We start from the raw sequence: 288358 nt of genomic DNA, 5'->3' as shown, positions 1-288358 counted from the left end.
GTGGACCGCTTAGATTTCGACGGGCTATCCCTGGAACTTCTCTGAGTTTAGGTCTAAACAGCATGATCTAGCAAAAGTCGCCAAAGAAAATGCTGATTTTAAAATAGTGGCATTACTATTTAGACCTTGATTTTACTATCTTATTTCATAGCTTAAAGTCTGAAAATCAGTGTCGGTTTTGAAACAAACCAGAACAGAAAACAACACTGTGATAAATTTCAACTGTAGTTTTTATTCCCATTCGTTTAAATCAGATTCTATACATTATTATTTCTATTAATTTTTTTTTTTTTTTTTTTTTTTTTGTACCAGGGATTGGAGTCACATCCCAGGCCTTTTAAATTTTTTATTCTGAACAGGGTCTGCTAAGTTGCTCAGGGCCTCGCTAAATTGCTGAGGCTGGCTTTGAACCTGATCCTCCTGCCTTGGCCTCCTGAGCTGCTGGGATTACAGGCTTGCACCACCGTTGCCCAACTCCTGTATGTTTTGATTTAGAAATAAGAATATTGATGAAATCTGGCTGGAACTTCTTTTGTGAATTTCCACGATTAAAAGGTTGTTCCTGAAAGATAACTCTGTTAATTGAGCAAGCAGTTGTAAGGCAAACAATAACCTGAAAGAACAAAAAAGTACTTTCAAAGTTCAGAGCTCAAGTTAAATTTATTACTTCTGTACATTTTTGTATGATGCAGAGTTAACAATAAGAAAATTACAACAATATCAACTGTAGGAGCAACAATGACAATAGTATTGAAATCCAAACATTCTCTTCAGCCTGTCAGAAAGTTGGAGCTATCAAATTAACAGAAGATCTACTGAAAATTGATTATGCTGCTTAGAGAAGGGCAAAACCCAAAGCTTTCCATCATTGAGTTTACTGAAGGACATAAGAAGAAAAGTGATAATTTCTGAATCATTTTCCTAAGACATTTTGGAGTGTAATAAAACCCCTGTTGGGAGAGGAAGGACCAAAATAGTGACTGCCAGATTCACAATAGCCAAGATGTGGAAACAACTGAGGTGTCCAGTGATGGCTGCATAGAGAAAGAAAATGTGTATGTATACACACAATGGAATATTATTCAGTCTTAAAAAACAGGAACCCCTGTCATTTGAAACTGTGTGCTTACTGTTGGGAGTATGCATTACTCTCAACAATAGCACTACTGTATTTTCTACTGGAGGACATATCTATGTTCAGTGAATTAAGTCAGGCACAAAAAGACAAATACTGCGTTATCTAACTTATATGTGCAATCTAAAAAAGATGGAATTCATAGTAACAGTAAAATGATGGTTACCAGGGGTGAGAGGGAGGTAGAAAGGGGGATATTGATTAAAAGGGCCAGTTTTTTAGTTATGAAATAAATAAGTTCTAGAGACTTAATGCACAGTACGGTGACTATGGATAATAATAACATGCTGTACACTTGAAATTTGTTTAAAGTAGTTCTCAAGTGTTCTCAACACACGTATACACACACACACACACAGAGGTAACCACTTGGGGAATAGATATGTTAATTAGATGGCTCCTCTGTATATGTATATACAAACCTCACATGGTACACCTTAAAAAATACAAACCTTTAATATGTAAAGGAATAAAGTTAAAAAGAGAAAGACAACTGTAAATGAACCCTGGTGGGAATTTTGCTGAGGCCTTGAGAACAGGTAGATCGCTACAAATATTGAGAAAAACACCAGTGTTTCATTAACACCCTAGATATAAAAAAATATGTGAAAGATGTTGCATGTGCAGTATGCATGCAAGTTTTATAGAACCATGTTGAAAGAGAAGAAAATAAAATATTATAAATATTAAAATTACCATCAATTGAGTTCCATCTGTGTGCCATGCACCATGTATGTATATATTGTCTTTCATATTCTCTGTAGTTTAATAAAATGGGTGTTATCATGTTTGTTATATAGGCAAAGGCTATTAAGCATATTTGCTTTCAATTAATTGTATTTTTGGGGGCTTCTTTTGAGAGCCTGAAATGCCAGAACATGACTTATCTGTCTGCTACATCAGGTAAGGAGGTCTGGTCCCCTGGATTTGGGCACTGACTCAGAGCAAGATATGGGCATGTCTGCCTGCTTCAGGGTTAATGTGATTTGTGGTGAGAAGCTCAATGACTAGGCATAAATCATTTATAATTCCTGAACCAACATTTTGGAGATTGACAGTTTTGCAGCAGGAAAATAAATGTTGGTGCCACCATTTAAGATAAATAAATTTTTAAAGAAGAAAACCCAAATCAGATTCATAACAATATTCATAAAATAAAAATTTTAAGCACTTCAAAGTTAAACAAACAAACAAACAAACCCAAATTCAAACAACTGAACTTATTTTATTGAGCGTGATGTGCTGCTTCACCCTGTCTGAACTGTGGATGACTTAGTAGAGTGCTTTGATTTGTCCCCGGAGTCGGTGGTAGGGGGAGGGAGTTAGTGAAAAGAGGGCTAAGAGTCAGGAGTTCAATTCCTACCCCAAACCCAGCGGGTATGACTTTGAGCATGTCATTTAGGCCCGTTTCCCATTTGGCGGATCAGTTTTTGGATTAGGAGATTCCTAAATTCCCTTCTCATTCAGACTTTCTGTAACATGCTGGAGCTCTTTGCTGTCTTTACAGTACTTTTTAAAGCTCTGGGCCATTGGTGGTTTGGCTTCTTTCACTTGCTCCTTAGATACTATGTTAAGAAAGAACACACTAACAAAGAGAAGACGAGAGAAAACCCAAATCACTAAAATTCGGAATGAACAAGGAAATATCACAACAGACAGGATTGAAATACAAAACATAATTAGAAGCTATTTTGAAAATCTACACTCCAACAAAATAGAAAATTTCGAAGACATCAACAGGTTTCTAGAGACATATGAATTGCCTAAACTGAACGAGGAGGACATAAACAATTTAAATAGACCAATTTCAAGTACTGAAATAGAAGAAGTCATCAAAAACCTACCAACAAAGAAAAGTCCGGGACCAGATGGGTTCTCAGCCGAGTTCTACAAAACCTTTAAAGAAGAGCTCATTCCAATACTTCTCAAAGTATTCCATAAAATAGAAGAGGAGGGAACCCTCCCAAACTCATTCTATGAAGCCAATATCACACTGATACCTAAACCAGACAGAGACTCATCAAGGAAAGAAAATTTCAGACCAATATCCTTAATGAACATCGACGCAAAAATTCTCAACAAAATTTTAGCAAATCGCATACAAAAACATATTAAAAAGATAGTGCACCATGATCAAGTGGGTTTCATCCCAGAAATGCAAGGTTGGTTCAACATCAGGAAATCAATAAACGTAATTCACCACATTAATAGACTTAAAGTCAAGAATCACATGATTATTTCAATAGATGCAGAAAAAGCATTTGATAAAATACAGCACCCCTTCATGCTCAGAACACTAGAAAAAATAGGGATAGTGGGAACATTCCTTAACATTGTAAAGGCCATTTATGCTAAGCCCATGGCTAATATCATTCTAAATGGTGAAAAACTGAAAGCATTCCCCCTAAAAACGGGAACAAGGCAGGGATGCCCTCTTTCACCACTTCTATTCAACATCATTCTTGAGACTCTGGCCAGAGCAATTAGACAAACCAAATAAATTAAAGGGATACGAATTGGAAAAGAAGAACTCAAACTATCCCTGTTCGCTGATGACATGATTATATATTTAGAGGAACCTGGAAATTCCACCAGAAAACTCTTAGAACTCATAAGTGAATTCAGTAAAGTAGCAGGTTACAAGATCAATGCCCATAAATCCAACGCATTTTTATACATAAGTGATGAATCTTCAGAAAGAGAAATTAGGAAAACTACCCCATTCACAATAGCCTCGAAAAAAATAAAATACTTGGTAATCAATCTCACAAAAAAGGTGAAAGACCTCTACAATGAGAACTACAGAACACTAAATAAAGAAATTAAAGAACACCTTAGAAGATGGAAAGATCTTCCATGTTCTTGGATAGGAAGAATTAATATTGTCAAAATGGCCATACTACCTAAAGTGCTATACAAATTCAATGCAATTCCAATTAAAATCCCAATGACGTACCTTACAGAAATAGAGCAAGCAATTATGAAATTCATCTGGAAGAATAAGAAACCCAGAATAGCTAAAGCAATCCTTAGCAGGAAGAGTGAAACAGGGGCTATTGCAATACCAGATCTTCAACTCTACTACAAAGCAATAGTAACAAAAACGGCATGGTATTGGTATCAAAATAGAAAGGTAGATCAATGGTACAGAATAGAGGACACGGACACAAACCCAAATAAATACAATTTTCTCATACTAGACAAAGGGGCCAAAAATATGCAATGGAGAAAAGATAGCCTCTTCAACAAATGGTGCTGGGAGAATTGGAAATCCATATGCAACAGAATGAAACTAAACCCATATCTCTCACCATGCACGAAACTAAACTCAAAATGGATTAAGGACCTTGGAATCAGACCAGAGACCCTGCAGATTATAGAAGAAAAAGTAGGTCCAAATCTTCACCTTGTTGGTCTAGGATCAGACTTCCTTAACAGGACTCCCATAGCACAAGAAATAAAAGCTAGAATCAACCACTGGGATAGATTCAAACTAAAAAGCTTTCTCTCAGCAAAGGAAACTATCAGCAATGCGAAGAAAGAGCCTACAGAGTGGGAGAATATCTTTGCCAATCATACTTCAGATAGAGCACTAATCTCCAGAATCTATAAAGAACTCAAAAAACTCTACTCCAAGAATTCAAATAGTCCAGTCAACAAATGGGCTAAGGAAATGAATAGACACTTCACAGAAGAAGATCTACAAGCAATCAACAAACATGGAAAAATGTTCAACATCTCTAGTAATAAGAGAAATGCAAATCAAAACCACCCTGAGATTCTATCTCACCCCAATTAGAATGGCGATTATTAAGAATACGAGCAACAACAGGTGTTGGCGAGGATGTGGGGAGAAAGGTACACTCATACATTGCTGGTGGGGCTGCAAATGAGTGCAGCCACTCTGGAAAGCAGTGTGGAGATTCCTTAGAAAACTTGGAATGGACCCTCCATTTGACCCAGCTATCCCACTCCTTGGCCTATACCCAAAGGACTTAAAATCAGCATACTACAGAGACACAGCCACATCAATGTTCACAGCTGCTCAATTCACAATAGCCAGACTGTGGAACCAACCTAGATGCCCTTCAATTGATGAGTGGATAAAGAAACTGTGGTATATATATACAATGGAATATTACTCAGCCATAAAGAATGATAAGATTATGGCATTTGCAGGCAAATGGATGAAATTGGAGAATATCATGCTAAGTGAGATAAGCCAATCTCAAAAAGCCAAAGGTCGAATGATATCGTTAATAAGTGGAGGATGACACATAATGGGGGGGAGGGAAGGGTTAGTGTTAGGGTTAGAGTTAGGGTTAGGGAGGGGGGCAAGTATGGAGGAAGGAAGTACTGTATAGAGGGTAAAGAGGGGTGGGAGGGGTGGGGGGAAGGGAAAAAATAACAGAATGAATCAAACAACATTACTCTATGTAAATTTATGATTACACAAATGGTATGCCTTACGCCATGTACAAACAGAGAAACAACATGTATCCCATTTGTTTACAATAAAAAAATAAAAATAAATAAATAAATAAAGAAAGAAAGAAAGAAAGAAAGAACAGCTGAAGAGGTCAACCTGAAGAAGAAAGGACATGTCATTCCGTTGAGTGATACAATCAGAAAGGTACTACACTACCCCTCCCCAAATATGAGGAATACATAATCTTCAGAACAGATAGGAGTTACAGGGAAACAAATGTCCTGGTTTTTGTCTCCTTACCAAAAGATGATATAATGCCCTCCTTGAGGGGAGGCAGAGAGCATGTTTCCGGACTGGGAGCACCATGTTTTCCTCTGCTTCATGAAAATCCATCTGCAACTATTTCCTGGTCCTTGTCTGGGTGTCCTATTTTTCTGGAAGTTGTTAGCAAAAGCTTTTCAATGTGGCTACCTAGCCTGTTGACATGGAACTCAAAGAATACTTCTTACGGAACCTGAAAAATCAGCTCAGAGGAATCCTCTAAAGTGAGGAGGCATGAACAGAGGGATTAACCTTCAGGCAACCCTAGCCCATATTTCAAGAAATGTATGATATATTTGGGAAATAATTTGGTGGTAGATAAATCAACTAATATGCATAGAGGGATGTATTGAGTTAACTAATAGATACAACAAATAGATAAAATGCATTTGTTTAGAAGGGTTTTAATTATATGGCTATATATATATTTGGAAATATACTGTGTGGTTTGTTAGTGGAAATATAATGAACCCAATAAGTACATTTAGTCAGATACAGGAGAACCTTGGTGAGTGGGAAGTTGGCTATATCTTCATTACCCAAGGAAGGAAATATATAGCTAGTTAACTGAAGTTCAGTGAAGATGGGCTCCACCAGATTCCCCCAGTTAGGCTCCTCCTTAATGATGCTGTGATAAGAAAAGCTTTGTACATGTGAAGTAGACAGATAGGGCCATCCTTGGTCTTAATATCTTGGGAGGGTTTGGGGACCGTATGAATAGAGGACAGAGTAGAATCACATGAGTAAGGCCTTCCATTGCAAATAAAAGGGATGCACATGCTGAGCGTTTGTGTTCAAGACCATCTTGCCCCTGCCTCTCAATCTCCTGCTGGTATAACTTGAACACATGCAAATAAATTCATGTTGCCTTACTGTCTATGTTTGCTGCCATCCCTTCATGGAAGGGACCCTGAACTAGGGAATAGTAGAGCTCATTCTCTTGTTGGCTGTTATGAACTAAGTGACATTGCTGTAATTGGGTGGTCAGTCATCTCATTTGTTGTCCTTGACCCTATTGCTGTCAAGAGAGTTAGACTTGTCTAGAGAAAGCAAGATAATGGAGTAACAGAATTGAGAGGTCACTGTATGCAGGTAAAGGAGGGAATGAATAAGACCAACTTACTAAAAACATATGTAGTATCTTAGGGAGAAAAGATGCACAGATGAAGTAAAGTAAGAATAAAGAAAAATTTATGCTGTAACAAATAACCATAAATTTGGTGACTTAAAACAATACAAAATTATTATCTCACACTTCTGTAGAAGTCCAGCATCCAGCATGGGTCTAATTAACCTGAAATGTTTGCTGGATTATATTCTTTCTGGAGGGTCTAGGGGAGAATCCATTTCCTTCCATTTCCAGCCTTTAATATCTAACCACATTCCTTGCCTGGTGACCTCCTTCCTCCATCATCAAAACTAGAGTTGACTACTTCTTATATCAATATCACTCTGACCTCCTCTTCTGCTTCTCTCTTCCACTAGGTAGGACCCTTGTGATTACACTGGACCCAACACCTGGATAATCCTGAATGATTTTTCTGTCTTAAGGTCTTTGGTTTAATCACATCTACAGAGTCCCATTTTACTAATCTCATCAGGGATTAGGATGTGGACATTTCTGGGAGGCCATTATTCTTCTTACTTTAATAAGTATGTTCTTGGCTGAGTGGCGAGGACTAATGGCCATGATTGGTGAGAGTTCAGAGACAGAGGCTTCTGTTAGCTGGAGCATTTCCGCCTCCTGGAGAAGGTGGAGCCAGAGGCAGAAAGTGGCTACACTGAAGGGAAACTAGAGAGTATCTGAAGATGAAGTGCATCTGTGGGGTGTGGGGCAGAAGGTGAGGAGACCAGACCACTCTTCTTCCGATCAGGTGCCACCCTCTAAGTCTTTCCTGCTGGGAGGGGAGCCCTCCTGAATGTGTCCTACATAGTTCTCTGCGCTCACCCTTCAGGTGGTCATGTAATAAATCATAGAATCTCGTGTATAAGATGTTCCTCTTCCAATTTGTTATGTGTTTCTTTTTAAAACTATTTTTATTGGTAGATATTATTTATATAGAATGGTGGATTTCATAGTGGCTTATTTGTATATACCTAAAACTGTAATTTGATCAATTTTACTTCCCCAAACCTTCCTATCTTCCCCTCCTTTCTCTCCCTGATATCTATCTCTATTCGAATGGTCTTTCTTCTATGTTCATGGCATCTCTCTTTTCCTGTTTCTTTTTTTTTTTTTCCCCTCTCTGGCTGTCACATCTGAGAGAAAATATGCAATATTTTCTGAGTCTTATTTTGTTCAAAATTATTGTCTCCAGTTCCATCTACTTTCCTGCAAATGATATTATTTTATATTTCTCTGTGTCTGAATAAAACTCCATTGTGTATAGATACCATATTTTCTGAATCCATTCATCTGCTGATGGACACTTAGGCTAATCCAATTTGGTTATTGTAAATTATGCTTCAATAAACATGGTATGCATGTATCTCTAAAATGTGCTGATTTAAATTCTTTTAGATAAATAAAAAGAAGTGGTATAACTGGATTATATGGTAGTTCTATTTTAAGCTTATTGAGGAACCTCCACACTGATTTCTATAGTGGCTATACCACTTTACAGTCCCACCAACAGTGTGTAAGAATTCTTTTTTCCCCACATCCTCACCAGAATTTATGGTGATTTGTATTCTTGATGATTGCCATTCTGATGGGATGATATGAAATCTTGCAAGTCCTTGGTGATTAAAGATGTTGACCATTTTCTCATAGAATTGTTGACCATTTGTCCTTCTTTTGAGAAGTGTCTGTGCAATTCAGTTGTCCATTTATTGATTAGGTTATCATTTTTTTTAGTGTTGAAATTTTTTTGTCCCTTTGATAATCCCTTTTCAGATATGCTGCAGAAAAGGGGGAGATGTTTTACCAATTGGTGTCAAATTTGTTGTATACATCTCTGGTGAAACTCCAGTCAGGGTGGGGAGTGCAAACTTTGTCATCACACAAGCTGATGTACTCAGAACCACAGGCAATAAGTCAGTGGATTTTAGGATAAACCAGGAATGAGACAGGCCTTTATGACAGAAGGAATGGGAGGTTGTGCCTGAGGGGTTCTTGTGGCCTTTCTTGTGGAGTGGAGTCCACTATTGCCCAAAGGACTGCTCTCCTCAACCCCAAAGGCACCTTCTTTGCTGTAGGCACCAGGATATGTTCCTTCCAAGGTCCAGAAGCTATTTTTAGGGTGGCTTCAGATGCCAGGAAAGAACTGAGTATGGTGGACAAGGGCCAGGCTGGTCATTCTGAGAGGTGGATGGACTCAGTGGGTGACGTCAAGGAATCATTCAGGATGGGCTCCTCTAACATGATTAAAATTCTCCCTTGGCTCAGGCTTACTGGACCCAGAATGACTTTTCTTTTTCTGGCTAGGAACGCTGTTCCATGGAATGAGAAAGATAGAAATAGGAATCTTCTCACTGTACCAGCAAACTCATTACAGAGATGATTTCTGTATGGGCTTTGCCAGGAACACTAAATTGCATATAAGGGGATTTCCTATATAAATGGAGTCTGAATGGGATCACAGAGAATATGGCTTTAGGGTCTTGTGAAGCTGGATTTGAGTTTGGCTGTACTATTCATTTACTGTCCTTGAGCCAGTCATAATCTGCCTGAGCTGATAGTTTCTCAACATGTAAGACTGAGTTATAATAATAACTACCTGGCAGAATTAAGGACATTTTATGCTAAAACACCTGTCACATTGCTTGGCCTGAAATAGATACTTAAGAGTTCTGGCTATTATTATTATAACAAAAGCTTATCCCTTCAAGGGCCAAGTTACATCAACTTAACACAATAAATTAAATAAAATCATTACATACTCCTCCACCTTCTGAAGAAGACAATCTATAAAGTCTTTAAATCTCAAAATAAGACCAATTGCCAAAGCCACAACAGAATGAATCTGCCTTCCCCAACCCTCTCAGATACGTGCCTGGCCATGTTGCAACCTAACTGTGCTGTAGGATTAATGACCAAATATATTAAACACCTGGCGCATTGCCTGCTATGGAGCAGGCACTTCAGAATAGTGGCTGAGACTATCATTATCTAAAGTGTCCCCCTTCAGGTGCCAAATTCTACCAACTTATAAAATAAGGAAAATTAGGAAAAAGGCATTCACACTTCTCAACCTTCTTAAAAAGAATAAACCAAACTGATTTCCATCCTTTCTTTATGATTCATTGTTACCATCACAAGAATATCATTTAATGTGTTGTATACTAATAAAGCGCTGCTGTCAGGAACTATAAGACATGCAGGGCCAATAGCCCCAAAGTAGGTGATACCAGGCTGTCTTTCTTTTTGAAGTCTAATATCTACATAATTTTATGATTATTCTACTTCATTTCTCTCTAGCATCATTCTAACATTTCTGCAGTCATCTCACTTCCGTTTTCATTTGGTATACAATGAAACAAATAATAAAACCACAACAAAAACAAAAGCTAAGCTTAGTGAAATAGTATGAGAACAAAGAGCCTTCAGGCGTTGAGTTGTAAATGCTTGTCAAGGACCATAAAAAAAGGGGACTTTTTGGACATCTGCTTAATTAATCTACTTAAGAGAACGGAAGCACATGTTGTCAGAATGTGTAGACAGAGCAAATAGATATTGAGTGAGTGCTTACGAGTAGTGGCGAGGAACTTCATGGTCTTTTGTAACAATAGCTTCATCCCATTTATGCTCAGGAAAACAAATAGAACAAGCAAACAAGTTAGAGCTGTGTGTGAGTGAAGAGCTATCGACATTGAGTGGGAACTTGAACTTGTCAGGATGTCAGTGATGGATTGTTGTGACAGCGATGTCAGTTATTCAGGTCACCAACCAAGTGGCACCTGCTGAGTGGGGGTCTTTGTAGTTTCTTTCAGGAGGTGCAGTAATGATCAAGTGGGTCAGTGATCCAAGCTGCTTAGGAAAAGATTGTCCTTGGTTAATAGGGCTCTGAGCTCACAAGTAGAAATCTTGTTTTCAATTCTTGGTCCAGGGGCCTGGGGTGAAATCAATCAGATTTCAATTGTTCAGATGTTAAATGGATTTCTGTAATGCAAAATTACTTTGGCATCAAAGACCCTAGAGGATCTTAAAAGACTGTTGGAAGACCCTCACACCTGGGGCCAATTGTTCTCTGCACACTTGTAAGCAGTAGTTTAACACACTTGAGTAATCAGTGCCTACCTTTTTTTTTTTTTTTTTAGCACCAGTAAGTACCATTGACAGAGAACCTCCAGTTAAATGAGAATGTGGTGAACAGGCTGCCTGTGGAGCCCAAGGACTGAACAAAGAACCCAGGTTAGAGAACGATGGTTTTCTTCTTTCCTTCTTTTGTCTTTGGTAAACTTTGGGAATGACTTGATCCTTTTGTCTGTGTCTCAGAATTTCAGGTCTCACATCCAAAATACTGTGAAGAAATCCTTTCTTTTCTTTGTGGAAAGATGGAGATTCCAGATTCTTTCAGGTCAAGAGTCAGGTTAAGGGGAAGTTGCTGAGAAATTTATTCCTATTTCTGTCATGTATGTCGTGCATGAATAGCTACATTAACTCTCTGGCTTTTTTTTTTTTTTCTTTTATGCAGTCCTACTCTGTGTGGAGCAAAGTTAGATCATATATAGTCGTTAGATCATATATAGATTATATTGGGAAGGTCATTCTAGTGATTTGGCTTTGTATATTTAGACAATAGTGACATGCAGCTAGAACAACTCTAAAGCCCCGTGCAGTCTTATACTTTTATGAAACTAGAAAAGGGGCAAAGGAACTAGAAATGGAAGAATAAAGGATATTAAGGCATTCTGTGGTGGCCACTAGACTTGCTTGGCAGTTGACTGGGTGGCATGGATGGTGGTTATTTCATTTTATTTATGGGGAATGCCAGTGAGCTCTTCTGCAAGCCATAGTCTTCAAGGAAGCACCTTTCAGTCACTTTGAAGTGGCTCAGTGTGCTCTGGGAACTTTGGTCTTTCCTCCCAGTTTTAGAGCTCCTGCCCTAGTACGGAATTCCATTCCTCCCAGTGCTCCATCCCCTCTCCCCAGCAGGAACTCTCATGCACATCTCATCCCCATTCACCTGAACTGTGGACATCAAGAAAGTTCCCTTGATTGCTGGGTGGGCACAGTGGCGCAGGCAGACCTGTAATCCCAACTGCTTGGGAGGCTGAGGCAGGAGTATCTCAAGATCAAAGTCAGCCTCAGCAAAAACAAGGCACTAAGCAACTCAGTGAGACCCTAACATACAAAATAGGACTGGGGATGTGACTCAGTGGCTTAGTGCCACTGAGTTTAATCCCTGGTACCCCCCACTCCCCTCCCCCACAAAAAGGGAAAGTTTCCTTGATGCAGTCAGCGATCCATGAGGCTGACACTGATGCTGCCGCAACTGCCTTTCAACACTGCACCCCCAAGTCTTCACTGTACCCACCAGCAGAGGACAGAAGGAAGAGCAGCAAGATAGATTCACTCCTGACTTCCAAGTCTCACTTAGGGTTTAGCTGATTGATGGAATGTGCAATCAGACCCTAGCTTAAAAAAAAAAGTGAAAGAACAGTCTTGCTTTAGTTTTGCAATTGATAAGGAGGGGGGTCGAGAGGATCCAGAGTGCACTGACACCGTTTCCGCCATAGTAGCCAAGTGCTTTGAGTATTTCCTACTTGGATGTTGCTCATTGCTAGAGCACTTGCCTAGGATGCACTGGGTTGGATCCCCAGCACTACAGAAAACAAAACAAGCAAACAAAAAACTGAAGAGAAGTATGGATGGGGAATCATTGATTCTTAAAGGGATACATATTCCCAGTTTGCCATGGATAGGGATTAAGCTAAAGAAATGAATCTCTAATAACAAAAGTTCAATCCATTGATGGTTGAAACGTTATTTCTCTTCGTGGTGGGAGGTGCTCTTCAGATCTTACCACATCAATGATAATGCACCAATTTCACCTTTGGCCCATAGTTGTCCTGTGGTTATGAATAGCCAATAGAAGCCAGAGCCCTTAATCTTTTATTTCTTCTGCTCAGGTATGCAAGACATTTTCACGTTATCTTATTTTGTAATTGAGATAATCAATTGGGGGGGGTCCCATCTTGGGTTCCACTTTTCATTCATTCTACTGAGACACAACCATGAGTGCACACAATAGAATGTGCAAAGAAAGCACATTTATATTGACTACATCATTCTGTGCTGGAGGAGCATTGTGGAATAAGCCCCCTGGGCCCAAGATGGCCATGTAGCATCCAAGAAATGGCAGGGAGCCCCTAAGACTCTCACCTGAGGCTGTCCTTCAGGATGAGTCCTGGAGGAATTGTTGCCAATGGCTTAGAAAAAGACTCACTGGAGCACTGCTCTGCTCTTCTCTGTTGAAACTATTACTGTTTTGCACACAGAAATTGCAGAGACTGGACAGGGTATTCATATTTCTTCCGTCACCCATTCCACCCCGCGTACTTAAGATGGGATCTCTGCTGTGAAACAGTGAGATCCTTTCCCGCCTACTTCCCCAACTCTCCCTGTCACAATAAAAGCCATAGACAAACATTATTGATCATTTTCTGTCACTCAGAGAGCAGACAGGGAGGGGGAATGCAGGGAGCTATTTCTCATTGCTGAGCACTGAGAGAGCATGATAAATGGTTACAGGGAAGGCTCCGTGTTCGGAAAGACTCTAAGTTATTCCTGAGATACCCCCTCCCCCATTACCCGCCTCAGGGAAGTGGGGGGCGGGGAGCGTCTCATCAGCGCTGTCAGTCAGACAGGGGCTGCGCCAGGGGTAACTGAGCTCTCCTCAGCTAATGCAGCCAGGGGAAAGGTGCCAAAGAAGGAATGCTCCTTAATTTAAGTGAGCTGGAGGATATTTACTGAATGGAAATCAATCCCCTTTGAAATTAAAAAATGGTTTAACTGTGGATCCTTTCTTAAACAATAAAATTTCTATGGCACAGAATTCAGATAAGAATGATCTCAAGATTATTTTTGTGAATCCTCTCTCTTCTAGTGCCTCCTTCACCCAAACTTCAATCTGAACTCTGTTCTCATGGAAATTTTCTAATGTTCCTACCCCAGGCTATAAGTTGGCATTTTAACAAAATTCTGACCACAGGACTTATTTTGGAATATTAGGCAACTTGACAAGTTGTGGAGAAAATACTCATTTGGCATTAATGTATGGATCTCTATTATATAAGCTTCTGTAATTAATTGTTGCCAAAACAATTGTGAAACATAGACTGGATTAGTCAATGAGCGTAAATAACATGAGCTCAAGGAGCACCAGGAGTGTTCAGAATCTGGCTATGTGTGGAGGAATGTGTTGCTGAGGACATCTGAAGCTCCTTGAAATGATGCCCTCAAAACCTAGAAAAAGGTGGCATCACCTGGTGGTAAAAAGGTTGAAGACAGAGGTAGAGATGGAATTACTGGAAGGTGAGAATAAAACCAGCTGGGTGATCTTGGGTTCTGCCTACGGTCCCAGGGGATATATTCATACTTTGTCCTTTCCTTCTCAAGAAGGTTATCAGTTTGGATAATAAATTCTTTCCTCACTTTGTAATACATCCCTGCTCAAGGGCATGTGGCACAAACTCTGTAAAAGTATCAGCTTTAGGTAAAGGACAGAACGGACAAACTGCCCTGGAGCGGGAAGAAAGGAAGAAAAAGTTCAGAAAAAAAGATAAAGTTTCAGATAGACAAACCCTTTCTTTGTCCTATAGGTAACAGTATCCACTATACCCATGACATCTGAAATAAATGTGCCATATATAAGAGGAATGAGAAATGTTTAAACAAGACTGTAATTTGCTAGGATATATACACATTTAATATTACTCAGCCTTTACTAAGTATAATTTCTTAGCTTCTGGGTAATAGAGAAATGAATAAGAAATGGACCCTCCTTCCAGAGCTTACTAGATCTGCTTCAGTGTACATGAACAGGCCCTTCTCGGTCTTGATGTAATATTTATAAGCCCGAATCACAAGAAATCCTGACTTTCCAAATCATTTCCCTTAATGGATATTTAGAAATTGTCTTTTTTTTTTCATTTTAACATTTATTCTTTATTGTGTTGTATGAAGTAAGAATATTTAGAAATTATCTTGAACCTCTGATATATTTACAAAAGCATAGGACACCAAAATGAAATAGAAGTTTTAAGCAATCATCTAGAACTTTCTGTCCAATAGTTTCCATTTTCTGTAAAGGTGTCAGTATTCTATGAGGAGCTGATTTTGCTAACTGTAAGTTGCCATATGGTTAGTGGGTAACAATTTGGACAGTGCAGATTCTTGAACTTTTTTTTTGGTGCACAACTAGTCAACGATTCTGACTTATATTTTTTTCTTTTCACTTGGATGTTTTGGCACTGAGGGTATATATATATCATGTATCCTAAATGCAACTGAATATATCATAGGAAATGACAATTCATTAATCTTTATTTTCAATGGGAGAAATTTATTCACTTAATCAAAAGAGATTTATTGAGCATTACTGTATGCTGGGCATACAGTGATAGAATACAGCATCCATGGGCTTGGCCTCCAGGGACCCATGGCCTATTGATAAATAATTCATCAGTGCTGCTAATGGGTATCATTTGGTGCCTGTGCTGTGGTCTTTTTTCCTACTTTCCTTGGTCCCTTTTCCAGCCAATCTGATGAATCAGAAGCTGCTGGTTGCTTAAGCCTTAAAGTAAACATGGGTCAGGCAATATCTCCGCATTATAAAAAGGGGACTCCCATATCCTGATGTGACTGAAAATACAGTGTTTAATTTCCTGTCTACTAAAGAAAAATATTAAGAAGCCCACGTGGGAGAGATTAAGAGTCATTTCTCATACAGATTACTCACTGATGAGCTATCATTTACAGAAATAAGTAAAAAAAATTCAGGGATTTCATCTAATTTTTACCCTGATATCTTCATGTTGGGAAGAGATATATGATAGTCCTGGTACATCAAATTGCCCTCTGGAGCCATCAAATATTGTAGATGTGATTAGGTAGGATTATTTAAATATGTTCTTGTATCTTTGTCTTTTTGGTCAACCACAATTTCTAGTGACTCTTCAATAAAGCAAAATTAAAAAAAAATGTAACCTAAATGTCTCTAAGTCCTCTGGCCTCTTAAAGCTGTTCTTTTGATTTAATGATTAAGTAAAAATGACTTAATATTCAAATAAAATGACTTCTCATTCTACATAACAGCAAGTTCTAGTTTTAGCTCTACTTTTTAGTTTAATTTCATTTGTTTCATTTTTTTGTGACTCACATTTTTAAAAATAATTGGAAGGGGAAAGGAATGTTTGGAGATATCCTTAGAGGGCCCTGGGCAGTTGGTTAGAATTCAGTGCCACTTAACAGAAGGCAGTGTGGAGATGTGATTTCGTGAAGTCTGGATAGTTCTGCCAGATCCAGGCCCCTGGAGAATCTTTGTTGAAAAAGGCCACCTGTTCTTTTCCTCCAGGGAACCATAGTTCCCTCTGCAGAGGGAGAGTAGGCAAGACCCTCCTCATGCTAACCTGTATATTGCTTTATGAAAATAATCTCTAAATAAGGAAAAAAAAAACCTTAATTTGTTCTAATTGTAAAAATATCACATGCACACTGTAAAAAATTCAAACAACCTTAAAAAGTATGAGAAAGCAAAATTATTTGAAAGTCAGGAGATAAGCCCTATTCCCATTCAGGTGATTATCTTGGTATCTTCATGGCTGCCTGTGCATACCTGCACACATCCACACTAACTTTTTTTTTTTTTTTGCAGTGCTGGGGATCTAACCCAGGGCCTTGTGCATGCAAGGCAAGCACTCTACCGACTGAGCTATCTCCCCAGCCCCCACACTGACTTTTATATAATGGAATCATTTAAATATTTTGGGCATTTTTTTCATTCTTTATTCTTTCTTACTTAAAAATTATCTCCTATTCTATTTCTCTTTGCCCTCCAGCCAATAATATTAAGAGCCTGTTGTGTGTTCTTTCACAAATCTCTCCAAGTACATACAATCACAATCACATTACATATAAATCCACCCAAATTGGAGGATTTTGTTAATTGTTTTTTAAAAATGAGTTTAAGTACACTTATTTGAATCTTACTCTTCTTAATGAGAATTTAATAGAAATTCTTTTAGGTCTGCTGGCAAACCATTAAATTTATTGTTTTAATGGCTGGATAACAATAATGATGGAAGAAGTTCCCAAAATTTCTCCATTCATGGTATCCTTAGTGGTTCAGTAATTTTTTTCACTATATCCACAGGCCTAAAGAAATACTTAACATTTCCATTCACTAAGTAGTTATATCCACACAATTTATTTATATCTTAACAACTTAGTATCCATGCAAATTAGAAGAAAGTACAATATTTTAATTCAGTTCTTAATCACGGTCACTGATAGTATGTGTGTGCCTTTTGGGTATTGGGAAACATTTTGGACTTTGGAATCAAATTTGACACCACCAACTCCATTGCCTTGTGCACACTGACTTTCGTATGGTGCTGTGTAATACAGGAACTTCCAGTTCGTAAGCTATAACATCAGAAGGAAACGCATGCTCCAATATTGAAACCATCTCTTGCCTCAAGCCAATAGTTTATAGAGACGTCCAACGGATGTCAAGAATTATGTTTTCCTAGAAAATTTTATATATTTCATGGTGTCCCTGTGATTTTGCTACAGTGTCCTGGGATACTTCAGCACACAGTTTGGGAAATGTGGGTTTGTGGTAAGGATGTTCAATATTTTTTAAAAGCTCTTAAAATGATAATTGACTATTAAAGCAAAAATAATAGCAGTGTGCTGTAGGGTTTTTAACATGTAGAATTAAAACTTAGGGCAAGAACATGAAGGACAGGAGGGGCAGATGAGAGTATATTGCTACAAATTTTCAGACTATTTGAAGATTGACTATGATAAGTTAATAATATATATTATAAACTCTAGAGTAACCATACAATTCAATAAGTAGAGGAGATAAAATGGAATATAAGAAATAATTAATCCAAAAAAAAAAAATGGAAAAAAAAGGGAACAAAGTTCATATAGTTCAAGTAACAAGGTAGTAGATTAAAACCAACAATATTGATAATAACATAAGATACAAATTATCTAGGAACTCCAATTAAAAGATAAAAATTACCAAACTGCATGTAAAGTTACAGATAGCTTAAAAGTAAAAGAATGGAAAAATGATATATCATGTAAATACTGATCGCTTTAAAGATGGAACAGCTATACTAATGTCAGATAAAGAGGGGTTTAGAAGGAGAATGTTAAAGGGAGTGAAAGGAGGCGTTTGTGTAACAATAAGAGAATCAAAGGAAAGACAATCACCTTGTCTATTTCTAACGAGCTTGAAAGCACATGAAGCAGCACCTGACATATTAAAAGAAGGAACATACAGATCTATAACAACAGAGACTTCAACACTCTTCTCTCCGCAGTTGATGGATGGAAAAAGTAGAAACAGGACTAAAGAAGGCTTGAATGGCCCTCACAACTGACTGAACCTAAATTTCCATCTGTAGATGGAACAATAGAATACCCCAACAATAGAATACCCCAACAATAGAATACCCCAACAATAGAATACATATTCTTTATAAATGTACACACCCCATTAAACAAGAGAGAACCTCCTGCTAAGCCGTAAAATAATTTTCAAAAAATTTAAAGTGACTGAAGTGATACCAAGAATAGTCTTTGGTGTCTTAGCAAGTCTGAGATGACTGGAACAATATAGAATCCATCCTCTAACCACAATGAAATTAAATCAGGAATTTATAATGGAAATACTTCTGAAAATAACCAGACGTTGTAAGTTAAAAATATACCTCTGAATACTCATAGGTCTAAGAGAGAACTACAGTAAAATTAGAAAATATTTTATACTGAATAAAAAATTAAAAGAAAACATATGGCCTTGTGTGTGGTGTGGTTGGAGAACTTTGTGGGAAACTTACAGGCTTATATTTAGCTTGTATTAGAAAATAGTTCTAAAATTAGTGTTCTAGGATTCTGTCGTAAGAAGATAAAAGAAGAGCAAACTGAGACCAACATAAAAAGAAGGAAGGAAATAATCAGGGTAGGAGCAGAAACCAATGTAATAGAAAATGAATAAAAGAGAAAGTCAATGAATCACAAATTATTTTATTAAAAAGATATATAAATTTGATAAACCTCTAGTGAATCTGATTAAGAAAAATAGAAGTCACAAATTAATTAATGGGAATATTGGAGTCATCATTATAGGTACTCAGATATTAAAGAGATGTAAAGAAATATTGCTATGACCTAAATTATGTCAATAAACCAGAATGTAGCTTAAATGCAAAAGTCCTTGAAAGATACAAGTTGTAAAACTGACTAAAGAAACAGCTGTATCAACCAAAGAAACTGAACACAACTAAAATTTTTCCCATACAGAGAACTTGAGATCCAGAGGGCTTATCTGGTGAATTCTATTAAATATTTAAGGCAGAAAATAATACCAATCCTATACAAACTCATTTTATGAATGAAGTCATTTTATATGAAGAGAATTGCCTTAATAAGAAAATCAAAGTCATCATAGAGAAGACTAATGTTACACTTAAAATGAATGTATATAAGGCAGGCACAGTGACAAAAGCCTGCATCTCCAGTGACTCAGGAGACTGAGGCAAGAGGATGGCAAGTTTGAGGCCAGCCTCAATAACTTAACAAGACCCTGTCTCAAAATAAAAAATAAAAAGGGCTGGGGATGTAACTCAGAGGCAAAGCACCAAAATAAATAAATAAAATGTATTTAATTGAATGTAAATTATATTAAATAAAGTTGATTTAAAAATTTTAGAAGCAAAATAATATGTCAGGAGAAAAACAAATCAGTGAAGAGAGATTGAGAATGCAGAATATGTTGAAGATTCAATTTGAGTAGGTTAAAGGGAAGGTCTTAAGAAGGAGGTGACATTTGAGCTGAAAAAGAGAAAAGAAAAAGTTCAAGGGATATAAAAAAGTACAAAGAAAGAAGCAATTTATTCAAAATTGTCAGAAATAACAAAATTTAGTACTTGGATAAAATAATTCCAAACATCCTTTTATGCAAGTTGGACAAATAATATGAATACCTTGGTGGTAGGCAAGTAGGTAAATAAATAAAAAATAGTTTTATGAGCTAACATCATACTATATGTGCCTTTTAAGTATACATTTATTATACTTGAATTTACTAGAAAAAAATAAGCTGCTAGATTGTAGATATTTAATAATGGGATAAAAAATTTATTATGAATTGAAGCTATACTTCTAATTTTTTAGTACATATTGTCCTTTTTGGCAATTTTAGTTCTCTTTTTGCCATTAAAATATTACCTCATACCTTTTCATTTTTGTTACTTCTACATTATTTTTATTTTGTTAGAACATAGACTAGTTTTTCAGTAGGGAAACAAATTAATTAACAAAAGGTCTGAAATACAAAACCTTGAATAAAATGTGCCACATTATTGGAAGAGGTATGAGACTAGGAATATCTCTTTGAAAAATTTTCCAACTTTATTGAGTTATAATTTACATTCATTCAAATGCACCCATTTTTTTTCAAAATATGAATCACCTCTTTAAAATGGCCTCCTCACTTTTATGGTTTTTTCAAAGTTTGAAGGCACCAATTTATTTATTTACCACATTTTACCCATTTTTTATTGGTTCAGAATAGTTAAACATAATGTTAGGATTCATTGTGAAATAATTATAAATGCATGGAATATAATTTGCTTCAATTCAGTCCTCAGTACTTAACCCTCTCCCCTCTCCCCCTGTTCTCTTCCCTGTACTGATCTGTATTTATTTACATTTTTTAAAATCAGTGTCTTATGGATATACACATTGTGTGTTTCATATATGTAGAATATTCATATATGTACATTGGAAAGTTAGTTCAGGTTCATTTCACTATTTTCCCCTTATCCGGTCCCCCACCTCCTTTCCAACCCCCTTCTTCTACTCCTCTCCTCCTTTTATTTTGACAGAATTTCCACCCCATCCCCCCAATTATTTTCTCTTTCTCTTCTCCCCCTTATTTTAGACTAGGTTCTGCATATCAGAGAAAACATTCCACCTTTGACTTTCTGGTTCTGACTTATTTCACTTAGCATTATAGTCTCCAGTTCCATTCATTTACAAGGAGGTGACATAATTCCATTCCTTTTGATGAATGAATAATACTCCATTGTGTGTGTGTATAGTGTGTGTGTATATGTATCACATTTTCATTATCCATTCATCTGTTGAAGGGCACCTAGATTGGTTCCATGATTTGACTATTGTGAATTGTACTACTATAAACATGGATGTTACTGCAGATTTCACATCATTTGGAAATTCGCTGAGTGGGACAGCTCAATCATATGGTGGTCAGATTCCTAATTTTTTGAGGAATCTCCATACTGCCTTCCAGAGTGGTTGCACTATTTTACAGTCCCACCAACAAAGTATGAGTGTACCTTTTTCCCCACAACCTTGTGAACACTTATTATTATTTGTATCCTTAATAATTGCCATTCTGACTGAAGTGAGATGAAATCAATGTGTTTTTGGTTTGTATTTCCCTAATTGCTAGAGATGTTGAACGTTTTCTCATATATTTGCTGGCCATTTGTAGTTCTTATTTTGAGCAGTGTCTGTTTAGTTCTTTTGTCCATTTACTAATTGGGTTATTTGCTTTTTTGATGGTGTTTTGAGTTCTGTATATATTCTAGATACTAATGCTCTAAGGAGCAGTTGGCAAGGATCTCCTCTCTTTCTGTAGGCTCTCTCTTCATGCTCCTGATTGTTTCTTTTGCTGAAATGCACCCATTTTAGGCGCACTCATAGTTTGATGAGTTTGACAGATGTATGCTCACACGTAACCACTACCATAGTCAAGACAGAACATTTTCATCACCCTCAAAGTTCCCCTTCTTCCCCTCCCCAGACTTCTTAATTCATACAACTGCTGATCTAGCATGGATTCAATTAGTTCTCTAGAATTTTCAATAACTGTAACCATATAGTCTATACTCTTGTTTGGGGGACTTACCTGGGTTGTGTGTATTAACAGTTTGTTCCTTTTTATTGCTGAGTAAATAGTACATTGTATGAAAGTATCACCTTGTGCTTATTCATTCACGTTTTTTTTTTTTTGTACTGGGGTTTGAACTCAAGGGCACTGGACCACTGAGCCACATCCCCAGCCTTATTTTGTATTTTATTTAGACACAGAGACTCACTGAGTTGCTTAGCACCACGCTATTGCTGAGGTTGACTTTGAACTCACCATCCTCCTGTCTTAGCCTCCCAAGCCCCTGGGATTATAGGCATGCACCACTATGCCCAGCTCATTCACTTGATGATAGCTTGGCTGTCTCCAGATTTTGTCTATAAAAAAAAAAAAAAAAATGCTGTGAATGTTCTTGTACACATCCTTTTGTGGAAATATGCTTTCACTTTTCCTGGGTAATACTTAGAAGTGTAATGTCATATGAAAATATATGTTTAATTATATAAGCAAGTGTCAAACTACTTTTCAAAACGATTATAACCATGGACATTCTCATCAACTATATATGAAAATTCTACTTGTCCCCTATCTTCATGAACTTAGTATTATCACCTTAAATTTGTTTTAGTTTTTCAGTTGGCTGTGTATTTCTGCCTGATTATGGTTTCCATTTGTATTTTCCTGATTACTAATGAAATTATCATCTTTGGACATGCTTTTTGGCTATTTGTATTTTTATTGCTGACACATTTGGAAAAAATACTTTGCTTACTTTTTAGAGTCCTTGCCTTCTATCATGGAATTGTAAGAGTTCTTATAAATTGTTATATATATGTATATATGTGTATGTATATATATATTTTCATTTCTGGACTGTGTTCTGTTGCATGGATATGTATTGTCATCCTTCCTCCATCACCACACTGTCATAATTACTGCAGATTTACAGTAACTCTTGAAAAAAAGTAGTGTCCCACCTCCTACTTTATTCTGTTTCAAAATCGTTTTGTCTGTTTTAGGTCCTTTGCACTTCAATATAAATTGCATGATGAACTTGTCAATTTTGAAAAAAATCTCACTGGTACTTTGATTGTTGTTACCTTGAGTTTATGGATCAAATTGGGAAGAACTGAAATCTTAATGATGTTGATATTCATGAACTTGGTATATGTTTCCATTGATCTGAGTCTCCGTTAGTCCATTAGTAGTGCTTTATATTATTCAATGAAATTTGGTTCTTGTTTTACATTTGTTAATGTAAGTGTAAACACTTTCCACCTGTCCATTTTTAAAATATGCTGTGAATGTTTTAAAAATTGACCTTGTATCTGTTACTGTTTTGCTTTTGGTTTTGTTTTTTTTTTTTTTAATTGATGATCTCCATTTCCCTCCTGATGTCTTCTGTTATCCATTCATCATATAATAGCGTATTATTTAATCTCCAGGTATTGGAGAAGTTTCTGTTTTTTATTCTGTCATTTATTTCTAATTTCAATCCATCCCTGAAAGTTAGGTTCTGCTGTGGATCTCATGAAATCCCCACAGACAAAAGTAGGTATTTGAGGGTTGTTATTTTTTTTTTTTTTCTTGGTGCTGCTAGGCAAATGCTCTGCCACAGAGCTTTATCCTCAGCTCCAACTGTTACCTCTCAAAAAAATTTACTCATTGTCACAGGATTTTGTAGGTTCTTCAGGATTTTTGCCTACACTGTCCTGCCATCTGTGAATAAAAGTTTAACTTTTTTCTTTCTAATATGTGTAGCTTTTGCTTATTTTTCTTACCTTTTTGCATTGTTTATGACATCCAGTACAAAACTGAATGAAAGAGGTGGGCATGTACGTTCTTGCTTTGTTCCCAATAGTTGGGGAACCATTCATTCTTTCACAAGTGTGATGCTAACTTTAGAATGTCTGTAGGTATATTTTAAATCAAAGTCCTTTTATAAAAACAGAAAACTTCTATCACAAACTTGGCTTTGTCAAATACATTTTATGAGTCTATTACAATGTTTCTATTTTTATTTTGTTGAATTAGATTGCTTCTAAATATGAAGCAATTTTGCATTCCTAGGATAAATCCCACTTGGTCAAGATAAAGTATCCTTTATACATATTACTTAATGTGTGTTGTCACTATTATATTGTTAAGGATTTGCTTTTGTCTGTGTAGATGATGACGCCAGTGATACCTGACCCTGCGCTGAGTCTGCAAGTGTAAGCCCCTCTGTGAGGGATGGTTGTGAGCACCACAGAGCAGGTGCTATGGTTCCTGCTGCTGCCTCTCTCCCTTCTAGGGTGTGGGCCCACATTACTGTCTGGTTTGAGGGCTTATGTTTCAGGTCCCCAGTTTTGCTGGGGCTGTCAATGCCAGAGGCCCTTGCCAGCAGCGAAACTTGCTTCAGCAGTGCTTGAGGAAATGTCCATAGCCCAACCAGTGCTACCATTCCTATTGTCAGAGTGACCATAGGATGGGCACCCCACCTTTCCTGCTATAGGTAGTGTACCTGCCTGAGTGGCGAGATGCGCCCACCCGTGTGTGGCCCTCTGCGGAGGCCTCTTTGACTCCACTGCAGCATGCACTATCCTCAAAGTCATTAATTATAGCCAAAGAAGCTATAGGAAGACTTCACTATGGTACCTCGTGGGGACCAAAGCCAATATTGCACACCAAGTCAAAAGCCCAAAACATCTTCAGGAGAAAGTTGTTTGTGTAGATGATTGATATTGATTTATAGTCCCCTTTTAAAATAATGTCATCACTTGATTTTGGTATTAGGGTAATACTGGCCTCAGAAAATAAGTTGAGGTGTGGTTTACCTCTTAATCTTTTGAAAGAATTTGTGTAAGATTGGTGTATCTTTATAAAATGTACCATAAAAGCAATCAATAAAATCACTTTGGACTTGAGTTTTCTTAGTGAAAACATATGATTTTAAAAATTCCTATTCTTACTTATAGTGCTATTCAGATTTTTATTTCTTCTTGTCTGTCTATAATATTCCTTTACTATTCTTTTAATATCTTTAGAATCTGTAGTGATGACCTTTATTTTATTCTTGATATTGATAATTTGTATCTACTATTTTTCTCTTGAACATTCTACCTAGAGTTTTATTAATTTTATTGATTTTTTCAAAGAAACAAATTTTTATTTCTTTTATTTTTCTCTATTGTTTTTTAATTTTCTACCTTATTGATTTTATCTTTTTGTCTTTTCTGGTATAAGCATTTTAAGCCATGGTTTCCTTGATAAGAAGTGCTTTACTACACCTTGTAATTTTTATATCTTATTTTCCCTATGATTTGTCCTTTAAACTATGGGCTCCTGTGAATTTTTTTTTATGCAAACAAGGAAATGATTACCACTTTATTAAGAGTCAATCACCACTACAATTTTGCCAGTAAGATCTTCCGGTGTAGCCAGTTCTGCTATACAGCCAACTTAATTTGTGCATTTTTTAGGGGCTGAAATCATTTTACATTTACCTTTTAAAGCTCTCTTTGGAGATCTTCATATTTTTATTAGCTGATTGGCTAGCTGCTATTTACAGACTGGAAGATTGACAGAATGAGTTACCAAGGTCTTCAAAGACTACTGACTCTTCTGCAGTCATGAACCAAGTCAAGTTTTCCTTTACAGCCCCAAACATATGCCTTCTTCTGGAACATCCCTGTGTAGTCACTCTGAACACTTACTATTCTGACAAGTAGAGTAAAATCTATGTTTCCATGCACAACCAGTACCAAGAGATTTCTGGGTTATCCATGAAGACCTCTCAGATTCTTTCTGGCTTTGCAAGCACTTTCTCAAGAAATACTTGGAGTAGCCCAAGGTTTTATGAGATGTAATTAAAACAAATAGCACCAAGTTTATCTTTCTACTAGACTTATACCTCTCCATCATGTGAGTAGCTGGAGGGTCATTTCTCATGATATTTCGAGATGGGTCATATATATATATATTTTTAATTTATAGCAGCTTCTTCACTTGTCTTTCTTCCTGATTGTCAGACAGGAAATGCTATAGATTTTTCAGACAGCTTATCACCATCTGTTCAAATTCTCTCTCCATCAATGCTTCAATGAGACAGGCATGAACTGGCTCTAGGTGATGCAGAAAATACCACAGCAGCTTCTTCAGTCCTATATGGCAACACCTATCATGCTTTGATGACACCTTGTGCTGGTCCTCCAGTCTTCCAGATTCAAGTTCCAATTCTGATTCCGTTGTGTCATCACCTGCTTCTTCTCGAGGATCCATCAACAAATGTGCTTATCCAAAACCTTTACAAACACAATCATACTTTACCCAGAATATAGGTTATTTGCAAATATTTCAGGCATTGAAGTTAAAACATTAATAACAGTTAAACTGAACCAGCGACAACTCCCTGAGGTAGTTGATTTTTTGATAATGGTCTCCATTTGAGCTTCTCCCTTCTTGATGGTGGAAACAGCATTGTCTCCTTGTTGTCCTGCCCATACCAGATCTCCTACCAGACCTCCTCCAGGTTCTTAGGAAATTTAATCTGCAACTCTTTTGTTATTTTCAGATTTTTTATTAGTGATTTCTAATTTGATTTCCTTATGGTCCTTTTAACTTGATTGAGTCTTGGCTAATGCTTAACAGATATTCTCTCTTGACAAATTCTCCCTGTGTACTTAAAAAAAAAAATCTTTCTTTCTTTCTTGCAGTGCTGGGAATTAAACCCAGGGCCTCATGCATACTAGGCAAGTACTCATATCACAGAGCTACATCTCCAACCCTATTTTGTTTTAGATATGTGGAATTTTCTAAAAATATCTAATAGTTCAGGTTTTTGGCCAGCATCATTTAGGTGTTATATGGTCTTACTGATTTCTGGTTTGTAGTTTCAGTTACTGAGAAAAGTGTGTAGAAATCTTCAACTACGGTTTTTGAATTTTTTCTTCTCACAATATTGTAATTTTTTTTTGTGTGTGTGGTACTGGAGATTGAACCCAGGGCCTTGTGCATGCAAAGCAAGCACTCTACCAACTGAGCTATATCCTCAGCCCCTCAATATTGTAATTTTTGTGTGTGAATTTTAGCCCTCTTTTATCAGTCTTTCAAATATATTTTTCTCTTTTCCCTCATTTCTGAGATCTCAAATACATGTAGGAAGAATTGCTTCATATAATTTCACAAATTACTTAGACTTTATTATTTTTATTTTATTAAAATACCTCACTTAGGCTCTTTTTTATTGCTTTGTTTCCAAGTTCACTAACATTTTACTTTTTAAGTTGTCTAATCTATTACTATTTTTATCTGGTAACATTTTTACTTCAAGTATTTTATTTTTCTTCCCTAGCAGTTACAGTTGATTTTAATTTTTTACATCTTCCGTTTTCTCATTTTGTTCATTTTTTAAAAATTATTAAGCATATTGAACACATTTATAAAAGTGATTTTTAACATTCTTATTACCAATTCCATCAACATTATTATTTCTGCATCTATTTCTATGAAGTTATTTTTTTCCCTTGGTCACATTTTCTTTTATCTCTGCATAAAACAACTAAAAAAATTTTTTTTAGTTGTAGATCAACACAATACCTTTATTTTACTTATTAATTTTTATGTGGTTCTGAGGATTGAACCCAGTGTCTCATGTATGCTAGGCAAGCGCTCTACCACTGAGCCACATACCCAGCCCTAAAAGAAATTTTTGATTGGATGGTAGACATTGTAAACATTTCATTTCTAAGTGCTGGATTATGTTGTATGCCTTAAAAGGGTGGTGATTTTGTTTCACCATTAACCTTTTCTGGTCTTGTTTTAAAGCTTTTTGAGGAAGGATTTCTAGTAGATGTTCCTGAAGTTTCAGCTTTGTCTCAGACATGACTCCTATAGAATCTCTAGAAAATGACATGTGTATTTAACAATATCTTTCTGTTCTAGCTGGAAGGAACTTGAATAATCCTGACTGTATAAAAGATACAGACATATTTGACTACCATTCCCTGGCAATTTTTCTTTCTCTTCATATTGTCCTTTGTGAAGTCTTGTTGAAATTTATGCTATGCATGGACATGCTGATATTCATTCAAAGACTCAAAGGGACCCCTACTCATTATCTGAATCTCCTTTTCTGAACATCTCCCTCCCATTTCTACAGTATTATACTCTGTGAGTTCTAGTTGCCTGGGATCCCCTGAACTCTAATCTCTGTCTTTTAAACTCAGGAAAAATTCCTCAGATTTGGTACAGGTTACCCATCCCTGTACCATGGGCTACAGACTGAAAGCTGGGGCTATTGTAGAATTCACTTCATTTACTTCTCTCTCTCTCTCTCTCTCTCTCTCTTTTTTTTTTTTTCACCCCAGGAATCACAACCCTTCCAGAAATTTGTCCAATGTCCAAAAACATTTATTTTCTGTATACTTAGCCAGATTTAGAATTGTTCAGGGTTAGAGAAGAAGTCCAAATCTTTTTACTCTGTCATGCCTGTACAAAAAACTGCAGAAATATTTTGATTGTATTCTGAAGTCATTATTCCTAGTTATTTTATCTGAGTTTATTGCTTGTATGATGATCTTCAGTTATCATTTTCCATTTCTGAAGTTTTTGAAAATTTGAACCACATTTTGCTTAGCTGATTTGAATAACTTGATGTATTTTTTATTGAGGGAGTCTTGAATGCTACATATCCTGAGATTTTATGTTTGAAAGTATCTGATAATCTTTTTCAGTGGAATGGCAGATTTGATGGGTTTATTATTTGTGACTCTTCTTTCCCTCTTAGAATTTATAGACATTTCTAATTGTTTTCTGGCATTTAATGTTACTATGAGAACCTAGGGTCACATCCAATCTTCTTGTACAGTGATTTCATTCTTAGTTTTCACTTGCAGGTCTGAAGATTTGTGTTTTTATCCTTGAAGTTCAATTATTATTGACCAAATATCCTTATGTGAGATTTTCCTTCTCTGACTTCTCTGCCTGTTTCCTATCAATTAATTTATTATATTGTTTTCCATCTGCCTTCATTTGAATTTTAGCTGTGTCTCTCCTCCCCAGGCAATTTCTAATTTGCATATAATGTAATTTTAATCTTTTTATTTCCTTAGCTTTAAAATGTCTTTTTCTTTCTATTCTGCTAATTTGTTTCCGTTTGGATTTTAAGCTCTTTTTCACAGACTTCATGTTTACCAAGTTGTAAATATGCTGAATATTCACAGGAAATTTACTTCTGTATTTCATGTTATGTTATTTTTCCAACTGGGTTCTTTGACAATTCTTGCTTGCTTTCTGATTATTAGCTTTCTGGGAATGAATTATCCTTAGCATCTCTCTCATTTTACCTGAGAATTATTTTTCTTTCCCTGTTTGAGGTTAGATAGTTTTCTTCATACACTTCTATGACTGTTTATCTTTTAGTTCTTGAACTAAGTGCTAGTTATTTAGACCTTCTCTTATTCCTCAGTCTAAATCAGGATTCCACTATTAAGCTTTCTCCCTGACCTATGGTCTTTTCCTTTACAATTTATCACAATTTGTGATTTTGATCACAATTTGAAAAAGACAGCTCCTTCTAACTTTGCTCTAATTTCTTCTTCTCTCCCCGAAAGGTTTACTAATGCCAGTAAGGTTTATTTTTAAATTTTAGCATTAGGAATTTTAGCTTTGTTAACTTGTTATTTGGTGAATCAAACCAATTTTCATGAAACTGTCAAGAACTTTAAAGAAAATGTAACTACTTTATAAACCACACAGATGATATAGCTTGCTTGGGGCATGGTTAAATGTCTAAAGGTCATTGGAAGGATATTGATTTTCATAGCTGGTCTATGATCCTTTATATTAAAGCTCTTACCAAGTGTTAAACTATCACTTCAAAATCACTTAATAAAGAGTATTCTCAGAATCACAAAAAATATGATCAAAAGGACAAAAATTGATGGATGACTGATACTCATTTGTGACCCTGTCTAAAAATTGATGCTTATTTTACTTCTTCCTCTAAATCCTCTCCATGCAAATTTTGAAAAGTGCTGACTTATCTTTTTAAGATCCTTTACATCTGCCAGTCTATTTATAGTTATATAACTACTTTTATTTTGTGCTCACTGTCATTTAGACAACTTACATGCTTCAGTAAAATACCCTTAACTATCTTTAGAGATATATCTAGAGTCAATTGAAAAGAATTTGAAAAAGTGTAAAACTGAATCTGTAGAGGATAAGGGAAAGCTCCCTTCACTGTCTCAAGACTCGCTGGAATAAACTGATGAAGGCATTAAATAGGAGAAGTATACTCATTTATTAAATGCAAAAGGGAAAAAGTAACAGCACAGGAGAAAATAACTGGTGTGTGATTACCCAAAATTATTCAGATACTTACATACCTCATTTCTGAAGGGGGAGAGGAAGCAGGAGAAATAAAGAAATTTGAAGGGTATAGTTGATGATTTTTAGGGGAACTCAATGACTTTGGAAAACATATATTAGCCTGGGACAAAGTCCCATTGGTATGCAGAGAAGTTCTTTTGGTATGGTTTGTAAATGACTCTATGGAGCCAAAACAGAGGACAATAGTATGTGACAAAAGTCTGTCCAGATGTGCTGACAGATGGCCTTTTTTTCTGTGATATGAGTTTAGTTAATGAAAACTCAGGAAGGGATCAGAGGTAATTGCTTCTTCTTTGGTGGGTACAGACTTTAGGCAAATAGGGAAACTTTTGTGGGGAAGTAGTGGTGGTGGTGGTGACTTAATCAAGATGTCATCTTCCAGACTGTTAAAAATTATTTTTGAAGTTAGACCACTAGGTAGTTTTTGGCATTAACTCAGAAAGAGTTTAAAAAAGTTTGATACTGCCAGGACAAAATTCATCCCCATGCTTATTTTTTTAATGTGCATGATCTTCTTTAGCTCTTGTATTCATTAAAACAACTACAAAAATAATGATAGAATTATTGCTTAGTATTTTTTTAATTTTAGAAATATGTAAGTATTGTTCAAGGATTCTGGAACTGATAAAAAAAAAATCCTGTCCATCTTGTTCAGAGATTGACTTACAACAGCAATTTTTATGTTTAATAATGATTTAACAGATTTATGATGTCTTGATTACTTCTATTATTAATGATTTTTATAAAAGATAATTTACTTCAGAAGAAAAATTTATTCTTAGAGTATTGGGGATAAAAGAAATAAAAGTATATTCTTTTTTTCAAAGAAGAATAAAATAGGATGAATAAAATACTCAGGCATAAAATGAAATGCATTAGGAGGCAATTCAAGGGAAAAAGAACAATGTAAAAATTTTGACAGTTAAAGAAGAGCTTTCTGTTTTAGTTTTTTAAGGATGATGTCATTATCAAATTACTATGGCATTTGTATTCCAAAGGCTGTATTTAAAAGAGCAATGTAATGGCTTACAATGTCAATATTTATAATATACTGGAAGTTAATACTTTACAACTATTTAAACTTATGAGAAACATTTTGGAAAACATGTAAAAGTGTGAGTAAGCAAAACTACAGTGAGCTGTGAATTTTGTACATTGTTTCAATGTAAATGAAACTTCATTTTCAATGTTCTAATAGGAAAAGGTAGACATAAGTATACCAGATTTACAGAGTATTGTGAGACTTTAATGAAATAATAAATGCAAAGATCCTAGCATGAAAACTCTCAAGGAATCTTAGTTCTGCTACTTCTCATTTGTCAAGTGAAGATACCAAGTTCAATGGACCTGCCTAAGAAAGGTGGAGGGAGACCAACTTCAGCTCCAGTGAGAAGGAGGGGCTGTGGAAACAGCACCTTGGGTCAGCAGTCTTGGGTAGGGGACTAGGGTACAGGCAAAAAAATCCCAGAGAGATGATCTACCTTGGTGCTGCTTACCTAGGCAGGACTGAAACAGGAAACTCCAAATCCTTCACATCCCCATATCTAAGTACTGTCTATGTATCTTGTGCTGTGTTGACCCTGTTTCAGTCATTTCCTATGAGAAAATTTATGTGAGTTCTTTAAAAAGATATTTACATTTATATTGTAGATGAGGAAACAGAGCCTATGGAAAGTTAAGTAATTTGGCCCAGGTGAGGCAAGCTAATAAGTTTCTGAGGTGGGAATAAAATCCAGGTATGTATGTCCTCAAACCCGGTCCTGACTACATTCAAAACTATACAGATGTTCCTTTCCCAGAAGGCTGCAGCAGAAAAGACCACTGAGATTGGTAACTCGGTTCTAGGTATGGGTCTTCAGGTGGGACTGGAGGCTTTAAAAGTTTCATGCCCAGGGGCCAGCGCAACCAAGCAAGGCTCATGCCTTCCCAGTGTGAGCTCTAGGTCAGAATCAGCGCTGGAATCTGGAGCTTGACCCTGGGGCAGAGTAATGCCAACAGGTCCTCATCCTCTACCTGGAAGGAGTGGCACCTTCTGACCTGGGCAGGCTACTGGTGATATTTTTAGCTCCATATATCCAAGGAAATCCAATCTGGGCTCCACAGGCAACCTATTGTGAGAAGAAACAATTCTCTTAAGATAAGCCCTGACCCAAAATGACATTCTTGTGGGAAGGCTTGATGGACTGGGACACCATCAAAACACAGCAAGCTCAGGGTTATGGGTTAGTACAGAGAGAGGGAGATGATAGAGGAGAGAGGCTCTCACCCAAGAGAAGGTCACTCTAGAAGGTTGAGAAGTTGGGGGAAATGACTTCCCCAAAGTCCCACAAAGGTGATATGCACGGAAAGTTCTTCAAAAGGAAGAAGGCAGGGGTTATATAGTAGAGGAACTCAAACGTTGTGGTCTAGAGTGTAGACTTGATCCAATGCAGAGGGGAGCCATGAAGTATCTTAGGTTCCAGAGCAGACATCTCCCATTAACATGTGAGCAGGGACTGGAAATGGATAGGAAGGGGGTGAAACAGGAGGGCTAATGGAGAGACTTGGATATAATCCAGGCAAGAAACAATAAGGGTTTCATTTTAAATAATGGCAATGGGGTTGGAAAGGAGAAATGAAATTTCCTAAATGTTGTCCTGCTTTAGAAGAACCTACAGGTACATGTGAAAAACAATATAGGCTTTTAGAACAACCAGGAATTTTGACGTGTAAGACCCAGAAACCTACTTTTTATTGAGTATCCCAGGTGATGGTTATGTATATTGAAGTTGGAGAATGATAGCATTAGAAAAATGTAAGAAGGAGCATGAACTGTGATTACTAATGGGGTGTGCTACAAATGAGTCAAACTTCACTATCATAATATGCAGAATCTGGTTTGGTGCAACCAGTGGTATCCTATCTACCTAATTAGGTAAAAGGAAGTCATACCTTAGGTGAGGGTCTCTTAGCAGAGTCAGAGATGCAGATCCTTCTGCATGCAACTCATTGAAAAAGTGCTCTTAAGAGAAACCTGTAAGGAAAAGAGGCAAGCAAGATAAGGCTGGGAAGAAGCCAAAATGAGAGGTGGACTCAGTTGAATTCTAGTCTATGCCTAGACTTAGACTTAGGAGAGCTCCACAGAGTGACTGGCCCTCTGTAGTTTACCTGCCTAGAAGAAAGGGGGTTGGGCTTTTGTATACTATATGAGTTAGTAGGTGAGGGCTGCCCTTTAGGAGAAGGCTGACTATTTAGGCATCTCTGGGCAAGGTGATTGTCCTTAGCTGAGGGTATTTCTCTGGAGAAGGATGTAGCTGTGAGTGACAAGAGCCAACATTCATAGCTGCTGATGAAAGAAAGAGGATGAAGTACCAAGGTAAATACTCTGGAGGAAAGGAAGTGACTATACAAAACAATTGTTGAATAAGAAATAACAACCTGGATCTAAACAAGCTATTCCAACAAAAATGAATGGGAGATGTAATGGATGATTTTTTTTATTTGTTTTTTTAAAAATTATGCATGACAGTATTTGACATATTTATATAAACATGAAGTATGGGCTGGGGAGATAGTTCGGTTGGTAGAGTGCTTGCCTTGCAAGCACAAGGCCCTGGGTTCAATCCCCAGCATCAAAAAAAAAAAAAAAAAAAAAAAAAAAAAACCCATGAAGTATATCTTATTCTATTTAGAATCACCTAGATTTCACTGTGGTGTATTCATATATTTTCATAGGAAAGTTATGTCAGATTCATTCCATTGTCTTTTCTATTCCTGTCCCCCCTCCCTTCCCTTTATTCCCCTTTGTTTAATCCACTGAACTTCTGTTCTTCCCCCTGCTTTGTTGTATGTTAGTATCCACGTAAAAGAGAACATTTGACATTTGTTGTTTTGGGATTGGCTTATTTCACTTAGCAAGATAGTCTCCAGATCTATCCATTTACCAGCAAATGTCATAAAGTCATTCTCCTTTACGGCTGAGTAATAGTCCATGGTGTATATATACCATATTTTCTTTATCCACTCATCTGTTGATGGGCACCTAGTTTGGCTCTATAGTTTAGCTATTATGAATTCAGCTGCTATAAACATTGATGTGGCTGTGTCACTGTAGTATGCTGGTTTTAACTCCTTTGGATGTATAGTGAGGAGAGGTTTACTGGGTCAAATGGTGGTTCTATTCCTAGTTTTTTGAGGAATCTCCATACTGCTTCCAGAGTGGTTGCACCAATGTGCAGTCCAACCAGTCCCACCAGCAATGTAGGAGGGTAACTTTTTCCCACACCCTCCCTAACTTTTATTGTTACTTGTATTCCTGATAATTGCCATTCTGACTAGAGTGAAGTGAAGTCTCAGTGTAGTTTTAATTTGCATTTCTCTAATTGCTAGAGAAGTTGAACATTTTTTCATACATTTCTTGACTGTTCTTATTTCTTCTTTTGAGAAGTATCTGTTTAGTTCCTTTGCCCATTTATTGATTGGGTTATTTGTGAGTTTTTTTGATTCGTTTTGTTTTGGCATTAAGCTCTTTGAGTTCTTTGTGTATCCTGGAAATTAACGCTTTATCTGAGGTGCAGGTGGCAAAGGTTTTTCTTCCATTCTGTAGGCTCTCACTTAACGTTCTTGATTGTTTCCTTTGCTGTGAAGATTTTTAGTTTGATACCATCCCGTCTATTGTTTTTTTAAATTTTACTTCTTACGCTTCAGGAGTCTTATTGAGGAAGTTGATTCCTAAGCTGACATGTTGGAGAGTTGGGCTTCTACTATCTTCTAGTAGGTGCAGGGTTTTGGGTCTAATACCTAGGTCTTTGATTGTAGTTGATGTTGTTGATGGATTTTATGCCTGAGTACAAAAGGGGTCCAAAAGGCCAGCCCCTTTGCCTCAAGGTGGAAACCACTTGTGGTAATTTCTTTCTCTGAAGCTCCCTATGGGACCAGGCTGAAGCCACTGTAGAATCTGGCTGAGGTGTGCTGGCTTAGCTTCCCGCCTGTCCTGTTTCCTGGCACCCCTTCCCCTGACACTATTCCCTTCAGGAATCATGTACTTGGTGTTATGGTTTGGATCTTTAGAGTCCCCCAAAGGCTCAGGTGTTGAAGGCTGGTTACTAGCCTGTGGCACCGCAGGCAGGTGGTGGAGCCTTCAGGAGGTGGACCCTAGCAGAGGGAAGTTAGGTCATTGGCAGCATTCCCATAAGGGAAAAATGGGGACTTCAGCTCCCTCCTATCTTGCTCCTTTGGCTTCATGACTCCATGAAGCGAGTGACTTTGCACTCGCTCCCTGTCTTGATGTTCTGCAGGAACCAGGATGGAATGAAAGCTTTGAATCTGTATGCTATGATAAGTCTTTCCTCCTTTAAGTTGATTATCTCAGGTATTTTGTTACAGTGATGGAAAACAAATGAACACACTTAAGGTCGGTTGCCTCAGGTTCTGATTTTAGAAAACCTGACTTTAGATTGGAGAGGAGAAGGGATGAAATAAAACCGTGGATTTTATCTGCCCTGAAGGTAGGTTTCAGAGTGAGAAGACAATCAATAAACTCTGTTTTATTCTCTACATCATTAGAGAAATATGTCCATATTTTTTTTTTATGAAAGTGAGACAGAAGGAAAACTAGATCAGTGAAGCAGAAGATATGAGAGGCAATTGGTCAGCAGTCCTCTCAGCTATGAAATCTGAACTCGATCCAGGGTCGCTTCTCTTTACATCCTTTGGTACCACCTGTTCTGAGCAACCTCAGTCTCACACACTGATAATTCAAAAACTTCCTAACTGGAATTCCTGCTTCTATTCTTGCTGTCAGACCCTACATAGTTTGTTTGCAACAGCAGCAGAAGTGATTCTATCCCATAAAAATATAAACTGGATTGTGTTGTTCTTCTATTTCAACTTTGAATGACTTTCCATATCCCTCAGAAATCAAAGTCCTCAAAATATCTCAAAGAACCAACATGATTTTGTTCCTGAGATTTCCCTGACCTCTTCCCTCAGGATCCATTCATTTGCTCTGCTCCACATCTTAAGGTTTCTCAAGCACACAAGATGTGCTCCTACTTAGGTCCTTTGCTTTTTTTTTTTTTTTTTTTTTTTTTTTTTTTTTTTTTGCCTTTCCCCACCTCCGGAAAGCTTTTTCCCAAAATATCTGCACAGCCCCTTCCCTTTGCTTCTTTATTCTCTGCTCAAATAAAACCTTTCCAGTGAGACCTTCCCTGACTCATTATATTTAAACTGTGAGAGTGTGTCATTTCCCTGCTATTTTCCCATAGTACTCATCAACAACTGAAATATATGTAATTTGTCTGGTTCCTCTAGAATTTAAGAGGGTATTGTGTGTTTTGTGTTCTATACCCCAGCACGTAGGACAGTGCCTGGAATATATCTGGTGTTTAGTAAATGTGCCGAATGAGTTGCATGTATCAGTAAATATAAAAAAATAATTCAAGGCCAAAAGAACTTGAGGATAATCTTTATGACCCAAGCGGAGGTTTATGGGATGGATGCAATAATGAAAATGTGGACAAATAATGCTGTTTAAAGAGCATTTCTGAAAGATATTGATAAATCCATTTTCTTCTGCTTTGTGGAAAGCACTGGCTCAGGTAGATGCTAATTCATGCTTCATGAATAAAGGTTCTGTTGCTAAACAAGCTTGAGGAGTTCTAAATACTAAATCTGCTTGGAAATTCATGATAACATTAGTTTATTAAGGACTGGAGAAATACGAATGAAAATGATTTTGTGGGGAAGCCAATGTATTTGTTCAGAATACTTTTCCCCTCACTTAACTTTTTAAACATGTTCAACATGACATTAGCTTGTGGATTTCTGTTCTTTTAGCATGTGTCAGTTCTGTGTCCTATGGGACATCTTTCTAAATGCTCTGTTATTAATATGGGGAATGAAGCCAGAGAAAGAGCCATATCTGAAGAATTAGAATAGATGAATGGCCACTTGGAGCACAGTCTAAAAGAAGGTTAAGACATCTCTCGCCAGTTGTGAGGCCAGTCTTCTCTTTTCCATTAACACATGGAAAATGATGAAAGGCACAAGGATTTCTTCTGCCAAAGCAGATAGTGCCCTCTAGTGGAAATTAAAACAAAAATACCCTCCTCACTGGTGGCAGCCTCAGGGCTGTGTTCCACTAACCACTTGTGGCCACTTCATTTTAATTCCCTATATATTAAATAAAATTAAAATTTCCATTTCTCAGTTTTATTAGCCACATTTCAAGTGCTCAATAGCCACACGTGGCAGGATACCACAGTCACAGAACATTTCCACCATTTGATAATTGGTGCTATGGACCATAACACGGATCCTGAGTCAACCAGGTGACATGCCTTAAGTCTGTTATCGTCAATAGAAATTCCCAAACTATTAAAATATATGGAATTCTGCTTTTTTAAAATCAGGAGTAAGGATTCACTTTTGGTATGGTTTGGATGTGGTTTGAGTCGATCCACCAAGGGTTCATGGGTTGGAAGTGTGCTCCTCAGTGTGGTCAAGTCAGCCATGGTCCCTGGAGGCTTGACTACTGCTTGAGATGGTGGCAGACTTGGACATGAACCACATGGTGCTGGTTCTGCAGAGATGCAGGAAATTGGAGTTAGGGGATCATGGAGGCTTCCACTGGGATTTCAAAGGAAGACCTGGGAGGCCGGGCAAAGTGTGGCAGGGTTGGAGTCCCTGTGGGCTGCCCCTGAGAGGGTGATGCATGAAGTTGTAAGAAGGAAGCTGCAACTGCAGCAGCGACCCCCAATATTGAGAGATGCCAGTATCCTGTGCCATCTGCCAAGGAAAACTGCAAGAAAACCGGCAGAGAAAGCCAAGAGGCCGTGTGGGCTGCAGCCAGCAAGGGGATGGGGCAGAGCTACACAAGTCCACGGAGAGAATATCATGAGGCCATATGTATCAGGGACTGGATATGGAGCTACAGGACTTGTTTCCCCAGCTGGATTTTGGTTTTGCTTTGGTCTCATCTATGCCCCTATTTCTCTCTCTTAGAATGGAAATGTTTACTCTGTGCCATTATATATTTCAAAAATATATATAGGAAAAACATATATTGGAATATATATTATATCTATCATCTATCTATTTATCTATCTATCATCTGTGTCACTTGCCTTTGATCTTTATAGGGGAAAACATCTAAGCGTTTACCTTGAATCTCAGAGGTCAACTTTGAACTTGGTCTGGACTTCTAGGCAATGCTGGAACTGTTAAGACTATGAGATTCTTGGAAATAGATTGAATATATTTTGCATTGTAAGATGGGAATGAGCTTTCGGGGGTCAGGAGTGAAATATTATGGTCTAATATGAGATCTTCCCCAAAAACTCATGTGTGAGATGATGCAAGAATGCTAAGAACTGAAATGATTAGACTATGAGAGATGAAACCTGATCAGTGGATTAATCTGACGATGAGGATTAACTGCACAGTAGGCAGGTAGGGTGTGGAGGAGGTAGGTCACTGGGTTTATATTTTATCCCTGGTGAGAGGAGCTCTCTCTCTCCCTGGTGTCCATGTCCTGAGCTGCTTTCCTCTGCCATGATATTCTGCCTCACCTTAGACCCAGAGCTGTGGAGTCAATGACTGTGAACTGAACCTCTAAAACTGTGAGCCAAAATAAACGTTTCCTCCTCTATAAAGAAAATAAAAAGGAAAGAAAAGAAATTCACACATTCATCCATTCAATATGTATAGGTACTGCTCACCAGCTCTCAGGAGCTATCCCAAAATCTGGCGATGGAGGTCGGGCAGGGAGAAGCAGAACAAAAAAACAAAACAAAACAAAAAACAAACAAACAAAATATTTTGGAAAGGTAGAGAATCACTGCTACTTGCAATACTCAGAATATTTACTGTGTGTTTTTTATCAGAATGTCAGGTGGTTAATCCATGATTCTTTGGGTTTTTTGAAAAAGGGGAGAACAATTTGGGCTTTTCACATGCAAAGGTGATATACAAGTTATTAGGATAAAAGGAATGCTCTATAAGCTATGTGATCCAGGATGACTCAAAAGTTTAAAGAATTTTATCCTGAACTGTGACTGTGAATAAAGTTTAACTTGACTGAAAGCCACAATATTTTGCTAAGTTCACACAAAAAGAGATTCTTTTTTTTTTTTTTTGTGGCAGTTAATTTAAAGGCTTGTTAAAAAATAATGAGATATCTGTTTCCATGGTAGCCGTAAAAGTACAGCCTACAAAGAGGAAGATTTCCAAAGCTTCAATAACCTGTCCTTGGGATTGTATGATGGTTAATAATCTTAGGAGACCCCAGAATCCTAGGGCATACTGTCTCAGCGGTGAGGAAAGGGGATATACAGCTCCATTCTTTGTCCCTTTCCTTACCCAGTGAGGAAAATGTGAGGACAAGATTGTAGAGACCCATTAGCCCAGACATATCTTAAGGAGAAGTAGTTAAATCCAGTGAATGGTGCATTATCCTGGGGATCTGAAGTAGTCACAGTAGCAGTGTCTTCTCCCAGCTAGCTGAGCTGCACTGATAAGATCAACATGTAATAGCTGATAGCAATGCAGGTCATGGTCAAAGCCAGAAAGTCTTTTGGGCTAAAGCAGATAAAGAAAGACTCAACAGTATTAATATATTTAAAAGAAGGTTGTGTCAAAAGAATGGAGAAGGTCACATAAAAATGAAATATAATAAACACAATATCAAAGGGGGAGATTTTGGCAACATTTATCCAGTCTGCCTGGAAAATGAAGAGATACCAAATTGGTACTTATATCTCTACTGTGGGCAGAGATTTTTTTTTTTTAAGTCAGATTTTATTATGGCTTGGAAAAAAAAAAACTTTCTCTGGTTTATACACTTTCTGGGCTTGCAAGTAATTTTATTAATTTATGAATTTGCCTCTTGGTTAAACAGCTACCAATAAGCAGACACTCTATGCTATTCATGGTGAGGTATACCCTTCATGGGAAATTAGTATATTTTCATGGGAGGTCTGAAAGGGAATTTGATAGGTATACAATATGTTTGCTAATTATTATTTTTATTCAGAATTAGTAAATTTGACCTTATGGCTTATTATAATTTATTGATGTTCACTAGCTTGGATTCATGGATAAAATTAAGACCAGGAAAGTAGACTACACTGTGGACAGTGATGCCATCCCAAGAGATTCTGCCTAAGAAGCTAGTTCTTCACTGAGGGTAAACTCTCTTCCAACCATTTCAAAGTGATCCTCTGATCTAGAAATAAGTCAATTTTTTAGCAATATGAAAAGTAGTCTCTTGTTAATTGCTTGCCAAGAAACAAAACAAAAACTTTTAGGATCGCTGTATCCAAATATATGGTTTTATCTCAACTCCACCTATGAACATCAAATTCCCAAACTGATATCTACATTGCCATAAATGATTTAATACAATCCACACCTCGTTAAGGAGAATTGCATTTCTGCATTATAGCAGCTAATTAAAAATTCCCAGATTTCAAATACTTAGGCTTAATGACATTTAGGAACTTTGTTGTTCATACTTTAAGTGGATTCAGTAGGGGAATTAAGGACAATTACAAAAAATGTTTTGAATATCTTTCTTGGGCTTAATGCAGTTACAAATCTGGTTCATGTTGTATTGATTATCACAGATGAACTATAAATTTAATTCTGCCTATGACAAATCATGTTGGACCTACTGACACACTCATAAGTGCCTTTTAATTTTAAACAATTGATAAACAGGATGAGGAGTCCAGTAAGCATGGATTGCATGAATCAGGAAGCTTAGGGGGTGCTCTTTTTATTGAATGCTTGGCATAAGCTATGAGGGAAGCTTAAAGATAGAAAAAAATTATATCAGTAAAAAGCTTCAGGTACCTTACTATATTATAGAATAAAAATGATAATAAACCCACTGACAATATATTTAGAGGAAAATCAGATTGTTCAGTGGAATAACCCATTTCCTGGAATTGAAATTGCCATCACATATCTTTTAAAAAATGGAATTTACTTTCAAAACTGAAAAGAGCTTTTTGTTTGTTTCTGATTACAAAAGTAATGGGATTAATGGGAAAGATAGTGGTGTAAGTGCACATTTATCTCTGCCTAATACAGCATTTACTGAAATTAAGTACAAGAACAAAGTAAGAAAAAGAAAACTTCATTAATGCTGAAAGTACAACAGGCTTCATCTCCATAATACAATATCCAGATGAAGGATGCCAAGGGCAGGGATATGTTTCCCCTGTCATGAGCATGGTGGGGCTGGGAGAAGTGGGTGGGGTGGTGCTGGAGAGCCCCAGGTTGCTTCTCAACCAGAAGAGCAGGTCCTGGTGCTGTGGGTGGGTCCTGGAAGGACGGAAAGCACCTCACTTGGAGTGGGAGGGCGTAGAAGAAGAAATGTGTGACTAAATAGTGCCATCCTGTTTCTGAACTTCCTAACCTGTAGAGATCTATGAGAACCTTCATTGCAGCTGTGGATCAGAAATAATAGCATTTACTCACAGAATTAAGTGTGTACTAACCCTTTAAAGAGAAGTCTCAATGTTGAAAATAAAATTTTATATCAAATGAATGAAATAATCCAAATTTAAGGGAAGCCACCTATGACATAGGGGATAGTGCACAATGAGTGATAATGAAAGATTTTCAATAAATTCAGAAAGGAAATGCAGAGTCATATTTCCCAGACTTCAGTTGATAGATGAGGCTCCACCCATCCACCACAGGCAGGTAAATATCATAGGGCATGTTTACAATAAACTCCTCCCCTTTGGCTTTAGCACTAATGGCAAGATTAAAGTAATGCTTGAGAATAGGAAGGGGATCCATGGAGACTCTACCCATTCTAATCTGGAACAAGTATTAGATTTACATCAGAGGATAAATATGCAGGAAAACATTCAGCATGGAAAAATCACATAAACATTTTATAGCAAAAAGGATTAAGGGCATGTTTTATGCAGAAGATGGGTGAAAATAACATTTTGGGACATTTATTCTAGGAAACAGAAACATTTCAACTATAACTGTTTTATACTTTCAAGGAAATTAAGGAAAGTAATTCAAGCAGAAGGTTTTACAGTAGGATAAAAATAACTACTGGAAAAACTAAGGGGTGAAGAAAGGAAAGGGAAAGAGTACCTTCTAGGTCTAAACAGTCATATACCAATGTTAATTTACTTTTGAAAGTAATTCCATTGTGTTTATATAGGATTATTTTTGTATATAAATATATGTCATTATAGTTGTACATCCTCTTATATCTATATCTGTACCTGTATCTCTCTATATATCTCTGTATCTCACTGATTAACTATAACACTGGCATATAGTTGGTGCTCAAATATTTATTCAACAAATGAGGAAATTTCAATCATAGTGTTAAAGAGTAATTATTACAATTAGTGGTAAAGAGTAATCATTACAATTATGCAGGAGCTATATTAAAATGCCAAAATCTAGGTTCCACTCCATGTCTATTCAATTAGTCCTCTAAGAATATAATAGACATTACTAAAGACATAATAGTAGTGAGAGACTTTAATACATATTGTTCCTTAATAGATTACTGAAACAAGAAAAACCCACAGAAGACCTTAATCACATAATTAAGGAATGTGATTTAATGCAGTGATTTTTAAACATTTTTAAAGCTGTAGAATTTTCTCTTCAACTATCTGGATTCTCAAGAATCACATGATATAGTTCTAGCATTCAATAAGTAGCTATTGATACAGCAGATGCATTTTTGGGGGGAGCCTCAGAAGCAGTTTTCATTCACTTGAGATGAACACTAGTTCACATTTATGAACTTGCTCTGTGGTCTGTTTCTATCCCTGCCATAATGTAGTAGTCTGGAGGGACTTTGGTTGTCTGGCTATTCTGCAAACATCATTGGTTTGCTACATTGATGACATCATGTTATTTGGCCCTGATGAATGGGAAGTAAGTAACAATGTAAAACATGTATGTTCCAAAGAGTGGAAGGTAAAATTCTACTAACATTTGGTGGTCTGCCACATTGGTGAAGATTTTAAGATCTAGTGTTCTGAAGCATGTTGGGGCTCCCTCAAAGATCAAAGACAAGTTATTGTACCTTGTACTCTATGTTACACTTGGATGACTCCAGATCATTTCTGTTTCTATTTTGGTATCTAGGAATGCCAGCATTATAGGATGCTGAATCCCACAGATGGAATACAGGAACCTGGAACCAAGAGTAGAAATGGGAGTGGTGTCTTTCATTATCTCAACCAGGAACTCACCTGAAGAATTTGAGCTTTGCCTCCTAAGCACTTTAGGCTAAGTGAATGTGTAAGTCCTGACTGGGGAGGGAAGTATGCTTCTGCTTGGGGCACAGTCAGGGTCCTACCAAGCCTAAAACTATCACTGCTGCCTGGCATTTTTGTTTCCTCTTTCTAGTAGAGTAATAGATAAACTATACGGTGGAGTAGTTAACCCCAATCAGCATAAGGAGGTGGGATCTATACTATGTAATGGGAGTTGAGGTGAGTATGTCTGAAACTAAGGGACCCACCGGGGCATGTATGGTGTTCTCAACTGTGAATAGGCTACAACAAAGACCACTCAATGAGGACATAATAACTAGAGCCTCAGCCTCGGTGATGGTCACTACACCAGGAAAGCAATCCAGGCCAGTAGAAGAGCTAGACGCTGGTGAAGGGAATATGAAATGATTAGTAAAGGAGAGAGAAAATGATTATCAGTGATGACCTTGAGACCAACTGCAGCAGCAAAAGTGCTATGGTTTTAATGTTTACATCCTTCCAAAATTCTTGTGTTGGAATTTATACCCCAAGGTCATCAAGAGGTAGGGCTTTTGGAGTAAGTGATAAAGCCTTAAGGCTCTGCTCTGGTGAGTGGGATTAATGCCCTTGTCAGAGGCTTCAGAGAACTCCTTGGTCCTTTTATTTCTTCTTTGTTTGAGGACACAGTGATAGTCCTCTTTTGCCCTTCCCTAGGTGAGGATGCCAGGAGCACCATTTTTTTTTTTTTTTTTTTTTTTTTTTAGCAGGGAGCAGCCCTCACCAGATGGTGAGTCTTCCAGCACTTTGTTCTTAGACTTCACAGCCTCCAGAAGTGTGAGACATAACCCACTCACCTGGGAGTTGAGGTTGGGGTTTAGGGAGCATTTTGCTTTTGCCACACAAATGGACTAAGTCAAAGGTTTATAGATTATTCCACTAACTCTCCTTTCATAAAGTCATATTTTCCCTGGAACTGTGATCAGCCACCACTTTGAAGAGTCAGTGGGTAAACTTAGTGCAAGGTGTGAGTGGATTGCAACAGCACAAGGGCTGGACTGTAGCAGACATGATTTGTCTCTGCCTATATCTCCTTGGCAGTCTCTTGACATTATCTTGCACATGGGCTGCTCAGGAGGCTGTCCTCAGGTCTTCAAAGCCAGCTCTTCTTGGGAATTCACTAGCCCCAGCATCAGCTCTTAACTGATGACCAATGGGTGTGGAGAATATAAATATCCTAGTCCCTTTGCTTCTGACCAGGATGAATATTATGATCTTCATGGTTGTCAAAGCTCCCATGTGGGATGGTCATTCACCCTACAGGAGACTTTTCTTGATACTGGACTCTTACTAAGTTTCTTTTCTGTCCCACATTCTCTTTCTTCCTAGTTTTTCTTGGTGACACAACTTGATAAATCACTTTTGCTGGTTCTGCTTTTGGAGAACTTGATTTAAAAAAACTGACCATACGGTTTAGAGAGCATCAATGATTGAAAGAGAATTTTGCCAGTCTAAGAAGATGACTTGTAGACTTAAGACATGCAAATTTCTAGATATCTGTGTTGGTGAACTGAAATGCATATGCAATACACACAAAGAGCCATCATTAAATACTTAGATGGTACTTAGACACTGAGAATTCCAGGTTAACCAAGATTGCTGCTGTAGTTCAAATATATCTCCTCCAAAATTCAGATGTTCCCACTGTGATGGTATTAAGAAGTCGGATCCTTCAGAGCAGATTAGGCTGTAAGGGCTTCTTCCATGTGAATGGGACAGGGTCCCCTATAAGAGGCTCCATGCAGCTAGCTTGCCTTTCAGCTGGTGGCCATGTGAGGACAAGGAGTTCCTCCTCTCAGGAATCAGCTGTAGGGTACTGACTTTGAGATGGAGAACTGCCCTCACCAGATACTTGAATCTCCTGTGCCTTAATCTTGGACTTATGGCCTTCAGCACTGTGAGAAAATTACCCAATCCATGGTATTTTGTTATGAGCAGCACAGATTAAGATAAATACCAAATCTTACAAATGGAATGAGAAGATGCATGCCACTTTTGATTCAGGTCTGAATTTTGTTGCACAAGAGTCATCATTGATGTTTGTTCCATGCAAGGGTGGAACTCTCCAGAAAGGAACAAATGTGCATTACTATCAAAGAAAGAATGAGAATCCCATTTAGTCTTCTGACTTCTTCTTATTTCCAACACTGTTCCATCTCTCTGAAACTGTCAGCATCATAATGACAGTTTTGCTATGTAGTCAACAATGGGACCAATGATTTCTCTGAGAAAAACATGGCATGTGGGAGAGTTCAGGAATCTCCTTGAATATAACACCTGTGTCCTGGTGACTATAAGCAAAGGAAAACCTCCCAAGGCCATTTCTGGTCCTCCATTCTTATGCACTATTTATTGCTCCTTGAGCCGTGAAGGGACCTGGATGGATGTGGCTAATGGCAGTGCACAGAGGAGACACAACATCAGAGCTGGAGAGAAATCCATTAAAAGTGGGGAGAATGAATCTCACAGGGAATGGGAAATACTGAGTCGGTGGCAGAGCTGGAACTAGGACTCCTAAGTCCATATTCATATTGTTAGTAACTGGGAGAAAACGAATTTTTTATCTGGACGTCTTTTAGCTCTTACTCACTTACTCATTTTAATGGTCTGATGCTTGATTCTCTTCCGGAGAGATGAATATGCCACAATGCTGTTTCGTTTCCAGGTTTCCAATATTTATCCCTTTTATTTTTCATGCCTTCATATATTATTTATTATATTGAAAGTTGCAATGATTGAAGTTTTTCTCGTCTTGTTCCTGGCATTCATGAGAATACCTCTAATGTTCTATCATTAAGCATGGCATTTTTTTATGGGTAGAAATTCTTTATTAAATTAAGAAAGTTTTCTTTTATTCTTAACTTGATCAGAGTTTTCTTCTTTTGTTTTCTTGTTTGACTTGAGGAAGGAGTGTTACTGTTGTTGTTTATAAGAGCAGTTTAATATAATAATCAAGAGACTTGTTTCTGGAGGCGAGGCTTTAGCAGCATAGATTTCAATCCTTGATTCACTATATACCAGTGGAGAGTCCTGGGACAAACTACTTACTGGCTCTGTCACTCAGGGGAATGTGAACATTAACTGACACAGTGTAAGCACTAAAAGAGATGATAGACAAAAATCTTATGACACATATTAAGTTTCCAGGATATGGGAGACCTGATTCCTAGTCAGCCTTGGTTTTTACTTTTGGATTGTACAGATTGTAACAAAAATCTTTGTTAAATTTGTGACCATGCAATCTCAAAATACAATATAATCTTTTAACCTGAATGCACTTAGTGTCTCAAGGACACTGTCTTGTTCACTATGTTGATCTTATTTTTCCTCACTTACCACTGAGAAGTGAAAATGAAATGGAGGTGTAAGTTTGAGAGCCTCTGGTGCAGGCCCGCCTCTCACCTCCTCTAAGACTCCTTCTTCCTCTAGCACCTCTCAGCCTGATGGAAAACTTCCAGGAGTGAGGTGCTTCATTTATGAGCAATCTGATTAAAAAAAAATTTTTTTTTTTGAAATTAGCTTTCTTAACTTCAATTCACAGTTGCTTAGATTGCTGTTTGGAGGCCACAGTGAGTAAATGTGTTCGCACTAAACACGTCTGTCAAATATAGGAGGCCATGTTGTGTGTCCTGCCACCCTGACATCTTCCTTACTCAAGAATGAATAGCCATGATTCTTAGGTCATCCTCTTAGACTACATGCTTTTAAATATCTTGAGCTGCCTCTATTTCCCTTTTTTGAATATATTTTTGTTTGTCAAACATTTTAATTTGTGGAATCACTGCATTTATTACAGGAGAATCCAGCATAACATTGGTTTAGGTAGGAACACTTGGTGAGAGTGTAAATGTAACATGTAGCCTGTTTGGATAAAAAAGAAATCCCGACAAGGGAGACTTCTATAAGAGGTAACTTACTTTATTTTAAGGATAGGAGTTTAAAGGAGTTCAAGTTGAAAGTATAGACTTTGGCATCAGACAGAATTGGCTTGAGTTCAAGTTCCATTGTTGACTAGCTGTGCACCCATCTTTGAATAAGTTTCTTACCTCTCGAAGTCCAAGTAAGGTTTGAATGATTCAATTTATAAAGATCTTAGAGTGGTGCCTGGCATATGATGAATGCCTAATTAATTCTTCTTTATAGTCTCATTATTATTCATTTTAGGGACCAGCGTCTTTAACAGCAATTGTCATTTGGGTCCAGCCAGTCCAGAAATTTATTTATAATAAGGTCTAGGAGCATTATTTAGCTCAGGATTATAGAACAATAAAAAAGACAGAAATAGGAATATTTGAGCCCATATGATGGAATGGGAAAACAGTGAGTTTAATTATATGATGATTCTAGGATAACTTATTTTTTTATTTATTATGATTTTAAGTTTAATTATATTTACCTGGGTATCTTAAGGAGGTTCTGGGGATTGGAGTCTCAACCTTTTCCTGTCTTCCTTTTTAACATGCTCCTCTCCACTGCAGGAGGAATGAATTATCTGATGGATACAACTGAGGATAACGGAACAGCATAGGGTAATGTAACTGGAGTTGGGGAAGGATCTTTGCAAGAAAAAAAAAAAAAGAGTGTCTCTCTTCCTTTCTTAGACTTCTTGCTGATAAGTCAGCACATGGAAAGGATGCCGAGCCCCATCTGGGGAAGGCTGGCTGAATTTTCTGGGTTCTGACTTCTTCATCTAGACACTTGAGTCAGGTCAGTCCCTCATCTCCAACTCTGGAGGCAGCTCCATTTTGCCCTCTGCCCCACTTTCTCTAATCTTTTAACAAAGATGATTGATTTTGATTTATCTCTATTGTTATCTACAACCATAACTATTAAATGAATTCTGATATTCATATAAATTTCTTTAGCCATTGATTGATGATTTAGTAATTTATTCACTCATTCATTCATATGTTCATTTGAACATATGTTCATTTACTACTCAATAATTATTGAGCATCTACTGTGTGCCAGGGACTCTTAGACACTGCTGCTGTCACAGCATAAAACAAGCAAAATAAGCAAACAACAACAACAACAACAACAACAAATGTTTAGGTTATAATAGCAGTAGTTAACATTAATATAGACACCACTTTGTGCACAAAACAAACAAAAATTCCTACTCCCATGAGATTTACAGCAGAGAAATTAGATCATAAGCAAAATTAAAAAAAATAAAATAAATTAAAATAAATAAAATCTAGAAGGGTATGAAATATAGACTATAGCTAATACCGAGCTATCCTTTTCCACTGGGAGGCAGTGATGAGCACCGGATCCATGGCTTGACTAACTTGGCTGTAGCACCAAGGCTCACTAGCATTGTGCTCTTGGGAAACCAGTTAACCTCTTTGCCATCCATAAAATAAGAAATGATCGTGTTGTGAAAATCATTGCAAGAGTGTAATGAGTTAATCTCTTTCATGATGTTGGCATTGTGCCCAGCATGAAATAAATATTCAAAATAAAAATATTAGCAGGACCTAATGACATACACCTGTAATCCCAGTGACTTGGGAGACTGAGGCACGAGGATTGAAGTTTGAGGCCAGTTTCTGCTATTTAGTGAGACCCTATCTCGAAAAAAAAAAATTAAAAGGACTGGGGATGTAGTTCAGTGGTGAAGTACCCCTTGATTTAATCCTTAGCACCAAAACCAAACAACCAGAAAAGCAAAATAAGCAAACAACAACAACAAATTTTTAAGTTATAATACCAGTAGTTAACATTAATATAGACATCACTTTGTGCTAAGCACGCTTGTGGAACTTTGTAACATGTTAACATTTTCATCATATCACGGCTTAGGAGGCAGATACATCATAGTCATGAAGATGACGTGGGAGGGTAAATTACATAGCTGGCAGGTGGCAGAGCTGGGGTTCAAGTTCAGGCAGTCTGGTTCCAAAGTCCATGAACTTAAAAACAGCACATTGTACTGTCTCTCAAAACATGTTAGCTATGGATGTTCCCCCACTGAGTTGTCCCTTTTATTGGAGCATGGATTCTTAATCTGTTTAAGAACCTGCTCCAAGTTCACTAAGAGTCCGGTATTTATCAATTGTACTTCTAAGGAGTATTGTTACCTCCAATATACTTTGCAAAGTTTAATTACAGATTGCCCTAGGGTTGACCTAGCTCTCTGTTTGCTGGGTCTGCTTACGCTTCCTGTCCTCTATAATTTGAACACTCTGTCTTTGGTGTCTGGGTGATCAGGATTCTGCCCTTGCAGTGGCAATGCAGGACTTCAGTTATGCCCACTTTCCTGGGAGGAGGTTCCTGGCTGAGATTCTATCTCCTGTGGCCACTGCCACTTGAGGGCATTCTTATTTTTCCATTTTATATCCACTCTTACTGGGATAATAGTTGCATAGCTAAGAAACAACTCATTTAACACTTGGGATCCTTTTCCCATACCACATCGTATTTACCATATATGATTTCTAACAGATTTGTTTTACATTTTTATTAGTTTGTTTTAGTTATGCATAATATTAGGATTCATTTTGACGTAATTATACCAGCATGGAATATACTTGAATCTAATTCAGTCCCCAGTATTTCCCCTATCCCTCTCCTCCTCCCTCCCCATTTTTTACAGATTATCTTTAAGATCCCTATCCAGTAATTATTAGATAAAATATTTAAAAGTTAAAAATCAAGAGAATGTTTTTGGAAGTCAGCATCTTTCAGTCATGTAAAAAAATTGAAAAGACATGATCATAATATATATACAAAACCAAATTATAGCAACAGCTTTGGTGTAAGTTTTTGAAAACAAAGAACTATATTTTTATAAGAAAAACTCCATATTACATTTATTAAACTTTGTTTAACTGAGAGTAAAGCCTAGTTTTCAAACTTTGCTTAAAAAATGATAAAAACCAGGGGTAAACCATGACCCATGAGCCAAATCCACTTGCTACCTGTGCAGGCTGTGAGTTAAGATTTTTTTTTTTTTTAATAGAGGCTGAAAAAAATTCAAATGATCAATTTTTTTTTGTGATACATAAAAACTATATGCCATTCAAATTTCAGTGTTTATATGGTTTAGATCTTCAATGTCCCCCAAAGATCCCTGTGTTAAAAGCTAGGTCACCAACCTGACAGTATTGGGAGGTAGTGGAACCTTTAAGAATTGCCTAGCAGAAGGAAACTAGGTCCCTGGGGGCATGCCTTTATAGGGGATACTGGGACCCTGACCCTGTCCTCTCTCCCTCTCTGACCATGACAATATTAGCAGCTCTCCTGTCATGGGTTCCCCACCATGTTTTGCCTTGCCACAGCCCAAAAGCAATGGCACCAACTGACTGTTGACTGGAAACTCTGAAACTGTGAGCCAAATAAAATTTTCATCCTTTTAAGTTGATTTTCTCTGGTATTTTTATCACATTTATGGAAATCTGATCAGCATTCTATAAAAAGTTTTATTGGAACACAGCCACATGCATTTACATATTGCTGACGACTGCTTTCATTTTTTAGTGGCAGAGTTGAGTAGTTGAGAGAGTGATCACATAGGCTACAAAACTTTAAATATTTACTGTCTTGACTTTTGCCAAAAAACTCTGCCAACTTTTGAAATAAATTAATAAGCAAATAATGCCACAGATACCCTTGCTAACACCAGAATTCCCCATCACTTGGTAAGCTTATTTGCTCCTCCACTATCATGCAGAGCCCTCATTTGACTAGGGATTCTGTTTGCAATCACAGGAGACAGTCAGAGAAAAACATTCAGCCTAATTCCATACAATCCATTCTTATCTTAATATGAATTTGAAAACAAGATGTTTCTTATAAATGGTTGACTTGTTTTCCAGAAACAAAACTGCCATGAATGTGGAAATACATTCTGAATACCTAGGTAAAAGGGGATTTTGTTTTCCACAATGAAAATTATTTATTATTTTACTTTTCTTATAATAAAAGCATACTTTTAGAGTAAGAAGTTATAAAAGCACAGAGAAGCTTAAATATGACAGTAAAAATCACTTAAAAATCCCACTTGTCAGAGATATCCTGTGACTTAAGAAAAAGAGTTGATATTTAAAAAATTTCCAACCTGCCCAAGGCAACCTGATCTTGGTCTGGATGGGGTTAAAGAGTCCCTTGTAGGGTGGGGGGAGTGAGGTGGCCAACCTTCCTACACCATCGTCATCGAGTAGCCCGATAGGTCTTGTAGGTGATTAGGGATCAATTGAACTCAGTTGGACTCTAGCCACTGAGGCTGGAGGAGGGGGTGCAGGAATTTTGGCCACTGTTGAGACTTCAGGGGTTTCAATTTTTATTAGGAATAAAAGCAGGAGAATGTTTCACAAAAAGTATTTCATTTTCTTTCAGTTTCACAGAAAGTACAGTCATTCATTCAACCATTGGTCAGTCAGTTTATTAGTAAGCATATTCACTTTATATTGCTTCTGTAATAAATGAACAAAAATTTTGAGGATTAGAACAATGAAATTTTTTTAATAGTTGACTAATTTTATAATAAACATTATAAAATGTTTAAACATTATAAAACTGTTTTGGTTGGTTTAAAAAGCAGTTGGATTTGGTGAAAATAGAAGAGAGATGAAATACAAGTATAAGTTTCCTTCTAGTTTACCATATATTGGATATATAATCTTCAGAAAATTAACTAATCTGCATACCCTAAGCTGTAAAACAGATGTAATAATAATTACTGCAGAAGCTTGCTTTGAATGTGGGTAAGGAACACTTCCAAGTACCCAGTACATTTTAGTATGTAAATAAATATTTGTGGAATGGACAAAACTTGTCAATGGACCATGGAATCAATCTCACATTTCAGCTAGAGCACAGATTCCTACAGATTTATCTATGGTCAGGTTTTTTTTTAAAAAAAAATGATTTGATGAATTTCTGTAGTACTGGTGATTTACTATGTGAAGCCCTTGAGAATGGTGAGCTCCAAGAGGCTTTCAGAAAATAGATCCACCACAGAAATTTTAGTAGCTTATATGTTGTCCCAAACCTGTTTAGTCAGGGTTAAAGATGCAGGACCATCAATCTGAATATAAACACATACTTCTTTTTAAAAACCCTGGAGACAAATTACAAATTATGACCTATAAATGAACCCAGGGCATTTATGCTTCCTCTTGGAAGAGTTCCAAAATGCCATTTAAGAGTCTTGTAGTTACTTATTGGTGGATTTAAGCGCTACCCTCCCCTGACTCACTATTCCAAGGAATAGTGGTAAAGAATTAATCTGCTTGTTTCAAGTGGACCAGAAAAAAATACTGTAAGAAATCACTTAGGGAAGGTGAATATAAAAATGTATATGATCTTACTGCAGATGACATTTATCTTTGTCTACTTGGGCTGCATAACAAATACCATAGACTGGGTAGCTTAAATGAATGAGTACTTATTTCTCGTGGTCTGGAGATTGGGAAGTTCAAGATTAAGGTGCCAGCAAGGTATGTTTCATGCTGAGGCTTGTAGGTAGCCACTGTGTTACTGTGTGCTCACATGACCTCTTCTTGGTTGGTGTGAGGAGAAGGCCAGAGAGCGAGCGAGAGAGAATGCGTTCTGGTGTCTTTTATTCTTCTTATAAGGACACATAAGTGTCTGTCTTCATGGGAGCCCCTCCCTCATCACCTTCCCCACACCTAATTAACCTCCAAAGACCCCATCTTCAAATTGTGGGTTAGGATTTCAACAAATGAACATTGGAAGAACACGAACATTCACTCCATAGCAGCATTCACAAATGTCAAAAGATGTAGGAAAATATGGCCACAAATCCAAAAGACACATAACCTCTTCTATTTGACTGTTAATCCCTCCACTACAAAACTCATTAATTATATAATTAAGTCATCATTTCCTTTCCCCGATTCACCTAATCAGTTTAAAAACCAGTTCTATATTGCACTCACAGAATTATTTTAGAATTTATCCTATCATTCAGCCATCACCTATTCATGACCAAATATTACAACTTTAACTGAAACTATCACTCTTTTTTTTGGGAAGGGACCGTGATAATTTTTAATGGATCAATAGTTGCATAAATAAACAAAATTTGCAATCTGTTTTTGTAGGATTTCCCACATGAATCCAATAATAAGATGAGAGTTTTTCAGAATCATTCTTAGGGACCCAGCTACTTCTAGCAGAGGATTCTGATCAGTGGAGTAATAGTCAGAATCTTACCATGCTGGCCTGAACTATCCCTGTTGACTATTGAATTTCTTCTGCTAAATAAGAAAGATTCTATTTTTTTTTCTGCTAAATAAGAAAGATCCTGATGACTAATTTAGTTTCTTGGTTATCTTAATATAAAGAAGAGTGAACTCCAGAAAGAGGCATGAAGTTCTAGTTCTTGGAAAGAGGAAGGTATATCCTTCTTTGTAAAGTACACACATCAGCCTCTGTTGAATTCAATTTTATGGGAGTCAGTACCCCGTATTTGGGCGACTCTAGGTGCAGTGAAAGAAAATATGAGTTCCTAGACTTCAAAGCCTAGAAAAAGTGCCTGGTATAAAGACCACACCAAGTTAGGGACCACAGTGAGACCCTGCTAAAATTACCAACCAGTATCTGTGTCCCTTATATCTTCTCACTTGAACCATTCTGAATAGGTGAGCAGAGTCATCATGCCAGTTGCCCCCATCAGCTCTTGTGCCATCTTCATATAAGCAGAGAGCTAGCTTCCTCTGGCAGCTGCACAGAACAGTTCTGCCCCATGAATAGAATACTTGGCAGCATCACACAGCAACTGTGCCAGGATGCTGCAGAAAAGAAGATAGAATTGTATTTTCAGGATCTCTAACAATTTCTTTATACATAACATCCCACCTCTCCAGAGTCTGCCTAACAGCCTAGTCTAAAGGAAACATATTTTATACTGAGAATCAGTGAAGGTTTTTTAGAAGTTTAAACAAGTTCAAATACAGCTGTGCATTCTTCCTTGGAGTGGAAGGTTAGGAACAGATGCAGTTATAGTACTGAGCCCAGTCAGAACTGTATCTCTGAGCATAGTTTATAAGATCTGAAGTTAGAATCTATTCTGTGAGAAGACTCAGGTTGAAAATCTTGAAGCAAGTTAAACAGAAGGGGTTTTAATTCATCCATTCATTCGCATGCACATTATACATTAGACATCTTAGTATTTTTCTGGTCAGTAATCCATTTAATACAGACAATTCTTGGTTGACTTTTTGCTTTTTGGGATTTTTCTATTCTGTAAACAGAATCTTGCTGTAGGCATAGTTTTTATAATCCTTCATGGTGCAAGTTCCATTGAATTGTACACATCAACATGATTCTTTAACTTTCAACAGACCTTTGTCCTTAGAACAGCTGTTTCTATGAATATTTCATTAGTGAATGTTTACTGGTAACATTTCAAATTTTCCTTTTATTTTAAACAGCTCCACTGGCTCTTACTCTTTGTTACTAGATTTATGTATTTTTTCCTTGAAAACTGTTATCAGAAACCATTTTCCATATATCCCAGGAACAAAAAGGTATAATATGCAGAAGTTTCCTTTAAATAGATATGTCAATGATGTGCTGTCTATTTGATAGTTCTATATGGTGTCTCTACAACAATAATAATTATTCCTCAAATAATGGAATAGTGAAGTGTATAAAGCACAAAAGGACATAATTCATTAATATGTCCTCCAAATAGACAAAAAATGGGGTACTGTAGATGTCCTCAAATATCAGGATGTCAATTGAAGCTCCAAACCTCAGTTGTTCACTATACTCTCCTCAAAATGTCAAGATAAAGTCCATTTTGATGGTAACACCAATTACTACTTCTTCCTTTGGGAATCAGAGTCCTCTGAGTATTTACATATATACGCTACACAAATTGTTTAATAGGTAAGACCCAATTATTGATCCACAGACTCATATAGCCTATCCTATGACAAATCACTAGAAAAATTTTCCTTCTTGAAAGAAATCAATCAATTCCCTTTAGTTTTTCTCATTTAATCAGTTGTCCTTCTTACAATTCAAATATATAGTTTTGGAGGTTTGGGGTAAGCTTAGTGGCTCTGAGTTTGAACCCCAGCACTGCAAAAAACAAGCAAAAATCTCAAATATCTACTTTTTGTCTACCATAATTTCATGAGATGCATGGCAGAACATTAGTTTGCAAGGGTAGGAAACCCATTTCTGTAAGTGTGTCTCTGGGAGTAGAGGTGGCATTTATTTTCATCTCACAGTTGTATTTTCTAGTTACTGAGAACATGACACAATAAGTTATTGACTTAATACGTAAACTGTATCCTAAAAGACAGATGCTCAGTGCTGTGGAATGTCCCTGAGATGGTGCTTAACTGTCTTTAAAAGGCTAGTCTACTATTTTATAAAGTGAATACATAGAGGACTGGACATAAGGAAACCAAGGTCTGCATTTTGCTTGAGGAATATGGACATCTTTGTCCCAGGCAGTGTTGTGTGGGCAAAATAACTCAGGCATTCTTAAGACCATGAGAAGTGGTGCTGAACAGGAAGGGCAGACTCATATCAGAGGATATATCAATCACAGTAAGGACAAATAGCTATTCTCTCTGGGTCTATGGAATATTCTCTGGGTTCTGAAACAATTTAACACCATAAAATTATAATAATCAAGTGAAATAGGCGCTTGAGAATCTCAATTCCCCATTTCCTGCTCTTCCACATATCAGTTAACCACTGATGAAAGAAAAGACCAGTGATCGTGAGGCCTATTTGCCAGGGTTCATCACCACTCTGTTACACCTTCATGGAGTCTGTTTGTATTAGCCAACTTTCCATTACTATAGCAAACACCTGAGATAATCAGCTTATAAAGAGGAAAATTATATTTTAGCTCATTTTAGCTTTAGTTTTTGAGATTTCAGTCTGTGGTCAGTTGACCCTGTTGCTTTTGGGCCTGTGGTGAGGCAGTGCACCATGGTGAGGAGCACATGGTAGGGGTAACTGCTTGCCTCAAGGTATCTGTGAGGTAAAAATGTGAGAAGGGGACTGGAGTCTCAGAATTGCCTTTGAGGGTGTGCCCACTGGCCTAAAATCTCCCACTAAGCCTCACCTCTTGAAGTTTCTACTGCTTCCCAATTGTGCCAAGCTAGAGACCAAACCTTTAACACATGGGTCTCTGGGGAACACCCCAGATCCGGCCTATAGCACTGATGCTTTCAGATCAGTGAGTAATCCATCTCCAAGTCTGTCATGAGGTCTGCTTTCCAGGGTTACTGCAGATACTGTCTTAGCATGGATTTCCTAGAAAATGGAATCTGAGACAAAACATCCTAACATTTTAGTGGTGAGTTTAATCTCAGAAAAGTAGAATTGAGGGGAAATAGAAAGCCAGGCAAGGGAAAAAGGGAGGGCAAATACAAGAGGAAGTGTTACTGAGTGGGCCACTGCTCACAGATAATAAACAAAATTGATTGCTTGGCCTAATAGGATATCTTAAGAGAAGCCAAATATGCTATTACTGCATTTGGAATAGTTCGTGGTTCAGAGACTGGAATGGGTGAGGTGGAGAAGGAGGAAGGAGGGGAGATGAGTTAATTCATCCCTCCTGTGTTTTCTCCCCTTGGTCAAGCCTATTCCATGAGGTGGTACTTCCCCTGCACTCCCAGTTGTACTGCCTCTTTTCCCCAAGAAGCTACTGGGAAGCAAAACTCCTACTGGTCCTTCCTTCTCAAACTACCCTGTATCTGGCCCCACTTGATTTACATGTGTGTTGCTAGAAGGGGAGACAGCTTTAGTGACCTGACTCTGTAGCCATGGGAACTGCATTAAGGCTGCTTGGTTAGGGGTTAGGGTGGATACAAACAATGGGAAGCAAGTATGAGTATCTCAGTTCATTTTGTGCTGCTACCACAATATCACAACTGGGTGATTAATAATGAACAGGAATTGATTTGTTCATAATTCTGGAACTGGGAAGTCCAAAATTTAGTAGCTAGCATCTGGAGAGGGATTTCTTGCTGTATCATCCCATGGCATAAGACAGAATGGTCAAGAGAGGGTAAAAGAGAGAGAAAGGGGGGGGGGGGGAAGGGGCCAAAGTCACCCTTTTATAATAAAAAATATAAAATTTTTTATAATGAGATTTTAAACCCTCTTCTCTGATAATGAATTATTTCATGGAGGCAGAGCCCTAGGGCCTAAGCACCTCTTATTGGACTCTATCTTCCAACATTGTTGCAGAGTGGGGGTTACATTTCCAACACATGCTTTTGGGGGACACATTACCATAGTACCAAGTCTGATAAAGATGTGTTCAGGAAATCATGATTTGTCCTAGACCTGTACCTCATTAGACTCTTCCCTCCCTAGAAAAATCCCACGGGAGTCATCGAGAACAGATTTTCAGCATGAATTCTCATAAAACATTTATACTTCTTGTTTTTCCTGGGGTACCTAGCAAAGTGTCTGCCACATAAAAGACTCTGGGCAATTTGGCTTTAGAAGCTTTATAATTCTTGTGAATTTGTCTCTAGTGTCTGATGGATCCAGTGGACAAATGATCATGCTAAACTATGGATTTCTCTTCTTATGGAGTGAACATATTAGGAAAAAATAAGACAAAACAAAACAACCCTCCCACAGTTAATTTAATTACTTGGCATATAATTTAATTACTTGGTTTGTTTCTATTACTTAAATTTAATAGCCTACACTGGAAGTGATTTTTACCCCCTCTTGAGAAACCTCAGTATTCCCATCCCCCACCTTGATCATATAGGAATTTAAATCATTTTTCTAGTTATTTGAACTTGTATGCCTTTTTATAATTCAGAGCTATTTAATTTTGGACTTAGAGCAGGAATATCTGCTATGTGTAGTAGGTACATTTCACATTTAGTTTGTGGGGCAGAATGGGGGTTAGTGGTAGTAGGAGGTAAGAGAAAAATTCCAGGGGAAAAAAGAGTTCTATTAATTTGTATTTGAAAATGGGAGTTTTTTTGTTTGTTCTTTCTTTCAAACCAAGGAATTCTGTATTATAACCAATTAAAATATTATGATTAATTACCAGCATGTATAAATTCATTTTCTCAGTATTTTAGGAGATTGAACTATGATTTTGTGAAATTCATTCCATGTTAGAAAGTTTAAACCTTCAAGAATTTATTAGTAAAACAAGAAAGAAAAATCAATTAGTTCATCCTCATTCAGGAATTATTCCTTAACAATATTTGAAAGGTATTTTCTCAAAAGTATTATTTGGCAAAAATGAACTAAATAAAAATGAAACCATTAAAAATTTGCTAACATTTATTACAGTATATAGTACATATGTTTTACAATACATACTCTATCACACATATCTGTAGTACTTAGTTTAAGTGAATTATATAGTATAATTATATGTATTTTGCTCAGCTTAGGTATATGGAAATTGTGAAATAAATATTATCTATTATTATTAAAATGCCCCTTCCACAAAGGAACTGTATACTCTGGGAAATCCCCAAGCCAAGTTGTTTTGGGGCTTTGCTATTGAACTACGTGTTTCATTTTGAACACACACTTGTTACATTACCAAGTACATGGTCTAAGGTGTTTTTATTGGTAGACAGAATAGTTGAGATCAGTGATGGAAAAGGGAATGGTGGGCAAGACTTCAAAAAATTTACAAAAACTTTTGGCTGCTTGTTAGCTACATAAAATTCAGCCATGAGCTCTTCAGTCTTTAGGGTACCTTGGATTTTGTTCTTTGAGTTCTTTAAGAATTGCAAAAAGTCCTTTGTCTGTCTCTGACTTGTGTTTCCTGTTTGCCTAGTTTAATTGTGAGTTCTCCATTGCAGATTATCTTAACAGTGTCTGTTTTACCATAGTGGCACCTGGACTTGCCATGCTCAGGCCATATGTCAGCTTGCAGGTGCTCAGGTACCATCAGGGCTTTTTCAGACCTCCCTGCAGAGCATTGCTTGTTTTGTTAATATTTATAATTAGGAACCACTATCCCAAGATCTTCATGCAGCATCAAATTAATACCTTTTATTCTTCTGTTATAACCCAATACTTAGTCCTGAATTCCGGTGTTGTCTCCACTGATTAGCCATCTTGCTCTTTACTCCATCATCAGGACAGAATTCTGACACTCTAGTCCTTAGTGCCTCCACAGTGGAAGGGGAAAATTTTGGTTTCCAGTTCCCCCAGTTTTCTGACTGGGTGTTGGGGTGGGATTCATACTCTGTGACTGAGGCAAACACTCTACCAACTGAGCTATATCCCCAACCCAGCTTATAGATTCTTGATCATTGTGTTTCATCATTGGGATATGACAGGACTGATTTTGTCTCTAATCAAAAATCTGAAGCAGTGTCCTCTCGGGCACTAGGCTGACATCCCATCTGTCTTTTGCCAATTGTGCATAGAATGGTTCCCATTCTATTGAGTTTCCCCAATCCCTATGCAAAGTTCTCTGTCCCAAAGGCCCCAACCTGGGACTTCCAGGATATCACTACAGTGAAATATTTATGAACATTCCAGAGAAAATCCTGTGAGCGCAAGCTTGAGACGGAAACAGAAGATACCTTTTGAGAAAAAGGGCCATCAAGCATGTCTGAGAACATCTTTATTTACATCAGTGGTCTGCAGGAACATCCCTGGCAACATCATTGTTCAGAACAGGGCAATTTGTATATACAGCATCCTTCCATCTCTCATTTTCAAAAAGAATTTATTTTTATCCCCAAAATATCCTTCAATTTACTTATCCCAAGGAGCCCTGCTTCTTTGGCAGTTTTCCTCTGGCTGCATTAGTTGGAAACCTCTCTGAGCACCTCTTCTTGGCTGCCAATTCCTTCCTGACTGACAGCATCTAAAAGATGACCTCCTCCGGGAATATGTAGAGGGATTCTCAGGAATAACCAAAAAAGTCTTTTAGAAAACAAAGCTTTCTTCCAAACACTTATAATTTTCCTCTGAGTGTTCAGCAAAGAAATATAGCTCATGGAAATCTCTCTGATTGTGTTTGCCTTTCCAGGGCCAGCGAACCATTTTCTATCTATTGTATAGTATTTTTTGGGTGGAATAGTGGCTTAGAGATGTCACCATTTCATGGAATAGTCCTGTCTTTAATATGTAGTAGAGTGAAACCTGTAGGAATTTGAGCACAGTGTAAAAGTGTTTCACATTGCAGTGTGAATGATAACGTTTCTAATCTAGGAGAGCATTGCCGTGCATAAGCAAGTAACTCTTTCTGCAGCTGTTGGAAACCATTTCCTCCAAGACTCATCCCACTAGTCCACCATCAGCTGAAGTGTCTCTTGGGCTGCCTGCCAGTTCTTGGATGGCTGAAACACTTGCCTGGCCTCTGTCTGCTCACCCCACAGTGGTCTCTGAACACAGTTGCCCAGAGTGACTCACACAGAACACTTACCTCATTTTGTTGAATTTCATTGTGTGGGCTGAAGGTTGATTTTGGCTAGGAGAGAGGAAAGCAAGGATCAGAGATGAGGGGACTAATTGACAATCTCAATTATGAAATGACACATGAGAATATCAAAGGTCTATAAAAGGAAGTTAAGGTGAGGGCTTTGCTACAAGGTACTCATGAGTCACAGGCTGAGCTGGGGCAGGCACAGTGAGTTCAAGGGGGTTGATGCAATAATGTGAAATAACCTCCAATGGGACCTCACAGGACAGAAGGGAGGAATGGTTCCCATTTCTATTGAGTGGAAGGCCACAACCTTGTGAAACCCCTTTACTAAAGGCTGTCCTAATGCTAGTGTAACTCATGTGAGCTGAACTCTGCCAATCCCTTCCAAGTTAGAGTCAGCTAAACCCTAATTCATGCTTTACAGTCTCCAGATTTTAGTTTCTGTGTGTGCTGTCTTTGGTCTTACCTGATGTATGCTCTAAGAAAAAACTCATTCATATGCTCCTACCAGTCTTCAGATGTTTATTAACCCCAACTTTGTGCTGGGCACTGTTTTGGGTGCTAGAGAGAGTAGAATGAACAAGCTATTCAAGGAGACTGCTCTCGAGGAGCTTACAGTCTAGTAATGGAAGACAAATAATATACAAATGCATGTAGTTCAGAGATGATTTCAAAGACTGCTAAGTTCTGTAGAGGACAACAGGTTAGTATCATTAAGAGACTGAAGGGATGTTAGATAGGGAGCTGAAATCACTGATCAGCTTCAGTGATTTCATGATTTTGGAGCCAGACTACCAAAAAGAGTAATGGTGGTACTACAGCGTATAGGAGGGGGCACTGACTGGTAAGAAAGATTTTTAGGCAAAGAAGTGATCAAGTGCAAAAGCCGTAGCATGGGAAAGGTCTTGGTGTATGAGTTCTAGTATTTTTCATTGTATGGGCTGGGGGAGACTGCCCTATGAGGACTGGAGAGAGAGGAGCTAGGCCATGCAGGTCTTAAAGCTATGGGAATGTATTTACATTTTTTATCTTAATTATATGGAGAATTGTCAGAAGGGAAGTGACTCGATATGACCCATACTTTGAAAAACTCCCTCAGTGTTATGTGGAGAAGGAATGACAGGGGTATTAGTCAAAGCAGGACTAATTAGGAGACTACTGCAATTGGACAGGCAGAAGATGGGGGTGGCTTACTCCAGGGTCCCAAATGAGATGGAGAGAAAGGGAAGGATTTGGAATGCATTTTGGGGAGAGGAAAGTAGAGTTAATATCTATTCCTGATGGATTGGATATAAATGAGGGAAAAGGGAATCATTGATGCTGACATTTACCACTATGGGTCAAAATGGGGGAGGAACAGATTTGGATGGAAAACCCCCACATTCCTTTTTGTATATGGTTAGTTAGAGAGAATTGTGAAGCAGTAGGTGGTCTGTCAATACACATTCAAAGGCATCTCACAAGACTTCCTATAAAGGCTAGAAAATTAAAAACATTATTTGCCAGGTTTTCTTGCAACTGAGGTTCCACATAAGACTTAGGTTTTAATGCTTAGAAGGCAAAAGTGAGCACTTTATCATGGTAGCTGCATGAGAAGAGATGAGTTAGTCTGGTGTACATGTAGAGTTACCTAGGGTTAAAGTTGCTAGAACTTTCTTATAGAGCATTTCCATGATGGGGTTAGTTTCTCTGGATATATTATTTCTGGCTGTGTGATGTTGAGAGGGTGGGTCTTTAAGAGGAGATGGACTATGAGGACTCCTTCCTTCTTAATGGGAATAGGTTTTTACAAGAGGCTTCAAAAAGTAGTCAGTTAGCTTCCTCTTCTACCTTCTGCCCTGTGAAGACTTTCATTTAAGAAGGCCCCCCAGACTGAATGTAATCTTGATCTTGAATTTTCCAACCTCCAGAACTATTATAGAATAAATTTCTGTTCTTTTTAACAATCCAGTCTCAGATATTCTGTTATATCAGTGCAAAACAGACTAAGACACTATTTGATATTTTAAACAATTTCATTCTGCTTAAATTAGCCAAAAGATTCTGTTAAATGCACCCAGATTAACATAACATTAAGTGTTAACAATTGGTATTTTTGTGAACAACCATACTGCCATATTCCGTGACTCTCTGTACTTTTAGGGGTACACATAAAAATTCAAATTTAACCTTAGGTTATGAGAGTCATGTATGTGTACCCATATACATAAAATAAGTTATATATATCTACCTATGTAAATAAAATAAGTCTGATATATTATCTTCAACAATAAATATGAGAAATTTCCCCAGTAATTTCTTAGCTAAAGAAAACTTCAAATATCCCATATTTTAGAAGATAGGATCTATCCAAGAAGAAATAATAGATTGATTCATGAAAAGTAATATTAGGATTAGGACCCCCAAATTCACCTAGCCACAATGAGTCTTTGGCATCAGGTCTTCTATTTTCCTTGGAACTGTGGGCTTGTATGTGGGTTTGAGTTATTGCTAAGAGAGAAAAGAGAGCACTGATACATCTGTGCAATTTGCCTGTTGATCAAAGATGAAGACAATTGACTCTAGACTAAGAAGCCATTAAATGACCTTTAAGATACTTAGGGGAAAAGATCTTAAGAAGGACCAGAGAAACTAATGAAGTCACATCAGCCTGCCACAGCTTTTTGGCTTATCTTTCACAACATATTATGAACTGGAAACTTATTCCTGTTTATTTCCAGGGCGGGTCAGCAGTGGCAGATACTTTGTAATAATAATGTGGATTATAGCACACTGGGTACTCTGCCAGGGTTTGCCATTTCCCTCTACACCTACAGCTCCTACTTCAAGCACCTATAACTACCTGCCTGGGAATTTTCTCTGGGCACAGAAGGTCTAGTAGGCAGGATGATTAAGTATGCTGGGGCATGAGCACTTCTGGAGACATCCTTTAACTGATGATGGATTGGGCATGGTGGATAAGTAACTTATCATTCCCTGGGTGGGACAATTCTGAGGCATGATCTCTACAGTGGTCCAGAGGGTCTCCAGGAGTTAAAACTTCAGCTGCTTTCGGCAGTATTCTTCTCATTATTGTGCTCTGTAAATGTCTACTTTCCCTTCTCTGCCTTGCTTCCCTGTTCCCTTATTGATACAACTCCCAAACAAATGCAAAATAAGACAGTGATTAGCATTTATACAGCATTTACTATTTGCCATACACTGTTCTAAGAACTCCATTGCGTTTTAGAAATTCTCTCAACAACTCTGTGAAATAAGTAAGAGTATAATCCTTATTTCACAAAGGCAGGCACAAAAAATTTAAATGATTTGCCTATGGTCACATAGCTAGTAAATGTGGGATCCAGAATTTGAACATCGTACAGCCTAGTTCCATAAGCTGTGCATTTAACAACCATACTGTGAACCTGTGCTGTACTAGCCATATGTAGTGATCTACTTTCAGATTAATTAAAACTAAATAAAATTTGAAAATCGGCCCTTCTGTTTCACTAGCTATGTTTCATGTGTATAAGAGTCACATACAACTTGTGGCTCTTTATATTGGACAGAGCTGATGTAGAACCTCTCCATAATTGTGGAATGTTCTATTGGAGCACTTTATGCAAGATGCTTTTTTACCTACAGCCTATCTTAAATGTCTTTAACATCAAGAAAACACTTATCTATCTAGAACTCCCCTTCATCTAGGTCATAGTTGAGGGCTAGAAAAGATAGGAGAAGGACCGTTAAGGGTCTGTACTAAGTCAATGCATTATAGCTGCTTAGTATTACAGGAAAGGCACGCGGACCCTTCTTTAAACACTTCTTACTTTTGATTTGCTCCACCCACCTCTATTGAGCATGATTCTACTGTTTTTCTAATGGAATTGAATTAGGAGGTGAAAATTCAGGTAGACTGGGTCTGGGGCTAGAGGCAGAAATATCAACAATCGATAGAAGAAACCTCCAAAGTTAAAAACATGAGATCCTGTGAGGAAGGAAATGGACAACTGAAAATGGTGGGTGAAAAACTCAAAAGCACAGCACTGGGTGTCAGCAACCGTGGTGGTAAAGCACTTGGCTAACTCAGATCCTGATGCAGGACACAGCACTGTGACTGATACTCTTTTGATGACGGCTGTGAGTCATCCAGAGAAGGTTAAAAGGAGATGTTATGCATTTTAAGAGGGGGTTCCATCCATAATGGTCTTTTAAAAAGTGTGCTTTCCATCTAAACTATGTTTCAGTTACCTGGGAATTTACCCCAAACTCTCATTGTCTGAGGGCACTGAATGATGGAGATTTTACTCTAATTAGCCTCACAAGGAAGTTTTAAGGACCTGTATTTCTACCTTCTTTGCAGTACGGAACAATGCTGTCAGACAGGGAGAGTCAATTTGGTTCCTATGAGTCTGAGCCAGAGAGAATTTTAATCATCTCAGAGGTACCCAACCTGAGTAATTCCTGACGTCACTCACTGAGACTGTCTACCTCTCAGAATGACCAGTTTGGGTCTGGGCCACCATGCTTTGCTCATTCTCTGGCAGGCACAGCCAACTCTAAAAATATTCTCTAGAAGGGACTTCTTGATGTTGGCATCTCTGTTTCTTTGGGTTTGGGTACAGCAGCCTCCAGGAAGGTGTCTTGTCATGGACAATGGGAATCAAAAAGGATGGAGTCTAAATGGAGGGCTCTATGAAGACTGTATTTCTCACCCTCAGGCCAGTCTTTTTACCTGATTTGGCAGAAGGGAAAGCAATGTAAAGATATATGTTTCTACTTTGAACTCTAAGATAGTTAGTAATAGCATCAAGAAATGAGGGCCTAGAAAAGTTCAGGTCTTTGAGTGGTTGATTGCATATGCCCAGTAGTTACAGGATGGGCAGAAAGTAAGAGTGATTTTAAGCCTTTAAAATGGGTAGATTATGGATTTTCTTGTAATTTCTCCTGGGTCCCAGATAAGACTGGAGGATTACCATAATGAATGGTAGATTCTAAGTTTCTTTCTTTCCTCATCAGTTTATACTCTACTCCAATCTTCAGCCCACCTTGGAGATCAGAGGACTCCTCTTAGGGCAAATAAGTAGCCAAAAGAAAAGACTCATAATGACTTACAGTTAAGGGTTCTTCCTTCCCCTACAAATGGCAATCACTTCCAATCTGAGCATTCTATACTCAGGATCCCATGCAGACAACTCTTCCATTCTCATCTTCTGATTAGTACTCTATTGCCGCCCTCTTCAAGATAAATTCTAGCTGAGGAGAACTACAAATGCAAAGATTAGCTCTCAGAAGAACAGAACAAATAACCTATACTTAACAGTGTTGGATTGCTAGAAGATGGCACACCCATTGGATAAATACAAGGGATATATAAAAAGGTACATTTAGAGAATAAAATTTAAAAATTCTTGAAAATGAAAAATATGATCAAAAAAACTTAAAGCAATTTGAAAAAGAAAACTTCCCAAGAAACTGAATTACAACAATATGAGAGGAGGAAATTATCAAAGAAACAAAGAAAAAGATTTTCCAGCACTGAAGGACATGGAATTCCAGATTGCAAGTATTCCCTCAGTACTCAGAACAACACATAAAAACGGTCCCCACCAAGGTACATAAGACACATCTTCATGAAAATTTCAAAACTGGTGAGAAAAATAAGAAAATAAGACAGGGATTCTAAAGCACCAATGAAGTGGAAGTGGAGAATTCCTTTAAAATTCAGAATGAAAATGATTTCTGACCTAGAATTCTTCCCAAGGAAAACTGTTAATCATTTAATGGTGAATATGCTCCACCAAAGTGAGGAAGTAAGGGAGTAATCATCACTGAGGAACAGAAAATCCAGGAAAAGAGCAAATGAGTGATGGGCAGAAAGAAAAATAGGCAAGTACAACAAATATACAAAGAAATGTAATCAAGGCACTCTGGTTCAGCTGAGAATAACATATTTATGGTGTTAATTATATAAACCCCGACTACCGATTTGACAAATAGATATTACTATATTGAGAGTATATTAGAGTAGGATATGTTTTATTTGGGGGAAGGGGTGACAGACAAGGACCCCTGTTAAGTCCATTACTATAATACAAGCACCTGGAGGACAGAAGTTTTTATTTTGTTTACTGTGTATTCCCAATGCCTAGAACATTGCCTGGCACATAGGAGGTTCTCAATAAATGTATGTTGAATAAATGAAACTTTCTCCTATGGAATATTTCCTCTTAGGAAATTTATTACAAAAACAGTAAGTTAAAATAAATAAAAATACACTTCAAAAGCTATAGGATATGGAACTTGTTTCTAAAAGTTATGCCTACCATTTTCAAAATCTAAAAATAATGATGTAAAATATTTAAGCTGAACATCAAAATACTTAAAAGACAATTCGAAAGCTGAAGGTATTCCTAGGAAACTATTCTCAGTAAATCCTCATGCTAGTTAGGTTGATTAGGGATGTCTTGAACCTCAGAACAGTTCCAGAGAAATCAAGATGCAATTTTCTCAATTCAGAAAGCAAATAATCTTATTGACTTTTCTTCCCATTCACTCACTAATATAATACAAGGATAAGCTGAGGAAAATTGCCTTGTTTTGCTTTCCAAGTTGGTGGATCCCTGAAGAGAAGACTTCAGTACTTCCTTTCACATTAGATCCCTGGAAGTTTTCATCAGGACGCTAATTCCTTTATTAAATAAAAAGAGGTGCACATTCAGATCAACTATGTGCTCTTCCACTTAACGCATCTAAATTGGATCTACAACCCAATTCATCTTGGCTGCCAATTTACTGTCTGATTCTTAGGCTAATGGGACTGTTGATTAATTCATCCTTTGGCTCTTTCTGCCTTCGCTGACCATTTGCTGTGCACCTACCATGTGCCATGTGCCATGCATTGTCCAAAGACACTAGTGGAAGAAGAAGACTAGGTCCAATTACTCTGGATTCTCTGAGCTAAAATAGCTGGTTCTCTCAGGGCACTCAAGAAGAGAACCAACTCGCAGAACCCGGCATACTTGCTGTAGTCAGAACCCAGGGATGAGTATTGGCGGCCTTTATAGAGACCACCACCTACTCCACCCCAGTAGTAGTACTGTGCCTACTGTGAGTGACCTAGAACGTCTGTAGAGCACTGGGCTCAGCCCAGGATTGTGCCCTGCTTAGTGACCGTATCGCCGTCTGTTTCAATACCTCAAAAAAAATTCTTGTGTCATAGACCTGATCTTCGGATACCGTGTTGACTTTCCAACTTACAAATTAAAATTTTGGGGTTTTGCAAGAGGCCAAGTACGAATCAAGACTGCTCCTGCGCTTCCCACCTGCTTCCTGGGTCCCACAAGTCATTGATGATTCCAGCGAGGTCAGAGACAGGGGCTCAGTGATGTATGTAGGGTGTTCCGGGACCACCACTCATGAGTACTGCGCCCTCACCTGGCCACACTGACCCAGAGCCCTGTGGAGCTTGGTGCTGTCCCCAGCTCTGCCAGAACTCAGAGAAGGTGGTTGTCCAGGAAGAGGTGGTGTAGGTGGGCAGAAACCTCCATAAATGTCGCTTTATTATTTAGATGGCTTTGGTAGGAAGGTCCCAAAGTAAAGACCTCCTTAATGATCCTTGTTCCACCTGAGAACGAACCTAGTAATCAGGACGAAGGGAAACAAAACCCTCCTTTTATACAGAAGAACCTCTTAGAGAGACGGGGCTGGTGTGGAATCACAGAGGTCTTGGGAGCCTTCCTGCCCTTTTAGTTGGCCGCAGCCAGACTCACGTACTAGGTACAGCACTGCCTTCCCAGGAAAAGAGGCAACCGCGACTTGACCTGCCTGGTTGCTCTCTGCGCACTCTGACTGCATTCTCCACGGGATTACCCCAGTTGGCGGTTGGAATTTTGGGGGGTGTCACCTGGAGTTTTGATTGTTCTGTAATGGAGGTCAACCCATCACAGACATATGACCCAGAGGACTTAGAGGGACACCCTCTGAGCTCCTTTCTGACTCACAGAAACAGTGGTCGAGAGAATCCGATGATACTCTGGCTTCATCTCATGCTCCACACCCCTGGGTTAGGCTTCCCTAACTCCCTGCGGGGTACAGGGGCGCCGGCGGGCATATTTGAGGGTGGCAGCGCAGCTGCCAAATTGTGCAGGGCAAGCCTGGAGACTAGGGACTGGGTGGCACTTCCCTTTTTATTCTCACCACCCCTACCCCATCCCGCTGCAAGCGCCTCTGACCAGAGCTAGGATCTTCTCTCTCTCTGGGAGCGGGGGGGTGGGTGGGGGGCGGGGGGAGTGAGCAGCATTCATTCTGAGAACCCGGCTTTCAGTTAAAAAAAAAGGGAGATGCTGAGTTCGTGTGTGCGGTTGTGCGTTTGTCGGTGTGCATGTTTGGGGGGGCAATATGTACCTCTGTGTATAAAATGTACCTATTTCCGAAAGCAGAAACACTTGGGGTTACTTTCGCGTCTGGGGCAGTTGCCTTGCGTTAGTGTACACGCTCCCTTTTGCCGGGGCTGATGACAGCGAGTGTTTTCCAGGGAGCGCTCTTTCCGCTGAGGTGTTTGTGAATGAGAAATGCAGAGCATGTGGTGGGGGTCCAGGTAAGGGCATAGGTGATGCGCACCTGCCGGTGTGATCGAAATAGCCGCCTGGGCTGCCGCTCCGGGTGCTCTCCACGTTTGGGCGCTGGACCCCTGATCTCTCAGCTCTTAGGGGCTTCAGGGAAGTACGGAGGGGATGAAGAGCAAGAGAGATGGAGACCAGGGCATAGGCAGTCCCAGCCCTGAATTTTGGCAAACAAGCCAGAGGGGCAGGGCAGCAGCGAAGGGTCGGGTTGGGGTGGAGGATGTCGAATCCACAGTCTAGGATTTGGAGGTACCTGGTGGGGAAGGGGATGCAGAATCCTCTGTGTTTGCAGGGCCAAGTTAGCCCTCTCCCCAGTCCTCTCTTCTGTTCCTACCGTTTCAGAGGAGCGAGGCGGAGGAGGCTTGGCTGCCAGATTGAAAGCACAACAGCCTTTTTTGAGGACTCCGGGCACTTGGGCACACGCGTGGGAGGGGATATCCCAGGAGAACAGAGATTCAAAGAGAATGTTTCAAGGGCCCTCTCTCCCCGTCACTCCTCCGTCACTCCTCCTCTGAAGCTATTTCTGTTGAAGTCCCTTTAGAACCCAAGTTTATGGTTCAACCTCCCTGGGGGTCCAGGTGATGGGAATCTTGCCCCAATTATCTGGCAGGAGGAGGTGAGGCTGGAGTTCAGGCATCAAGGAGGTGGGGGAAACTCTGAACCCTCCAAATTCCCCGAATGTGCCCCACTTTATAGACGTATCCGCCCTCTTACGGGTCCTCCTTCTCCCAACAATGATCTCAATGCAAGTGAAGGCGGCAGCGGATGCCCCCCACCTCCAGAATCAGAGTAGGTAGAGGGAGGTGTGATGCATTCGGAGGAGCTCGGTTAGTCCTCTGATTGGCTGATCTTGGCCACTTAGGATTGGCGGAACTGGCGGGTGGGGACCCCCCCTTCCGGATATCACTGGAATAAGAGCCGTGAGGCTCCGGCGAGAAGGCGCCCACGGCAGGTGTTGGGTCTGGATCCGTCCCTCCGCAGTACTGAAACTCCAGTTACCAGGTGAGAAACTTCTCTTTCTGCTCACTGATATTCTGCCTCTCTCCAGTAATTCCTCTCCATCTGCCTGCCTGCCACTTTCATTTCTCCGCCATTTCCGCCTGTCTGCATTCGGGTGGTACTACTCTCTTCTGGCTGGGGTGAAGGCGTGCTGTTAGGGCTGTCCAGGCATTTTCTCCCAACTGTAGCGAGTGGAACCCCCAGCATCCCTTGAGCTCCACATGGGCGCTGTCAGCTGGGCAAGTTCAGGTAGGTGTGTCTGACTTCTGCGTTTGGGGCGCGTCGGTGTGCTGGGTTCTGTAGGAGTTTGGTCCCGGAGTGACCTACACGGTCTGTGTTCTTAGTGATCACGTTTGGTTCCCGGAAAAGGGAGCCCTGAAATTTCCTCAGGGCGTCTCCAGCCCGCAAGCGTTCCAGGGACGTGGTACCGGATCTGGGGCACTGCTGTCAGCCGACCTAAATGGTGGGCTCGACTCCAAGGGCGGATGCCCAGCACTTGCTGCTAAACTGCGCTTCTGCAGTCCTGAGGCACCTGTAACTGACGCGTCAAAACCAAACAAAAAGCCCAAATCCAAACCCTAGCCTGAGCGACCAGTGCTCCTTTCCAATTCACCCTTCCAGCCTCCTCCCCCTTGCTTTGGCTGGACCGCCAGCAGAGAAAACTTGTCAGCGAGAAGACAGGCACAATGAAGGGCTAGTATACAGCAGGGTGGGTCCACTTATGATTTCTTAGCATATCAGGGCAAAATGTGTATGTATGGGCGCATACGGCTTCCCTCTGCCCTACCAGAGGACAGAACCCAAATCCACCCCCCCTCCCCCCACTTTCTTCTGCTCTATCAAACCATTGCCTACAACTTTTGAGATTCACAGCAACCTTCTGGCAAATAAAGGAACAGAGGCACCGGGAGGTGAAGTTACCTGCCTGAAGTCATGGTGGTAGTTGTAGCAAAGGCAGAACTAGAAGCTAGGTTTGTGGTCTGGTGCAGTGGTAACATCATTCTCCCTTTACAGAGAGGCGTTATGGGCTTCCGGAAATTCTCACCCTTCCTGGCTCTCAGCATCTTGGTCCTATGCCAGGTAGACAGCCTCCAGGCAGCACCTTTCAGGTGAGACATCCTGAAACCAGAAGCATACTCCTCTCCCACTGCCCCAGGGATCAGACAGCTCTATGCCTTAGAAGTCATTGTGGTTCCTGGTGGATCACTGTTCTCAGGTGGAAACTGGCCTCATTCCCTGTCCACCGGGTGAAAGGGAAACTGTATTCTTAGGGGAAGAGGCAGGGACCAGGAAGCCTAGCTGCTTATCCCAGGGAGGAGGCAGGCAGGGAGGGGTTCAGAGCCAGCACTAGTTTTGCTTCCCCTCTGCAGGTCTGCCTTGGAGAGCAGCCCAGACCTGACACCCAGTGGGGAGGAAGCACGCCTCCTGCTGGCTGCACTAGGGCAGGACTATGTGCAGATGAAGGCCAGGGACCTGGAACAGGAGCAGGAACCTGAGATGGAGGTCTCCAGGTAAGACTCCCCACCTGGCCCTGACATACAGAGGAGGATGTGCTTCAGAGAGGTAGGAAAAACTCATCTGCCCAGGAGTCCAGCAGGCTGTTCTTATTCAGCAGAGTAAGACTCAGCTATTCTTAGGCTTCATGGAAAGCAGAGATCCTGGTGTGACTGAAGGAACTGTGGTTAGACACATTAAAAAGACCAATTTCTGACAGTTATGGGGAAAGGAAATGAAGTGCGTGGAATCACTGACTATGGACGTTGGTCTTTCAGAACTGGGAGACATCCCAGTACTGGATGAATTAGGAACAGTAAGTGTGAAGCCAGAGGATGAAGTCTGTGTCCCTGCTTTTAGAAATTTCACCTGGGTATGTTGTTCTTTCATACCTGCAAGGAACCTTCATTTCACATTTGCAAAGTGAAGATAAAGGACTTTGGGGGGATGGGGACAGGTAGCACAGTGTCTGAGGTAGGTCTGGGGCATCTAGGGAGATGTGCATGTTATCACAGGGCCAGGGAGGGCGACCCTTCCCTAGATCTACCTGCCTATGTACCTGACCAACCCTGGTGTAGCCCCCGCACTGCCATGGCAGAAGCATGTGTTGACCTGCATTCACCCAAAAAACCCTCTGCCAAGCAAGCATGAAGGTCTGAACAGCATGTGGAATGTCAGAAAAGGTCACCTTTCCTTACCACTGCCCTGACCCACTGCACCTCAGAGCCTTGCTAATGAAGGATATGTAAGGTTTCCCCCACCCCTGCCCACATCTCCTGTCCCTCTCATAGTTCCCCTGTCTGGTCTAACCTTCTGTTGACTGTCCACAGGGGCTGACCATGGTGCATGGTACTGTCTGGCATGTCTTTTTCCTGACAACTTGGAGCTAAGCAATGTGGTAACCTGAATACTGCTTTTTGGGCACATACTGGCAGAATCTGAACAACTTTTATATTTTCTCTGGCATCCACTTTGGGCCTTAAACACCTGTCAAGAAAAGGGATTTGGTCAACAACTTGCAGGGGGACTGCTACCTTCACTTTGGGGTGCCTGGAATGCTGACTAAGTTCCTCACTCTCTTTCCTGATTTCCTTTCTTGTTCCCCTTTATGAACTTGATGCATGTGGATTCTCTCTGAATATTCTTCAAGCTGGTGTTAGTAGCTTTGCTTATGACTGAGAATTTAGGAACCTCAGGATGGAAAGGGAGAGAGCAGGAGTCATAGATCAGAGGTAAGAGACAGCAAGGAGAGCTTAAAGCCTTGGAGAATTTTGTAGCATAGCTTTCCAGTTCCTGCTTATGAATGTACTAAAATAAGCACATGCCTCGTGCTCCACCGTTTGACAAATAAATCTATTCTAAAAGAACCTGAACTTCGATAGTCTTTGCTCTGGTCCATGTCCAAAGCTTATGAATGTTCAGTGCCTAGGCTTAGATGGAGACTTAGCTTTAGGGTAGCTGGATATAGGGCTTGGTGGGTGATCTTTGTGATCCAGCTCCAGCCAGAAAAACAGTGTGCTAAGGAGCAGGTAAGAATTTCTGGAAGAGGATGCTGCAAACCAGGTCCTCTGAGCTTCTTTGAGGTAAGACTTAGGGCAATTTTATTTTCTTGTGGAAAGTGGTTTTGTTGCTGCTATGGCTGGGGTATGGTCTCTATATGTGCCTTGAGTGTTCAGGGGTGGGACTGGGCCTCGCCACTCATTTCTCATGATAAATTCAGGGTTTCAGCCTGTGTCCCCATAGCTGGGAACTTTTTTTGGTGATGATTTTGGGCAGAGCTCCTACCAAAGGCTGCCAGCTCATTTTCCCTAACAGCTTTGATAATTGCACTTAGGAGAAACACTTATTTTTAAGTGGTATGTCTAAGGGCTGTAGTTCTCTTTATAAAGGTCCCATGGGGTGGGCTCCTCCCCAGCCCTCACTGACAGGCCTTCTCTTCTCTCTTCATCCTGCAAACCAGCATCACTACCCAGAAGCGTGCCTGCAACACTGCCACCTGTGTGGCCCACCGGCTGGCAGGCCTGCTGAGCAGATCAGGGGGTATGGTGAAGGACAACTTTGTGCCCACCAATGTGGGTTCCAAAGCCTTTGGCCGGCGCCGTAGAGACCTTCAGGCCTGAGCAGCTAAATGGCCCAGGAAGAAGGTGACTGCCCTGTACTATGGGAGAAGAGGGGGAGGATTTGGGAAATTGGGGTTCATATTTTGAAACCTGCTGATCTTGGCAGGTTCTTTAGGTCCCTGCTGGTTCCTGGTAGTTTCTTCAGTTCCATCCATTTTCCTGATATAGTGAGTTCCTTTTAGAAGTGAACTTGAATTCAGAATGCTGAGACAGACTTCTGAGACGCAATTTTTTTTTTTTTTCTCTGAGAAAAGAAGTGAAGAAAATGCTGGATTTAGAAAGAGAGGGGCCTTCAAACCTTAACCAAGACCAGTTCTCACTAATGAGGTTCAAAAAGGGCTCTGCTCTTGGTCAGTGTTCACAGATTCAGATCAGAGAGCTGTAATCACACTGCCATCAGTATTGATAGTGACAGTTATTTTTGTCTTCATTTATCTTACAAACATGCTAATACCTCATAACCATAATTCATAAATGCTATTTATGAAAATAAATAAATTTCATAAATTAGTAAATTTATGAAAATTAATTAGTGGGGTTTTTTCAGTGATATTTGTGGTTATTTACTTCTTGTCCTTCTCCTACTTCTTTTCCTTATCTTTCTCTTCCTATTTACTCTCTCTCCTTTTCCTCCTCTTTCCTTCCCTTCTTTCTCTTGTGTTTTTCCTCTGTTTTTCCCTCTCATCTCAGGTTACCATGAAGCTGAACTCGCCACTTCCATTAATTTGTGTTGACAACTTGGTGAGAAGATACCCGTGTTTGCATCCTACTAGATACTGAAAAAAAGCGCCATTGTCACTTGAAAGGAATGAAAGTGAATGCAACATAAGCTAATTCCATATTTGTTGTGCATCATTTTTATATTTAATGCTATGTCCAGTATATGTGATGGCATTTCCCATTGGCTTATCTAATAGCAAACTGGTTCTTTGAGGACCATCCTGTTGATCATGGCAGCTCTGCCAAACCTTAGGGGACATGAAATCACTGCCTCTTGTAACCTCCAGGAACACATATGGTAATGGTGATGTTGTGCCTTGTTGTCTAAGAAAATGATCGTACAATTTGTTTAAGGAAACGTCAAAATTGTGCCATTTGTGAACTTCACCAAGATTAAAAACATATTTTGGATACAAGTGTTTTAAGACTGTGGTGGCTTATTTCAACTGTTTTTTTCCTATGTAATAAGAGTAATGGGAATAATATTTTTGAGCTCTTTCTATGGACCAGATGATGTTCTAAGACAGAGCTTTATACCTGTGAATTTATTTGCTCTTCATGACAGAGCCACAGGGTAGATACTATTACTGCATTTCCCTTCTGAGGAAATGCAGGGATGGAGAAGTGAAGTCCAAGTTCACACTGATAAATAGTGGCAGACCCAGGTGTTGGTATCTAGAGCTGACAGCTGAAAACACGATGCATACAATTTTCAACAGTGGCTTCTGATGTTTCCGAGAGACCTGTGAGTCATTCTTTGGCCTATATGCCTAACATCATAGACCCTCAGATTTTGGAGACACCTGCTATTATGATTTGGATCTTAAATGTCCTCCAAAAGATCAAACATTGAAGGCTTGGACCTCAAGGCAGTAGTGTTCAGAGATTGGGCTTTTGAGAGGTGCTTGACTCATGAGAGCTCTAATCTCCTCAATGGTTTAAATCCATTGATGGATTTATACTAGAGTGGTTTTTGTGTGTGTGTGTATGTGTGTGTTGGGGGAGACTTTGTCATAAAAGCACACTTTCTTCTTGCTTTCTGGCTGTCACTGGGTGAGAAACTTTGTTCTACCATGCACTACCCATCAGGATGTTCTGCCTCATCACAGGTCCAGAATCACTGGAGCAAAGTGACCATGGACTAAACCATGAACCAAAATAATATTTTTCTCCTTTTAAGTTGGAAAACTGACTAATACACATGGAAAATTTTAAACATACCAACAACTTAATCTTTATATGAAGATGAATTTTTTGTATCCATTATTTGACTTCAAGAATGATGAGTGATCTATGTTCTTACATCTCTCCTATCCCTAGTATGTTGCTATATCAATACATACATAAATGTTTCATCATGTACTTCTAAAGGGGAAGGACACCTTAAGAATATTCAAAATCCCATTTATTTATTTTTTTAATTAAAAATCATAAATTTACATAGGGCAATGTTGTTTGATTCATTCTGTTATTTTTTTCCCTTTCCCCCACCCCTCCCACCCCTGTTTTCCCTCTATACAGTCCTTCCTTCCTCCATTCTTACCACCCTCCTTATCCCTAACCCTAAATCTAACCCTAACCCTAACGCTACCCCCTCCTACCCCCCATTATATGTCCTCATCTGCTTATCAGAGAGATCATTCATCCTTTAGTTTTTTGAGATTGGCTTATCTCACTTAGCATGATATTCTCCAATTTCATTCATTTGCCTGCAAATGCCATAATTTTATCATTCTTCATGGCAGAGTAAAATTCCATTGTATATATATATAAATATATATATATGTATATATATTTATATATATATATATATATATATATGCCACAGTTTCTTTATCCATTCATCAACTGAAGGGCATCTAGGTTGATTCCACAATCTGGCTATGGTGAATTGAGCAGCAATGAACATTGATGTGGCTGTATCTCTGTAGTATGCTGATTTTAAGTCCTTTGGGTATAGGCCAAGGAGTGGGATAGCTGGGTCAAATGGTGGTTCCATTCCAAGCTTTCTGAGGAATCTCCACACTGCTTTCCAGAGTGGCTGCACTAATCTGCAACCCCACCAGCAATGTATGAGTGTACCTTTTTCCCCATATCCTTGCCAACACCTATTGTTGCTTGTGTTCTTGATAATCACCATTCTAATTGGGGTGAGATGAAATCTTAGGGTAGTTTTGATTTGCATTTCTCTTATTACTAGAGATGTTGAACATTTTTTCATATATCTGTTGATTGCTTGTACATCTTCTTCTGTGAAGTGTCTGTTCATTTCCTTAGCCCATTTGTTGATTGGTCAAAATCCCATTTAAATCCTATTTGACAACTAAAATTAACAATTTCTTAATTAATGTCACATATCCAGTTATGGTTCAATTTTCCCAATTATTATATACACACATATGTGTGTGTGTGTGTGTGTGTGTGTGTGTGTTTGTATAAATTTGGGCTTATATCAACACAAAGTTGTCTTAAGATGTCTTAAGGCTCATCTAATCTAGAAGTTCCTCCGTCCATCCTTTATCCTCCTTGCAGTTGATTTGTTGAGGAGACTAGGTTACATGTCCAGTGGTTTCTTCACATTCTGAATTTTAATGGCTGCCTTCCTGTGGTGAGATTTGACATGTGTCTTCTGTGAATTTAGCACTCAGGTCTAGGGTGAATGATGGGAAGAGAAATAGGAGATGAGGTCAGAAAGAAAATGGGGAGGACAAATCTTAAAGGATTTTGTAAGGCACAGGGAAAAACTTTGGCTTTCATTAGTCAAGTTATAGTCAGGAAAGTGAACTATATAAAGAGTTTCAACAGAAAAGCATTTAATACAGGAATTGACTAAATAGATGGTAGAGTACTGAAAAGGCAGAAGAGAACAAGAGCCGTTACAGCCATGGAAACTGTAGGAAGCAGCTATCATCCACAGGGCTAGGACAACAGAGCGAAGAGCTGGGAATTATAATCAAGAAATTTGGAGGAGGGTTCTCAGATCACGCACGAAGGGAAGTTGGCAGATGCTGTTATTCCTGAGGGGGTGCAACAAGGCTGTTCTAGGACATGCTATGGAAGAACCAAACCAAACTGGAAAAAAATTCACTGAGAAAGCAAAGCAACTCTATGGGTGATGCCGAGAGAAACAGAAATGAAAACTCGAAACTTCTTCTTTATACCTTCTTGTCTCATTGTTAGGACTTTCAGTTTTGTGGAGCTTAAAAGGGAGACAGCTGGCAAAGGGAAAGGTGGTTTTCTGAATCCTAATCCCCAAATTTCTTTCTAAACATGTAATTTTAGATTTTTCTCATAGAAAATTTCATTCTTTTTGGTGTACATTTCTAGGAGTTTTGACACATCTGTCAAGTTGGGAAGTCACCACAATAAAGACAAAATACAGTTCCACCACTCTCCCCAAACCCCTCTGCCTCCCATTTGCTGTCAGTTGCTCCCTCAACCTTCAGCCTCTGAAGCAACTGTTCTGCTCTCTGCCGCCATGTATCTGCCTTCTCCAAGAATGCCACACAAGTGGAATCAGTAACCTGGTTTTGAGTCTAACTTCTTTTCCTTAGCATAATGCATTTGAAACTTATCCATGTTGCTGTATGTATCGATAATTTGTTTCTACTTATTGTTAAGTAGTATGGGTTGACCATCCCTAACCTGAAAATACAAACTCTGAAATGCTTAAGATTGACATTTTTCAAGTAATAGCATGATGTCACCACAAGTAGAAAACAACACCTGACTTCATGTATTCAAAACCCAGGTTTACTAAAGATAGTGCATTTCCCTCATGACTAATGATGTTGAGGATCTTTTCCTGATCTTATTTGCCATTGTTTATCACAATTATTGAAGTGTCTGTTCGATTCTTTTGCTAAATTTTTAGTGGGTTGCTTGCTTTATTATTTTTGAGGTTTGAGAGTTCTTGATATACTGTGTATGCAATATTATCATTGGATATGTAATTTGCAAATTCCCACCCTATTAATGGGTTATTTTTCATTTTATTAGCAGTGTCTTTAGTTGAGGAAAAGTTTTAAATTCTGATGAAGCTTAACTGATCAATTATTTTTCTTGTATGAATTGTGTTTTTTGTCCAATCTATGAACTTTTTGACTGATCTAAGATCTCAAAGTCACAATGACTTTATTTTATACTTTCTCATAAAAGTTTGATAATTTTATGATTCATATTTATGTCTGTGATTAATTTTGAATTAATTTTTCTATAAAGTAGAGGTGTAGGTTGAGGGTAATTTCTTTGCATATAGATGCCCAGTTGTTTCAGCACCATTTGTTAAAAAAGATTATAATTTTACCACTTAATTGCCTTTTCACCTTTGTTGACAATCAATGATATTTAGGAAGATATTTTCTAATTTTCTTGAGACCAGTTTTTTGACACATTGTTTCTTTGGAAAATACTTTAATTTCCAAATATTTGATAACTTTTCATCTTTTGTTATTGATTTATAGTTTAATTCCATGCATTGTTTAAATTTTCAAAATATTTTAAAACTTGTTTTATGACATAGAATAGCATCCATTTTGATTAATACTCCATAGTTACCTGAAAACAATTTGTATTCTTCTGTTGCCCTGTGCAATATTCTATAAACATCACTTAGGAAAAATTTGTTAATCATGTTGTTTAGATCTATATCCTCACTGATTTTATATTTATGCTATAGATTACTGAGAATGTCAAAATCTCCAGCTCTGATTAGAGTTGATTTATTTCCCCTTTTAGTATATTGGTTTTTGCTTCCTGCATTTTGAGGTTCCGTTGTTAGCTGCATCCACAGATAGGTTTGCTGTTTCTTCTTGGTGTATTGACACTTTTCTTTGTGTATAATGTCTCTCTTTATTCCTGGAAATTTTCTGTGTTCTGAAAACTACTTTATGTGATACTAATATAGCCACTACAGCTTCTTTTGATTATTGTTTATGTATTATTTCCTTTTCCAAAATTTTATTTTGATTTTACCCATATCATTGTATTTCAGATTTTTTTAATACATAGCATATATTAGTATCTTTTAAAAAATCCAATTGTGCTTTAATGTCTTTTAGTTGGCACATTGGACCATTTATATTTAATGTAATTATTGATTTATTTGGATTTAAGTTTATTCTTTTGTTTTTTCTCTTGTTTGTGCCCTCTAATTTTTTTCTTCTTTCCTGCTTCTTTTTTTTTCTTGAGTATGTGAATTTTTAAATTAAATTTAGAGAGTATTCCACTAACTTATCTGTTGGTCTTAAGCTTTACCATTTTATTCTTATTCCTTAATGATTTCTCTAGGAATTGCCACCTAACTTTTCATAGTCTACTCTGAGTGAATATTTCAAATAAAACATAGAAGCCTTATAGTCTAGAGGATTGTTCATCCTCTTCAATGTTATAGGTATCATATGTTTCACTTCTAGAAACACTGAAAACCTCAGTAGACAATGTTATATATTTTCCTTTCAGTAGTCATCATATTTTAAAGGAAATTAGTTTGCTCTATTCCCTAAGATAGTTGCCATTTTGGTTACTCTTCTTTCACTTGTTCTTCATCTAATCAATCTGTTTTTGCCCTTAGTCTTTTGAAATGGACATATGCTTTCCATATAATAAAATCCATTCTTTTAAAGTATACAACTGAGTTATTTTTAGCATATTTTCATGGTTGTACAATTTTCACTCCCATCTAACTTTAGAACATTTCTATGACCTCCAAAAGCAACTCCAGACCCATGAGCACTCACTCTTTATTTCTCCCTCCACAATCCCCTGGCAACCACTAATCTCCTTCCTAATTCCTTGAATTTGTCTGTCTTGAATATTTCACATAAATGGGATCATGCAAATTTCTGTGTCTGACCTACTTAGCACAACATTTTTCAAGGTTCATTCATGTTGAAACATGTATCAGTATTACATTCTTTTTTGTGGCTGAATAATATTCCATGTATAGATATACCACTATTTTGTTTATTTGCCAATTGATGGAACAGTTTTTCTTACTTTTTGACTATTATGAACAATGATTTGATGAATATTTATGTGCAAGTTTTTGGGTGGACATGTGTGTTCAGCTCTATTAATCTAGGAGTGGATTCACTAGGTAATGTGATAACTCTTTGTTAATTCTTCCGGGGAACTCCAGACTACTTTACGAAGTGACAGCATCCTTTTGCATTCCTAGCAGAGGGCGTGAGGTTCCAATTTCTCTACATTTACCAACACATGCTATTACTTGTCCTTTTGATTATAGCTATCCTAAGAATTATAAAGTGATGTTTTACTGGGTTTTGATTTACATTTACCTAATATCCATTGATGCTGAATGTTCTTTTTTGTGTGCATATTGGGCACTTGTACATTTTTGTAAGAAATGTCTATCTAAATCCTGATCCAATTTTTATTGTTCTTATTGTAGATTTATGAGTTCTTTATATATTTTGGATGTTAGATCCTTATCAAATAAATTGTTTGCAAGTTTCCCTCCGTAAACCACAGGGTTTATCCTTTCACTTTCTTCATAGTGCCCTTTGAAGCACAAAGTTTTACATTTTGATGAAGTCCAGTTTGTATTTTTGGGGGGAGAAGGTACCTTTGCATATATTTCTTAATCCAAAATCACAAAGATTTACCTGTAATTTCTTCTAAGAGTTTTATAGTTTTACCTCTTAAATTTAGGTCTCTCATCTTTTTCCAGTTAACTTTTATGTATAGTGTGAGGCAGAGGTGAAAATTCATTCTTGTTGCATGTGGATGTTCATTTGTTCCAGCACAATTTATTGAAAAGGTGATTCATTGCTTCATTGAATTGCCCTAGAAACTCTGTTGAAAATCAATAAAGCATTCATGTTTGAATGTATTTTTTGGACTCTCCATTTTATTCCATCGATGCTTTTTCTGTTCTTTACCAATATTGCACATTTTAAAATCACTGTAATGTTGTAGTAAACTTTAAAAGTGGGAAGTATAAGTCTTCCAACTTTCTTCAAGATTGTCTTTGCTATTCTGAGTTCCTTCTGTTTCCATTTTAATTTTAAGATCAGCTTATCTATTTCTGCAAAAAAAGACAGCCAGAATGTTGAATCTCTAGATCAGTTTAAGGAGTGTTATCATCTTAACAGTATTACATCCTTCCATTTGTGAGCACATGAGGAATGTTTATTTAATAAGGACCATGGTGTGGATGTGGTCTGTCTCCCAAGGGTCCACGTATTGGAGGCTTATTTCCCAGGGTGGTGTATTAGTGGAACCTTTAAGAGGTGAGGGCTAATGTGAGGTCCTTGGGTCATTGATTTCCCTGTCCTTAGAGGAGATAAAGGTACTTTCTCATGGAGTCCTGAATTATTCTTACAAGAACAGATTATTATAAAAGCTTGAGCTGAACCTCCAAGTTGCCCTCTGGCTTCCTATATAGAAATGTGATTTCTATAGCTCCTGTCATTGCTGTCCACCATGATGTGAATTAGCTGTTGGGGCCCTCACTAGAACTGAGCAGGTGCTATGCCCTTGAACCTCCTAAACTGTGAACTAAATAAACCTTTTTACTTTACAAGTTTATCTGCCTGAGGTATTTCATAATAGTAATGGAAAAGATGTTTAATACAGTTAGGTTTTCTTTGATTTCTTTCATTGGTGTTTTGTACTTTTCAGTGTAGAAATATTGCACTTATTAGGTTTATTCCTACGTATTTTATTATTTCACACTTTTATAGGTGGAATTGTTTTCTTAATTTTATTTTCTGATTGTTCATTGCTTATGTCTAGAATTATAACTGTTTTTGTATCTTGATATAATTTATTGCAACCTTGTCAAACTTGTTCATTTGCTCCAATAGTTTTTTTGTGTGTATTTGTATTCCTTAGCATTTTCTATTATGAGATCGTGTTATCTGCAAATAGACATAATCTTATTTCTTTATTTCTGATTTGAATGCTTTTGACTAATTTGTTTTTCTTTGCTTAATTTCTCTGGTTAGAACCTATAGTTATAATGTGGAATAAAAATGGTGAAAGTGAACATCCTCATCTTGTTCCTGATAAGAGAACTTTTAGTCTTTCACCATTCAGTATGATGTTAGCTGTGTGTTTTCACAGATGCCATTTATAGGGCTGAGAAATTTCTCTTCCATTCTTAGATGGTTTAGTGTTTTTGTTATGAAAGAGTGTTGGATTTTATAAATTGTTTTCTGCCTCAGTTGAAGAATCCTATGTTTTTGTCCTTTTTACTTACTAATATGATCCATTACACTGTCAGATTTTCATATGTTAAAATGATCTTGCAATCCTGAGATAAATCCCACTTGGTTATGATATATAATCCTTTTTTAGACTGTTATTGCATTCACTTTACTAGTATTTTGTTGTGAATTTTTGTGTACATTTATAAGGGATATTGGTGGGTAGGTTTTTTTTTGGTGTTTGTGTGTGTATGTGTGTGCGTGAGAGAGATAGAGAGAGAGAGAGAGAGAAAGAGAGAGAGGGAGAGAGAGGGAGAGAGAGAGAGAGATCTTGATACCTTTGTCTGGTTTCGTATCTAGGTATGCTACAGTCTTTTTTTTTTTTTTTTTTTTAACTCGGCACTCAACCACTGAGCCACTCCCCCAACCCTTTTTATATTTTATTTTGAGACAGGATCTCACTAAGTTACTCAGGGCCTTGCTAAGTTGCTGAGACTGACTGAATTCACAATTCTCCTGCCTCAGTCTCCCAAGCTGTTGTTTAGAGGCCTGTGTCATACACCTGAAATGATTGTGTCTCCCCAACATTCGTATGTTGAAATTCTAATCCTAAGGTGATGGCATTAGGTGGTGGGATCTTTGGGATGTTATGAGGGGGGAACACTCATGAATGGGATTAGTGCCCATGTAGAAGAGGCCCATCATAGAGCCCTTGTCCCTTTCATCATATGAGGATGCAGAAAGAAGACACTATCTATGAGGAAGCTGACCCTTACTAAGCACTAAATCTGTCTCAATTTCATATTGTTCGTCTTATGTTTTAGATGTGAGGTGTCCCTCAAAGGCTCATTGTGAAACAATGCAAGAAGGTTTACAGTGAAATGAATGGGTTGTAAGAGCCTTAACCCAATCAGTGCAGTAATCTCCTGATACAGATGAACCGAGTGGTAACTGAAGACGGGTAGAGTGTGGCTAGAGGAGGCGGGTCACTGGGGGCATGCCTTTGGAGTATATATTTCATGAGCAGTGCTTAGTCTCTCTCTGATTCCTGGTGCAATGTACTGAGCCACTTTCCTCCACTATGCCCTCCCACCATGATGTTCTGCCTCATCCTGAGCCCCAAGAAATGGAGCTGGCCTTCAATGGACTGAGCACTCAGAAATCGTGAGCCCCCAATACTTTTCCTCCTCTAAATGCCCTCATCAAATCTTTTGATCGCAGCAGCAAAAAAGCTGACTAAAACAGTAAGAAATGTTACAGTTGTTTATAAGCAGTCCAGTTTAGGTATTTTTGTTAAAGCTGCCCAAACTAAGATTGGGTAATACTGGTCTCATTGAATGAGGTGGGAAGTGATGATGTCTCCTTATTTATATTTTTTGGGAGAAGATTTTATAAAAAATTTGTGTTAATTCTTTTTTAAGTGTTCAATGGAATTCACCAAAGCAGCCATATTTCCCTGGGCTTTTCTCTGTGGGAAGTGTTTTGATTATTCATTCAATATCCTTTATAGGTATGTGAGAATTTTCAGATTTCCTGAGATTTTTATTCTTAAGTCAGTTTCAATAGTTTGCATTTTTCTAGGAATTGTTCATGTCATGTAGTTCTTTTAATTTGATAGTGTTCCCAAGTGATTTTTTTTATTTATGTAATGTCTGTCCTTTTATTTCTGATTTTAGTAATTGATTATTTTCTTTTTTCTTAGTCAGTCTAGCTAAAGATTGGCTTATTTTGTTGATATTTTTCAAAGAAACAAATTTGGTTTCATCAATTCTTTATTTCTTTTCTCCCCTATTGTCTATGTTACTTATTTCTGCTCTACTCTTCATTATTTCTTTCCTTCTGCTTTTTGCGGGGTGGGGAGGTAGAGTTCAACTCTTCTTTTCCTAGTTTTTCAGTGGGAGTTTTTTTTTTTTTTTTCATTTTAAGCTAGGCATTTACATCTATACGTTTCCCTCTAAACACTGTTTGTGACACGTCATATAGTTCGGTATGGTTTATTTGTTATAGTTTGCCTTTGTTTTCATTGATCTCAAAGTATATTTCTAATATCTTTTGTGATTTCATTTTTACCCATTGATTATATACAACTGTGCTATTTAATTTTCACATTTGCAAATTTCTTAAATTTATTTCTGCTATTGATTTTTAATTTCATTCTGTTGTGATCTGAGAACACACGTTGCATGATTTAAATCCTTTTACATTTATTGATACTTGTTTTTCACTATAATATATGGACTATGCTGGAAGATCCATCATGTCCACTTGAGAATATTACATAGTCTGCTTTTATTGTATGGAGTGTTTGATAGATGTTTGTTAGATCTATTCTCTTCCTGTTGTTCAAGCCTTCTAGTTCCTTGTTGATCTTTTGTCTATTTTTTCTACTATTTTTTGAGATTTGTGTGTTGAAGTCTCTAACTATCATTGTTGAGTTGCCTACATTTTCCTTAAATTTTGTTAGGTTTTTGTTTCATATATCTTGGGTCTTTTTGAGGTATGCACATGTTTATAATTATTATACACATCTGATATTGAGCCTATTCATGCTATGAAATATTATTCTTTATATTTAGTAATCATTTGTCTTTAAGTTTATTTTGTGTGATATCAATATAGTCATTCTAGTTCTCTTCTTTTTACTGCCAGCATGGTATATATATTTCTGTCCTTTAACTTTCAACCTCTGTCTTTGAATCTAATGTGTATCTCCTGCAGACAGCATATAATTGGATAATGTATCCATTCTGTTAAAAATCTGCCTTTTAATTTAGAGTGTTTAATCCATTTATGATTAATGCAATAAATATTAAGATAGGATCTATGCCTGCCATTTTGGTATTTAATTTTTTATACGTATTGTCTTTTTATTCCTGTATTCCTCTGTTATTCTCTCTTTATGTTACATAGACATTTTTCTAGTGTGTCATTTTAATTCCCTTATTTTTTTATTTTACTATATTTATTTAAGTGCTTTCTTAGTGGCTGTCTGGGAGTTATAATTTAATTTCAATAGGGTATAAAGCTTTGCTCCTACATTGCTCCATTCCTCCATTTTTGTTATTATTTTTATGCCAACTACATTGTAATATACTGTGTGCCTAATAACACAGACTTATAAACATTATTTTATACAGTTGTCTTTATATTAGGTTGGAAGAAAAAACACAAACATAAATGCAATTATACCATGTATTTACCTGTATAGCTGTCTTTACTACTGTCTTTTTCCTTCATGTGAATTTGAGTTACTATCCAGTGTCCTGTCACTTTAGACTTCTGTTAATATATATTGTAGGGAAGTTCTGCTAGTGACACTTTATCTTACTTTTTGTCTATTTGGATTTGTCTTAATTTCGTCTTCATTTTTGAAGGATAATTTTGTTAGTTACATAATTCTTGGTTAAGAGACCCCACCCCACTCCTAACACTGCACTTTAAATGTGTTGCCCCCACTGTCTTCTGGCTTCTGTAGTGCCCAGTAGTAAATCAGCTGTTACTTTTACTGAGGATTGCTTATACATGATGAATTGCTTCAAGATTTCTATAATTTGATTTTGACATTTATAGGTTTGAATCTTTTAGAATTTGTCCTACTTGGAGTCTGTTGAGTATCTTGGACATGTGTTTAATGTTTTAAATTAACTTTGGAAAGGTTTTGGCCATTTTTTTTCCTTCTAATATTCTTTCTCCTCTCCTGGAATTCCCATTATGCATAAGTTGGTACACATGAGGGTGTCCAAAAAGTTATTGAGGTTCTGTTCATTTTTCCTCATTCCTCCTTTTTATTTTCCTCATTTATTTCTCAGGCTGGATAATCACAGTTGACTTATATTCAGATTTCATCATTCTTTCTTCTGCCTACTCAAACTTGCTGTTGAGTTACTTAAATAATGTGTAAATTTTTGTTTATTTTACTTTTTTAAATTCGGAATTTATATTTGCCTCTCTTAAAATAATTTCTATCTCACTATTGGTATTCCGTATCTGGTGGTACAGTATTCTCATATTTTTTCTTTTTTAAGACATAGCTTCTTTTAGTTGTTTAAATATATTTAAAATAACTGATTTGCAGTCATTATCTAATAAATGCATTTTTTTTGTTTCCTAAGGGAAAGTTTATATTAATTGTTTTCTCCTTGTATATGGGTTACTATTTCTGCTATATTTGCATGCTTCATAATTTTTTTTTTGAAAACCAGACATTTAAAATAATAAAACTTGTCAATTCTGTAAATCAGATTTCCTTCTCATCCTGCCCCTGGCCTCAGGACTTGTAAGTGTTGCTGCTTTTTGTAGTTGTTGTCACTTTGTTCAGTGACTTCACTGAACTAATTTTGTAGTCTGTGGTATTTTTTAGGTGACTGCTAAAGTCTCTGCTTGGTTATTTTAGCAGTAAGCTAATGATTCAACAAATATGCCATTAGTTTCTGGAACCAATAATTCTCCCAATCCTTTTTAAGGGGCTCTGTGTTCATGTGAAACGTGTTAAACACTCACATAGTTGATATCTCTGCCTTGTCCTTCACTTCTTGCTTGCATAGAACCTCAAGGTCAAACAGAGGAGAGAGTTAAGGACCTCATCAGTTACTTTCTGAGCATATGCACTGCTTTATCCATGTATGCAACACATTTATAGGAATAAATGTGTTGGGATGTTTCAAAGCTCCTGTATATCACATTCCTCAGTTTCTCCTTTGAATTTTTTTTATTGGCCTATTGTTTACTCCAAATGTTATTCACTACTTGGGAAACTTGTGAAGCTAAACAATTCGACACAGAACCCTGGCAAAAATGATCTTTATACCCAGGGAAGCTCTATGTCAGATCAAATAATGACAGCATTGCAAATGGGGTCTTCCATAGAATGACCAAAGAGATCAAATAATGATAATTCTCTGAGCAAGAGGCTTTGAAGGAGAACCAACCTTGTCTTACTCTTTCCAGATGTTTCTAGGTTGTTGGTTTTTACCACAATGGTGTGTTGTTAGTTTTCAGAGATATCACAGAGTTTCAGAGCAGGGTCTGGGGTAAGGATAAGTTAAAATGCCACAAAACTCACTGTTATTTTTGCAGTATAGCAGCTTTTCCTTTATAAGTGTTTTCTGGACTAATACAAGCCTTTTGTTAATCAGCATTTTGAGAAAGTTGATTTTGATAACGTTTGCTCTTCTTTTGACTTTATGGAGGATAGTATTGTTGGGACCCATTGTTTCATGATTTTCACTGATAAAACTCATTTTGCTTTTATTCACAAAGGGTACTTTCACTACATATAGGATTATGGGTCGATTGTTTTTATTTTAGCATTTTAAAGATATCATTCTATTCTCTTTTGATATTCCTAGTATTTTAAAAATTTGCAGTCGTTTCAATCTTTGTTTTTGTTTAGGTAATGGATTATTTTCCTCTGGCTGCTTGCAAAATTTTTTCTTTAAGTTTCATTTTTTTACTGATAATTTTGATGTATCTGAGTATTGTTTTCTTATAATTTTTCTTGGTTGATTTTCTCTAAGCTTACTGAATCTCTAAGTCTTTCATCAATTTTTCAGTCATTAATTTTTCTTTATCTACATCATCTCTTCTGACAAGCAACATTGTCTGGTCTCCAGTGACAAACATGAGGCTTTTTGCTATTGTCTCACAATGTCCTGAGATTTTTTTCAATTTCTAAAATCTTGTTTCTCTGTGTTCTTTAGTTTAGCTAATTTCTATTGATTTAATGTATATGAATTGTTTCCTCTGTCATCAGTATTCTTCTGTTGAGCTCACTTAGTGGTTTTTCTGTTTTAGGTATTATATTTTTCAATTATGAAATTTCCATTTTGTTCTTTGAATAGTTTTTATTTTTCTGCTGCTAACTTCTATCTTTCCTTTGATTTCAAGACTGCTTAATATTACTTCATAGAACATGGTTGCGATAGCTGCTTTATAACATTTTTATCTGATTATTCTAACATTTTGACCATCTTGAAGTTATCATCTATTAGTTGTTTTTTCTCTTGGGGTTTGGTTAGATTTTCCTGGTTCTTTGTATGTCAATTAACTTTGGATTATTTCCCGGGCATTTTGAATATTATTAAATTTTGAGTTTTGTTAAAATTCTCTGGAGGGTGCTGATGTTTTTCAGGCAGGAAATTAATCTGATTATATGAAGACTGCTAATTTGTTTTGTGTTTTGTGGTCAGTGGTTATAATACCAGTTCAGTTTTCAAAGGCTTTGCTGTGCCAGTTGGTTTGATCTGCACATCACCAGCCTGAGAGGTGGGGCCTGTGCAGAACACATGTTGGCTCAATACAGATTTATGTTATCCCCTTTGGTTCTCTCCTTTCTGAGTTTTTCCCTATGCTCCTTGGCTCCTACAGGCCTTTTTTGTTTCCTCTGGTCATAAAACAGGTTTCACTTAGATTTTTAGTGCATTTCCCCAACTCTGTGAAGTTGTACAGTTTTATGCAACTTACGTTGCTCTGGGAAGAACACCAAGAAAAAAGAGAACAAGAGAGACAGACAGACAGATTGGTTCCTCACACACTGAGAGACCCCTTTTACAGCACCTTGTGAGTTTTACATGCCTGCACTGTTGCCATCACTGGCTGTGCAGCGGACAGTGGGGCTGTCCTTGGTCCAGGAGAGAAAGAGAAGAAACAAAAATGGAGATTTTAACTTAAAAGGGAGCCTCTTGTTCCTCTGACCACAAAGAGGTGGAAGCTCTCAGAGTTTTGGTTGTACCCACTTCATAGCTCTGTGACTCAGTCCAACTTTGGGTTAAGTTCAAAAGATTAAAGAAAAAAAACCTCAGGAATCTCACTTCATTCTTTCCCTCCCTTAATTCTTCTGCTATTCTTTACTTTAAAAGTCTTTAAGTAGATCCTTTTGTATTCTGCTGGAGGTTTTAGTTATAATTAGCGTGAGAGTGAGGTTGTAGTGAGCTTACTCCATCTTGGCCGGCACAATTATTGACTACATTGCAATCAATACAGAAGTGAATAATTAACAATAATAATAATAGTATTTAAATTGTTTAGGAGATTATATAAGGCATTTCTAAACAAGTCAAGATTCAAAGAAGTAATCAAAATGGAAAATTAAAACATCTAGAATGGAATGTAATACAACGGCCTTGGGGTAGAACCTGGGAATGCAGTGAAAATGGTAAGGACAGAATTTTACAGCTGTATGTGATTACGTTAGGAACATCTAGCTAAAGTTTAATGAGTTGAGTGTTCAGTTTAAGAAATCAGAAAAAATGAAACCCAAAGGAAATGAAAAGAAGATAATAAAGATAAAAACAGAAATTCATGAAATATAAGGTGATATAGTTTGAATCTTAAATGTCCCCCAAAGTCCTATGTGTTAAAGCCTTGGTCCCCAGGTAGATGCTATTGGGAGGTGGTAAAACCTTTGAGAGATAAGGGCTAGTGAGAGGCCTTGAGGCCATTGGGGCATGACCTCGAAGGTGACTCTGGGGCCCCAGTCCCCTCCTTACTTCCCTTTGCTCCCTCAGCATGAGGTGAATGGTTGGGCTCTGCCACACACTCCTCTCATCAAGTGCTGCCTCATTTCAGGCTCCAAAGTGATGGACCTAACCAATGATCATGGACTGAAACCTACAAAACTGTGAGCCAATAGAAACCTTTTCTCTTTATAAATTTATTATCTCAGGTATTTGTGATAGTAACAAAATTTGAATTAAATGTAAGATATAGGTGTAATAGAGAACCACAAAGCCAAAAGCTGGTTCTTTGAAAAGACAAAAACAAAACAAAACAAAAACAAAAACAAAAAAACCCTGTGATGAGGTAGAGCAATAACAAACTGAAGCAGACATAAACAATATTTAGGTAAAAAAGGGAACATACTTACATATATAATAGAGATTAAATAATAGAGACTATTATGAGTACCTTTGTGTTAATTAATTTTACAATGTAGGTGAAATGGACAAATTCCTAGAACACCTTAACCCTATTAAAATTTATTCAAGAAATAATAAATTCTGGATAATTATATAATATATTGAACAAGTTTTGTAAACTCTTATCACAATGACAATACTAGACTTGTTGGATTTATAGATGGATTCACCCAAATATTCACGGAACAGATTTGACTCATAGGCAAAATTTTCCCAAAAATAGAAGAGGAAGTACTACACAATTTATTCAAGGTCAGTGTGAGAAAGAAAAACTTAAAGGCATGAACATAGGTGCAATATCCTACATAAAATAATAGCAAAATATATATAACAATATATACAACATATAACAATCCATTGTGACCACTATTTGCTTGTTGCCAAAGCATAGGAGTGATTTGATATTTGAAAATCCATAAATCCATTAAAGATCCATAAATAGAGTAGTATTAACAAATTAAAAGAAAACTATATTTTAGTAAATGAAATGATCTGAAAAAGCCTCAGAGAAATTAGGAATAGAAATTAATATTCTTAATCCAATTATTTTTTAAATGTTTTTATTTGTTCTTTTTAATTATACATGACAGTAGAATATATTTTAACATACCATATACTCAGGGAGTATAACTTCCCATTCTTGTGGTTGTACATGATATGGAGTTACACTGGTCATGTATTCATATATGAACATAGAAAGGTATGTCCAACTCATTCTACTGTCTAACCCCTAATCCTAACCCTAACCCTTTCAATTCTTCCTCCCTTCCTCCCACTCTGTCCTGTCCAATCCCTTCCCAGCCTGTTGAGAGTCAGCATCCACATATCAGAGAGAACATTTAGTCTTTGTTTTTTGGGGATTGGTTTATTTCACTTAGCATGTTAGCCTTAAGTTCCATCCATTTACCTGCAAATGCCATAATTTCATACTTCTTTATGGCTTAGAAATATTCCATTGTGTGTATGTACCACAGTTTCTTTATCCATTCATCTGTTGAAGGGCACCTGGGTTGGTTCCATAGCTTAGCTATTGTGAATTGATATAAACATTGATGTGGTCACATCATTATAGTATGCCGTTAATCCTATATATTGGTATCTTCCAAGAACCTGCCACAAATATCATGTTAACAAAGATACATTAGAAATATTCCCTTTAAAATCAGGTACAAGGTAAAGAAGACCATCATCATTGCATATGTTCACTATTTATAATATGTCCTAGCTAAATCACCAAAACAAGAGAAAAGAAAGCTTAAAGGAAGGGGAAAACATTTTTACAATTATAAATGCAGACTCTCCAAAAATATGCAAGTAAATTATTAGAATTAATAAAAATATTTAGAAAAATGGCTATGGGATCAATGTACTTCATGTTGACCAATTTCTAGTAAATGTATTTGAAAATAGAATAAACAGGAGTTACCAGTGATATCAGCAATAAAAGATAAAATGAACCTAAGAACAAATCAAAGAATGTGCAAAACCGTGTGCTGAGAAAAGTATTAGACTTTACTGAGAGATACTAAAAGTAGCTAATAGGTGAGACATACTATGTGTGTGCTTGGAAAGATTCAGTATTTTGAAGGTGTCGAATATCCTGTAATTAAGTTAGGATTTTTTCCTTAGAATTTGGCCAATTGGTTCTAAAATTATTTAGAAGAGGTCTGTGTGCTGTTGACACCATAATGAATATGACCTCCAGTCATTCTACACTGGCGTGTTATTTGCAGAAGATTCAGAGCCCTGGGAAAAAGCTGAAGGCCACTTCATGTGCTTGGATTCGCAGTGGGTTGGGAGAGAGTACATTCAGCTTCCATCGGGGAAGTAAGCCCTGTGTCCCATGAGACTACACACAACAGTGAATTCTCTAAATGGGACTTCAGAGGTTGGGGTGCTGTTTCAGTCAACTTTTTTGTTGAACAAGTTTAAAGAAGGAAAAGTTTACTTTGGCTCATGGTTTCTGAAGTCTCAGTCCCTAGGTAGCCAACTCCATTGCACTGGGCTTGAGGTGAGGCAGAGCATCATGGTGGAAGCATGCAGTGAAGGGAAGCAGCTCAGGATATGGCCACCAGGAGGCAGAGAGAGAGCACACACACACAGGGTCCTATCTCCTTTACACACACCCTATCTGCCTACAGTTATCACCCCATTAATCCATTCAACTGGCTTAATGTACAGATTAGGTTAAGGCTTTCATAACCCGATCATTTCACCTCTTAACATTCTTACATTGTTTCACATGTGAGCTTTTGGGGCCACCTCATGTCTAAACCATACTAGGCGTTGATAGGAAAAATGAGTTTATGTTCCATATACCCACTTCCTCCACAAAAGGAAACATCCACTTGAGTCATGTAAAGTTGAGGACTTCCGAGAGGCTAATGTGATATATAACTCAGAAGATCTATGCTGAATAAAGACATGGGAGTTACTAGAATTTAAATAGGAATTATTTGAGATCAGAATAACACAAAAAAGAGCTAACGAGTGTTTCTAGAGAAAAATAAGAGGGCAAGATGGATGCTGGAATATTTATGTTTATTAATTTTTAACTTAAACATCTAAAATAATTTTAAACATCTAAAATATAAAGTTGTACATATTAATGGGGTACTGTATGATGTTTTAATCCATTTATACATTGTGAAATGTTTAAATCAGGTTAAATATCTGTCTCCTCATTGATCATTTCTATATTATGAAAACAAAATCTTTCTTCTAAGTTTTTGAAATATTCAGAAGAATGTTTAAGAGGTTAGAAAAAGTCAGGATCATAGATACTATCACACTTCTGATTTTTCACTGTTTGAATCACACACAGGAACTGGATCACTTGAAGTCCTTTATGCTACTGTGTGTCTTGGTTTCTTTTGTCTAGATACAATCTTCCTCGTAAGCCAGGATTTCCTATCAGGCAGAGACTCTTATTCACATAAGTCTCCCTCTCCCCATAACTCAGAGCTGACTTCATCTGTGGTTGGTTATTCTACCTGCTAAAGTGCAAGACAAGAAGCCATTCCAGGAAGGACAGTAGTAGGCAGTGGCAGCTAATGTCTTTTGGAATTTGCTTTGGAGGAGAATAACCCTTTTGTCATTTACAGCACCCATCTGATGATTCATTAACCCTCAGACCCAAACCTCTAGAAAGACAGAAGTCACCATACTTCAATCTATTTCAGACAAATATCCAAAGTCTTGTGTTAAGGAATGATAAACTGTTTGTATAACTTTAGATTCTTAATACATGAATACTGTGGATTAAGCTTGGCTTATAGGAATGTGATAGTAAAGACCTATGAGTTCTGAGAATGAGCTCCTGGTGGTAGAAACTATTCTTGGACAATAAAGCCAGACTTCCTGTTCATATGGTGTTTACTTACCTCTTCTCCTGCTGGGCAAGAGTTCTGGACAGTCTCCGCTGAGCTCTTGGGGTGTCTGGGGAAGGGGCCTGTGTTCTTGATGAACTGGAGGTTAAAGGAGAAACCATAATTCACTTGCTCTTGGCCAGTGGGCGTTTGCAGTGGGGATGCAGAATGAAGTGTGGCATGATGCATGCCTTCCCAGGCACCACTGAGGCTGTGACAGAGGTAAAGCCCCATCCACATAGGCCTTCCTTCAGCTGGGCTGTGGTCACATTGCTGGTCCCCATTCCTGCTGCCTCTTTGGCACCCAAGTGTGTGGACTTCATATAACTCAATTTCCAGTACTATGAATCAAGGGACTAAAATAGTTTCAGCAACTCATAAAAATGAGTTTACTAACGCATGTTATTGGCTTCAAAATATGAAAATGTTAAAACATATAAATATTCATTTAAATTTTTATACATTCATTGATCTACTCTAACTCAAATATGTCTTCATAGAAATTGTATGTGAGACACAGATGCATTTTAATAAGATGTGGGGTGAGGATTTAAAAAATGAAATGTGGGGGCCTGACGGCATTTTAAAATAGCCTGTTGATCCTGCTGGGTGCTAAGCAGCCCTTTCTCCACCAGAGGGCGCGCCAAGCAGGGCTTCAGTTTGAAGCAGGGCTTCAGTTTGCTGTGCCTGGTTCACTTCTTCCCACTAGGGTCCCCAGTAGGTCTCCCAGATTCAACTGATTCTTCCTCCCTCTAAGCCTGGCTTCTTGGTCTATAAATTTAGGAGAAGGATGGTTTCCTTGCAGAGATGGGACAACTTCTTCCTAGAGGCACTCAGGATTCTGCAGGCAGATAGTAATCCTTAGGGAGGAGGGAGGCTTGAAGGTTTCTCTTATCTGAGCCACCCAGGGACTGAGAAAAAGGCAGCCTGGCTGAAGTTCGGGATGAGCGAAGACGGAAATAGGGAGTTATGAAGGTACAGTGGGGTTTTTAAAAAAGAAATCAAAAGCTAATTTTTTCTAATTATAAAATAATACACATTCAATATAGAAAATTTAGAAACTACAGGAAGGCAAAAAAGTGCATTTCTGGCTTATTTCACTTAATATAATGTTCTGTAGGTTCATCCACTGTCACAAATGACAGAATTTCATTCGTTTAGTTGAATAGTATTCCAATCTGTACCACATTTTTTTTATCCATTCACCCAACATGTAGGTTGATTCCATATCAAGTTGATTCCATATCATATAAGAAGTTATCCCTTCTTATAGAAAATGCCCACTGTTAATAGTTTGGTGTAATTGTTGGGAGGAATGTAAATTGGAAAAGTGTGGAGAAATAAAAAAAAATAGAACTATCATATGGCAGAGCAATACAACTACTGGATTTATACACACACACACACACACCAGTATGTGAAGAGCTATCTGCACTTTCAAGTTGATTGCAGTACTATTCCTAGTAGTCAAGATATGGAATCAACCTACATGTTGGGTGAATGGATAAAGAAAATGTAGTACAGATTGGAATACTATTCAACTAAATGAATGAAATTCTGTCATTTGTGACAGTGGATGAACCTACAGAACATTATATTAAGTGAAATAAGCCAGAAATAGGCAGACAAATACCACATGATCTCAATCATATGTGGAATCTAAAAAAGTTGATCTTAGAAGCTGAGAGCAGAAGAGTGGTTACCAGAGACTGTGTTATGGTCTGGATGTGAGGTGTTCCCCAAAAGCTCCTGTGTGAGACAGTGCAAGAAGGTTCAGAGGAGAAGTGATTGGGTTGTGAGAGTCTTAACCCAATCAGTGGATTAGTCACCTTTGGGATTAATTGAGTGGTAACTGAAGGCAACTGGGGTGTGATTGGAGGAGGTGGGACATCAGGCTGTGACTTTGGGGTATATATTATCTGACAAGTGGAGATCTAGCTCTCTCTCTGCTTCCGGATCATCATGAGAGCGACTTCCCTTCTGCCACTCTTCCACTATCATGTTCAGCCTTACCTTGAGGTTCAAGGAATGGAGCCTGCTTTCTATGAATTGAGACCTCTGGGACTGTAGGCCCCTAAATAAACCTTTCTTCCTCTGTAATTGTTCTGGTCAGGTCTTTCAGTTTCAGCAGTGAAAAAACTGACCAAAAGAGATTAGATGAGGAGAAACTGGCCACTGGGTACAAAGTTACAGTAAGGAGAAATAAGTACTGGTGTTGTATCTCACAATGAAGTAACTACAGTTAACAAGAATATATTGTATATTTTAAGATAGATAAAAGAGAGGATTTGAATGTTTCACCATAAAGAAATAGTAAATGTTTGAGGTGATGAATGTGCTATTAACCTGATTTGAGCATTACACCATGTCGACATGTATCAAAATGTCACACTGTCCCCCACAAATTTGTATAATTTTGTGTCAATTAAAAATAAAAAAATAAAAATTTAAAAAGTCATATTTGGAATTAAAAGTCAAGAAATTTATAGGCAGCATTTTGAAAAAATAGTTTTCTGTATGTTTTCTTTTATATCTTATGTACATATTTATGAAAATACGTCATACCAAATTTATGTCTTTGAAATCTGCATTCTTCAGTGCATATTCTTCTATTTCATTCTACATTCTCCTACTGCATCATTTTTATGTCCATTTCACATTCCATTGAGTAAATGTACCAGAACTTATTTAATTAATCCCTTATAAACATATAAGTTGTTTCCAGATTTTTATTACCATAAAATGCTGTAATAATCAGCTAAATTTTATAAAATATTCATAATTACTTTCTGGGGGAATGCAAAGGGACACAATCTGGATCATCTTAATCTAATGTGATTCCTTTTTTTTCCCTTTTTTAGGAGTGAGATCGTATAGTCAGAGGATTAATAGGCAATGTATCATTTTGCATTCCTACCTGCCTTATGTAGGTCTTCCTACTGTCAAGAAATAGTATCACATTTTCCCTAGTCCACTGATTCTCCTACTTACTTCTAGATCACTCCCTCACACTTTCTCCCTGAATCCCCTCCTTCCCAATCCTTATTCTGATTCCTATTTCACTGAGAGAATGGTATCAATCAGAAGAAATTCTCCACTTATGCCCCAGAAATCTCTCTCCCCTACTGGCTTCAGCACCCATCTTCTTCTCCCACCGCTTGTTGTGGATTAACTTTCTATTGTCCTAGGTAGAGCCTTCCCCTTCCGCCACTTTGGGGCACTGTTCCAGCTGTTGTCAATCTCTGTCCTCCTCTCCTTCTAATCCCCTACTCCCCTCTACTCCCCTTGTTCACTGTGTTCCAACTTACTGGTCTTCTCAGGCTCCATGGCAGGACCTTTGATTTGATGGTTTTCTTTCTTTCTTTTTTTTTCCTTTTTTTCTTTTTTTGGTTGCAGGGAGGCAGGGAAAGATCTCACAGACAATCATTTGCACAACGTATAACTCACCTGTGGTTATGTTGGCACAATTAAAAACTTGTCTTAACTGTAGGCTCTTTATAGATGGAACATAAGATTATAAAAAGGGAAAAAAATGAAAAAACAATATGCCATGTAAGCAATAACCAAAATAATGGTAGTGTAGATATATTAATTTTAGGTAAAATTGACTTTAAGGCAAAAAGCATCATAGAGGTAACAAGAGCCACCTCATGATAACAAAATTTTAAAATTTCCAGCAAGATGTAAGAATTCTAAACATATATGCGCCTAATAACAATTTTATAATACATAAAGCAGAAGTTGACAATTGGAGTGGGATATTTTAACCCACCTCTGTTATTAATGATCTGTTAGTATGGGAATGGTCTGTATCTCTTTCTTCACTACCAGGCTATGAGCATCTCAATGTCAGAGACTGTCTTTGTTGTGGTTGTATCTTAATTAATGTGCACAGTTCCAGGCATAGAGCTGGCCTTCATTCACTAATGTTTGCTGGACTGAACTTCCTTTAGCAATAGGGAGGTCATCATGGTCTGAAGAAGCTTATTCTTTGGGAATGTTCTTACTCTTAGATGGTCTTAATATTCTGGATTGAAACCTGTCTCTCCCTGCCTTATCTCTCCTGTCTCTTATCTCATCCTAATGGAGTTTGGGCATGAATGGGTTCTGGAGGCCAGACCTTTAAAGACATGAGTAATGTTTGTTGTAGGGAATTGAAAGCAGATCAGTTCTTTTTTTTTTTTTTTTTTTCTTTCCTACAAAGTGTTGGGCTAGGCATGGTTTCTATTAGAAAGATCCTTTCTGGGTAATTACCCATCCATCCTCAATAATGTATCTTGGGGTTGGCACTAAGGCTTTTCAATTATTTAAATGGTCAGATTTTTCATCCCCTAGTGAAACTTTTCTGGAAGCTCCCATTATAGCTGTTGTATGTGTCTGATAGTACAGCTAAAGCTCTTGCCTCTATCTTAGGCAGGCCCTTAGCCAAGGGCTGTAAATCTGGCCTATCAAGGCCATTATGGCAATTTACAGGTTTTCTGGAGGACTTAGTGCCTCTATAGAGAAATTTAAATGGGAGGGAATCTATGGGGATTTAGAGAGCTTGGTCTTGGTTTTCCTCTGGGTTCTAGTTATCATCTATTTTTACTGTGTGCCACCCCATCGTTACTCCATCTTTCTCTGCTCTGCATCCCAAGGGACTGGTCCTCAGACTACATGTCCTAAACTTTCTTGCTCTTTGGTTTAGCCCATGGAGGCCTGGACTGGCGATCAGAGAGAGGAGCAGAGAGAGGTTAGGGAAGTTCTTCCCCATTTCCTCTTTGCTTGGGAGTCTTGATTTTATGATCATAGCTTCTGCTGGTTAACCTCTTGCACGGTTCTGCTGGGATGCCAGTGAGTCATTTCTCCCTAGGCCCCTTTAGGCTTCAGGGTGGTGACAGCTTCCTCAGTAGTTAGTCCCTCAGTGCCTAACACCACTTGTACTTCTCCTAACCCTGATCACAAGTATCTCTTCATTAAATTGTCTCCCAAATCCTACCTGAATAGTTTTTTTCCTGCTGGGACTCAAACAGTATGCTTTTGTACCTTAAAGCTGCCCCTTCTCCTTACCTTCTAGGCTCAGAGTCCTCATCAGATCTACCTAGAAGGGCTTTCAGATTAGGTCTCAGGTACTGTAGACCCAAGGCTTGAAGAAGGAAAGATACCTACTGGCTCAGGGTCACAGAGATAAGGAGAGCCATCTCAAACCCTTGTCCTGTGTGCTGTGTTCCTCCTACTAACTTGTGGACTGAGAAGACATTGGGAGAGGGCACAGGTCAAGAGGGAAATAAGAAGAATGTTATAACAATGAAGAATATACAGGTGTCTCAGGAGACCTCTGGGACAGGGAAGATGCTCATGAACCAGGGCTGCAAAGGCCCGGTTAATGGAAAATCCTTGGAACTCGAGTTCTCTTCTTTTTGGGAGATGGGGTTTCTGTTGGCTCCCTTTCTCTGTTTGCATCTGGCTCCTGTGTTATCTCTGCCACTCCTCTGCTAACGTCACATGGGTCAGCTCCTTCCTCCAGCATGTTGAACCATTTCCTAGGATTTTGATGAAGATCTACTGCACTGTGCTAGAAGATAGGCCCTCCATGCTTGTGGCACAAGAACTAGGAGAGACAAACACTGACCACAGAAATAAACCAGGAAATTTCACAGTGGTAAGTGGTATTCACAGGCGGGTGATAGGGGAATGTTCTTTAGAGGACAGAGAAGACCCCTCTCAGGGAGATGTTGTGACCCAAGACCCTAATGGAGAGAAAAATGATGTTGAGTTTCATGCCAGAGTGAAGGGTTTGTTCTTTTTATTCTAAGTGTAATAATAAAAAGCTGTTGAAAAGTTTTAGGTTTTGGGAAAACAAGATCACATTCTTATTGTTAAATGATAATGCAGTTTGTCCTGTGGTTCATGGAGGCTAGAGGGCAGAAGTGGAGTCAGGGAGGCTGGTGCAGACTTTAAGCAGGGATCCAGGTTGGAGATGATAGTGTGGACCAGGGTGGTGGCGGTGAGCACAGGAAATAGTGGAGAGTTTAGGGAGTCAATCTGGAGACAGTTTGGCACAGAGGCAGGGAGATGATGGGGTAGAGAGGAATCAAAAGTGATGCTAATGATGTTTTTGTTTTGATCGATTGGGCCAAGGTGATACTGTTAATAACCTGTCTTAATTCAAACTCACAGGCAGCTCCAGAGCCACCTGCTCTCCAGTTGGGGAAAATTCTTCCCTGGCCGGGCTCCACATTTTCCTTGTTGACTCCCCAGTGCCCGTTCTTTCTGGAATTAGCCCTTGTTCCCAAAGTTAGTCTGGAGTCACTAGGTTCTGGCTTGTGTTCGTTGCTCTCCCTGGCTTCATTTCAAATATGTGTTTTCAGTCCCAGCCTGTACTCTTTTGTCATTTCTAACCTGCTCCTTTCACTACATCATCCCCCCACCCACCGTGGGGGCTGGTGTGTACCTTCTGGGACCCCCAAGTCCCTTGCCTCCCCTCTGCCCTTTATTCCCCAAAGTTCCCTGACCTCCGCCTCCCTCCCCATCCTCTCAATCCCTCTCAGCAGCAGGTACACTTCCTTCTGTCCCAGGTGAACTTCCGTACCTATGTTGAAATGCCCAGACCTGAGTTTGAATCTCTGATCTTCCACACACCAGCTGTATGATCCTGGGAGGGCTATTTAACTTCCCTAAGCCTGTTTTTTCCCCCTCTAACATAATAACAATAGCATAAATAATAACTACGTCATTAGATTGTAAGAAGATACATATGAGACAAAACATGGAAAGGGTTTGATACAGGTGGGCTATACAAGAAGTCGCTATGGTTTGGACATGAGGTATGCCTCAGAAGCTCCCAAGTTGATGCTGGGATGTTCAGAGGTGAAATGATTGGCTTGTGAGAGCTGCAACTACTCAGTCCATTGTAGTTTGAAAGGACTAACTGGGGGTGACTGTAGGCAGATAGGGTATGGCTGGGGGCGTGCCCTGGAAGGGTTCTTCTTCCCTGAGGCCTATTTTTCTTTCTCCCTCTGCTTTCTGGCCACCAGAAGCAGAGCACTGCTCTTCCACCAAGCTCTTCCACCAAGATGCTCCACCTCACCTTGGGTCCAGAGCATTTGGGTTGGCTGACCATGATCCAAAATAAGTTTTTCCTCCTCTGAGTTGTTCTTGTTGGGTATTTTGGTCACAGTGATGAAAATCTGTCTAACTCAATCAATACATGTCAGTATAGTGGTTCTTATTATTTTGTACCTCTCCCCAAGGCCTCACTTCTTCAGTTACACTCAAATCTCATCCTTCTTCCTGAACCTGGAAAGCACAGGAAGCAGAGCAAACGCCAGCCTCAGTATTGCAGATATCACAGTGGCTTCCAGAAGGCTCTGAGGATCCACAGGGCCAGGGAAGGTCCACTGAGTCTCCCCATTAATTAAGCTCTAAGATCTTGACAAGTGACATTTCCTTGCCATGTCTCTGCTGAGCTTGTCCTGCTGTTTTTGGAAAGGTGTTGCCCATAGGCTTTGGGAAGGAGGATTCTGTCTTAGCTCAGGAGGCAGGATCACTGGTTAGCCTCCTGGGATTCCCCAGGAGCCTGGAGTTAAAAAGGCTAGGCAGGAAGGAGTAGCCTATTCACACAACGTTTGTTAGCCTGGACCTGACAGCCTTTTCTCCCTGACCTGAACAGACTCTGATTTCATTGTTAGGTAGGCAACAATGCTATGCTCCTCCTGCTACAGCAGTGGTCCTCAAAGTTCAGTGGGTATCAGAATCATCTGGAAGGCTTGCTGGACCATGACCCCAAAGTTTCTAGTTCCATAGTTCTGGGGTGAAGCCTTGGAATTTGCCTGTTCCTACAGGGTTCCAGGTGTTTTCAGATGCTGCTGATCTAGGATCACTGTTTGAAAACCACCCCCCTAGAGAATTGCATATTTGCAATCACTCCTCTCTGGCAGTCTGTCTGAGGGCAGGGAATAATGTAGGGGAAAGACAAGGAAGCAGGAAACTTAGGTTGTTATTTTCACTAACTTGCTCCATGGCCATAATTCTGAAGATAGTTTTGATTGTAAGGGAAAATAGCTTGTTACTTAACAGGGAATTTGTTGAGAGGATGCTAGGGAATCTCTCCAAATTTAAGGAGGAGTTGAACAGGTGAGTCTTGGGGAGGGGAGGGCAGCCCTCGGGTCCTGTACTGCTGAAATCTATTTATCTGCTCTCCAGGATACACAGATTCTAAGTGCTGATGAGAGATAATGTGGTGGGTTCACAAGGGAAAGGACCTTCTTGCCTTCCTCCCTTAGTCAGTAAGCACAGCAGATGGTTGATGGAGGGGATTCAGAGGAAGGTCAAGTAAACACTGCCCTGAGCTGAGCAACTTTGATCACACAAAGGGCCTATTACAGAGACCTTCACCAAGATTCTCCCTCTCGCTGAGCCTCAGTTTTCGTCTGTAAAATCAGTAAAATGAAGGGTTTGAGATGGAACTTCATCACTAGATCATTGCTTCTCAAGGAAAGCCTGCATCAGAATAGCTTAGTATCCTGGAAAATAGAGACCCACATGTCTCCTGGTGTGCTAGTAAATGGTTAACAATAGGCTTTCCAAATCAGAACAGAACAGAACAAAGCAAAACCCTTGATTTGTAGTATTTGCCCAGTTTCCCTGGTATAAATAAATACCCCACCAGGACCAAGTTCAAGCTAACAACATGAAGAGACTGAACTTCAAGTTGGGGAAAGAGGTGCATCACCCACTGGCTGATTCAGAATCTCTGAGTTCAGGCCTGGGACTCTATCTCCCTAGGTGTTATGGTTTGGATGTGAGGTGTCCCTCAAAAGCTCACATGTGAGACAATGCAAAAAGGTTTGGTGGAGAAATGATTGGGTTATAGCCTGGACCTAATCAGCGAATTAATCCCTGATGGGATTAACTGAGTGGTAACTGGAGGCAGGTGAGGTACCGCTGGAGGAAGTGGTTCATTGCGGGTGAGGCTCTGGGGTATATATTTTGTATCTAGAGAGTGGAGTCTCTCTCTCTCTCTCTCTCTGCTTCTGGTCATCATGTGAGTTGCTTCCCTCCGCCACATTCTTCCATTATGATGTTCTGCCTCACCTGGAGTGTGAGGGATGGAGCCTGCTATCTATGGATGAGACCTCTGAAACTGTGAGCCCTGTAAATTTTTCCTTTACAATTGTTCTGGTTGGGTTTTTTTAGTCACAGCAGCAAAAAATTTGACTAAAACATTGGGTGATTCTGATGAATAACAAAATATAAGAATTTCTGCACCCAGAGATCTCTGAGGGTCTTTGTATTTCTCCATTCCAATTATATCACAGAATAGGTTCCTGTCCTGGCTCTGGGAGTTGGGGAACATTTTCCCTCTTGAGAGAATTACAGAACAAAATGCAAAAAGCTCAATAGGCCAATGCCCAAGTGAGTCAGTGGTGTATCTGCACCAATCTGTGTGGGACTCTGTGGCCAGATTCACTTCTCCCTTCTCTCCTTGGTGCCCTGCCCCTCCATCACCCTAAAGTCAGGGAGCATCTCCATGTGCACATCTCAGGGACACAGGAGGCATGCAGGGCATGAGGTTGCAGCTCTGGGAACTGGGATCCTGGCCCATCTCTCATCTCTCTGGGTGGGGCTAGCGTTTCAGCTGCTATCATTATGACCTTCTCATCTCTTATCTCTGTCCCCAGAACTATGAGCCTGCCTGGTCCTCAGCGATTTTTGTTCTGGTTCCTGATCTTGATAACCTTCTCTGTGCAGGTGGAGGACAGTGTGGAGGATGCTATTTCTGTCTTGAGGTGTGCTGAAGCAGAGAGAGCCATTACAGAGCCCACGAATGACCCACTAGCAGACAGCAGGGATGGTGCCGAAGATGGGAAGATGAAGGCTGGGCGAGGGAAAAGACAGATTGCTGACAGGGCTGTGAGTTCTTTCTTTAGGGAGGTTGCAGGAGAAACCATCTATACTCTGAAGTTAGGTTAGAAACTTAGTTTTGAACTGGGATTGTATTTAACTTTCTCCTATTGTAGAAAGCAGGAATTCTCAAAGTATGATCTCCAGATCAGTAGCATCACTTGGGAACTTAGAAGGGTAATTCCCAGGCTCAGGACGTTTTCCCTTCTTAGAACCATTTCCCCAAACCTCTACAATTCCTGGATCATTTATGGAGATTGAGCACTCCTTCCCTTTGCAGTGCTGGTGCCCCATAGGCTGCCATGCTGAGGTGTCCTCAGGCCTTCTTGGGCCTCTTTTTTGGGAATGCTTGGGAGGAAGCCAGGGCCAGCACCTCTCCTGCCCCTGCCTGAAGACATCCCATATAGCATGGAAACTGCAAGCAGTATGTGAGTTCTGGATGGGATCTCTCCTGCACATGTGTTTTCAAAATTCCCAAGCTCAGGACTTCATTGCTTGCCCTATATTAGAGTCCTATGTTGTAAGTCAAGTCCCCATTCCACCAAGCTCTCACCATGTCTATGGCGTATGACTCTGTTTTCTCTGAAGCTTGGGCTCCTGGGTCACGACTTATTTCCATGTCCTGTTCAGCCTCATCTGGGTCTACAGGGTGGGGTTCAATTAGTGGTGGTTGGGAGCCCTCCTTGGTCAACCTCTGGGCAGTGCTCAAAGTCTCTGAGTTGCTCCCCATGTGTGGTTGTGATCTGTTCAATAGGGTAGCTGAATAGGGTACTGAATAGCTGAATAGGGTAGCTGAACCTTTTCTCAGTAACCAAGTAGGGTGGGCTGGGGGTTGACTCTGGACCTGGAAGAGTGGAATGTAAATCTAAAGTCTCTATCCTCAACACTCAGAATTTTACTTTTTAAAAGAGCAAAAATATAACAGACTACTTCCTGAATGATAAAAGTGAATTTGATACATTTATGCAGACTTAACAATGAATTCCAAAAATACAAATAAACTACGCAATATTCTTAAAAAAAAAAAAAAAAAAAAGTCTTTCCTCCTCTTCGACCTGAACTTGCCTTTGCTGAAGTGACTTGTGAGATTGGTAGATTGAAGGTAGGCCACCTGGGAAGGGAGAAGAACATGGAGAAGGACAAGTCTGAAGGGAACTGTTGTGGTTTGGTTGTCCCCCAAAAGCTCAAATGTGAGACAATGTAAGAAGGTTTGGAGGAGAAATGATTGGGTTCTAGCCTTAACCTAATCAGTGACTCAATCTCTGATGGGATTAACTGGTACCTGGAGGCAGGTGGGGTGTGGCTGGAGAAAGTGATTCATTGGGGGCTTGGCTTTGGGATATACATTTGTATCTGGCAAGTGGAGACCTCCCTTCTCTTCTTCCTGATCATCATGTGAGCCCCTTCCCTCCACCACACTTTTCTGCCATGATGCACTGCCTCACCTTGAGCCCCAAGGAATAGAGACTGCTATCTATGGATTGAGACCTCTGAAACTGTATGAGCCCCTAAATTAATTTTTCCTCCTTTAAAATTGTTCTGGTTAGATCTTTGAGTCTCAGCAGCAGAAAAACTGACTAAAACAGAAATCTTTGCTTGAAGCAGCTCTGGACCATTCCTGAGGTTCCTGCCTTGGTTTAGGTAGAATAAGCTGCTGTGTCTATGCCTCTGAGCATGAGCATGTGTCTGCTTACCTGTGTGTCTCCCTGTACATCTAGGAGGGTTCCCATGAATATCTGTGTAGTACCTTCTTCATTGTGCCATCTGTGAGGCCAGATAGGGGATTTAAGCCACCACCTCCATTTTCCTTGTCTGTATAATGGGAATAAACGGGATCTACAAAAAGTTACTATAGAAGCAAAATGAAACAATACATGTATGCCTCTTATACAGCTCCTAGTGCTCATATGTTAGGCTGTGATTACCAGATGCCTCTGCAAGTTACTGAACGTCCCCATGCTCCAGTTTCCTGGTGTGTTAAAATGGGGATGATACCAGAATCTAGTGCTGCTGGGAGGATTAGAGGAGTTGATACCTGTAAAGTACTTAGTACCATGCAATAATGCTAGTGGTTGGAATGTACTGTCTTTCAGGGTATGGATGTGTCTGGGTAAGACTGTTTGTGAATGTCTCCCCGCCTGTGTGTATGTGTGCATTTGTGTACATTTGTGTACATGTGTTTAGATGGTCAGGCAGGCCCCTTCTCTCTAGGTGGAATTCGCTCTTGGCCCATGCCTGAACTTCTTGAGCCAGCTAGGGCCCGCGCTGCGGATGGAATTTCCATTAAGAATTAAGCAGCCCAGCACTGGGAAGCCAGGCAGGCAGAGAGGAGGGGATGGAGGGGGAGGAGGCTTCAACTCTAAGCTGCTTTGGGCAGCCTCAGTCCTGAAGTGCTTTGAAGGGCTCTTACACAGGTCTTCCTAGGGCCATGGCTCAGAAGGATGGGCAGGGAGAGAGAAGCTGCTCACAGGCGCCTATGTGAGGAGACCTGGAGTTGCTGCGGGGCCAAGACTGGAGCCATGAGGCGGCCCCCAGGGAATGGAGAGGCGGCCAACAAGGGTCCAGGTGGCTGGGGCCTATGGGGATTCCAGGAGTCCAGGAGGCTGTGTTGTGCTGTAGGTATCTGGGAAGGGGGTGTGTGTGTGCGCGTGCGTGTAGGGCGCAGGGCATTAATGTTAACTGTCTCAAGGGAACATGTAGCAAACGGAGTTATTCCTCCCTTGTCCCAAAATCCAGGTACACAATTTGGTCTTAGAAATAAAAGCCTCTGAGATTTTTTGCTAATGTTGATGGCTATTTAAAATCTAAGCCTCATTCCATTTCTGGTATATTAAAAAATATCTTGACTTTCCAGGTAATCTTATATACCTGACCTTATTCCATACTTTTCAAACCGTAGGAGCAGGTAGAGATGATGATGATCCTCATGGTATATGTGGAAAAACAGAAGCTGAGAGAGGTTAAGTGACTTGCCCAAGGACATGCAACTAGAAAGTATAGAGGCAGAATGCAAAGAAAGGTCTCTTTGAGAACAAAGTCCAGACTGTTTTTCTCATACTGTTGTATGTGTGTGTGTGCGTGTGTGTGTGTGTGTGTGTGTGTTGGATGAGGGGCATTAATCTCAAGTGTCTCAAAGGAGCATGTAGCAAACCAAGTGTGACCTACCAGAAACAGACTGAGAAAAGATTATGCAAACTGCCCCTTTGGGGAATGCTGTGACCCCAGTGATAGCATCCACCCCCAGTTCACTGGAAGCCCCAAACCCTGTCTTACTCCCTGACAGTCCTTGTTGAGACAGGAGCTGGGGAGGAGAACCAGGTAATCTGGAATGAGTGGAGGCTGGGAGCAAAACTGGCTTGTCTGAGGGGAATGACTTGGTCACATATATATCCCTGGGCCCCTAGAGAGCTGAGGCAGGTGACTTAATGCCAATGTCCAAAGCCAGGGAGCAACATACAGTTTCAGTTAGAATCTGAGAACAGAAACAGATAATTAGCATCAAGGAAGAGAAGGTGAAGTGGGACTTGGAGTGGACTTTGTGTCATTGCTCTCCCTCTTCCTCAACTTGAACACATAATGTAGCAAAGTGACATAGTTGGCAGTGATTAGGTTAGATGCCAGGAAGAACTTCCTGCCAATGAGAAAGTTCAAACTTTGGAACAGGGCCCAAGGGAAGCCAGGGCTGCTTTTTCTTGGTGATCTACAAGAATAGGTAATGGTTCTCCAGGCCGTGGGGATTCATGACAGGAAGGAGGGAGTTGGATGGAATGACCTCCAAGCTTCCTTGCAGTTTAAGAATGCAACATTCCTGAGTTTTTGGGTAGGAATCAAACTTCTCTAGACTTAGCCATTTGACATGGAGTCCAGAGTGGGGTGGGGAGTGTCTGATTTGCCTAAGCCTGAAGGAGTCTTTGCATCAGCTCCTGCCATTTTTGGCAGATCTGTGATGTGAAGGGTAACTTATGTGGGTGACTTAGGGTCCAAAGGGAAGCACCTGCAGTGAATGAACCAAGTCAAATTCCAGGCATTTGGAGGCTGCTGGGTTAGGCGGCTCCCTCCACAGAGCATATGAACTGCACCCAAATCCCTCCTTGTTTTGCTTCAGTTCCAAGAGAAATGATTGCAGCGCATTCCCTTCCCCTCTCCAGATGTTGGCATGCGGGGCACATCTGGGCGTCCCAGCCCTGATGGCTCCGCAGGCTCCGGGGTGATTGCCTGCCGTGACTCCCGCCCTGCCCATGGGTGAGCCAGGTCTCTAATTAGGCCTGACCGCGTCCCCATTCCAGCGCTCCCACAGATGACAGCACGATGTTTCCACTGCCAGGGGCACTGAAATAGCCCTCGGCCCTGCTGAGATTCGGTGCCTGACGCGGGACAGAGGCTTGGCAGGGAGCGCGCTGCTGTGGAAAGGCCTTGGGATTCTGCAGCCGCCTCGGAGCAGGGGGGCGGGGGCGAGCGGGGCGGGGGCGGGGGGCAGCAGGCGGCCCCTGGGCTGGGCCGGCCCCAGCGGCTACTTTGCGCCTGCCTCTGGAGCTCCAGCTGCGCCCTGTCACCACTGGCCACTCGCACGCACCCGCTTGCTCCCTCGCATGCTCAGAAGAAAAGTAAGCAGACAAGGTGGCCTCCCTGACTGCCTGAATCCACGGCTGAGGTTGGATCTGCCAGCCCGGTTGGGGACAGAGCAGGTTTGTGACTCTTTGGATGGTAGGTGTGTGTCAGTGAGTGCTTACGAGTGGGGAGCATGTGCCAGTGGGAGGGAGTGTGTCTGGCCCCAGATGTGGGCATGAGGCTGGGTGTATGAGTGTATCTGTGTGTGATATGGGCCTGGAGTGTGCTCAGAGGTGGCTGTGTGTCTATGTGGCACCTGCCATGTGGGGTGGGTGGTGTCTGCACCTGTGGAAGTGCATTTGTAGGGGATGGTGCTGGAGGCCCTGAAAAGGGTTCAGCCCATCCGTATTTGGATGATGGCTGCGTGAGTGAGCCTGTGGCCTCAGGAGCTGGGTCATAAGGAACAACATCTGAACTCACATTTTCTAGAGTGCTTGACTTGTCCCCAGGCTGAGGTGTCTTGTCTGTGTCAAGCAGCTTTGGTTTCTCAGGGCTAGAGGCAGAGTAAGATCAGAGCTCTCAGCCACCACCAGAGTGAATGGGGCTCCGACCCCACTTGAATGGGCCAGGGTTAGGGAGACAGCTTGGGGGACCAGAAGAGGCAGGAAGACAGAGGGATGTCCACTCACACAGCGTACACTCATAAGGCACGCACACAGTGCTTGTGGCTGCTCAGGGCACACATACTCCTGTCCACATGTCTGTCATGCACACACTTCCTCTCAGTGCAAACACGCATACATTCAATATGTATCCCATGGAAATGGTAAATGCAAACCGCATATGCCTGGTTTGATCTTATTCTCAGCCTTTAGTTCCTCAGTGTCCCCCAGCCCTTTCTGCCTATATTTGGTACCTCTGATAAGGGGTCCAAAAAACTGGCCTCAACAGGGAATATCTTAAATCTTGGTCTTTGGCTGGGGCTGGGGGCAGGGTCATGGCAGGTGGTGATATGATGCTTTGGGGTGTCTTGTTTAATCTGAACTGAGGGTGCCCAAGAAATTCAGCTAGAGAACATTCTTAAACCTAAAGTCTGGGACTTTGAAGCATCATTTGCCCTTTTAGGGGTGAAAAGTCTAGTCTCACAAGGCAATAAGGTAAGGCTAGGGTCTGAGGCACACCTCAATACCTATAATTTTCTTCAGGTTCTCTTTACACGCTGGATTCTCCCTGCTGCAGAAGAGTAGTGAGCCTTTGGACTGGGAAGATCAGTGAGTGGAGCTGGGCTGATTCTTTTTTTCTGATTTCTTTCTTTCAGTCATCCATCCCTACTTTGAGTCTCCTGTCACAGGCTGGGGAAGGACAGCCTTTGCTCTGTTCCTCTCTCCTTTTCTAGTAGTTATTTCTTTCCTTGACAAAATCATCTTCTTCATGATGTCCTTCCCCTGAAGAACCCTGGGGACACTCTCAACAATGCTTTGAAGAGTAGGTGCTTCAAAATATCAGCTGCTGATGGTTATTATTATTGTTGTTATTATTTTATTTTGAATTCTAGATCTCTCCCATTCTGACCATTCTCTTCTGATCATGTTTCCATGAGGTGCCCGGACTAGATGTGTTCCTTCAGTTAGGAAGTTAGACTTCTTTCTTAGTGCTTGTGGTTTGGTCTAAGGGGTACCCCATCAATTCCCCTAATATGCAAGGGGGAAAAGTCACGCTCATTCATTTACTGTAGGAATTACTCGGATCTTCCCCTTGGCCTGATCCTAGACAGGACCTTTGGGACTGACGAAGTAAGTGTAGGCTGTGATCAGTCCAACAGGCTTCCTGCAGAGTGAAGGTGGGGGGAAGGAAGTATTTTCCTACTGTGTTTCTCTTCTTACCCTGGCTACTAGGAAGCTCTAAGTCCATCACATTGCTCCATTCTAGTAACTAACAGTTACTAGAACCAGGGCTTTGATCTCTTTAATATCTACATTAACAACTTCATAGACCATAATCTTAAACTATAAATCCCCATATCCTTTGGAGAGAGAGAGAGAGAGAGAGAGAGAGAGAGAGAGAGAGAGAGAGAGAACAGAAGAAATAAATGAACAACCAGCAATTAGGCATTCTGTTGGTCTCTGAGGATGGGAACCACATTGTATGGGTACTTTTCGAAACATCCTCAATCTCAAATATGTCATCCAAATTTTAAGCCAGATATCTCAATGTGGCTTCTGTAGGCTTGAACTCTGATTCCTGACCATGCCTTGGGACCTTTTTTCCTAGTGGCTTTGGGAGATAATGCCCGTCTCTGTGCTGGCTCAGACAATGAGGATTGTTGAGAATGAATCGAGCCATTGATCAACACCCCCTGCTCTGAGTGCTTCAGCTGCCAGCTCTTCTCTGTCTCAAAAGCTCAAGTGTCTGGGTACCCAAAGGCATTTGACCCTTGCCCTAAACCTGGCCGTGGCTCCATGGCTACTCCTTCCTCATGTATGTCTGCCTAGCCTAGGACTCTGCTGGGAGGTCTGTGTCTCTTGGACCTGAGTCCTGCCTCCCCCAGTATAGACTGCAAACTTCCTGATCAGGGCCTGGTGGAATCAGAGGTTTGGATGAGGAACTGGGAGTTCAGAGTATGTAGGGGCACACAAGGCTCGATCCTGATCTCTCCCCTGCATCTGTGAGGCCACAGGCCAGATCTCAGCCCTTTTTCCCCATACGGAATCTCAAGTCTACCAAATGCCCAGAAAGTCATTTGTCACCTCTTACTGGCAGAGTGCAGGGCAGGGGTTTGCCATACTGCAAAACTGAAGAAACGTCTAACCAATTAACTTCAATACTGATTAATTTACTCTCCCCAAGGCCATTAATGTTTGACAAAGAGTATGTGGAGAGCAACAATTAGAATATCTCTAATGGTGACCTTTCAGGACTCCTACTGGGTGCCTACCTCTTGGTACTGGTGGCTGTTGCTCATGTTCAAGGTTAATCCTCCCAGAAGAATTTGACCACAAAATGGGAAAGAGGAAATACATGGTGACCAGGAACTCAGCTGTGTGTGGTGGTGCTGGGTGTGGACAAGGGGTTTGTTCCTCCCCAGATAAATGCCACCCCAAAAAGGACTTGATTACATCTCTGCTAAAGATTCATATTATTTTTACTCTGCTTGTTCTATGGACTTTAAATTCAACCAAGTGAAAACAGATTCACCAGGTGAGGTGTCAGAACTTATGTGGGGAACAGTGGCTTGAGGCTCAGGGTGACTCACATTTGTTGAGTAATCTCCTTCTCCTCGTCCTCCTTCTCCTCTTCCTCCTCCTCCTCCTCCTTCTTTTTTTTGGTTCTTTGCATCTTTTGTTTCAGGAAACCTCTACAATAACCCTCTGAAATAGGTACTTTTATTTAAAAGATAAAGAAAAGGAAGCACTGAAAGTGCAAATAATGAGCCCAGGGTCAGAGCTAGCAACGATTCCTTCTCAGCTCTGTCTGACTTCAGAGTCTGGAGTGGGTGTCCACTGACCTCTAAAGAGATTGGGAACGTCCTCATTTTGAAGGTCTGGGAATCAGGTAAGAGCAGTTATTTAGGAAAAGTGGGGACAGGACAAAGGGCTTGACTTCTCTGACCCCAAGACCTGAAGGTCATCAGCATCATTGTCTGGGAAGGCATCACTGGCCTTCCAAACCTTAGATGGAGACTGCTCTGTGGGGAGCAGGGATGGTGGGGGATGAGAAAGGCCTACTGGGCTGGGCAGGGATCCACACCCCAGTGCCAGGGTTGGGCAGCAGTGGACTTCTGTGGCTTCACTCTTCCCTGGAGCAATGTCTGCCCTGGACTCTGCAATCCAGCCAACCCAATCTCCCCTTCCCTGGCTGTAGGTCCCCTTAGTGCCAAGTTCTGGGGGAATCTTGGATATTTTGAGGATGTCTCTGGGCAGAGAAGACTTTGTTCAGAATGATGCAGTATCTGTAGGCGTCAGCAGTCTAACTGGGTAATTGTGTATGGTGTTCACTTTCTGCTGGAGAAATGGAGGTTTTGTCTTACAAACCAAATATCCTGGTTTGGAAGCCATGTGAAATGAGGCCTGTGGTCTGCTTCATTATGGCCTGTGTGTTGTGCTGGTTTAAAAGATGCTGTTGTGGACAGAGCATTCCACTTTGGACCTCCCACCTCTGATGGAGGGTCAGAGGTGGGCAGCACATCCTGGCAATATGCAGGGGAAAGAGCATGGGCTTTGTAGCCAGATAGTTCTGAATTGGAGCTTCAGTTTGCTCATCTGTAAAATGGGGTTGTTTGTACTAAAATGGTGAGACTAGAATTAGAAAATTTATTTGAAGCATACCATCTGGCTTAGAATAGACAAATCCTGAAAGGTAATATCCTCCTTTCCAGTCCCACTCACCTTCTGGGAAAGAACACTGCCTGACAAGAGCTTGATTCCAGCTCTAGCTCAGTTTATGAGCACACTGTGTTATCTTGTGTCAAGTCACTTATCTTCTCTGAATCTCTCTTTCCTTGTGTGTAAAATGTGGGAAGAAGCCATTTCTCTCACCTCTATATTTTTTGAAGAGAATTAAAGAGACTGAAGTCAGAGACTATCTTGGAAGATCCAGAAAGTTCTGTCAATACTGATTTATTTGTGCTTCAAATATTCATGAAGGTATTTTCTTGTGCTGGGATCTAGACAAGGCCTGGGGATTAAAGGGGTAGGGAACATCCCAGTCCTCAGGCTCCAATAGGAACCTGTGGCAAGACAGACTTGTAAACACCAAGGGCCTGCCTGTGGGGCATGATCAAAGCAGGTCTTAGAGACAGTGGTGTCTCAGAGGGGAAGTGTCATCTCCAAGTGTGACCATCAGAGGCTGGTAGAGGTGAAAGTGCACAGCCTAGTCTTGAGAGATAACTGGAAGTTGACAGAGAGTTAAGAGAAAGCTGTTCCAGGCAAAGACCTGTGTGTGCTAAGGCAATTAACTTTGCTGAGTGTGATAAGCAGTTATGACCATAGCCGATGGCAGGGGTGGGCAGTAGTGATGGGAAATCAGACAGGAGATGTTTTGGAGGGAGGGCTGTGTGTTGAACCCAAGGCCCTGTGAGTGCTAAGCACATGCACGACCCATCCACATCCCCAACCACTGACAGGCAGGCACCAGGGTATTTTAGGCAGGGAGGGTCATGGCTAGATATGGGTTCACTCAATTATTCAACTAACATTCCTTGCATATTTACTAATCATGTCAATTTTTAAATTTTGACATGGCATGATATTAAACTTAATGAAAACTTGCAGAAATCCTTCTTTATTCCTATTCCTCAATTGGGTACATGAGGTTCGATTTACTTTATCATTCTAATTTCCTCTTCAATAATATAAAAATATATCATTTTATCTTATAAGCATAAAATAAACTTATTTTTACATGTATTTGTTTATATAATTTATATTTCATGTTTTGGATGTTACTATATTTATTTTTGTTGTATGTATGAACACATATAAAATGTTCTAAATCAATTTCAGACTGAATTGGAGACATGATTTCTCTGTCTAAATCCTTCAGTGTGTATTTCTTTAAAAGAAGAAAAGTCTCTTACAATGTATCCCAATAATCTCTTGTAGCTCCCCATTTCCCTCTCCCCACTGAGGAGCCAATCTGAAGACTACTTTTAGTTTAGTCTCCTTCAATTCTGAGCAATTCCTCTGCTTTATTTGTTTATTTTTGTTGTGCTGGGGGTTGAACCTAGGGCCTCTTGTGTGCTAGCCACCTCCAAGTGACTCCCTCATGTCACTTTTATGTTTTTGTTATTATGTTTTTATTATGTTGCGTATCCCTCAATTTGAGTTTGTCTGGTGGTTCTGCATCATTGGATTCAAGCTGTATATAAGTGGGCAGGAAGATGGGTTCTCTGAAGTCTTGTATCAGCAAGCCATGATGTGGGAGTCAGTCCCTTGCTGGTGACAGAGGCTAATGGGAATGTTCAGAATGCCCACCACTTTCTCCACTGTGAAATTACTATTTTTTCCTTGGTAATTTGTGGAGTGCGACTTTGAGACTATGTATATATCCTATTCCTCATCAAATTTATGCCCACCAACTTTATGGTCATTGATAATTTTGAATTCATCATTTCTTTTATGTTTATGTTGACCTTCTCTCTTCTTCCCTCTCTCCTTCCTTCTTTCCCTCCCTCTTTCCCTTCTTTCTTTCTGCTTGGGTCTCATATATTCCTCATCTACTCAATGAGCTAAATCAATTACTATCTTTCATTTTATTTGATGTTCACAATGTTCCAGATTCAATCAGTAGGAGTTGTACGAACTGGTTTCTGTTCCTTTTTGACTTGTCCCCATGATAGTACTTCTTTACTATCTGTTATAACAAGAAGTTACCAACTCATTTTGTTCTCTGTTGCTCCAGTCCATTCATCCAAGGAGTTCAGGATCCTTTGTGTGAAGAGTGGTCTTTGGAAGCCAAGATCCAGAGACCACATGTGCCCCCTGTTATTGGCGTGTCATCTTTTCCATGCTCCTTTAGCAGAGTTAGGACATATATGACTATTTCTACAATAAACAAATATAATGCACTGTTACATATTTTTAGAAGAAAACAATCTGAAGTGCCTGAGGCAGAGAGTAATGGGGTAGCGGTACGTTAGACTGGGTGGTCAGTGAGGGCCACTTTCGGGAAGTGATATTTGGAAAGACTCACAGCTCCGAGGTGTCTGGATTGAAAGAAGAGAGAGCCCGGCGACTTTCATTATCCAGGCAGTAATTACTGTGGAATTCAGTCAGGACAAGAGGGCACCATGACCAATGAGTGTAGGAGGTGAGGGAGATGGAATCGAGGCACCTGGTGGGTTGGTGTCTCACAGGCCTGTTAGACTCAGCATGTACAAAGCCGAGCTTCCAGCATCTTCCCCTGCATGACCTTCCTCATCCCTATCCTCATCAAGCACTTCAGATCTCACCAAATGGCTTTTTTTTTGCTTATGCAGCTGCCCAAGTCAGAGACACCTGGAAATCATCCTTAATGCTTCCCTTTCTCAAATCCCAAGCCACCCCACATCTTATTGATGTTTAATGCCCATCTCTCAAATCCATCACTTTCCTCCTTTTCCACCAGCATTTTCTAGTTTGAGGTACCATTTTTATGCTTCCTCAGTGGTCCACCTACATCTATGCTCTCCAGACAGTATCCAGAGCACATTTCAGAACATGACTCTGTTCATGTCATTTTCCTCCTTAAACATAGTTCAGTGGCTTCATACTGATCCTAAGGTAAAGATCAAACTCTACCTGCAAGGTCGTGCTTGTGTAGCCCTGCCACCCTGGCTTCTATCGTCCCTCAGGCTTCTTAGGCCCCACTCACTTAAGTCCTTTGCAAGGCTGTTCCTCTACACAGAACACTCTTCCTTTCTTCATGTAACCAAAGTCCTACTTGTCTCTCACTTATCCATTCAATTGTTATTCTATGACTCCAAGACTAGGTTGAATTCCATTTTATAAAGCTTTCAAACACATATGACTCCATCAAAGCTTTATCACACTTGCAGTTTTGCATGTTTATTTAATAATTAATGCTTATCTTCTCTATTTGATGATGAGCTCTGTGAGGGCTGTTACCATGTCTGGTTTTGCTCAATACTTCATCCTAGGAGGTACCGTGTTACTGACACAGACTGCAAATACACTTTGAATGAGTGAATGAATGAATGAAATTTTATCAGCTAAGCAACCAGTTAATGATGGTACCATTTGGTAGAATAAAAATTTAAAAGACAAGTAGATTTGAAGATAAAGATAACAATTCACTTTGGGAAATGTCATGTTCAAGGTATGTGTCAGCCACATTTATGTCCCCTAAAGGCTTTACCATCTTTTGGGCAAATAAATTTGACTGTCAATCAGGAACTTTTGGGGACTGGTGACAGGTGGCATTGAATTCCTGGATGATTCTAAGGAGGAAAAGGTGGTTAATAGCATGGCATGCCTGTGCTTCTTCATTAACCCCATCTCTGGTTTGTATGGAGATATGAGAGGCTTTCAGATGGTCCTGACTTTCCTTGGTTGCTTGTTTGGAAGATCTTTACAGACTCTACAAAAGTTAAGGGTTACTTTCATGATTCCTATGGGCCAAGAGCTGCCCACCTCCCCCAACCCATGGAACTGCACCAGACGTAGGCCTGAAAGAGAACACAGAGTGGGTCTTTGTAAGTCCTGTAAGCCATTCTTGCAAAGATGTCACAGCACCAGGACAGATCAGACTGTTGGGTGCCCTGGTTCACTCACTCTGGCCTTCCTCACTCACCCACTCATTCAGTGATTGTCATCTTTCGGTTACTCACCTACACACCCATCTGCTACCCACTTATCCATTCGCTGATGAAAATTTATGTTGAGCAAAACTCAAGGCTGATGAGTCACCCTCACACCCCTCTCTTTCCTCCCTCTTTCCTATCATCCTCCCAACTTGGAAACCCAGGTAAGGAGCACTGGCTGAGTGCCGGGGGGCATGGGATTGCAGAGTACTAGCAGGAAAAGTGGCTGACCAGAGCTGCCACACTGCTTAGCCCTCTTGTCTTGCTCTCTGCTTTTCTGGCTCTCCATTGATGAGAATTTAGGAGTTTGATTCCTTGGTCAGAGAGATATAAAGTAATAACTGGGCTCTGCAGAGGGGATAGGGACTCAGTCCTGAAAGGCAAAGAGAAACATAGCTCCCTGTGGGTCTTACTGTGGAGGGGAGGGTGCTTAAGTATTCCTTTCCATTTTCTACCATGATTGCACTTTAACCTTGTGGAATTTGTAGAGAGCCTGGGTGGAAGGGTGGCAGAATTTTAAAATGTGGCATTTAGAAACCAGGCACTGGACTAATCCTGGCCCCACCTCTCCAGAAGCTGCTCTTTCAGTTCTCTGAAGACTGTCATTTACAAAGAGCTCCCCAGAATGTGTGCTGTCCATCTGCTGCAGTGGCAGATGAGCTGGAACTGAGTAACATAGGACAATGGCAGTGGCATCAGATAAGAACATCTTAGAAAAATAACTGAAGTTGGCAAGCGTCTAGATTACAGACTCATCCACTCCTTTCCTCACTCACGCATTCATTCAAGGATCTGCTCAGCTCCTACATGCCAAGTATTGTTCTAGGCACTGGTGATACAGCAGTGGGCAAAGCACACATTTCTTGTCCTTATAGGATTTGCTTTTTGCTTTGGGAAGATGAACAGTACACAGGACCATGTACAGTATATAAAATGGTACTGAGTGCTATGGAGAGATATAGAGTATGGTAAGGGAGCTCCAGGACAGGAAGGGGTGTGTACCTTCACATGGAAAGGAAGGCTCAGAGGAAGTGGAAGTGAGACCCATGCGAATATTTGGGGGAAGAGCAATCAAATAGAGAAAATAGCAAGCACAAAGGTCCTGAGTCATGTTTGAGGAAGAGCCTGAAGGTCAATATGACTGGAATGAAGTGAGAGATGGGGAGACTTTAAGTCATTGAGGTCAATGCAATACTGGAGGCCAGATCATGAAGGCTTATATATGTTATTTGAAGACTTCGGCTTTTAATCTGAATAATGTAGATGGACATTGGGAAAGTGTTTTTTTTTGTAAGTTGTGGATGGACACAATACATTTTTATTTATTCATTTATTTTTATGTAGTTAGTGATGAAGATTAAACCCAGGGCCTCAAATATGCTAGGAAAGTGCTCTACCACTGAGCTACAACTCCAGCCCCAGTGGAAAAAAAATTTTTTTCTAACAGAAGAGCAAAAATTCTTTTCCAGCATCTTATTTTAAATATAGCAAGAGTCTCACAAAAAGAAGAGGACTTACAGGGAACCAGGAAAGTGTCAAAATAAGGCACAGCCTGTTATTGTCCCAGATCAGTATTAGGCAGTAGTGTTCTTCCTGGAAGGCACAATTTGGAAATGTGATTACCCAAAGCTCTGAAGATAATGTCAAATGCCCAGGATAGTGAACTTGGAATGGATTCCCTTAACTGGAATCAATGGCAATGAATTACTGACAACATTAAGTCTAGGTTACAGCACTCTGGAATCCAGAGTCCCTGTTGCTCATAGGTAAATCTATAAAGGCACTGTGCAAAATGTGCGCAGGCTGGCCCTCTGGTCTGGAGAACATATTTAAAAACAAGGGCACACAGCCTAGAAACCAAACTTTACATGAACTAACAAAAATAATCATTTTAGAAATAACAGTATGTATGCTGGATAATATAGCAGGTTCTAAGATGAATGTCTCAAAGAGGTTTCCTGGACAGCAGCCTTGAGTTTCATCTGTTCTTCATTAAAAGAAGCTCCATAGGTTGATGATGACAATTAAGGACCAGAATGCTGATCCTTTTTGCCCATATCTTGCAATTCTTCCACCAACATTTTCTCTTCAACTTGGCAGCACTTGACTCAAATTGAGAAACTCCTGCCTGCAATGCAACTGCAGGGTCTTCTAGCTCAGAGAGCTTCTAGTCTCTTTCTAATACCTTGTCCATGTTGACTCTCAGTATGTCCGCAACCTCATTTACTTGATTTTGTGTCTGCTGAATTCTCTGATTACTGCCAGTGGCAGAACTGGAAGCTGCAGAGGCACCTGCAGACATTTTGGTTGTGGGTGAAGGTTCTCGGAGCTGTGTGGTGGGCAGAGGAGGCAGGAGAGGTAGGCGGGGAAGGACAGAGCCGTGCTCTGGTCCCCATTGGAAAATTTTGAGCATAGAAATTATATGCTCTGGCTGCTATGAAGATGATAAATTGTGGGAGGGAGGAGGAGAGAGGACTGAGGAGCCTCTAGTAATTTAAGTGACAGAAGATGGTGGTGTGGATCCAAGTCTACTTATTCATTCATTTACCTGTCTAGTTTAGTTTTTATTGTATGAAAGTATGTGTAACAGTGCCTTTGAGGCCCTTCATCACTTTCATCCATTCCTTCTGTCCCCCAGTGATCTGTCCTGTTCTCTTTCTTGCTTTCAATAAGTCCTTACCTGCTACATGGGGAGCATTGCACCAGATGCTGACCAAAGTGGACATATTCTTGTGGGAATTTGGCCCCAGTATGGAGACAAGATTGTCCCATAGGAGGTCATGGTCAGCTGTGAAGCCATGCATGGTCCAGCAAGCCTAGGATGAGGGGTATCAATACTTCAGTATTCTAGGACTCCTGTGGTGGTGGGTAGTCAGAGGAAGCTTCTAGGTGGTGCTCACATTTAACCTGAAACTTTATGAGTGGGGAGGGAAGGTCGGTCCTGAAGGATACCTTTCCTGAAGTTTGAACATAAGGAACATGTTATGTAGAGGATGGAATGTTAAGAAGGGGTGGGGTGGTCTGGGAACCATTCCTAGAGAGCCAGGGGAGACTGAGGAGACCTGACCTCGAGACAGAAGCTAAGGGAGACATAACAGGTTTTGGAGAGGATGTTAGCAATGAGAATTGCATTTTGAAAGACTGAAACAGATAAGCATGAGGAGGGATAGACTGGGGGCTGGGAGGGCAGCAAGACTGGGGCCTTGAATGAGTCCTTCTTGGACTTATGGCCAGCAGGGATTCTGTTAGGGTGGCCCCCAGATGTTCTATAGCCAGGTATGCAATATGGGGTACCAAAAGCTAATATAACCAGCAAAAGGGAGTGGATGTCACTGGAACTCGAAGATACCTTTGAGTAAAGAATAAAGAGCAGCCTGGATTCTGGGCAGAGTAAGCTGGAGCAAGAGTTTGGGTCTGGTTTCTGGTCATGACTCTTTTGGAAGTTTCTGGGGGAGGGAGATCATTGGGTTATAGGAATATTAGATCCAGAGAAGGAGCTCATCTAACCCAGCCTTCTCCTCTTACAGATGGGAAATTGGAGGCCCAGACAGAGGGCCTCCATGGTTCAAGACCAGATAGATCACTTGTGGCAGAAAGGTTGAACATTTTATTGAACTTGTGCTGGGAGAATCACTATATTTTATTTAATTATGCATTTATATATCTTTCTCCAAGGAGGAAGAAATTCTAAAAGGTAAGTTTTTATTCATTGCTTTCTCTATCATCTCCTGGTACTTGATGCAGAGCAGATATTCTCCTTGACCCCCAGGAACACAGTCTCTCCCCTCTTGACCTAGACCAAGACAGAATGTTAGGCTGGCCAGCTGTGGGATCAGAAAGAACTGCCTGTGGCTGCCCAGTTATAGGTCTTTAGGTATTCATATAGCTTTGCCTGTGACCAGTTTTTATGAGCCTCAGCTGCTATACTCATAACCTGGCAAAGTCTTACTGGTGGCCATGAACACATGTGATTAAAAGGGCCTGCCACTCCACAATGAAGAGCCTACTGAGAGGAGAAGAAAGCTGGGGTGTCTTCTGCCGGGTGGTTCCTCTTCCTGAAGTCATTGAAAGAGGAGAAAGCTGCTGCTCATCTGGAAAGAACTCAGCCCACGGCCTCCAGTGGGCACTTGGGAGGTGTACTTGGGGCTTAAGTCCGATGCTTAGCCTGGCCTGAGCCTGGGCCTCTGGGAACTTCACCAGACCCACTTATTTGTTCCCCTGCTGTCTCAAGTTGCTGAAGTTCACTGATAAAGCAGCCTCTTCCCCAGCACACAGCAGTCTAAAAGCCAAACTTCAGACAGAAGTGTCCTTGGCATGCCCCCTAAGTACATTCAGGATCCTAGATGGGACAGCTAATGGGGGGACACAGTTTCCCAAAGAGTCAGTGAAATTTGGGTCATTGCTCCTGCCAGCCCAGGCCCCAGGATCTGCATCAGTGCTTGAGGTGGGGGTGGGGATAAGTGGTTCTTCAGCTCTTGGTCAACACATCCTGTTTGCCTTGTGCTGTAGGCTCTGCAGGGACCCCACATGGAGGGGCATGAGTTCCTCTTATGAGCAAGCAACCAGTAGACACAGGAATGTAAGTGTCCCCAGATCTACCTCCCAGGAAAGGCAGTTGGATTTTCTTCAGATGTGGGGCATCATGATGTCCAAGGTAGTTATCAGGGACCAAGACAGGTTTCAGACAGAACCTGAGAGAGAGTCTAAGAAAAACTGGGGTTCTGATCTAGAATCAGCCATTAATTTTCTGTGTGACTTTGGTCAGTCATTTGCCTCCTCAAGGCCTCGTTTTCCTTTAGTAGAAACTGCAGGGTTGGACAGAGACAATTCCTGAGGAACTGTCTTGCTATAACATTCTGAATTTCTTGCTTATATTACAGCAACAGGAATTTTGGTTAGGACCCTGTCTTCCAGATTTCTGTGTTGACACAGGGCTCATTTTTCACTACTTAAAAGTCCGCCTTTATAAATGTATCCCTTTGTGTCTTTTAAGAGACTCTTATTTCCATAAACTATTTTGCTTAAATACGTCCTTCCTATTTTCACTGCATCATATAAGGAAATCAAAGGACATCAAGCATGGTCACACCTATTATTATGTTTTGATCTTTGTAACAACTGTGCTAAGTACATGTATATATATATATATATATATATATATATATATATATATATACACATATATATTTATACCTGCTGTCCCAGATTGCTGAATATATATATACACACATATATATAAATATATATATTAGTAAATTTAGTAAATATATATTAATACCTCCAGTTTCCTAGGAGCAAAAAGACCCAGGGGGATTAAGTAACTTGACACAGCTCACTACTGCTAAAACTGACACTAGTCTGCAGGTTTCTTGGCTGTCCGTCTGTGCTCTTTTGTGTCACCCTTTAGATTTGGGAAGGAGCAACATAAAGGCTAGGGATGGGGGTTGTGGTGTTCACCAGGTGACAGGAGTATCAGGATGAGAGACAGGTACAGGCATGCCAACAGAGACCTGTACTATGTAAGGCTGAGTACTCAGCCTGGGGCAGCTCCCACTCAGGCCAGTATTGAGGAGCTGGGCGGCCCCATGCCTGGATATACAAAGGATGTGGTGGCAGTAGTTCTTCTAGTTTCTCTTTCACCCTGATTCTGTGCATTGTCTGCTCTTTTAGCAGGGTGGTAGGTATCTGGCCCAGCCCAGGGCTCTAAATTAACCTTCCTTTTCTTGTTTTTTAGAAGCCATCATGTTTGGTCCTCGAGATGGGCTGTTCTTTCCTGACCGCAGAAAGGGCTCTTAAATTAGGTAGCCCTCTTAACTTGTTTCTGTCTGGTTCAATCCAGCCAGATCTGTGTTCTGGGGAAAGTGAGCTGGGGCAGGTGGGGGGCAGGGCAAACCTCCCTTCAGACAGGCAGGAACAGTAGTGAACATCTTCGGCTGTTCTCCACCTCCACGCACCTTTTGCTGTGGTTTGGGATGGGCCAGGGTTCCATCATCGTCATTTGTCATGAATCCAGTTTTCATGTTTGCTAGGTCTGTCTTGGGGGCTACTATTCAGTTCCTGATATTTACTCCAGGGTCAACATCATATTGTATTTGGTATTGAGAAAAAAAAAAAAAAAGCCTTAATATCTGGCAGGAAAAGTCCCCCTAATTTCTTTTTCAGAAATATCTTACCTATTCATTTCAGATTCAAATTTTAGGAAAAAAATCCTGTGGGGGTTTGATTAGGATTATATTGAATTTATGAATCTGTTTATAGTGAATTGACATTTTCCGATCACAGGCATGATCTTTCATATACCTGAAATATCTCTTAACTTTTCTTGACCTTCTTTAAAATATTTTCATAATGTTCTAGTTTCCTCAATAAAGGGCTGGCACATAGACTCATGATGTACCTTATGTCTTTTGTTGCCATTATTAATGGTCTTTTCTTGTCCCCATCAACTTCCTCCTCCTCTCGCCCTTCCTTCCTCTAATGGCCTCTCTTATCACTTCCAGGGCATATGATGTGTTCCTGATGACCACATTTGCCTTTTTGTATCTTATTTTTAGCCAATGTTCTAAGCTCCTTTATAATTTAAAGTAATTTATTCACAGATGTTTTTGGGTCTTCTACATAGACAATGAGGGTGAATTGCTAGTTCATATTGTATTCTTATAAGAATTAGGGAAAGGTACTGTGTCTGGGAGGACACAGACCCACAACACTTGACTTGCCCAGTGGCCTGCCTGGTGGACTCAGCTCTACATAGGTGTGTGGCTGAGTGAGCACAGCAGGGGCCTGTTTCCTCCTCCGCCCTGTCTCTCGGCTGTGTACTATTCTGCCTCGGCAGATGTACCAGCCCTGGGGAAAACAACCACTGCAAATAGCAGTTTGATTTTTCTCCATTCTTATACATTTTTTCTCTCTCTATCCTAGCTAAGCTCTCTAAGACAACAGTGAATAAAACTTGTTGAGAAGTGGACATCTTTATTTTGTTTTGATATCACAGGAAATACTTCCAATGTGTCCTCTTTAGGTTTGTTCTTAATATTTTTATCTTGGTAGATGCGCTTTAATCAGTTTAAGAAAAGTTCCTTCTATTCCTTGTTTGCTTGAGGGTTTTGTTATAAATGGTTATTGAATTTTATCAAATTATTTTTCTTCATCTACTGAAATGGTGGTAAGATTTTTTTCTTTTTTCTTTTTTTGGTTTGCTTTAGTATATTGGACATCTTTCTAATATAAACCATGAGAAAGCAATTCCAATTTAATGGAAGAGATGCTGAGAGATTCAGGATTAATGTTATCCACAATTAGCATGTAAAACTGAGGGAAAGATTAGTGAATTGTGCTCATAGAATTCTGTCCCCATGGAAGATGTAAGGGTCAATCCAAAGCCACTGATGGAAAGATGAAGAAAGATGGACCCTCAGACATGGGTTTCTGGCTAGAATTTGTTCCTTGCTCACTATGTAATTTTTTTCTCCCAGTCCCCTCAGGCTGATTCTCTAGGTTAACATGGTGATCACGTTTGCTGTAGTAGAGAAAGGAAGTGACGGGCTGAACCCAGGGGCAGTGTTGAAAAGCTTCTCGAATCACACTTGGCCCAGGCTTCTCCAGGGAATATGGACAGAGGGAAAGGAGGTGCTGGCACCAAGTGAGGGCTTGGCATAGGATTCTGGAAAGTTCAGAGGAGGTGGAAGCCCATGTGGCAAGACACGCTTGGATAGCGTGAACTCCCATGGCCATGAGAGTCTGCAATGCCCATACAAGGGACAGCAGTGCAAACCCCATCATGCATAAGCAGATGGAGCCATATGGGGGATAACAAAGATTTGCCCTAAAGTGTCTCCCATGTGGGACTGACCCAACCCTGTTAAGCCCATGGTGGGCAGCACAGGAGAGTGGTGGTCAGGGTAGCCCAGTGTTGGACAGGACTCCATGGCAGACAGACCCCATCTGGTTTCTGAGGTGAACTGGTATCTCCATCCCTCAAAGCCTTTGGACATGCACAGAGCTGCAGGAGGTCTTGCTGGCTGAGAACTTTGGAAAGCTCCCTCTAGTGAGACTGGTCAGGGGTGGCAGGGTGGAGACTGCCTTGAGAAAGCAGTTTATTAATGGATGGATTGGGATTTCCAGAGACTTCAGAGACAATGCCTGGTCTGATAGGAACCATGAGTCAATGCTCAGACTTGGGGCTAATTTGTTGAATGAGGTAGTTCCATCCTGACCTCTCTAGGCAGGGTTGGTCTGGGAAGACAGAAAACAGGCCTTCCCAAGACTCATGGGGATGAAAAGTGGCAAAACAAAACAAAACAAAACAAAAAACAAAACAAAACCCAAAAAACTAGATTTGTGCTCCCAGAATGCAATGAGAAAAATAGAGAGAGGGCTGTGAAGAATTCAAGGTGCAGGCTGAGCTGATGGCACCTTCTATCCATGATTCTGATCCTGACATTGGCTTGGAGGCAGAGGCGGCCCTCCCCTGATCTTCCAAAGCCCCTAAGGAGATAAAGGACCAGTTGGAGGATGGGCCTTGGGGCATCCAACGGCACAAGTGTGTGATGGCCACCCCAATGGAACTCGGCAGGGGCCACAAAGTTCTAGCCTCAGTTTGTTCTCAGAGCAATAAGTATGGCATGGAGTTTGGGGGGCTTCAATCTTGGAGACAAGGGCAGGGTTGCAGGTCTGTCTTCTTGGCCTGGGAATATTTGGAATCCCCAACTGGACCATCCAGATCACCCTTGTGGAATCACCAACTCTCTCTTCTCTCCTCAGTGGACAGGAGAGTGGGTGGGAGGGCAGCTTCATCCAGCAGGAGCTACCATCTCCTCTCTGTGGGACATCCAACCCCTCTCCTGGGCAAGACCCCCAAGCCACACAGGTGTGTCTAGATCTCCATGTCCACTGGGCGAATGTTACCCGTTTTGTGCTCTCTGACCCACAGCTCTCTGTCTTTGGTTGAGTCCATTTTTCGAAGCAGTTGGTCCACAGGCTCAACCGTGCTTTGGTTGAACATGTCCGTCTCGTGCTGCAGCTGTGTGTACTGGCACAAATGTTGCCGAATCATCTCTGCCCTTTCCACTTCCAGCAGCTCCAGCTCCAAAGTGGTGGTCACCATCTCTTCAAACCACTTGGACTGGGCCTGGTTGTAGAGGTCCACAGTGCATGAGGTTGTCACCAGCCTGTGTGGGCGTCCTTCATGCCTTCTTGATGTCCTCCTCCATCTTGTTGCTCAGCTTGATCGCCAGCTGCTGGGCCTTCATCTCCAGGTCTCTCTGCCACTCTGTGAGGACTTTCCGGGCCTTCTCTACTGATGCATAGTGGCTGGTGAGTTGCTTGCCGAGGTCAGCAATTTGGTGGTCACACTTTTTCTTGTCTTTCTTGAAGTTCTCATGAAAGTTCATTAGGGGCTTCTCTACCTCGCTGTGAAGCTTGGCGGAGAACTTGAGATAAACTTCTGCTTCATCTGCCAGGCTCTTCACCTGAGCCCATGTTTCTCCCAGGGAGCCTTCCTCCTGTGCAGCCAAGTGGTTCTGGGAGAGCTTAGCCAAGTTCTTTGCATATTCTTCTTCATGCTTTATCCAATCTCGGATGAATTCAGACATTTCTTTCTGCATTTGTTTACCCTTCACTTGCTTTTTGAGCAGCAGTTCAAACCCCGCCACAGTGCTATTGCCTTGGGGGTCTTGCTTATCAGAAGTAGTCACAGTAACTCCACTTGGTTGGCTTCAGCAGCTGCTGTTCAGGCATTGTATCTGGGTGAGGGAATGTCACACAATTTATCATCTTCTCTGTGTGGTCACCTTTATTTTCAAAATTATATATTTTGTCTTCATTGCCTGAGGTTCTGTCTTCCAAGTGGTCTCCTCTGTTGGTGCTACTTTCCATGGAATTTTTATTTTGGTTTATTGATTCCTTCATTTCAAAGATTTCTTCTAGATTTCTTTTCAGAAGCTTTATCTCTTTAAGTTATCTTCCTTCTCCTGAAACATAGCTCTGATTTCACTCTTTATATCCTCCTTAAAGTCATGAAGCAGTTTTACTAAGTAAATTCTAAACTCCTTCTCTGACATTTCTTCTACTGTTTTGTCAATGGAGTCTATATTTGGAGCATCCTGGTTTGTTCAGAGTGCTTTATTCCCCCCTCCCCCCCTTTTATTTTTCATTTTGTTTGTGTGTCTTCCCATCTAGCCATGGGGATCTGAGGAACTACAGTTTCTACTCTGTAGACTTACAGGGTCTCTGAAGGTTTCAAATTCCTCACAAATCTGGGTTTCAGTTTCTGTAGGCTCTGCCATGCTGCAGTCCCCAAGATTTTTTTTTCTTATAACCCATTTACATGATGAGTTTATTCATCTATTTTCTAATGTTATGATAACTATGTGTGTTTTAAGTTAAACCCAGTGGAGTTATGATGTGTTATCATTTTCATTTATAGATGGATTTTGTTAGTTTTGTTTAATAAAGTTTCTTCATGTTTATATGAGATTTATCTATATATTTTCTTTCTTGTTTTGTTCTTGTCTAGTTTTGGCATCAATTGTGACAGTCTCCTAAAATCAACTGAGATGTGTTCTCTTTTTTCCTGTTTGAAGAGTTTGGGTAGCTTTATCTTTCCTTTGGATGATACGAAGACATCTATGGTCTTCTCTGGGCATGGCATTTTCCTGATGGGAAGATTTTAAACTACTAATTCATTTAGTGGTTATAGATCTATTTCTTCTTGAGTCAACATTGGAAAATTGTATTTTTCAAGGAAATTTGTTCATTTGTTTTTAATGGTTTTGCATAATCTCTTATCTCTGACTGTTAACAAAAATCTTTTAATACTAATCTTTGTGTTTTCTCCTTTTGTTCTGGTCTACCAAAAGTTTATCTACCTTATTGCTGTTTACAAAAACAAGTTTTAACTCTGGATTATTTTCTGTGTTTATTTTTATTTTGTGTTTTATTTAATGTTTGTTCCTGTCTTAACTCTTTTTCTTCTGATACTTTCTTTGAAATTATTTTCTTTTTAAAATTACTTATGTTATTAGAAGTTTGGAATTCTAGCTTTCAGAGTTTCTTTTTTTTCTTAAATTAGAAATGCTTAATTTAGCATTTAAGGCTTTGATTTTTGCTCTCAATTCTATTTTATATATTAGGAGATTTTTATGTATGCATTTTCATAATCATTCAGGCTTTCTCTCATTTCTGCTATCAATTTTTTGACCTATGGCTTGCATGTTTCAAACTATCCAAATGTATGGGAATATTTGTATGGGGTAGAGACTGCATCTATAGTATTGATCTTTAGAAATTTGCTGAAACTAGTCAATTAAAAAATAACTCACAAGTGTTTGAAGAGACTGTAGTTCTGACACCTTGGATGTAGTATTCTGTTCATAAACATTAAAGCTACCTTACTTGTACCATTCAAATCTTCTGTACTGTACTGATAATTTTTCCTGTTTGTCTTATCAACTAATTAAGAGAATTGTGTTGAAATCTCCACCAGTGATTCTGGACTAGTTCATTTCTCCTTGAAATTATATCAGTTTCACACTGGATATCTTAAGACCATATTTTAGAAATATCCTTATTATTATATCTTCCTGATGAGTAGAACTTTTAATTTTTATATAGTGAAGCTCTATAGCTCTATCTTATTGTCTTGAAACTTGTTTTGAATTATCAATATATACTAGCACCAGATGTCTTTAGTTAAGTATTTTTATGGTGTAAAATACATTTTTATTAATGCCTTGTAGTTATACTAAATATTGGGGCTCGTTTGACATAACCCTACAAGCCTGGGATAGAATTTGTTCCCCTCCAGTGCCTGGCACTTCCCTGCACCCTCCCTACCTCCCTCCTTCTGTTCCCCTCCCTCTACTCTACTGGTCTTCCTTCTATTTATTCATAGTTTAAAAAAATGATTAGTGCTTCATAGATAGACACACAGGTGAAATTCACTGTGGTGTTTTCACATGTGTACATAACATAGAACAGTTGGGATTATTTAACTCCACTATTCCTCTCTTTTCCTGTCCTTCTTCAATCTCCTTTCTCTGCTCTATTGATCTTCTTTCTGTTTTCATGGGCTCCCCCTACCTGGTCCCCCCCTTCTTTTCTGGCCTAGCTTCTGCACTTCTGTAAACTAACTTTAAACTGTTTTGGATCTTTTTGTTTCAGGGATATTTCTTGTAGCCAGCTTGATCAATGGATCCATGGATCATATCTCCCTCTCTCTCCTCCCTTTCCATCTCCCCCTCTCTATAATTCAACCTTGATAAACTTTGTAACTGGCCACATGTCCCCTTATTATGAGTACTATCATACATGGATACTTCCTCTTCACACTGTGTTTCTTCTCTTGGATTATTTTTTTCCTTTATTGCTTATTTACTTTTTTCTTCCTTACATATTTTGAGGGAAATATTTCTTTCTCTATGTCTATTAGCTTTTAGCTAATTACCCCAGATATGATAACATTAACAAGCTTAAAGTTAATTTACATCTCTATTTTCTTCTTCTGTGAAAACAAGAAGATTAGAGTACTTCAACTTACTTCGGTCATCCTTGTCTAAATTTATGTGTAATATTTTTGACTTGTCTTCCTCCACTTACCTCACAAATGAGGTATTAGAATTGTTTCATGTCATCAAAGTTTGGATTTATCCACATGGTCTTAAGCCAGTTTGCACATCTTTCTTCCCTGTGTTTGGAACATTCCACCTAATACCATATTCATTTAGCTGAAGCAAAACCTTCAGAATTTTCTTGAGTGTGAGATTTTTGCTCTTCTGAAAATGCTTTACTTCAGCTGTATTCTTAAAAGAGAATTGCTCTGGATATAGAAATTTAGGACAATCATTTTCTGCAACCAGGCATTTTCCTGTCATCTGTCCAATATCACCATGGCTGTGCAGCTGTGATCACCTGTCAGTTTCTTTTCCTTACTCCTTTGGGTGCTTTCAAAGTCTTCTATGTCTTTGGTGCTCTGTAGTGCTATGAATTGTCTAGGATTGATATATCTTTTATATTTATCTTGCTTGGGATTCCTTGTGACTTCTGGATTGGAAAAGTGTTTTGTTTGAATGTCATCTTATCTTTCTTTGGAAATATGATGACATGCTTGTTGAACTACATCTCTATATTCCTTAGCTTTAGCTTTTGTTCTCTCATTTTCTTTTTGTCTCTCTGGGCTGCATTTTGGATAATTTCTTTTCTTCTATCTTTTAATATAGCAACCCATCTTTAAGCCGTGATTAATCTGTCCAATGAATTTTTCTTTTTTAATTATTGTATTTTAATTTATAGAAGTTCTACTTTAGAATTTATAGAAGTTCTACTTTATTGGAAGTTCGACTTGGCTCAACTCTATTTATAGCTTTTGTTCCTTGAAAATGTTTCCAAGACTCTTTCATTTCTTGAAAATAAATTCGTCAATTGAGACTCCTCCTACCCTGATAATGTAAATTCAAGTCACAGCCTATATGAAGGTCTTATTATGGAGATTGATTCTCAGCTTTGCTTGCTAACTCCTTGGGTACAGAAGGCTTATTTCTCATTTACCTTACACTGAATTTCTGGTTTTGTTGACCCCTACCTAATTCTTGCCTTTGGGAAGTCCCTGGGCTTCATCTAGAATTTTCCTGTATACACAAGAGACAGAAGTTGAGGGAATGCAGTTTTCAGCCACTATTCTCACAGGGAAATCTGCCTGGCCCTGCTTTGCTTTCAGCCTCTCCAGATTTATTACATTATTGCCAGCTCCATGATATATTTTAAAAATAATAATAAAAAAACTTTTTATCCATCCTTTAAAGTTGTTCATGGAGAAGTATTTCAGATTATCTGCTCTACCATATTGCTGGAAATAAAAGTCCCACCTGAGTTTCTCTGTAAGAAGGTGGCTTGATTGTTAACTAAAACTTAGGTGCTGAAAACTTTTGACATGGTGCGGAGGACCCTAAAGAGAGGTGGAGGCTTTGCTAAACTAGTGGTACATTGGACCAAATTAATGAACCTCTCTGGACCTCTGTTTCCACATCTTTAAAATGGGGATAATAGTAGTACTTATTCTTTTGGACTTTTCCACAAATAAATGAATTTATTTATGTGAAACACTTTATAAGAGTTCATTGGCATATATTTAAAAGTGCCTAATACCATACTTCATTGAATTTAGATGCCATTTGTTGTAAGATGCCCTGTTCATTAAAAAATAAAGAAAATATGGTTTCTATAAACTATGATACAGTGCCAAAATGCCATCAACTGAAACATAATCCCAATTTCAGATGTTAAATTTTGAAAGAAAATGCATCTTTGAGTGACATGATTAGAGTAAGTTTTAGTTATTATGCACATGAGCAGAGAAGGCAGCATCAAAAAGCAGATTCTTAGTCTCAGAACTGATAAAACGTTCAATGTTTATAGGTATTCATTCCAGCCCACTCTTGCTCTACCAACTTTTGGACACTGGCTGTTTTGGGTGAGCTGGAGTCAGTGTCTAGGAGGCCAATGGTCTAAAAAAACAGTATATCCCACCATGACCTTCAAGACTGAGGCAGAGAAGAAAAGGAACCTATATTTGGAGAGCAACTTCCATGTGTCTAGCACACTCATGAGTGCCTTAAATTTTGCATTTACTTTAATTCTTACAATTAGGTTAATTTAGACTAGGTGCAGCAAACAACCCCCAGCCTATTAGTGGCTTACCACATTGGGTGTATTCTTGCTTACTCCACAGACTGATGCCTATTGGGTGGCTCTCTTCCAAGCTGTGATTCAAGATGCATCTTCTTTCATCTTTTCACTTTTTCCTATTGTGGCTTTCAGGCCATTTTGGTATCACTCCATAGGCAGAAAGCAGAAGAGAGAGGGAGCACCAGGAAAGTACAGCTTCTGTTACAATATGATCTGAAACCCTTCAAGACCTCACTGTTTTGTCCTTCCTTCCTGGAGGGGGAAAATAGTATACATTAGTCTGTGCATACAGGCCTCTCTGAAGCATTGGTCTTAACTGTAGACAGAAAAAGAGAATTAAGGGTTTCAGTCTGGATGTGTTGTGTGTCAGGACCAATAAATAGAATTATAGAAGTGCAAGATGCTTTTGAAGGCCTTGGAACATTCCACAGGGGAGGCACTACTCTGTGCTAGATACTGTGGAAGGCACAGTTCAGATGTTCCTGTGACATATGGCATACTAGACATAAATGAATCTTGAAAAGACAAAATTCTGTGAATGGGATGCTTTTTGTTTTATCCATTCTGCCCCAAAGAGTTAAATGAAATAGTCGGATATAGACTATGTGGCTATGTACTGACACTTCTCTCCTTCAACATTAAGGATGTAATAACAGGATTTGTTGAGAATGATTGTGTTGTGCTCACGTTCTGTGTAATTCTGTTTATATACAGTGGCCCTAGATGGGTTAAGATCTGTCTTTGGTTCCTTTCACTAATGAGCTGGTGAGAACCCCTCACCATTGTGGCTGAGTCAAGGTTCTAGTTCAGTTTGTATTCTCATTCGAATGTCCTATAATATTGTGGTCACAGAAGATGTGAACCCACACATTAATTGTTTCTTCAGGGTCAGTGTTGCTAATCACAGAAAATATCTCAGTGTTTTTGTCTGTACTTATTCAAAACATGTTCCCTGTCTTTTTCTGTTTTGTGCTGCTATAACAATATGCTGTAGACTCAGTAATTTATAATGAACAGAAATTTATTGGCTCACAGTTCTGGAGGCTTGGAAGTCTACTATCAAGGAGCCAGAAGTTCTGGTGTCTGGGGAGGCCCTTTTTCTTCAAGAAGATGCCCCATGCTGTATCCTACAGAGGGGAGGAAGGTTGGATTCTCGCATGGCAGAAGTGAAAAGGGTAGGAGACTGAATCCACAATCCACTTTGGTGAACACTTATTATAAGGTATTAATCCATTCACAGGGGCTCTTTTCTCATACTTAATTATCTCTTAAAGGCCCTATCCCCCCAACACTATCAAACAGGGGATTAGTTTTCATCCTGTGAATTCTAGGGGAGATGCAAACATTTAAGCCATAGCAATATCTATGTATTGGGTTTTGATCAAATCTCTTCCCTGGGCAGCTTTGTGTCTTTCCAATATATTTAATATATTCTTCTTTTTAATCCTCTTGTGGGGAGCAGCTCTCTGGACCTGAAGTTCAGATAGGAAATGAATCTCTCATTAGGCACGAAGATGGATATCATAAAAATTTCTATATAGCAACATTCACGAGTTTTCTGGGTCAAAATATCTTCTCATACTATCAATTAACTTGCCCTGAAGTATCATGTAGGCTATATGATCTTAGGGAATTCTAGTAACACTGAGAACAGGTTCTGTTTGTTTTACAGGTGATGAAGTTGAAAGTCAGAAAGGCCTAGTAAGAGACAGAACTGGGATTGGTTCATAGATTTCCATGACCTTAACATGTTACCTTCCCAATGTTTTTGAGCAAGCACCAGTTTGGAGGATGTGGAGAGAAAATAAAACCAGAGAGGATTGGATTATCATGATTGTTGATGTAGCACTTTCATCTGCTCATGGCTTTAGAAGTAAGAGAAAATTTCATGAAACCCTTAGAGGTTGTACAATTTGCCCTCCTACATCCTTCTTCCCAAGGGTATACAGACCCACTTCAACCTGGGCCCTCATCATGACTCAGGGAGGGAAATAGCTTGTCCAGGGTGACCTCTGAGTATGATTTATGAAATAGGATGCATCCAAAATTTCACTGCATTGGAGCTATTCAATTTTCTCTAATGGCCTTTATCTGAGAGTTATGTCTATTCGTGGCAGTCACAACCAGTAAGTCATTAACTTAAAGTATACTGATTGTTAATTTTAGCACCATGGGACCTGGGCCCAGTGGGAGAGGTCTCTTGCTCTTGCAAATGGGAGCTAGGAAATATTCAAGTAGTTGGTGAACATTTACATCAGGGGAAGTTAGAAAGTAAGAAGAGATAATGAAAAAGTGAAGGAGGGAAAAGCAGTTGAATAGTGGGAGTTCAGGAGTTGTCAGAATGGCCTCTACCTGGCTGCCTCCCTATCTCTAGGTGTTTCTTCACAGAAAAGAAAAAAGAAGTCAATCTTTATGTCAATCACTGTGTAGCGTGATGTGATGTGCACAGAATTCTCATTTTATCCTTATTTTATGTCCCATTTTACAGATAAATAAAATTAATGTCCAAGGTCACACCACTAATACCTGATTGAGTTGAACCTGGGCAGTCTGACCTCTGAATCTATATTATTGACCAATGAATTTCTGGATAAGGGGCGACTCAAAGGCCCAGCCAAGACCCTTTGGGGGCTACATTCCACCTAAGTTCTTGGAGGTCCAGGCATTGGCTTCTCACTTTTGACCTGTAGAAAATCCTCAGCTCAGGGCTAGCTCACAGAAGGGCAGTAAGTGCATCTTCCTGTGCAGCTCAGGGCTTGGAGCTCCCTTAATGGGAAGCTGGGCAGTCAGAGCCCCAGATGTGTATCCTGAGACACTGTTGGGGAAGCCATGGTTTTCCTGATTTTGGGAGTATGAGCTTTCTCCTGAGACTGCCATGTGTGACCTTCAAAAGAGGTTGTCGGGTAGTTTTCTTGGATGAGTACGAGTCATTTAGAAGATGAGTGGTACTGGAACATGTGGGCCTCAGTGTGGAGAGCTTGACCCTGGGCTTCTTTCCGACCTCTGGGGACTCATAGCACCTTTGAGTCAACCTGCCTATCTCATTCCAGGCTGAGCTGTATCTAACCAGGACCTTTGAATTTGCTTGTCCACACTCTACTTCCCTCGACTTGATAAGCACCACTAAAGAGAAAAAGCAAGCACAGTAATTCTGTTTTACAGTTGGGAACTGAGGCTCCATTGATCTTTCATGGTAAACCACTCTGAGGTCCTGGTCAGTCTCCCTAGGTGCCTACCAGGCAAACCCTATTTAAGATTTCCCAGGGGATGAGGAGGACATTTATGGAAAAAACTGTGTGCTTGTCCCAGGTGTGGCTTGGCTTGCTTGTGTGACCTTGGGCAGTTCTTACCTTTGAAGAACTTCTTCTTTGTGTCTCTCATCTGTCCCTGTTAACTTCTGTGTGCTGCCGTTTCCTCATCTGAACAAGCCCAGGGGCAAGCATTATAATTTGCAGGGGCCTTGGAAATTGCCCCCTGTAATAATAGCAGCAACAACAATTTTAAATGTTTTCCATCTAATCCTTAAAACAACCCCAGGAGGTAGGGGGTTATAATGCTCTAAGTGTATGATGTGAGCTCCTCCAAGAAGGCTGTCTGGATTTTCCCTGGGGCCGTAGTCTTACCCTGTCAAATTCACAGATGTATTTGTGTAGATGAGAGCCTATTGCCTTCTAGGTGAGACCTAGAGAGTAGAAATGTCTAGGTAATCAGGCGGAAGCATGACACCGTGTCTGTGCTTTGCTGGAATTGTTCTGAACTGTTCAGCAAGGGACTACATGGCCTGGAGGAGTTAAGATCTGGCTTTGCGAGTCCCTGCGAGGTCTGTTCTGCCTGCTAGCTGGGCTCTGTTGCCTGACAGATGTGAGGGGCCATTGAGGCTTCCTCCAGGGAGCCAGAACTCTCTATATTTCATGAGGCTTTGTCCATTCAGTGGGGCTGGGTGGCAGCTTGCTTAGGTTATTGTGTTTCCCCTGGGAATGAGAGTTCACAATGTATCTGGTTGCTGCAAGATGCCAGCCACCCAGCTAGCAATATTGGGAGATCTCAGGCACTACTGCCACCCTTGCATGAATGGAGTGTGGAGTAAGGCCCATGCATTGCCTACCAAAGCTCTCTGCAGCCCCGCTTTCCACCCCCATGTCTTCACCTCTCCTTCCTCAGGGCTTTCTGCTCCCACTGGAATCTTGCACCTGCTTCTACAATGTGGCCTCACTCTCTGGAGTCTATCCACTCCATGTGAGCTAAAATTCCACTCTCATCATTTCATTCTTCAGTCCAAACACCTTCAATGGCTTCCTATCACCCACAGGAGATCGACTAAAGAGTTACTTCTGTTTATACTCAGGGCTAGAGAGAAACTTCCCTCCAGTCTTCTGAGAGCGATCTGGGACCCAGAATGCTTGCTGCAATTTCTGAACTCCTTGTCGTGGCTCATACTGTCCCATTGACCCTGAATGCCTTTGTCTCATCTTCACTTGACATGCATTGGAAGACCAGCTCAGATGTCACTGCCTCTAGTGTCTCTCCTCCTCCCCCTGCTGAAAGTGACCACTCCTTTTTCTGCATTCCCAAGCCACTGGAATAATATCCTCTAAACACCACCACCAACCCAGAGTGCTCTGGCCTTCCAGGAACACTTGCAATTCCCTGATCTTACCATGCTCACAATTCTGTGCCTTCTACACGCTTCTCTTCCTGCTCGGCCTGATCTTCCTTTTAGCCCTTGTCCTTCCTCTGCTTTTTTCTACATTCTTCTTTGAAGTTTCAGTGTAGGGGTCATGCTCCAAGAAATTTTCCATGATACCTGCTCCCCAATTCCTTTTTCACCTGTTACTGCTTAGAAGCCCTCTGAACCCCTCTTCACATTCCCTTGATTACCTGTCATTGAAGTTTTCATGTAGTGTTGTAACTGCACATTGGTTCGTCACCCTTCCTGGAGAGCCTGATGAACACAGCACTGTAGATGGAGAGGAAGGTTTGGTGCGACTAGACAGTGAGGACTGTAAGAACTCAAGAGGTGCAGATGGCTTTGCCTCAGGATGTAAGAATACAGACACCAATATGGTGTCTATGGCATACAAAAGACTCTCCCATTAATCATCTCACTGAATACTCAAAACAGCATGTGAGATAGTTGCCATTTTCTTTAATTTATCTGTGAGGAAGATGAGATTACTTTGACAAGTACTCGTCCCATTATTCCACAAGTATTTATTGATTATTATGCACCAGATGCTATGTCAGGTATGGGGTTGTAGCAGTGAGCCAGGCAGGCCTCTAGTCCTACCCCAGGACCTGCAGGGGAGACAAATGTTGAGCTACTAATGTCACAGTTAAGTATCTAATTACAATTGTGATCAGTTCTATGGAGCAGAAATACTGAGGGGGCTTGGGAAGCTTATAATGAAGGACTTGACTGAGTCTAGGGGGCAAGGAAGGCTGCCCTGAGGAGGTGGCTTTGTACAGATTTCTGAAGGATACTGGGATAATTGGGTGAGGGGAGAAGGAGGGGAAGTTTCGATGGAGGAAGGGCCACTGTGAAGGTGCTTGGCAAGGAAACAAATGGCCAGCTAACAAGACGAACAATAGCAGAGTGTCAGAGGACTGAGAATGACAAGGAGAGAGGCTAGAGAGGTAGGCAGAAGACAGACAGAGTGAGCCAGGCAGGTCATGCAGGAGGTGTGGTCTTTATCTGGAACAGTTGGGTGATGAAATTATATTTAGGTTTCTGATCACTCTGGTGGTTGAATGGAGAACAGTGGAGAGTGGATCATGTCTAGAAAGGGTGAATGATGAAGGGAGAACATCAGGAGGCTCTTGCAGAAGTCCAAGTGAGAGATGACAGTGCCTTTGGCCAGGGAGGTGGCAATGGAGAAGGAGAAACATGGAGAGTGAGGGCAAGTTGTCTGGGATGATTCTAAGGCCTAGACATACAGAATCTAGCTATTTGGATTTATATCATGTGCATTTTTTATAAACTGGGGAAATTGGGGGGTGGGAAATCATACATTGCCGGGACATCCCCAAATGTAGTCTGTATGTTAGGTACAGGGGAACTTGATTCTCTTGCAGCCACCATAGTCCCCAGAAAGAAATCTGCCAGTGTCAAGTCCCAAGCCCTGTGTGCCTGACTGGTGAAAACTACGTGCTTTGTGGGCCTGGTTGGTGTCCCGTATTATATTCCTGCTGCAAAGAATGCTGGGAAACCAGTGTCTGGTTTTTTTTTTTTTTTTTATATTGGGAGACAAATTTTCCCTTCACTAAGACTCACAAGGATAGGGGTATTTCTCAAATGCAGAAGTGGGTTCATCTGCTAGGGGACCTGAAAGAAAGATGTTTACATATGAATTGTGTTCATACCCACAAATTCTTATAAGGTGGAGTCTATTTTTCTCCATGTTCCAGGAGGGAAACATATCAGGACATTGGAAAAGTCCCCATTTGTTCCCCAGAGAGGCGGTGCTCTCTAAGGACCTTTTCAGGTCTATAAGTGGAGTGATTTATAATGATGGGATGACAAGACAGCTCTGCTGCTTCTTGCTCTTGAACATTCGGAAGTCATGGAGAAAGAGGATTTGGAGCCAGGTCTGTGTGGTCCTCTCCCACTCCGCTCTACTCCAGTTGCCTCCTCCCTGTACCTAGCCTGGTGCTGCTGCTGGAGCTGACTACTTTCCATAGTATTACCTGTCCCTCTAGTGTTGACAACTGTGCCTTGAGCTGTACCCCAATTGGCCCATTAGACAATGGCTGCCCCACCTTATTCCTGGTTCTAAGTGAATAATTTACTGTAAATAGCCTCCATTTCCTGCACAAAGTCAGTTTCATTAACTAAATGGCGGTGAGCAAGGGCTTGCCTCTAATGGGAGGTGGGAGCAGAAATGAGCTGTCCAAATGGAGCTGTTGTTGCAGCAGCTATTGGATTAAATCAGAAACACTCAAGTTCTTCTTGCAAACCAACTATTCTTGGGTGAGGAAGACACAGCCCAGATCCCTGAAGAAACAAGGCTGCAGGGTCCATGGTGGAATTTTCAGTGAATTAGGAAGGGCTTCTGGAGAAGTGTTGGAGGGGTTTCCTCTTCCTTGTTCATTCTTACTTATGTATTTTTTTTAACCTATCTGCTCTGACATATACTTCTCAACACTCCTTTCCAAGAGTAAGGACACTCCCTTTTGAGGCAATCATGAGGCAAGCTCAACATCGGGGACCTTTGGGAGTACTCTCATTTACGAAGCTCCAGGGAGATAGGTATAACTGAGGGAACCACTTATAATCGAGGGAACCACAGAGAAATGGTCATGCACTAATCAGGTGCAGAGTCAGGATAGGAATCTACCACGCTCCCAAGTTTATTTAGAATTATGCTCCACGAATGTTAGCTATTTGTACCGTTATAGGTGCTTATAGACATCACCTGTGCTGAATTCCTGGCATTTGCTGTCTGACCTTCCAGATGTTCTCACTCACTTGTTCCTCATTCCCACTGAATGTGAACAGTGGTTCCCTTGAGAACTGATCGTCTCAATCTCAGCTCTTGACTCACAGGGTCCTGTGACCAGTCCTACACTGAGCGAGATATGCTTTAGCCAGAGGTTCCACCTGCAGCACTGTGAATGAAATGCTCATTGCCCCTTTTTGAAGGGTCACAGATCAGGGATCAGGAATCAACTCTAGGATTTTGTGGTCACCAAGCCATGTTTCTGGAATCTTCTTCTTAGAAGCTCAGAACACTTCCCTGTACCTAGACTTCTGCTCATGACAACTGTTCTCCCTCAGAGCCCCTCAGATACAATTTGAATCTGATCCAGGGGTTCCTCCAGTTCTGTGGTATGCTTTATTTTATCCTACAGAATCCTGTTGCTTCACACTTCAAAGGGTCTTGGAGCCTCCCCACTGTCTCCCACATCTCTTCACCCACCATAGGCTTTAATTCCCTCTTTGACATTTTTACTTTGTCTCTTTTCTATTCCATGATGAAGATGGAAGTAAATTGAGGCTGCCCACTTACTACCATCTAATTCAATCTTAGCTTTTACCCTGAGAAGCTGGCATTTTCTTTTTATTGGATTTCAGTTACACCTATCCAAAAGGGAGCAAATGCCTCATCTTGTTGTATTTAGCTTTTTATTTGGTGCCATCCTTTTCTGACTACTAGCTACCTTGGTTCCAAATAATACTTTCTCAGTAATGATAACAATGGTAGAAATAACAATGGTGATAACATGTGGTCACAGGTACTCATTGAAGACTGTCACTGTGCCAAGTGCTTTATTTCCTGTTATCTCATTTTCTGCATCTCGCTCCGCTTAGCTGACCACAGGACTGAGCACACAGCAGACTCTCAGGGAATAATAATAACAACAGCAAGCTACCACTTATTTAGTTCTTACTCTGACCTAAGACTTCCATATTCTTTATCTCATGTCATCATTATAATAGTTCCAAAAATATATATTATTATCCTTAGTTATAGATCAACAGAGTGAAGCATAAATGTATTAAAATAGATTCCACTAGTTCTTCAGCAGACAGGTAAAGCACAGACCAAGTGCCAGCCCTTGGTTCAGAGCCAGGAATACACACAGTCACTGCCCTGGAGGAGGCTCACCCTCAAACAGGGCCCACAGTCTAAGAAGCAGGCAATAGAGAATGAATCTCTGGAATTATCCAAGACCCCAGTTCATTCTGCACTCTTGTCTCTCCATACTTTGCAGACTGACCATTTGATTCTTTGTTCCCAGCATCATCAAGAGGGGCCTTTGAGTCAAGTCACATCCCTATTAATTAAAGTCTTCTTTCCCCTTCCTCTTCTCATAGGGGTCACTTCTAATCACTGACTTATCCAGTTGCAGGGGACAGATTCTACATTTTCTGGGAGGGTTTATTTACTGGCTTAGATAAATTGGCAGAAAGGGAGAAGATGATAGGAGAGGGAGTATAGAGAAAGGTCCTCCAGGAGTGGAGAAGGGATAAGGTGAGGCAGGCAGAGACCAACCAGTTAGTCTTATGAGGAAGGAGGGTGCTGTTGTTGTGGTGCCACCTGGGAGGCCCAGGTGAGCAAGTACATCCTCAGTGCTGGCACTAGAAGCCTCTAGAACCCAGCTCACTTCTGTCTGTTAGGATGCTTTTGGCTGTACAGAACAAAAACCCTCTCTCAGACTGACTGAAACAAGAATTTTTATGTCTTAGATAACAGGAAGCCTGGAGCTGGGCCAGACTGCAGGGTTAGTTGATTCAGTGGCTCTATGATGAAGGACCAGACACTTCTAAAAAAGATCTATTCTATTCTATTCTATTCTATTCTATTCTATTCTATTCTATTCTATTCTATTCTATTCTATTCTATTCTATTCTATTCATTTATTTATGCATGCCCAGGCCTTTTTTCTCTATACACCTGGTCTTTTCTCCAGTTGTTTCTTTCATGATTGCAAGATAGCCTCTAGCAGGAATGGAGTGGATTTGTTTCCTTGTTCAGCTCCAATAGGAGAGACGTCTTGCCTGGTGGTCCTCTGTTAGGAGAAAGAAAACCTTTCCTAGGAATGATTCCTTTGTGGCTGAGTCCCATGCCTCTTCCTGACCAATCACTGGTACTTCAGATAAAAATCACATCATCTCAAGTGAAATGAGTTTGGAACAGCAACCACAGTGCCAAGTACAGAGCTATCTTTTCTAATATAGCCAAGTGCAATCATAGCTGATTACCCAGGGCTAGGGTACTAGATACCTAAGGAATTAGCATGTAGAGTTGCCAGATTCAGCAAATAACGTAAGATGCCCATGAAATGTGAATCAAACTGTGGCTACATTTTTAGTACAGGTATGTTTTCTGCAATATTTGTTGACCTGTTCGTATCAATAATTTGGTACATATAAAAATGGGTCAGGTTAAGTTTGACAATGTAACTGAGATCAAACCTGAGTCTTGCCTTACTTGTGTGAGGAAGACATTGTGTACTTTTATTTAAAAAAGAGGAGGCACTGGGCATAGTTGTGCATACCTGCAATCCTAGCTGAGGAGGATCCTAGGAGGCTGAGGCAGGAGGATCACAATGAGGCCAGCTTGGACAACTTAGTGAGACTCTGTCTCAAAATAAGATAAAAAGGAGACTGGGGGCATAGCTCAGTTGTAGAATATTTGCTGGCATACACAAGTACTGGGTTCCATCCCTAGTACTCATATTGGAAAAAAAAAAAGAAAAAAAGAGGAGGACTGAAGATCTTTCCTTCACACCTGCCTTGGCTCCTTGCAACCAGATCCAAGAGAAAGTTATTACTTCTCCTTACTTGGGACCCTCAATGACCCATCCTGCCCATGTCTTTTCAGGGTCCTGACGGTTGTGGGAAGGCCTTGCTGCAGATTGGGATCAACATGATGGCATTACCTGGGGGCCGCCACCTGGACTCCATTCCTCTTCCGGGGCAGCGGTAAGTCCTATAGCTAGTTTTCAGGGCCAGGAGAAGATTGAGCATAGAGCTAGTCCTTAAGAAGTACTTGTTGCCCTGAGTTGAGCAGTATGGATAGAGGGAGCAGACGCATGCCGTGAGCAGAGTGGAGCCCAGATGAAGGGAAAAGGGCTTGGGCATATTTAATCTGAAGAAAGAGACACTTAGGGCCACCAGGGTCTCTGCACACATCTGAAATGTCCATGTGGAGAAGCTGGTGCAGATTTTACCCAGATGATCTTCAAAGCATGAATCAGAATGAGTGGTAGAAGCCCAGGGTGCCAGATCTATGTTGATCCAGTTTACCTGAGGCTGTCCTGATTTTGCAACAAAGATCCTGTGTAACAAAGATCCTAACGTAACTCCAAGGGTTCTGGCTGCAACAAAGGCTGCAACACGTGGAGTTTGTTTAGTCTCTTCATCCTTACAGTCCTGGTAGGGCACTGTGTGCTGCAGATAGAGGGTTGTGTTTCCTTTAGTGTGTTCCCCACTTAGCATTGCCGGGTCTACCCAGAGCCCGGGAGAAATAAAATCCCTGGGCCTATCAACCTGTTTGTCATGCATGTTCTGGGGTAACGTTCAAGGACCACATTCACAGAGCAGGTTCATATGTATTTACAGGATGTCAGAGGGGTTAATTTGTTCAATAGGATGTTGTATTGTAGTCAGACAATAGTGGCCACCTCCTCTTTTCTTTTGTTTCAAAATACAGAAGCCTCTCTGGTAAGGAATAAAGGCATAGCTATTGTCCCCAAATAAATAATTAATGCAGGATAATTGACTTCCTTCTGTTGTGTTAAATTTCAGTTGAACTGAAACTGTATTTCATTTTGCAGTGTCATTGTTCACTTCAATGTACAAAAACAAATAAATAAATTAATAAGTAAATACTATCAAGTTGTGCAGGATCATCTAGCACCCTCTGGAACACATGAGTGAGGCCTTTGGTTATTGAGGCCCTTAAGAGTAAATAGCGCCAGTTGTAGGTGAAGTCTCCTGGAAGAGTGGAGAGGGCAGGGAGCAACAGCTTCCTGGGCTAGGGATCGAGGTCCCGTGTGAATTGGCAGGGGATCGTGGGAGGCGTTATGACAGAATGCAGTTGTCCTCAATACTAATTTCTTCTGAATCTCCTGAAACAATTTCATATTTAGAAGCAAATTAACAAACAAAAGAAAAAAAAAAAAACATATTCTCAGAGTCATTAATGTGGGCCTAAGTGGTTGAAAGCATAAAGGCCTTGGAATCCATCTTGGGTTCATATCCCAGATGTACTTCTTACCAGCTCTGTCACCTTGGGCTGCTGCTTAACCTGTCTGAGCACAAGGTTTATTTTGTATACCACAGAGGCTGTGATGGCTGCTTTAAAGTTGTGTTAGTGCTTGAACATAGGAAGGCAGGGCTCTCTAGGTCCTCAGAGTGCTTCCTAGTGCACAATCCTTACTTCCTAGGGTCATACTCCAAATAGTAACAAACACTCTCCTTTAGGAGTGAGAACACAGTGAGCTCAGGGCACAGCATCTCACTAGAGGCCCAGAGATGAGTTGGGGAGAGTGAACAGTGCTGCAGATGAGCTCCCTGGACAACAGGAGACTCCAGCTGCTTTGTCCTTACTGGTCTTCATTTGCTGCTTGTTTCTGGGCCCCTGTTATGTCTGGGGAACTGATTCTCCCGTAAGCTCTGGGTAAGATGGTGCTGCTGCTTGGATCTAGCCACAGTGGTGGTCAGTGTCCATGGTGTCAGCATGCTGGACCAATCTGCCTGCTCCCAGGACTGTGCCCTCCACCATTGCAGCATGACCCTCATTTTTCTTCAGGGGTCCAGAAGGACCAGTTCTTTAACTGTCTTTATGGGAAGGTTTCTGAGAGGTAAGTTGGAGGCCAGGGTCCCCATGGACCATGTTCAGACATCTGCCTCTTTTCCTAGACCTTTTTATTATTTCTCTTACCCACAGATCAAGGTAGTGCATCTCAACATTTTCTTCTGAGGATTCCCACCAGTGCAGAGATGGGGGTCCCCATTATTAACTAAGAGACTGGCTTTGACCAACCCCCATAACAAAGTTGATCTACATTTTCAGTACTTCCTATGGCTTAGGTGCTTTTACACGTAGCCCATGCTGTGGCCTATGTGTGTAATTATTGTTAAACTTATTTTGCAAATGAAGAAGTCAAAGGTCAGCTCTTTGGGAAGCAGACTTTGAGGTGGAGTACAGAGTTCAGGATGGTTATTGGGATCACCTTACGTGAGCCAACGCTTGTGGATGGGAGGGGAAGGAAGCAGAGCTGGGGGAGCGTGAAGCTGAGCAGCAGTATTGGCTTGATGACAATCTCAGCTGTCCTCACAGGGGAGATTTGGAATTGAAGTTGTTCCTTGGCCACAATGGTCAGGACCCTTCGGTCCTACCTCACTCTGTCATTGGAGTGTGTTATTTTTTTTTTTTAATTGAGAAACCAGTAGATTGGGGCTGCTTTAGCACTTTAAGTTAAGCAAACTTAAGCCCAACCTAAATGGAAAAAGCGAACAAGAGACTTTACCAATCAGAAGCCACCACTTGCCCTCTAATTGGGGACTTTCCATTCCAACCAGTTAGTTACTTTCCCTGTATGACTTCTGGGTTTGGCCTCTAGAAGCTTGCTGCCCATGCTGCTCTGAACCTCTTCTGTTTCTGAGCGCTGCCTGATGCATGAGTCGTTCTTTGCTCACATAAACTCTGTGAAATTTATTTTGTCTAAAGTTTCTCTTGTAACAAGTGGGCAGCTCTAAGAGGGATGTGACCTTAGGCAAGTTGGCTCTGAGCCAATATCTGGAGAGCGGACAGTGGAAGGGTGTCATCTGATGCTCCTAGCAATGGGGACAAAAATCCTTCTGTAAAGAGGAATCTGGGCAGGACATCACAAAGTCTCCACCACAAGGAAACTGAGACTTGGAGAGGTGAAGTTAGTTGCCCAAGGGCTTTAAAAATACTCTCGGCAGACTGTTCTTGGTGCATCACACAAAAATGTCATTTATTTTTTTTATTCAGGTAGTCATTTATTCATTACCTTTTATTTTGAAATGATTTCTTTTTATTTGCGCATCTTCTAAAAATGCAGAATTGTATAATTTTCTTATTACCTTTTAACAAAAATTTTCTACAATATATTTGTTGAATGCAGGTCACACACCTTGTAGGATGTTGTGTGCTGAAGATGTGTTGGTGACCTGGTTGGTCATGGTCCCAGTCCTCATGAAACTTGCCCTCCCACTAGTAATTTCTCTCTTGGCCTGATCAAGTCTGGATTTGTGGCAGGTGTGACTTTCATATTCATCCTTTCATTGTGAGTGATTTGCTTTCTCACGTGGTTTCTGTTCAGCCTAGTGTTTGAGATGATTTGGGGCTGCATGCAGCTACAGGTAGTGTTGGGCCCCCTCCTGGGTTTGCCCTGGCCTGCAGGGGATGAATCCAGCTTTCTGAAACCAGTGGAAGCCGTCACAAGCTAGTCTGTGTTCAAGTTGATAATGGTTTACATGTGTGCACCCCTGATCTGTGGCTGGTTTTCTGCTGCTGGGTCATTTTCTATGCCTGTGGTGAAATGTGCAGACTGTAATTGTCCCTGGGATAATTAGACATTTTTCTGTTGCTTAAGCCAAAAGAAAGGCCAATCAAAACTAGAATTAAGTTCTCTACCTTCTTCCATTTCCCCAGAGAAATCCACAGAAATACAGAGTATGACCTTGATGAGGCAGAGGGACAATGATTCAATAGTTATTTTTAAGAAGAGAGGTTGGATTTAAATTCCCATGCAGTGCTGGGAACTGGGATCACAGAGGCATTGAATATTGTTGCTGGAAGTTTGCTCAGAGCTCAGCTATGCCATCTCTTCATTTTAAGATGAGGAAACTGAGGGGAATGGAACTGTCACATACTCTTCAGGTCTGTCCTGCCTTTGTGGAATCCTTCTTTCACTGGGCTGTGTTTTTTAAGCTCATTCTCTCATCCAGCCTCCAGAAATTTCCTGCAACAATGATCTGTAATAGAGAAACAATTATACTCGTCTGCTCATTCATTCGAATAAGATTTGGTTTTTAGACTGACTGCTTACTTTGAGCCAGGCCCTGGGTGATCCAGTTGTGATTTATGCATATATCCTCTTCCCTATTGGTGACAAATGTCTTGAGGGCCTGAGGACTGAATTCGTATCTGGTTCATTTTTGTGCTCTGTTTAGCATGCACACAGTAGGAGCTCAGCAAATGGTTGTTGAATGAATAAATGTTTAGTAAGTGTTTGATGAATGAAGGACAAACCCTTGGCTAGGGAGTCTCAGGTGAGTAAAACAAAAAAAACCAAAAAAACAAAAAAACAAAAAAAAAAAAAATTAAATAGCTTGGATTTTGTTCTTTTCTCCAAGACACTCTTCTGTCTCCAAGAATCTTTTCACGTTTTGTGGGGGTAGAAAACCACTGTTTGGAGTGGGAGCCAAAGATTTAATTGTTTGAAGGAGTCAGCGGGTTGGAGAGACATTCTTTTTCCTTCTAAAGAAGAGTAATTCAGAAATATTTTTAGTCTTCACTTATAAGTTTACTGGAACAAAGAAAATCTATAATTTCCTCATCAAATCTCTGGTAGGAGAGCACAGTGCAGCAGGGAGCATGGAGTAGGAGCCAGGGCCAGTCTCCCACCAACCTGCTGGTGTCCTTGGGCAATCCTTTCCCTCTCAGAGCCTTAGTTTCTACATCTGAGGAAGAGGGGATGGACCAAAGTCCCCAAGGACCCTTAGAGCTTTAGCAGTCTAGGAGTCTATAAGCAAGTTTCGGATGGTCTTGTCCCTTTTCTGGCAGAAATGTCCCACTTCAGTGCCACAGGGCTGGGAAAGCAAACCCATTGAAAAGCAAAGTCTCATTCCTTTCTATGAAATGCACAAAGGGACGTAGCGTTTGCCTTCTAGCTAGGATGGAAATTGCAAGGCAAACCAGTGTGGAAGTTCTTCTAGAATGTGGGGGTGTTCCCATTTAGGTTTCATGGAAGTTCCTTGATACGGCCAGGAGATGTGTTCTATGAGGGGTTGGGCCTTGCTTTGATGAACTATAATACAGGTAAGTCCTGGATTTCCAGTGCCTGATATGCTTCAGGCTCCACCTTCTCATTTTCAATGTTACTGCCTAGCTTGGTAACTTGCTGTCTTTCCAATACACCATTTCATAACTCCACTTATTTGCATTTGGTATGGTGTTTCTTCTGTCTGACATGCTATCCTCTTCCAATTCCTGATGAACTTGGCCCTCTATAAGGATCAGCCTGGGAAACCTACCAAGATACCCTAATTCAGGTTAAGCATCCCTTAGTTCTTCCATAATCCTCTCTGTTAACTTCAAAATGCTATGTGCACAGTTACCCACAATTGTTCATTTACTGAATTGTTAACTAGTAAATATTTACCTAGTGCCCATGTCAGGAGCTGTTGTAGGTGGAGTGATTATGTCCTTGTGCAGGAAAAGTTCCTGCCCTCATGTAAACAATATTCTAGCATCTCCCCTGTGCACAAAGTAGATTTTGAAGGCCATTTCCAAATGTTTTTGGTATAGTAAAGCATTCCTTTATAAAGAACTCACTTCACATAGCATGCAGAAAAGAGTGAAGCAGAGAAATCCAAATTCCAGATTTTGAAGGTTCTCAAAGCTCCATTTGAAGTGAGAAGAAAAAGTGAGTCAAGAAGAGAGCAGCCATGGATGTTCACAAACTATTGACCCCAGAGTTGTGGGGAGAGCTGGATGTCAGACCAGCAGAATAAGCTGAGAATGAGGAACTGGTACCAGTAGCTAGAGGCCAAGGCATAGGTCTGCTGCACTGGGAAAACTGTTGCCTTTGGCATCTAAAGATTCAGTCATAGTGAGCTTTCTCCAGCGGTGGGCTTTGGAGAATGAAGAGGACCATCCAAGAGGCCAGGGCAGAGGTAGGGCAAGGCCAGTGAGGGAGTGGAAAAACCCCCAAGGAAGTCAGAGCCCTGTGAGGGTCACTTGCACTTTGTCACCATTTACCTGATCTCCCCAGTTCCCTACACTGGTGACCTTCTGCAGCAAATTCAGCAGAGGTCTGTGATGATGAAACGCCATGCCACATGCAGTTCCACCCTGAATTTTAGCAATGTGCCTCCAATTGTCTCTCAGAAAAAAATTAGGCAAGGGTTTGAAAGGTGACTAGGCACACAATAGGCTTTAAATAATGACAAGCTTTTAAAAGGCAGTAACACGTCACATAAGGGCAATCTTGCGTAGTAAAACAGCTCCAGCTTTGTATTCGAGGGTTTGAATATCAGTGAAACTGCGCGAGACCATCAAGAGCATAGCATAAGAGATAAGAACAAGGCTCTGAGTGGCCAAATCACTTACCCTACCATGTTCCAGTTATGGTAACTTCAGGGATTGGTTTGAGGGTTCAGTGAGCAATTAAAACTAAGTCAAGGAGTCAGCCCAGTAATACCCACTCACCAATTTTGGTTTTGCTATCACTGTTAACAGTGAGGTTCAGACAAGTTATATAATGCCTGTAAGCCTCAGTTTCTACATCTGTAAAATGGGTGTGGCAGTCTCCAGCCATCAAACTGCTCTGAGGGCTGAAGCAGGTATTCTATAATTGGTAATCCTTCCTGTTTTTTGTGTGGGTAATTAATTTCCTCTGACTTTTTAACAGTCCTGGGGAAATATTTGGGGGAGTGCATTTTTTCACACTGCAATTTCCTGGAATAGGACTTTGTTTCTCCCTTCCCTGACTGCAGATCCACCCTGGTTAATTCCAGCTTAAAAAAAAAAAAAAAAACAAAAATCATCGGGCCAGTAGTCTAGTGTGTGGAGATGATTGTGGTTGTGTCTGGCTTTGTGTTTGCAGTCAGCCAGACTCCAGAAAGCCAGATTGAGGGGCTTGGTCACCTCATTCCAGATGTCCAGGAAGGCCTTCTGTCAGAGAGCATTGAGTGGGGTGACAGAGCGGGCAGGCATCTCCGGCAACTGGGTAGGACATGTGGGAGCTCTATTCACTGTCTGGGATGCCCTTCCTGCTCCGCAGGCAGAGGGGCAATCTTCACAATATCAAGTTCAGATTCCAGGTTGCCATGGACAATGAGGAACTCAAACCTCAGTTCTGGCTCTGGTCCCTCTGGCTTCTTGACTAGAGACCCTCCAGTTTCTGACTGGTGGCTTCCCACCATGAAGGGAATGTGACTCATTGCCAGTCCATGTGCCTTGACCTCAGCTTTCAATCCTCTTCCTCTGTATGAGTAATAGGATCAGTTTTTTGTACTTGTAAAGGAAAGATTTCATGCATAGTGAGATGGCATCTTAAAGTTCATGGCTGAGGACAGTTAATCTGGGAGTTGGCTAGGGTAAGGACATCAGGAGCCCCCACTGCAGAACCAGAGCTGACCTGTTTAACCAGACTTTTTATATTGGGTCAGTCAGCAAATCCAATAGGAGAGATGAAGCCAGAGAGCTAATGACAGAGAGTCAGGCAAGCCATGCAATTATGGGATGTTCAGTGCCAACATAGTCCAAACCTTAATGAGCCATAGTCTCTAGACTGCAAAATTGAGAAGAGCAGCTCATTATGTGGCGGCACAGTGACCTAGCCTGGGAGTAGATGGGCTGTGGCAGGCCACATGGGGTTCATCAGCCCTGGTCTCCTCCCTGGGAAAGCTTGGGGACTCTTTAATGAACTTTTCTGCAAGGCCCGGGCACCTTTTCTGCTGTTCTCCACTTGTCAGTCTGAAACCAAACAAATGAAAACTAGCTCCTCCCTGGAGGTGTTTCTTGTTTGAGCAAGGACAGCTTTAGTTGCCCAGGCCAGAAACCCAGGAGTCAACTGATCCTGCCTCTCTTTCCCCTCACCATCCTCCCGCCCCCTCCCAGATCACCTGCTTCTTCCCCTCCCATGTCGCTGCCTTAGACTTCTGTTTTCATTCTTTTGGTTTTATCACCATCACCTCCCGTGCATCATACTCCTGACAGGGGCCTTTTCTGGTCCTCTTTCTACTGACTTGTGGCACAATTATCTCACTTCCTGCTTGAAAATGTTTTCAGTGGCTTCAAGTTCCCTTCAGGACTAAGCCCAAATTCATAACCATGGCATTCAAGGTCTTTGATTAGTTGACCTGTGTCTCTCTTCAGAACCTTCTGGTCACTCCCTCACTGGTCCCCAATGCTTTAGTCCAGTAAAATTTCCTTCCCTATTCCTATTTGTGTGCCTCTAGGCCTTTGCACATGGTGTCCCCTTTATGGAGAAGTCCTCTTGCCGTTGTCATCCTGGTCAATTCCTCTCCTCTAAGAACCAGGGCAAATGTCATTTCCTTTGTTTAAATATTCCCAGGCGAAATCAGCATCCATCCTCTGTGATCCTGGGCCGTCCTGCTCATGGCTGCTTGAAGGCAAGGCAATGTTTAATTTTCAAAAGCTGAGACTCTGGACTTCAGAGGCTTGGGTTTGAGTGATGTGGGTCCACCACGTACTTAGCCCATGTACTTACTCTCTGGGCAGAAGTTTCCTCATCTGTAAATAGAGTCATGACTGTACTTCTCTCACAGGCCTGTGAGTGAAATAAAAGAAGATAATTTATTCAGAGGGCTTAGAACGCTGTCTAGTTTCTTACTGGAACTCAACACATTAACTGCCTTTGTAATTATTATCAAGTTGAATTGTTGGTGCCTTCTGGCCTCCTTGGGGTCTTGGCTGGGTTCTGTGAGGGCTGAGATTTTTTTTTCCTGTTCAACTTTGTAGCCCTAGCTCCTAGAACAGGGCTGGTATAGACCAGGCCTACAGGAAACAGCTGGCCCTAGCCTGGCCCCAGAGCATCTTGGCTGTGGGAGTTGGTAGGTCTGTTAGTCAGTTTTTCATCACTGTGGCTAAAAATTCTCTCAAGAACAACTTAGAAGAGGAAAGATTTATTTTGGCTTATGGTTTCAGAGGTTTTGCTCCATTGCTTCATTGCTTTGGGATTGAGGTGAGGCAGAACATCGTGGCAGAAGGGCACAGTGGAGGAAAGTCACTCAGCTCGTGGCAGCTGGAAAGCAGAGAGAGGGGGAGGAAGGAAGGGACGGGGATAACATATAGTCCCCAAGGACACATCCCCAGTGACCTGCTTCCTCCAGCCATGCCTCACCTGCCTACAATTTTCTTCTAATAGTCCTTTCAATCATCTAATGAATCCCTCAAATGAATTAATCCACTGATAAGGTTAGAGTCCTCCTGATCTAATAATTTTCTTAAAGTCCCACCTCTGGACATCGCTGCATTGCCTTCAACACATGAGTTTTGGGCAACATTCCAGATCCAAACTATAATAGTAGGACAGGAAACTTCTGGCCTCTGCATTGGCCTCTGCCTGTGTAGCCCAAGGTGAGGGATCTTCTGTCCTTTAAGTCAGTTCACAAGTGGAGACACAGAATCTGTGGTTGGAGCCTGAGGCTGGGAGGTGGAGCGAGGACCTGTGGGGGAAGGGTCCCCATGGCGGGAGGACCAGAAGCTGATGGGCTTTCTGAAGCCTTGCAGATGGTGCAGTGACCAGCTCTCGAAAAACCTCTAGTGGTGATTTCTATTGTCTTCTCTGCCTGTCATAGTATCCAGGCAGTGGTCTCAGGTCAGCCACAGACACATCAGATCTGTGAGTTCTCTTGCATGTTCCACTTTGGTAAATGAAAACTTTCTCCTTAATGAAGAGAGAAGAACAGAACAGGAAATACATATCTGAACCATTTAAGAATACACATCAGGCTGGAGACTGTGCATGAACACAGGAATAGCAGAAATCATGACTATTTATAGTTTATACCTGACAGTGAGAATAGATATGGAGACAGAGCATAGTCTTTCACAAAGTGGTTTTAGTGCAGCATTTAAGAAGGTCCAATGAACTGGTTTGGGAGCCAGAGATAGCCACTTACAATCACTTATAATCTCAGATGAGTTAGGGGTAGTGTTAGGGTTATTTGCTTTCACTAAGCCTCAGTTTCCTCATCTGTAAAAGTGAGATTGTAAGAGTAATCTCCTCACTTGATGAGATAACACATGAGAAGTCCATATAATCGGTAAAGGACCTGCCCTCAATAAATGTTTCTGTAATGATTATGGATTTTTCCTCCCTTGACTCCCACAACTCAATAAGACTGATGTGCAATTCACAGGTTATTGTCATTCCCATTAGAAAGATTTTTAAGCTTAAATAAGTTCCATAGTTATATGCTGAGCACCTTCAGTGTGTGAGGCTCAGTATGTGGGACAAGACAGACACAGGCTGACCCCTCACAGAGCCTGGTGGATAAAGCAGACATTACAAGCAGCTAAACCATAGAGTTAAACTAGTGTGTAGGGAGACAGGGCACCTAAGACACATGGGGCATGTGGAACCTGGACCCATTTGGGAGCCAGAGAAGTCTCCTTTAGAGGAGACCTTTAGGCCAAGACTTTAAGGATGTGTGGGAGTTGGCAAGGTGAAGAGGAGGTTGGGGAGAGGGACCAGCCTGTGCAGGGCTGGGATGCTGGGACTCATAGCAGAGGAACTGGAAGAACCCAGGTGACTGTTCAGTGGTTGAAAATGAGCCAGTAAGGAACTGAGGCTCAGAGAGGGCAAGTGTCACATGAGGTGGGAGGGGGAGAGGGATGCAGGTAGTGGTTCCTGATCAGGTGTTCTTGCTACTGACTTCTTCATGCTGACTCTCATATGGATGCTGACAGTACATACATGTACCCTTTTCAGAAGTTAAAAAATAAAATAGGCTGTACATGAGTTAATGACAGGCCAGGGAGTGTTAATAATGTCTTCTCTCAATCAGCTTCTAGAATGCAAGAGTTAACAAGATGGGACTCTGAGTCATCAGAGAGGAGGCAGCTGTCAGATGCACACATTGGCTCATTGGACTGGAAAGAGCCACCTGGAGTCTGAGGCAGGCTCCTGGGCTTTCTGAAATGGAAATAGCAATGAACCCCATGGCGATGTTGGACAGACTGTGGGGTGGGGAAAGCCCAGGCTTTGGTGTCAGGAAGATCTGGACTGATGTCTTGGCACTGTCATTGACTCACTATGGGAACTTCTCTGAGCCTCAGTTTTCCTTGTCTGTGAAATGGGGAAAATAAATAGCATTTCTATGAATATGAGTTAGATAGTATATGCAGTATTTCACATGTGCATGGTATGCAGAAGGTACTTAATAAATGTTTCTCTTAGGGCACACTTGGAACTGTGCTAGATTAAAAATAAAGACTTGTTTAAGTGGTTCAATTGAGAGGCCACAGCCTGGAGAAATGAGTGTGACAAAGCGATGGTAGTGTCAAAGTCACAATTTACAATTTCCTTCACAAATTACTCCCAGTTAGTAGCATCAAGTGCCCTGGTGGCCCAGTTTCCCCTTGCCAGAGTTGTGTGGAATGCAGGCTCCACACTTACCAAGTTATCCATAGCAGATTAATTAAGAGAAATGAACTGGAACATATAAACCAAACCTTAAGTTGGTGGGATGAGCAGCACAATCGGGGATTTCTGAGTAACGTCAATGTGAAGCTTCTCCTGCTCATTCCTGGAGCACGGAGGGGAGGGAGAACACAGAGACACAGAGGCAAAGAGGCCACTGGCAGCATGATCCGTAGATGAGGGAGGCACGGTGCAGAGTCCACTAAAGGAAAGAAAACCCCTTCGCTCTTTCTGGCGTTGCACTGACGGGGCAGCGCAAGCTGGAAGCAGGGATGGTGTGAGCTGCTGAGCGCCATAGACTCCGCACTGCACATGAGAACCTGGTGGGATGCAGAGAGAGGGAGCTGTCTGCCACTAACACGGTCCCTTCCCACAAGGACCCGTGCTGATGCCGCTCAGTGTGGGATTCCGAAGTGGATCAGAAGCAGAACAGTGAAGTTACTGGAAAATTTGAACCTGATCAAGTCGCTGCATTTCTCATAGTCATGCTTGGCTTGGGCTTCACCCACGCCTGAGAGCAGAGGGTTTGGAAGCTAAAACCCTGACCACACTATAAATAATTTATATAGCTTATTGCATAAATGATTATGCTTAAACTAACTGCTTAGTAAACTGTACAGTTTCCTGCATATGGAGGTTAAATCATTCTAAATTCATCTGGATGTTGTTTTTATAAAACCCCCAGGGAGAGCCTTACTGATGGATGATAGGGGGTCACATGGGCTGGGTGGACCCCGCTGACATCTGCGACAAGATTCTATTGAGGACTTGGGAAGTATCCTGTTTACTCAGAGTGAAACCCAAAGTGCTTACAATGGCTTCCAAAGCCACCTGTGATCCAGCCTGGTCCCTTCTCTGAGTTCGCCTCCTCCTCTTGCTCACTCCACTGGAGCTACATGTATCCCTATACTGTCTCCAACAAGCCAGGCGCACTCCTTCCCAGGGCCTTTGCACTGCCTCTTTCCCCTGCCCAGAGTACTTGGTACCCACATTTCAGCATGGCCGATTTTTCACCCCCCAAAAATTCTAACTCTGACCACATGTTTCCCACATGAGCAATTTTGATCCTTTTTATTCTACCTCTACTTTGAATAGAAAAGATTTGTTTAACATACTATCAGAACAGGATTACCTTTCTTCCCCATCTTTGGCAGATTTATCTGTCTTTGAGCACCCACCCACCATAGGAACAAAGTAATCGAGACTTTGGGGATGGCACCAGAAGATCTCAGAAGTGACTATTTCCCAAATGAACAAGTGAATTACAACTCCAACAGAGAACACATGGAATATAGCCTTCCAGTCACCTCTTTAAAAGCCCCCTTCCTGCTCTTGCTGATGGGCAGAATCATAGTCCTTGGGACTGGAATCCCCTGTGTTTCTACTTTTTAGCAGAGCAATAAACCTTTTTCCTTTTTCTTAAAAAAAAAAAAAAAAAAAAAACAAGAAACCAAAAACAAACAAACAAAAATGAGGGTTTTTTATTTATTGCACTTACTATTATTATCTGTTTTCTCTGCTCTAATGTACCCTCTGCAAGGGCGGGGATGTTGGTTTGATTTGTTCCCTGGTGTAGCCTAAGCAGCAGGAACAGTTCCTCGTACTTAGTAGGCTCTAAGTGAATGTCTGTTGAGTAAATGAATGGACATTTGGGGTGGGACTTGTGAGAGCATGTGGATCACACTATATGGATGCTGGGAGTTTTTGGAATGAGGTTTGAGAGGCAGGACATCTTGAAAAGCAGAGCTGGCAGGGCTATTAGACTCCCTATGTCTCAGTCCAAACCCATCACCCTCTTCCAAACTTTTTTCTCCTATCCATTCAGCTACGACAGTCAGAAACCTGGATCTCATCTTGGACTGTTCCCTCTTGTTCATTGTCTGCATGAATTGGTATCAGTCTTGTTGATTATATCCTTTTTTTTTTTTTTTTTGAACCCAAGGGTGCTTAACCACTGAGCCACATCTCCAGCCCTTTTTATTCTTTTATTTTGAGTCAGAGTCTTGCTACCTTGCTTAGGGGCTCACAAACTTGCTGAGGCTGGTTTTGAACCTGTGATCTTCCTTCCTCAGCCTTCTAGGATTACAGGCATGCACTAGCACATCTAGTGATATTATCTTCCTAATTATTCTTGAAGGATTGTTCTCCAACACCACTGTTGCTACCAGAGCTCAAGGGTCCTTTTCACCTTATACTTGAGTTATTTGGAGAGAATATAAAATCCTTGGTTTACCTTCTATTTCCTTAAATATTTAAAATGTGACTCTACTTTGTTTTGGTATAAAGTGTTGCTCTCAAAAAATCTAATCATAGCATAACTTCTGTCTTTATCTGTAATATGCACTTTATTTCTAGAGGCACAAAAGATTCCTCCCTTCCTTCCTTCCTTTTCTCCTTCTCTCCTTCCTTTCTTCTTTCTTTCTATCCATTTATTCTTTCCTCTTTATTCTCTTATTGATAATCTCACTAGAATATATTTGTTTTAATGTATATAGTATGTTCTTTCCATAAGTGGTTTCAAATCCCCCCTCCAGGAAAGTTTTACCAACTTAGTCTTCAGCACTCATTGTCTCCATGCTTTGGGTCTCTCCCTGATGAACTTTTATTGTGTATGTGTTATATCTTCTTTACCTATCTTTAATATTTGTTATTTTCTATTAATTTTTTAAAGTTTCTTCATTGTAAAATTTTAAATATTTTCTTCATTTGGTTTTCTTCAGACACTACCTTATTTTCTTCTTGTTTGATCTTTGTTTCTGAAATGACTGTTTATTTCTAATCATTTTCTGAATGAAGGCATCTTCTTTTTGAGACTTTATACCTCTCTTTAATATCTTATATACTTTTAAAAAATTTAAGTTTATTTTGAAATAGTAAGTTGTAGTCTTTACATGTTTAGTGGATAAATTTTCCTGATATTTTCTCATTGTGGGAATATTACTATGCTCTTTATTTTCTTTTAAAATAGACATGTAAATTGAGCTGCTATGAACATTGATGTGGCTGCATTACTGTAGTATACTAATTTTAAGTCCTTTGGGTATAAAACAAGGAGTGGGTCAAAAGGTGGGTCCATTCCAAGTTTTTGAAAGATTCTCCACACTGCTTTCCAGAGTGGCTGCACCAATTTGCAACTCCACCAGCAATGTGCAAGTGTGCCTTTTCCCCCACATTCATGCCAACATCTATTGTTTGTTTTTGATAATAGCCATTCTAATTGGAGTAAGATGAAATCTTAGAGTTGTTTTAATTTGCATTTCTCTAATTACTAGGGATGTTGAACTCTTTTTCATATATTTATTAATCGCCTATATATCTTCTTCTGTAAAGTGTCTGTCCAGTTCCTTGACCCATTTATTGATTGGGAAAGAAGCTGTGGTATATATACACAATGGAATATTATTCAGCCATAAAGAAGAATAATATTATGGCATTTGCAGATAAATGGATGGAACTGGAGAATATCATGCTAAGTGAAATAAACCAATTCCAAAAAACCAAAGGCTGAATGTTTTCCCTGATAAGTGGACGATGATATATAATGGGGGTGGTGGGGTGGAGATGAGAGAAAAATGAAGAAACTTTAGATTATGTAGAGGGAGATGAGGCAGGGAGATAAAAAATGAGACAGACATCATCACCCTATGTACATGTATGATTACACAAATGGTGTGAATCTACATTGTGTACAACCGTAGAAACGAAATTATGTACCCCATTTGTGTACAATGAATCAAAATGCAGTCTGTAAAAATAAAAAAAAGAGATAAGTACCGACTGAGACTTAAATAATTTCATGTTGCTCATTTTAATGAGACACTTGTTTTCACGAACTTTTCAAGGTCAGCAGAGCTTGGGGAAATTCTTTTACCTTCATAGGACTCTACTTTTTTCATTACTTTTCAAATAATGTTGCCTGTTAGGCACTTGGTATCATATATATGATACACTTACACACATATGCGTGCGCACACACACACACACATATATACTGGTACTTTCTATATGATGCAAATATGATATATAGTATAATGTATATAATATATTTTTATGTATATGTAAAAATACATTTCAGTAACTTCACTTAATAATCACAAAGAGCCTAGAAATATTTTTATCTTCATTCTCCAATAAGGAAACTAGAGCAGGGAGATGTTATGTAACTCGCCCATTTATGCAATTAGCAAATGGCCGAGCTGGAAGTTTAGCCTAAGAAGCCAGCTCCAGAGTTCATGCTATGGTGGAAGCAGTGGTACCCAACAGAAGCCACATGATGTCTAGGAGACCCCGAGGCACACCTGGTGGTTGAACCTACAAGAGTTAATCAGTGTGAGAGATGGCAACTGAAATGTCCAGGGGAGTCCAGAGAGCATGTCATGAACCAGGAAGAAATGCATCCAGGCTAGCAGGACATGGCCAGGGTTGGGGGGCGGCTAGAGGATATCCAGTAAAAAGGGGTTAAAGGAAGATGGATCGGATGACAGATTTATCCAGCTCCTCCTTGTGATTGCCTGAACCAGTTTTCTTTGGTGTTGGGACTGGGGAAGAGACATTTATAAGCTGAGCTCTGAGGACTCTTGGAAATAGTTGTGGGAGCTTTAGCACCCACCGTGATGGGACAAGAGTGAAGCTGCTGTATCCACCGATGTCTGACCCCTCTAGTAGACTGTGAGGTTCCAAAGGGCAGGGGCCGCCAGCACAAGGTTTGATGTGTGGGCGGCATCGACAGAGTTTCACTGAATCAGATTGTTTAGGGGTTGCCTGGAAGGTCCTGCTTACTGTTTCAAACCCTGATGAACTGGCCTAGAGTATCTTGTTTGTTACCAGTGCCATGTGGACAGGGACACTTCCCCTGAGAGCTCAGATCTCCCTCAGGCAACACTTCTCGAGGACTTGAGTGCACACACCCCCACCTCACTGGAGTATCACTTGCCTGTAGTTTAGGTCAGACTCAGAGAATTGGGACAGTGGTTGCTAAGGCTCCAAACTTTATGTAACCAGAACAGGAACATTTATGAAATGTCTCAAACAGAAGTTTTCTTGAGTTCTATTGATACCTGGCTTTAAGAATTCTATTTTAAACAAAAATCATTAGGACCATGGGACCTAGTTACGTACCCAACTCTTTTTTATTTACCATAGGGCAGGGAACTCATTTTAACTTTATCCCTGCAAGTTCAGAACCTATTTTGATCTGGATTTATGAGGCCCATAATCCAGTCTTCCAGGCAGTCTCTAGCTTACTCAATTCAGTTCCATGTTTTTGATGCCTACAACATATCGGACCTTGTGCTGAGTGTGGATGATCCTGAGATAAATTGGACCATTGCCTCTTTTATAGTATCAACTCTGGTGGAGGAGAGACACAGGCGGAAAATGGTACCTGTGACCAGGAGGTGCAGTCTCTGGAGTCAGGCTGCCTGCATGGAGTTCTGCCACATAACCCTTCTATGCCTTTGTATTTTCATCTGTAAAATGGAGAGAATATGTGTTCACCTAATCAGGATGCTGTGAGAATAAAATGATCCATGGTAAGGGTGAAAGGTTTAATAAATACTAGTTGCTAGTGACTTTCCCTGTGACTGCAGAACTGTTTTTCATCCAGTTCTTCCTATATTATTTAAGTGAAACATGACTATAATATCAACCCAGTGACATAGTTGTAACTTGGGCAGCTTGAGTACAGAGCATCCCGGAAGAAGTCAGGCTGGGTGGGGTATCTTGAAAAACCAACCCATTTTACCCTTTACCTACAGATAGGCCAGAACTTCCAATATCCTCTCTCCCAGGTCAGAGTTAGCCCTGAACCCAAGTGAGATGTGCCTGCTTGACAGAGCTTGAGGACTGGTCCCTGAGTGGGGTTAAGAGGAGACAGAGATCCATGAGTTCACTGGTCTTCTCTGTTTCTTCTCAAAATATTCAGTTGCTGCTTAGGGAAGAATACTGAAATCTTTATAAACAATCTCTAAAAATAAAAGATATTTTAAGCTCATTCTTAAAGAAAGCCAGATTCTGCTTTCCTCATTGGTGCCTTGTCCCTCCTCATTTCTGTCACCCTGGAAGGCAGCTCCTGCAACTGGAAAGCCTGGAGTTTGACCTGAGAGGAGCCCCGAGAGCATGCTTCTTCCCAGAGCTTAGGCAGTCGGTGGCTTGCACATTCTTTCCACCTCCCTGTTGCTCATAGCAGCCCTTGAAGTTCTTGCTTGGGAAAATGGCCCTTCTCATCACCCTAGGTCAGGCTGCTTTTTCCTGCTCTCTGCTCCCTTCCTCTCTGTTATGGTGACAGGGGAGAAGCAATAAAGAATACAGGTTAAGAGCAGATCTGGAGTCGGAAAGATCAAGATTTTAGTGGCAGTGCAACTACTTTTTACCTGGGCGATTCTACTTCTTTGCACCTCGGTTTCCTCATCTGTAAAGTAGGAACTCTAGTAATACCTATCTCAGACACTTGTTCTGGTATTCACGTAAAACACTTGGCATGGTGCTTAACATGTGGAATCTGATCAATAAATTCTAGCTATTTTTATATTTACAATTGTTATCATGAGTGTTAAAGTGTGACTTATGAGGAAAAGCAGCAAAGAATCAGCTTTTCTGAGCTTCTCCTTGTGTGGTACAGCATACCAGACCCTTTACATTCACCATTTAATCTGACTCTTCCATCAACTCTGTGTGGAAGGCTTGTTATCTCTTACAGATGACAATATTGAGACTCACAGAGGTTAAGAGACTAATTTATTTTGTTAAAAGTTGGGATTTTGGCTATCCTTCTTGGGGAGTGACCAGAGAGGGTTCACAAGGAGACTTGGTAATAATTCTGCAGGCCTGGTAATAATTCTGTTTCTTTATCTGGGGTGCATGGATATGTTGACCTAATGAAAACTTATCAGACTTCACCCTGACATTGAGATTTGTTCACTTTCATGTACACATGTTAAATTTCAATAAGAATTTCAGAAAAAGGAAAAAATAAAAAACAACAGGAACCCCAGGAATCTTTGGCTCAAGGCCTGCCTGTTCAGGGGACTGGGGAGGCAGAGGGCACAATGAACCAGTCCCAGGGGCCTCAGAGGGAGGGCTCCACAGGAGGGTTCCAGGTACAGAAGGAACAGTTCCATGTGGTTGGCTTGAGATTCAGCCATTGGTAAGTTCAAGGGCAGATATGGGGCCCTGAATGGTGGCAAAGCCAGCACCGATTGCAATGTTCCTTTCCTATGAAAGAACAACTTCCATCCCAGTTCAAACAGGGACCCCTTTCCTTCTCTGCCCAGGTTCCTTGAGGAAGCCTCTACTCCTGCTCATCTAGTGGAGGTCAGGGCCTCCTCCTAGGAGACTCACCTCAGAAAGCCAGAGAGACAGCTGGCAGTATTGGCTAATGCTTTGATTGGGGAAGAGCAAGGATGTGAAATTCTTCCTGGGGGAAAAATGTCATCTGGACCCCCCCCCTTTATTTTTTAAATAAACTTTCACATCATAGAGTAGTTGTAGATTTATTGAAAGTGGCAAAGATAGTAGTGGGTGTTCCTGCGTACTCCACATCATTTCTCTGATGGTTAATATCTTACATTACATTTGTCACAGCTAAGGAATCAGCACCGGTCCATTACTGTTAACTAAACTTCAGACGTTATTCAAAGTTCACCAGTTTTTCCACAAATGCCCTTTTTCTGTTTGAGGATTCCTCCCAGGATATCATATTACACTTAGTCAACGCGTCTCCTTAGTCTCCTCTCTGATCTCTGACGGTCTCTCAGTTTTCCCTTGTTTTGATGACTTTGACAGTTTTGTGAAGTACGAGTTAAGTCATTTTGTAGAACATCCCTCAGTTTGGGTTTGTCTGATGTCTCCTTATCATGAAATTAAGGAATGACTCCGGGTGACATGCCCTTTTATCATATCACATCAGTGGGACGGGCTGTCAACATGACTTACCATTGGAGAGGTTAAGGTGGTGTCTGCCAGGTTTCTCTGCTGCAAAGTTACTTCTTCCTCCCTTTCTATAGTCTTTTCTTCAAACGTGACTCACTCAACGCAGCCTGCACTGAAGCCCCACCCCGCTCCATTTTTAATCATCAAGTTTATATGACGTTAGGCCTGTAAAGGCGCACAAACTCATTTGAGCATTTGTGCAGGTAGAGAAACACACTGACACCCAGGCACACAGACACAGGCATCCAGAAAATATCGACAGACAGACACCCAGATGAATTCATATCCACAAACACAGACACTCACTGGCACAAACACATAGATCCTGGAGAGATCAATACTTTGTCGTTCTAGTTCTATTAGGAGAGTGAGGAGTCGGTTAGGATTTTAAATGACACAGCTTCTGAAGCCTCACTTTCTTTTTAGTTCTGAAAGAACAGGAATTGAGTATGCCTCCTGTGAGCATTGGTGGTGAAGGGTTTGACAAATATGTGAGTGTGGGATCTAAGCAGACCTTCCAGGATGGGCCCAGGCGTGAGGCGTTCAGTGGCTCTGACTCCCTTTCCGTAGCCGCAGGGTTGGGGTGGTCCTTACCACCTGTTGTGGTTTAGATCTTAAATGTCCTCCCAAAGCTTCTTGTGTTATAGGGGTGGTCCCCAGCTGATGGTGCTGTTGGGGGGTGCGGCCTTGAAGAAGGAAGTGAGACCACTAGGGACGTGGCCCTTAGAAGGGATATTGGTACTCCAGCCCCTTTTCTCTCTTTGTTTCCTGGTCACCATGAGGTGAACACACTTCCTCTACCACACACTTCTGACATTATCTACTGTCTCGCTACAGACCCCCAAACACCAGGGCCAACCAACCATGTACTCAAACCTCTGAGTCCGTGAGCCAAAATAAATCATTCTTCTTCATAAGTCGATGATCTCAGGTATTTTGTCACAGCTGTGGAAAGCTGACTGACACATCCCTATAGACCAGAGGTAAGGGTGTGTGAGTGCCTTCATTCAGAAGATTCCAGAGGTCTTCCTCAGGGAGGTGTGTTCACAGCTTACCCCAGAACATGGGTTCTTTTGTGGCAGGTGCTGATCCCAGGGCTGTGATTTAGTCATCTTCTAACCCCATCTGTCTCCACTCCTGTTGTGCTGGTCTGTCACCCAGCAACATATTTTCAGGGCTTTTTGCATAAATGCCCAGTCCCTCCATACCTTGGTGTTCAAGACTTATATCAGGGTTCTGCCTTGCCTCTTTGTCTTCCTTCTTTAGTGCTCTCTCTTTTCTGGAATGTACAACTCTGGTCTGAGGGATCTACTCATTGTCCCTTTGACTATCTGATCCTGGAATCTTCTCCCACTGCCTTGACATGTACAAATCATACCCTGCTCCACAGCCATTTCCTCTAAGAATCTTCCCATGATCTCCAACTGCAAGGTACAGCTTCCTCCTTTAAATTCTCAGAAGACCTTTACTCTAAGGGATGGCCCCAAATCAACTGTTTAGTTGCTCATGTACTCATGTTTTAGAAAATGTCCCTTTGCTTACAACACTGGCAATTAACTCTTGGAGTTGTCTCCCCAACCCACAGAGGATCCTGGAGTTTCTCTAGAACAACTGTGTTTGTAAACATGAGCAACAACTCCCATCTCTATGACTCTTGATTTCAAAGTTTCAGTTTGGGGAGGGAATTGGATTAGTGCAGCTTGGTTCAGATGCTTATTCCTGGATCAACCACCAGCTATGGCTGAGGCGTTTTCACCCAGTCCAGACTTCCCTGGGAAGCATCCCTATACTCTGTTACCAAAGAGGACAGAGAACCTGCCGGCGAGCAGCCACCCCAAGAGGTCACTAACGTAAGTCATCTCTGTTTTTGTAGAAGAGGAGGGAAGGGATGCTAGAATACAAAGCCACAGATGTCTACTGCAAAGTGTGTATGAAGTGAATGAGTCACTGAGTGAGTGACTGGTTCATGTGTTGCCTCCTAAAAGCTCCACAGTTCTAGAACATGTTAATCATGTTATTATGTCTTCTGTATCCCTTTCCCTGTTGTGTCCATCTTGGGGCACTCTCAGGTAGCCTGAGTGGCAGAGGTAGAGAGGTAGAGCAATCAGTGTCTGACATGACCCATGCACTCGCATTCATTAACTGAGTAACAGATGCATGTCATGCACTGACAATATAAGACTGTCCTTCACTGAACTTGGAGAATTCAGACAAATACTAATTAAAGTCAAAGGTTATTAATGCTCCAGGGGAGAATGCAGGGGCCCTGGAGTTGGAGGCTGATGAGCTCTGGCTGAGGTTCTTTATAGAAGGCAACATTAGAGGTAGGTCTTGTGGGGTGAATAGGAGCTTGTCGTGTAGGAAAGAAGGAAAGGTGAGAGATGGTACATTCCAAGATGCAGTGGATTATGAAAGTGAGCAGTATATTCGGGGAACGGGGAGGTTGGATGTGCCTGGAGTGCACAGTGTGTTCATGGCAGGGGGTCAGGAGTTGGGGGAAGATGGGAAAGGGAGACAGGTAGAAAGGGAGGCGGGGACAGACCATGGGCCCCTCCTATCCTATCCTCAGGAGTCTTGACTTACCAGGGGAAGGGCTCTGGGGCACACACAGGATTTAAGCAGGGGAGTGTCATATTTCAATATCTATGGAGAATCCTAATACATTGTTGGGGGAATATGACGTGTGGTTGTTATAGAAGCTAATATAGCAAATCTGTTGAATACAGTTCTCCTCCAAGGAAGGTGAGCGCTAGAATTAAGCTACTGATATGTAAGGACATATTTATGAGGATGTTTATTGTTGTATTATGTGTAACAGTCAAGAACTGGTTTCAGAGTGAGTCCCCAACAATGGAAATGGCTTAATAATTATGGTATATATATGACATAGAATAGTTTTCAGACATTGAGAAAAATGTTTTAGGAGTCTACTGGGTGACTTAGATGGGTTTCCTTGCTAAGTAAGAAAATAAAAATGCAGCAAGATGTGTATATATTATGGTTATATTTATGAAATGAGCAATGGTTCAGGAAACCCTATAAATGTCTCTATATAACTGTGTAAGAATGTGTGTATGTGAAGAAAATTATGGATTGATACCTAGTAAGTTACCTTGAGTTGACTGAGGCAGGGGCAGGTCAGACAAGGTTAAGGGTGTGATAATGAGTAGAAAATGAGAAATAGCTATAATCAAAGAGTGTATGGGATATGATCCCACTTACATAAGTTAAATGAGTTTACAAGATTGAGTAGGAAGCAGAGTGGTGTGATTTCAGATTTCAGGTGATCCCCACTTACATGTGCATCCACGTACATGTTCAAATTCTTGACAAAATAAAATAGCTATTTTCATAAAGGGGAGGAAGAAAGGTCATTGATCAGTTTTTGTTTTTAACAAATTGAAACACAATTTCCTATAAGAAACCACAAATATAATTTCCATAGTCAAACATGAAAAGGTCAAAAATGACATTTAAAAACCTAGTAGTCAAACAGCTGCATCTTTCAGAAAGTCTGCTCTTTCTCATTAAATAAGTGTAAACATGAAGATGATTTTGAGCTTGATGATTGGAGCATGGCTTTGTCATTTCAATCCTACTTGGTATCTGGCTGCATCAGTGCCTTGTGTTTACTGTACTGAATTCGGGACAAAAGCCATGTCCTCAACTTGTCCTCTACAGCCCTATAGTCTGCCTCCCCGACCCCATTGCTCTCACCTCATCTCCCATCCCTGAGGGTACTTCTCCAGCTACTCTGGCCTTCTTGCTATTCCTCACACACCTCAAGGATCCTGCCCCAGAACCTTTGCACTTTCTGGTCTCTCTCCCTGGAATAACTTGCCCCCAGATATTCACATGGCTCCCTCCTTCACATCCTTCAAGTCTTTACCCAAATGTCCCTTTCTCAAAGTGCCTCCTCTGATCCCCTTAATTTTTAATTGCAGTACCCAGTCCCCCCTCCACCCTCTGCACCCTCTAGCCTTCTTTCCTGCTTTTTGGTTTGCCTTCCTAGCACTCACTACTTCCAACAGATTACATACATTGCTTATTTATTTTGAAAATCAACTATCTTCTCATGGGATTATAACTCTCATAAGGGAAGTGATTATATTTTCTGCCACAGCCTAGGTCTTAGAATGGCACATGGACCTAAATTTGTGGAGTCAAATTGCAGAATGAGTGAATGAACGGGGGCCATTGGGGGATGGCTTGAATACTTTTGTCACAGAGACTAATCAAAGACGAAGGACCTGGAGTGAGCCTTAGTCATTAACTGTGTGTCTTTTTTGGATGTAAAATGATACAATCTGTTCTTGTCTCTTCACTTCTTGTTCATTTTTCTTGCTTCTTTAGAGAGATCAAAAGCTCCTTGGAGCTTGGTGTCTTCATCTCTTTTATTTTCATACAGAGCCTGACATATCAAATTATATATAAGGCACTCAATGGGTGCTCGATGCTTCCTCAATTACCTGATATTACTGAATTACTTGACTCTGTGAATTCTAGTGTGTATTTTATTTGAGATCTCAGGATCTCATCTATCTAATCTGTGTTATCATGCTGTTGTATTAAATAATTAATTTTCTTCCATCGCAAGTGATATATACATGTTCATTACAGAAAAATTGGAAATTAGAGGAGGTGAGAAAAAAGAAAAAAATGGTTTAGTTTCATCACCTATAAAGCTCCTTTAGCATTTTAAGTCTTCCCTTTAAATGCTTTTTCTAGATATGGCTTTTAATATTATTGTCATAACTTTGTGTTTGCACTTACATTTTTGCAAACTGCTTTCCCTACTGTATTAGTCCACATTTTTCTTTACAATAAACTTCCTGGAGAGGATTATTTTAAGTAAGTGCACACTATATAACCACATAGCTGTATCATAGCTCATTTAATATAACTGTTATTTGGGATTTAGGCTCTTTCCAATTTCTCTTTTTCATACAGATCATCTACTATTCTCAGATTTTATTGACTGATTTACTAGTCTAGTTACCTCCTTCAAAACCTTGTGCCTCGGATTTATTTGTTAGATGGACATAATGAAAAATAATCGAGAGGATTTAGCTTTGTGCATTGGAGAAACAGTGCTGAGTCTGTACAGTTGATGCTTAGTAACCGAGTGATAGCCTGGCATCAAAACCTTTGGCAACAGTGGAGTGTTGATGGTCAACCTGGTGCTATTCCCTGACTGCAGGTTACACCTGATGCAGGTGGACTCGGTCCAGCGCTGGATGGAAGACCTCAAGCTCATGACCGAGTGTGAGTGCATGTGTGTACTGCAGGCGAAGCCCATCAGCCTGGAGGAAGATGCGCAGGGTGACCTCATCCTGGCGGGCGGTCCCAGCCCCGGAGACCCCCTGCAGCTGCTGCTCAAGCGGGGCTGGGTTATCAGCACCGAGCTGCGCAGGATTGGGCAGAAGCTGGCCCAGGACCGCTGGGCGCGGGTACACAGCATGAGCGTGCGTCTGACGTGCCACGCGCGCTCCATGGTCAGCGAGTACAGCGCGATCAGCAAGAGCTCCTCCCAGGAAATGGGTCAGGTCAGCCGCTCTGGGGTGGGGCTGGACGGATGCTAGGAGTGGGTGTGCTTCCCCAAAGAGTGGACCTGAATTGGTGGAGTCGGAACAATTCCTGGCCAGAGGTCTTCCTCCTTTTCTAATAAATCAGGGAAGAAAGATAGCAAGGACCTTTATTGAGTATATACCACGAGCTAGGCATAGTGCTAGGTGTTTTCTACACAAGTCATTTAATCTGTGCAATCTTTGAGGTTGGCACCATCCCTATGAGGAGCTACACAAGGGTTAAATATACCAACTTGAATGCCAGACCGTCTGGGTTCAAATGTCATCTCTGCCGTGTCACCTTGGCAAATTATTTAGCTTCTCTGTGCTCCGGCATAATAATAACATTAATTTCAGACTTCTTGTCAGGAATAAATGAGTTGTCACATGTAAATGTTTAAAGCAATCAATGAGAAATATTAGCATTATTCTCATTTGATAGTTGATGAAACAGACACTCTAAGACACCAAGTAACCTGCCTAAAGTTAAGCAGTGAATGATGCCAACGAGATTCAACCTAAGTTTTTCTGATTCCACAGCCCACTTGAACCTTCTTCTCCAAGTCCAAAGTGAAATGCTGAAAATGCCCCTGATCATAATGTCCCTCTTTCTTGTTAACTTTTCACAGTAGTGTTTTACCCTTTACCCTCCTTCACTTCATTCAGAGTCAAGTCTATTCATTCCTCGAAGCCCAACTTCAGTGCCCCTTCCTCCCTGGAACTTCCTGAATCCCTCAATATAGATAATTGCTCAGTTTTATTTTCTTGTGTTTCCAAAGCAGCTGATGGTGCTCTCCTCTGCCCCTCATATCGTAGTGTGATAGTCAATGTGCCAAGTTGGATTCTCCACCTGTATGCCCCAGAGTGCCCAGCACAGCACTTGGCCTCAACCAGTGCTCATTGAATTCAATAACATTGATCTGTTTTTCTACAGGTTGAGAAGCTGCTAATGGAGAAATGCTCAGAGCTGTCAGCAGTCACAGAGAGGTAAATCTGGACCCAGGGTCTCCCAGGGTCTGCCAGCCTGTCTTCTAGTCTGGGCAGGAACTGGCAGCTTTCCCTGGAGGAAGAGTGGGAAAGGGGAGGCCTGGTGATGGTCTAGGCTCCAGGTAACAAGGGTAGATTTGAGTCTGATTCTCCTGTTCTTCCTGTCTGGGAAGAAAGCCTTCCAGGCTGATTTCTGCATGTTGTAGGCAGCCACTTCTTAAAGAGACTCATTTCCTGACTTTGGTCAGAAACCTCAAAAAATCCCTGTGAGATTTTCTACCCCATTTTCAGGTTCTAAGGATAAGGTAAAAAGCAGAGGAGAGGCATGCACATTGGAAGAAAGAGGATTTTGGAGGCATTAGAAGCAAGGGAAAGGTTTCCCAAGCTTTGGAAAACCCTCCTGGTCCCCAGAGTCAGGGGAGAGTCAAAGCAAGATGAAAGCCGACACTCACCCTTCCACACATGGACATGTGGACACAGATGTTCACAGACACTCACTTGCCCATGCACAGATATATAAACACACACCCACACAATCGCGGGAATACACTCACACTCTCCTTTTCATAATGCACACATATAAACTTATACATATTTGCACTCAGATGCACATACACACTCAACCTCCCATACACACACTCCCAGGTGTGTGCTGATATTCTCCCTCACGCTTCCTGGCCCCAGGTCCTGCAGGACAAACCTTCACCTTGGCACTCATTGGGGGTAATGGGGAATTTGGTTTTCCTGGGTGGAACCTGCTCAGGTAACAGGGGTAGATTTGAGTCTGATTCTCCTGTTCTTCCTGTCTGGGAAGAAAATCCTCCAGGCTGCTTTCTGCATAGTGTAGGCAGCCACTTCTTAAAGAGACACAGGCATTGTCTTATGTCTCTGGAGTGAGCACTGGTTTTACAGAGCACTCCAGTAACCCTCCTCGCCTCCATCTCCTGCCCCTGACATCACTGAGAACACAGGCTCTAGTTGCAATGATGGCAGACTGTCCAAGGGAGAAGCCCAGAGGTGTGGATCTGCCACTTTCTGATGACCTTAGTTCCTAGGGACAGAGACTTTTGGTCTCCACTTCAGGCCAGCACTTCTCTGCTCTAAGGGGTCAGAGGATAAGCCAGGTGTGGAATGTTTTGTCTCTGATCCCCGTGGAGCTACTATCTTCCTCCAGTCCATTCTTTCTATGTGTCAGGCCTGGAGCAGGTCCAGGTCCAGATCTGGCCCCTGCAGTGGTTCTAGTCCAGCCACATGTGCCCTCCAATGTCCCACCCCCTGGTTTCTTCTTCCCAGGTGCCTACAGGCTGAGAATGAGCACGTTCTGAAGTCGATGAAGGCCTGTGTGAGTGAGACCCTGAGCACACTGGGCCAGCACTTTGGTCAGCTGCTGGAGCTGGCCCTGACACGGGAGGTGCAGGTCAGTGCAGGCTGGGCTGCCGAGGGCCACACATGTGAACTCTTGGGGAAGGAGGACAGAGGGGCTGAGCCAGGCTGGAGGAAGCTGCCCAAGTGGACTTTCTTGGGAAACATCCTCTTCAGACCACTAAAGTTGACCCCAGCATCTGAAAGACATGACCGCCAAAGGTTGACTGAGGCCTCCTGAGTATCTGACCCAACTCTGCATTTTCCAGATATGAGAACTGTAGAGCCCAGAGAGGGAAGAGCCTTATCCAAGGTCACACAGCAAGGTGGTGGAAGAGCTTGGCATTTCCTAATTACACTTTCAGTATTGTTCCAATGACCCTAAATCTTCTCAGCTGACTTGTTCATTGATCACCATGAACACAATGGATCCTCACTATCATGAAAGACTTAAGGCACCTGCAAGGAATAATAAGCCAATTCTGAAAGTCCTGGCAATAGTGAAGATTCTAGAAAGGTTATACAATCGCACCCCTGTTTCTAGGCAGACTCATGCTTGATTCCAGAAAGTGGGTGGACTTGGGAGTCTGACAGATCTGCTTTCAAATTGTAGTTCACTATGATCCAAGTTCCTTGACTTCCCTCTGCCTCATTTTCCTCATCTAAAGCAAGAAATCTTCCCCAGAAGAAAAGTGAGAGGAAGGCCCCAAACATGTTGAAGGTGCTTAGCACTTAGTGTGGCTTAAATACATGTAATTTCCCTCCCTTGCTTTTGCTACGTTAAAGTCACCCCTTGCAGCAGATTCCATAAGGTTTTCATTATGAAAGGTATTTACATGCTATTTATAGTTTCAGAAATATTATGTTACATATTTGCCATTCTTTTCCCACCACCAAATAATAGCCTCCCATAAATAACAACTCTCTTTCCATGTGGGCTTCTCTCCAAACTCCACCTCTCTACTGAGCCCAGAGTTTCCTTTCTTTCCTATGTGTGGCTCATTTTGTGCAGGGCCTAGGCCCTTCTGACTTGAATCACCCACTTGTCCTGCCTTAGTCCATGCTGCTGGGTCATACAGGGCCTGCCCCCACAACAGTGTGGGTGGTCCCAGAAATTCTAACCCTGTCTGAGAGTCTGGGACACAGGGTAGGAGAGAACAGAAGCTGGGTGCTGGGGCACTGGGACCCTGGGACCTGGGTCTCTGGGCTACTGAGGCACCGGAGCACTGGGGCCCTGGGGCAGGCATTTCAGGATGATGAGCCAATGCTGACAATCACAGGGACGGCAAGTGGTGGTTCAAGCTGGGGCTCCTGCCTCCAAATGAAACATCAAATCCGGGAGGACCAGTGTGACCTGGGGGCCCAAGGTGATGAAGAGTGGAAGGAATGAATTGCAGAAATAGTGAAGTGAGGGTGAGGCACCGGAGGAGTTTCTGTGTAGGGGACCAGAGGAGTTTCTGTGTAGATACCAGCTGCTGCTTTGTATGCCACTTTTGTGCCTCTTGCCTGGAAGTGTCAGGTTCAATGGAAAGGGCTGAAATGGAGGCGTGAAGTTGGATTGTGAGTGAAAGCCAGCTGGCTTCAGAACTAGTCAGCAGGGCTCTCTACCAGGCAGCAAAAGGGTGGGGCGTCTTTGATGCTGTAGGTCCCAGAATCCTGGGAAAAGCTCCCTGAGGCTGTCAGGAGCCTACTGGCGCCTTTTGGACTGTGTATGTGATTTCCCAGTGCACTGTCAATTCTGCTCTTTCCTCATTCTGACCTCAGGGTTCCTGATCTGGTGCTCCTACTTTTCTGGCTGTCTCATGCCAATGGGGCAAGAGACAACTCTAACCCTGGCTGTCTCCTGCACCATTGGCACATCTGATCACCTGGGTTGTTGATGTCTGGCCTGAGACTTGAGTGGATCCTTTGTTTGGTCCCCATTGCCCTCTGCCCTCTGGTGAGTCTGTCCTCTATGTACCTGCACATTTGTTTTCTTCCGGATGACTCTCTTCTGGCGCTTCGTCCCTTCTCTCCCAGCATGCCCCACGGTGTCCTATGGGTTGAACTGGCCATGCCCAGCCCATACATTTTTTAAAAAATTTTGACTGAACTTCAGCTTCTTTTTACATTAGAGCATTTCCACATAGGATAGTGGTGGCGTCAGAAAGTCTATTTGTTGAAAGCAGAGTAATATGTGTTTGTGTTGCTAGCATGTTTTCTAAACTGGTGACTCAAAAACTATTTCACAAGATGCTAGTGATTATACCAGGATCCTATATTTGTGGTGTCTTGACATAATGAAACTAAGCCTATTTTTTTTTTTTTTTTTTGGCATCAGAACTTCTCCTATGATGTTTTTTGCAAGTCTTGCATTGCAAGTCTTCCAAAAGGTCCTTATACACTCATAGTATTTCTTGTCTGAACTGTAGCTTCTGTAGCCCAGAATTTTGTTTATTTCATTTGTGTATTTGTCATGCATGTATCTCTAGTCAACTGAATAATATCTGATATAGATGGTGAAGCAGTACATTCCAAACTTGCTGAATCTCAATGTTGTTGTTTTTAATTAAAGTACCTGTTTACTTATTCTGGCAGACTGATGTTTCAGGAAATGCAATTTGGGAAACCCTTTTTTAGCACTAGGGAGCCATGAAGGTTCTTAAGTAAAGGAACAGTTCACCCACTCCCCACCCCCTAACCACATACAAAAAATGAATGGTGAAATAATGCCTATTAAAAGGGCAGTAATAATCTAACGTTATTCTGCACAGGCCTGCCCCATCCTGAAATGTTATCATGCCCAGTTTCAGGCACTAGGTGGGTATTTAATATCTGTGCTAAAAGAAACTTCCTAGGAGGATAGGAAGGTACTCAAGATCGAGGTTTAAGAGAAATAGTTGAAGAAGCAGAGGTTGCTTAATCTATGAATAGACACAGCTACCTACTAGGTTCTATGATTTGGGGCCCCAAAGGGAAGATTGACAAGGGCCAGTGGATCTAATCTATAGGATATTCCATGTAAAAACAAATCTGCTGGGTAGTGGGGCTGTCCAGCAATGGGAGGGGTTGCCTCAGGAGCAGTTCTTCACTAAGATGGACAAGCCATAGCTGAGATGACATAGGCAGTGGATAGAGATCGGACTGAATGACTTGTAAGATTTCTTCAGCTCTTTTTTTTTTTTTTTTTTTTTTTTTTTTTTTTGCTGCTGTTCTAGGGATTGAACTCAGGGATGCTTAACTACTGAGCAACATCACTGGCCTTTCTTATTTTTTATTTCGAGGCTGAATCTCACTAAGTTGCTTAGGGCCTCCATAAATTGCTATGCCAGACCTTGAACTTGTGATCCCCCTGTCTCAGCCTCCCTGGTCTCTGGGATTATAGGTATGTGCCACCAGGTCCAGTAGGTTTCTTCCATTACTGATAGAATTAAATTCTATGAGTGTGAGCATCATGGGGTAGGTGGACCCAGCATGGAGTGTAGAGGCATATCAGAGTTCAAATTCTGACTGCTACTAACTAGTTATACAAACTTGGGCAAGTCACTTATTATTATTTTTTTTTTTCGTCCTTGGTTTCCTAACCTCTACAGTAGGCTGTGGTTAGGGTTAATGAAGGAACATGTGAGGAGTAGCTGACACTCTCTGGATTGGGTCATCTGCTTTTTTCACTAGACATGTACTCTGCCTTAAGAGAAACCAACAAGTTTTGCTAAAGGAGCCTCCTAATCTAATTGTTTATTAAGACTACCTAAAGAGTTGGTGGGGAAAGAAGAATTGAAGACTTAAAAACATGAGGGGACCAACAAGAAATTAACTAGCATTTATGATTAGGCTACCTGGGGATAAAGGATTTCCTGTGTGGGACCCAAGAAGAGATTCAACTTATATAAATTGGTTTACTTGAAGAGAATTTAGGGGATGCTCTATTAAACAAATTGATCCTTACCTGTGTCTTTGAATTCTTAACTCAGTTTCATGTGGATAGTTGGTCTATTTATTTATTCAATCATTTTAATTTTAGTTTAAAATACCACCTCTATTTGAATAAAACTGATTGGGGAACATAGCTTTAGCTCTGAGCCAAGTGAGCTTGTTAAAACTTCATCTCAAAACTGAATTTCCTCTCCTTGTTCCAGGCAGCACTGAACATCCTGGGGCCTAACCCATGACAGAGGAACTTCCTAAGGGGAGAGAGACATGCACTAAGCTGAGCCCACTCAGTTCCTTCTTCTGCACTCACCCATCAGCTAACCTCTTTCAGTGAGGTCACCTGCAACTGGGTGAAGGAGCCAGCAGAGGTGGTATCGCTAGAACCCTACCTAGGCTGGTGGCAGGAGTGTGGTGGATGTAGGGGAAGAACCCAGCAGTCTGTGGGTAGTCCTTTCCCACCTTCGTGAAGTCATCCCCCCAAGTACCAGCCCCAACTCCTTGTGGAATCACTGCACGCAATCTAGATTTTATTTCCAGAAGGTTTGGAAATGAGTCAGAAAGTTGGTCATTACATGAACTCTGCAGATGCTCTGAAATTACTGCTTAACATTTGCTTCCTGTTCTGCTTGTCACTCTTAGAATTTGTTGTCCAATATAGATAAGCAGAATCTGCACTGAGATTAAACAGCAGCCCAAGGATAGCCCAAACATACTTGCCAGTTAAGAAATAGATTTCCAAACTTTTAATATGCCCCTTATCCCATGTTAAAACTCCCTTGAAGAAAATAAAGTTAATAAATAAATAAATAAAAGAAAAAGAAAATAAAGTTAAGGAAGACAAAAACCAACCAACCAACCAAACAGCTAGCCAACCAACCAATAAAACCCCATGAAAATTTAATCTGACTGTTCATGGCAGCAGGAGGGTCTTGATCTGTGGGGTTTGTTGCCCTTCATAGCTACAGTCCAGACTGCCTCCCCAGTAAGTGGGGGAGGTTTCCTTCAGGAATTCTCAGTGAGAACTGTCTTTCCCAAACATAATTGAAGGGCCCAAAGATACAATATTACCACAGCACCACCCCTGCATTCACAGCGAGTTAAAATAGACCAGTTCTCAATCCTGAGGACAGAAACGCCAGGCAACACCTTTAACTGCATCCGTAGGATTGCCCAAGGCCTTATATGCTCACCTGTTACTGAGTGAAAGAGGATGGGTGGCATCCAGGCTGCAGCCTGGACACACTGTCAGTCAGCTTACTTCAGTTGTCCATAGTCCACAAAAATTTATTCCATGTGGGGAAGCAGCCACCATAGGCTTCTTATAGTACCATGTTCACCATATGTGGTAGAAAAATCTCCCTGCTCTCATTGAAGGGTATTTGATACATTTTATTCTTCTTGCAACCAGTAATTTGCAACTACTGTGCTTCAATTTACTTGATGTGTATTCTTTTTCATCCATCATATCCAAAACATCTTAATGTCCAGCTCCCTATAAGCACTGTTTCTGCTGCATTGATTGGGGCTCCTTGAAGCAACTTAGACCAGGGATCTTCAAACCACTTAAAATGTGTTGCATCCCCCACCTTCCCCAAGATTTCCCAGGAGAAATGCAAGCACATATGATTTTAAGGAAATCTTTTTCTTCCAGATATTCAATTTTCACTTGTTTTCTTTCCTAAAATGATCTTCCCAGTGATATGCTGAGTTTTTAAAAAGAGCCATTCTTTTACTTTCCAAAAGAAAGACATACTCATTACCCATTCTCAAATATTACAGTGCATTATTCTAACATATAAAATTCTTGGTATGTTCAAGAAATGTGAAAACCACTTACAAATAGTTATAAGGGATCTATATGGGGCAGGAGTGGGAAATCAAGCAAAGGAGAAGCCTTCATTCAAGAACTATATAGTCCTTAAGGCCTCCATGAATTAATTTCGTTTTTTACATATTTCTGAGAGGCATTAGAAATCTGTGTTTTTCCTTGTGTGGGAATTTCCTAAATTCAGATACATGGTAGAGTGTGTGAGTGTGTGATTGGAGGGGTGGTTATTGAAAGTTTCTAATTTATTTTATCTCTCTCATCCATTTATTCTCAAAGGTATGTGGCTCTTGAGGGACAGTCTCCTTAAACCACAGTAAAGAGAAGACTGGCAGGACATGTTAAACTAAGAATGGCCTTTTTAGGCATATATTTAAATGAAAGCATTTCCTTTCAATTATATTTCATACCCATCCATAGATTGTGACATTAGTTGGAAAGAAAAGTATCTTTAAAAGCCAAAGATTACAAAGGTTAAGGATAGTGATTATTCTAAGTGTAACTGGAATCTTTTTGAAAACAGTTGAACTTTTCAAGATATATTAGATAAATGCAGATATAAGTTTACATAATTTTGTTTCGGATTTGGTGCACATTATATAATAAAAATATTAAAATCTCTTGTTAGATATTTTTAAAAATATTTATGCTAATTTCTACTTCATGTTGAAAAAGATAAAATTAATTGTCAGCAGCTAGGCTTATTAGATTTATACAGTGTATAACTTTTTCCTTGTTTAGGTATACAGGGATGTTTGATCATGAGAGCTACTGAAATTAATTGAATTATTTCTGATTTAAAATTTCTCGGTTCTTATTTAATTATTCCCTAAAGTTGAACACCAAAGTTCAATACATGTATGAATCCATTTATTGAAGAAATGCTATACTTTTTATTATATTCTTTATTTTATATTAACTGAGGATGTTAGCTTCAGATTACTTTGCATTTTTAAAAATTCAGTCAATTATTTTATCTTGGCTTCATAATGTGTGTGAATAAATCAAACTTTATTTTAGGACTACATTATTTTAATATTTTTGAACATTTTTCCTTAGAGAATGATCTTTATAATTATTTGTCAGTGGTTTTAACATTTCTTAGAACATATATCAAAACATTTTTTAATTAAAAATGAAGATAAGTCTTTTCTAAGAGAAAGTTAACTTTGATATGACTGACTGGCTTGACTCAAAGGACTCTCTTTTCCAGGCAGGTTATAGGGTGGGTATTTTCCTTATGTTAAATAAGCGAAAGTTGAAGCTCGAAGATTTTGATAAAACATATTTGAAACACAAAACGTTTTATTAAAAATATTATTGACAATGAAATGCATATTTTGGCTTTCTCAATATTTTATGAATAATTTGGGTGACCCAAGGTGCTCTACATGAAAAAGTGGTGGGTATAATTAATAGTTATTTGATAAATCTTGGTAAAGTATTTTTGGAATTTTTCCCAGAAATTGAGAAAGTGAATGATTCTAATGATTGGGTAACAAATGCCTTTGCAAATCAAGTGGTTTCAGATTATTTTAGCAATTTAGAGGAGGAGTAATTTAGAGGAACTATCAGCTGCCAGGTCATTAGAAATCATATTTGATGATAGATCACTGTGATTTTACATAATTCAGGAGGCTGAGCAATGGGGGCTATACAAACTCCTATTCCTCTCTATGGATTTATGGGAACAAAATTTTTCAGAGTTTACACTTAAAGGTGTAGCATTAAATCAATATTTAACTGTTTATACAAGAATAAACTAAAAAGTTTAAAATAATAAAAATCCCTATTCATCTCACCAAGAGATATATTTACAATCAATTTTTAATATTTATGATTTATAGTTGATTATCAAACTTTATATCTATTTATTTTGTTTGGACTAATTATGCTGATGATAATCAATGGAAACTCAATCAAGAAAAGTTTTTTCAACACTTGGAGCCTTATGACAGGATATAGAATAAAATTTCAAATTTCAAAGATATGTATCAGAAGGGTGGTCAGTAAAACCCTTTAAAACTTAAATGCATTACATTGAGGGAAAATTCCAAGGTAAATGTAGAATAGGAATACAAATTCAATAATAAAAGGAGAAGATGCTAAATGTTAAAGAAAGAGATCATTTTTGTATTTTTAAATGAATGGTAATGTTATCAAGTTGTTTTAGATTCCATTGTCTTTATCCAAAAGGTGACATGTAGGTTTTATTTTATGTAATATCTACAGTCTGCTGCAAATTATGTCCTTTCCAACTTTATGTTTTAAACCTATGCTGAAAATTTTTAGCTGTCAGATTAAATGTGAGAGGGGACATAATTTTTAAAATTCTTTTAGGAATAAGTGGGAAAATATTCTCTTGACATTGGATACTCTCTTGCCCCTGCCTCTCACTAGAGAATTGCTTAGGTCTTAAGGTCTAATCTTCCAGGGAGGGTCTCCTTCTGTTTCCCACACTTTCTACATTTGAAGAATCATCCTCAGCAGATACCTGAACTGAGGTCACTACTGAAGTTTCTGAAGTCTGGTCCCCAGGGGCCCAGTGATGACCCGTTCTGGGGCTAGTGGTTCTCAGAACACCATCCTTGCACATGTTCTGAACATCCCAGTCTTGAGTAGTGTTTCTTTCTGCTACCTTTTTTTTTTTTTTTTTTTCAGTGACAAACTATGCTCCAGTGTTCTCTTTCTCTCTATTAATACCTTAATGTATTCAGGGAGACTCAGTTGAATTTAGAGCAATTACTTTCCTACTCACATAGGTCTCTTTATAACTCAGAATGACATGTGACATGTGGATTGGAGCAACTTTCCCTGTTTACTTCCCTTTGATTTCTGACCCACTCTTATTTTCCCAACAAACTCTTAAATTGGGGCATTTCTCTTGAAAGACATGAACTCAATTAAGTGCTGGGTCTTCCAAAAGCCTCCTGTTCTGAGAGATCTTATCCACACTTACCTTCCTAAATGGGATGTTCCCACCCAATAGGTATTTTACCGTCTGACCAATAGCTTATTCTGGGCCTAGATTCAATTATTAATTTGCCTACGTCCTCTCCAATGCACGCAGTCTTCTGTGCCTGCCCCCAGAGTCCCAGTTCCTACATTTTCTATCATGTTCCTGAGGACAGAGGCATACTACATCCTCATTTCCAAAATGTTCACTGGAGACCTATCGGGTAGTCCTTTAAAGAGTTCATGATGGATTTGTATTATTTTCCTGTTTCATAACTCTATTGAAGCATTGAAAATCCAGTGACCCTTTGTGATTTCAAGCATTTTGACAGAGTTGGGGTGGCATCAGCAGAGCCTGTGCTCCTCTGGAAGATGGCCTGGTGAGCCCTATGCAGCCTCACTCACGTGTCTGGTGGTCTGGAGAGGTTGACCAGAGGGCTGGTCTCAGCTGAGAGCACTGGTAGGGATCCTACATGGGGCTTTTCCAGCATGACAGTCATGACATTCTCAGTTATCAAACTTCCTACAGAGCAGCTCGGGGATCCTAAAAAAGTGTTCCAAAAGGCCTTGTAGAAGCTCCAAGGCCTCTTGTTACCTAGCCTTGGGACTCCAAGGATATCACTTCTGCTGAGTGCTGGCTTCTTTGGTCAGTCAAGGCACAAAGGTCAAACCAGACACAAGGAAATTAGAAATTTCTCTCTATAGAAGGAGTAGAAAAGAATTTGTAGTCATCTTTAATCTACCACACCCTGTCAAATCTGCCCACATTTTATGTAATTTTGCATAAATGGGCTGTTCTACTATGTCTAACTATGAACTCTACCTTAAACTTCAAGAAGAGGCTTCAGAATAATTTCCTGGCTCCTTCTGAGAAACTCAATCCATCCTGCTCTTTGAGAGTTTTATCTCCCTCTGACAAATTTCTGAATGAGAAACAAATAAAAATATATCATCCTTTTCTCATTCCTCATTTAGAGCAGTTAGACTGCACACATCTCCTTAATATCCCTCTTCCCTTTCTCCTGGTCTTAAAGAGTTCATTGTTATTATTTCTTCTTTCATATCTACCTGGTCTGTCTTTCAAGAAAATATTTGTCACTCAGTCTGTTAAGGCTATCTTACTTTATATTGCTTTGTCATTTCACTGCTATTTTCATGATATGGAATGAAGCATATTTTTTAAATTTCTACAATTTCTCCTTGATTTTCTGAAACAAACAAACAAAAGCCTTGATTTTTCCAACTGTGTTAGTATGAAGCAGACACCAACATAAAATTGGCTAGACAATTCCTGCCCAGAATAAAGGGAATAATGAAGCAGACAACGGCATGGAAAACTGTGTTCCAGTTCTGACAGCAGAGAAGGAAAAGGAGAGAAGATTGAGTAGGAAGAGATACTTAAAAAGGGAACCAAGCTAATCACCACTGTACAGCCTCCTGCCCCACAGTCTTGCACTCAGTCTCAGCTAATGGTAGCTCAAGAGAAGTGTGGTTTCTCTAAGAACATGGTGGAATTCCAGAGGGCAGCAACTGGAGGTCCCATGAGCTATGCCTCTGTTGTAGGAGCTCTGGTGACCAGTGCTTGATGTGAACAGTAAGCCAGGATGCAGAACCACTCTCCTGTTGGTGGGAGTGGCTAATACAGCTGGATGTATCCTTGCCTCTGGCTTCCAGCTCCACTAGCTTCAGTGATGTCCTGCCCACATTAGAGATGGAAATAGGAAGTCAGATTCGCAAAGGATTGGTTCCAGTCCTGTCCACCTGGCCCCACCCCTCAGACCACGTCTGACCCTGGTCAGGTTTCTGTGTCTCAGTTTTCTCAACTGTGAAATGTGGGTTGAACAAAAGACTTCTGAAGTCTTTCTAACTCTGACATGTGATATTTAGGACTTTGAAAATTTCAGTGAAGTCTGATCTCATATCTTTTCAAATGTATGCTGTGGAAAAGATGCTTACAACTTTGTGTGTGTGTGTGTGTGTGAGAGAGAGAGAGAGAGAGAGAGAGAGAGAGACCTGATTCACTAAGATATATCTGGGGTGTAATTACTGTATATATGTGTATAGACATTAACATGAAATTATTCTCATACATAAATGGTCTAATATTAGCAGCTGATTGCAAAAGACATTGGGTTTGAATTGTTTAATGTAATGCTAATTTGCTTCAAGTGCAAACACTAATCAGGAACATTAGGTAATTATCATTTAGGTACAGGACCCCAATATATGAAATCTGCATTTTCCTGTGAGCATTGGTATCACATGTGTAGCTGCTTACGGTAACAATAGGGAAGGATTCTAAGAAGTATGTTCATTACAGAGATTTGTAGTGACAATTCTTATTAATGCTACTTACCTTTTGTTGAATCTCTTACAAGAGGCATCCATCAAATCTTAGAGAATAATTTTTATATTTAATGTAGTTTTATTAAATACACACTCAATCTTAGGCTGCACTCTGTAGAGGATTCGCATTGTATGTGTGTGTGTGTGTGTGTGTGTGTGTGTGTGTGTGTGTGCATGTGCGCGCACGCGCGTGTGTGTGTTTGAAAATTTACTTAAGTTTGAATAAAAGACAGAAAGGGAGAGCCATTTACCTTAAGCCTCAAGCCTTCTTATTTTAACCATTTACCAGTATGGAAACAAAAGTCTAGCGACTTAAGCTCAAAGGCCCGAGATCACAAAATAATGACTGCTAATTATTTTATTTTGCTTCTATGTGTCTGGCACCTTTAAAACTCCTTACTATATATTGACAATCTTAAGTTGTCATCATCACCTTAAGAGATAAATGGTGTTATTTCCAACATTTTACAGATGAAGAAATTGAGGCAGAGAAAGTCTAAATTAAATTACTTGCTCTAGGGAATGTAGACTAAAGTGGAAACCAGGATTTGAATCCAGTTTGACTCCACAGTCCATGCTTTTAAGTACATACCCATGGTATCAACATGAGTTAAAGGCAAGCAGGAGATGGAATTCAGATTTCCTAATTTCCTTTTATTTCTTTTTTATAACACCAGGGCTATTTTTAAAAAATCCCACTTTAATATTTTAAAATAAACATGGCAACTGAAACCACGCAAGAGACTGCTCATAGCACCCAGCTCTGCAGGTTTTACATTTTTGTTTAAGGCCCCTTACAGACAGCTCTCCCTAATATGTCTATCTCCATCCCTCCTAGGAGAAATTTGAGTAACTGGCATTAATTAGCAGGTAGGATTCATTCATAATCAATGAGTCACATGCACCAAAGCTAATAGTTGATTATGAAGTGGTTTCAAGATTCATAAAGAGCTTTTTCCCAGAAATTAGCTAAACTCTTCTAGGAATAAATCTTCATGTCTTATTTACTAATGACTCTTCCATTTGCTTGCTTTCTTGGGCCTCCCTGGGTTCTGTATTTTGTCATTTCTAGCCCCTCTCAACCAGTAGCCCAGAATCCTTTGACCTCAATATAGCCTTACTCACTGTTACTCACCTGGTGACAGAATGTCCAGTGTGGCTTTTTGGCCAGTTTATAAACCCAGTGAAAATATTTCCCAAGCAGTAAGCTATGTCAAATGCTTCTCTTGAGTTAACTACTGAAACTGTCACCCAGCTGGAGTTCCCCATTGGCTAATAGCCATCCAAAATGGGCAAATTCTTTAAACATAATTGTAGCAACTCGTTGGTTTTCAACTTGTTTATTTAACTGATGTTTTCTGTTCTCACTGGAAACCAGTAGCATAACAAAATGGTATTTGCTGAGCATATCAATGCTGAGAGCTGATTTTCTGATGGGGTGAGTATGTTGCTTATTTCCCAAGACTTTGAAATGATTCATTTCTCTGATATATTGCTCGAATGTCACCCTCACTTATGTCTTTCCTTAAACCACAAAGAGGTAGTGGATGGGGCAGGATTATAGGTTCCATAATGGCTATTGGGAGCATGGGTCCACTGGTAATCCATTAAGGAAGATGAGCAGAATGCACATAGGGGTCAGTAACCAGCTTAATTTTCTCTCTCTTCTTAGGCACTGGTGAGAAAAATTGATTCCTCGGACAACGTCTACACCACAGAGTCTACCACAGGCAATCTGTTCAGTCTGACCCAGGAGGGGGCTCCTTTGTGTCGCATCATAGCCAAGGTGAACTTCATGGTCAGGGACCAGAATGGCAAACCTGGGGAAAGTAAGAGGAAGCTCACTTATTCAGTGGGTGGGTGGGAACAGCTGGCTCAAGAGGTCCATCCTGGCTGGGCATTAGTTTGCTATGTAACCTTGGAAGAGTCACCTCTACTAACTGGCCCTTGGTGTTTCATCTTTAATAGGTAGATAGCCCCTGTGATTTCATTTTCAACTTGAGACAAAAAAAAAAAAAATAGTAGTATCCCCAGAACCTCCATCATTTCTTTATGCAGTATCAACTTCTTTCCCCATCTCCACACATTGATTTTCCTTCTTGACAGTTGTGGTGTGCCTGGTGTCCACAGGGTGATGTACTAATACAAAGACCATCTGGCATGTAGCATTTTAGAAGATGAATTGACTTTATATGGCTTCCTGGCATCATGGATATAAGAAATGTAGTGTCTCAAACCAGTTCAAAGGAAAGTTTTCTATATTGTTGTTTATGTAGTTAAGCCTTAATTCTGTCACCATAACAACCTCTATCCCATCATAATTATTAGTAGTGTTAATCACAAGAAATAGGAGGGGAACATATCTACATACATGACCTTCACCTCAAATTCAGAGACATGTTTCTTCAAGGGTCCCATAAACAAATCCCTTTACTCAGCTCCTGGCTGGATTCCCAAAATGCCTTACAGCCACTTCAGGACCACATGAAGGAAAGATGAAATAAAAAAGGACAGTGGTTTTCAAAGATTACAATAGGAGCTCTAATTAATTGGCTTTGTGGTTAATTTGCCCTTGATTTTGGCCTCCAAAATCTTAGAGCACAATCTAGGCAATTGGTAACTCTAGGATCAAAGTAAGGTCTGTTCGTTCTTCTTTTCACTTGAGAAATGACATCACCAATGGAGATAGAACAGGGATCTAATTGGAACCAAATTGTATCTTTCAATAGACTTACGACACCAGTCACAGGATGATGCTCCAACTGGGTGATTCCCAGGCATCACAATCCCTCAGAGCATTTGAGGAAAACAGGATTTTCACTCTCTCTCCACCAAGACTTACTGAGGCCCTGGGATAAGACCTGGGGATCTACATTTTCACAAACTCTGCAGGTGATTCTGAAGCATGATCAGATACTCAGAATCACTGTCTAAGCCTTGAAAGAAATTTAGAAGAACCAGGGCAAATGCTTGCCAACTTCTCAGAAGAGAAGTGAATTTTATATAATGGCAATAGCTAAGATCTGAGTGCTGTTGTGCACTCTGCTTAATGCCTTGTAAAGCTTATTTCTTTAGAAATGCAAAACTAGCCTGTGAAGTGGGCAATAATTTAGATCATAATTTGAGGGACTTGTCCAGGGTCACACAGCTGATAAAGAGTGGAGTCAGAATTATAAACCAGGACTCTAGTTCAAAACTCATGATCCAAAGCCCATAGTGGTGACTTGTGGCTCAAACTTTGGCCCTTCAGATTTGGGGGCCAAAGCCTAACTCAGAAGTTCTCAACTCCAGATGCCCATTAGCATCATGAGGAAGCTTTAAATAATTTCTGAATTAATTGGTCTGAAGTAGGGCCTGGAGTAGATAGTTTAGTTTTCCAGGTACTTTCTGATTCCCTGCCTCTTGGGATGAGGGACACTACTCTCTTTGGGAGTTATTGAATTGAGATATGACTCACAAAGCTTATGGTGGTATTGGGAGGCTGGAGAAAAAGGAATTGGAGAAGGTAGCATTGGCCTTGCCACCTTCAAGGATTCTGTTATTCCACCATTCAGCTTGGTTGAGAGGGTTGAGTCTGCAGAGGTCCGTTGTGGTGCTGTGGGGGACCAGAAAACTGCTCCAACAAATCCCTGTTTAGTGATTAGGTTAAAATACAAGTTGACTGAACTTCTTTTAGAACAATAATCTTCCCCTTTCACAATGAATGACGAACAGCTGAGTTTGGGTTCTGGGAGAGATGCTGAATCCTAGAAGTGGAGAGACCTCTCACCTGCACATGCTGCATGATAGAGACGGCTCCTACTGCCTGCCTTCATTTGGGTTCCTCTTTCCGGAAAGCAGAGAGAGGACATGCGTTTGTGCCTAGGACCAAGGTGGTGTTTGGCCCCCTGTTAGTCTCCTCTGAGGACCAGGATGCTCCTCTGGTTAAATTGATCCCAAACATTTCCAGTGGTAGAAAGCAGGGTAGAAAGGTCTGGGTAGGGACCAGAGTCTCTTCTCGTCTCAGTTCTGTCATTAGCTCACTGTGGGAGGCTGGCTAGGTCAACCTGAAGAGGCTGAACTATTTGATACTTAAGAGACCTTGCAAATCTGCCATGCTGTCCAACTTGCCTGGTATTTTTATGGAGAAAGTAATGAAGCAATTTTAATTTTACCCTAATTCATTTTTTAAACAGAAGGCTTTGGTGAACTGTTTTCCACATTTAGTTGCCACTCCTCTATTTCTGTCTAGAGGCTCCTTACCTATTCCACCCCCTCCTCAGCTACTCAAGTATTCCCCATGTCCCCAACATCATCCCTGAACTCTCATGAGCCATAACCAGTAGTTTTAAAGATTTGTAATGATCCTTTGATTATTCTGTGGGCCACACCTCACTGGAGCCTACCCAAGAAAATACATGAATCTTATGGAACATGAAACAGAATAACAACAATAATTGCTCCATGTTGGTTGCTTCCTATGTGCCAGGCCCTGTACCGGCACTTTCTACACACTTACCACATCTTGTCTACACTCGCCCCTCTGAGATGATATCATGACCCTGACTTACAGATGAGGACTTCTGGACTCACAGTGGTTGAATACCTTGTCCAGCTGCCACTTGAAACCAGACGTGCCCAGCTCTGGAGTCAACCCTCTTTCCTTTTCACCAGTTTAATTGGTTAAAACCTAGAGTCCTTCCCTTTCCAGGTAAAGCCTCTGCTACAACTGATCAATCTGTCTGAATTGGGGCTTCCTCTTTCTCTGCTCCTGATGTGGAACACCATGTTCAGCTGGCCCACTCCAGGTGCAAAGCTGATGACGGTGAGGACTGGGAGGCACTGGCAGGAATTGGGGAGAAGTGGAAGAACTGAGCTTTCTAAGGCTGGAGATGGTCCACTGTGATAATGATGGTGGTGAGGATAGCCACAGTAGTACAGAAATAAAAAACATTAAAATGTGCTCTTAAAAAAAGTGCTGTATAAACAGCACTGACTATGTGCCAGGCAATGTTCTAAGTGCTTTATATAGACTAACTTGTTTAAACCTCCTGCTAATTCTGTATGGTAGACAGTGTCTACCCCATGGTACCCGTCAGGGAGCTGAGAGGGTGAGAAGGCCATGTGGTTGGTAAGTGACAGAATTGGAATCCACCGTTTGTGTTAAAGGTTGTGCTCTTGGTTGTGCTCTGAACCTCCGCTGAGCAGCAGGTCCTCCTCTTTTCCCTCCTCCTTTCCTTCCCTCTCACACTTTTTTCCTCTTTGTCCTCTTCCCACATACCTCCCATGTCCTTTGCTACTTACTCAATCCACTTACTATCTCATCTGATGCTCCAACAATCTTTTGATGTGTTAGGATTATAATTTCCATCTTTAAGGTGAGGAAACAGAGGTTTAGGGGGAAAAAAGGTAAACAGCTTATCGAAGGTCACACACACTCGTGCAGAGAGGAGATTTTAACCACGCATGCTGACTCCAAATCATCATCTCAACCTTCTTATGTCTCTGGTCCTTGGGATAGAGTAAACAGGGGGTTAAAGCAGAGAGAAGATGCCTGATGCCTCCTTTACTTCCAGCCTGGAAGCTGCTGAGACTAGCTGCTCCATCAGGATTACTGTGTGAGGATCGTCTAGTCCTGAGGGTGAGGCAGGAGCTGGGAGTCCCTGGCACACCTGAATAGAATCCTCTCTTCAGATGCTCAGTGAACGTGCCAAACATTGTGACAGGTGTCCACAGTTTCTCCCAGTGGCCTTCTGTATTCACCTCTTTGAGGTCTGCTGTGGTCTCTTTTTGGGTCATTCATCAATTTAAGCTGTCTCCCAGAGGGAACTTGGGCAGCCCATTTGAAGTCTGTCCTCTCAATCTCTGGATACTCTGAAGACCAAGGAATATTCCCAGTCTTCCCTGAGATGATGGTGGCCAACTCCATCCCTTCCTAGGAGCAGAGCACAGAAAACTCCCCTGTGCTTCATCAGAATTATCCCCCAGCTCTTCTCTCATTCCTGCTACCACCAGCCTACACACCCCACGAGTGGCCTCTGCCAGCTTTAGGACAGCTCATCCCAAGCCTGTCTGAATAATTCATTCTGTTATGGAGCTCGGCTCCAAGCCCAGAGCTTTCTATAAAATTAAACAAGCTCCAGCCAACAGTGTGATCCGTTAGCTCAGGCAATTCCCAGTCTTGCTCCTGGGTGAGAGCCACGTTCCTATCCTGAATGGGGGCTCCAGTATGGTACATGAGATCATTCACCTGAACTCTTGTGGCCCCTTCCTCCTTGGTCTTCCATGTGTCCCAACCCTTGATACGTCTTTGGTGAGGCCGTGAGGCAACCGTGTAGCCAGGAAGCCTTCTGTCTAACCTGACCCTCCCACCTCTGTCTAGAACCCCTATCAAGCCCTTCTGCGTAGAATGGCTTCACTGCTCCCCCTACTGCTCAGTCTGACTCATTTTCAATGCTAAGCAGCAGCAGCAGAGTCAGGATTTGGACCAGAATCCCCTTAGGCTAGGTCCAGGAGTTTTCTCTTTCCTCTCCCAGTAGCTAAAAATGCTAATAAGGACCTTTATCACAGCTTTGGGGAAGAATGTAATGAGGATCCAGTGCAAATGTGTGCGGAGGAGTAAACAGAGTCGTGCTGGTTTCTGCGCTTCCTGAGCCAAACGGGGGCTGCCACATTCATCCTGGCCATTTGTCCTCATGCTCTTTGGCATTGTTTCTTCATTGTCTGCTCCAGATGTAAACATCTGTCATCTATTATTGAAATGATATTTCTATAACTGAGCTGATTAAATATAAATACATGAATAAATATACATCCCTATGAATGCACATATATTTAATCTGGAGAAAGGCCATTAATGGCCTACAGGGCTGGTGGGGAGGGCTTAGGAGTCCTGTTTCTTTTCTGCTCACTTTAAAGAGCGACTTGATTTTTCCTTGATTAAAGGTAAGGTCTTTATAGAGAACCCTCATCAGATGTCCTGTGAGCAAGTAAGAAGGTAAGAGTGAAGGTTTATGGGACCAAGAATCAGAGGGGTAGGCATCTTGTCTCATGCCGGGCATATTTTTATTTTAGCAGTGATGTGCATTTAAAATCAGAATGAGTCTGTCTTGCCTTGTCTACAAACCCCTCCCAGAGAGGGAGGGGCTCCTGCTCTGCACACTCTTAACCCTGCACCCCTGCCCTCTTTCATTGCACCTTTATCCAGCTTTGAATCTGCTTTTAGAATCCCCCGCCTTCTCTGCCAGACTATGAGTTCAGAATGGACAGGGACTGAGGCAGTTTTTCTCAGTGCTCAGCACAGTGTCTGGCCTAAAATAAACTATTATTATTTTCAAATACATGAATAAATTTACCAGCAGTAAGGTATGCCCCTTTCCCACCAAATCAACCACCCTAGAAGGAAGTAGGGTTATAAAAGTTTGTGATCAATCTTAGTTGACTGTAAAATGTCAGAAATGATCTACTCCTCCATAGTTGGACATTTTCACCCTAGTCCCTGCAGTGATCAGCAGCAAGACTCTTAAAATCATGAACCTGTTTTTGGAATGGGCCTGGGTTGTTTCGGTGCACCTGTGTTTGCCTGCAGTGGTCACTGCTTCCTCTACCAGTTGCTCTCTTGCTACCCTTACAGTAATTCACTGCTGCACCCTCAGCACAGGAATAGAATGTGGCACATAGTAGGTGCTCACTATGTTTTTGGTGGACAGAATTCTTAAAAATCCAATGAGAGATGGTGTTTTGATGAACTTACCTTTTTCCTGTAACATTTTGTTCAGTTTCTGGAGAAGCTGCAATGGACTCAGGAGTGATGAGGTTACAGGCCAGCGACCCAAGGCTTCAGATGAGTTGCTCGTGTTGTGTTAGTGCTGCCACCTCTAGGCACCCTTTCAGTCCCCAGGGAGAGGGAGGAAAAGAGGCAAAGCCAGATGCAGGGAATCCAGCCTTTCCTGCTCTGGAAGCACAAGGTGGGCTTGCCATTGGTTTGCTGGGTGCTGTGATGAGTCCCCTAGGTGACCTGTTGTACCCAGGGCCAAGGTGGGCTCCAGTGATTATTACAGAGTAAATATGACTATTTGCAGGGCACCTGGAGGATGAGCTCCCTCTCCTAGATTCCTGCCTGGAAGGGTGATGTGGATGTAGGGGAATCACCTTACCCATGTGCACAGCAGGTTTTTTTCCTCCCCTCACAGAAGTGGGAATAAATTATGGTACTGATATAGAGGTATAAGTACACTTCACTTTGCCTGCCTCCCATCGCAGTCAGAGTTGCGAGGAGTAGCTTGGGGATTGCTGGCAGAGTGAGAACTAGCACTTGATTCCTAGTCTTCTGTTCCCTCTACCTGCCTCTGGTGTGTTTCTAGGACATGTTTCTGATGATTCCAGGCCAGCTCCACTGAAGGCTGCTGAGAGGGTGTGGCCAACACACTCAACCTGTGTTGAATGATGTCAATCCTGGCCCGAGCAAAATGTCTTTCAGGGCCTCTAGTCCCCAAATCCCAGAAGCATCGGAGTCATCCCACCTCCAACTTGGACCATCAGGAGCCTACATTTCTCTGTGCATATGTGTATGTGTGTTGTTGTTGTTGGTGAACTGACCCCAAAGCCTGTCTGCTGAGTGAGGGATGCCAGTTTTTCTTGAATCAGTACCAGGGAAGGCCACATGGTGAGGTCATGTGACATTTTATTTTTTCTTGATAGGAGGGTGGAGTCGTAGCACTCTTCAAGGTTTGCCGACAGGACAATTTCCGGTGCTTGTACCCCCAGGCGCTCCGCACCCTGGCCTCTATCTGCTGCGTGGAAGAGGGTGTCCATCAGCTGGAGAAGGTAAGAGTGACTGCCTGAGGGGGCCTGAAGTCCCTGAGCCAGGTGCAGGTGGGGGCATGCTTCATGGTGGCCATCTGGATCTCATCATGGAGCAAGTTTCCTGAGCCCTGCCTTCTTCCAGACACCACTCAGCTGAGGTTGCTAGGATCATTGACTGTGGGTTTCAATGTGGAGGTGAAGGGGAGAGAAGATAATGAAACTGATCAAGAATGGCAACGTCCAAGGGGGCATTCAGAACTTCCTGGGTGGGATGATCAATGACTGAAAGCCTAATGGTTAGAATACAGCTGTGGGCAGGCAAGCCAGTATGGGGAGTGGTTGGTCCATTGAAGGGCCCAGCCTAAGGGAAGGGGAGCCAAGTCCTTGGTGGACAGAGGGCCAAGAGCAGTGGAACATTGGGTACCCAGGCAAGCCTACTCCACTAAGGACTAGAGGGCCTGAGTAGGGAAGCTGAAATCCAAGTTTCAGCTGCTGGGCCAATAAGTCACAGGGTAGGGTGAAGCTGGAGAAGCAATGTGGTGTTCTGACAGGCCCCAGTGTCCCACTCAAGCCCTACCTGAGGAATGCCATGGGGAGACATGACATTCCAGCCACTCCCTACTTCCACTCCCTTGCTGGGGCTGAGGCTGCTGCTTCCCCTCACCTGAGTGGGTCTAGCCTGCACATGGGTCCCTAGCAAATCTAGCCTGCAGGGTTAAGGAGGCTGGGGCTGATGTTTGGGAATTTCCCAACCCAGTTTCAAGGAAAGATGCCAAATATTCTTATGGTAGAGAAGTGGAAAGGCCTGGTGTGTCCCAGGACAATTGTGGTGCCCGCAGAATTTGGAGTATGTGCTCTCCATCTGTTCCTGTGAGCTGGTCGAAATGTGGATGAGGTGAGCAAAATGCATCTATGTCCTGCAGTCTGGCTGCTCTGACAAGGCCCACCCTAAACCCAGCTTCTTCACTTTGGTCTGGACTCCTAGACTGTGCAGCAAAAAGTTTTCAATTCAGGAAAGAGCTGGAAACCTTTGCAGCTGGAATGGTGAGAAGCAATTTTTTTTCTTTTGCTGTTCAGAAGCCAGAATGTTTTAGTGTTTCTTTCCTCGGCTGTGGCTGGACCAGGTGGTTGTCAGACCCTGTGGGCTAAAGGAGTGGAGGAAGGGACCCTCATGCACTGAGGTCTGACTGTGCTGGATTAGCCCAGGCTGGCCCATTATACTCCTGCATTAACACCAATACCTTGGGAGGTGAGCACCGGTAATATCTGCATCTTAAAGACAGGGCCAGGAAGTCCCAGATAGTTTATGTGACTTTCCTGAAATCACAGAGTGAGTGTTGGAACCAGAATTGGGGCTTTGTCTGCCTGAGCCCCACTCCTGTCTACCTTACTGCCCAGCTGGTTTCATGGACACATGAGAGCACCAGAAAAATCCCTGCACTTGAACCCAGATGGCCTTGCTGTTCCTGACCGCAGTCTCAACCTCACCACCTCCAGCTGGTACAGGGATGGTGTGGGCGCTCCGCTTCCCCAGGTCAGATTGCTCACAGGCACTCACCCACAGCTCCTCTGTTAGGCTCTGAGAAGGAGCGAGGCTTGCCCTGAGAAGGACTCCTGTGTGGTCAGAAGCAGCACCTACATCATATGGCACTGACAGAGTCTGCAAAATGACTTTGTGGAGATTCTAATTTCATTTGTTGCTTGCCTCAAAGTGAAAATATCCCTATTGTTCACATGAAGAAATGGAGGCCCAGAGAGGTGAAATGACTTCTTGCACAGAATCACAGTGTGAGATTAAATACTCAAATACTATTGAGTATCTGATATTTGCCAGGTACTGTTTTTGGTGCTCAGAGTACAGCAGTGTACAAAACAAAGGTCCCCTGTCCTCACGGAACTTACATTCTAGTCCAGTGGATGGTAAGTGATGGCCCAACGGCCAGATTCAGCTCAGTGCCTGTTTTCATATGGCCATGGCCCATTAGCTAAGAATGCTTTCTATTTTCATTTTTAAAGGGTTAAAAAAAAAAGAAGGCAGAAGAAGCATAACACTTTGTGTCACATGAAATGTTACATGAAATTCCACTTTCAGTTCCCCAGGTTTGGTAGAGCATGGTGAGGCTCACTTGCTAGACATGGTCTGTCTACGTGCACGCAACCACACAGCTGAGTCCCTACAAAGGAAAGCAGGTGGCCGCAAAGCCAGAAATGTTTACTATCTGCCATCCATGGAAAAGACTTGCTGACCCCTGTGCCAGCAGGTAACAAGGCTGTCATGACAGTGATGCACAGAATAAGAACTAAGTAACACTCATCTGGCCCTTGTGTTGGGCCAGCACTTGGCAAAGCCCTTCTTCCCACCATCTCATTTAATCCTTGCCACAGAAACATTCCCTGGGTACCATCACCATCCCCATTGCTCACAGAAGAAGGAAAGGAGACCCAGAGAAATGAAACTAATTGCTCAAGGGCACACAGCTAATAAATGGTCCAGGTAGCTATTTAATTCCAGCTCTGCTTGTCAAGAGCCAACCTAGGTTGTTAACCATTATTCAGAGACAGGAATCAAAACCCGATATGAGGAAGCCAATGTCTACATCCTTTTCCTCCACATCACGTCATTTCTAAAGTTGTGAGAAGTTCTAGAGACACCCAGGAGGGCTTTGTCTCCTGCACTCTCCACCTGTGCCCCCCTGGTGGATCCTGCCCACACCTGCACCCTCTGTGATCCGACTCAGTCCTGGTCTCTGAGGCTGCTGTGATCTGTAGAGCTCAGTTTTTAGGATGGCAGGTGGAGAAGCCCAGGGACAAGCAGGGCTGTAGAAACCACAGAATGACAGGTGTGTGGAGAAGGGTGATGCCCCTGAGCTCTCACCAGACACCCCTTTGCCAGGCATGGTTGAAACCTAATCAGATAATGTTAAAGTCTAAGCCTTACTCTCCTCATTTACTGGTCTGGCTTCCTCCCTGAGGGTTGCTTAATTAATTGGCAGTGACAGATGTGCTAGATTCAGTGAAATTCATCTCTGTTGTGTGGCTTTCACTTCTTTTTTCTCCAACCTAGAAGTTCATTAAATCCTGCACGGTCCCCAGAGAAGGTGTGGGCCTCACCAGGTCACTGGATACTTCTATCACTCTGAGCCTTGCTGTGTGAGGCCTTAGCCTTGTTTTTCTGCTGGTCTCATTCACTCACTCATGTGAAGTCACTTCATCTCTGCTTCTTCAGTCCTTCTGTCAGTCATCCGCTTTTAAATTCATTTACTCAGTATCTCAGTCAGTGCATCACTGATTCAACCCTGCAAACTCCTTCTTTTATCACATGGGGTATTTTAGTCAGCCTTTTCACTGCTGTGACTAAAAGACCCCACCAGAACAATTGTAGAGGAGGAAAAGTTTATTTGGGGGCTCTTGGGTTTCAGAGGTCTCAGTTCATAGGCTGCTGGACTCCATTCCTCAGGGCCTGAGGTGAGTTGAATATCATAGCAGAAGAGTGGGGTCGAAGGAAGCAGCTCACACAATGATCAGTCAGGAGAGAGAGAGAGAGAGAGAGAGAGAGAGAGAGAGAGAGAGAGAGAGTCAGTTCACTCACTAGATGCAAAATATATAACCCAAATGCATGCCTCCAATGACCCACCTCTTTCAGCTACCTGCTTTCAGTTACCACTCAGTTAATCCCATCAGGGGGATTAATTTACTATTGGGTTAAGACTCTCATAACCCAATCTTTTTTCCTGTGAACCTTCCTGCATTGTCTCCCTCCTCAGCTCTGGGGGGATACCTCACATCCGAACCATAACACATGGGTTGTGAAGCAGTCTGTCCTCCACAGGGAAGAGCTCATGGACTTTGAAGAGTCAAGCAGTCCTGGGCTACAACCTGGATCCTCTCCACCAGTGAGCTGTGGTGCATTACCCTTGGAACTTCCTAAGCTTCTCAGAGGCCAGCAGCATCATTAAATTGACCTCACGGAACTGTCCCGAGGGCTACAAATGGGCAGTGGTGTGGTGCTTGGTGCACAGTGGGCACTGAGTGAATGCTCCGTGGTTGTGACAGGTGCATTGCTAATGGCTGGGCTTTGAATGTGAGTGGCTTGGGCAGGGCACAGGCTGGTGGAGGAGAGAGGCCTGGTCTGCTGGGAGAGGGCTGGCCTGGTAGAAGAGGCTGTGACATGCATAGTAGGGGGGCAGCAGCTTTAAGTCCTCACAGCCTTTTCATTTTACAAATGAGGAAACTGAAACTCAAGGATTGTGCTCCCTCAGCACATGAATGTGTAGTGATTGGGACTCAAACCAAAGCCTTGCTGGTTCCAAACCCCTGCCCTTTACTCTCTGCTTCTCTGGAAAAAGATGGCCCTTCTGAGGAAGGGACAGCAGGGGATGGCTCTCAGGGAAGTACTAGGTGTTGGGCAGGGGCAGGGCCAGAGGCAAGGTGTCAGCACAGGCCTCTTCAGAAGTGTCTGAAGGGCCTTTCAAGATTCCCTTCTTTCATGTCAGTGTGGTCATTGTAGATCTGTGCGTCTGGCCACAACTCCCCTACCATTATGTTCCCCTGACCAGTAGGTGTCAGGAGTTCTGCTTTCCCTTCTGTGCTGGGCTCTAGGGAGGAGAGCCAAATAGACATGGGTGGCCAGGTAAGGGATAGCTGAGCAGTGGTCAGTGGGGGACTCTCCCATGACCATGAAAGACCGCAGGAGGAGGTCTCTGCTGGATTGCTTCTGCAAACAGTAGCAAGGAGGCCATGGAGGCCATGAGGAGCTGGGTCCAGAAGGACCAAGGAGGTGTTTGAAGCAGCCCCCAGGAGAGCACAGAAAGCAGTCTGCCCAAAGAAGAGGGACTCCACAGCTAAAGAGTTGGCCAAATCTGTTAGGAGCAGGATGCTCAGTGAATTGGGGATCCCGGAAGAGGAGGCAGTGTTCTCTGAACCATACTTGGGAGAAGACTAGAGGAAGAAGATGAAGGCCAAGGAAGTAGTGAGGACCCCTGAGCCACCCTGTCTAATGGGAGCAGATGGACCCAACTCTGTTGAGGTGGACTGGTCATGGCAGCCTCTCTGGAGGACTGGAACTGGTCAGGTGCACTGGCGTTACCAAGGGGGAGGACTGCAGGGTTGTGCGGGAGGCTGAAATTGGGCTAGGGGAGCAAGCCACATTTTTCTGAACCTTGGTTTCCTCTTCTGTACAGTCGGGGCGACACCTCCCTTGTGGGCTGCCGTGGTGATGCAGTGTGACAATATGGTAGGGTTCCCAGCATGGTATCAACATGGAGGAAGCACTCTGACTGTGTCTGCTTCCTTTTCCTTCTCCCTGGCCTTTTCCAGGTGGTCTGAGGAAACTCTGCCTTGCCTCCTTGCCTCCTAAAACAGCCTTAGTGCTGGGGTTTTTGCAGTGACCCTGGCAGAGGTCCAGCTGGGGTTAAAAGGAAGATCAGGGCACTGGGACTGGAGGGGCCTGGGGACTAGAGATGGACTGGGAACTGCGGCCTAGGTGAGGGGTGGACATCTGAGGGGCAGGAACATAGGATCTAGGGCCTTAAGGGGTGGGGGACACTCCAAGCCAAGTGTTCAGACAACCTTAAACCCCCTCCCCTAGACAGTTCTGGTAACTTCTTCCAGCCTTAGACCAGAGACAATCTCCCTTTCAGAAGAGCATCCTTTTATTTCCACCCCTCCTCTTTGTTTTAGTTTTTCAAATAAGGAGTTAGTTCACCCTGTGCTGGAGCCAAGGGGAGAGTTTAATGAAAATCGATAGAGAAATTAAAGATGAGCAGGGGAGGGGAGGAAGGCTTAATTTCAAATCCAAGAAAATCCCTGGGGTTGGGTGAGGGCTGGGAAAATTGCTGTCTATCTTTGTGCAGCTTCCTCACCCCAGACTCTCTGGGCTGGATGAGAGATGGAGACAGAAAGAGCCGGACCTGGAGACAGAAAACCAGACATTCCAGCAGGAGGGAGGGGCTGCAGGGTGATCAGGAGGCCCTGCAGCTCCAGATGCTGATTTACAACAATCTCTCTGTACTGCCTGCTCCCTGTATAGCTGCAGATGGACAGAAATAGTTCTTTTGTGTAGCAAACTTTAGTTTTCCCTATCCTTTGCATGTTTGATTCTCACGATCATTCTGTTAGGAAAGCTGGGGTCTCCCCACCCCACTTAATTGAAGAGCAAGTTGAAGCTAGAAAGGTTAGGCACCAGGAGGCACAGAGCCTGGCCTGAGGACCCTGCTTTCTTGCTTCCATTTGTTCATGTCCTCCTCTCCCTCCTTAGCCAAAAGGGGCCATTGACCAAGGCCTGCAGACCCCAGTGCAAGGCAGTGACTTCATCTTGTTAGAAAGAGTTCTAATATTCAAGTGAGGCTGGGTGGGGAGAACTGGGATAATGCCGGGTAAGAAGCCTTAGCTAAATTTGCCTTGCAGCCAATTCTAGTTCTCCTAGGAGTAGCTCCTAGAGAGGGAGACAGACTGCCCTGGACAGACAATTCTTTAGAGTTCAACCCCCGCTAGGCTTACAAGCTGCCTCCAGCCCTCCTGCCTACCCATTGCCCTGGAACTGGCCTTCTCTTGCTTCTTCTGCTCTTGGAATAGACCAGAGTTGTGCAGAGCATCCCATGGCCCCAGGTCAGCTGTCTGTGGCACCGCTCTGGCTGGCAGGCAGAGAGGAGTGGAGACTGGAAACATCAACTTCCCCAGCCTTGCAAGGAGGATGAATCCCCACATGCCAAGTCCTCTGTTCATTTGCCTTAAAGTTAGGGATGGAGGGGTTTAAGGAGGTCAGAATGTGAATTAGGGACAGCATCAAGCACGCTGCCCTGCCTCCCCTCTCCTCTCTTCACAAGCATCCCTGAGATAATGAGATAATGAGTTTTAGTACTGTCCAGACTGAAGGAAGGCCCTGACGGCTAGGGCCTGCCCCCTATGCAACAGGTCTAAACTGAATTTGGTAATGGAATTGAACTGTCTGGGTGCCTAAGAGCAAGTCAGTTTGCAAGTGCAGGCTCTAGCCTCAGGGGCTTGGTGGAAATACATGTGCTGTGCAACAGCGGCCCCTTGTGGACAAGAACATCAGTGGCAGTCGGATCAGGCTGCCTGGGGCTGCCTTCTGGAGCTGCTGAGACTGGTTGACTCTGTGTCCCAGGACCAGCTGTCAGGGCCAGGGGTTATCTCGTGTGTGGGAGGAGTGGGAAGGGGAGAAAGGATTTTAAAATTAAAGGGAACAGGGTTTGCCAAACAGGGAGTAGACAATCTTACAATCTAACCTGTTCCCAACTTCCAGAAAGTCAGCCCTGTGCTTGCTTGAAGAAGAAACCATTTTAGGCCACTGTTTCCACTGGGAAAAAGTCCACGTCCCTCAGTCTGGCATAGAAGGTGCTCTCTGACCTCAGCTCATTGCCTCTTTGGTAAACAGACGTGGGTTTGATGTCCAGCCTTCACCATATATTCTGTGTGTGACCTTACACCCCTGAGGCACCCCTGAGCCGTTTCATCACAGGTAAAATCAGAGTGATAAGCCCTGCTTTGCAGGTAGGGTGTGAAATGAGTCAAAGTTCCACAAGTGTGAGTTTTTTCTCCCTTCCCTCCAGATATCTTCACTAAAGGCCCGTGGTGCTTCTTTGCTTAGAACCTCTGCCTCAGCTGACGTGTCCCAACAGGAGTGTTTCACTTCCAGTTGTTGACATCAGTGTCATATCTGGCCCCAAGCTCCTTTCCAACTGCTCTCCTTCCTTCTTGGTGCTCACACTGTATGTGTGCCACTCCTGGAGACGTCCCATACTGCCTGGCTCAGAGCTGTCTGGCCTTCACCAAGAGGCACTAACTGCCCACCACTTTAGCCCATTAGGGAAGTGACTTACACACAGGTGAATTTTGTTCCATGCATGACTGCATAAATACTGTTTGTAAATGAGAGTACAGAGGCTTGGTGTGTATGCGTCTGTGGGCATGCGCATATCCACATCACTCCTTTACTGGCCACAGGGCTGAAGCTAGAATGCAGGATGTCTTATGTCTCTCCAACAGCCTGGCAGGGCCTCTGCTGGCAGCTTTAAGCCCCCGTGTAAGGTGGGAGCAAGGGGAATGCAAAGCTTGTCAGAATGCTCAGCAAGGACAGTCAGCTGTGACTGTTGCTGTGTTGCTTTGTTGCTTTGTTGCTTTGACCAAAATGCCAAACAAGAACGACTTAGAGGAGGAAAGATTTATTTTGACTCATGGTTTCAATTCATGGTGGGCTGGCGCCATTGCTCTGAGCCTGAGGTGAGACAGAATATCACGTCAGAAGGGCATGGTGGAGGAAAGGTGTTCAACTCACAGCAGCTTGGAAGCAGAAGCAGAGGCAGAGCAGGGTAGGGACAAGATATAGTCCCCAGGAGCACAGCCTACTTCCTTTAACCATGCCCTACCTGTGAACTACTGCTGCCATCCAAAAGTCCATTCAAATGATTAATCCATCAAATGGATTAACCCACTGATGAGCTTAGAGCCCTTATGATTCAGTCATTTCAAAAGCCCCATGTCTGGATTTTGCCACATTGGGGACCATGTGTTCAACTCAAGAGGTTTTGGAGAACATTCATAACCAAACCATAATAGAATGGCTAAAATGACTAACAGTCATTCTGTGGGATTTTGCCTAAGTCCCCTTTGTGCTGGCTTCTCTCTCCCACTCCCTGCAACTCCTGTGGCCCTGGGCCCAAGTTCTTAGGTCTGTGAGCAGATGTAGGAGGCTGGTGGGCTGGTGGGTCAAGTTGAGCTCTGTGGGTCAGCTTGAGTCAGGTGAGAGGAGGAGCAGGCAGTTGAGATTGACCATGCCTCCTGGGTAGAGGCTGCCACATTGGGAATTTATAGAGAGACCATGGGGCTAGTCGTTTCTTGCTGCTGGTTTTGCTGAGGGACCAGAAAGAAAGTTCTTAATCCCTATAAGTCTCACTTTTCTCATTTAATGGAAATTCTGCAAGTGTCAGGTGGCATATTAAGTAATTTTTATAAGCTGTGATGTGATAAACAAAAATTAGAAGGTATTGAGCTGACTGGACTAGGAATTCTGGTGCCTGTCCCTGGGGTTGGGAGTGTGTTTGGGGTGCTGTTCCTCCAGGGGTCATTAGAAGAGAGCTGAGTACTTTTCTATCCCTGTAAATTCATAGATTCCCTGTGAATTCTACATTTGAGGAGGTGTATGTGTGTTTGTGTGTTTGTGTGTTTGTGTGTGTGTGTGGTAGGATGAGAAGCTGCTGACTTAAATGTTAGTCACTGTTCATTTCCTAGCTGGACTGCAAATAATCTGGTGAGAAGAGAAAATAAATAAGAAGTCAGATATAAACATGATGCTAGTGCTGAGGAGAAGGGAAGTGAGGGTCACTCAGGGACCTGAAAAGTGCAGAGGTGGCACTTTTGGCCATGAGCATTGGGTCCTGGAGTGGGGCAAGTGTTAGTTTAGGGGGGAGTGGGGAAAGAGGTTCCTGGGACCTAGAGGGAAAATAGGAGATTAAAAGAGCGAATGTAGGTAAAGGTTCTGGGCAGAACTTGAGTAGGGAGTCCCCTTTCCTTGAAACAGCCTGGCACTGACAGCCCAGAGGGATAGCAGCCAGCCCACAAATCATGGATCAGGAACCAGCATCTGCTGTCCCCAGCAGAAAGGGATGGGCACCCTGATTATCCACAGAAACAAAGAGAGACAGGGTGAGGGAAGGGTTATAAGAAAGAGGAAGAAATTTAGAGGAAGTGAGGGAGGGAAGATGGAAAGACATCCACAGGAAAAAGTATCCAGTTTCCAAAAGAGCGTTTCTGTCTCTCTTTGGGCTGCTTCAAAAATACAAGTCAAGTTGTTTGTGAATTTGTGATAGCTGGGCATGCAGTCCCTTGCCTATGACCTCCATGGGTGTATAGTCATCTCTCATGATGGTTTTTATTTTTTATTTTCCTGATGAGTAATGATTTTGAGCACCTTTTCATATTCTTATAGTCCATTTGGTTCTCTTCTTTTGTGAAATTTCATGAGAATTTTGCTCATGGAAAACACTGGGTAGTTTGTCTTTTTCTTATTGATTTATAAATTAAGAAATATACATACAAATCCCTCATTGTATGTATGTCACATATACATTTTTGTGGTTTGCTTTCTCATTCTCTTAATTCTGTATTTTATAAATAGAAATTCTTAATTTTGTTAAAGTCTATTTATTGATCTTTGCATTTGTAGTTAGTGCTGATCGTGTCTATTTAAGAAATCATCATTTTATCTAAAATCATAAAGATATTCTACTCTATTTCATTCAAGTAGTGTTATTGATTTACCTTTCACATTTTGGCTTACAATTCACTTCAAATTAATTTTAAAAGTGGTGTTCAAGCTGGGTGTGGTGACACACGCCTGTAATCCCTCTGGCTCAGGAGGCTGAGGCAGGCGGATCTCAAGTTCAAAACCAGCCTCGCAACTTATCGAGGGTCTAAGTAACTCAGTGAGAGACCCTGTCTCTAAATAAAATACAAAAAAGGGCTGGATATGTGGCTCAGTGGTTCAGCACCCCTAGATTCACTCCCCAGTACCAAAAAAAAAAGTGGTATTCAAGGTTCAGTTTCTTCCATATAGATGCCCAGTTGAGTAATTCATTGAAAAGACAATTCTTTCACCACTAAATTGAAGTGAGACCTTCCTTGTAAGGATAGTGATGACAAATGCTGAGTCCATTTCTTGACTTTATATTTCTGTTCCATTAGTATTTTATGTCCATCCTTGTGCCAATATGGCACTGAGTCCCTGTAGTCTAATACATTTTGATATTTGGTCAGATAAGTCCTCCAGATTTGTTCTTCTTCAGAATTATTTTGGAAATTCTTAAGTTCCTTGCATTTCTATATATGTTTTATGATCAGTTTGTTGATGTCCACAAAATGCTGCTGAGATTTTGAGTAGGATTTCTTCATATTTCTAGATAAATTTTTGGATAATTGATATTTTAAACAATATTCTATCACAATCTATGAATATAGTATATATCTCTACTTAATATAGACTCTCATTAATTTCTCTTGACAATGTTTTGAATTTTCAGTGTTCATTTTTTAAAAACATTTATTCTTAGTTATGATTTACAGTAATGTAATGGTTTTTAAAAATTTTTATTTTCCAAAAAAGTTTTATTTTCTAATTTTGTTGCTAATATGTAGAAAATACAATTTTGGTATTGTATCCAATGATCTTGCTAAATTCACTTATAAATTTTACTAGTGTTGAGATTCTTTGGGAATTTCCACATACACAATCAAGCCATCTGTAAAGAATGACAGTTTTGCTTCTTTTCCCATCATAGACCTTGTTATTTAATTTTCTTGTGTGATTGCATTGTTTAGTACAGAGTTAATTAAGATGTCTTTGTCTTGTTACTAATTTCAGGGAGAATGCTGTCAATATTTCATTCACTAATTCATTATTGATTATTATATCATTATCATTATAAGGCTTAGAAAACTCAGACTTAAACTGAGACGTGGAGAAAGTGAATAACTTGCTTATTTTGCCAAGTCAGCAAGTAGTCAGCCTCTGAACACTGGTGCTTAATTCAAGATGTCCATTGGTCTTTCATAAAGTTTTTTATTTAAATATAATGATGCCAAGATTCTACTACTAACCAATTAAATTTAAATTTCTGGTGATAAAGCCTGAATATTAGTATTTTTAAAACTTTTCCAGATGCTTCTAATCATTGGAGGACCAATGACCTAAAATCAGTTTGGGTTCATTTCAGGTTTCACCTGGGTACTGCAGTGATTTACTAAAAACTTGGTATTTTCCCATCAGCATATGCCTAAAAGCCCTAACCCAAAGAGAGACCCACCTCCAAACACCTTCAGAGCATCTCTTTGAAAATCCACTTCAAGGAAAATCATTGCTTCACAGGGAAATTATTTTCTATTTATACTTTTAAGTGATTCAAGTTCCAATTTCTCTCCATCTGATTAACTTAGCTTTCTCTGCCTGTACATCTTTCTCTCTTTGCCTTTTTGACTTTCCCACAAGCTTGTTATATAAGCCCTTCCATCCATTGTCCCATCCTCTACTACATATTACTACTTGTATTTATCCATGGGTGTGCTTACCTTTTAACGGAAGACTCTTGTTTGAAATAGCAGGCAAGGTGCAGTCTGGGACATGTTTTGAGGTAGGCTGGTGTCCTCTGGAGGGCCTGCTTAGCTTCTGTAGCTTTCTGTTGAGTACCAGTCCTACTGCCACTCCATAAAGCAAGTTCCTCGTTTTATGAAGGGATCCTTTAACCTTGCTTTGTCATAGACTTCATACTGAAAGTGGTTCCTATTTGGTTCACACTCCACATTTTGATTTCTGCCTCTGACCCATGAGCTCATTTATTCCACCAAATACTTTGCCCTGTCCCTTGGCCCCTCTCCTGTCTTTGCTTCCTGGGTCATGACCCTTGTTCCCCTCTGAGTATCACTGAATTTTTCTTCTGACTCTATTCTAGATGAGCTAATTCATCCTTCTTGGACTTACCAGCAGGATCCCAATTGCTTTGCAATTTCCACTTGTTCTGTGATGTTTTGCAGCCTTTAGGTGTCTGAGTGAACAGAAAAGTGTAGAATCTTGGGTCATTCTGCTTCCCCTATGATTGAGTTTTCACTTCATTTGCAAAATTTTGCTTACTTGTTTAAGCCAGCAACCAACTTTTCTGCCTATCCCTAAACTGTAAATAAAAACAAAGTAAATGCCCCGATACAAAACTAAGAAGCAGCAGAGTGACATCAGTGATATATGATGAGCCTTTGTGTACTAGCCTTTGTCCCTTCAATATTTGCATAAAAGCTGCCACTGATGCATTTCCAATAATCAGTAGGAAAATGCTGCTCATAAATCTGACTTGATGTTTTCTGTACACTTTGGGTTTCTCAGTCACATGGGTTTCCTGTTCCTTCTCCCACTTCCTGGGGATAATCTCCACATTTTCAAGCTCTTTTTGTGTCTGTTCTTTAGGTGCATTAGTCCTGCTGCCCAGGTGATGACCAGGCCAGACCATCTTCATCTCCATAGGCACACCCACCCAATGAGGAAAGTCTGGCCTCTGGCCCAGGCCCATCCCACTCCATGTAAAAGCTAATTATCTATAAGTGCTTCCAGCAGCAATTTCTTTAGTGCTGTGAAAGTGCTTTGATTAGATTGCTGTCTTGGCATAAAGTTTATGACTAGGGATGGGAAGTGGGTGGTTTGGGGATGGGGAGTTTCCTAACATGGGGCCAGTATTTGAGGAAGCTGATCTCAGGGTGGGCTACCCCTAAGCCCATCATAGGAGCTGAGGTGCCCCTGCTTGATCCGACCTCTCACCAGTTTCTTTCTTTCCTCTGTGGGAAGCACAGGGCAAGGAGTAAGAATTGGATTCCCAGCCCTGGCATTAACTTACTGTGTGGTCTGAGTAATCTCCATCTCCCTGGGCCTGGGATTCCTCATCATTCATTCCATATCTCTTAAGCTATGTGCAGGGAGGTGCTGAGGACATAGAGAAGATTCCTTGTAGGAGGTGCCCTAAGAGACTCAAATCAAGTCTCTTAGATTCCAAGGAAGGGGCGTGTAACACAGATCATTTGACATAATACCTGCTGGAGTTGAGGTTAGACATGAGTGGTAGCTGGGAGAACAGAGATCATTTCTGTCTGGGGGAGGCAGGTGACTTCTGACCTGAGTCTGAGATGGGAGTGGGGAGAGAAACAGGAAAAATGACCACTCCTGTTTTAAGTGAATTGAGTTTGAGGTGCCCATGGAAAATGCAGGCAAATTATTTTTTGAATTAAGAATAAAATGATCTGGTAGCAGTTTAGAAAGAGTGTGGATCTTGGGCAAGAAGGTGGGCCATGGTAGTGTGGATCTTGGCCAAAGAAGGTTTGAAGGCCATGATAGTGAGTCACTGAGGCCTCTTGGGTTTGGGACCATTGTCTGATGTGGTAGAGAATGGGCCAGCAGTGACATCTGACACAGGCTAATTAGTTGGAACCAAAAGAGGGCGGCTAAGAGCTCAAGTAGTGAGAAGTAGCTAATTAGATGAACCCCAAAAGTCCAGTATCCTGAGGTTCTGGGAGGAGAGCGGGGCAAGAGGGGAAGAATCCTCAGCAAGAGTTCTTGGCAAGAGAGGCCAAGGAAGTGGGGACACTGAGAGGCTGGGATTTGCTTCACATAATTTCCTAAATCCTTTGTAAGCCTCTGATTCCTTGCCTGTCACCTCCCTACCGCCTCCTTGCTTCTGGCTGCTGCATTAGTTTTTTTTTCCTCTCTCTGTCTTATTTATTGTGACTTCACCTAGGTGGCTGTACCTAGTTCAACACCTGTCACAATGTTGGAACTCAGTAAATGTCTGCTGACAATAGAAATACAGAGATGGTGCTGATTTACCCTGCTGAAGGATACTAATTGTTCATCTTTTGATTCCCAGTCACTCAGGAATATCTCCTGTTTTTAAAAGTCCCAGTTCTGGGATGCACTATTGGAAGATGTCCAAATAAGTGCGTCAACTTGTGGATCCTTACCTGTCTTAGTTTGGATCTCAGTGACCCCCAAAGACTCACTTGCTAAAGATTTGGTTATTAGTGCATTGTGCGATTGGACATGGTGAAACCTTTAGGAGGTGGTACCTAGTGGATAAAAGTTAGGTCACTGGGAGAGTGTCCTCAAAGCAGGTATTGGGATCCTAGCTCCTCTTCTCTCTCTTTGCTTCCTGGCTGCCAGCGGGGAGCAGACCCCTCTGCTATGTGCTCCCACCATCATATACTGTGCCACCACAGGCCCAAGCAACAGGGCCAAGCAATCATGGACTGAAACCTCTGAAATTGTGAGCCAAAATAAGCCTTTCCTTCTTTTAAGTAGATTTTCTCAAATATTTTGTCACAGTGATGGAAAACTAACACACTACCCAAAAGGCTTTTTCTCAGTGGAGTTTCAGTCCCAGAGGAATCTGCAGAAAGGGTCCTGGAGAAAAGTCTAATAAGGAGGCTGAAGCAGACAGAAGTGAGAAGAGTTAGGTCTCAGGGCCCCAATTCTAGGAGAGATGAGGAGACCAGGTAGGGATGGGTGGAATGATGTCATTACCATGTGGCAGGCATTGTATGTTCAGTCTCCCATTTAATGATTCTAATAGTCCTCTGAGGTTGCTATTTTTATTTCCATTTTATAAGAAAAACTAAAAGCCCTTTGAGATTGGTATTTCCACCCCAATTGTTAGAAGCTCAAAGTTGGTAATAAAATCTTTCAGTTGGTAAAGGACAGAGGCAGAATTCTGATTCCAGGGTCTGTGCTTACCTTAATGCTGTAGGAATTGGCTTAGGAGCTGGAAAGCCCACAGCCCAGGAATGTAAGTTCCTTCAGTACCCCTCCACCCCCACACTATGGTGAGCTGCACTGAGTTGGAACTACTGAGATGCCAGTGGATACAGAGGTCATCTTGGACTGGTAGCAGCCTGCTGGTAGTAGGCTAAGTGGCAGGTCAGCAGCATCAGAACCAAAGGCCAAGGAAATTTGGCCCCTATGAAAAGTCACTTATGAACAGGCAATTCATAGTAGAGGAAATCCAACTTGCAATAAACAAAAGTCAAGACAAAGCAAAGAAAAATGATACAAAGAGTCTCAATCTCACTGGTATGTGGAGACATACGATTAAAATACAATTTTATACCCATTAAATTGCCAAAATTAAAAAACTTGAAAAAACCAAGAACTGATAAAGAGTTAAATAGCCTTAATATATTGCTGTTGAGAGTATAAATTGCTGCTCAGATCATGTTGCAAAACAAAGATGTGTAAATTCTGTGCCCTAGGAATTCCACTCCTAGATTGAGACCCCTAGTGAAACTGGCATTTATTCACCAGAAAACATTTAGAAGGTATTTTTAGAAGCACTGTCCATTGTAGCAGAAACTGGGAAACCAGTCAAGTGCCCATTGACAGAAGAATGGATAAATGAATTGCAATCAATTTATATAGCAAAATACCATACCACAGTGAAAATAAATGGACCATAGTCATGTGCAATGACAGAAAAGAGTTTTATAAGAAGTCTATCTGGGGAAGAAAGCAAATTGGTTTATTCAGTATGATACCTCTTGCATCAGTTACAAAACCTTGTAAAACTAAACAATATACACATGCAATAACTGAAGAAAACAAGGGTATAATAAACACAAAAATCAGGGTAATGGCCTATCCAACAGGTGAAAGCAAAGGTATGAGATTAAGAAAGGTGTGGGGGGGCTTTCTTGATTTTAATTCTAAGATTAGAATTTCTGGATATGAGGTATAGACATATACATATGTGGGTGTTCATTTTATTATTTGTTATCTCTTGTAAATTATATATTGTATATATACATATACATGTATATACTGTTTTGAAGGATGATATATTTCATAAGTGGTACACTACTAGAAGAGATCTGAAGCACAGTTAACAAATTTAGAAGGAATGTAAAACAACAGGCAATTGGTAATTGTAAAACCAGAACCCCACAGATCCTCTAGAAAAACAAAAGGCAACAAAAAAATCAGGGTTCACATTAGGCTGGGGTCACTTTCCTGGGGTCGCGCATCTGTGGGATTTATGTTTTGTTGTTGGCTATTTCTCCAGGGCTGTCCTCTCTGCTGACTGCCTTTGCTCCCAATATCCTCCATCTGCCTTGCCATTTCTCTGCTTTTACTGGTCTACAGGGAGACCTCAAGTCTACAGTGTGTCCTCAAGTCTTAGGTCAAATTTTACTTCCCTGCATTTGTTTCCCATTTACTGAAAGCCCAACAGGCCTGAAGCAGTCCAAAAGTGAACAAGCTGTGGTCCCCAGGCTTGCAGGGCTGGCAAAAGGACATGGGAGCCAGACAGACTAAAACTGAGAGCCACAACACGGTAGTGTTTCTCCAAATTGCTGGAGCATAAAATTCAGTGTGGCCATGTTAACAAGCAGATTCCTGCCTCCTCCAGATTCTGGTGGAATAGGTCTGGGTGGGGGACGAGACTGTGCTTTTAAAGAATCTGTGATGAATTTTATGCAGTTGGACCACCAATCCCACTTGGAAAAACAGGGCCCTTCAGTGTGATAAATTCCATGACGGAAGCAGACATACCTGGGCATGGCAGCCCAAAAGTGGGCCACCTCCCCTGCTGGAGTGTGGACTCTGTTAAGTTAGGAGTGGCTTCCAGGAGGCCTATCTATAGAGCACCAAGTCACACAGCCACAAGATGCTATCTGTGGATGTGAGTCACCTCCTGCACTGCAGGGATACCTCCCCACAGATCGCCATTGCTGCAGCACAAGATCTGGCACACAATATGTGCTCATGGAAATTGCAGAGCAGCATTTTGGGGTGGGAAGCAGGTGTGGTGTATAGGTCCTAGGTGGCACCAGGCTGGGGACCATCAACTCCTTGGGCTCTCTGGTGTGTTCAGATTGGTCTATCTCCAAGCATGTGCTGGGAACCAGGACAGGATTCTAGTTTTGGTCAGACTGGTGTTGCCAGCTGAATGAGGGACCAGGATAGCAACTCTATGTGCAACCACAATGAGATCAGGGAGACCTTATTGATTGAGAAATGTCCCCATTAGAGATGCTGTAGCTCCTTAGCAACAGACTTGATTTGTACAGGGAGGAGGAAAGGGGATGAGGGCCAGGTGATTAAGAGGTTTCTTATGTTGGCAGTAGGGCTGCTTCCTGTTTCTAGGCCCAGAGCAGCCCCCGTTTCCTTCCCTGGGCCCAAAGGAGGCCCCTCTCCAAGGGCCTGTTAGTCAAGCACCTGGCATGGATCCAGTCCTGTCAGGGGCTGACTGGCTGCTGTTTGCTCCCTTTTATTAAGCACATCCAGGTGAGTTTTATTGCGGACAGTTCCCTGGGCTCCTGTTTCCACATTTGTCTCCTTTGAGTCTGAGATTGCCAAAGGCTTTCACAGCTAATGGACCTTACAGCTCCCAAGAGCCATTTAAGGGAGGCACAGAACTCAGTGGTGGTAATTAGTCAAACAAAAGTCAGACCTCTGGAGACCCACTGGAACTGAGTGGCAGGAAGTAAGAATACAGGGGCAGGAGGCTCAGGGCAGAGGCAGGTGTGGGGAGCATCAGCACAGGCTTCTCTTCCTCTTCTCCTGCCCAATCTCTACCACCCACTCATGATCAGGGAAGGTCTCTTTGGAGCTCAGTGGCAGGATTCTCAGGCAGGGTGGTGTCCAGGGGCATTTGAGGGACTGCAGTAGCACTACTGAGTTAACTGTGACAAACGATTGCCCCCTTTTTCTCCAAGTCTCATCTAAACCATTTGTGAGTTCTGCTCAGGTGACACTTCTCAGGATGAGAGTATAATGTCCTGTTCAAAACCCATTTTTTTATAATACAATTTTCTTCATTAAAAATAATTTACTGCATCAGCAACATGTACACAGTTGTCGTCAACTGAACTTTGCCTCCAATGTATTTCTATACAATACCAGGTTTTGAAGTCAGACCATTTGGGTTCAACACCCAAACCAATAACTTTTAGAGTTAACTCTCTGGGCATGTCAATTAACCTTTCTGTGTCTCAGTTTCCTTGCCCAATCTCAGCAGCCTATTGTAAGGAATCACTGGTATAATAACATATACACTCCACTTAGTATAGAACCTGGTACGCTGTAAGCACTTAGTAAGCAAAAGCTATTATTATCCTAAGAGCAGGTCTGACTTGAGAAGAGCTGAGAAATGGAAGTCTTTATCTCGCAATTATGTCTCACCAGGTCTGCACCTCCCTGGTTGAGCAGAAAGAATAAGTCTTCCACAGAAGCCGTCCCCTTTCTAGGGGGCAGATGATAGAGGACTAGGCAGGGAAGGAACACACTGAGCTCAGACTGCTGCTAAATCTAAAGAAGAGGAGGGAGCCAGTATTTCTCAAATATCTCTTCTAGATCAGGCATTGCCTGTTTTTTTTTTTTTTGTTTTGTTTTGTTTCCTTTAATTCCCCAACACCCTATTGAAGAGGGATGGAATAGGCTCAGAGAAGTTGAGTGACTAATGCCAAGTCATGCAGCATGGAAAAGACCAGGATTAGAATTTGGGGATAGGAGATTCCTAGGTGACAGTTCTTTCTACTACATTTTACTGTGGTGGATGATCAATGTCTAGTCCCTGGACACTTGGCTTGATGTCTGTATCTCCAAAGCCCATGGGAGGTCATTGATTTCTGCTGGACTCTAGGAGAGGCCTACAGGTACCAGAGATTGGATCAATTAGAGGACTGTATTACCCTGGCTGCACACTGGATCCTGGGTTGTCCCCAGAAGCCAGTGATGGCCATGTAGGGGGTCTGAATCTATCTCACTACTATCACAAGCAGTGGTGCCTCTCAGGATGTACAGGGAAGCTACCTTTCTCCATCTGCAGGTGGATGGTGTTCTGTGCTTGGCCGACATCCTGACTGACGACAGCCACTCAGAGGCCACGCGGGCTGAGGCTGCAGCTGTTGTGGCCCAAGTCACCTCCCCACATCTGCCTTTCACCCAACATCTCAGTAGCTTCCTGGAGAGCATGGAGGAGATCGTGACAGCTCTTGTCAGTGAGTCGTCCTGGGCTGGGGGGTGAGAGGGCATTGGCACAGTTGTCTTCAAAAAAGCCTCCTGTCTGTTGCTCACCAAATCCCAAATGTCTCTGCATCAATGGCCACACTTGCTGAAGCCCCACCACTAATGGAGCAGAGTAAGGCTTTACAGAGCTCCATTGTGAAGTCTCCTGTTAAAATGGCACACAGTCCTCTAAGAAGCAACTTGAATTGCTGTCAGATTGGGATTAAATGGCCTTTCAGAGGGAGTCCAGGGAGCAGGGGGCCTGAAAGTTGTCCAGAGAGACTCTGATAGGCTTTGTTCCTAAAATCTCATTGTACTCAACAAATTTGGCAGTAATGACTGGAGCAGGTGACATCTCAGAGAGAACATGCTTACCACAACCTGTTGCAGGTTGTGGTGGTGGGATTCCACCATTGGTCTCATATCATGGGATGTTGAAAGTATTGATTCTTCTAGGACCTCTGTGCAGATGTGTACTCCTGGCAGGAGAATCATAAGTTACTATCTGGAATATTCTTTTTCTCTAGATTTTCTTTGTTAAATTGCAGACACTGGAAGGATTCACCTGGATGCAATCCTCAGGGAACTTGTGTTGCAAATTACTTCCTTTCTTTTAAAAAAGTGCTGACAGTGACCTCTGTTTCTACTTCCTTTTTCTGTCACCATCTATATATCTGTATCTCATTAAACTAAATGAAAATTAATTAATCAGAAAATGTAGGGTTAGCTTTTGAGGTCACCAGACCAGGACTTGGAATATCTAGAATAGCATGTATTAAAGGGCAGCATAGAACCTGGCTGGGAGTCAGAACACTTAGGTTTGGGTTCCAACTTTTCACTCAACTATTCAATAAATAGATATTGGTCAGCAACCCCATGCAGGCAGTGATGGGATTCTTCCATGTTGTAAAGTTCACTTTATAACTTTCCTAATATGTAAAATGAGGAATTGCAATCCATTTCTCTCAAGGAACTTCTAGCCATAGAATCTTAACATCTTCCAGTACTTTACACATAGTGAGCATAAATTAGGTTGACTTTGAGGCTGATTGTAGTCACAGGGGAAATGGCACCCACAGGCTAGGCTGGGAGATATTGATTTGGTATCATTCACATCAATTTCAAATCAAGAAGATACAGAAGTCAATTATTGAAAGTCTTAACTAGATGGAAACTCAAGAGACCACAGAGTTCAGTGCACACTTTATAAGAGAAGAAGTGTAGGCCTGGAGAAGTTGAGGAACTTTCTCAAGGGCCCATAATAGTATTAGGATTCACACATGAAGTGTCAAACTTAAACGCCCATCAGAGCCCCACAGGAAATACGAGTTGCATTTCCTGTTGAGAGCTAGATAGAAGAGGAGAATAAAGGGGTCTGGATTCTGTATCAAGTGGACTGCAGTTGATTGTGGGTCATATAGGAGAGGCCTAGATTTTTAAAGATAGTGCACAAATTCTAAATTATACATAAAAATCTCCCAATTTTTAAATGTCTTCAGATAAAACAAAACAAAACAAAACAAAAACAAAAACAAAAAAAAAAAAAAACCCACATATAACCCAAACAAACTTTCATTGTTGTGGTGCACTCATTCCTTCTTCTTTGTCTAGACAAGATTTCTCCCTGTGGGAGTCTTCCTATTTATTTCATCTTGATGAAATAGATAGCATGGTAGAGCCCACTCTGAGGTTTAGCAGATGGAATATATGTTTTGGGCAGAAAGCCAGAGTTCTGTTCTTTGGTGGGAAATAGCCCTCCAATTTCTTGCCATTCCCTGGAAACATTTATAAATGAGTCACTGGAATCCTCAATTTAATCTTCCTAACACATCCCAGGTGACTCAGACTGTAGTTCAAATAAGTGTGAAGCAAAATTAAAAGGCACTTAGACAGTTATGTTAGTAATTGCTGTGTTGGCAGTAATGGCAACAGCATGAGAATGAAGGTGAATGTTTGGACCTAGAAGAAATTTTGCAGCAAAGTTGGTCAGTTGATTTCTGTAGGCTCCACCAAGGCCTGGATGTAGAGAGGTTAGCCTGAAAGGGGTTGGATGACAGATATGCATTTGATCCTAGCCTCCAATCATCACTTACTGTCCAGAAGACCCCAGACAAACCACTTAAAATTTGAATCCTCAAATATTCTTTCATTTATAAAGTGTATAATAAAAATTGGATTGTTGCTCGGTGTGGTAGCACACTCCTGTATCCCAGTGACTCTGGAGGCTGAGGCAGGAGGATTGCAAGTTCAAGGTCAGCCTCAGCAACTTAGCAAGACCCTCAGTAATGAGTGAGAACTTGTCTCAAAAAAAAAAAGAAAAAAAGGCTAAGGATGTAGTAAAGTGTCTCTGGATTAATTCCCTAGTATCATAAAAAAAAAGGGATCACTATAAGGATTAAATGACTTAACAATGTAAAAACCGTGTGGCAGTTTTACAGCTATACAACACTGAATAAATGGTAACAGCACTGATGGTTTCTCTGAGGCTCATCTTCCACATCCATAAACAGGGACAACCATTTATGGGTTGAGGGTGCTCATTACTTAAAGTGCACCACAGGTGTCTGGCTAATGCGGTTATCTGTCCCTTTTTGGGTAATCCAGATTTCACTGGAAGGTACCAAGAGGTGGCATTACAGTGTCAGAACCTGGCAGCATAGACTCTTTGTCTGGAAGCAAGAACTAGGGACCAGGATGGAATACAGCTCAACTCTGACTGCTAAACTTTCTTTCTCTGCTGGGGCTATTTTCTTGAAGTGTAGCCTTTACTCCTATGGTTTTGTGAAAGTATTATTAGTTGGAGAAGTCCTGGACTGAAGCACCTTGATTAGTAATCAAGTTGGAGCTGCAGGTCGAAAGTCAGGTCCATTGGGATGGGCAGTACCATGGACAGAGCCCTTTGCTACCTCTTCTTGCCAGAGTAGCCCATTGGAGGTTCTGTGGAGCCCATGGGGGAATGGGCTGGATGATGAGGGATAGCACAGTTCCCCTTGGAGACCCTTAATGGAATTACAAATGGTAAGTGAGGGCATTTGGTTAAGGCACAGCTATGGCCACTAGGACCAGAGACAAAGAACCCGACATTCAGGAGCTTGATGTAGGACTTTTCTGCAGCCAGATGACTCTTGACTAGGGACCAAAAGGAAATAATATAGCTCTGCTGATGGCAGCTGGAGAGGTAGACGCTCCATGTTTTAACTTTAGATTCTTCCTTAAGGCAAACTCAGTAGCAGTTTGGTTTACATTTCTGAAGACACAATGGGCTGGATGTTCTTTCCTGCCTCTCAGACTTTGCACTTGTATTTCTTTAGTCCAGAATATTCTTTATATATTTTCATGACTGGCCCCTTTCCTCCATTAAGGTCTCATCTGTGAAGTCACCTCCTTAGGGACATATTCCTTATGTATCCCAGTGGGCTCTACTTAGTTTCTATCTTAGCACTCATTCATTTTCTCCTTCATATTTATCAAATTTGAAATTATTTATAGTAATTTTTTAAAATTAATTTTCCCACTGATAGAGTAAGCTCAGCAAGGGTGTGCTCTGTTTTGTGCATCAGGCCAGCCCAAAATACCAGTTGTGTCTGACACAGTGTTCACTCAGTAAATAGTGTATGAGCAAACTGGAGTCACACATCACTCTTCCAATCCCAGCCCTGCCACCAATGTAGACAGATACCTTTCCCTCTAGTAACTCCTTTCCTCATCTGTAAAAATAGGTATTATAACACCCACACAAATTATCTCCCAGAGACACTGAGAACCAAATGAGGTAAATGGGATGAAAGCACTCGGCATCAAAACCGTTTTCTTCCTCTTCACCATCCAGAACTGTGCCAAGAGGCCTCGTCTGGGGAAGTCTTCCTACTGGCCTCTGCGGCCCTTGCCAACATTACCTTCTTTGACACGATGGCCTGTGAGATGCTTCTGCAGCTGAATGCCATCCGCGTCCTCCTGGAGGCCTGTAGTGACAAACAGAGAGTGGACACGCCCTACACCCGGGACCAGGTGAGAGGCTTAGGAGGGACCAGGCCCAGGGGCTGTCACTATGTGGACAGAGGGTAGGAGGCCAGTGCTCAGCTTCTGGGGTAGGGGAGGATGACCTGGCCCGACAACATGTGGTCAGTCCTGTTAGTGCCTTCTTCTGGAACTTTGAACTTTGCTTTCTGTGGGAGGGAAGATGAATATGTTCTCAATGTCCTTTCACTGACCTTGAAGACTCCGTATGAACTTTGCACTTTGTCCATGCTAATGACTCCACAGCCTTCTTCTGTGTCCATTCAGACTGTGCACCCTGGAGAGGCAGAGAGACCCATGGGTGTGTCCCTTGACCTCCTCTCAAAATCTGTGTCCCAGTCATGTTAGTGCCCATCTGACATTGTACCCTGCAATTAATTGTTTCTTTCCTTAACACACACACACACACACACACACACACACACAAAAAAAAAAAAAAAAAAAAAAAAAAAAAAAAAAGCAAGAACATGGTCTTTGGGCAGACTTTGATTCTGAGCCTCAACCTCTACAACTGTGACAGGTAATTTTTTTTATTTGTTCTTTTTAGTTACACATGACAGCAGAATGCATTTAATTCATTTTACACAAATGGAGCACAACTTTTCATTTCTCTGGTTGTACATGATGTAGAGTTACATCATATGTGCAATCATAGATGTACATAGGATAATGATGTCCCTCATTTCACCGTCTTTCCCACCCTCTGCCCCCTCCCCTCATTCCCTTCTGCCCAATCCAATGTTCCTCCATTCTTCCCTTATCAACCCCGTCATCCATTATGTATCAGCATCCACTTATCAGAGAAGACATTTGGCCTTTGGTTTTTTGGGATTGGCTTATCTCACTTAGCATGATATTCTCCAGCTCCATCCATTTACCTGCAAATGCCATAATTTTATTCTTAATGGCTGAATAAAACTCCATTGGTGTATATACCACAGTTTCTTTATCCATTCATCTATTGAAGAACATCTAGGTTAGTTCCACAATTTAGCTATTGTTAATTGAGCTGCTATAAACATTGATGTGGCTGTTTCACTGTAGTATGCTAATTTTAAGTCCTTTGGGTATAGGCTGAGGAGTGGGATAGCTAGATGAAATGGCATTTCCATTACAAAGAATCTCCATACTGCTTTCCAGAGTGGTTGCACCAATTTGCAATCCCACCAGCAATGTATGAGTATGACAGGTAATTTTATATATTTGAACTCCAGGTAGGTTTTTGTTTGGGGAAATGTTTTACTACTAAAAGTCTTTGAAGACATTGAATGAACAACTTCCAAAGCCTGTTTGAGCTGTGATATTCTAGAATTTTATCCCATTCTACCTTGTGCTTTACCTCTTCTTTCCCCACCAAGGGTGGGGTGGGTGGATCAGGATGGATTTTAGGTCTCTGTAAATTCTTCCAGGTATCTGATCCCCTAACTCCCAACCAAGCTCATCCCTGTTATATATAGTCTCTCATCCCCATCTGTTCTTTCAGTCTCATCTCTGAGCTGAAGCAGTCTTAACTTTGTGTCCTCCTACCCTGGCATCTCTAGAGAAGTGCCTTCAGCTCCCTGGAATGATCTTTCCTTAGAGTCCATACCTCACAATACATTACTGACCTGTCTAATGATATTCATCCCTCTTTAATTATTTCATGAGAAAATTTCATCCTGAGAGCATGGGCCCTGTTTGTACTTCTCCAGGATTTCTTAGGCCTTCTACCCACCCTTGGTGAAGTTTCATAAATGCTTGTGGAATGAAGGGAAGAAGCAGGATGGCACTTGATCCTTGTTTCCCACTCTCAGAATCACCTGTGGAAGGGAAGCTTCCACACAAACTCCCAAAGAAAAATTTCTACTGTACACACATTTGAACAGGAGAGTGCTGATAATATTATCAAGCTGGTGATAGTTGTTTCATTGCATAGGAATAATGAGGCTTAAGAGGATGTCTCCTAAGTCATATGGTTGGCAGAGAGCTGGCCAAAATTTAAATGCTAACTGGACCTAGAGCTTGATCTTTGACTCATCAGCTGCCATCTTTGAACATGAAGGGGAGGAGACATGCAGCTGTGGGATCAGAGACTGGGTGTTCATCTTGCACATACCATTTATTAGTTGGGTGACATTGGTCAAGTTATAGCCTCTTGGGTGTGTGTTTTTTCACCTATTAATTGGAGCATTAATGTCTGCCTTGCAGAACTTTTGTGAAAGTAAGTGAGATAATACATGTTAGGACCTAATGACCTGCTACAGTTCTTAACTCCTAGTAAGTTCTTAATAAACAGTGAATATCATTATTTTTCAAACCTGGTACTCCAAGGAGAAGTACCAACAGTAAATTGTTCAAAATCCTCAGCTGGGCCTTCCAAGTCATTCATGATATGGTTCCAGACTTCCTCTCCAGTCTAATTTATTACTTCTTAGAGTTGGCAAGCTCCCATAGTGATAAGGTGTGCTAGTGTGAACAGATGAAGAGAGCCACCCTGTGGGCAGCTCATGGACTATCTCCTGAGGGGATGATGCCCAATGTCTCCCCTTGTTATGGGGAAGAAGCTGGAAGGTCCGCCCACGTGATCTTCCTTATATTCTTTTCCTAAGCTAAATACCCCCAGTTTGACCAGCCTAACATGACTTCAGATCCTTCCACCTTCTAGTGCCTCTCCTGTGACTTACTCTGGTCATTTCATACAAGATCCAGTAGTGAGGCATTAAGAACATGGACTTTGGAGTCGTATGACCTGGGCTTAAAGCTTGTCTGCTATTAATTATCAAGTAACTTTAGGCAATTAAGTCTGCTTTTCTTCATTTGTTAAAATGGGAATAAATAAATACATACTTTGCAAAGTTGAAATAAGAATTAACTAGTGAATATAATTCTTGGTACAGGTCCTGGAACTCGACACTATTAAATGAATGGAAGCCACTTTCAGTGTTATTAATATTGTTGGCACACAGCACTGAGTAGGAACTTCCAGAGAGGAGTGGCTTATCTATAAAAATGGGCATGCCTCTTTCAGCTTGGTTCTGAGATACCCTTCTGTTCTGCAGGAGTGGCTGGTCCCCTCTTGAAGCCTCACTGATTGCTGGGAAGGAGAGGGCTCAGGGTAGGATGTGGATAAGCTGTAGGCATATGGCAGTTCTCTCTGCATCTGGAGTGGGGAGTTTTCTCTGTCCTCCTCTCTGAGCCAGGCATGTCACCCACTGTCCTCAGGATGGCTTCACCTTCTACCCTGGCTCTGAGCAACCACTTAACTAGTGAGAGCACACCCATTAAAGAAACAAATGGCTCTTTCCTGTGGCAGAGGGAGGATTAAGGTGATCAGAGGTCTCTCTGTAATGAAGACAAAGAAGATAAATTAGGCTCTGAAGTGCTCACCACCCCCTGAAATACTTAGGAGATTAAATGTCCCATAAGGCTTCCAGTAATGAATCTGTTGATGACGCCAACTCTGCGCTGAGCCTCTTGGTCTTGGATCTATGCTTTGTCCATCTCTGTTTGGACAGTGAGAGCCCGTCCATCATCTCAGCAAGCTGAGTCCACTTCATTTATCCAACAAAAGCTTCACTGGGCATGCTTGTCCTATGCCCACCCTTGGGGTGAACAGTGGTGAGGGGCCTTGGGTCAGGATTCTTCCACCCGCTTCGGCTAATCTAGAGGAGGGTCATATGGGCTGCAACTGGATATGATCAGGTTTCAAGAAGAACATCCTAACAAGTGATTTTTAAGCTAGGAGGTATTTGCTAGGGGCCATACTGCCCAGGGAATCCAGCTACAGACTTGGCAGGGATGAGAAAGGGACTGCCTCTGAACTCTGCCCATCAAACAGTGATGACCAAGATTGGAAAGTACCTGGCTATTTCATCTACTCCACCACAGAGACTTTTACTGAGCCTGGCTTTTTGTGATCTTTGGAGAGTGCTTTCATGGAAGTAGAGGATGCTGTCTACACTTCCCATGGAACTTTTAAATGGCCAGGTGTTTTAGCATTTTTGGGACCTCTTTGAATATCTTTTATTAGGAATCTATTTATCAGAAATGTCCATTACTAGGAGTTGTAATTTTGACTGACATCTCAAAAGTCCTCTATAATTTATAAAGCTTTGTCATGTACATATATGACATATGAACCCAGCACAAGTTTTGGATTCAGGCAGGCCTGAATTCAAATCCTAGCTCTGCTATTTCCTGTGTGACCTCAAACAAAGTACTTAATCTCTCTGAGCCACAATCCTCATCTACATAATGAGTATCATAACATTTCCTCCCTCCTCATGTCATTATGATGATTAGATGGAATAATGCTCCTGAGATGCTGAGAATCAAAGTAGATGCTCGATTATGTATGGCTCATGGATGTGTAGTAAAACTGATTGGTGTGGGTCTGAGACAGGGAATGTCAGCTTTAGAACAGGAAGGTAGGGTCAGGAAATGTAGTTATTGTGGTGCGGAATGTTACACAGTGTGAATTAGCTTGTGGAGTGTGTTGCTTCCATTTGTGTGTGGGCATGTTACCAAGTGTGTGAGGGGTGATAAGGAATGTAAGTCACATAAAGGGGTAGATACTTTTATTGGCACATGAAGAAGAGGCTTTGGGGGAACCCAGGATCACAATATCCAGTTCTGATTTACCCCAGAAGCCCCTCCCTTTAAATCAAAGGCAAAGCAAGCACAGAGAATATGGTCTGGAATTTACCTGCTTTCTAGAGCCTCTCCAGAAAAGTCCTTTGCCTAGTGCTTACAGGGCCTCTCCAGAAGAGTCCTTTGCCTAGTTTACTAACAGCCTGGGACCTTCAGATGGTAGTGAATGCAATATTGGTTGTTCTTCTGGTCCAAAGGGCTCCTCCAACTCTAAGACCTTTCTTCCTTTTGGGAGTGATCTCGTATTCACTCTTGGTGCTCAGCCCATATGCACTGGTGTTATGTTAGTTAGTTCTCCTTGACCCTGTATTTCAATGCTGGGTCCTTTCCGGCTCTGCTATCCATAGGCAGGTTATAAACATTTTATTTAACAAATGTTCTGGGTGCTTGATGGGCTAATGTCCCATCAAGTACTCATTACAATTATATAACATATTTTAAAAATTTCCTATGGTATGCCAAATAATGCTGGCCCCACCAAAGATGCCCATATTTTAATCTCAAAAACATAAATAAATTACCTTACATGGCAAAAGGCATTTTGCACAAGCAACTCATTAAGGATTTTGATATAGGAATGTTACATAGGTGGGCCCAATGTAATCACATGGGCTCTTCTAAGAGGCAGGCAGGAGGATCAGAGTTAGAGAACAAGTGATCAGGGAAGCAGAGTCATAGTAATGTGGTGCTAGGAGGCAAGGAATGTGAAATGCCCCTAGAAGCTGGAAGGTAAGGAAATGGATCCTTTCCTAGAGCCTCTGGAAGAAACACAGAACTTTCAATACCTTGATATCAGCTCCTTAAAACCCATTTATGACTTTTGACCTCCAAAATTATAAGATAATAAAATCATGTTGTTTTAAAGCCACTAAGATTATAGTAATTTGTTACAGCTGCAATAAGAAGGTCATACATTTTCATTAACTAAGGCACAGAAATTTAGGTAACATGGCTAAGATCATATGGAAAATAAGTGATGGACCCAGGATTTGAACCTGGGCTAATCCATGCACTTAGCCACTCAACCACATTGCCTCTCCCTAGGGTCTTTCTCAAGGGTAATGTCCTCTGTGTTCACCAAATAATTATAGAGGGAACAGGAGAAATAGTATTGTGTGGAGAAACAGGACTTAATTGAACACCATCAGACTGAACTGAATGAGCCTGGGCCAGGGGAAGCTGTCTGCCTGGCTCCTATATTCTGTTTCCCCATGGCATTGCTAGCTTGTATCCTTCCAGGTAGACCAGTTGTCCCTAAAATCCCAGGCATGGGCTTGATTGCAAGGAGAAACAGTGACCCCTTGCCCATCCATATCACAGTGCATACAAAGATGTTTCAAAGGGGAGACTCAAAGCAGCAAATAATTGGCATTTATTCAAATTGTGCTTAATTGAATACTTCATCTGCACCTCAGAAAACCACATGGGGTACAGACTCTGTAAAGAGGAAGTAATTTTCATTAACAGGATCTAAATTAGTCTGACACAAAGACCTACCTGGAGCCTTTGACACAGAGGATAATTGCTATGTTTGAACTCGCTGCTTCAGACAAAGGTTTTCTTTTTCCTTCTTTCCTCCTCCTCTTTATCCCCTTCCTTCCTTCCTTCCTTCCTTCCTTCCTTCCTTCCTTCCTTCCTTCCTTCCTTCCTTCCTTCCTTCCTCCCTCCCTTCCTCCCTTCCTCCCTTCCTCCCTCCCTCCCTCCCTTCCTCCCTTCCCTCCTTTTTCTTCTTTCTTTCCTTTCTTATGTAATCAATCTTGTCAAGCAAGTGTCTCTGAGAGGCCAGGCTGGAGGTGCTTGGAGTACAGCAGACCCTCTGGTGGGAGGAGAAGCTATGCTCAGAGAAACCGGACAAACTGTAAGCCCACATGGCTTGTAGCCTGTCCCTCTTAAGCCTGTGCAGTTTGTTCATCTTGGGGAACTTTCCACCTTTGCATATTTAACTCATCTTTTCCCTCTAACGCCTTCTACTCAACCCATTAACACTCGCAGTCCTGAAAGAAGAAAAAAAGAACTTTTAAGAATGAAGCCTCCTTTTCTTCTACTGTCTTTGTAAAATACAAACATGAGCTTGTGACTCCCTCATAAAGCAGTGGGTGCTACAGGGTTGGCTTTAGGATGAAGGTTTTGGGGCATTCTCCTGTGCCTCCCCTGGCAGCCCACTCCAGACCTGCTTACCCACCCAGACCCTGCCCAGGCCTGAGTTGGAAGGGGCTACTACCCAGGGTACAGAAGAAGCCTCAGCATGTGGTGTCCCCTTTTAGCATGTGTCTAGAGGAGAAGGGGAGATGTTCTAATAATACGGCAAGCTTTTCCCTTTCTGTTTAAGAGATGTGTACATGCTTTATTATCTAGAGTAATGTGCCAATATTAAGCCAATTAAAATCTACATACTACTTTCTTAATAAGCATCTAGTTGCTATACAGTTTCAGAATTTAAAGTGCCTGAATTGTCCTCTGGAGATTGTCAATTGCTGTCTCAGAGGTGGAGGCATGGCATCTGCTTATCCTGTGCCTGAGGCTTTGAAGGGGCATTCAGGAGATTAGGCCTCCATCCACAAGTAGTCTTTTAAAATTTATTATTTTTTAAATTACCATTTGAGGGTGCTGTCTGCTTCTGTGGAGAAGGGTGAATTTTCATTTTGCTGCTTATTTCAGGAGCATTGTTACAGGTGGTCTCTGTCAACAGGTAGCACATTTTCAATAAATTCCAGTGGTGTTCTGGCACTTCATACAGTATGGAACCCCTTGCTGGTCCATTCCTTAATCCGCTTTTGTTCTGTGAGTTGGCTGAGCTCCCTTGACTATGCCAGGCAGTGGGATGGGTTACAGCTCATGAGATTGTAACCAAACCTGCTATCTGCCTGATGTCTGTGACACATTACTGAAGACCTAGTCCTTCAATGCTGACCAATAAGTGAAATTTATAAAGTGTAGCTGACTATGACATTTCTTATTCAATTCCTTATAATACCTGATGCTTGGGGTGTAATGTTGCCTCTTCACATGAATGCTCTCTACCTTGACCATAGTCTTCATTAATTTCATGTGAAAGTAGGCAGGGGTGGGAATCATGGAAAGAGAGGGGGGGGGTCCTAATCCAGGGCAGGGGTAAGTTTCAGGAGGACAAGCCAGTACAGAGGAAACCAAGGGAGCAGTGACCTGTCTAATCTATCTGCATTTTAGGAGTTGGGTCCAGAGAGGCCCTGGATGAAGACACCTGGGACCCAGCTTCTTCCAAAGCAAAGCTATTCTTTATGTTTGGGGTCCTGGGGTCCTTGGGGACCATCCTAGAGCCATATGCTGGTGAACAGGCATTAGTCACTGGGGACTACACCTGGGTGGCAGGAGCCCATGATGACGGATGGAAGAAAATACTGTGGAAGGATGAGGTGAGGTGAACAGTAAGGAGTCCTGGGCTACAGGACACTTATTACTTGTCTGGACCCGGTAAACATCCAAGTTTGCAATCCGTGGGCTCCCAGAGCCCAGCCTGTGCAAACAGGCTTACCCTGCCCAGACTTAGGAGTCCTGCTGTTTTCCAGGGACCTCTAGCTGCATTTTCACCAAGGTGGATCTCTCAAATCCTGCCCCACTCCTGTAAATAGCCCTCTCATCAAAATCTCTTAGGCTAAACTCTGTGAGACTGCCTCTGCTCCCCAAAGAGCAGGGAGTTTAAGCAGTGCTGGCTCTATGCCAGATACTCTCCAGCATGCTTCCTGGGAACCCTCACATCATCCCTAGCTGGCAGACATTACTATTGTTCCATTTTGTAAGTGGAAAGGCAGAGAGGTCAAACCATTAGCAAATAACCGAGTTCAAACTCATGCAATATAGCTCCAGTTCTCACACTGTCAACCACTAAGTAATAAGTAATAAGCTGTAGCTGCCCTGTCTATGGAGAGCATTGTTTGAATCTTGTGTGACTATTTTCTTAGTTTCTCAATTCTCTTTTCCAGATTGTGACCATCTTGGCAAATATGTCTGTTCTGGAGCAGTGTGCTTCTGACATTGTTCAGGAGAATGGTATGTCTTGTCAGCAGTGCACATGTTGTATGAATTATCTGGGTATTTGGGGCCACAAATCTTTGTTTATGGGGATGCCTTCCTATGTGTAACTACATATATATGTACATGTCTCTGCATTTGTAGGAGTGTATATATGTGTGCTTCTGTGTATAATCAGGTCAATATATAAATAATTGTTTGCCTTCATGGATGTGTTAACTTTTCATCACTGTGACCAAAATACCTGACAATAACATTTAGAGGAGGAAAAGTTTAATTTGAGCCCACAGTTTTAAAGGCTCAGCCCATGATTGGCCAAGTCCATTGCTCTGGGCCTGAGGTGAGACAGAACATCATGGTGGAAGGGGCATGGTGAAGGAAAGCTGCTCAGATCATGGTGACTAGGAGAGAGAGAGAGAGAGAGAGAGAGAGAGAGAGAGAGAGAGAGAGAGAGAGAGAGAGAGAGAGAGAGAGAGACTGACTCCAGGTACAAAATATAAACCCCACAGCCACACTTCTAGTGACCTACTTCCTCTAATCACACCCTACCTGCCTACAGTTACCACCCAGTACAGTAGTCCATTCAAATTATTAATCTATCAAGTGGATTGATCCACTGTTTAGGTTATAGCTTACATAATCTAATCATTTCACCTCTGAACATTCCTGCATTGCCTCACACATGTCCTTTTAGACATGTGACACATGTCATATGCAAACTGTAACAATGGATTTAAATTCTACTGAGAGAGACAGTGAAGGAGAAGATACAGAATACCAGATAGTGATAGTTCCATGAGGGAAAAATCAGGGAAGGGGGCAAGATGGTCCCAGTATTGGGATCATGGTGGTGGTTGCCGTTTTAACTAAGGTGGTGAGGAGAAAGCAGATTTTTCATTATGATCCCCAAAGTAAAAAATCTACCCCTACCAAGACACACATTCCAACTTAAAATTGTCCCAATCTCATTGGGTTTGGCCTCAGTAGAGAGCTGAAGGGTGTGGAAGGGGTGAGGCGGGCAGCAGGTCGGCAGCCTTAATGCCTCTGCTGCTCTGAAAGCATCTGATCTCCCACTTGCCCCATTCCACCTTGAACTGAGCGCTTCTGCAAGGTCCAGATGAGGTGAGGTGAGGCCAGGTCCCCAGCCTGGGAGCTCATCTAGTCTGTCTCTGCCGGAGGACAAGGTGGATGCCTTGCAGCTGGGAGCAGGGAGCGGTGTGGCGAGGCTTCCTGTGACTGGGAAATAAGGGAGCAATTAGCAGACAGTTGGAGACCAGAGACGCTAATGAGGCAGAATGAGTTGGGAGCCTGGGCTGGCTGCTGCTGCTCCTATGAACCCCCCTTTTAGCAGGCTGCCCTGCCGTCTTAACAAACATACACTTCCCCACCCCCCACTGCTCTAATACTAATTGAAAGACATCATTTTGTGTTAATTTTCTGTGATTGAGCTAATAATGAGAAACTGTGCTGAGCCAGCTGAGGCCAGGAGGAGAGGCTGCGTGGAATCAATTGTGCCCACTCCCTCCAGCACTTAGTCTTACGCTCAAGTGGTCAATGGGAGTGGGCCCACAGGTCTGTGTACTTGAAGTTGGAATATCTTGCATCTACAGAGGGTTTCATGGTTTGCAAAGTGCTATTGGCTTGACTTGTTCAGTCCCCAGTTACTAAGACCTACTCTGTGCCTGGCATTGTGGTGAACAATGAAAACAGTTAAATAAGTCCCTGCCTTTATCCTAGAGGTCTCCCAATCCAGAAGGGTGGCCTGCCTTGGCAAAAGTGATTACATGGTTGGGGTGTGACACTCACAATAGAATGATGCCCCAGAGTAGGGGTGGCACAGTGGATGGCAGTGTGAGAACTGGAGCTATATTGCATGGGTTTGAACTCGGCTATGAACTTGCTAATGGTTTGACCTCTCTGCCTTTCCACTTACAAAATGGAACAATAGTAATGTCTGCCAGCTAGGGATGATGTGAGGGTTCCCAGGAAGCATGCTGGAGAGTATCTGGCATAGAACCAGCACTGCTTAAACTCCCTGCTCTTTGGGGAGCAGAGGCAGTCTCACAGAGTTTAGCCTAAGAGATTTTGATGAGGGGGCTATTTACAGGAGTGGGGCAGGATTTGAGAGATCCACCTTGGTGAAAATGCAGCTAGAGGTCCCTGGAAAACAGCAGGACTCCTAAGTCTGGGCAGGGTAAGCCTGTTTGCACAGGCTGGGCTCTGGGAGCCCATGGATTGCAAACTTGGATGTTTACCGGGTCCAGACAAGTAATAAAAATGCATGAAGTGGACTCACCTAGGGATGGGTCTATATTATCTAAAAGAGTGAACTTCTAATAAGCTTCTTGTCATGTAGAAATGTGGGCCTACTGTTGTCAGTTTGGGAGTTTAATGAGAAGAGGAAAGACAGGAAAGAATGGAATCAGACATAACTTTCCTATGTTCATATATGAATACACGACCAGTGGAACTCCACATCAGGTACAACCACAAGAATGGAATCCTAATTAGAATAAGTTATACTTCATGTATGTATAATACATCAAGGTATACTCTACTGTCACATTTACCTAAAAAGAACAAATAAAAAAATTTAAAGATTTATGAAGGAGATTTTTTTTAGAAATAAAAAATCTGGATCTTTATAGAAAATGGGTGCAGACTGAGGCAGTTGGGAAATGGCTCACACTGAATGTCGATTTGTCCACAAACCCACAGGATATGAGCTGTTGGAGAATAGAAGGGAAACAGGCATCCTCTGTAGAAAGACAGGGTAGGTAAAGGCTGCCAGGTGGGAGTAGATGTGGATAGAACAATCAGAAGATAGGTCTAGTTTCAGGGGAAAGTGGGAGGGTTTTTGGCAGACTAAAATCTCATGTTCTCAGTAATCCACCTTCTTCCAGTGTTTGAATTGCTCAAAAATATTTGATCTAATGATTTTCCAGCCTACACTTTGGTCACCCTCTACCAGGAGACTTGTAACCTCTAGACCTATCACAGATGGCAGGCAGCCTCAGAGACCAAGAGGTGATAGATGTGACTTGTCTGAGTTCCAGTACCAGCTCCCCCAAGGACCCAGTGTGTGACTCTGGGCAAGATGCATCCCCTGTCTCTGGACCTCAATGTGGAATTAATAGTATCTAGTTCATGAGGCTATTGGGAGGTTTTAGGAGATCACACATTTACTGTGCACTTAGCACAGTGCCAGGCATGTCGTAAAAGCTCAGGAATAGCATTTAAAAAATGAGGATGTCCTCCAAATGCCCCTTCCCAGTACAGTAACTTGGTGCATAGAATCAGGCACACCCCTATAGAATTGGAAAAGAAAAGAGGTGGCTGTGTCTGGTGCGCACCCTCTGGTTTGACAGCCTTTGAAGTCATTTGACGGCCTTTGCTTGAGCCCAAAGGACATGGATCCAGCTGGTCCCATGGGGAAGGCACCATTGCTCCAGGTGGGTACCAACTGTTTATTGCTTCCTGCCCAGGAGTCCAGCTCATCATGGGCATGCTATCAGAGAAGCCAAGGTCTGGGACCCCAGCTGAAGTGGCAGCCTGCGAGAGAGTACAGCAGAAAGCTGCAGTGACCCTGGCCCGTCTTAGCCGTGACCCAGATGTGGCCCGGGAAGCCGTGCGGCTCAACTGTGAGTGATGCTGCTTGTGGAGAGGGGGATTTGGGGATGAAAACAGCTCTGATTTCATGGTGGCATTGGTGGACACAGGGCAGGGACTAGCTGGGGTGAGCCCCTCTCTCTGGCTGCTGGGATATGCTGGAAGTCCAGCCTACAGTCCCTAGTCTAGTTTATAATTTGGAACTAAAGAAAGAAGAAGAAAGAATTGGAAAGGCAAAAGTTAGCCAGAACAGTCACTCTCCTGCAGACTCCCTGTTAATGAGGACCCCATTCTTTCAGTCACTCATTCATTTATTTATTTATTCACTTATTCAGGTATGTTTTTTACTCATTCATTTACTTATCCATTCATTTGTTTATTTACTCACCAATTCATTCTGTCATTAACCTACTTGTTAATCCACTTATTTGCCATTCATTCATTCATTAATTCACTAATGAAATTGCTAGTCATTTCCCTAACAAATATTTTCAGAGCTAAGCTAAGTTTATGCTAAGTATATGATATCAAATACAATGATGTCCTGACCACAGGCTTACAGCCTCATGGGGGTGACAGATATGGAAAAAAAAAACTACATTGAAGTATCATAGAGCTATTTGTCAAGCCCATTTTGTAGGCACAGGAAGTAGACCATGTGTATCTGGGGATGGGGGGTGGAGGTCAAAGAATGTTTTAGCAGGGAGGTGAGTCATCAGCTGTGGTGGTAACCTTTCCTCAAGAGAACTCTGGGAAACATTGGTAGGTTCTGTAGTTCTTGGTAATTTTAACTGCAATACATTTTCTGACTAAAATAGGCAATTAGGGGGAAAAAAAGCATAGCTGGGAAGGTCCTCTGGCACCGACATAGATGTTAAACAGTTCTGGTAAAACCAGAAGTACGTAAACTGGAAGTTCTTTCTCAGAGTGACGGGTAATACCTCCACTGCATTTTAACTAAGCTCAGTCTTGGCCAGTGTCCTGGCACTTGTGGGTTTGACTTTGATGCTCCAGCTCTTCCTGCCCCTGATCAGGGTCTGTTCCCAGCTGAAGTACAAAGTCTCCACCATGCTTTCCTCCAAGTGAGTTCAGTCTCCTCCTCGGCAGATTAGGGACTAATGGGGGCCCTGTGTGTAAGGCAGGGCCAGCACCTTGGGATCGGCCTGGCTGGGCCTTCATGTCTAGGACATGAGTTTCTCCCTGTGTCTTACGCAGGTATGTCACGTCTCATCGAGCTCTGCCGATCCCCATCAGAGAGGAACAGCAGCGATGCCGTGCTGGTAGCCTGCCTGGTGAGTTCTCAGCCTTCCTCCAGACTGGAGGCAAGGAGAGCTGTCTGTACCACACTTGGCTTAGCTAATGTTTCAAACCTCTCTGGACTTTAGCTCTTCTCTTAAAATGGTTATAACTGTAATACTTATTTTTCTTAATGAGTAAAATTGTGATGAAAATTATATGAAGTCATATATGTAAAAGATTTGGGCTGAGAAACTGCCCCCCGACCCACCACCACTATTTTAGTAGACTTTTTAGGAGAAACTTAATGGCAGATCAAAACCAGAGTGGTGGACTGGCAGGAGGTTGGGTGGTGGTACTCATGTCATGGCGTCTGCAGGACATGGGAACCAGGATACCGATGTCTCTGGCCTGTTCTGAAGTGGCCACTATGAGAAAAGTCTTCTTTTTCCCTCTGCTGAGCTCTTCCAACATTGAGGCTCCCTCTCCTTTGTGGGATAGGAGGGAAGGGAACTTGACAGGACAGGAGGATCCTTCAATCAGACACTAGGATCTTCACATTGAACCTGAGCGAGTACATTCTGGAGATTCCCATCCAACCTACTGATGGTAGGGGGCCCACCATAAAATAGCAGTGGCAGAGGGAGAATGCATCGTGCTTTGTCTATACACCTCTCTCAGTGGGGCTGTAATGAATCCCAGAGCAGAGTAGCTTCCAGCTGGAAGCATCCAGCAGCAGAGAAGCCATTGTATAAACAGAGCCACTGACCTCCAGAGAAAAGTGCCAAATCTTTGGTCCTCAGTGAACACACAGGAGAAATAATGATTTGAAGGATCTTTCAAGCTGAGTCATAGTAAAGCCCTCTCCTCATCCTGTCATTTTAAAACTGAGCCCAGCTCATTTCTGGGAGCTGCTGATGGGTTTTGCACAACTGTAGAACTGTAGAAACAGCGGGGCTTTGCGGTTAGACAGACCTGTTCTGGTCTTACCATTAATGAGCTGTGTGACGTTGAGTAAGTCAAAGTGCTATGTATTTTACTCAGTAAATATTTACTGAATAATTTTGTGTGCCATTTACTCTTTTAGACCCTGGGGAAAAAAGAGACAAAAATCTCTGCTCTTCTGTGGCTTTTATTCTGGAACATACAGGGTGATCTTAATGCTTTTCATGCCTTTGGCAGTCTGGTGAATATTATTCTCAGAATAGAGTTTTAAGTGCATAAAATAAAATATATAGAATTAAAAAGAAAATCAATTATATTAAGACAATTATTAAAATATTTAAATATGTGACATATTAATATGTACTTTTTAATCAATGCATTAAATAGGTTCTAGCAATGGGTTGAATAAATATTATAATGTTGACTAGCAATGGCTATAAATGATATTCCATCCATATTGGAATATAAAAATATCTGTGACTCTATTGGTGAACAAGAACAGAGATGGTTAAGACTTTATGGTTTGTTGCTCTAAGTTTCAGTTAGAGGTTAGTGAAAATGAAGATATATCTCTCATCCAAGTTCATAGGCCCTCTTAAGTTTGCTTGATCTAGTAAGCAAAAATTAATAGCTGGCAAACACTGTGGAGTCCAACTATCCCTTCTTTACTGCTCCACTGAATAGGCCCCAAGGACATGTTAGGAACATCAAGAGTACTTGGAAGCTCCTTTCTGACAGTGAGCTTGTTATTATTTTTATTGTCATTTTTACTATTGGTTTGAAGGAGGGCACACAAAAGGGTTTGGCCACTATCTTTAATCACTCAAAGGACTTTCAAGAAGAAAAGGGTTTATATTTGTTCTTGTGGATGAGCTGGATGTCGGATTAGGGAGGTGGTAGAGCCCTGCTCCCTAATCCACCCCTGCCTGAGTTAATTTTCCTAATGACAGTTGACAATCATAACACTCCCATGAGACCCCCAGAGATTCCATGGTTCCCCATTATTTAAGGGCTAGTGTCCACCTACTCAGCCCCAGGGCCTGAAGGCTTCCCACTATCTCCAGGCCCTGCACAACTATCAAGCCACAGTACCCTAAACGGTGCCCTGGCTCTTGCCCCAAGCGGATGCCCTCTCTACAACTGTTTATTGAAATTTTGTTCATCCTTCAAGGCTCAGTACATCCCCCTCCTCTGTGAACTTTTCCAGGGGCCCTCTGTGGTGGTGAGACAGGACGTACACAGTACATATCTGGGCCTCTCCTCTTGGATTCTGTCTTTCCCACCTGAGGCAGGTTGTTTCTGTGTTCCAGGTTCCTGGAATTTAAACAAAACCTATCTGCCTCTGGAGGTGTTGGTTTGTTTACCAGACCATCTTATCCCCAACCAGCTTTCCTTCCCCATCTCTCATGGTCCTGGTCTCACTGCTGACTCACGAGGGAGGGTTTGTATTCCTACCCTCTCTAGCCTGGAACCTTCTTAGGAGAGTGGTCTTTTCCTAGCTCTTTGTATTTCTGCAGGACCATGCGTTTGTGACTGCTGATTGTCTGACTTAGGGATTGGTAGACTTTCCCTTCCTCTTTCCCCAACCACCAGGGTTTGTTGCATCCATGGCTTGACTCCAGAGGTTCCAACTTGGCTGGAAATGGGTGCACTTGGATCCTGTCCTGGAAGATGAAGTCGGAAGCTACTTTTCCTGCTCCTCCCCCGGCCTTCTTTCCAGTTTTGAAGGCTGTTCAGGTGGAGGGAGTAAATTTCAGTTATTGTTTCCTGTGTCTGGGAAAGTGACAGGGCATTTCGCCTCTCGAGAACAGAATTGATTTTTCCTTAATGAAGCAGCTGTCAGCAGGCTGCTGGGTTTGTGGAATACTTGGGTGTTTTCAGGCTGTCTGCGACTGAGATTCTGCGATGACTGGCCATTAACCCTCCTGGGAAGCAGAGGCTGAGAGAAATGCTTGGGCAGGGTGCTGGATCCTCTGAGGGTGCTGGATGCTGTTTGGGCCAGGGGTTCACTTCCTGTAGACTTTCTGGGGACCCTGGGGAGATGTGGGTGCCTGTTTTCTGTCCATCTTAGCCTTGGTTTGGTTTTTCCTTTCCTTCCCTCTCTGGGGTTGCCTCCTCTTCTAGCATTCTCATTCTTCAGACCTTCCCTTCTTTTTCTTCTCTCCCCTCTCTCCCCTTCTCTACTTCTTCCCTTGCCTCTCTGCCTCTTCACCTCCTGCCTCTCTCCCATCACCTCCAAGGTCTCCCATTCTCTGTGTCACTGTTTCTCTTTCTCTCTTCATCACCCTTTCAGTCCCTTCCCTTCTCCTTCACCAAGTTCACCTCTGTGTCCCATGCCAATGTCTCCTTCTTGTTCTGATCTCTGTTATTGACCCTTTTTTATTTTGTCTCTCTACTGTTCTATCTCATGTGCTCTATTGATGTGTCCATTTTCTCTCTTTCTTTGTTTTTTCTTTTCTTTTTTTTTTCTCTTTTGGTCTCCCCATGCTCTACTTTATTCTTACCCCTGATGATGCAAAATGCATGGCTGCCCTCAGAGCGGCATCTGCAGAACACTTCCTGCTTCTGTTTCCCTACCTTAGGGACAATGGGATTATGTCCCTCAGTTGGAGCCAGGAGGAATCAAAAAGTTCTTTAGAGTTTAGCCTCTTTAACCTTTGGGGTGGGTCAGACTCCAGGAGAGGCAGAATTCACTAGTCTGGGGAGTTTACTTCCTGTTACTAGTTACTCAGACCCTGTGTGTGATCTGATTTGAACTTGACAACATCTGTGACCCCTCACACCAGCTCAGATCATCCTTTCTTTTCCCTATTTTCCCTGATTTCTCAACCACAGTTTCAGGTCAGTTTTAAAGGAGCTCAGTTGTTCATTTCTTGGCAAACAGGTGGCAACCCTGAGGCTGTATCTCTGTAGTATGCTGATTTTAAGTCCTTTGGGTATAGGCTGATCCAGTGGGATAGCTGGATCAAATAGTAGGTCCATTCCAAGTTTTCTAAGGAATGTCCACACTGCTTTCCAGAGTGGCTGCACTAATTTGCAGTCCCACCAGCAATGTATGAGTGTACCTTTTTCCCCACATCCTCACCAACACCTATTGTTGCTTGTATTCTTGATAATCACCATTCTAATTGGGGTGTGATGGAATCTTAGTGTAGTTTTTATTTGCATTTCTCTTATTACTAAAGATGTTGAACATTTTTTCATATATCTGTTGATTGCTTGTACATCTTCTGTGAAGTATCTGTTCATTTCCTTAGCCCATTTGTTGATTGGGTTATTTGTATTCTTGGTGTAGAGTTTTTTGAGTTCTTTATATATTCTGGAAATTAGTGCTCTATCTGAAGTATGAGTGGCAAAGATATTCTCCCACTCTGTAGGCTCTCTCTTCCCATTGCTGATAGTTTCCTTTGCTGAGAGAAAGCTATTTAGTTTGAATCTATCCCAGTTATTGATTCTTGCTTTATTTCTTGTGCTATGGGAGTCCTGTTAAGGAAGTCTGATCCTAAGTCAACAAGGTGAAGATTTGGACCTACTTTTTCTTCTATTAGATGCAGGGTCTCTGGTCTGATTTCAAGGTCCTTGATCCATTGTGAGTTGAATTTTGTGCAGGGTGAGAGATATGGGTTTAGTTTCATTCTGTTGCATATGGATTTCCAGTTTTCCCAGCACCATTTGTTGAAGAGGCTATCTTTTCTCCATTGCATATTTTTGACACCTTTGCCAAGTATTAGAAAATTGTATTTATTTGGGTTTGTGTCAATGTCCTCTATTCTGTACCATTGATCTACCTGTCTATTTTGGTGCCAATACCATGCTGTTTTTGTTACTATTGCTTTGTAGTATAGTTGAAGTTCTGGTATTGCAATAACCCCTGTTTCATTCTTCCTGCTAAGGATTGCTTTAGCTATTCTGGGTTTCTTATTCTTCCAGATGATTTTCATGATTACTTACTCTATTTCTGTGAGGTACGTCATTGGGTTTTAATTGGAATTACATTGAATCTGTATAGCACTTTTGGTAGTATGGCCATTTGACAATATTAATTCTGCCTATCAAAGAACATGGGAGATCTTTCCATCTTCTAAGGTCTTCCTTAATTTCTTTCTTCAATGTTTTGTAGTTTTCATTGTAGAGATCTTTTACCTCTTTGGTTAGATTGATGCCCAAGTATTTTTTTTTTTTTTGAGGCTATTGCAAATGGAGTTGTTTTCCTCATTTCCCTTTCAGCTGTTTTGTCACTTACGTATAAAAATGCTGTAGATTTATGCATGTTGATTTTATAGCCTGCTTTTTTGCTGAATTCATTGATGAGGTCTAGAAGTTTTCTGGAGGAGTTTTTTGGATCCTCTAAATATAGAATCATGTCATCCACAAAAAGTGACAGCTTAAGTTCCTCTTTTCCTATTCGTATACCTTTAATTTTTTTAGTCTGTCTAATTGCTCTGGCTAGAGTTTCGGGGACAATGTTGAATAGAAGTGGTGAAAGAGGACATCCCTGTCTTGTTCCCATTTTTAAAGGGAATGGTTTCAGTTTTTCTCCATTAAGAATGATGTTGGCCATGGGCTTAGCATAAATAGCCTTTACAATGTTCAGGTATGTTCTTACTATCCCTATTTTTTCTAGTGTTTTGAGCATGAAGGGGTGTTGTATTTTGTCAAATGCTTTTTCTGCGTCAATTGAAATAACCATATGATTCTTATCCTTAAGTCTATTGACATGATGGATTACATTTATTGATTTATGAATGTTGAACCATCCTTGCATTCCAGGAATGAACCCCACTTGATCGTGGTGCACAATTTTCTTAATATGATTTTGGATACGGTTTGCCAATATTTTGTTAAGGATCTTTGCATCTATATTCATCAAGGATATTGGTCTAAAATTTTCTTTCGTTGATGTGTCTTTTCCTGGTTTGGGTTGAGGGTGATATTAGCTTCATAGAATGAGTTCGGTAGGGAACCCTCCTTTTCTATTTCCTGGAATACTTTGAGAAGTATTGGAATGAGTTCTTCTTTGAAGGTCTTGTAGAACTCGGCTGAGAATCCGTCTGGTTCTGGGCTTTTCTTGGATGGTAGATTTTTAATGGCTTCTTCTATTTCATTGCTTGATATTGATCTGTTTAAATCATGTATGTCCTCCTGGTTCAGTTTGGGAGGAGCATATGTCTCTAGAAATTTGTCAATGTCTTCGGTACTTTCTATTTTGTTGGAATACAGATTTTCCAAGTAGCTTCTCATTATTTTCTGTATCTCAGTGGTGTCTGTAGTGATATTTCCTTTTGCATCATGTATTTTAGTAATTTGAGTCTTCTCTCTCCTTCTCTTTGTTAGTGTGGCTAAGGGTTTGTCTATTTTGTTGACTTTCTCAAAGAACGAGCTTTTTGTTTTGTCAATTTTTTGAATTGTTTCTTTTGTTTCAATTTCATTGATTTCAGCTCTGATTTTAATTATTTCCTGTCTTCTACTACTTTTGTTGTTATTCTGTTCTTCTTTATCTAGGGCTTTGAGCTATAATGTTAGGTCATTTAATTGTTGACTTTTCATTCTTTTCTGGAATACGCTTCATGCAATGAATTTTTCTCTTAGAACCGCTTTCATAGTGTCCCAGAGATTTTGATATGTTGTATCATCGTTCTCATTGACCTCTAAGAATTTTTTAATCTCCTCCCTGATATTTTTTGTTATCCATGTTTCATTCAATAGCATATTATTTAGTATCCAGGTGTTGGAGTAATTTCTGTATTTTATTTCATAATTGATTTCTCAGTCCATTATGATCTGATAGAACACAAGGCAGTATCTCTATTTTTTTGCATTTCCTAAGGGCTGCTTTGTGGCATAACACATGGTCTATTTTCAAGAAGGTTCCATGTGCTGCTCAGAAGAAAGTGTATCCGCTTGTTGATGGATGGAATATTCTATATATGTCTGTTAAGTCTAAGTTATTGATTGTGTTATTGAGTTCTATGGTTTCTTTGGATGGATTTTGTTTGGAAGATCTATCTAGTGGTGACAGCAGTGTGTTAAAGTCACCCAGAATTATTGTGTTGTGGTCTATGTGATTCTTGAAATTGAGAAGGATTTGTTTGATGTACAGGGATGCACCATTGTTTGGGGCATAAATATTTACTATCGTTATGTCTTCCTGATTTATGGTTCCCTTAAGCAGTATGAAATGTCCTTCTTTATCCCTTCTGACTAACTTTGGCTTGAAGGCCACTTTATCTGAAATAAGGTTGGAAACCCCTGCTTTTTTACTGAGTCCATGTGCGTGGTAGGTTTTTTCCCATCCTTTCACCTTTAGTCTGTGGATGTCTTTTTCTATGAGATGAGTCTCTTGCAGGCAGCATATTGTTGGGTCTTTCTTTTTAATCCATTCTGCCAGTCTATGTCTTTTGATTGATGAGTTTAGGCCATTAACGTTCAGGGTTATTATTGAGAAATGATTTGTATTCCCAGTCATTTGGCTTATTTTTGGTTTTTAATTTGGCTTGGTTTCTCCTTTGAGTGGTTTTTCTCTAAGGTAGTTCCTCCCTTTGCTGACCTCCATTGTTGTTTTTCATTTCCTCCTCATGGAATAATTTGTTGAGAACATTGTGTAGTGCAGGCTTTCTATTTGTAAATTCTTTTAACTTTTGTTTATCATGGAAGAATTTTATTTCATCTTCAAATCTGAAGGTTAGTTTTGCTGGGTATAGGATTCTTGGTTGGCAACCATGTTCTTTCAGAGCTTGAAATATGTTGGTCCAGGCCCTTCTAGCTTTTAGAGTCTGGGTTGAGAAGTCAGCTGCTATCCATATTGGTCTCCCCCTATATGTAATCTGATGCTTTTCTCTGGTGGCCTTCAGAATCCTATCTTTATTTTGATTGTTAGGCATTTTCATTATAATGTACCTTGGTGTGGATCCGTTGTGCATTTGGTGTTCTGTAAGCCTCTTGTATTTGATTTTCCATTTCATTCTTCAGGTTTGGGAAATTTTCTGATATGATTTCATTGAATAGGTTGTTCATTCCTTTGGTTTGTATCTCTGTGCCTTCCTCAATCCCAATAATTCTTAAATTTGGTCTTTTCATGATGTCCCGTGTTCTTGGAGATTGTGTTCATGATTTCTTACCATCTTCTCTGTTTGGGTGACTTTATTTTCAAGATTAAATATTTTGTCTTCATTGTCTGAGGTTCTGTCTTCCAAGTGGTCTAGTCTGTTGGTGATGCTTTCCATTGAGTTTTTTATTTGGTTTATTGTCTCCTTCATTTCAAGGATTTCTGGTTTTTTTTTTTTTTTTTTTTTTTTTTTTTTTTTTTTTTTTTTTGAGAATCTCTATCTCTTTGTTGAAATGATCTTTTGATTCCTGCTGGTGCTCTTGCAGTTTTTTGGTATTATCATTCATTGCCTGCATTGCTCTCTTATCTCATCCTCTTCTTCACGAATCATCTTAATCATGTATAATCTGAAGTCCTTTTTCTGACATTTCTTCTAACATACTGTCATTGAATTCTATTAATGTAGAATCTAGATGTTTGGATCATTTTCTTCCCTTGTTTTTTCATGTTGTTCATGTATCTTCCCCTTAGCAGTGCAGATCTGGGGTATTGCAGATTTCCCCCTATAGGCTTATAGCGGCCCTATAGGTTTCCAAAACCCTTTCTTTAAGGGGAGATAAATATTAGCAGTGCCCAAATCAGGCACTATGCAATCCTAGACCAAATAGCCCCTATGGGGATAATAACAAAATTGTCATAGTAAACAAAATGAGTTCAAATGTTATCTTTGGTAATACAAACAGGTTTGTAATAAGGTCTGCAGTTTCTTATGAAGGACAAAGAGGATGCAGAGGGATGTAGAATGTGGCTGTTAATGGGATAAGAAAAGAATATACATAAGTTCTAGAAAATAGAAAGGGTGAGAGTGTAATCAAAAGAAATCGGATGTTAGCATGCAAAAAAGGGAGAAACAGACTCTGAGGGAACAGGTAAACAAAAGGAAAAGAAAGCAAGAAAAGTAAAGAAATAAAAACTTAAATTTTTTTAAAAAGGAGAAAAAAAGAAAATCTATAGTATAACAGTCATATAGTAATGAAACCTCCCAGTCTTCAGTAGCCTGATGCATGAGAAGTACTTGACAATGAGCTTCAAGCCTCCAGCAGGCATCTCAGGTTGGGATTTGCCCCACCCAAAGATCGGGCTATGACTTCCAGGATTATCCAAGATGGCCGCTCTGGTTTCGAAATGTGTTGGCAAATGGGGAGCTGCAGCTCAGGGGTGGACGTGGTCAGCTCGAGGTCCTGGAGATGGGATGCAGTTGATCAGGCAGGGGTCCTGGAGGTCCGGTGTGTTTGGTGCGGTTGTGGGATCCTGGAGGCCAGGTGCAATCAGTCAGTCTGGGGTCCCAGTGATAGGGCGCAGTCAGTTGGTCTGGGGGTCCTGGTGGCAGGGAGCAGTCAGTTGATGTGAGGGCCACAGAGGCAGGGAGTGATTCGTTGGGCTGAGGGATCCTGGAGACGGGGCTCAGTCAGTCCGGCCAGGGGTCCTACGGGGCCTGGCTGTTGTCTCAAAATGGAGGCAGCCTGTTTTGTTTCTTTCTGTCCTGGCCCTGGCGGGCCCCCTCCCAGCCCTTCCCCTCTCGCCTCTCCAGAGAGTGGACCCCAGAGCTGCCACTTAATCACCTGCTGGGACCAGCCCTGACCCGACCAGTCTGCAAGGCCACAGCCTGGTTGCTCTGGGTGTCTTGGTCCTCTCGTGTGGAAAGGAGGCAGAGGGTTGAGGTCAGACCCAGCCCTTCCCCCATAGTGTTTTGTATAAGACCTTACCATATTTATGGGTAAATGGATAGTCCTTATTGCTCTAAGATTACTAGGGAACCTGGGAGCAATAATATAATTCCAGTGATACTGCTAACAGTTCCAGTCCCTAGAAAGAACACTTTAGAAATGGCATATGCCAGATCTTTAGAATAACAAGTTTCTTAAGATGATTGAAAAACCAAGATGAGCCAGGGGTAGAGCACACCTACAATCCCAGTGTCTCGGGAGACTGAAGTAGAAGAATCACAAGTTTGAGGCCAGCCTCAGCAACTTAATGAGGCCATAAGCAACTTAGCAAGACCCTGTCTCAAAGTAAAAAATAAAAAAGGGTTAAGAATATGACTCATTGGTTAAACACCCCTGGGTTCAATCCTCAGGACTGGAAAAAAAAAAAAAAAAAAAAAAAAAAAGAAAGAAAGAAAAAAAGAAAAGGGAAGCAAGATGAAAGGACCATTATTAAGATCATTGAGTTTTTATGATATCATCTTCCTTAATGCCCAAGATAAAAATGAAACCAGGTGACCATGTGATAAGGACATTTTGGTGACCAAATTACAAAATAGTCACTAAGGAGTAAGATGGCCAAGACGATCAGGTCAGATGATCTGTTAAATGTGCCACTTCCTGCAACACATCTCTCAGGGCAGCTGAAGGAAGTACAGGCCAGGGCCCTGTGTGACCTGTGTCATCTGTCTCCTCCCCAGGCTGCCCTGCGTCGGTTGGCTGGGGTCTGCCCCGAAGGCCTCCAGGACTCCGACTTCCAACAGCTGGTCCAGCCCCGACTTGTGGACTCCTTTTTACTCTGCAGCAACATGGAGGAGAGTTTTGTGTAGCCAGTGTTCCAGAGGAGAGGCATTCACCCCATCCTCACGCAGCTCCAAGTACACACCTGTGAACACACCTGAGTACGTGACAACTCTCCTCATCTCCTTATTTATACCTAATTTATTTTTTACATGAAATAGACAGAAGGCGAAACCTTTTAGCAACATCATCAAACAGTAGGTGGTCCTTGGGAATTGGTTTTTGTTTTTATCTTTTGACTTCTGTGGCTTTTAAGTTGCAGATGTTGAAATGCACAACAGCTAACGTGACAGATTGTCATGGGTGATTCACTTTATCTGTTTTCTCTGCTCTCGCTTTATAATCTTGCCTGATTTTTTAAACTTGGGAACCGGAGTATTTTAACTGCCCAGCAGTTTTGTTTGCTCTTTCCAAACATTAAAAATGAATTTCACAGTTGGGCAGAATATACTCGAAAGAAAGTTTTCTTCTTTAATAAAAGAAATTATACAAATTGTGTCTTAAATTTTTTTCGCATTAAATTGTGTCTTAACCTAATTCTTACTTCCCAAGGTTTCATGCCACAATAACCTTTCCGACTATTAAAAGTGCACAGAGAATTGTTTTGCTTTCATAGGTGAGGTAAGTGTTCTGAGTGATTTAATGAGAAATCAGAATGACTTGAAAAATTATTTCCCAAGTCACCAGAAACTTGGATTCCTTTGATTCCCCTGCTCTTGTATAACCTCGTCTCACTTCCTGCTGAATAGAATCTTGAGATGAGGCTTATTAACTAATCCCTCTTCAGAAGGATAGTTGAAAGCAGGCTGTGCTGGAGCTGGCTCATACAGGGACTCACAAAGGACAATTGTGAGAATTTCTTCTTAACTCCATGTCCTGTGAACTCTCGTTGATATCCTGAAACTGGCTGTGGGGACATATTTACACCACAGAAATAGGCAGGTGCTGCAAACGAGAGTTTTTGATTTCTTCAGAGAGCCAATTTCCCACTATCACAGCTTGAAAGTATCACAAAAACTTGTGAATCCTTCTGAAAAGATTAATGCAATCATATTATGATATGATTTTATGCAATTCAGGAAACATTTCTTGAATTCCCTGTTACTAGTCTAAGTGAATTAACCTAATATATCATGACCTGGGCTTAGTATCTGGCCTGCATCCTCTCATTTATTCCTCATACTAATCACATGGTTACTAAATAGTCTATTCAAATACACTGTATGTGATCACATTGTTAAATCACTTGCCCAAGATCATTAGCTAATAAATAGTGCTAGAATCTGAACCTAGCAATATCTATTGCCACAGTCTTTGCTCTGAAGCCCTACATAGAACTGGACTTTTTACAGAAATGGAGAAAACTCATCTACAGATGAGACAGTGGAGCTGAAGTAAAAAGTAAACGGCAGATCCTAGATTCAAACCAAGGTCTCTGACCTTATCCAAACTCCCACTTTTAGGAATGAGGTCTTTGCTTTATATCACTGAATTATGAAGGTTGTTCTGATGTTGACACATTTTATTATATAATAACAAATAACTTTGTTAATATCATGACGGATCTCATCAGAAAAGTCTTTAAATTTGAGGAAGCTATCAAGCTGGAAGGCTCAAATTTTATCATTGTCAGCAAATACTGTCAGTTGTTTTCTTTGAAGAGACAGCCTCACTTTGTTCATTTTTGAGAAAGTATCTGCCAGATACCTCAGTCTTAATAACCATAGTTTGTCAATTAATCTTTCATATAAAAATAGTGCTCCATGAGAAAAGCAACTAGCACACTTTGCAAAGCAAACAATCACATGACTAGTTTTTCTTAAAACTGACACCTCAACTCTTTTAGCATACAGTAGAAATGCCTGAAGTGAAGTTCTCACTTTATCACCCAAATTAAAAAAAAAAAAAAATTAGAAAGACAGACCATGTACCAAGGGTCAATGTTTAATGAAATTAGTAAATTTCACTGCTCCTTCAAGGATATTCTTAAGTAAAATTGGTATTTAAAGAATGTAAGTGTGTGTGTCAGGAAAGAATACAATGACTCTAAGTAGAGTTTACTGCCACCTCCTTGATCATGGTGATGTTTACTTTCACCCACCACGACTTTTGCACAACAGTGTAAATGTTGACAAGCAAAGAGAGGTAAATAACTTCTTGATATTATCATGAAAATAATTTTGATCTCACAAATTCCTGGAAGGATCTTGGAAACCCCCGTAAACTGAACCTTCGCCGATCTAGTTAACTCTTCATCTTATAGTTGAAACTGATTGTGTTGAGAGGAAGCAAGTGATTCTCCCAGAAGTATGCAGAAAGAGAACTCAAACGCCTCTTAGGTCAAAGGTCAAAGCTCTGCCCATTAGGTATACCAGTCTAGTTGGTCAGTAATACAGAACTGGAGGAGACTAAAGGAGAAGAGCAGCTCTTTGAGAAATATATGTATATTTGTACATATACACATACATGTAAAATCTCCACATTGTAACACTTGTGGTGTGGGCATATGCATATTGGTCAGGGTACTGGTAGAAAACAACTTAATTGTTCAAATCACAAAGCTTTAGTAAAGAAACTACTAGGAGACTTCTAGGCAGTGGAGTTATTGAGGAATGCTGAGACACCAAGAGATGGACAACAAAGGTGAGCTCTTACCAACCTTGGGCAGAATGGTCAAGTGATATAACAGTGTCACCAAAGTTCACTGAGACCTGGGTGACAGAGGACCTGCAGTGGGAACTATAGTAACTCAGCCACTGCCAGAGACGTGGAACCTGGGCAGAGAGGCACAAGGACAGATACCTGGATACTCTCTTCCTACTTTCTGATCTTCTGCCAGTGCTTTCCATGGCAAACAAGTACTTTGCAGAGGAAACCATAGTGATGGAATCCACAGAAATCAGACCTTTGAGGAGAGAGCAGGACAGAGGAGAGCAGAGAATGGAGCTGGGTGCATCTGGATCCCTCAGCCCTCATTTACCAACTCAGTCAACACTCCCATCAAAATGAAGAATCTCAAACAGAACATACACCATTTTCCCTCTGCTTCCCATGCTTCATTGTCTCCAATCATGCCAGCCACCAGTTCTGGTACAGCCTGATCATCAGTGTTTGCATGTGTTAGTAGGATGATGGTTGAAGGGACAATTATCACCAAATTCTAACTTCAAAGGACAAGAGTATAAAAGCCAAAGGAAATATGTGACTATGTGCAGGAGGCACTAAGTAAATAGGATCAGCCTTGGTTCCATTCTTTGACTTTTCATTGTACCAAATGAAAGAAAACATATTTCTTGCTTAATGACAATGTTCAATGCCCTTTGAATTTTTCTGGTTGGGTAAGGAGGGCTGGGAGAAGTAGGCGTGTAAGTCTAATTTCTAATAAAAGTTGTGATAAAGAATAGGGAGGAAGATCTAAGACTGAGAACTGAGAGCCTACTCAAAGGCCCTGGGACGCAAATGGTACCACGTAAGCATTCACTGTAAGGTCCTCCAGGAGAGGATCCTGTCCTCAAAGGAACTGTGGCTTCGTCATGTTTTGTCTCTGGCTATATTAAACCTCAGAATAATTACTGTCCCTTCCATGCTGTCTTTGTAACGCCTACAGATTCATAGTGTGGAGATATGACGTTACACATAAGGAGACTTTATTAAGAAGCCAAAGAAGAGGAGCAAGAAAAGGGAGTTGGATACAGAATGAAGAACTTCGGGCAAGACTTGAAGGGTCTTTTCTTTTTCCTTTATAAAATAATGTTATTCAAAAAGGTAGAATTTTTGAAAAAGAAAGTTTAAAAAGAAATGAAAGGATAACATTAAGCTCTGCATAGAATTTCCAATTAAAATCCATAGAAGGTGGAAAATGTCCCTTTCTCCTTCCCCAGTCTGTGAAATACAGAGTCAATAGTCTGACAGCACTCAGCCTAAGCTGGTGAGACCCTCAAATTCCCACCATCTTTATAGTAGCCTTAGAGAATGGATTACAAACTTGAGCAGCTTCTGGCCTTCTGGAATGCTCTAGATAGGAAGTAATAACAGAGACCCTGGGGGAAGCATCCCATTCCAGGATGCAGAACAAGGTAGAGCTGAAGCATCTGGTCTTTAGCTCAGTGACTCCATTTTTTGAAGTTTGTTTCAAAGAATGGAACCAAGGCTGATCCTATTTACTTAGTGCCTCCTGCACATAGTCACGTATTTCCCCTCATTCTCACATTTATGAATCAGGTGCTATCAGTAATATTTCCACTTATATACTCCATTATGGATGGGGAAATTGGGACTTAGGGAGGGTAAGTAGCATTACTGAAATCAAACTGTCCATGCAGATGTAGGGAGAGAACCCACATCTCTCTGACTTCAGGTGCTAGTTTGGGAGAAAGCAGGAACTTAGCACCAGACACTGAAAGTTAGCTTTGGCTCTAAATCTTTGTAAAGCCATCATCCTCCAGCAAACATGTTGTGAGAGGATGGTCTAGGCTTAGGAAGAAAAATAAAAATTAGCAAGTACTGGAATCACCTCTGTTTTAGACTGGAAGGTGATGAATTAGTGTCAGGTTGGCCAACCCCCTCAGAAAAGCTATAAAGCATCATGGTTAAAACTGCAGACTATTTTGGTTCTACCACTTACTGTGTGGTCTTGGGCAGAATACATACCTCACTGGACCTCAGCTGTCTCATCTGTAAAATGGGATAATAATCATGTCTTAATCATGGACTTGCCATCAGGATTAAATGTGTTAATACTTGGAAAAGGTTTAGAAGAGTGCTGGGTGGCTACAGTTAAAGTCAACCAAGTTCAACTTTTGCATCTCTTCAGCTTGCCTGGTCCTACATGACTGCACTTCAAATGTAGATCCACAGTATATTAGGAACAGATTACTAACCCTGCAAGGGATTTAGAGATCACCTTGAGCCATCTTGACATCCTGCACCTCAGACTAAAGAGGAATGCCTTAGAACAGAGCAAGTGTTTGGAAGATCTGGGACTTTGATCGGAGAAATAAGTTACTGCCACCATAGCTCCAGGTTCGAGTACCTGCCATGGGCCAGGCACTGCGCATGCACCACCTCACTACATTTCTAAAACAGTCCCACCAAGCACTTATTAGTGATCCCTTTTTGCAAGTAAGGAAACTGAGGTTTCAAGAAACCATGTCTTGCACAAGTTCATGTAACTAATAACAAAAAAGAGAATTTGACCAAAACCATGATTGTCCCACTTGGTACACATATATTTTATTGGATTTATGTACACACAAACTCAAATACCATGCATGATTTTAGAAGTAAAAGTGTAGAAGTATAACACTTTGGGAAATTTCAAACTTTCTCTTTATCTGAAAAAAATAGCTTATATTTTAATTAACCTACAGGCACAGATACACAATTTTCAGTCTCTCCTTAAAATTTTAGTAATAAACATGAAAATTATTTCAGGGAGAAAGAGAACAGGAATAAAAATGAAACATAATAAAAATAGAAATCCTGTGCAATTCCTGATAAACATCAGGACAATCTCTAAAACAGCTATTCCCTATTCTAGTTTCAAAGTGAAGCATCAAAGACAAATCAAAGTGGATGTTATACACGAAATGGATGTTCCATTTTTAAAGCACTAACAGCCTTGGGAACAATTGCTTTAAAATATCTTTTTGTTAGAGTTTTCCAATGATCCTTTTGTAGAGATTCTATTTATGCCCATAATCTTATTGTCTCCTTCACTGAGATTTTTTATCCAGATTTCTTATAGACTTTGGGGGCTCTATGTGATTGGTAGAAACAGAAATTATAGAATACTTATATATTAATGTGTGTGTATGAGAGAGAGACAGAGCCTGAGATTTGAGACATCAAAGAAAACTGTGTGAAGTCCAAATAGAAATCCACAGAAAAATCCATAAAGGGTTATGTGCTTAGTTTCAAATTTTGGCATCATGCAGAAATAAGAATCTTGTCAGTTTACTTACATGGTTAACATGGTATTTTCTTTAAATTCCATGGCAATTCTCTTTTCCATTCTGAGACCAAATTGGTCCCACTGCAGTCATTTTCCACCACCAACAATGACAAAAGACACAATTCTCACTTTGGTTCAGGCCATGGGGACCTTGGATGATGGCTGGATATGCAAGTCACACTGCAGGCTGGTGAGGCCCTTCAGGATTCTGCCCTCAGGGAAGATTATCAGTCCCATTTTGCAAGCATACTTGGCAGCTCTCCTGCTCCCAGTTAATAATGAACTTACCCATATCACTAAAGTAATTCTGAAGTTGAAAGCTGATCTGGGGAGTTCCATTTAGATGGTTTGCTTCAAGAATTCAACACATGAACCCATCTGGGGTAATCTCATTGCCTTGTTTCAGTTGTACTTTTGTATGGAAGTCTTTGGAGAGAATCTCGAAATTTTGAATAAGATGTTTTAAAGGTCCAGCTAGCAGGCAAGGGAAGTGAAGTTCTTGCCTTAAAATCGCATTCAACCTTTCTCACCTCTAGAAGACAATTTTAACCCAATTTCCTAGCATTGTTTCTAAGGTTCTAGTGTTTGGGAGTGACACGGAGCTTTCCCCTATAGGTTCTTCATAAAGTAATAGAGATGGAGTTACAGAAAAGGAGAAGGTGCTCTCACTGGGATGTCACACTATCCAAGAGGAAGAAAGTGGCCTGGGCAATGGTGGTCGGCATCTCTTTCTCTAGGGTTGCTCCTCATGAAGCCCACATCACTTCATCCATGCTGGGAGTTCTGACTCAGTGACCAGAGGATGTCTTCACTTTCTCTAAGAACTTGCCCAGTGAAGTCATTTCCTTGTCCATCTCTTGGCACTAAGTCTGATGGCTTTGTGGAATTCTTGGAAATGCTGGTGGCCTTCCTTTCTGTAAACAGAAATAACCAAAATGGTTTCGGTACCATAATGAAAGGACAAATAACCAAGACAGGAACAGACTTCATGGATCAGCTATGCCTTTTATTCAGCAGCAGAGTCAGGCTTCGAAGGGGCTCACTTTCTGGGTAGAAAATGGACCCCAGTTACAGAAGGGGTCTGGGTTTTTACAGGTTACACTGAGAGGTGACTTAATTTCTGTAACAGAATGTGTCAGTTTGGGCCTTCAGGAACCAGGTTGTGAGAATGTGAAACTTGTTCTTATTGGGCAAGGATGGAAGGTTCAGTTCTCAGTGCCCAGTGCTTACCTTGTCTTCTAGGGGTCATCGTATTATCACTGGGGCAGGATTAAAGTGTAGCTTTACTGTCATTGGGAGGGAATTTACTGGGAAAAGATCAATGTTTATTCTCTTCCCAGGGATTGCCATTTTAGGATTGATGTGTGTATCCTTCCTAGGAATTGTCTTGTCACTGGGAAAAGATTTATTGGGGAAGAATCAATGTTTTGTCTTCTTCCTCCCTCCGTCTTCCCAGGTCACACTGTCTTGGGGGTTGTCATTTTCCATAGCCTTCATTTTCTTCCCTGCGGTTGGCCACAGAAGCCCTCCTCAGCTAAGTTGTATCTTCTGTTTTTAAAACAGAAACTTCCTTCCCTCTGCTAATCTCAGGTCATCCATGGCTAAAGCCCTGTAAAGGAGAGACTCCAGATAAACCCATGAGGTTGTAGGCTGTTCATTGCTGAGGGTCAGGCAGTCTTTCTGTAGCTTTTGGTTTACCCATTAAACTCCCTTTGCAGGGCTGACTTCCCACTCTGACTCATGATCAAAGGACAGGATTGTGGGGTGGTATAGGTCTCCTCCTTAAAGATCAAGAACCGACAGATGCTGAAGAGAGTCTTGGAATAGATCCTTCCCTAGCACCTTCAGAGGGAGTATATCCCTATCAATATATCCGATAGCTTCCAGCTTCCAGAACTGTGTGACAAGAGTTTCTTTTGTTTAAGCCACTCAGTTTATGGTGCTTTGTTAAGGTAATCTGGGAAACTAAATTCAGATGGTATATACATGTACCTCAAGATAATGTGGAACCCTGGGGAGAGAGGGAAGGAAATGGTACTGAGAAGTACATAAGACTCATCAATAATAAAAGACTTGCCATGTATATGGTAAAATGTCACTAGTTGTTAAATCTAGGTAGTGATTATTCAGCTATTTGTTATATTATTCTCTGTACTTTTCTTAGCATATAAAATATCCAAAAATGAATTTAAAAAAGACATTCAAGGAGTGTATCAGCACTCATAATCTGGCTTGGCACTGTTGTATCTGCTGCTGATTCTAAAGCTGTAATCAACCAGAAGCCCTGCCCGACTTTGGCTATAAAGGAACAGCCTCCTGGGTCACAGACTGAAGATGCTAGAAATCAATCCAGGCTGGCTACACAGAGGAATCCAGATAGTAGGCATAGACAGATTCATTTTTAGAAATAGCCTCCTTATTCACTTGTCTCATCCTTTGAAGTTTTGTTATAATTGTGACTGTATCAATCATTCAGCTTTGTGGTCGAGACGTAAGGTCAGAATTTTACCAATTAGAGGAGAGAATCCTTATGGAAAATACTGTCTCTGAAGCCAATGCTCATACAATACTCCCTCTAGAGATAGCTCTTCGGGCTGTGGATGATATAATTTGATCTGTTAATACTCAACCTGGAGAGACTCAAGAATTCATACTGACATCTGCTGGACCCTTTGAATACTTCCTAGCCTAAGTTAGAACCAGGGATTCTGGAGCAGGAGAATGTCCAACAGCTCCCTTAGGATCTCTCTGACCTGGGGCGGGTCTGGAAGCATGCTGAGATATGCAACTTGAAATCAAATTTAAGATCTTTTGTTCACTGCACACATTTAGCATAATACAACCATGGCAGAATGAGGCAGGACATCTAGGGTATAATTAACAATCACTATTCTATGACAGTCTCAGCAACACAAATGCCAATTTGCTTGTCAAATTCCAAAGAGAGAGGAAGGGACCATGTGGTAACCATGCAAAACAAAGGCCTTGTTTTCAGGGTCCAACTCAGCAATTGCTCTGTCCTTTTGTGAAGTATAAAAGACAATCTTGTCAGGTCCTGGTCCACTTAGCCCTAAATGCAAGATAAATGCCTGAACATCTCTCCAGAATTGAATTCCAATCCCTCTTGGTTCTCTGGACCTTTGTTGGTTGTGGTGGTGTGTAAAGATGGAGGAAGTTCAGTGGACACCAAGTTTCTTTGCTTGTGGCTGGATGCATGTTCACAAGAGCTATAGAAGCCATTAGACTTTTGTTGCTTAATAAAGATAAGAAAGTTACTTATCTTAGTAACTTTATAAGGTAATTACTTAGTAAATGCAATTTGTTTGGCAAGAAACATTTTTCTTAGAGTGGCATTATCTTTAAAATAATTCAAAGTATTCTACTGTGGTATGAATATTGATGTAACTATGTTCATTTTACAGATGAGAAACTTTGTCTCAAAGAGGTTAAATATTTTGCCCCAAATTTCATGACTGGTAAACAGCAGATCCAGGATCAAAACACAGTTTTGTCTGCCTTCAAAGCCTTTGCTCTTTCCCTTACATAATATTGTCTACAATAGGTTATAATTGCTGGGTGTACATAAATATATATATATATATATATATATATATATTTCAGATTCCTCTTAGGTCTCTTTTACATGAAAGTACATATAATCCTGTGTTCAGACTTGAATCACCTCTAAGTACTTTAACATGAGAATCAGAGGTGGAAAGAGCAGAATGATCAGTGGGCAAAAAGTGAAGGCCAAATAGATGGAGCTTTGCTTTTATCGTCAAGACAAGCATGAATCCAACACTCATGGGCCAGTGGAGAGGATCTTTCCAACCCAACCTGACTGAGGAAGGCCAACCCCAACTCCCAAGGCCTTGGTCCCTGCTCAGCTTCTATTCTGTTTGATGCCAGAAGCAAGTTTCCAACCAGTTCTGCCTTCCCTGGACATAGGATAATGACTACCAATGCCATCTGGGTCCTTCTACCTTCTGTGCTTTTGACTGGATTCTTTAAAAGACAATAGCAGAATGCAGTTGAGAAACACTCTCAAGGTGAAATGCATGGTATAATTTGTTCATCCTGTAAATGTTTATCTAGGGTCTTTTCTGTTGTCATACTATAGAAGGCACATATAGAGTTCATCTAGATTCAGATGCAAACTCTAGTCAGCCACTTTCTATTTAACCTTAGACTATCACTTACCATCTCTGTATTTTATCTGCAAAATGAGAAACATACCAAGCTAATATAGTTGTAAGAATTACAAATAGTATATGGGATGTATCTAGCACAGAGCCTAGCACATTGAAAGTACAAAACAAAATGCTAGTTATTCTTGCTTTTGTTATTTGCACATTTAAATGGTTATTGTATCACACTGATGTTGTAGAAGTCATGATAAATCTGGGGACTGATAAATGGAAGAATAAAGAATTTCCCCTTTCTTCAAAATATGCACATCCGGTCCTGGAGCCAGAAATGTAAACTCATAAGGATGATAGAATTAGAGTGTCCATGACTGAGGCAAGAGCAAACTGCTCAGGGAGTACTGCAAATAGTTTTTTTATGAGTTGACTTATGCATAATAATATATAGGAGCTACAAATAATGGACTAAGGATATTTGTGCTTACTGCTTCCTCCCCGCTAGGGTAAGGCCCTAAGCCAGGAATCTCTGGACCAAAGATGGAAAGTAGATTTCATTTCATGCCAACTCTGTTGATAGTGACTTCCTGCTGGACTTAGTTGGTGGACTCCTAATAGAAATAGGAAAACAAGCTCACACTATGGACACCATGTATCAAAGAGGCCTGGAGTGTGGCTTCTGAAGCCAAACTTCTCTGTTCCTTGCTTAAACTCAGAGAAATTTCTCAGGTTCTTTGTGCTTTTGTGTCTTTGTCTGTAAAATGCTAATAGTCACAATCCCTACATCATGGAGTTATTAGGATTATGTGAGTTAAGTCATTATAAGTTTAGAACAGTACCAAATTTAGCTTTTTACTATTATTTTATCATCATATATATTATGTATATATGTATACTATATATATATAGTGTGTATTTGTGTGTGTGTGTGTTACTAATTATATGTAATTAGTAATTTCTACCAGTAGTGAGGAGGGAAGAGAAGTATAAGAAAAAGTATTTACATTTGTCCCTAAAGTATTATTTGCCTGGTTCTGATATAAAATCTATTATTCTTCCATATTCTGAGTTTTAGTTTTAGTATTTCAGTTTAAGTCCTTCTATGCCTCACACTAGACCCATTCTGGCCTTAGCACTTACATCAGAGCAGATATGCAATAGCAGTCACTCATTCTTTTTGCAGTTGCTCAAACTCAGTCTTCAAAGTACACAGTAACATGATCTTGACCACGCAGACTCCATGACCTTCATTTTGATTTTTCCAACTATCTGATGCCTAATTAGGTGCCTATTTTGAATTAGACACTTCATGCACATCATTTCTGGGATTTCCGAATAATCTGACAAAGCATATATTTATAAATGAGGAATTAGAGATTAAAGGAATTTGAATAGTCACTTGCAAATGGAAGATCTGGAATTGAAATGCACTACTTTGGATTCCAGAGTTTGAGTTTCTTCCTTTCTTACCACATGCAACATTCTGGGGCCTATTGTCAGCACTTGGTTCTTGTACAGATTAAGTTTTGGAACTTTTACATTATTTGTACCAAATAATATTGGGAGAGATGGGAAATTAACAAGAAAATAGGAAAAAACTCTCCAAAAAGAAATGGTCAATTAAAAAATCAAGTGCAGTCAAGGGTATATAGTCAAATCTACTTCTATACTTCTATATAGTAAAGGGAATAAGGCTGGATTAGCCTGAGTTAGCGGAATGGGTGTGAGGAACTGCAGAGAAGGCCTGACAGGATATTTATCATGGTGTTAACAGTGGGGTTGGGTCTCAGGAAGAGGACAATTAGAATTATCTGACCTGAAGTGGACAAGTAAGACTAACTATTGGAGTGCAGGTCAGGACTTTCATACTTATAGGTCATAGTTCCTCAGAAGGCACCCAGGAGAGAGGAAAAGAGAAAAATGGTAGCTGGACCTCCTCTTAGGGAATTCATCTTACAGAAGGACAAGGTTCCTGGAGTTTCCATTCTAGAACTATGACAGACACAAGGTCCTCTGGTTGACTCCCACTGAGAACAGTGAATAAAGTATACATCTTGTTAAAGGGTTTAGGAAGTTGGCAAGAGAATAATATATCAAAAACCAAGTGAACGTAGAAATCCAAGAGAAGGGCTTTTAGCGTGAGGATATTAACAAAACCAGATGAAAAAGATTTGTGGTTTTCAGACCCCTGAATGCTACTATTGAGTTAATACAAAGTCCAAAACCTGCTGGAGGTGGAGAGTCTAAAGAGAAGCCCCAACAAAAAGTTGGGGCTTTAAAGAATTGCACCCTCAGTATAAGGGTGAGTTAGAAACAAAATCCAAACATCTGACCCAGAAGGATACAAGGAAAACTGCCTATCTTGACTCTTGGTACCAAGAGAGGGAAATTGTGCCACAAGATGGCCCTCCCATGAATTTTCAGTCTGGATGGATTCACATTAGCTAAGTGATCAAACAAGAAAAAAAAAAAAAAAAAAAAAAAACCTTCAGGCCAAGCATTTTGGATTAAAATGGCACTTTAATCAAATGAGAATGCAATTCTTAATAGGTTAAAAAAAAAAAAAAAAAACTATTTCAAAGGCCTCAAAGCATTTCCACAGATACAAGTCCTAAAACATATCAACTCAGTTCAAAACACCTATGACAAATGATAGGGAATAAAACCTCCAAGAGTCAAAAGAAAAATTTAGGACTAGGCTTATGTTGAATATAGATATCCATCTCATCAGATTCAGAATATAAATCTTTAATTTTTGGAGAAATAAAAAGGGGAGTCATAAGATTTGAGAAGAACAAGACTATTAGACATGACCAAATGGGTTAAAATAGAAGCAACAAAACTAACTATAGGTAGTTTAAAAGTAAACTAGGAGCAGCTGAATGGTGGTTGATGAACTAGGAGACATAGCTAAAAGAATGGCACAGCCATGAGTCTGATGGTTGATGTGGAAGAGAGGTTAAGAAAAATTGAATACAGTCAGTAGGGTCAACATATATTAAACTGGAATTCCAGAAGAAGAGGGAAGAGAGAACTGGGAAGAGATCACATTTACAGATGTAAAGAGTTCAACAACTTCCAACACTGGTGAAGGGCATCATTCCTCTTTCCAGTAACTAATAATTTCCCCCAGCAGAATGAGGAAAACAAACCCTACATGTAGACATATAAAAATGAAACTGCAGCACATCAAAGACAAAGACCAGATCCTGAAAGTGGACAGAGAAGAACAGAACTAGGTTGCAAAGAAATGATCATTAAGACAACAGTTGAGTTCTCAAAAGAAAAATTGGAAGCTATAAGTGAAACAATGCTGTCAATGTTTTGTGTGTCAATTTTCTTTTGTTGTCACAATATATTACTACTAATTTAGTAGCTAAAAACAACACAAATATACCACAGCTCTGTGGGAAAGAAGTTAAGGTGGACTCAGCTGGTTTCTCTGCTCTGAGTTTCACAAAACAGAAATCAAGCTGTCTCCTTGCTGGGAGTCTCTGGGAAGAATCCATTTCCAAGCTCAATGAGTGTGTTAGTATAATCTACTTCCTTGCTTCTGTTGGACTGAGGTTCTTGTTTCTTTTCTGATTGTTGGCTGGCACAGCCCTCAGATCCTAGAGGCCTCTCTGGTCCTTGAACTCAGGTCTCTCTAACTCAGAGCCAGCAATAGGACCTCAAATTCTTCTCTCGTTTGGAAATCTTTCAGACTTCCCCCTTCCTGCAGAACCTCTTCTTCCTCTTCCATGGCGTATCTCTGAAGTTGAAAATAGTTCTTTGACTTTAAAGGCTTTTGTAGAGTCTAACCTATAGTCTCATAGTTAATATAAGATGTGCCCTTTTGATTCAGAAGAATCTTTATATAATTAATGAGGGGATGAAATATTTTAATACTAACAAAAGATGGGATAGAAGAGAAAAGACCACTTCTCTAATGAAGCATCCTCTGATGTTCTTCAAAGCTCAGTTTGATAAATGTAAGGCTGTTATAAGAATTTCCAGACACATTTGTATTATTATTACCTTTTATCACATCCAAATAAAGCCAAAAGCAGCACATTGTCAACTTTTTCATCAAAGTGGTACTACTGGGGCTCAAATCAAAGTAAGATATTTTATGAGTTAATTCAGCTAATTTCATAAGATGAAGGGAAGAGCCATATAATAGGCATATTGTGTTCAGAGAATTTCTTGATTGTTTTTTCTCAATCAAGAGAAGTTTGAGATCTCTCAATTTTTACATCAATGATATGGAATTTTTGAATACATAGAGTAAGCATAATTGATAAGACTACACCAGAAGAGTAAGAGACAGATTTTTTTTTCAAGTCCCCACTGGAATAAAGGGAAGTCCCTTACCAGCCTCTATTCTGGTCACATTTATTGTGAAAGGAAAGTTCAGGGTTGGATCCAGCTTCAATGAGGAATGACACAGTCATTCATAGGGAGTGTGCCAAAGAAAGGATGTGGATGACTGTCATCAAGGAAGCATTGAAACAGACAAAGGCAGCAGTGGATTCATATACTTCCAGATGTGCCTGAAGAGGTAGAGGAAGCATTTTGCATTCTCAAATCAGTTATTGACTCATGTTTTAAATTACAAGTCAAAGGGACACATCATAGTTGTGCTCATCTTTAATCAGGATTGGAACTCAAACAATGGATGATGCGATGTGATCTCAAAAAAGTTGCTTTGCCCATTATCGAATATTTGAATGGCATGAACATAAAAAATAGAAAGTTTAGAATAGAAAGTTTTCTAAATGCCTTAGAAATTTTACGGGCCTTCAGGGAACTTTTAACAAATTTTCAGATCACTGATTGTTATGCATAGTTAGTTAAACATAGACTTACCAGTAAAATAATCATTCATGGAGAATGGATCACTAAATTATACAGGGAGTGAGCTTAGAAAGTCCAGTAGAACTTTTCTTAAATGGGTAGAACTAGAAGTCTGAAGAAAGATTAATACTTTCCCTGTATAATTCATCTGCTATCTTGGGCTATATAAAATCTCATGTCCAAATTAGAAGATAACCTATTAAGTATATCCTTTAGTATAAGAGTACATTATTATAAGTCTATCCAAAATTAGTGAGCAATGGAATGCTCCAGCATACAGAGTGGATGGAAAGTTTGTACACTGTTTCCATGATAAAGTGGAAAAGATCTCAAAAGAAATGTATAATTTTATTCATATATCTCAGAAATTCCAATTTTAACACCCAATTCATTGCCCCAATTCCTTCACATAATTTTTTGAGTTAGTTTAGAAAAGGGAGCTTTTATGATTGGGTCAAAGTGGGAAGACAATCTGAGAGGAAGGGTTTTATGCTACATCAAAGTCTGTTAATCAATGTAGTGAAATATACATACTGTGACCTTCAGTTTTCATTTCTTTGTATAAATTCAGGTATCTATTACCATTTTTATTCTGTCTGAAGAACTTCCTTTAGCTTTTCTTTTAGCACAAATTTGTTAGTATTGAATTCTTTCCATTTTTGTGTTTTGAGAAAGTTTTTCTTATATAATTTTTGTTGACAGTTTTTTGTTTCTCCCATGCTTCATTTTTTTTTCCTCCACTATCTTCTGGATTACTTTGTTTTCCATGAAAAGTCTGTTGCCATTCTTGTCTTTGCTTCTCTGTATATAATGTGTTTTTTATCTATGGTGGTTTAAAACATATTTTCTTTGTCATTTGTTTTGAGCAATCATATTAAGACATGCTTTGATTTAGTTTTGTCATTATTATTGTTATTTGGGTTCTATCACCTTCTTGGATCTGTTTATTGTTTTAATCAAATTTGGAAATTTTTCCCATTACTTCTTCCAATACTTTTTTCTGGTTCACTCCCTTTCCTCTTGTTCAAAGATCCCAATAACTTGCATATTGGGCTGCGTGAAATTTCCCACAGTTTACTCAGACTCTTTATTTTCTCCAGTTTTTGCTAAAATTTGAGTTGAATTTCAGGTAGTTTCTATTACTAATTTTCAAATTTGATAATATTTTCTACTGCAGCATCTAATCTGTTCCTAGTGTCAGTCAATACATTCCTATCTCAGATTATTATCTCTAGATGTTCAAGTTGAGTAGTTTAAAACATATTCTGTGTGTATTCACATGCTCTGTATTTCCTCTATCTTCTTTATGTGCTTTTTCTTCTTGAATATCTAAGTTTATAGGAACTATTTTCATATCCTTCTATACTAATGCTATCATCTGTGCCATTTTGAAATAAACCTCTATTGATTATTTTTTCTTATTATGGGTCTTTGTTTTATGCTTCTTTGAGCACCAGATTATTATTGATTGGATACAAGACATAGTAAATTTTACTTTTGGGATACAGGATTTTATTGTCTACCTATAATTATTTTTAAATTTTATGCTACAATGTAGTTCAGTTATTTGAAAATAATTTGGTCTTTCTAGGATTGCTTATAACTTTGTTAGGAAGAATCACATTTGCCTTTAATTTGTGGACACATTTTTCCTACTACTGAGGCAATCAATGCTTTTCTTAGAACTTCATACTTGTTTCATATAAGTTATGAGATTGCCATCTGGCTGGTGGGAACAGACTATTCCTCATTCTGTGTAAGCACTAGACATTTTTACTCTAATTCTTTAGAGTAGTTCTTTCCCCAGTTCTGAGTAGTTTCCCTATATGCCTACACTGATCACTATACAACTAAAAACTTGAGAGGAACCTGCTAATCTCCAGAAATCCTTCTCTGCACAACCCTCTCTTCTTGATAATCTGTCCTTTGAATTCTAGTTGCCTTCGTGTCTCAGACTCTCACATCTTCCCAATTCAGGAGGACTACCAGGCTCTGATTGCATTTTACCTCCCTGCACCATGACCTGGGAACAGTCACCAGGTAATAACATGGGACAATCAAGAGTCTCACTTTGTTCTTCCTCTCTCAGAGAACTTATTGTCTCACATCAATTGATGTCTAATGTTTGAAAATAATTGACATATATATTTAGTTCAAGTTTTCAATTGCTTTAGGTGAGAGTCAAGTCGAGTTCCTGTTACTACTTCTTGACCCAAAGCAGAAAGTACTTTTTCATTAATGACAGAATTCAGCTATTCATCGACTATAAGGAAACTGATGAAGTCAGAAAATCCTTTCTTGCTGCTAGATCATCTTTCAACACATAATAAAAATATAGCTAATATCTTTTAGGTGATGACTATGAATGGACTCAGACTGCTACCCTTTACATTGGCATGATCCTTAGTTACTAAGGATCATTAATCTTTTCATGTTGGAAATAGATTCAAGAATCCAAAAATCAAGATGTCAGAAGTGAGGCATCTCTAAAATATCAGATAATTTTAAAAACAAATGATTTGAGATATCAGTCATACCTGAGCCTGTGAGGAGTGATTTGTCTTTGGTTATCCAAAAGAAACATTGCTGCAGAGATAGGAGTTACTAAGATATCAAGAAATTTTAAGTACTTTATACTCCAAGCTATTTGTTGTTCATACCAGAATTGGCTGAGTTACCCAATTACTCAAGGTCTATCCATGTGATATTTTAGTTACTCAGTCAGAGCAGTTAGCATAATAATATAACCTCAGCCTATCCCTTCTGAAGTGGTCATGGAAGCTAAAATTTCATGACTATATGAAATCATTATATGCTGTGGCAGTTTTTCATATAGCTTTACTTACTTGAAAAAAATGCTGTTTGAAAGTAAGGATTACCATAAATACCTACAATACCTGTCTCAAATTGGTGCTGAAAATGTGACATCTGTTACTCATAATGAGAGATACAGGGTAATCTGTGATTTTTATATTTTTGCATTCATTTGAATCTGAATTCCTTATAATAAAATATCCCAATTAACTAGCAGTCACTGCTTGTGACACAATGATATGATACTCAGTATGTCAACAATTTCATCTTCAAAGGCATATATATTTCATTAGCAGTTATTATTTTATCAGTACAGTACATTTTTTTTTTTTTTTTACTTCCAGGTGCTCATGCAGAATACTCAGTTATCCTTTTTGATTGAATACTTTTATTAAATCTTTGTTTAATATATATTAAAGTAAACTATTAAATATTCAATTAGTCACAGTTATGAGACAGCATGGCTTTTCCTATATGTTCTGAGCCTCTTTTTGAGTCGTTTATCTTTTCCTAATCTATAATCAAATGACCAAGGCCTCCTAACTATCATGAGATAATTACAGTGTAATGTTTTCAACTTCTCCATTTTCTGAAGGCCTTTTGTCCTTCCTTAGTAGTGATATGGTTCCTTTTATCTCTGTCTGTGGTTGATTAGAATTTCTGGTATCTTTTGGATTTTATTTCCTTCAAAGACTCTTGTGGAAATTTCTTCTATAACCAGTAAAGAAGAGGCCCTCACTGTGTAAAGAAGATGGTTTGCACTGGATAAATGACATGATACTTTTTTTTTTTTTTTTTTTTTTTTCTCTTGCCCTGGGAATGGAACCCAAGCCTTGTGCACGGCAGGCAAATTTTCTATCATGGAGCTATCCCCAGCCCAAGATCATCTTTTGAGCAGTACCCCACATAACATCTTCTTGTCTATTTCTTTTGTTTATGTATTTTTTGCTAAAATCACAATACTGTCTATAACCTAAGATTTGTGGGTTTTCCAGAAATATAGTTCTAGTATTCCACACTATTAATCTGGTTAGCCTCTGTCAACCTGACTTGATTCCTTGGCAAGTTTCAGTGCAGGAGAGTTCATGTTTACCAAGGAAGCTTTTCATTACGGCTACCTCCTGCACCTCTTCTATCTCTCTGGACTCTTCCAAATTGAATTAGACCGCTTAGGCCAGAGCTGCTGGGATGTTTGTTTCCAGAGCACTGCTTGCACTGTGGCTTGGTTATGTGGTGCTCCCCAGGGTTATCCTCACTACGTTCTTAGGCCAGGTTATTCTCAAATTCTCCAGAGCCAAACTGTTGATGATCAGCATTCATAAAATTTTACAAATCATCATGGCTTTTTTGTATAACTAATCAACCTTGTGGACTTCTTCGAGAGGAATGGCCTTTAGATTTTCAGCAGTAGCTTTTCATTGTTCTGAAGTTCTTCACCAAAGACATATACATAACGGCTTTTCATGAGATGGAAGTCCTTTAGATCACAGGAAAGGACCGGATGTCTTTCCATTTCCAGGTCCTGTGCCCCAGTGGTTGTCTCATCCTCTCAGATAGCCACCATTCCCTCTACATGCTCAGGCCAAAAGCTTTGGATTAATACTCTAGTCTTCATTTCTCTCACAACCAAGGTCCAGTTCATCAGCAACATGCTTATCTCTAAGTTTCATTTAAACATTCATCTTGGTTTTGGGGAGTGTGGGTTATCTTTACTACAGAGAGTCTTTAATGTGAAGTCCTAGGAGCCTGACCCACAGCTTGAGTAGTCATCTCCCATGCAGGGTCACACCTTAGTCTCCAAAGGCTATGTCTAGGGACTCCATGCTACTGTTGGAGCCTCTCTGGTCAGGGATGCTGTTTGATTTCTTTTTAAAAATCAATTTCACTCATTTGTCTTAATATAGGCCCTGCCTATTTACATCTATTATAAGCATCCCTATCTACCACCTAATTTTGTGCTTTAGGTGTGTCTTATCTTTTTTTCTCACTTCTTCTCTTTCATTTTCCTTGTTTTAAAAATTGGTCATTTCCCCCATCATTGTATTTTTAAAATCTTTACCTAATTTCTTTTCTTTTGGTGATCTACCCTGCAAAAATATCATACATAATTAGCTCATCAAACTAAAAAATTAAACAATATACTTACCACCTTTTGAAACATTACCAGGGCCTTAGACTTTCATATTTCCAATTAATTCTTGCTAGAGAATCGCTACTGTTTGGTAGATTCATCCTTGTTTTTTTTTTTTTTTTTTTAACCCATAAGACATTATTATTTTATCTTACATAGTCAAAATCTGTTTAGATTCACATATTCACCCTATTCTTTGCTCATTATGTCTGCTTTCATTTCAGACATTCCATCTTCGATAATTTCCTGAAGAGAAATCTTTGATCAAGTCCATCAGAAGACATGCACAAGGATGTGTGTAGTGCATAATAGTGTCTCTATAGCCTCTAACCCTGAAGACAACCAAGTGTCCATTCAAGAGTCTAAAGGATAAATATTTCATTATATTCCTTCAGTGGAAATCTACAAAACAGTGGAAAATGAATGAATTGCAGCTATGCAGGAAAAAAAATGAATGAATCTTATCAAAAGGATGCTGAACAAAAAGAGTCACAGAATACAGGCAGTGTGATTTCATTTAATTAGAGATCAAAATTGCAAAACTGAATAATATGTTGTTTGAGGAAACAATAATATGTAGTAAAATGATAACAAAAACAGAAAGTGATAAATACAAAGTTCAGGATGATGGTGGCTTCTGAGGGGGAAGAGAAGGGACTGGCATCTGAGAAGGGCACATAGGACACATGTCATAGTAATTGTTATGGTTTAGATGTGGTGTCCCTCAAAAACTCACATGTGAGACAATACAGGGTTCGGAGGAGAAATGATTGGGTAAAGCGTTAATCTAATCAGTGAATTAATCCCTGGTGGGATTAACAGTGGTAACTGGAGACAGATGGGGTGTGGTGGAAGGAAGTGCTTCATTGAGGGTGTGGTTATGGGTTATAAATTGTATCTGGTGAGTGGTCTCTGTGCTTTCCGATCACCATATGAGCTGCTTCCCTCTGCCACACTCTTCCACCATGATGTTCTGCCTCACCTCTAGCCCAGAGAAATGGAGTGTACTGAATATGGATTGAGATCTCTGAAACTGTGAGCCCCCAGATAAACTTTTCCTCCTCTACAATTGTGCTGATGGAGTCTTTAAGTCACAGCAGTGAAAAAGCTGACTAAAATAGTAATGTTCTTTTTCTCAAACTCAGTGAGTATGAGAATGTTTGCTCTGTGCTCACACGTTGTGGCAAAAGCATTCTATCTGTTTCCCCCCTCGGTGACTACTCACTTGAAGTTAGGCAAGGCCATACGGCTGGGTTAAGCCAGTGGATTGGGCAGGATTGGTGTGTGTATGGTGTGTATGTGTGTGTGTTACTTCTGGACCAAAGGATAAAGATGTTGATGTTTGACCCTCCCACTGACTCTTACCCTTCTGTGGCCTCAGGTTGAAATGGAGGAGCCATTAACAGCCTGGAACTCCAAACCATTTGCATGGGGAGGAGTTTTACTGAGGAAGTGTTAGCTGATGCTGCAGAGGTGAGAAATCCACATTTGTTGTGTTAAACTAATGGCATCTTCAGGTTCTTTTTTATTGTAATATAACCTATCCTTCCTGGAGTAATATTCATATATTTTTTATAAAGATCCTGGTATATTTACTCAATATTTAATAAAATCAGCTAAGAAGGCCCACATTCAAAATTTCAAACAAATGCAAACCAATAAAGAAAAAGTGCGACCCAGGACTCGAGTGTAAGTTAGTCTTACTTCCAAACACTTCTAGCTGGGAAGGTAATGAAAATTAATAAGCTGACCCACTGATCTCCTGTAGGATCCAGAGAAGAGTGACTGGGGCAGAGGTAAGTGGTTGGGCATTCATTAGAATCAGCGGGATGGGGCTGGGCCAAAGGATGGCCCTGCTCTCTTTGGCCTGCTCTACATCATTATTGAACTTGGCCCCATGTGTAGGTCTGGCCTCCCCATTGGTCTTAAACTTTCCTTGGGATTATGGTCCCTCTTGCGTCTTCCTGCCATCTTCCTCTTGCTATCAGACTGGCAAGATATCTGAAAGTACTTGTTGCACTGAGTTCAGAAAGCCCGCCTCTCCACTTCAGCTGTAGTTCTTGACAGCTGCTATATCCGCCCTGCCCTCTCCCACCTTACCCTGCACCTTTGGCCTGGGACCCTGCCAAACAAGACCCAGGGGACACAGATTTCTAAGAAAAGCTGACTTCTTCAGCAGGGGGGATTTGCAGCCGCCAGGATGTCATGCGAGACAGATTGCAGACGCTTCGCCTTCGTGGCCATCAGAATCAGAAATGCTTGCCTGCCAATCAGCATTACAGTGAAGAGCTGTGACATGACAGTTGTCTGACTTGTGTTAATACGTTCTAATCTTGCAAACTAATTTTGTTCCCCCACTTGGCCATCCCCGCATTGTGTTCGGCCTGCCAGGGCTGGCACCATCCATCAATCTTAGTTAGTGGCCTGCTCCTTCTACCCCACAGCTGGGAGTGTCCCTGGTCCCACTGAGATGCCTACAACCCTCTCAACAAAGCTTCCTTTGCAGTCAGCTCTGTTAGAATGTGGTCATCTGGTTCAGAACAAAGATGCATGTCCTTGTCTATGAGGGCTGATAAGATGTCCATTTTCTAGCAATGCTTTTCAGAATGGCTTTTATGGGGGAAAAAAATTTCCCATGGTGCAAGGAAAACATTGTGGACCTGGTTGTCACTGAACCAGTGAAACATGTCAAATTTGTTGGAGTCGATCTCACTGACCTCTCATTGGGCTTAGCTTCTACATCTGGATGTAGAGGTCTGGACTATATGATCTTTGAGGTATTTGTTTTCTCTCAAATGTGTTTAGTCCTGGCTTTTACTCAACTGCCATTGAGTCTCGTGTGCCTGGGTGTAGCGATCCCTTTGCTTTCCTCTAGTTTACTATTTTAACATTTGGGGGGAGGGGGATATATGGCATATAAACTCCTTGGGAATCTGATTAAATGTATTTTTCCCCATAGAAAAATGCACTAACATGGAATTTGTGCTTAAAACATACTGAGCTTTGAACCCCCCTAAAGCCCATTTGTGGTCTCTTGGATAAGATAGTAATTTTGATGTGTCTTGATTTTGTTTCTTGTCCTGGTATCTACCTTATTTTTCAACTTGCAATCTATCTTAAATACACTTTTGCATTTATTCCCAAGTGAAAACATATCCCACATTCATGATCAGAAAAAATATCTTTAAAATAATCATATTACCCAAAACTACCTACAGATTCAATGCAATTGCCATTACAATTGCCAATGGTTCTCTTTACAGAAATAGAATAACATAATCCTAAGTTCATATGGAACCCCAGCAGATCCAGAAAAGTAATAGTGGGGAAAAAAAGGAAAGAAAGTTCCAATAGATATCCATGTCTCTTGCAGCAGTTATTACATTTTCCATCTTCCTCTCTTCCTTCATCTTCTTGATCCCATTCTTTACTTCTTCTCCTCCCTTCTCCTTCTTCCTCTTTCATATCTACCTTCTGTTCCTCCTCCCTCTCTCTCTTCCTCCTTCCTTCCTATGTTTTCTTTCTCTTTTTCTGAAACATTTGAAAATAAATTGCAGATATCATTTAATAATTTTCAAATGCAGGGGACCTATAAACATGAAATGGAGATGTGAGTAACTGCCTTTGGAAAGTTCTGCAGAAAGGTCCGAACGTCCTTTGGGGTTACTCTACCCTCAGACCCTGCTTCCCCTGGCCGTGTCATGATGGAATGGAGACATTCATTGCACATGGGTGAGGTCACACTTGTCAAATGTTGACTGCATACCTCCAGACAGGGGACCTTGTGTTGGAGGCAGGATCTCTGGATGTCTAGGAAACCTGTTCTCTTCCCTTTCTTCTTTCACTGTCCTCTGGGATGATAAGACAAGAACACATAACTGCAATAGAAAGCAGACCAGACTAGTGCTACATTAGAGCCATAGATAAGGATATGAGTAGAGGAGAAGACAGCCCACTTCCACTGGCCACATGGGTCTGGGGTCAGATTGGCAAGAGGTATAAAAGGATGAATTTCCGGAGTCCTTGAAGAGTGGGCACTTTTGGTGTAGGTTACCATGTGACCAATGTCATGGAACTTTCTTGGAGCAGTGATGGAGACATTACTCTTTGGGATTTGTCTGTGCATCTTGTGTTTCTTTCCTACTGGCCCATCCCTGAAAGAATCACCCCAAGTCTTTGAGAGTAGGCTTAAGAGGACCTGGCACTGTGGGTAACTCCTGGAGTTCTTCGTTTTAACAGAGCAGGAGAAGCTTCTTTTGGCTCCTATGGCACTTGGATAAGGAGCAGGTGCTGGCTACTCCATAGCCTGGCTTTGCCTCCCCATCCTGAGACTCAGGTGGGGTTTGACCCAGCTGCCTTGCCCAGCGCTGCTAGCCTGTCTTCCCAGTTTTGCAAACCACTGAGACAAGGCGTACCTGTGATTTTCTGATGAGCCACAAGAGGGGGAAGTGTGAACACAAATGGAAAAAGGGGGAGGGAAGAAAGGAAAAAAGAAAACAAAACCCAGCTGGGAAATGAGCAGCTTTTCTGCGGCCCTCACTCCCGATGCCAGGAAGCAGTTTCAATCTGTTCCGTTTCTCTGTCTCTCTGCCACTGTTCTTTCTCTGCCTCTCTCTCACTTTGTCTCTCACTTTCCCTCTGGAATTTCTCTGGGAAAAAATGCAAATTCGTTTTGCTGCCTCTAGGTTCGAAAATCAATTACACGATTCCTAAATGGGGGAAGTCCAAGATCTGAGGGGTTTAACTCTAATCTTAGTATCAGTCAGTGAGGAATTGTAGAAGCTAAACTCTTCTCTCATCACAAAAACAAAACAGAGGGGCCAAAATGAAAAGCTGGTGCTGTTTTGGGGGCAGAATAATCACAGTATTTGCATAGCTCTCCTTGTGCTGGGTGCTTTTCTGAGTGCTTGTCATGGATGAACCATGTCAATCCTCCTAGCTGCCCCCTGAGGGAGGTACCGATATCATTATTAGTTTACAGATGAGAAAACTTGGGCACAGAGAGGTCAATGAACTTGCTCAACATCACACAGCCCGTATTAGAACTGGGACTTCGAAGAGGCAATCTGGGTTGAGACCTTTTACTCTTAACCTCTCCACTGTAGCTAGTTCTTAACAATAATGAGTATAAAATGTTCACAACCAGGGAGGTGATGGCCTCCCACAATTTAGTCAGATCAGGATGCTGTGTTCAGCTCATGGGAGTGCATTTTAAGTGGGATAGTTGTTGATACTGGGAGGTGCCCAGGTGAAGGTTCTGGAAATTGGACCGGATGAGGTACTGTTGACTGAACGGAGGAGGTTTAGTTCAGAACAACCCTGAGAGTAGAGGCCAGGACAATTGTTCTCAAATATTTGCAGGAACTTGAAGACTTGAGACTGGTTCTGTCTCTAGAGGCCTAGCAATTGTCTTCCTGAAGCCTGTGGAGCTTTCCTGGGCAAAGGTACTATCTCTGGCTTATTTGGGCCCAAGTTTTCTGGTCGGTTCCCAGACAGGCATGAATCCCATGGTCTGGGAAGGAGACTGACCCCTCGTTTACTCTTCCTTTACTTCCCACCAGGCTGTCCAAAAGCACTCACTTCCTTAAGCTGTGGGACTACTACGTGAATTGATGGTAGAATGCAATCTGAGATTTCCTCATGTATTACTCAAGATGTACCAGGATTATCTTTTCTGTAAAAATAATGCTTGTGTTATTATGAACACAATGCATATTCAATATAGAAATTTGTGTGTGTGTGTGTGTGTGTGTGTGTGTGTGTGTGTGGTGCTGGGAATTGAACCCAGGGCCTTTTGCATGTGAGCCAAGCACTCTACCAACTGAGCTATATCCCCAGCTCCAATATAGAAAATTTAGAAATTATAGTAAAATATGGAGAAGAATATTTTGCCCTAACCTGCCACTCTCAGAATACCAATGTTCACATTTTATTTTATTATATTTTGTTCTGATCAGGTTGTTTGTTTTTTTGGCCCCTATAAATATATCCTTTTTTTTTAATTGTAAACAAATGGGATACATGTTGTTTCTCTGTTTTGTACATGGCGTAAAGGCATACCATTTGTGTAATCATAAATTTACATAGGGTAATGTTGTTTGATTCATTCTGTTATTTTTTCCCTTCCCCCACCCCTCCCACCCCTCTTTTCCCTCTATACAGTCCTTCCTCCATTCTTACCCCCCTCCCTAACCCTAATTCTAACCCTAACACTAACCCCTCCCTCCCCCCATTATGTGTCATCATCCACTTAGCGAGATCATTCGTCCTTTGGTTTTTTGAGATTGGCTTATCTCACTTAGCATGATATTCTCCAATTTCATCCATTTGCCTGCAAATGCCATAATTTTATCATTCTTTATGGCTGAGTAATATTCCATTGTATATATATACCACAGTTTCTTTATCCATTCATCAGTTGAAGGACATCTAGGTTGGTTCCACAGTCTGGCTATTGTGAATTGAGCAGCTATGAACATTGATGTGGCTGTATCTCTGTAGTATGCTGATTTTAAGTCCTTTGGGTATAGGCCGAGGAGTGGGATAGCTGGGTCAAATGGTGGTTCCATTTCAAGTTTTCTAAGGAATCTCCACACTGCTTTCCAGAGTGGCTGCACTAATTTGCAGCCCCACCAGCAATGTATGAGTGTACCTTTCTCCCCACATCCTCTCCAACACCTATTGTTGCTTGTATTCTTGATAATCGCCATTCTAATTGGGGTGAGATGGAATCTTAGGGTGGTTTTGATTTGCATTTCTCTTATTACTAGAGATGTTGAACATTTTTCCATAAGTTTGTTGATTGCTTGTAGATCTTCTTCTGTGAAGTGTCTATTCATTTCCTTAGCCCATTTGTTGATTGGATTATTTGCATTCTTGGTGTAGAGTTTTTTGAGTTCTTTATAGATTCTGGAGATTAGTGCTCTATCTGAAGTATGAGTGGGAAAGATTTTCTCCCACTCTGTAGCCTCTCTCTTCACATTACTGATAGTTTCCTTTGCTGAGAGAAAGCTTTTTAGTTTGAATCTATCCCACTTATTGATTCTTGTTTTTATTTCTTGTGCTATGGGAGTCCTGTTAAGAAGTCTGGTCCTAAGCCGACATGTTGAAGATCTGGACCTACTTTTTCTTCTATAATCTGCAGGGTCTCTAGTCTGATTTCAGGTCCTTAATCCATTTTGAGTTTAGTTTCATGCATGGTGAGAGATAGGGGTTTAGTTTCATTCTGTTGCATATGGTTTTCCAGTTTTCCCAGCACCATTTGTTGAAGAGGCTATCTTTTCTCCGTTGCATATTTTTGGTCCCTCTGTCTAGTATGAGAAAATTGTATTTATTTGGGTTTGTGTCAATGTCCTCTATTCTGTACCATTGATCTACCTGTCTATTTTGGTACCAACACCATGCCATTTTTGTTGCTATTGCTTTTGTAAATATATCCTTGTTCACACCCTTCTTAATGGTCCTTCCTAGAAGAGCCATAAAGAAGACTCAGAGAATTGCCACAGTCCATTGTGAAGCATAAGCCACAGCTTCCATCTCCAAAGAATATCTTTGGTGGGAATGCTTCAAGAATCATTCTGAAAAAGATGAAAAAGAGCAGCAAGGTAATTTCTCCTGAGTCACTCCAAAGGGTGGAACTACCTGGGCAGAGAACACAGACTATGGACTTGGACTTCACAAGACCATGGGGAAGGGCGGGGGAGATAACACCAGACTTGGGAGTACTAAGCTGAGCACTCTACTGACTGATGCACTGATTCTCCCTGTGGAGGGGGTTGTTGGAAAAGCTTTGACCTAGGGAAGGAGGATTGGGTCTGAGGTCTAAAGGGTGAAGTGGAGTTGGGGAGGGGAGAGGGAAAATGATATTGTCATGGCTTGGATGTGAAGTGCCCCCCAAAAGCTCATGTGTGAGACAGTGCATGGTTTAGAGGAGAAATGATTGGGTTATGAAAGCCTTAACCCAATCTGTGAATTAATCCCCTGATAGGATTAACTGAGTTGTAACTGAAGGTGGGTTGGGTGTATTTGGATGAGGTGGGCATTGGGGGAATGCTTTTGGGGGTATATATTTGTCGGGATGAGCTTAATCTCTCTCAGCTTTCTTATCATCATGTGAGCTGCTTCCCTCCACCGTACTCTTCCTCCCTGATGTTCTGCCTCATCCCCAGCCCCAAGGAATGGAGCCAGTTGTCTATGGACTGAGACCTCGGAAACCTCAAGCCCCAAAATAAATTTTTCCTCTCCTAATATTGTTCCTGTCAGGTCTTTTAGTCAGAGAGGTGAAAAAGCTGAATAAAGCAGATATTCTAAGAAAAAGATAGAATAGGTGCAAACATATCCAGCTGGAGGATGCATGGCATGTTCAGGAAGAAGAAAAGAGATCAGTAAGAGAACAGAGAGGGAATGGGGAGAGTGATGCAGATAAAATTAAGAACCACATAAGCAAATGAACTACCATTGTTCATGTGAAAACATGGGTGAATACCACAGACTTGACTTTGAGTGAGAGAAGCCAGACACAATAGCACACATAGAATATGATTCTTTTATGTTAAATTTGAGAACAGACAAAACTAGACTATGTCAATAGAAGTCTGAATGGTGGTTATCTTGAGGGGGGTGGTATTCACTGGGGAGGGGCAGAGGGGAATCCTGTGGGGTGCTGGAAAATACCTATTTCCAGATAGTGATACTGTAAGTGTGTATGTAAAATCTCATCAAGTTGTACAAGTAAGATGAGTGCACATTATACACTCTATTGTATGCATGGTCTAACTCACTGAAGAAATATACTGTACCATTGTAAAATGTTCAATAAGCACTCGAAACCAGTGAGGTCTGTGGGTGATGCTGCTATGTAAGCCGTTTGTCACCGCTGGCAAGTAGATAAGGGCTTGCTCCAGAGTCCTCATCAATGAACTCCTTCTTCACTGGGAAGTCTTGCTGGGACCAGAGGAATTCAGCAGGGTGCCTGGTGATATCGTGCTGGTCTGGGAGAATGACCAGGACAGCTTTCTCTAGGGTGGGGAAGTGAGGAGGGACAGAAGATAATGAGGAGTCCTGGGAAGGTTGGGTTTGTGAGTGTTTACAAATTAGAAAATCGAGACTGAGAGAGGTGACTGCTCTGGTTAGAAGGGTTGTGTCCCTAACTGTCCCCCAAAATAGAAGTCTGAGTTGAAATCCTAATTTTCAAGGTGACGGTGTTAAAATGTGGGGACTTTGAGGAGAGCCTGGATCTTGAGCTCTGGCCTCATGAATGGGATTAGTGACCTTTTGAAAGTGGTCGAGAGTTGCCTTGTCCCTTCTCCATGCCAGGAGGCACCGTCTCTGAAAGGCACACTCTCCAGACACCAGCTCTGTCACTCCCTGGTCTTGGACTTCCCAGCCTCGAGAACAGTGAGAAGTAAATGCCTGGGGTTTAGAAGTCACCCAGTCTGTGATCACTTTGGATGACTGTTTACATGAACTAAAATAATGACAAAACACATCCAAGGACTTGCAGTGCGTAGGGGGAAGCAGTTCCAATGAACACTTTCTTTGTGGGAAAAAAAAAGAGAAGAAATAATTTGAATATCCTCATTTTTTTTAATAGAAAAGAGTTACAGTGAATGACTTTCCAAAGCAGATCCAGATTTGTTTTTCCTTCTAAACACAAATCTCAGTGGGTCACCTCAACATCCAGAAAACAATCCTCTATTAATGAGCTTGACTGAGGCAGGTGTCCCCGGGCCCCTTCACACCTTTTCTCACTGAAGTTCTCGGACTGTCCCCTGAGGTGGGAATTATTAACATTTCCACTTATCAGTTGAGGAAAATGAGGCATAAAGAGGTAAAATGATTGAATTAACAACCATCAGAACTCAGGTCTGCCTGATACCACAGCCTATGGTTTTATTTGCTATCCTATGTCCGGTTTCTTTTCTTCCTGGGATATATCCCTTTCTGTGAGAAAGCACTGCAGGTTTTGAGCCATTTAAGATTCCTCTGTGGTTAACTACACGGGAAAACACCAGTTCTGGGCTGATGGACGTCCAAAAGGAAGATTTTCACATGCCACTTCTGATGCTCACCTGGGGACTCCAATGGAGGGCTTGGAACCCCTCCCTCACAGCAAACCAATCCAGCAACACTCACTTGGGTCCACCATTTAGTGCAGCAGAAGGGGCTTTACAACCCAGAGATATGGAGGGGATGCAAAGAGTTTGGCTATTTATCCTATGTCACCAAGAGGCCAGTTACAACTAAGCCCCTGGGATTTGAGAGTTCAGCCTGCCCCAGTTTAGTCCTAGATGCCAGTATGGAGTATGCACAAATTCAATGTAGCTATTTAATCCCTTTGTGGTTCCTGGTGTCAACTGTTGTGAATACCCACATGGAACTGGAAGAAGAACAAGCTTTGAAGTCCATAACATCTGGGCCCCAGCTACCTATTCCAATGAGAACCAGAGGTCAAGCAGTCTTTGAGAAGCAGCCTTTAAAGCCTCAGCTTTCTCAGCCCTAACATGGGACAGTAAAACCTCCACAGTTGTTGGCATTCAGAGTGTCTACCGTACAGATCACTGCAGAACAGCTACCCAGATATCTTGTTTTCTTGTGTTTCCCATTAAACTGGTTTACTCTCTTCTTTTTCTTACTGCTCTCCAGTTCCCTTGTGGGCTCAGTGCTGTTCTCTGCATAGTCTTCCTGTGTGTGCTTGGGCTGGAGGGCCCGTGAAGTGTACCCCGAGGAGTGAGAGTGGAGTGCTGTGGATACCCCAGTGTCACTCTCTCTCCATTCCATTTGCTTGCCCCTGTTGATCAAGGGGGAATGAAACTTGAGTAGGCCTTGACAAGTTTCCCAAAGGAGGTCTGGAGAAGAGAGGTCATGGGGCAAGAAGAAAGCAAGGGTAAAATCTCCTTAGTCTGAGACCCCATGCCCTTTCACTCTGGCTACACTGCAGAGAAGGGCTCCTACTCCAATGACTCCCTGTGCATCTTCTCCCCAGGGACACCTCTCAACCCTGATTTTCTGACGTGGGAGAGGGTAAGGATGATGAGGTTGTGTGGTAGACCAATGACTCTTTCTTGCTTCTTGGTCCCATATCCATGACTGGAACCACTGCCAGTGGCTTCCAGAACAATTCACACCAGGGTGCTGGACCTGACGCCCAGCTGCTCCTCATGGACCAGTCTCCTAGAGTAATAAGTCATACTTTGGCTCGGTTTCACCTTAGGGGACAGCTGGGACCATAGTTCATAGAAATCTCTGCAGGCTGCCTGGTCAAGGAGGCGAAGAAAATTCTTTGTTTTTCTTTCATGATGGCAAAGGATGGATCCAGTGGTTTTGTAGGACTCGTGGGGTCCATAATCCATAGCAAGACTCAATGTTTGCACTGTTGCCAGTGAGTAAATCCTTTTCTTATACTTTCATTTTAAAGAGACTAGACAAGCCAGGAGAAAGAGAAGCCTGAAATCTTTAAGATAGGGACACACGGACCAAGGCGATGAGCTGTGCTGGTGTTTGTTTGCTATGGTATGAAGAAGGAATAATAATATCCCTTCATTTTGAGAGGTAGCAATCATTCTGTGGAAGGCAGAGATGATGGCAGGGGGTAAGGAATGAGCCAGGCAGCTGGGAAGTCTACTGATTCAGTGAGACCACATAACTTGAGGGCAGGGTGGTGAGATGTGTGTGGATGATGTTGGGAGGTTCTTTTCAATGGTGCCCAAATTATGGAGGAAACTGGATCAGAGGAGGCTTTTTCTGAGCTGGTTTCCTCTTCCTACTGGGTATGACTGGCAGCGGGTGCAGTGTTAAGGAGTCTCTCATGAACCAGGGCCTGAAAGACTGCAGCAAGGATGATCAGGAAGGGCATGAAGTACCACTTTGTGATGGCGCTAGGCCTCCCTTCAGCGTTCCCACTCTACTCCATATTAGCAGAGGAGACCAACATTTCATGGGCTTTTTAACTCCTAACACCTTGATATAATCTTTGAGGTTCCCATAGACTAGTAAAAAGAACATTAAACATTATCAAAATGGGAGAAACTATGATAGTAGCCTAAATAAAGAACCCTGGGGATCCAGGAAAAGGACAGCTGTGTCCTGAGGGTGTGGGAGAACTTCACAGAGGAGGTGATGCTTGGTAGAGGCCTGAGTGAGTGAACAGGAGTTTGTCATTTAAGGGTGTGGGGAAAGGTAACCTAGCAGAGAGAAAACACCCAAAAAGGCGTAGAAGTGGGAGACAGTGTGACTTTCTGGGGCATGTGGAGTGGGGCTGGGGTGGGGTGAGGTGACTGGAAGCATACCTTGAAAGTCACCTGGCCCAGGGTGAAGATCTTTGGATAACATGTTAAAATGCTTGAACTTATATGTGTGTGGAAGATGGGAATTGGCAGAATTTTTGCCTTTTGAACCTAAATATCTTTATTACATGAGCAATATATATGTTTAAGAATTAGGTAATTCAGATAAATAAAACAAATTCACTTTTAGCCCTCACACAATCAAGCTAATTATTCATTTTCTTTCTCTTTTTCTCTTTCATCCATCTTACTGGATTCTTATTTTATTTTTTTATTATTTACTTAGCTTTTAATATTTTACAGACTGCATTTTGATTCATTGTACACAAATGGGGTACATAATTTCATTTCTCTGGTTGTACACAACGTAGATTCATACCATTAGTGTAATCATACATGTACATGGGGTAATGATGTCTGTCTCATTCCACCATTTTTCATACTCCCCTCCCTCTAATTTTCTTCTACACATTCTAAAGTTCCCCCATTATTCTCTCATTCCCCACCCCCACGCCCATTATATATCATCCTCCACTTATCAGGGAAAACATTCGGCCTTTGGTTTTTTGGGCTTGGCTTATTTCACTTAGCATGATATTCTCCAATTCCATCCATTTATTTGCAAATGCCATAATATTATTCTTCTTTAAGGATGGATAGTATTCCATTGTGTATATAAAGAAACCAGAGTTTCTTTACCCATTCATCTGTTGAAGGGCATCTAAGTTTGTTCCACAATCTAGCTATTGTGAACTGAGCTGCTATAAACATTGATGTGGCTGTGTTACTGTCGTTAGATGATTTTAGGTCTTTTGGGTATAAACCGAGGAGTGGGATAACTGGGTCAAAAGGTGGGTCCAATCAAAGTTTTCTTAGGATCCTCTATACTGCTTTCCAGAGTGGCTGCACCAATTTGCAACTCTACCAGTAATGCAAAAGTGTGCCTTTTCCCCACATCCACACCAACATCTATTACTGTTTATGTTCTTGATAAAAGTCATTCTAATTGGAGTGAGATGAAATCTTAGAGTTGTTTTAATTTGCATTTCTCTAATTACTAGAGATGTTGATTCTTATTTTAAATAAGAACATATACATATAAAATATATACATATGCCTCATTGTTTATTCAGATTTTTGTTGTTGTTTTCTAATTTATCAGATGAACTATTTTTTCATAGTCGACAAACAAGGCCTTATCTTTCTGGTGGTATTAAAACACATGGTATTTTAATGCATGGATACACTCCTAGGATTTATTTAACCATCTTCTATTATTGGAGATGATTTTCAATTCTATGATTTTCAATTTTCTCCATAGTAATAATTGGTAACAAAAGTCTTTGCAAGTATGTATTTGTACAACATTCTAATTCTTTCCTTTAGCCAAATCTATAGAAATATAAATGACAACTTTTTAGAAATTGGGGTATTTAAATAGGCAGATTTTCAGCAGGGAAGTGGTGAAAAGGTTTCCAAGTAGAAAGGTCATTCTGCCTGCTGATGTCAGGAGAGGCCAAGGGAAAAGCTGTTGTGAGAAACTGTGTGGGGCTGATGGGGATTCAGGGAAGAGAAACGTGGCAGAAGCAACCAACAGAAGCATTTGTGACTTGGTATGGGTGACAGAGACAAGTGGTATAAAAGTAAAATTTTAAGGGTGAGTTTTAAAGGCAGCAATAGACCTTTTTTTTTTTTTTTTTTTTTTTTTTTTTTTTTTGGAGGGGGCAGCTACCAGAGATTGAACTCAGGGGCCCTCAACCACTGAGCCACATCCCCAGTCCTATTTTGTATTTTATTTAGAGACAGGATCTCACTGAGTTGTTTAGTGCCTCACTTTTGTTGAGGCTGGCTTTGAACTTGTGATCCTCCTGCCTCAGCCTCCCCAGCGGCTGGGATTACAGGCGTGTACCACTGTGCCTGGCCGTAATAGCCTTTTATTAGATGGAAGAAGAGAAAGCTTGTGCCTCTCCCCCCAAATATGTGTATTGAATTTCTAACCCCTAGTACTTCTGAATGTGACTGTATTTGGAGTCGGGGCCTTTAAAGAAGAATTTTAAGTTGAAAGGAGGTTGCCAGGATAAAGTCTAACCCAGTATGACTGGTGTCCTTATAAGAACAGAAAATTCAGACACCGGTGGCCATAGAAGGAAGACCATGGGAAGACTTAGGAAAAGAGGATCATTTGCTAGCTAAGGAGAGAGGCTCAAAAGAAACCGGTCTTGCCGGCATCTTCATCTCTGACTTCTAGTCTGCAGAATTATGAGAAAACAAATGTTATTTTGAGCCACCCAATCTGTGAGGTTTGTTAGGGCAGCCCAAGCAAACTAATGCCACCAGAAAACAAAAAGAGGGAGAGATCAGGGTGCATTGTGCTTTTAAAAGTGTTTTTTGAATCCTCCTTCTATACTTTCTTCTTAGCCACTAATGAATTTGTTATATTTCTGCAGAAAAGGAGCTCGGTGGTATAATCAAGCCCTGTTTACTAAAGATACAAAAATAGTACAACTAATCAAATCAAAATGGTGTTATCAAAGGAATCCCCATCAATTTTCTAAGCATTTACTAGATAACTCTCTCATTTGATTAAAAACTTTTTCTTTTTTTATGAGCAATTGATCTTTGTAAATTTTCTGTGTGTTCCCAAGGTTAAGTGTTTTAGCATATAATTATCCTACATTGTGTTTGTGAACCTCCAACAAGCTGCCCTCCATTCTTTGTGGACAATTTCAGCCTTAGGTTTGTTTATCTATGATTATTAACATATTTAAATGCAACTGCAGAATTCTGATGCTTAATTTTGAGTTGATATGTTGAGATGTTTCAAGAGGAAATTAATGTAGCTGATAAAATAATTTCTATAATTTTCAGGCACTTTAATAGTGTCTGTAAAGGAATAGCAAAAGTGTTATAGAATTTTGTTCATGGAGATTATTAGAAACTTATTTTTATCTGGCAAGAACATTTCTGTTAAAACATTTTCTAAAATCCTACCAACTAGGAAAACCTGCTATTTCAGATGAAATTGACCCATGACATTTTCCTTGTATGATGACTACTTTGGGGTAGTCATGAACTAGCTGGTCACATCAGGTCCACAGGCCTTTGCCATTTCAGAAGAATATGACTCAATTATCTCTCAAGGAAGAGTAGCCTTTATCCAAAGCTAATGGGACAAGTACCTGGGCTAGCGTTCTAAATTGAGCTTAATTGGAGTCTGGGAACTGGAGAAACTTCCTCATTAAACTTTTCTCCACTGTCTCTGGGCTATTGAGTGTCTGCACAGGCCTGAGGCTAGGAGAGATTCATGCTTTGAGCTCGGACATCATCCACTTAGTGGAGGTGGGTTCCATCCACCAACGTTTTCTAAGGACCTAGTATGTGACAGGTTCTGTCCTAAGCACTCATGATACCAAAACAGATTGGTCATTCTTTCCTCAAAAAGCTCATAATATTGGCATCACCTTATCCCTAATTGTGCTCTGTAGCACATGAGAGCTGAGTGATGCTCTGTACATGTGCTTACATGTGAAACATGAGAAATGATAAATAAATGTAGGTTTTATCCCTTTACAAGAATCACACTGCATAAAAACATACTAAAGTTTTATGGCAAAGATGTTCTTTTAAAAAATGCCTAGAGAAAATATTTAGAAATATCCTAGAGAATATAGTTCAGAAAGTGCTGAGATTATGGTGCTTTCTGGTTCTAGGATTTTTGCTACCCTCAGTCCTCTTGGTAACTGTCAAAATTGCACCTCACCTGATCTTTTTGTTTCAGTATTCTTTGGTACCTAATTTACGAGGTGAGTGTTTATATAAGCCAAACCTTTTTACAAAGACCCCAAGGGCTTCTTTGAATTCTTTTCCTGTTATGGGAGATTTTATTGTTTTAAATATTGCTTACAGTAAGTGCGTCACTGGCTGGGAATCCTTGGTTAAATTGAGATTTCACAGTAGTAGGATCCAATCCAGTCCTTGGGGTTCATTGTACACCTTGTTGGTCAGGTTTTCACTCAGGTTTACAAGGACAATTACAATCCTACTGGTTTTAACCTGTCATTAGATGATGGACTCCCTGAAGGCAGGGGCTGAGGTTCCTTTTTTGTTTATTTTCCTACCCCTAGCTAAATTCCCTCCTTCCTCTGTGCTGCATAGGAAACTTTGCTTGTCTAGTGCCGAGACTGAGTAGTTTAAGGCTGTGAGTTAGCGTCTGATATGAATGTGACATTGGATGTACCTTAGTTCAAAGCATTCTTCTTCCCTGCACCTTTATCTTCAAGCTTAGCTTCCCTGCTTGTCTTGACCAAAGTCTAAGCAGAAGAAAGTTCAAGGAAACCCATCTTGGCCATGGTTCCATTTTCTCAGCTTCTGCATGACTTGGAGACATTATTTCCTGTTGTGTTTCTTGAGTCTCGGTCCTATCCCTATCTCAACACCACCCATCCTCAAAGCTTGTGTGAGTAGCTTGGCAAGCCACCTCCGAGCACTATGCTAAAGTTGAAGAAGGAGGGTAAAGAGGAAGAAGTGAGACTTTGAAACCCTGAGAATTAATAATATTGAAAATATGTCAACCAGAGAAACAAGTTGTACCCCATTTGTTTACAATGAATCAAAATAAATAAATCTTTTAAAAAAGAAAATACATGTGGATATCAAGGTTGTCCCTTCTTCCCTGTCAGCTCACATTTTTGAAGCTGTTTCATTCTGAAATGACTCTGTCTCGGGGAACTCGGATAAGAAGACAACGGTGAGGCCTTCCTGGGGCAGCATTGCTCAGTTACTAGGTTTATGCTTGGGTCTCCTGGTGGCTCAAGATACAATCCCTCCCTCCGTCATCCATTCTGTATAATGTATCCTGTATGCCCTGTGGGAGAAAAACAAATGAAGAAAATGTGGTTCATCCCCTTGAGGGGCTCACTGTCTATGGTGGATACCCCTACAGTCACTGAGACACTAAGATAAGTCTGCAAAAGAGAAGGCAAGGGGCATGGTTCATGAAGGAGTGTGCCCATCACAGCCTGGGGATTGGGTACAAGAGTTGGCTTCTCCTTTATCGAGTCATAAGGAGCAACGGAATTCTTCCACCAAAAGGCAGATAGTAAATAGTTGAGGCTTTGTCACAAACTCAGTGACAAATGCTTACTCTGCCCATTATAGAAGGAGAACAGTCATGGACAACAGGTAGCAGTCTGTGGCTGTGCTCCACATCACCATTTATGAAAACAGATGAATTCTCCCCACAGGTGGTAGTTTGCCAACACGTGTCTTATCCTTATACACGTGCCAACACGTGTTGTTATCCTTATAACAACAAATAGCTGTACAATACTATGTCCCAAGCACAATGCCAAACACACACATGCACACGCATATTCTTATTTAATCCTCACAATAACCCCAATGGGAACAGATACCCCATTTCATGGTGGAGGAATCAAGAGTCCTGACAGGTGGAGAAACTTGCCCCATATTAAACAGCTGATGAGTGGTGGTGCTGGGGTTCAAACTTCAGGTTCAGCACAGGATCGGTGCTCTAAACCACCACCCTACCCCTGGCAAGAACATGGGATTGGTGAGAGGCAGAGCAGTGCTGCAGAAACAAAGGCTGCAGGAAAGAGGCTGAACAAAAAGAGCACGAGGGGAGGTGGGAAACAGGGAGGTAAGAAGGGGCTGGGCAGGCAGCACCCGCCCCCAGGAAGAGGCCTTACTGCCAGAACCAACCCTTTTCACCTGCATTGCTGCAGGGATGCCTTCTGGAGGGAGGCAGGAGCCCATGGAAAGTTGCAGGAAGGGAGTCTTCAGGCACAGGCTGGTGTTCTTAAGGGCCAGCCCTGGTTGGGAGATGGCCCAACCCAAACCCAAGGAACTCTGCAAGCGTGGGGGGCAGTCTGAGCACGGGCTCCCCGGCCTCCCTCCTGGGTTGCCAGCCTGTTTGGTTTGGCAGAAGTGGAAAAGCTGTTAGCCCATCAAGCTGAAATTCCTCTGCCAGACGCAAAGTTTAATAGTCATCGGAGCCCCATAGCTGAGGAGAGTTTATAAATTCTCATACTTATTATACACAAGCCACAAGACTGTTTATTGGGGATTTTTTTTTTTTAATTAAGGCAGTGGCTCAAGCCGCTCCACTATTACCTTACTGAGTGAGTTATTTCTCTTACCCTCTTTTTAATGGGCCACAGTCACCCTGGTCTCTTGCCTCAGGCACAGGGGAGAGCTCTGCTGGAAGTGAAAGTGTCCAGCTTGGAAGGGAGCAGCCAGCTGCAGGCCAGGCTAGGCCAGTAATTGGCTGAGATGATACTGGAGACTTGGCTAACAGGCCCAAATTGGTCCCTAATCAAGTCCAATCTGAGAGCTGCTCACTTCCCCCCTGACTGCCAATTTCCTTCTTGGAGAAAAAGAGCTTTGGGCAGGATTCCGGGCTGCCTGAACAAATGGGTATACAATGGTTAAGGGCAGGAACATATACCCTCTTCAGAGTCCACATGTCACCTGTTTTGTCCTACAGGAGAGCTGGCTTCACTCATCTCTGGTTTCCTTATGCCAAGGACTCAGTGTAGCTTTGGGGAACTCTGGAGAGGATGGAGGTTATTTGATGCCAGTATTGCTGGAGATCATCTCCTCTGGCACTTGATGTACTTCAGAGGACTGGTCAAACACATGGACCTGAAGGCAACCAGGGTGAGGCCCAGCAGGACTTCTGCAGATGAAAGAAAATCCCCATTGTACAGATTTGAAGAAAATCTCCATTTGGCTGATGAAGAAACAAAAACTCAGAGTAGTCAAGTAAACTTTCCAAGGTCCCACAGCAGCTGGTCCAGCATGGAGCTAAGAGTAGACTCCAAGCCTCCTGTATTGGTCTGGGCTCTTTATCTTTTATGCTTTTCTTCCATGATGGCAGAGAGAATTCTGTATTTCTAGGGCAAGTGTGCTCAGGTTAAATGGTCCTTGGTCTTGCCTGGGGGCAGAGGGGCTGCAGTAAACAGATGTGTTGCTGGGATATGCTGTGGCCTCTGGGGAGGGAATGTCACGAGAGGTCAGGACACATGGGTATATAGAAGGGTAAAGAGGTAGGCATTGTTGCTAGGCAACTAGTCCCACATGACCCCAGTTTCCTAGGAGATGATGGAGTGAGGATGGCCTAGATGAGTGGGTATCAATTCCAGGACCCTCTCTGTGTCCAGGTTTTGGGAGAAATAGTCTCCTTTTTCTAATTATCTTCCTGTAGTTTCATGGTCCTTACTGCAACACCAGTTATTTCCAGTTATGACCCTTATTTTCTTTACTCAGGCAATGAATCCATTATAGATTTTTTTTTTTTTCCCAGCTTGCTTCAGTATCTGCCTCATATTCTGAGATTTGGGGGACAGGGTCTAAGCAAAGTGAAGTGAATGAATACTCATCCTAGTAAGTGGGACACTTGTCCTGCATCTTCATAACCATTAACTCATCTAATCTGACTCAGGCTGACTGTGAGCCAGTTGTGCATGTCTCTTCCCAAGTTGGCATTCAGTTTTGACATACTGGTAACTTGAAGTTTTGCCTCTGTGAGAGTATTTACACCATGGAAACCAGTAAATGCTAAAACCAGGGCTTTGTCATCGTTGAGAATTCTAGTTGTTAAGTATTTGCCATCACATCACTGCAGTCCTCTCTATAACTAAATGAGGAAAGTGTCGCTCTTTTCACTTTATAGACAAGAAACTGAGACTCCGTGAGGATAATTAACTTGTTCCAGGGCATTCACCTAGTCAGGGGTAGGGTCACCATTTGAACCAACCTCAGTCTGATCCGAAAGCCTTTGCTCTTTTCATGCTGTTCCATTCATGGCCCAGGTAAAGCTTGAATTGCATCTATCAGAGATTGGGATTCTTTGGGACAAGCCACAAGCACAAGACATACATAATTTTTATAGCACTTTTTAAATGTTCTAAATATTTTCATACTCATTATGCGGACATCTTGTGAAGTAGATGAGTATCATTAGTTCCACCTGAAGGTGAAGAAATTGAGCTTAGAGAGGTTAAATAAACATGGTGGCCCCAATAATAAATGGTGAATTTGAAACTGGAACCTTTGTTAATTAATGCTTTGTTTAGAGTTCCTTCGCCTTACAGTGTGGCCTCAAACCTTGACAAAATAGGTCCTACCACATCAAACATGTCACCTAAATAGAATTTTATTTTCCCTTGGTTTGTTTTTCCTTTTTTTTTTTATTTTGTTTTTAGAATATGGTGGTATAACACAACAAGGTAGTATCATATTAAGAATTTATTAGAAAGAAACAAAAGATATATGCTAAGACCACCCCACAGCCAAGTCAGCTATGTCCCTCTTTCTAAATTTTAATCTATAATTTGGGAAGAAGGTGGGGTGGAGGTGTGCAGGACAAAAGGAAAGAGTTGCAAAAAGATAGGAACTGGATAGGAGAACTTGGAAATTCAGGGATCCCAATACTTGGGTTCCTACCATGCTTCCAAGTCTACTGTCCAAAGACAAAAATATTCTCCAAGAGATCATTTATGTAAGTAGCTCCTTTCTAAAAATATTTTGATTTCCCATGTACTCCACATTGGCCAGCACCAGAAAAAAGATGCAGGCATGATTCCAAGCTTATCAATGTCAAAGGTTGAGATAGAAGATTTTCTAAATCTGAGTAAAAAGGGGACGGATGTTAAAATTGTTGGGTGCCAGAAATTCTAGATAACTGATATTTGTTGGTCTCTATTGAGCTATGGCTGAGCGATGCAGCACAGAAAGCAGGCAACTGTGGAACGCTGACAGAGCTCTGGAGTGGAGTCAAAAATATACAATGGCAGCTCTGCTATGGGTCAACTCTAATGATGCTGTGCAGATCTCTGACTTCTCTGAACTCCAGTTTTTGCCTTTGTGCACAAGATTGAATAAAATGGGCTACATAGAGTTGTTTTTAGAATTAAATTAAATGGTATAACTGATGCAAAAGTGTATAGTGGATGATTAATAAATTTATTCAATAAATGTTTTCCCAATAAATAAGCCATTTCATGGCTTGCTCTTGAGGACTCAATTCTTAATAGTTCTTTGTCGAAAAATTCATTTGCCATGGTATAAAAAGAGTTAAGTTTGATTCAGCAATCCATCTGATTGTCCTCTTCTTTGCAAGCCTGTTTAGGGAATGAGGCCATTCCGCTGCCACCTCCCTGGTGGCATAGTGCCCAGCTGCTTTCTGTAGGCAATGGTGTGAAAAAGATTTTAATAGTCAGTCATGCCCTAGAGGGGGCATAGTTTATAATTTTCTATGACTTACTATGCTCAGCCTCAATTACTCTTGATTGAATATATATATTTTTAAATCACCTCATTAATAGTGGTGCTTATGATTTTGTCTTCTATTTCTAATAGAAATCTACCATTTTTCATTTGATGGTTTCCTAGCCAAGTGGGAAAAAGTCATCCAGAGTAAAATATATATACTGAAAATGGTTATGGAGATTATGAGCAGGAAAATGTTTTCTAAACGAGTATCAGTGACTCAAAGGATTTATCTTCTGGGATAGTCTCTTTTTTCTTATTGTCTCACTATGACATCTATTCATCGTCACCATTTTGGTCATCTTTTAGCACATAAATTACTTTATTGGTGCAAAGTAGTAAGTTCCAATAGCTGGGGAGAAAAAAGATTAAGAGAGTTAATATATAGAAAGTGCTTTAAACTGTGCCCAACACCCAGAAATCATTTCATTAGGGCTCAGCCTCAGGGATTACCACTTTGAAAGTGAGTAGACAGGCCTTCTGCAAACTGACATCTTGGTACAGTTTATCTCCTGGGCTTCCACCTTACCACCTTTGTATTTCCACATTCTCTCTCTGTTCTCCACCTTAGCCAAGTTCTGTACATACTCCCCACATCCTTCTCCTAAAATCCTGCTCCCAAGAAAGACTCTGATGAACTTACAGCGAGGTGCCAAGGTTGGATATTATTCTAGATAAAACCTGGGCAAGGATAGGACTGGACCCAGAGAGTTCCCTTTAGAGGACAAATCCCAGTAGAGTTTCAAGCCCAGTTGTAGGAATTCAGATCTGGGAGAGGCAGGTATATTTGGGGAATAAACTAGAAACTAATCTACACAACTTTATTGGCCACTGCAAGATGGTGCCAGGGGCTGACTAGTTCTCATTGGCCAGCAAAGAAGTAAGCAGCACTAAGTAAGGTCAGCTGCCAATCAGTGCCCACTCCCCAGTGGCCTCACCACATGCTGAAATAATAGATACTTCGTCTAGGATTCAGCCAAGTCAGATACAGACTTCTGGCGTCCACTGAATACTGTCAGTCTCCTCATATTCCTGGTAAAGCTTCAGAAATACCTCTCAGCTATAGGCTGTGCTTGCCCGGGTCATATGTCTCCTGGGTATTCTGCCTTGATGAAAGAAGGCTGATGAAACCCTTCCAGTAGGGCTTTAGCATGTAGCAATCTCCATTTCATTGGTTGTCCAAATAAAACAATGCCAAGAAGCCATCAAAACAAGACTACCTTCCCAGCACTTCTGAATTATATCTTGTCCATTTTGCAGGCTCAGGGTCCTTCAAAGTCAAATCACTAGCAAATGGGATCTGGAGTTACACAGGAATAGCTATCTCTGCTCTGAATATACTCAAGGGTTGTTTTGAGTGTTAAATGAGATGCTGGCCCAATGCTAAGATCAAGGAGGAGCTGCTTCTTACTCTGTAACTGGAGTCTTCTGAAGGGGCTACAGAAAATCAGCTGACAGTGGCTGAAGATCAGGAAGGGGAGGAGTTTTGACTGGCTGTTTTTCTGTCTGCTAGTCTATGAACCTGAACAGAAAAGCTTCCCGAGAAAGTCTACTCTGGTCTCAGGTGAGATTTGCAAAGATGGGACCCTTGGGCTGAATATAAGACCAGATTGTGGAGGGGAAATTGATAAAAATTACAACTGACAGGTCACAGATTTAAACATTTATTGACTCCAGCTAACTATGCATACTTATTCTGGTGCTACATACACTTACTTTGATCTCTCGCACACACTCTCTCAAGATGTCACAAACGCTTGAATGTTACACACACTCAGCCTGTTACACAAACACACCCATGCAGATGTTACACATAATTTCTCAGATGTCACCCACACTCACTCAGCTGTCCCAGGCACTCATGGGGAAGACACGCTGGTTCTGTTTGGCCTCACACTGTCTTAAGTATTATTTGGTTACATGAGAACAAGCCCTCTCAAACCAGCTTAGCAAAGGGAGGTTTATTGAAAAGATTAAGGCTGTGACCTAGAACTCTGGATGAAATCATTGCCAAGTCTCTTGAGTGTGTCAGGAGCCAGTGTGTGACTTTTTGTCTCTTTCTCTTGGTGGCAATGGGGGTTGGGGGGAGTGGCTGGGTGACAGCATGGGTACCTTGGTTTCTGTTCTCTGCTTTCTCCGAGTGGATAATTAATTCTTCTGTTTCTTCTCTGGCCAGCTTTCTTTTCTTTTCTTGAATTTAGTTTATTATATATATATATATATATATATATATATATATATATATATACCATATATATATTATTTTAATATCATGATGGAACACATTTGTTTCTGTTCTCAGAGACCAATCATGGGCCATCCACTGGTCTTCCTTTTAAAATTTTCAGTGTCAACGTCATGTGTTTTTTACCTTAAGACAAAACTTTTCATTATTGAAAAATTAGAAAAAAATTTAGAAAAGCAGCAAAAAGAAAATTACGATCCATTGTTATGCCATCCAGAGATAACTGCCTTGAAAGTTTCATTTTTATCTCATCTTGGTTTCTATGCAGTTATTTTTATAGTCTGGTCACATAAAATGCTATAATTTAGAAGAACATTTTTACTTCTTTTGCAGAAATGTAGTTGAAGACATCTTCCTTTAACATGTATGAATGATTTGTTCCAGTGAACAAATCAAGGTTCTGGTGCCTTAAGGTAAGCCCTGGTCCACCTTTGTCTCAATCAAGATATAGGGATCTCTAGGCAGCTCAGGTAAACTGTTCCGCTAGACTGGGTCACTGCTTCAGGCATCTTTCCTAACTTTCATTGACACACCTGCACTTACAGGAATCAGATTGGCCTTCATCTTTACAATAGTTCTGTTTGAAACATTCTAGACTCAACCAGAGGTTCATGACTGAGCTTCATATTCTCAGGGGACACCCCATAATTTTATGCTGCAATTCATGTTTATGGTTTTTCTGGAGAATAGAGTCCATTTTTATCAGATTCTCAAAGATATCCATGATCTACAAATTCAAGAACCCCCCTGGTCCGTGATCCGGCCTGCTGGCATCTCTGCCCTCCTGGGTTGTAGCCAGCTTCAGCTCAGCCCCAGCCAGGAAGCACAACCAGGAAGATCAACCAGGAAAAGAAACCAGCTTATCCTTCCTCCAGTTTTTTTTTTTTTTTTTTTCCTTAACTTTTGTTTTTATTTTTAAGGTCTGATGCACATTATTCTAAACTGTTAAAAGGGGTGAGAACCTTCCCACACAGAAGAAAATGGAATTGGTATGCAAAGTAGGCCTGGTCTTGAATAATTAATTCTGATTTGCATGTTCAGATGAGCCTGAGATCTGCCCTGGCAGCCAGGAGGGAATTCATATGCGGGGAGGAGGAGGGTGATATGCCCAGTGGGGGAGGTTTGGCTTCCCCAGGAACCTACACTGTCTTTCTCAAGCCAACTCTTTTGCCTACTGCAACTATAAAAGCCCTGGGCCATAGGGAGTTGAGACCCTGGGAGAAGCATCTGGCCCAAACTCACACAACAATTTAGTGATGGGAAAACACCACCTAGAGGCTAATAGCCTGGGATCAGGGACTCTTGGACCAACAGAATTCTAATCCCATCACATACCAGTTATTGTGATCTTGGTAAATTAACTTGTTAACTTCTGTAAGCCTCAGTTTCCTCTTATGTAAAATGGGGGCAAATAATAGTATCCACATTAGAGGGTGGTTGTAAGCATTCAAGTCAATGTGTCAGATGCTTTTGAACATGGCAGAATGGTGGTGGCTCTTTCTGTGGCTCTTACTATCAAGACCATCACCATCCTCCTCCTGATCATCATTACCTTTAATGGCAGAACTATAACTAGAACCCAGATTTTCCTATGGGCACAATGTACGTTCATAGAAGGCATGGCGAACTCCAGTATGTCCCCACTGCTAATTGCACTATAATACTTATTTCTGGGTGTCAACACTAACAATAGTAATGATAATAACATATACCAAGTTGCCACTCCTTCCAAATACTTTGCTCAGCACTGTAGATCTTTAATTCCCCGGGGAGTGATGATTCACAAGGGTCCTGGGCACCAATGTTGAGGATGGAAAGAAGGTGCTATCTTATGTATGGGACACTCTTGGGCGGGGGCAGGGGGAGGTCTGACCCAGACAATCTCCTAAGGCTCAAGCCTGACCAGAGTACATGCCTGCTGATTGAGTATGTAAAGATTTTAAGTATCTGCTGTGAGATTTCTAGAACCCTGGTCTACTTGTTGTCCTGTAAGAAGTACCAGGAAGAGGAAGGGTGACAGCCAGAATCCTGTACATGCCCCTTTCTTCTCAAGTTCTCTCTGCATTTATTTTCTGGTCTCTAAAATGGGGGCAATAAATTCTACTCCTGAGGATTTTGATAAGGATTCTCTGAGATGACTGGTGGAAACCCTGGTTGGCGATTAGTATGTGCTAGTACATCCAACCTGGAGAGTTGATTTTTCTAGATGGCCAAGGGCTACCCCTGTAACATAAAAATCCTTCAAAACCTCAAAATAAATCCCAATGTTATATATAACTAAAGAGAACTAATAAAAATTATTCTTGCTGCAGACATTCATATTCTTCTTCACTAGAGGCAGTGGAGTATGGCTGGTCTCTTGGTGATGCAGGGTTGACACCGTGGACAGCGGCCACTGCTCGGCCAGGTCCTCGGGAAGCCAGTGGGACTGTCTGCCTCCATGATGGATGGCTCCAGAACGCATTTTCGCATCATCACTTCTCTTGGTGCATCTGAGAACTGGAGCTTTTCTCTGTAAATTGAATTGACTGCCTTTGCTCTTCTGTAGGCTGAGGAAACAACATGTAAGAATGTTGTGCGTAAACTGAGTGTCTGAACGCCTGAAGGGCTCTCTGTGGATAAACTACACGAGTTTGTGACAGCTCTTTTGGCTGGTTCAGATCTTCATTCCTTCCTCGTACCTGAATGTGCTCTGGACACACCTGGTGTGAGTTATGACCTATCTGACTGGAAAACAAATGATGGAATCTTATGTTGCTTTGATATAGCTTATCTGAGAGGCATGGGGCAGCTGAGCAGCATGTTAACTCACCAACTTTCTCCCTTTCTTCTTCTTTCTTGCTGTACTAATGTAAGGACTTGCTCTTTTGTGTCTCTGCATGCATGCACACTTTTGTGTGGCAGGGACGCGGCTAGGTTCAGAAGTTACCATGGTTTGATTGACTCGTCTACAGCTGACACTCTTATTTCTAGGAGATTACTTGGACATCCCCAACTTGAAAATTTCTAAGCTACTAAGCGTGGGCTCAAAATCAGAGGGTAAATCCACCTTCCAATAACTTCTAGTACCTTCTACATTTCTATACATAAGTGTCATAGGCAATGATTTGTTTGCAAACTTGGCTTAGATCAGCTACATGGGCAACAGATTTTCAGGGCCAGAGTTGTTGCCTTCAGGCTTCCTGAAGCATGACCCTTTGCTCTCCACTTGATCATTTACAATCAAGAGGGAAAGATGGTTTCTTGTTTTGAGATATCGCCTGCCAGGGAGTGCCTTGATTCCTAGACATTGCAGCCTGAGTATAGAGATGTATGTGTGTGCACACACAGGCATGCATGCAGATCCTGCATAAAATCCACCTGATGTGTGCACAGGTGGACATATGCACAAAGGCACCCAGTGTGTCTTCCTCGCTGGCCTCCCTTTCTTTACCTAGCTAATTCCTCCTTATTTTCAGGTGCCAGCTTAAGTGCCACTTCCTCTGAAGAATTCCATGCTAATTTCTCTTAATGTATGTTTTATGTCCTAGTTATACGCATCTAGAGTACTCTTTTCTTCCCCCATATTAGCCCTCATCCTGCTTTACTGTGTTTGGTTATTAATTGACAACATAGAGCCCCCCACTGACCATAGCTCCCAGAGTAGAGATGCTTTCAAAGACTTCATAACCATTGCAACTACACATGGTTCAGCATGTATTAGATGCTCAATAAATATTATTGAATGGATATAAGAAATATTAACACTAACCCGAAAACTACCATCATACACATATTTGAAGAGATAAAGATGTATACACAAATATAATGTGTGCACTGTTACTCATACACACCCATAGATACACACACAAAGCAGGCACAGATTCCTCCAAATACAGAGATGAGCACCTTCTGATCCAGGCCCATGAGGACTATTATTCACATGCCATAAGCAAAGTAAACACACACACACACACACACACACACACACCCCTCAAGGAAGGTAATTTCCTTTCACTTGTACTCACAACCTGTGTATGCAAATTGGATTTTCAGACCGTTCTAATCCTTTGTTGACATTTATTAAGACAAAACAGAGGTGGGCAGACACAGCTTCTTGGCTGGGTGGATGCGTCTTTGCTACGATGTAATGTCAGAAACTGTTGATGCAGAATTAATGCTCACTTTTATGAGTTTATCTTATGTCATAGAGTTGAAAAAAAACTCGGTGTAAATATTCATCATATGGCTTAATTGGTTTGATGTACCGTAGCAACAAGCACAGCGCCAGACGCTTGCTATGGAGGCCTCCGTGTTGTTTCAAAGTCTTTATTATTATGACAGCAAAGTCTTGTTCATTAAAGTTTCACAATCCATTTTCATTAGGTTGAAGCTGAGTCTGTAAATGAACAGTTGCTCTGAAAAATCAAGCCCTCACAGTTCTCGCTGGGGAGGCAGCGCGTCTGTATTAATTATCAGGACGTTGGTGTCGATCGACGATGTTAATTGCACTGATGGCTCGTTATTTGGGGAATTGCCATGCATTTCATGCAGGGATAATAAAAATGAATTTTTAAACAAAGAGACTTAAAATAATATCAAATCTGCAGAGAATACCAACATCAAAGGCGTATCTCAAAGCTTTGAATTTTATCTTTGTGGTCCAAAATGTTAAAGAGGCGCCTGCAATGCAGTTGGTTCAAGTTTGCAGTGAAGGAAAACAAAACAAGAGTTAATTAACTGTTATTACAAACCTTTTCAACTTTAATTTGACTTTCAAATATTAGCATTTATCTATGAACTGTGCTTCTGGGTTTGACAAATTAGTTTTCACAGAACAAGTTTAATTAGGCGTCATTGTGCTTTTATGTCAGTTTTCCGAGCTCCAGACAATGAATGGATTAACTTATTAAAAGTCATCTGTTTAAAAGACTTTGTCGAATGGCAAATGGGTGGGCAAAGTTGCTTGGCTTTGCTAGGAGATGGGGAAAATGATACTGCTCCTCGGGTGTCAGGGGGTTGTCGACAAGATGAAGAGAGGACTGGGCTTCCTACCAGCTGGAGGCTGCTTGTCTCGGACACCTCCACTTTCTTGTCCCCTCAGGTGGCCAAGGGCTCCGTGGTCATTATATCAACACAGTGCTTGGGCAAACTGAGTCAAAAAAGGCTCCATGTTGCAGAGGAAGTAAAGGAGAGTTTTATCAACCTTGTGGAGCCGTTCACAGGGCAAGCTGCACTTGAAGATGAATATATTCCATGATTTTCTAGTTCAGAGCTCAGCAAACTTTCTCTGTAAAAGAAAAATAGTATATTCTGTCTACGTACAACTGTCCAACTCTGGCAGCTGAAGAAAACAGTTGTAGATCAGCTAATGGGAGTGGCTCCATCTTAATAAAATTTTATTTTTTAAAAACAGGAATTGGGGCCATCCGTGACCCAAGAATCGTAGTTTGCTGACCTCTGCTCTAGTTGAATCTCATCAAGTGTTGATCTGGCCTCACTAATGAGACTACATCCAACAAGAGGGACTTACAATTTCTCCGTTGTCAAACATTTTCTAGTATTAGGCACGCTAGAGTAAATGGTGACACCAGATTTTCTTTAAAAAAAAAAAAGATTGAGCTTGAGGAGGTCATATTCACTGATGGAGATTTTTTTCTTTGAAGTCTACTATTAGAGTGCAAGGATTTGTTTATTTCGGCGTGTGTAATTAGATTTCCAGAGGTGTTGGAAAAGAGCATGTGTGGTCTTGAGTATTTCTCTGGAAACTTTCAATATGCTCATTGATACAACCCCAACTCCTTATGCAGACCCTGGGAGGTGGAGAGGGGCAGGGCCAGGGCAAGGCAGTGGGGCAGCAAGGATGCATTATTGTAGGAAGTGTCACTATCAGAAGCCCAGCCTGGAGAGCTGGGTCAGGAGAGGCCTGGTCTCTTTGGCTTATGTTTGACACAGAGAGACAGAAGTCTAGAAGGGGTTCTGAACTTGCCAAGGAAGGCATAATAGGCTTAGAAGGTGGGGGTTTTGAGGATAGAGAGGAGGAGGGGGGCAGATTCCAGAGGCCCAGGTTCTAGCTTCAGGACTGGTGCTACCTCCATACCCCATCTCTAGCTTCTGCTCCTCAACTCCTCACTTCTGGGGTCCTAACCTTCCCCTACCCCCTTGGAGTCAGCTTGCTTTCATGCCAATGGACACAGATAAGGTAGGATTCAAACAGTTTAGGTTCACTTCTGTCCTTGCTGAAGATGGTGAGCTTCAGGGTGCTGTTTATCACCTAAGGGTGGTCTTTACTGAACTTCTGTGTTTCTCCTCTCAGTTCCCTTGTCCTGGGCTACCTGGGCTCAGGACTTGGTTTGGATTGAGCTGGAGGCCCTAAAGCCAGGGTATGTTCACGGCCCAAAGCTATCACCTTTGGCTCACTCCTGAGTATGATTTCCTGCCTAACTGACCCTGTGAGACAGATGTCCCTTCCAGCACCATGCTTCTGGGCTTCTGTACTACTCACAGACTTAGCTGGTGTCTAGAGATTTCTGAATCTCATAGACTCTGAGTCTTACCTGTCACAGAGGTCAGGCCTTTAAAGTACCTAGGATCAACCCACAGTTTCCTGCAGAACTTACCATCCCACAAGAATGCTAAGTCTGAAGATAAAAACAGGGAATGGGGAAAACCAAACAGTGACTTGTGCACAGAATGGAGATAAATAAACAAACCGACAGGCAGACATCAGCTGTGCTTGGACTAGTTGGGGTGGGCTTCCTACAGGTTTCCAAATCTAAAATCACTTCACAGTCACCTACCCAGGAGAAGAGATGCCTCAGTAAAAAGAAAAACTAATTTCATTTTGCTCTTACAGCAGTCTTTCAAAGACAGGTTTTATTTTTACCATTTCAGAGGTGTGGAAACTGAGGTTTAGAGAGGTGAAATAACTTGGAACAAAGAGCTGATCCTCAGAGGATGCTTTCTCATGCATTTCCACATTGACCACACCCAGAGCCCAGGAGGATCGGGCCCAGAATTCTCTAGAGAAACTGAGCACACAGGGCACCCTCTCCTCCTTACCTTGTCAGTCCTGAGAAAGACAATGACGGCCTGATGCACACATGCAAATGACATCCAGCTTCTCACTGCCGGAGCCCTGAGCACAAGCACTTGTTGTTCATTTCTATAAATGTTAACATATCAGGATGTATTTTGACACGCTACTAAGATAAGTGCTAGAGCTGACAATAATAATGTATAATTTATGTCTCTCATATTACCTTCCCATCACTGTGCTTACATTATTACATAAATTAGTTTAATGTATCTGACATTCATCAGATAATTTAAGCATTTGTTCTTTTGTCTCCGTCTCTGCTCGGCAGGCTTCTAGGCTGGAGATCATGGCACCATTTTGGCACTGATTTGAGGGAACCCTGGGAAAGTTATGGGAAGCATAAAGGAGATTTACTTTCTGGGGAGCGATTGGCTCATAGGGTACAGATAGTCCCTGAAGAAGTCCTCACCCTCTGAGGGAGATTGCAGAAATGGCCACAGTCTTCCCATCCCAGTATGTACCTTCCTTTATAATGCGACTTTGGAGTTCCTCCCCACCCAGAGATGAAATCTATTTCTCCACATTTTGAATTTTGTCTTGGCTGTGTGGAACACATTAGCAAACTTGAGCAGGGTGACCCGCTCCCTTGCTCTTGGAAGCATGCCCCCTACCCCCATGTATAAATAGACTCCATATAACCTGC

At 41.1% G+C, this 288358-nt stretch overlaps 2 protein-coding genes across 8 annotated transcripts; both read left to right on the top strand.

Moving 5' to 3' along the window:
- The first annotated feature begins 70499 nt into the window (after positions 1-70499).
- LOC306639520 (calcitonin gene-related peptide 2-like) lies at positions 70500-75357 on the top strand. 2 transcript variants are annotated; one of them, XM_079103168.1, is made up of 5 exons: positions 70500-70608; positions 71620-71714; positions 71976-72116; positions 74060-74243; positions 74910-75357. In XM_079103168.1, the coding sequence occupies exons 2-4, from the start codon at positions 71629-71631 to the stop codon at positions 74217-74219; spliced, it is 387 nt and encodes a 128-aa protein (XP_078959294.1). In that variant the 5' UTR covers positions 70500-70608; positions 71620-71628; the 3' UTR covers positions 74220-74243; positions 74910-75357. The 2 variants fall into 2 exon arrangements, with proteins under 2 accessions (XP_078959294.1, XP_078959295.1); XM_079103169.1 differs by lacking the exons at positions 74060-74243; positions 74910-75357 and adding an exon at positions 72615-72920.
- Positions 75358-106756: 31399 nt separating this feature from the next.
- INSC (INSC spindle orientation adaptor protein) lies at positions 106757-237438 on the top strand. 6 transcript variants are annotated; one of them, XM_079102790.1, is made up of 13 exons: positions 106757-106894; positions 142134-142234; positions 166811-167156; positions 168112-168164; positions 169458-169581; positions 182237-182350; positions 189244-189369; positions 208710-208881; positions 212718-212896; positions 221494-221560; positions 225028-225183; positions 226367-226443; positions 236842-237438. In XM_079102790.1, the coding sequence occupies exons 1-13, from the start codon at positions 106799-106801 to the stop codon at positions 236968-236970; spliced, it is 1740 nt and encodes a 579-aa protein (XP_078958916.1). In that variant the 5' UTR covers positions 106757-106798; the 3' UTR covers positions 236971-237438. The 6 variants fall into 6 exon arrangements, with proteins under 6 accessions (XP_078958916.1, XP_078958917.1, XP_078958918.1 ...); XM_079102791.1 differs by lacking the exon at positions 106757-106894 and adding an exon at positions 108741-108964; XM_079102792.1 differs by lacking the exon at positions 106757-106894 and adding an exon at positions 108743-108883.
- The last annotated feature ends 50920 nt before the right edge of the window (positions 237439-288358 follow it).

This window comes from Sciurus vulgaris (genome assembly GCF_902686455.1).
Source record: "Sciurus vulgaris genome assembly, chromosome: 11".
Taxonomy (NCBI): domain Eukaryota; kingdom Metazoa; phylum Chordata; class Mammalia; order Rodentia; family Sciuridae; genus Sciurus; species Sciurus vulgaris.
This window is presented reverse-complemented; position numbering and strand designations above follow the sequence as displayed.

What these genes read in the sequence shown, in the direction of transcription:
- LOC306639520 (XM_079103168.1), top strand. Translation starts at nt 71,629, where the DNA reads ATGGGCTTCCGGAAATTCTCACCCTTCCTGGCTCTCAGCATCTTGGTC. An exon ending in CTCCAGGCAGCACCTTTCAG is followed by an intron (nt 71,715 to 71,975) that starts GTGAGACATCCT and finishes TCCCCTCTGCAG; the next exon opens with GTCTGCCTTGGAGAGCAGCC. An exon ending in CCTGAGATGGAGGTCTCCAG is followed by an intron (nt 72,117 to 74,059) that starts GTAAGACTCCCC and finishes CCTGCAAACCAG; the next exon opens with CATCACTACCCAGAAGCGTG.
- INSC (XM_079102790.1), top strand. Translation starts at nt 106,799, where the DNA reads ATGAGGCGGCCCCCAGGGAATGGAGAGGCGGCCAACAAGGGTCCAGGT. An exon ending in TGACATTGTTCAGGAGAATG is followed by an intron (nt 221,561 to 225,027) that starts GTATGTCTTGTC and finishes CTTCCTGCCCAG; the next exon opens with GAGTCCAGCTCATCATGGGC. An exon ending in GGAAGCCGTGCGGCTCAACT is followed by an intron (nt 225,184 to 226,366) that starts GTGAGTGATGCT and finishes TGTCTTACGCAG; the next exon opens with GTATGTCACGTCTCATCGAG.